The sequence below is a fragment of the Mytilus edulis genome, chromosome 1 (genome assembly GCF_963676685.1).
Source record: "Mytilus edulis chromosome 1, xbMytEdul2.2, whole genome shotgun sequence".
Lineage (NCBI taxonomy): Eukaryota > Metazoa > Mollusca > Bivalvia > Mytilida > Mytilidae > Mytilus > Mytilus edulis.
The window spans coordinates 43,452,001-43,738,274 of NC_092344.1; the positions used below are offsets into that span (position 1 = coordinate 43,452,001).

The window sequence follows — 286,274 nt, forward strand, 5'->3', positions numbered from 1 at the left end:
TTTTTTTCAAAACTTTCAAATGAGATCTTGACCTTCCAGTATAATTTAAACATTATGGTTTAAATAAATTGCTTATATATTTGAAACAGGAAAGTTTTTTTTTGTTCTATTAAAAATCATCTATCGAATACGTTTGTGACAAATTAAAAATTTTAAGTAAATAATAACATTGCAAGTATTCAGTCTGATCTTTTTTGAGATACCCTTTTTGTAAATGTAAGTATCTTTTTTCTTCTTTACGGTTGATTTATTCACTTGATAATCTTTTAATAACCAATAGCTTTATCTTATTCGGTGTTTCTCAATTTGCTACAGACCTGACATACGTTTTTGGAGTTGTTATAAAATTAATTAATACGATTAAACTGTGAATAAACTCATCATAGATAACAGGAATAGAATTGTATAGCCAAACGCGCCTTGTGATTCAGTGGCGCTCTAATCAAAGTTGTAAAGGCCAAAAACAGTACGTAATTGGGGAGTATTGAGGACTCTAAATTCCAATTTTTGTTTGCCAAATTAAGCTAAGGTAATCTATTCCTGTGAGTAAAGGTGATCACAAAGAAGGAATACACATTGTAAACAGACGAACATCTTCAATTATTGTGTTTGTAATACAAATGTATGCATTTATAAAAATGTTACATTCTTGTGCACACTGGCTCGATTGTTAATAACTTTAATTCAGTTTCATTCTAGTGTTAATACATTTGCATATACAAAACAAGTTATACATGTAAATAGCAAAATTATAAATACGAGATAAAAGTTGATTGACACATTTTCCAAATTGTCTACCTTTTTTGTTGATTGGTGAAAAAGGAATGGAGCTTGTACAAGGAAGTGTGCATCAACGTATTACGTTATACATGTAATAGATTTAAAAATATGCCTTCAAATCATCTTCCTTTTAACAACACGTTGTTGTTTCTTAGCAAATCGAAAAGTTATTTGCACAAATAAACAATCGTTTTCAATATTTGATTTACCCAAGTTGCAAATATTGTTTTAAAATTGTTTACATTGTCATTTCGGGGCCTTTTATAGCTGACTTAGCGGTATGGGCTTTGCTCATTGATGAAGGCCATACGGTGACCTATAGCTGTTAATTTTTGTGTCATTTGGTCTCTTGTGGAGAGTTGTCTCATTGGCAATATATATAATACCACATCTTCTTTTTTATATTAAAATCCAAAAGCTTGTTTTCGAAATTGAAATATTTTAAATTATGTAACTTACTTATAATCCTGGTACTTTTGATAACTATTAGATCCGAATCTGTAGCTACTTTACGGGTTTAGCCCTTTAAAACAGAAAATAATATTTGATCTTCTTTTATAAATTCTGCTTTTGATATCGTCTTTGCAGTACTTTGTACTATTTTACAGACTGTAGTTTGGTGTTATTTAAAAACTCCTATGAAGCGACTACACCAGACTGTATTAGTGTGTGATTTATTTGTTTGGGCAAACTTTACATTTTCAACATTACAGCTAATTTCTTTATTCCGTCTACCAGACAAAAACATAGTTAAATTATAATCGTTAAAACTCATCATAGATAACTATGATTATAATGGTGTACGCCAGACACAAGTTTCGTCTACAAAAGACCCGGCAGTGACGCCCGAATTAACCAAAATTTATTTTGTAATCGTTGAAAGTGTAAACACAATTAGTTTGATTGACAATACCATCGCTCTCGGTGTCTTTTGTTTGATTTTCCTTTTTTAATAAGTTTGTGTTCTTATTCCAGACAAGACAATATATAAGACGAGACAAGACAATTAAGACAATACTAATTTACTTTAAGTCCAACTCTTTATTTTATTAAACACAAAAAAGTTAATAAAACATTACCATAAAACAAAAAAGAGTCACGCTCAAAATGGTTATGAGAGACTATCTAAAATGTATATACATTATGTACACTAAAATTAGTTATATGAAATACTTCTTCGTTTCAATAAAATGTCATTGCAGATTTTAGCAGTGAATAAAAACATAAATTCATCGACATCAGACAAATGCATAAAATCCAAAGCTAACATTACATAGAGATGCTTGATAAAACAAATAACAACATTTATCTTCATGCAAAAAGGTTAAATGTTTTGTTTAAGCGAAGGTCACAAATGTTATCATACTGCAGACCCTATGGCCACATTTTTATAAATCGTTTCCGATGTATATCTTAAGAACCTCTTAGTTTGAAATTAGTATACTTTGAACAAATGTTATCCACTAGAAAACGAAATGTAAATGAAGCTTCAAGGTCAAAGTCACAAACCTATTTTAATGTTAGAGACTCTTAGTTAGTTAATAAGTAAAAATACATTGTAATGTCATTTCTTTACCTAGCGTCCTTCATCATGCAAGATGGGGATAATTTGAATGATTAAATGATGGGTTGCTATTGAGCACTACTGTGTTATGTGACACAAAAAAAAAGATTAAGTTAACGATTCACAAATTCCTCGTTGATAAATTTTGAAGGTATCAGATGGATTTTGCTATTCTATTTGTGTTCCTTTTGATATATTGATGGCATAGTAAGCATTAGTTAGATTGGGACATGATGTCCGAAAAAAATCAACTATCAATATAAACATCAATAACTTCACTAATCCGACTCTTATTTAGGTTTCATGTTTATATCAAGTGAAGGAGAGGCGAAAGGTACAAAGGGGACATTCAAACTCAAGTCGAAATCAAAACGAACAATGCCCAGGTTAAAAAAGAAAAAGACTAACAGATATTCAACAGTACATTAAACACAACTAGTCTTGTATATGGACCCAGGGTCTTAATTGATTAGATTTAAAAAAGAAAATAACCAAAACGGAGAAAGGGACAGACTTACAATCAAACCTCTCTAGATGAACTTTTTATCAAATTATTTTCCTTTGATTCACGGAACATCATTTTGTTTATTCGACCTTTCATCAATTAGACCACACATAAAATTGCAGCTGCTGTCCAAAATTAAGCATATTTGAAAAGCGCGTCTAGCGTATCAAACTTTAGTTTTAATCCTGGTATCTATGATGAGTTTTAGTGTAAATGAAGAAGTGTTAAATTACATGAATATATAAAGGCAAATAAAAGTAAGATAAACATTTACCATACAAAAGTGAGATATGAATGACGATATCAGGGGCCTATCCCAGATATCTGCGGTTTTAGGGAAAATCTACATTTCAAGTAGATATAAAGTTTGGATTGATGTCATCACCTACGTCATTCTAAATCTGCGGACAGGGGTTTCCATTTTCGTTTGATGTGTTTGAGGTTTCGATTTTGCCGTTTGTTAAAGGACTTTCCGATTTGAATTTTCCATGGAGTTCGGTATTTTTGTTATTTTACTTTTTTTGTTATTATAAGCTGATTTAATTTACTTAAGATCAATGAACTCGTAGCTGTAACAATAAACAATAGCTCTTTCTGATCATGGACTCGAGTTAAACGTAATAGTACAATAAGAACCATATCTTCTCTATAATCCTTCCTTGTATAAGTAAGTGTTTTTAAATGCTTGTATTTGATTGTTTTAAATACATTTCAATTATTTGTTTTCTCTTTCCAACCAACAAACTGATTAACAAAACTCTTATTTAAAGATAACTTTTCAGTAAAGGATTTTTAGAAAATAAAACTGTAGGAATGTGTATAATTCAAGTGTGAAAGATAAGTTCCACCTCAAAATCACTGGAAGAGAATGATATTTATAATATATTGTCTTGTTTTCCATTTATTGGATTTATTTAAAGTATCCGAGTAAAATTTAATCAAAACAAATGTCGTAAAGTTTCTGTTTTAATTCTGGTAACATGAAAACAAAGGTATGAATAAACACGAAAAGGCAAAGGAATTTTGTTGTTTTTCAATGCTGTTAAATTATATTTTGACACATATCTTTGCTCATATTTTGACCCGTTAAGCCTTGTTCGACTTTGGCTAGTGTGCTATAAATAAAGTCTGTATAGCTCGATCTTGGCTAATTGTTTAGACGAACTTGGTGGACTTGCATCATTTAATTTTGCCCTCGGACTATTGTAACGGCTAAAAAGTTCCTATGTGGTGATTAGATACATTAATTCATGATATGAAGCAATTGCGAATTGCTATCAATACATAAGTAGCATAAAGAACAATGAGTTCTCATTGAAAGGTGCAAAATCAATAGCATATATCATGAACATCAAGTCAACTAGACTAGGGAGGGGTCATTATTTCAATTGCATGAAGAGTTGATATCAACATTCTATTTTCACATAATAGGTCATATTTTGTAAATTATAATGTACACAGCAAGAATTGCATATACCCATTTTCATGCGTGAAATTTGCATTTCACGAAACTATGTTATAAAACATATGTAAAACGCATGTTGAGGACCGCGAATTCAGAACCCAAGTATGAAACGTATGAATTTTGCATGTTAAAAAGGCATGATTTTAAACATAGGTGTGTGTGAAACGGGATGCATACTTGTATACGATCGGAAGAAAAACATTGAATGATTCGATGTTTTACAAGTACTTGTATACGTATGTATAGCTATTTGACCAAAATGACCATTTAAAAAGAATAACAAAACCATTTCAAATCAGATTTGCCTTATAAAGTTTGAACGTTACATTGTCAATTTATCAACAGAGATCTTAACTTTGGGTTATAAGTTACTAAATTCGGGCGTCACCGATGAGTTTTTTGTAGAAGAAAACCATACTTGGCGTACAAAATTCTAAGCCTAGTACCTTTGATATTTTGTTTCATACCACAAATGACTAGAAGAAACAATATTGCAATCGTTTGTCTTGTTTTATGAATATATAACACCACTTCAATGTTAAATAATTATAAATTCTAAACTTTGTAGTTATTCTACCATGTCACAAAGATGTTACATTTAGACGTCGCTGTTGGCCTCATTGTCTCAGTTTGTGAAGAACTGAACGAAATTTGGACTATGACTCGAAATAAGTTCGGGCGACATTGATTTTGTCAAACAGTCATCGTTGACAGGATAAGAATGTTTAAAATAATGCATTTAGGGGTACCCAACTATGGCTAAAAAAAAATTGGCTTGTTTATTACATAAAATTTTGACAAAATGGTTTCTTTGAACTGCTGACAAAAATATAAAACTACAAAACTACAAAAATATAAAAATTTCATGACATTTGAACGACACAAATAACACTCAAACCAATGTCACGCCAACTTCATTCGGGTCATGACTAATTTTTTTTTTAATCTAGTTTTACTCAAACCGGAAACAAAGATGTTGAGTCTGTAAATAAAAATGTTGTGTCCAGATCCCGGATAAACGAAAAATCAGATTAAACAATGATAAGATCAATAGATAAATTAGTGTTGTTTAGGAATTTTTACATCGTGCGGGAAATACAATTGAAACCACTTATGCATGAATGTTGAAACATTTGTTGGGTCTCAAATGTATTGTTACTTTTATTGATGTCATACGCTGGTCATTTATGTTATTTGTCTTTTGCACAAAAGAGTTTGCTTTCCTTCCTGTCTTTGTTTTCATCGTCCATCATCGTTTTATATGCGATTAACAAAAACGTTGAAATTACGCTAATTTCTGACCTTTTTTTAGGAATACATTCGTTGGTATCATGAGCTGAATTTCGAGTCTGGCGAAGTAATCGCATAAATTTACAAATACAAAACGCTTTCATGTCTTTGTCTTGACGATGGAACAGACCTTGTTTGTTATTTTTTCATAACGGTCAGCAAATGATATGTATTTTCCTAGGCGCAAGAACGCTTTCATGTAAGGATCTGAGACGTCAGAAGTTTGAATATTGTCATAATTGATAAGAAGTAACGATTTTGATTTGTTTCTGAAAAAGTGGTTTACAGCTCCTCTGAATTCCTGCACACAAAAAGGATCGTCCTCCATGGTATACGTTTTTGATAAAACCACAATGATTTGTTTCGACTGAGCAATTTTGGTAGATATTACCTCCCCTCTATTCGATCCTGGTAGTGTATCCACAACAGTATCGTACACTTTTAACCCGTTCTTTAACAAGGTTTTCCGAAGATCGCCCAAAACCCAAATCCGAACGTCGAGTTCATTTACGTCATACGAAATGTAAACATCATAATATAAATTTTGAGCTGTAACTGGTTTCTTTGTCTGACGCATCATTCGGAACATTATCAGAATTTCATATTGGAAAAACATAAATAATCCAAAAATAACGGCTAACAACGATACAATAACGGAAGATAATATTATAAGCCAATCCCACTGAAATGGATTCTCATTGCATCCAAGAAATTCTTTTGTCACTTCCTCGACATGTAATATTTTCCCATTTGCATTACAAAGCAACGGATTTATTGTTTTGTTTACGTTGTATACTTTTCTCCATTCTCCGATCCAGAGATTTGTACAATCACAAATAATAGGAGTTTCGCCAAGATAAATAAAGTTTGCATCGAGTTTCTTAAACGAGTCGGGTAAATCAGACAAACTGTGATTTAAAATAATAACCTTTTTCAGTTTTTCAAAATAAGCGATATCGACAGAAAATAATGAATTAATATCTTCGAATGAATTATAAGAAACATCTAAAATTGAAACTCTTTTCAAATATTTGAAGAAAGGAAATCTTTTCATACCTGTGTTTTTAAAATATAGCTCTAGATTATGACCAAAACCTTTTGGCATCCTTTTCAAGAATTCCGGATGGCTTATTTCCTGGTCAGTACAATTAACAACGATTCTATCTCTACTCGGCTGGTCAAAGCAGTCACATCTACTTGGACAATTTAAATCACCATGCAGGTCGCATGTAAGTTTATCTCTTTCAGTCTTGTCAAGAAATAGTTTAGCATTGATTCCCGCATTTGGACCGTCAGGTGGACAAATGTAGTCGGGAAAATTAGGGAAAACAAAGCTATAATCTGGTTTCCATATGTTCGAGAATCGCAAAACGGGTTCCAATCTACAGTCACAATAATATGTGTTGTTTCCGAAATAAAAGTTGGTATTTCGCATAATTTTAAAGAGTTTTGGGAACTGATCCACGGAAAATCCAACATATTCGTAATCCGGAAAGTGCATAGGTGGATTTTTTGCAACAGTAACAGTACCTGATCCGTAATGTAGACTTGTATTGACTTTCCATCCTAGTATATTTTCTATTTCTTGGAATAGGTTGTTTTCGTAGTTTATCTCACAATAAAGTTTGTCCATTACCAGATTGGTTACGTCTATTTTTGTAAGATTGTTTCCGGACAAATCAAAATTAAAAATGTTGATCGAATCGCCATTAAAAGCATGTGGATCCATTTCTTTGATTTGGTTGTTGGCTAAACTCACACTGCGTAAATTTGACATATTTTGAAACGTTTCATTGCTCAGATAAACTAGTTTATTATATTCAAGTTTTAAAATTTCTAAATTTCTCAAACAGGAAATAGTATTTATATGTGTGAGTTGATTTGATGTTAAATCCAAAAGTTTTAAATTCTGAAAATCACATATATTTGATGGTAATACTCGAAGTGTTCCATGTCTGTGTACAAGATTTGCAGGAGCACTTGTATTAAAATCTGACGGTGGCAGAACAAATGCATTCGAACCAAATCTAACATATTCGATATGCAAAGCCTGGGACGACCGTTTGGAATGTTTATCGATTTCCCATAATCCTTTAGAATGACAACTACAGCAAGTATCATAATCAGCAGCGACAGTTTTGCATACAGAACTGTCACAAAGAAGTTCTTGGTCTCCTTTCCATTGACTGGGAGACCATGGTACCATGTTTGCAAGCAACATTTGAATTTCAATCACCGCTATGAAATATAATCCAAAAAAGTGGAACATTTCAATTATCTTTAAGAAAAACTTTTAGCCGTCAAATGTATGCCATTCTGATGTTGTACGCATTTATACGAACATACGATAACTCGTGACAATGTGTCTGCAATACATGTGATATCAACTCCGCCTCCATACAAAAACTAAAAGTCCAAGTATGTTACTTGCCATCCGAATATATGAAGAAACCAATGGTTGACCCCGAATATATGTATAAATGAAATAAGTTAGATATTGGATTTAAATGACACTTTGTCCACGTTTCATGTAGATAATCTGGAATGTGCGAAAAAAAACAGTCCAAATCGATCGTGTTGGTTATCACTTTTAAATGTGAATTCTTTTAAATGTGAAATCTTGTATCTCTGTATTACATGTAATCATCTCCGAAAGACAAGAATTGAATCTTAAAGAACATTTGCTCAATGAATTTTCTTGATGATATCTACGTCATTTTCAATCTTTGTATTTTATGCTGAGTTCACACGTAATTCGAATTCGATTCGCATTAACTAATTGGAATTCGCATTCGAAACGTTTTACGTCCTAACGTCAATTCTAATTCGAAGAGTTAGAGAAGAAGATTGTGTAACTGTAAACGTGATTAGCGAATTCGATTCTCATTCGATTCGAATTAAATGTACGTGCGAACGAGGCATTATATTGCTTTGTAATTTTGTAAATTGATGTTACTAGTAATTATAAATTATATAAGATTGAGATAGAGAAGCCAGTGACATAATTCATAAAGGTTAAAGTGGTATAATTAATGTGAATCATTTGATCTCATATCCACACTAGCCTATAAAGACTAGTTTTATTCCGTCACATTTCCATGAACCTGTCTCCAGTCGTTAACTCATCAGTGGTTTTCATTTTGTATAGATACTTATTATTTGACAAGACCCTTTCTAAACATAAAAATTGATTCAGCATTGTTTGTTGATTTTTTTTTGTGTGACTCTGAGTTGTGACATATTGTCATATTCCACTCAGTTTCTTTTATCTAAATAGTTTTAATACATTTGTTAGTATATTTGTGTTTATATACGACCAAGTCCATGATAACCTACCGTTTCCGTCAAATTGGCTAAAATTTTATCGTGATTCGTCTATTCTTACTATCAATTAAGATTGAGATATAGAAGACATAAATAAATTCTTAAAAATTAAAGTGATAAACTTAATGTGAATCATTTGATCTCATATCCACACTAGCCTATAAAGACTAGTTTTATTCCGTCAGATGTCTCTAGAAATTATCTATTCCCCTTACTTTTCATGAACAAAAAATAAACGTGAATCATCAAAATCTGTCTACCTTTTTTATCATCGTAAAGAAAATGTCGTCATACAAAAACGAAATTACCGTTCACGTCATTTAGGAAGATTGTTTACCGTTCTTCGCTATGAAGGTATCCCGTTTACGAAACTTATCTCGTGTTATTTGTTCTATTTATATGTTTGTTTTAATTTAAATTGAGAATGGAAAAGTGGAAATATGCCAAACAATGGACCTAATGACATTATGACTTAGCTCTAGTATATGTGCAGAAAAAAGTAAACTCACAAAAATACTGAACTCCGAAGAAAATTCAAAACGAAACGTCCCTCACCCAACGGCAAAATCAAAGCTCAAACACATCAAACGAATGGATAACAACTGTCATATTGCTGACTTGGTACAGGCATTTTCTTATGTAGAAAATGATGGATTAAATCTGGTTTTATATCTAGCTAAACCTCTCGCTTGTATGACAGTCGCATCAGATTCCATTTTATTGACAACGATGTGTGAACAAAACAAAAACACAATAGGTAAAAATGTAACAAATAGGAGTAAAACAGCAACATGAACCCCACCAAAAACTAGGGGTGGTCTCGGGTGCTCCGGAAGGGTAAGCAGGTATTTGCTCTACATGTGACACCCGTCGTGTTATTACAAAGCCGGTAAATAATATAATTCGGTAGGTCACATTCGTGAACAGGGAACGATATTGTAGTTACGACATAAGGAGTACGAAGTGATGATTTCAACTTTTGGAACTCTTGGTTTTACAAAAATGATAAGGTCTCAAATGGTAAGCGGAAATCATCCCTTTTGTCGTAAAGATTTGTTTTCAACCGACCCTTATTGTCAATTTCTGGATGTAAGTCAAGATATGAGGGAGACATAACTGTATCTGTTGTAGCCTTTATCTCTCTTAATAAAGGCAACAGTAGTAAAACGGAAAGTCCCTAAGCAAATGGCAAAATCAAAAGCTAAAACACATCAAACGAATGGATATTAATTGAATGGATAACAGAAAATGACGAATGGAAAATAACGAATAGATAAAAGAAAATGCACACTTTTGTGTTTGATATGTTATGTCATTGATAATCCAAAAGTCAAAAATATTATGTCCCTCTTTTTGTGGATTTGATTAGGACTCCAGACATGTCGTCTTCGTGTAATTCGTCTAACGTAAACAAATTATCTAAAGACAGAATGTTTATAAGGGTCTTATAATGTCAATAAATTCAGTTTGGCATAAGTATGCATGAAATGTCAACATTATGAATAAAAGAATATGCATGTGCGGTCTTTAAAATAAAATAAAAAATCCAAAAATAATCATTTGACTACCTCTGCTAACAAGGGTTTGTTCTGTTTAAAGGACCTTTCCAAATCCTTTGATTTTCTCACAATGATATACTCTCTCCAAAATTTTTCTGCTGATATAATAATTACCGGAGTTAAGTTCAGTTTCTTGCTTCTTTTTCCTCCATTAAGGATGCTCGCTCTTCTGTTTCAATATAGCAACTATTTTCAAAATAGATATAGGAAGATGTGGTATGAGTGCCAATGAGACAACTCTCCATTAAAATAACAATTTATGAAAGTAAACAAGTATAGGTCAAGGTACCGCCTTCAACACGAAGCCTTGGCTCACACCGAACAACAAGCTATAAAGGGCCCCAAAAATTACAAGTGTAAAACCATTCAAACGGGAAAACCAACGGTATAATCTATATATAAACTAGAGGCTCTCAAGAGCCTGTGTCGCTCACCTGTTACTGTATTTACTGATGTCAATTATCTTGGTTGGTAGGTGGGGTCATTTGACACTTTTTTTTAAATAGATACCCTAGTAATGATTGTGGCCAAGTTTGGTTAAATTTGGCCCATAGTTTTAGATAAGAATGTTCAATATTGACTATAAAGGGTAATAACTCCTTAAGGGGTCCTCTTACAATTTTGATCAGGTTGACTTATTTGTAGATCTTACTTTGCTGAACATTATTGCTATTTACAGTTTATCTCTATCTATAATAGTATACAAGATAATAACCAAAAACTGCAAAATTTCCTTAAAATTATCAATTTTAGGGCAGCAACCCAACAACAAGTTGTCCGATTCATCTGAAAATTTGTGAGGGAATAGATCTTATTCTGATGGACATTAAAATCTTGAGAGATTTGCCCTAAATGTCTTAGTTTCAAAGATATAAATCAAAAACTGCATTTTTCCACTATGTTCTAATTTTAGACATGTCAGCCATTTTGTTTGGAAGGCGAGGTCATCGGACACATTTTTTAAAACTATATACCACAATGATAATTGTGGCCAGGTTTGGTTAAATTTGGCCATGTAGTTTCAGAGAAGAAGATTTTTGTACAAGTTACAAAAAAATGACGAAAAGTTGTATAAAATTGACTATAAAGGGCAATAACTCCTAAAGCGAATGACTGACAATTTTGATCTTGCTGACTTATTTGTAGGTCTTAATTTGCTGAACATTATTGCTGTTTACAGTTTATCTTTATCTATAATAGTATTCAAGAAAATAACCAAAAACTGCAAAATTTCCTTAAAATAACAAATTCAGGGGCAGCAACCCAACAACAGGTTGTCCGATTCGTCTGAAAATTTCAGGGAAGATAGATCTTGACCTGATCAACAATTTTACCCCATGTCAGATTTGCTCTAAATGCTTTAGTTTTTGAGTTATAAGCCAAAAACTGCATTTTACCCCTATGTTCTATTTTTAGCCGTGGCGGCCATCTTGGTTGGTTGGCGGGGTCACGCCACACATTTTTTAAACTAGATACCCCAATGATGATTGTGGCCAAGTTTGGTTAAATTTGGCCCAGTAGTTTCAGAGGAGAAGATTTTTGTAAAAGTTTACGGACGACGGACGACGGACGACAGACGACGGACGCAGGACGACGGACGACGGACGCCAAGTGATGAGAAAAGCTCACTTGACCTTTCAGGTCAGGTGAGCTAAAAAACGAGAAACGAGAAACATGTATAAATAACATAAACAAACGACAACTACTGTACATCAAAAGATTGTTTTAAATTGATATTTGACATATTATAACGAAACTTAAAAGTAGAAAAAAAGTTATAGGTTATGTATTACCTTTAAATAGGAAGAAACCCCCTCCTCTCATTATACAAATCAAGTATTCTTGTATGATTGCCAATGAGACAGCTATCCATAAAAAGTTCAAATGAAGTAGATGTTAGCAATTATATTGAATATGAAACAATTAAGAAAACTAATGGCCTAATAATAAATTAAAAAACAATATGACAGACATGAACCAAAAACAACCACTGGACTACAAGTCCCTGCATGGCTTGCGCAGGCACATTGAAAAATGTGGCTGGGCTAAACATGTTATTAATTCAAAATAAGCGATTAATCGAAATTAAATGCATGAGCCTATTCATCAACATGAAATTGAGGTGCCATTGTATAGGCAGACAAAGAAAGAAAGGCAAAAGTGTTCATTGATTCAATGGGTATAGGATCGGATCTTGAAAACCCATACTGTTATTTTACTACATTTAGTTCTTCTTCTGTCCGGGATATGTTCCTAGTGTTGTATCTCATTCTAGCCAACAGATCTTTCCCACATCATCAGACAACTCGGCAATGAGAACCGAAATTTGTTAAGAAATAATTTCTCAAGATTGGACGAATATCGTAAGAAACTATAATAGCTTCGCACCGTGATGAGAAGCAGCAATGCCTGTATCCATTCTCAATGAGAAATTGCATATGTAAAATTCCGCACATTAAAAGATAAAATGTTCCAGATCTTCACTTCCTTTTGACATATTGTACGCCAGAACAGAAGTTACACGTACTAGAGAAGTGAGAACAAGCGTGTACACACAATTTGTATTCAAATCAGATTGCAGAGTTCAACAAGAAACACGTTTCTTTAAAATATGCCTAGCTATCCGATCTGAGTCTAAAAAGCATCAAGATTGGACTATAAAAATCTACCACCAAACTGAATCCGCCTCAACGTAAAACACTTAAGTTATTTTCATTTTCTGTGATTGAAATATTACAAAAAAGGGTGTACAGTAAAAGTTATTAAAAGAATTATATCTAATTCAAATTCATTTCAGACTCAGGTGTAATAATCTTAGCAAAAGTAAAGATCTAATTACTAGTATTCAGAAGTTTCTTTTTTTGTAAATGACTAGTATTTTGGAATATTTTGGCACGATCCTTAAGAACAGGTTATAATAATTCGAAACAAGAGTTAAACAAGAATGTGTCCCCAGTACACGGATGGGGCATCCGCACTATCATTTTCTATGTTCAGTGGACCGTTAAAATGGGGGAAAATCTCTAATTTGGCATTTAAATTAGAAAGATCATATCATAGGGAACATTTGTACTAAGTTTCAAGTTGATTGGACTTCAACTTCATCAAAAACTACCTCGACCAAAAACTTTAACTTGAAGCGGGACAGACGGACAAACAGACGGAAGGACGGACGGGCGAACGGACGGACAAACGAACGGACGGACGGACGCACAGACCAGAAAACATAATGCCCATATATTGGGCATAAAAACTAGTTACATTAGAAGCAAATAAGAAAATCGACTATACTATCCGTTTCATACATGAATGATGCGGTTTGACCTTAGTTTGAAACTAGTTTAAATTAGCTGTAACTCTGTCGATTCCACAGGTCTATAACACATTATTACGAAAAATAGTATGTAGGTGTTAATATTATTCATTTATCAATGTATCGAGGTTGAAGAAAGGAACCAAATATTACAGCGTTTGATATATTTTTTATTTACATCTGCAAATCACTTTACATTTACGTAACCCCCCTCACAAAAGTAAATAGAACAAAATACTTGGCCGAGAGCTGATACAATTGTCCTTTAGCCTTTGCTCTTTACAAGAAACCTTGAATGATGTGTTGTTTATTTTAGTAAATAGATAAACTTAAAATGAACAGCAATGAGATATGTTGATATATATCCTATCAACGATAGCACAAGTCCAATTGAAATGATAAATAGGATTAGATATTGGTTTTATTTCAAGTGATTTATCAACAAACTTTGCTGTGTTCTTTTATTTTTATGTTATTGAATGAATTTTGGTATATTCTTGTTAAGGAATAATAAACCGTTCTGACGAAATGTAAGGATATTTAAATATTAAAAGTTTGACAATTTTCAATAGCGTTTAAAACAGGTCAAGTTTAAACCTTTCGCTGGTGTCAACAAACTCAAAGTAAGAGAAAGGGTCGGTCAGCCAAGAGTACAATGTGCAATGGCCCATTTTTCCATTGAACTCTTAGTTGTTTGGCAAAAATGTATTCAAACATACAATTGATCGTGTCAATCTAGTTCATGATATATATTAGATGGCGTGCAAAATTTTAATCTTGGTATCAACTATAAGTTTATCGTATAAAATTTAAAACATGCAATCGTTCTGAATATATTCTAACTCTTGTTGCTGAAAGATTAATTTAACACATATATATCAATCTCGTGATAATAATTATATGCAATCACGTGAATGCTGGTATTTTTCCGTTTATAATGGTTAAATTTTCAAAATGCACATTTGGTGCATCAAATAAATATTGATATATTGTGACTTCTACTACTTCGGTGCCACTGTTGATGGACTGCAAATGTTTAAGGCTTTGTAAGAAAGTGATCTTTTTAGAAGTACAATTCTTCTAATTTAAACTTATCTAAAAGAGGGATAAATCGTACTTTGTAAAACAGTGACTCCGATTCAAACATAAATTTCACTGAAACTGACATTAGCAAGATGCAAGATTTCTTGATTGACAACATATTTACTTTTGGAGGCGTTTTTTTCCAACAAACTATCGGCATTCCCATCGGAACCAACTCTGTTCTTTTTCTTGTCGATTTTTATTTATATGAGGCTGACTTTATACGGGAACTTCTAAGGGTGAGGGAAAAGAAGTTTGCAGTATCCTTTGCCTTTACTTTCCGATATATGGATGATTTTCTTTCTCAAATCATTCAAAATTTGCTGACTATGTTGAACGCATCTATCCCATCGAACCAGGAACATGTACTGTTCCCAGATCGAACTTCAGTTAAAGTTTACAACAAAGTTAAGTTTGCCTCATGTCTTGGCATACACCAAGACATTGGTAATGAGGTTCGGTTACAAATTAACCTTATACGCCAAAAGAGATGATTCCAGCTTCCCAATGTGAACTTTAGATTTCCATGTAGCAATATTCTAGCAGCGCTTGCATATTAATTAATTATTTACGTTATTGCGTCAATACTGTGTATTCAACAAGTCCACACTAATAAACAGCTTTTCTATAAAATCATAACAGTTAAGATATATAAAACTTATATCCATAGACTAGACAGGTAAATACTATTTCGAAAAAAAGTGCAAAGTTTTATCATACTTTACTATAGTCTAAAATAAGGACAACATATTGACAAAACGTCAAAAATATGCGTGTCAGACGTAACAGACTATGCGCATAATAACTTTAGCAGGGGTGTTTGTGTTCTTCAAAACAGTGTTATATCTACAAAAATTCGAATGAATGATATGCTTTATATATAAAGTATTACAATATTACTGAATATGCGTTCCTGTAACGATCAACGCTATTTTTTGGTAAAAACAAATAGTGGTCATTATGGTCAGATTTTTGAAAATGTTAAGTTATCAAAATTTATAGGTTTTAAAATATAAGATTATATGATATTTCGTTTCTGTAAATTATGCCCACAAAAGTACATACATAGACAATATCAGAATCGAATTTTTGCAGCACTCACACTTCATATAAAAATGCGACGGCTTCTGGCAAATGTCTTGCAAGATGTCCAATGTCGGATTTTGCCGCTTTTCACAAATAAATTGGCATTTGCTACGCTATTCATTGAAAAATTAGATTAGTTGCATGCTACATAGTGCTTTTCCGTAATTGTGCTTTAACTTTGCAAAACAGCTACATAGTTTTTAATAATTTGCGTAGTCAAAACGACTTCGTTTTCAAAGAAATGAAATGTCTTGCAAGTTTGTCCACTGGACGATTTTCATACGTTTTCAACGTTGTCTATTCGGGGTACGCTGTTTATGGTGGATCATCTGTAAATTTCCTCAGACAGAATTTTCTTGATGGTCAGATACTATCAATAAGACAACAAAGTATTAAAAAAAAATCCGATGACTGGGTTGTTCGTTTAGATGAGGTTCTTAAGTTGTGAAAAAGTTAGTATCATGAGAGGATGAAATGTCTTGCAAGTTTGTCCACTGGACGATTTTCATACGTTTTCAACGTTGTCTATTCGGGGTACGCTGTTTATGGTGGATCATCTGTATATTTCCTCAGACAGAATTTTCTTGATGGTCAGATACTATCAATAAGACAACAAAGTATTAAAAAAAATCCGATGACTGGGTTGTTCGTTTAGATGAGGTTCTTAAGTTGTGAAAAAGTTAGTATCATGAGAGGATAAAAAAATCCTCTTTTTTAAATTTTCAAATTGGGAAGCGTAAAACTTCAATATTTTTTGTTTCTCTGCAATAAGATTCATATGTATATAACTTCATATGAAATTGGGCCTAAAGCGTGCCAATTGCTATTTACACCTCTCCACATCATACAAAGCTTGTCAATATATGAGATGAATTATAATTAGCCTTTTATTTCTGACAATCGTTTCATTTCTTAATCTAATGGTACCGCTATTAGTAAATTGAATTTTATCAGCAAGACACGTTTAACTTGTAATTCCCGAAAAACATTTTATAGTAAAGCAAAATATATATCTTCCTCCTTTTTGGATCTAAATGGGGAAACATTGCATTTTATTACGTTTTATGTCAATTGGTCTCTGGTAGAGAGTTACATCTCATTGGCACTCATCATACCGTATATATCTTCTCATTTCATATAGATTTATGCATTACCCAAATACGATATATTTTGTTGTTTGTTGCTTACGTTACTTTCAGTGGGAAATATTTCATGCATATTCAGTACAACTGATCATTAAGAAGTATCCATATTGACATGCAAAACAAAAATTACAAGAGAAATAAAAAACTTATCCCAAATAATCATTAATCGCTGTAAAACGTTACCATTTGAGACGCAATATCGTGCTTTAACGTCATACTGATTAAATATCTCCCAGTTTATACGGTATTTCAGGGCATGGATCTCCTATCATAATTTCCTTGATAGACGAATGTTCCAATTGTCGCATCTGTTATCCCGTCCCCTTTTCCTCGAATGCGACCTACCAAATTAGACGTATTTATACCGAGTTTGTACTAGCATGAACATCAAAACGAGTGCAACATGTGAAGCAGGATCTACTTACTCTTTCAAAGTACTTGAGATCACCCCTTTTGTATATTTGGCATCTCTTTTACAATATTTTCAATTAACTAAATGGTGTACGATTTGTAAATTCTAAGGTTATTCTAACGATGCGTGTACTTCTAGTCCTCGTGCGATTTGGGAGATTTGTTGTTGAAAAAGCACTTAAAAAAGAGTCTTTGTCCAAACATGTTGTCTACAAAATCTGGTTATGTCAAATAATGTTGTTCGACTAAAACATTAAAACAGTGAACCCCTTCATCATTCTGTCTCCTATTTTGAAACAGTGTTTTCAAAGCTAAAAATCTAGGTTCATCATCGGATACAAAAATATAACATATTGTCAAGCGTTCAATATTTCGACCAAAAAAAAAGGTTCTTAAAGTCTAGAAGCAAAGTAAGTGACAAATTTTCAAGTGATCAATATCCCATAATGCCCGCGTCACACTGTCCCGATTTTTACGCCGATGGCAACACGATAATGGAAATTTTCAAAATCGGGACTGATCGTATCCAGATCGGGCTATTCGTAGTGCCATCTTTAACCATCGTAGAAACATCGGCAACTTTTTCTAGCCTTCGGGGACAACTTCGGGAAGGATTCTAAATTTTTTAACATGTTAAAAAATCCCCGAAGGTGCGTCCGATGTTGAGGGTTCGTATTGAGTTCGTATCACCATCCTCACTATCGTAATGTCACCGGGAATGCATCTTTGCACATCGTATTGCATTCGTGTTTCCATCGTTTCCATCGGGCAGTTTTGACATTACGATGTCTACACGAATGAATCACGAAGATACCCGAAGGTCTTACGATGGCAACACGACTTCGTGAAGACCTCGTAATCCCGTCGTGTTGCCATCGAATAAAAGTACGAAGGCGACAAGATGGAACTACGACGGCAATAAATCCAGCTAAATGTAAGGCAGCGACCATTTGATTTTCTGGGGGGGGCTATGGTTTTTTTTGGAAAAAAAAGTTTGTTTCCAGTTTTTGGAGAAAAAAATAATTTGTTTTTGATTCTGAGGGAAAAAAATTGTTTGTTTCACCCTCAGCTGCCACTATATGTAATGCTAAAATTGAAAGAAAAAAATTGTTTTTGATTTGTTGCGAAGAAAATAGATTGTTTTTCGCCGCAGGCGAAAAAAAAAGTTTGTACAGAAAAAAAAACCATAGCCCCCCTCAGAAAATCAAATGGTTGCTGCCTAAGTTAATTTTCGCGTTAAAATACATTTAAAGTGCCATGCGCGATATGCACTGGTCAGTCTTATATGACAGTTAAGAAAGACGTTCACAAAACATGGAGCTCATATCATATGATTCTATGAGAACAAGAAAGGCGACAGCGTTGTTTCTATTAATTCAAATGGAACAAGAAGAGCAGCTATTACAGGCTCAGGATTTACTTTTACAAATAAAATATTATTTTTTGTCAATTTTCCATATCAAGTAACATAATGAAAATCATAAACGCGCCTCGTACACCAACACTGCAGGTAAACGTATATAGGGAAACCAACTTTTTCTTCATTATTCTGATTTTTTATGTATCGTCTGAGTTGTTGTCACACGAATGTTTACTCCATAACCATTTTGTTTTCTATATGTCATATTTTGCCGCATTTGTTGCTTTCCGCACATCCTTCCTTTTGTATATATTATTATGATATTCTCCTGGAAAGAGCTCTTTTTGAATAAAAGGGATCAACGAACAACTACATAAGACTCATCAGTGACGCTCAGATCAAAATAGTTAAAAAGCCAAACAAATACAAAGTTGAAGAGCATTGAGGACCCAAAATTCCAAAAAGTTGTGCCAAATACGACTAAGGTAATCTACTCCTGGGGTACGAAAATCCTTAGTTTTTCGAAAAATTGTTTTTATACAGAAAATTTATAAAAATGACCATATAATTGATATTCATGTCAACACCGAAGTGCTGACTACTGGGCTGGTGATACCCTCGTAAACATGGGCATAATTATGGGTGATTATTCAGACTAGTGCACACATTTTACAGTTCAAACAAGGCAATGCCGAGCGTGGCATCCCCTCGTATATATGTAACATATTGGGGACAAATATGGACACTATATTTGTATATACACATGCAGAAAATGGTAAATTGAATATGCATATTTGATACATAAACTATTTTTCTAGAAATCAACCAAAACATTCAGTAACTGGAAATACCTTTAATATTGTCTTTAGAACCAGCAGGTAAAAAAATGAGCAACCAATTCCTGTGTATTATGCTATTTCAAGGAGAAAAAACAAGTCCATCTGCATGACCTTGACCTTTGGCCTTGAACGTAAAAAATGTCAGATCATTACAAGGAGGAACAATATACCAAATGTGGTTAAAATCTTTTGAAGCATATTAGTTTTAGAGTGTCCACAAGGGTGATATTGCCTTGTATTACAACTGCCACTGTGACCTCGACCTTTGAACTTTAAAGTCAATAGTGCTTAAGATATTCTTCACGAGTAACACCATACCAAGTTTTGAGCATTTTGGGTCTAGAGTGTCAATAACAATTTTATATACACGCAACTTACATGTAGTAGGCGAGGGGATAATAAACTAAGTTTTATAAGAATTAGACAAAAAGATCGATTTCCCGCCATGCATGGAACGTACAGAAACGATATGTTGTCGAAATTCTGTTCGTATCTTTTAGACATCGTATGGCCATCGCGCCATCATCGTAATCCATCGTGTAGCCTTCGTGATCCATCGTGTAGGCTTCGGCTGAGATATGAAGCTTAAATACCCGTCTTCGGTTAACCTTAGTATGTCCATCTTTTGCTATCGTATATAATTTCGGCACCATCGTATAGACTTCGTTATTCATCGTACTTTCTTCGGTCACTTTTTGGTATTTTAACGAGATCGGGACCAACTTCGTACGAACTTACAATTTTCGCATTCGGGTGTCCATCGTATATAAAAATCGGGACAGTGTGACGCAGGCATAAAACATTTGCAAAATGTATATAAGATATAAAGTTTTACAAAAGCATGTTTTTCAAACTAAAACAAATTTAAAGATATTATGGGAAAGATTGTCTGCGCACTTCAATTAATTATACTAAATCAATGATTTCATAAATTGTTTAGAAACCATTTACAAATTTAAGAATTAACCGCGGAACAAGATATAGACCGCAGTTCGACATTGTCCCCGAATACAACTCGGTACTATATGTATCAAACTGCTGATCAATTGAATCTTTCTCATTGAACAGTCTACAATGCCTGTGTGCAAACCTTTTCACTAGTTACATGTGTATTAACTAAAAGATATTTAATTCTTGATTAACTTTCGGAAATTATTAGAAATTCATGAATGTATCTCCCACATTCAAAGCTCTTGTTCCTAGTGGATATAAGGTTTTTTCTTCTTTTTTGTTGTTGGCGTTTTCAGTTTTTATATCAGGTCTTAAGCATTTTCATCAGGTTTACAATTTTCAAATATTTCGAGCAGACGAATAATTATCTACTTACTATATGTAAGAAGATGTTATATGTGTATGAGTGCCAATGAGACAACTCTTCATCCAAGTCACAATTTTTAAAAAGTTAACTATTAAAGGTCAAAGTACGGCATTCATAATTCTATTTTAGACCTGGAAGCTTTGTACAATTAACAAAACAAAAACCGTCCCGTTTTACTTTTCACACCTATTAAAATATCATCTTGAAAAAAGAATCAGTCACCTTGAAATAATGGGCCAACAATTGCCATAGCCGAACTCGCTCCTTTTACCGCAAAATTGCCAATTTTTACACTTTGAGTTGGGGCAACCCATTGGTTTGAAATCTTCGAAATCTTGTCAGGTTTTCTCACCAAATGTCGATGGTTCTCTCCGGGCACTGGTCTGCGGCTTCCGCTGCCAATAAAAATTGACCTTCACGAAATATCGCAAAAGTGTTAAAAGTGGAATTAAACGGCACCAATCATTCATTCGATCAATCAATTTAAAATCTTTCTTTCGATATCACACTCGAATACTTTTCTACACTTATGCATGTGGCTCTGATATTGCTGTGACCTTAGGTCATATAATTAAGTTGATTATGTGCTTAATCATGGCATGATTGTCAAAATTATTGGTGTCGCTCAATAATAATAAAAAAATCATTGTATCAAACAAATTACTTTGCCCTTTTATTGAAATAATATTAATTGTAGCTATGGACTTTATGGGACTTTTATTTCCTATTTGGTGTTATTTTTGTGTGTATGCACACATTTGTTCTCGAGATATTTAAAAAGTAAATCTTTCAATTGTTGTACCCTGATGAGGTTATGAATCGATAACAGTATTAAATGTTTGTTACATTTAGAAAGACTATTTAAACTTATTTAAAACTACTCAAATATCACTTACGTACATCTTTAAATTTCCGCTATTATATTTTTAATTAATAAAAACTAATATTCAAATATTCATATAAATCAAACTGCTCATAAAATACATGTGAAATGAAGTATTTTAGAAAAATCGTGTTTTGAAAATTAGAGTTACTTCCCATTACCAGAGTTAAAATAAAATCAGCGATACTGAGATGAAAAGCAAAGACAAGCCTTCTTGTAAAAAAAAAAAGACTTTCTGTATACAAGGTGATAGGACGGAATATGTCACATCTTCCAATATGTGAATATGTGGGGAAAACTATCAGAAATATATGATTCTATAATAACTTAGTATACTGAGACTGTTCTGGATAAGGTCAGTAAAGTTCTGGACAATTACTTGTACATGAAAAGTCTTGTCATTATTTCAAAGACGAAAGTCTCGACGTTTAAAAGTAAATATTAGATAAAGAATTCAATCTTACCTCCAAATTTCATCCACTTTTCCAACGCACCACACGAAACCAATCCAATATGGGAAAGATTACATTTTTTTCTATGCAACATATGAAAAGGTAAACAAATTTCAGATTTTTATGAAAAGAGTGGGATAACAGAATCCCAACGACACCCTCTATCAATTAGGAGATAACTGTATTGTATTTTAAGCTCCGACGGCATCAATTGGGGATTTGATGGTCGCAAATTAAGATTACTGGCGACGCGTTAGCGGAGACAGTAAACGGGTATTTGCGACCATCAAATCCCAAATTGATGCCGTCGGAGCTTAAAATACAATATTGTTATCTCCATACTAATGAAACTGACAGAAAACAACGTTAAAACATGTATATAAAATCTGTCATATGCCGTCTGCGCTTGCGCGTACGTCCCATAGCATCAATTGTCAATTGATGCCATGTAAGAAAGTGACGTTATCCAATCAAAATGAACGTTACAAACGTTGTTGCATTAGAATTAAGTATTGAAGCACGCATTGTGTAGTAAAGACCCATTCTTATAGATGAAACTTAGTATGCGGGGTCTATCAACGACATATACATAGACCACGACATAACTATAAAAAGGAAAAAGACAAATAGACAAACAATATTACACAAAACACAACATAGAAAACTAATGACTCGGTAATTTCTAAAATAAGAATATCTATGAACGTATCAAATTAACAAATGCTCATGAAAAAATATACCAAAACCAAAAAGAGACATCTTTGTAGTTACTTTTAACAAACTTACTGTTGATTAATTGAATTACAAAACATCAGTTCCACAGTTATCATTTAGCTTCGTATTTTTAAATCTTTGTCATTTATTTTTTTGATTTCATGATTGTAATAAAAAAAAAACTTGCATACATAGTCAATTCCATCTCTTCATTTTACAAAAACAAATAAAAATAAAAAATCCAGCTTGCTGTTTTCTTTTTCATCCTTTTTGCAAATCTAGTTACTATCAAGTCACTAACACACATCAGTTAACCAATGTTTTCAACCAACTGCAGAGATGTAAAGCCAATAGATAATATTGTTTTCATTGGTTAAAAACATAAAAATGTCAAAATTATTTCTTAATCATTTCTCACCCTTCATAGACATTTAATACAATACAAAAGGGTCTGGATCTCTAGTTTCTGCATTCTTATAAAAAAACCTTTTTTTGGGTGTCCATTTTTCTATATTCTTTTCTTTTGCGGCTTCCTCTGTCAATAAAAACTGACCTTCACGAAATATCGCAAAAGTATTAAAAGTGGAATTAAACGGCACCAATCATTCATTCGATCAATCAATTTGAAATTTTTCTTTCGATATCACACTCGAATACTTTTCTACACTTATGCATATGGCTCTGATATTGCTGTGACCTTGGATCATATAATTAAGTTGATTATGTTCTTATTCATGGCATGATTGTCAAAATTATTGGTGTTGATCAATAATAATAAAACATCATTGTATCAAACAAATTACTTTGCTTATCATGGGCCCTTTTAACGAAATAATATTAATTGTAGCTATGGACTTGATGGGACTTTTATTTCCTATTTTGTGTTGATTTTTGTGTGTTTGCACACATTTGTTCTCGAGATATTTAAAAAGTAAATCTTTCAATTGTTGTAACCTAATGAGGTTATGAATCGATGATAGTATTAAATGTTTGTTACATTTAGAAAGACTATTTAAAGTTGTTTTAAACTACTAAAATATCACTTACGTACATCTTTAAATTTCCGCTGTTATATTTTCAATTAATAAAAACTAATATTCAAATATTCATATAAATCAAACTGCTCATAAAATACATGTAAAATGAAGTATTTTTGAAAAATCGTGTTTTGAAAATTAGAGTTACTTCCCATTACCAGAGTTAAAATAAAATCAGTGTTTCACGTCTATCGTCGATACTAAGGTGAAAAGCAAAGACAAGCCTTCTTGTAAAAGAAAAGACTTGCTGTATACAAGGTGATAGGACGGAATATGTCACATCTTCCAATTTGTGAATATGTGGGGAAAACTATCAGAAATATATGATTCTATAATAACTTAGTATACTGAGACTGTTCTGGATAAGGTCAGTAAAGTTCTGGACAATTACTTGTGTATGAAAAGTCTTGTCATTTTTTCAAAGACGAAAGTCTCGACGTTTAAAAGTAAATATTAGATAAAGAATTCAGTCTTACCTCCAAATTTCATCCACTTTTCCAACGCACCACACGAAACCCAACTAATATGGGAAAGGTTCCATTTTTTACTATGCAACATATATGAAAAGGTAAACAAATTTCAGATTTTTATGAAAAGGATGGGATAACAGAATCCCAACGACACCCTCTACCAATTAAGTATTGAAGCACGCATTGTGTAGTAAAGACCCATTCTTATAGATGAAATATGCGGGGTCTATCAACGACATGTACATAGACCACGACATACCTATAAAAAGGAAAACGACAAACAGACAAACAATAGTACACAAAATACAACATAGAAAACTAATGACTAGGCAACACGAACCCCTCCACAAAACTTGGGGAGATCTCAGGTGCTCCGGAAGGGTAGGCAGATCCTGCTCGTCATGTGACATCCGTTGTGTTACTCATGTTACTACAAACCCGCTAACAAGTCTTATTCGGTAGGTCACCATTTTTTTTCATTCATGAAAGGATGACGGGATTGTAGTGAAGACATTAGGAACATATCTGATATCATCAATGAAACGAATATTAATTTACGGTCAATTAAGCGACTCGTGATGATATCCGTAAAAATAGTAAGGGATGATTTCAACTCGACCATTTGGAACTCTTGGTTTATTAGTTTCCTTGTGCGCATCAATCCTCTATCAAGGAAATCATAATAGGAAATACAAGCCCGGGAATATTGTATCAATTTGGAGATATATACACAGTAACTTGGCAGGCGCTGCTGGAATGTTGATACCTAGAAATGGACAGTTGAGTTCAAAATTGGAAGGCTGAAATAATCTCTTTTGTCGTAAAGTTATGTTCTCAATCAACTCTCTGTGTCAATTTCTAGATGAAAGTAAAGATGAGAGACAGACTTAACGATAGATGCGTTCAACATTGTCAGCAAATTTTGAATTATTTAGTGAGAGGACATCACCTATACAGCGGAAAGTGAAGTTAAGGGATACTGCAAACTCCTTTTCCTTCTAAGAAATTCTGTACGAAATCAGTCTCATTGGAATAAAGGAACAAGTCGACAAGAACAGGGGCATAGTTGGTTCCCATTGAAATTCCGGTAGTTTGTTGAAAAAAACGTCCTCTAAATGTAACAAATATGTTGTTTAATAATCCATCTTCGCTATCCAAGGGTTACGATCCACTCCCGCTCTGGAGAGAGCGGGGTGGATCGTAACCCTTGACTAGCGAAGATGGTTGTTAATCAAGAACTCATGCATCTTGATAATGTCAGTTTCAGAGAACTTTTGGTTTTAATCAGAGTGATTTGTTACAAAGTCGGATTAACCCCTCTATAAGTCAACGTTTTAAATGCTCAAATGTGATTGAGAAGTTGATAAATATTACTGGATTCGCCCTAGATGTTCACAATTCAGCACTTCTCTGGATTAGATCAATTCTTCCCATCTTCTAGCCATGCAACTAATCTAGGCCACGTCCACTCTGTGTTTTTGTTATTTCATATATATTTCTATTTGTATCCATCTGATGAGTTCAGCATTTTTCAACTGATTTTTATAGTTCGTTCTTATGTTGTACTGTTACACTACTGTCCAAAGTTAGGTAGGGGAGCGAGGGATCCCACTAACATGTTTCTGTATGTATGTGCCTGTCCCAAGTCAGGAGCCAGCAATTCAGTGTCTTATACTAATAGTATCTACCTGTAGAGTAATTGGTTATCTTTAGTCAATGATGTATTTAGGATTTAACACATTCTGGTAGGTCAGGAGATTTACGTAGCACAAGAACAATAGTTGGACTATAATCAAAAGTACCCGGCTTATGACAGGGAGGGAAGATTCTGTGTTTGCTTCTAAATGTTGCACAATTGAGGGATTAGCACAGAATATTGAAATATGAATTCTAATAGTATTTTAAAACATCTAAACTTCAGGCAAGCATGGAAAAACAAGATCCACAGAATAATGCACGTTGTCGACCTGAAAGAAATTAATACCAACATTATCTATAAATGCTAGCAGCTCTTCTAGATGGTCAAACATAGAATACAGAAATGTTTCAAGATTGGGCACGACTTGAAAAGTACTAATCAATCATCAATATTTTGAAATTAAAAGTTTTGGCAGAGTGCTTACCACAACACAAACAAGAACGAAGCTACTACAAGAATTATTATTTAGGCAAAATTATCCATCATCTTCATGGCTTACCTTTTGGCACCTAAGTTGACCACTAGTATTTGGTGTGGTTTGTTTCAAGAATGACATTTAGGTTTCTGCGTAGTGTTCTTTTTTTTTTTAACTTATGGTTTTAGTTTTATCCCAATTAGAGGAGAAAATGATTTTTCTCCCTTTTTTTTCCATTAAATGTATAAAAAACCATAGGACACAATATTTAAAAAATTGTTGCTCATGAACCTGCCACTTTTACGGCAACAAAACAACGCATGAATGTTCCTTATGAGGTGCCGACCAAGTGTTTTTACTTTGTAGCCAATCCATCATCAAAGATGGCTGCCAGCGGGGGACTAAGTTTAACCTAGGACCATAGTGGAAAATACATACTAATGTCTTCTTTAAGAGAACAACTGAATGAAATGAAACCAAACATAGTATAAATGTTCCTTGTGGGGTGCTGACCAAGTGTTGTTACTTTGAAGCGGATCCTTCATCCAAGATGGCCGTCAGAGGCGGACTTAGTTTAACATAGGACCCTATGGAAAATACATACAAATGTCTTCTTTTAGAGAACCACTGAATGAAATGAAACCAAACATAGCATAAATGTTCCTTGTGAGGTGCTGACCAAGTGTTCTTACTTTGAAGCCAAATCCATCATCCAAGATGGCCGCCAGCGGGGGACTTAGTTTAATTAACATAGGACCTTATAGAAAATACATACAAATCTCTTCTTTTAGAGAACCACATTTCAAAGTGTTCTGGGGTTGCCAGCGCATTTTTAAAATGGCTGGGTAGGCGCCTGCTTGTCCATTCTTCCAAAAATTTAATAATAAAAGCACACACTAATTTTGAATTTACATTGGAAGCTTTGAATATGAGGAGGAAAGTTTTCTCTTTTTAGATGAATTAAGCTAATATGTGTAGGTCCTCTTTTTTTTATGGATTTGAGTGTTCTTGATGTATTTGATGTATTTGAATACAGAAAAATCTCTCATATAGATGAAGTTTCTTGTTTTAATTTTATCTAAGTAACAGTACTCTGTCAAAAGAAAAAATATACAATAAAGTCAAAAATTTCTGGAATGCTTTATTATTACAAGCCATGTGAAATTTCTAAAATAAGAATATCTATGAAGGTATCAAATTAACAAATGCTCATGAAAAAATATACCCAAACCAAAAAGAGACATCTTTGTAGTTACTTTAAACAAACATACTGTTGATTAATTGAATTACAAAACATCAGTTCCACAGTTATCATTTAGCTTCCTAATTTTAAATCTTTGTAATTTTTTTTTTTTATTTCATGATTGTAATAAAAAAATCACTTGCATGCATAGTCAATTCTATCTCTTCATTTTACAAAAACAAATAAAAAATCCAGCTTGCTGTTTTCTTTTTCATACTTTTTGCAAATCTAGTTACTATCAAGTCATTAACACACATCAGTTAACCAATGTTTTCAACCAGCTGCAGAGATGTAAAGACAATAGATAATATTGTTTTCATTGGTTAAAAACATAAAAATGTCAAAATTATTTCTTAATCATTTCTCATCCTTCATAGATATCCAATACAATACAAAAGGGTCTGGATCTCTTATTTCTGCATGTTTATAAAAAAATCTTTTTTTGGGTGTCCATTTTTCTATATTCTTTTCTTTTTCCCCATTTTTCGCCATTCATATTTTTGGGTCCATTTTCTATATATCTTTTGGACCATTAATTCTTTATTCTGTAAAGCCCCATCCAGACCCTCGTACAAGTTTTATGCAGTGTATCTAATTACTATGGTTATATCCCATAGCACCAATTATCAGTTTTGTCTGGATGCTTAAAACATCTCAAGACTTACAAATGGTATGGTTTTGGACGGAATCACAATTTCAAATAGATTTGGAATACATTGTATGTACAATAATCATTTTTAATCATTACATTTTTTATATTTAAAATACATGAGTTTGTAAATTAACAAAAAGCTTGAAAAGTAGCCAGATTTTTTTTATAATAAAAGTGAAGGATAAGAAAAATTGGTTCATGATGTTTGAATAATTGAATGCAATTAAAAAAGAAAAAAAAGTTTTGTTCAATTTCAGAATCTTTGTAAATAAAAAGTCTCATGTAAGTAGATAAGAAATTAAAACAATTCTGAAATCTAAGAAATAGTTTAGATTAAATATATCTCATTTTTATCATCAGTGAGTATTCATTAAATATAAGTCGTGATGACTGACAATTTTCTATGTTTTAGAAGATTTTATTTCTGAAGATAGTATAAAATCAATGATTAAAATAGCTATCTTTATTATATATAAAAAATACTTATATATACAGCATCATAAAGAACATACTCATACCAAAAAATGTACATTAAATTCTTACAAAAGTTTACTTTAAAGAAATTACATATTTTCAATGTGAATTTCATTACTCATTTTTCAGTTGTTGATTGTTAAACATATATAGTTTTTGAGTAAGAGTTGAGGACATCAAATTTACCAAAAAAATATTTAAACAAGAATGTGTCTCACAAAACACTTATCCAGCTCTAACTACATGCGTCACATTTCAGAACTAGGTCAAAAGAAAAATCCTCTAATTTGACATACATTATAAAAGTTTACATAATAATGAACAAGTGGTCAAAGTTCAAGTTGAAATACACAACCCTATATCAAAATAGAACCACAAAATTTTTGAATTTATATAAAATTAAAGCTGTCTTTTGCCAAAAAATACAATTTATCACATCAAAAAACTGCTACTTTCGAATAGTACATTCATAATAATAAAATAGAAAAGATCTAATACTTTACAAAATAACTATAAATTATATATATCTTGGTTTAATTACAGTTATCACAGAATTCAAATTTTAAAATATATATTGGTTCATATTAGCTGTAAAGAGGCCAATAAATAACAAATCACTTCAATATGTTCACTCTAAATTATTTAACTTCTATAATCCTTGCTCCTTATGGACATAAAAGACAAACTGAAGCCTACATTTTAAAGGAAAAAACAATCAAATTAAATCAAATTATCATAAAAAAAATATTCATCACAAGCAAATTCAGGCCATAATATAACTGAAATCTGTTAAATGTTTACAACATTTTTACAGTTTCTTTAAGTGTAAAATAATTACAAGAAATAAAAGCTGCTTTTGAAAAAATCCTGAATTATCAAGTAAACGAAGCGCCAAATGTTTTTTGCAGATTGGTGGCAAGAGAGTTATTGAATCTAAATGCAAAATAATCATAAATGCAATCAGCTATTTCAACAAAAACAAATTAATTATAATAGTCCAACAACTAAAATCACACAATGTTAAATTTAAATGTTAAAACAAATCATGTTATAAGTTGAGTTTTCCACACTTTTGCTCTCCCTTGGTTGAACTCTCCATCTCCTTCAGAGTCCATTTTCTTTTTATACTCCACCAGAGCATGCATACTCAATGGCTGCCAATCACTGACATAGTTGGTATAATACTTTCTATGTTTGTCTGGAATAGGCGCAGATTTACAGGAGGGATGCTCATCTGAAAAATAAGAAAATTATGTAAATTAGTTAAAACAAAATCAAATGATCACTTATGTTGTCTGTGTGCATGTTACTTCATTTATTTATATAAACCGTTGACAAAAAATACAATATATTTCTTTAAAAAGTCTGTTACTCATTAATTTAAAAAAAAATTAAAAAAATAATTTTTTTATTATACGGGGGCCCACTTTCATGTCTCCAATAACAATCTTTGACACACAAAACTAAACAATATTGACTCTTTTTCCCCCATGTTCTTTCATTTTACACCACCAAATAAAACTAATGTAGACAAATTTGAAGTCGATCCTTGTCATAATATGCTGTTGTAGTTTTCTGCAATGCATCAAAGTTTTCTACCTTTTTTTAAGACAAAATATGCAAAAAGAAAGATAACTCATGAATTACCTGATGATGCTCTCATTCCCATAACAGAATGTGACTTATTTTCTGGAGCTTTGGCCTCATTAAATGCCCTAGGTATGTCCCTATCCTCTTTAAATTTCTCAGAAAATCCTCCTTTATATCTTGTGTCTTTTTCTGTAAGGAACTTTAAGTTTTCTCTTGGTTTCCTATGACGTTTTCTAGACATAAGCATAACAAGCTCATCATCTAGTCCACTGTACTGTTCCTCTGGTTTAATGTTTTCTTTGAAATTATCTTTCAAGTCTTCTGTATCTTCTTCTGCAATAGGTTCTGATGTAAAGGTGCGCTCATTTTCTTGTCCCCTTACCCATCTTTTATATTCTTCTTCAGAGAAATCCTGAAACAAATTCAGTAACATTTTAAAAAACTGGTTTAAAAAAATAAATAACATAAAATAGAATATTGTTTTAATAACTGTCTAGAACATTTACAACTTTTTAAATTCTTAGATCTGCAACAGTTCAAATTGACTCATATCATTGGACATTTAAGATCTGATACCATCAGATTCAAAATAAATCAGATCAACCATTTTTCCATAAACCCTAATACATTACAATGTTTTTAACACTAACAAACAATATATATCAGTTGTATATCCGGATTGCAAGTGTATTTATTTTAAATGTAGAAATAGTAGTGTGTTCCAGGTTATAATGTTGAGTTCAAGGTTTTTTAATTCTCAATTTAAATAATAAACATCTTTTTACTTACAGATGAATCATCAAGCCATGAAGGCAGATATTTGGCCACGCCTTCACCGATCTCAGCGTCGAATTGATTAACTGGATTTTCTATGTTGAGAATATTTGTCCTGTCTTGGTTATTCACCGAGGCTCTGTACATCAGTTCTGTCTTGTGTCTCTGGTTACGAACTCTCCTCATCACTGATTGGTCAGACAGACGAGCTATTTCTGACACCTAAAGGAAATCAAAAATACAGGTATTGTGATATTGGAATATACTGTAAAAGCAGAAATTTTCGTGAAGGATTTAATTTTGTTTTTTTCATGGAAAGAATATATCCATGAAATTAAAACCCTCACGAAAATTTAACCTCCATATAATATCACTTCCATTTACTGGAAACCACGAAATTAAATCCCCATGAAATCTTATATAGAGACAAAACCACGAAATTTTAGCCCCGCAAAAATTTATGTTTCTACAGTACTCATATCAATTCACTTAAAATCAAGGTCTGGCAAAAAAGGTTGCGTATACTTCTAAATTTTTATCAATGATGATAAAATGACCTTCTCTAAAGAAGGCCTTAAAAACTAAAAGATGTCGATTTCAGGCTTTTCCCAGCTGGATCATGTCTGGTAAATTTATATATGTCCAGAATAATTATGACCATTTTGGAAGCTTTTGGAATGATTGTCAATGAGACAAATATCTACATTATTTATTTTTCTTTTGAGAGAAAGGTCAGAATACATTGACTATAGAACTAGTTTCTACTACCTAGTCAATTCATTTCATTACTGAGAATATTTTTGCTCATTATAAACATGATCATTACTTACATCCTCGTTGTCAGCAGCAAATATTCTTCTTAAATTTACATTATATTTTCCTAAATGGAACCTCACCAAGGCATTATAAGCATCCTGAAAAGAAAAAGAAAATTTCCTTTTAAAATCAGTCAAATACAAAAACTGAGTTGTCTGGAACTGAAAATATCAATAAAGCAATGATATCTTTCTACCTTATATGTACTAAAAAAAATGGTTACATCATCTTTACAAAAAAGTCAATGTAAGAATAATTTGCTTATCTAAGCAATAGATATCCTGAAGAACAAAATACTGTGAATAGTTTCATCATATTTAAACAATATATGGTATGTTTTATTGCCCAATGTGACTGTGTGAACAAAAACTTTAGCATTTCATAGAGATATACATAGATTTTTTTTTTATTAAACAGTTTATTATTGTCATTATAATGCCTTTAAAAAAGGTAAAAATTTAGATCAGACATTTCCATAGCAAAGCAGTATAAATGTTAAAAGCTCCTTCATACAACAGAAACCACCAAGAAAAGAAATGCTATAATTGTCTATAAAAGCAACAGAATGCTCTGAAAAATAGGAGTTCCCTGCAATAACATAAGGGTAACTGAGTTTCTACTGATCTGTTATCTTAAAATTTGCTTTTGTTGAAACTGACAGACAATTTAAATCATTCAAAGTGACAGATACTCACTGAATAAAACACATCTTAATCTTAAAGCTTCTCTTATGCAACACAGATTATCAAAGCAACAGTTAATCACCGAATCTTTTCTAAAAATGGAATTGAAATTGTTACTTCACAAATAATAAAATTCCCTTAATTGCCTTCATTAAGATAACACTGAAGTTAAATTTCTCTAAAAACATGACTTCTAAAATATATTCACAGCCAATAAAATATTTTCGAAGATTTACAGATTGCTTATTTCAAAAGACTTGTTTTTGTTGTAATAAAACTCTGACAAGTTAAATTATACAAAGTGAAAGTTACATGACAAAGATATCACATGTTTTATTTTTGTTCAGTCATAAGATTATGTAATATGTACTTTCAAAGCAAAACAAAACTCATTAAACGGCAACTTTGCATTTAAAAATCAATACTAATGTCATTCAAGTATGCATTCCAATAAACTAGAGATTCTAAAGTAGCAATTTTGGTTTGACCTATGAATTTAGATTTCATTGTCATCTGATATTTATTTTTCTTCATCAATTATTGATTGAATGAAGTCAGCTTTATAATGTTCAGAAGCATATTTATTTAAACATGCATTTTAAGAAGGAAAACTTATTGATGAAATATGAATGCGCTTTACTTGTACTAAATAAAGTTTAGATGTACTAGCTTGATCTGAGTTTCATAGTTATAAGCATTGCATATAAGATTCATAACATTTGGTTTAGTCAAAGTAAGAGAACAGAAATGAAAAAAATCTGCAATTTTTCCATTTGTAAAGAAGAATAACTCTAGGATAGTAAAATTGATGCCACCAAAATCCAAACTCGATCTGTGTATTGTGGTAATAAGCATTGCATATAATTCTTCATAACATTTGGTTGAGGCAAACTAAAGTTGCAGGTTGGAAACAATTTCGTGATAAAGACATACAAGGGATAAACTTAATCCCCTTACGGCTACTGCAGAGGCATTAAAATGTATGATGTCATAAGCCTACAGCAATCACATTGTCTAGGAAATCAGCAATAAGCAGATAATAAGTCATCTCTCAAAATAAAGAATTTTTCTCTGCTATTTGCCCATTAATGAGATGGCAGTGAAACAACTATATATATAAATGAGGGATAATTCGATGTCACTGAGTGTATTGGGCCTCAAAGCAGATAATAGAATTTGCTCATGATAACATGCAACATCTTCGAAAAAATTCAATAGCTTACACCACAAAACTTTCATGTCAGATATACAATAACTTCAGAATCAAATGATGAATAATTTATTTTCGCCCACAAAATAAGGTAGACTTAATTACATTAGTCTAAGTTACGGCTTTTTTAAATGCAATACTTGAAAGACTCGATATCAGATAAGGAATTCTCTTTTTTTATATTCACTTTCATCATTTATAATGTGTCTGTGATCTGTTTCAGTAAAATGTTACATATCTTTTCTTAAAATGTGGTATTTTTTTTAAATTGTCTGCTTTGGATTTACCATTTTGTGTAGTTACTTGTATGTCCTTGTCTTCAAACAGTACTTTTTATGAATGATAATAAAATACTCTTACAGGTGAAAGGTAGTTTAAGATGTCTCAATTTAAAAGCTTGGGTGTCAGTCTTCATTGGAAAACACTTTTCACCTGCCTTTTTTGGTTAGCTATGGGGAAAACCCTTTTTTTCTTTAATCCATATACAATAATTACAAAAGGACAACATAATTTTACTTCCCATACAAAATCATGTACATCTTTGAAAGTTTGAAGGGAAGTTTCAAGATGTACACTTCCCACTGAACAATGCAGAAAAACTCCTTATATATATATATATATATATATCACTGTTTTGTAATGTGTGTTCTAGGTTTGGTTTAATTTGTTTAGTGTTCTAGTTCAGGATTAGAGAACAATGGTCAAAACCTTCCCAGCCCCTAAATAATTTTTTTTCTTGAAAAGAGTATATAAAAACAAAGTCAAACCTTGTATTCTCTTGGAATCTTTGCATCTTCTTTATACAGTCTAATCATTGACTCTTTTCTCAAGATATCCAACAATTTTTCTGCTCCAGCTCGACCTATAGAAAAAATAAAATCATTATATTCATTGAATCGCAGCAACCTAAATGAACCATAGATAAACATGCTTCTGAAAAAACACATTCTTTGTAACCAATATCAGAACCACTGCATTTATAAGAACAACATTTTTAACTACAAAACTGTTCGAGTTCTTTTTGTCTTACCAATAAATTATACAAGATTCAAATTTTTTTAATTATTTTTTCAAGATGAATTCAATTACATAAAAGAACTGTCAGAATACTTCTTTCACTGTTGTTTTTTTGTGTAAAGCATCTTATAAAGTCTTGATTGTCTATTAGTCGGGTTTCTTTTGTACATTTTTATCAATTCTAAGCTCCAAAATTTTCTTTCTCCAGAATTCAGGTTTCAATTCAAACCCTTGCAAAGATTATCATAAACAGTTTTGACTATTTTATAAAGGTCTTTATACATTTTAAGTTCCATTGAAAATTAATCCAAGATTTCAAGTGCAGCAATTTATATATATTCAACTTTGATTTAATCTGGTATATGCTACAGTCCTAGTGTTTAGGTACATCCAAACTAAACAGCAAAAAGAGAGCATTTGATTGTTCAAAAATAAATTTGCATCATTAAAAATTTCAATAACAAAGTCAGAATTCGTTAATGACAAGATTACTCTGTATGAATAAACTAAGAATAGTCAACAACTTCTACTTTTTAACTAATAATGTCTTTTTTCCCCAAAATCCCCATGATTTGTCTAGATGTACATTTGAGCGCAGCATGTGCATACTTGTGCACTTTCTTTGTTTAGTAATGGATTAGACATACAAATACAGGTATCAAAAGCCAATGAAATATAAAATGAGATAAAAATAATTATCAAAAAAATTACTACACTCATCAAGAACAAAAAACCAAAACCTAATGCACTTTTTCAAGTTCAGTAAAAAAAAATTCAACATTTAGCTAATTGACAACTTTAATTAATCGTAAATATGAAAATAAACAAAATATGCAGACATCCTTAGACACCAATTAAAATAGCATTAGTTATCTCATATAAGGGTAAGAAAATGGGTTTGATGCAATTCAATAATAATTATTGATAGATTGATTTCAATACTACTGTACTATTTTTTGGTGGCCAGTTTATATTAGTGGAGAGCCAGAGTGCCAAGGAGAAAAGCCTCCTTCAGTAGAAAACTAACAATCCTAATTCCATTAAGATTGTAATCGAATGCTCCTGCCACATGCAGGATTTGTACTTACAACCTCAAGACTTTAATACTTCTAACCATTGAAATAAAAGCAAGCAGTAAAATTTACACTTTTGACAAATCATATAAGAAATTTTGATCCTCATAAAAGTATGAATAACTCCAAATAATAAATCTGTAATTTCAACGAAGAAACACAGTATTTTCAAATGCTTGTCTGATTGCCAATAAATTACAGAGTTTCAGCGACTATTACTCAGATATATTCTGAACCAGGAAGAAAGTTAAAGTTAAATATAAGAATTCTCCACGGTAAATGATATATGATCAAATAAAATACCACAATTGTCCTAGATGTACATTAAATTTCTCATGCTAAGCCAATTATGTGATTCCTATATCAGTCATTACATAATTATTGATTTTTTGAATTTCAAATCAAGTTTGAAAGTACCAAATTGACCAAATGATTAAAAAAGAATAGTCTCATCATGTTGTATATCAATACTAAAGGTTAACTTTATAAATGTCTTTTCAGTATAAGTTGACTTTTTCCTTGTGTAAGTTATTTCGAATTCCATCCATTAATTTTTTTAACTTCTTAATAGTCTGTGTGAAATAACAAAAAAATTATCTGTTTTTTTATTAGAACACTTCAAAATTTACCAAAAAGTGTGTACCCTATCTTGTTTTATTGTTAACCAGATTAATGCTGCACCAGTTATTAGTAAAATTGATTACAATTGATGTACATTGTCCTATCTACAATATAAAAGCTACAGAAATAAATGAAACAAAATAGAGTTGTCTCCCATATTTTAGTTCAATCTAAGCTTCATAACCCATTTATATAAATATAATTTCTATTTTATCTGAAAAATTTGATTCCCTAAAGAAATCTAGATTTTACCCTCGATTTCTGGATTATTTTTCCTCAATTCTTGCATTCGTTTCCATTCAGCTAAAATTGGATTGATAAGAACTTTCATGATATCCACATTTTTTTGCAAGGTTGGTGATTGATTTTTCAAATTGTATAAATTGAATGGTCCTTGGATGTTTGAAAGCATTTATGTATGAGGCAGAGACAATTAAATTTTTCATTAAGCAAAATAAAATGTACTGGAGCTTATGAACCTTAAAAGTATTAAAATACTATTAAAAGAGGTTATAAATTTCCAACAACAAAAGATATCAATTTTTGATACCGAGTAACATAAAAGAGTATGGAATTTGTAATTAAATCACCATAATTCCTTTTCAGACATGAACAATATTCGTCTAAAAATCAATAAAACCAATAAAATTTATTTCCATCCATTTCTGACATGATAATTGTATAATGATCAAGAATAAAAAAAAATCATCTCCCAGTACCTGGGGACTTGGATATAATCGCATCACCAACTACTACAAGCTTTTTAATTTTAGAGAAAATTCCTCCACAAACAGAAGAAATGGCATTTAATGCTTTTGAATTTATAACAAACATTTCAAAAAGCTGCTTATATCTATTGATGCTGAGAAAATAAATGTCACTGTCAGTTATCAATATTTCATAATCATAATTTCAAAAATCAATTACTTGTGAGTAACAAGGAAAACTAACTAATGCACATATTAAGTTCTGTTATAACAAGAAAATTATATTTTAATGATAATGACATATAGCAGCTTAAATCCATTTACATTTTTTTTTTGCAGATGGGAAAAAGGTAATATAGAATAAAAAATATAAGGTCTTTTTAAGTATTTATTTTCAAAATTTTAAAACTCATTCTTAGTTCTATTTAATCCTAGTGTCTTCTAAATATATTTGAAAGTAAAAAATTATATCTGCCATTAAAACTGCACCATCCACAATGTTTCAATCTTTTATTTAGTAGGTCAAATCATAATAAATTTATATAGCCATGAAGGCCATGGAATTGTTCAGCCCAACATTTACCATTGCCCTAACATGTGAAAATTATCAGCACTATATTTCAATTAAACTTGTAAAATCAACTTCCACAACATAGTTTGTTGAGGGAGGAAGGTTTCCAATTTTTAATTTTTTTTCTTCCGTTTTTATCTTAATTGCTTACAAGCTAAAACATTTCATATTTCAAAGAAATATCGAAAAATGTCAAATAAAAGATAAAATCCCACATAAAGAGGGATGGGAAACTAAAAATAATATAACACGGCCTGAAGCCATTATCATCTTGTCAATAGTGTTATATAGTGCATGCTACACATATGCCACAAGAGTAATCAAAACTTAGGAAAATAATGAATAAATAATACGATAATATAAAAGGTCTTGAATAATAAAAAACTATATATGAATAGAGACAAACATATAAAATGTGCATACAGTGTAATAGAAAGAGAGTTGCAAGTTCTAGAAGTATCAGTTGACAGTCAATTATAAATAGAATCTCCATGGAGTCTGTATAGCTCAACTGGCACCAACGTATTCTACTGAATCAAAATAGAATTAGAACATCTATAGTTTTCTAGTTTTCATTAAGTTTTATTTGGGGCTTTATTTGGTCATAAAAATTGAATTCCAAATTTCCAATTGGTAATATTAAGCTTCTATTCAAATCAGACAACCTAAATTCTAGATGGTAGTTCTGAAGAGGAAGATGAATTGGTCTGAATTAATCAGTAGTTAGTGTTCTTGTTTGATTAAGGGGCTTGCACTTGACAGGTGACTGGTTACCAAAGTTTATCAGAGTGGTTTCAGAGAATAACATCTTCCATTAGGATCATTTCACCCAAAGTTGTTCCCATTTCGCAAAGTTAGTTTGTTTCAGCCAAAATGAGTCTCTTTTTGTCATCTTGGATCATGGTAAGGTAATAGATTTTTCAAATTGAAAGCCCCAAGTCTGATTTCATAGGACCAAGTGGTTACAGACAAGACGTTTTCAAATGGCTTGGTCATTTAGTGGCTCTGAAAAAATTTACAGGCAGACGACAATTGCCAAGTGATACATCTGCTCTCTTGCACAAGGTGAAATAAAGGACAGATAAATGAGTAAGAAACACTCAATAATATAAGATATAAAATCAAGAGTGAATTTGTAGAATGTGCAGAAAAGGGGAGACAATATAGGAGTGTAGATATAAATATTTGGAGGGAGTAAACTTTAACCAACCTGTTAATGGATTCACAACATCTGAAATTAATAGGTATGAACACAAATTAATAAATGTAGTGAAACTTATTGTGCTAATAACCTGTCTGTCATTTCTCCAATCTGATTGAGGAACAGATACAGTAGTGTACACGCCAACATTACAAGGATCTGATGAGACTTCATTCTTTATTTTGTTCAAGTAATTCTTAAATCCTGAATGCGTTTATAGTTATGATAAAACCAAAGGATCCTAAAAGGGCTTTAAAACAGAAGTAAAAGAAGTGTTTTCAGATCTTTCAAAGCAAAAGGCGGCCACAGCATCTGTATTTCATTAAAATTGTCATATAAATGTTAAAACAATTCAAGTTAGTTTGACCAAAATTTTGTTTGCAATTATCAACAATAATTATTATCATTTTGAAAATTATTCCCTATTCCCCAAATGTCATTTTTAACAATTGTATTGACTGGTTACTTTTGATTGATGGTTCCTTGTCAATCTAAAGATGTCCTTAACTGGCTATGTTAGAAAAAAAAATGTTTGTTTTTAAATTGTCTTTTTTAGAAATGGTGCAATTTTACCTTACTGACAAAAATGTCTTTAATTAGATCATTCAAAAATTGTAAAGATGTTAGGACACTGTAAACCAACTTACTTTTTGTGGACAATTTTTCTCAGTTCTCTCTTTCTAGCCTGATTTCTAGAAATTATTTTTTTTGATTTTCATACTTTTTTGATTGAAAATTTTATATATAAGAAGATAGGTGTTTGAAATATATTCACACAGTTTATTTTTATGTTATTTTTCTAATGGCAAAAATAGCAAAAATAAGTTGGTTTACACTCAAACAAAAGTAGAGCCTACATATTTAACCAGGATTCTATAAATAAATTCACAATAATCAAACACACCTCCATGTTTGTGTAGTTTTGGGTGTATTGGTTTAGTGGTCTTCTGTTCAATCTTTGGATGTAAGAAATAATCAGCTTTTTCTGGTCCAAATTTCTGATACAATTGGACCTGGTACCATTCTAACATCTCTTTCTCTGACATTGGGGTGCCTGGTTTTGATTCTGGTCCACCCAGATCAGGATTGGATGGTGTTCTGGACATTGGAGGTAGGGAGGCCTGAAACCCTCTAGCTTGTCTGGTCCCTGGGGACACAGAAGCCCTCCCAGACCCAGCACTTCCTGACTTTTGTGTGACATTTCCTGCTGATGGTGTGCGTTCAGTTACTATTAGGGGTTGAGCTACATTCCCCTTCGTTTTCTTCTTTCTCTCCCCTTTGGCTGACTTCTTATCTTCCTCTAAAATGTAAATAAAAAATATGAAGCAAAAAAAATTTGAAGACTTTAAAATATAATGGCAATATAGTACTTTTTCATTGGGATAATTTCATTGGTTAGTTATCTGGTTAGAAAAAAGAAAGTGGTAAAATCTAAGTATGATTTGACCACAAAGCTTTTAAAATGTCTGGTATTCTGATACAATTTACAGCACAAACTGTTCATGTGTAACTTTCTGATGTACATGTACACGAGTTCACATCTGATTTTATCTTTAGTTTTCTTTGATATGATATATTTTATACTGTCATGACTGTTAGTATTATTTTGTCATGTCATTTTTCTTTTGCTCATGGTCCCTGCCCTTTCCCTCCCTCATTAATTTCACCTTTTCACCTTTATAACTTAATAAATCTTTGTACCCCCAAAGGAAACAGACATTTTGTTCACAAAAAATGAAATGACTGACAAATTTAGAAAACAGAAATAGAAATGATCAGTTTCAAGTGGACACCAGAGCGAAAATTTATAACTCTCAAAAGTCATTCCCTTTCGGTCATTCACTATTGATACTAACAATCATTATAATCAAGCATAAGTAAAGGTGTCGGTCCATAAACATTGGAGATACCAAACCAATACTGACAATTCCACAGAGATGATTAAAAAAAAATGTAATCAACAATCCCAGACGAAGGGCAATCGTATAACTCATATTTCATGTCAGTTCTTTTCATTAAGAAAAGATGGTTAAAAAATTGTATATTTTATCACAAATATGAGTGTATGTTTTAGTAAAACAGGAAAAAAATGCTTTAGATAGCTTCATAAAATAATAATTTTGATGGCTCAGAGGAAAGAGACTCATGCTTGGCAAGATGTTTAACATGACTGCTCTGAGTAATACCAACATTTGTTTTTTTGAAGGGAAAGGGTGATTAAAAAACTGGGTTCATGTTATAAATGAGTGCAATACTTGAGAACAAAATAAGAATAGTTTCAATAATCTAAATGAAAATTCAACATGCATAAAAATAGCTGGATCACAGTTTTAAAATTAAACTTTGAATTGTTTTCCCCTTTGCAAATCTTCAAACATGTAAATAGGCAATTGAAGTTAATGTACAAGTTGATAACTATAACTGACATACCAGCTATGGATTCAAGACTTCCAAGTCCTATTATAGAACGTCTTGGTAACATTTCATCTCATATATCAAACATGTTAGTAACTTAGATTTTACAAATTGGTAATGATGGATTAAATCTAAATCTTATGTGGAATTAAACTACCAAAAACTAAGTATAAAAGTCTTTATAATCCTAATGTGTGTAGCTTAATCTCTTATTTTTCCATCAAAAGGAATACACAAGGCTGTTTTTTAAGATGATTATTTTTTTACTACATACATATAATGGTATCAAATGGTTTTTTTCCTTAATAAGGTTTGTTTAATGGATTTAAAGTGGCTGCACAGTTTTCAATCTAATGTCAAAATCTATACTTAACTATAAGAATGATACATTTACTTACACAAAATGTGTACTCTTGAAAAATGAATCTTATTTATCTAATTTTCATATTTTCTGCAAATTAAACAAGCTTATTTCACTTTATTCCAAGTGTATATTAATCAAAACTTGTCCCCGTTTAAACCCTTTAAAATCTTTTTTTGTGTGTAAAATTATGTTCTTTTAACTTGATAACTATTTTCTGAATACAAATTAAATACTATTAAATCCCTTATCATACCTCAATTTTATCATATATCACCAAAAAAGTCTGATCTAATCATAAGATTTGATATAAATTTCCTTACAAAAACATTTGCATTGAGTCTTAATCTATTTTTTTGATAAATTCATAGTCTAAAATTTCTCCATGAAAAGCTTACTTTACAGTTTTGGCTTTCAAAACTTAAGGTCACAACATACCTGATGAAGGTTATGCCCCTTTTTGGTTGTAGTGCTCCAGTATATTTATATTTTTTGACTGTGTCAGTTCTTGAATTTCTGATATATGTTAACCCAGAATCATGCATCATTCACTGCAAAAACGGTGTCTTAAAAACTTTGATTCCACCCCCGATCATGACACTTTGAGTCAATTTTTGGCTTTTTGCAGCTCAGACTTGGAGCTTTTTTGATACAGGAAATCCAGAAATATCCACAGAATTGTGGGTTAACAATGTGTTTTCTTTGATTACATAAAAAGTTTGTTTTGGCACTTTGAGCTAAAAGTGGTTTTGAGCTGTTTTAAGCTCAAAGCTTTCCTCATAAAGGGAAGCCCAAGAAATATCCAAAAATACCCACTAAATTCTGCAAAAAACTGTGTGTATACATGTATTTAACCTATCATTACACCCAAACCAAGAATCATTATCTCAGGTTTTAGACACCTTAACAAAAAGTAGTCAACAAAATATACCATCTAAACAAGCTCAATTAAATACTTGCACATCATTTACACAGCTATAATGACACTTATTTTATCATTGATTAGATTCAGTAGTGTAATTATAAGTCTGCCATAACATGATGAATTAGGCCTATATTGAGAATAAAAACCGTTAAATCCAAACCATGTTATAATTAGAAGTGTTGTTTAATAATAGCTTCTGTGTATACCGGGGCTGTAAACCTTAGAGTCGTAGGTTTCCAAGTTCAAAACCTTTACTCAACACTATAAATATTGAATTTGAATTAAAAACCCCGCATTATAAATAAAAAAATTGTGTGTGCAGCATCTGTGTTTTGTTTTCTCCTGTCATTTTGTTTTTGTGATCAATGATATTTATGAAGACATTTCTTTAAAGAATAGGTCCATATATCAACAATTATGTAATAATCTTACGGCAGATTTTGCCATGGATTCTATTTCTTGTGGGACATATGAATCAATGAAATGCCATACAGTACAAACCTAATGACTTTTTACATTTTTCTTCCAAGGAGGCTTGTAATTCACGTCTTTTTTTCTTTTCTTCTTCCTTTTTCTGTAAAGATTAGAAAAATGACAAACATAAATAAAACAAGCACTATTTTTTCACTGACATTATAAATGAATTTCTTTAACGTAAATTCTCCAGAGAAGGAAAATGTCACCACCAAGATGTAATTTCGTACAAATGATACCCTTTTTTCATTCAGAGTCAAGTTTAATTCGTCTTCTCTCTAATTACATAAGAAGGAATTGTATTTTTGGTAAAAAGAAGAGTGCAACTTGCCTAAGCAAGACAAAATGTTTCTTAAATTGATCAATGCAAGTAAGAGTGGGTGGCGAAAATCAATATTGTTTGTTCATCTCTTGGGTCCGGTAGAAGTTTTATCCTTGACACATCAGTTAAATGTCATAAAAATAATCATCCTTGAATGCAAAATCTAATAATTTTCTTTTGACTGACTGACATTCCAGTTACGAAGATTCAGCATGTTCTGCCAATCAAGGAGTTTTAATATTGTATTCCCATGGCAATGTGTTCTTTATATGCAAACTTTAAAAAAAAAAATCTAATCAAGTTTTTGTCTGTCATATTTGTTTCATCCATTACTTTAATACTGCATTGTGATATTTCGATTTTTTTGCAGACTAAGCTTAAAATGTAATATCCAGTTTGCATACATATAATTTTACCTGCAAAAAACTAGGTATACATAATATAACAATGGAATATCAATTAAACAAAAAACTTTTGTCTCCCGAGTCAGTCCGACTTCACACAAATGAAAGGACATGTGGAGTATTCCTAAAAGTAACAGAAATATACAGAGAAATGAATAATCTTATTTATGATATAAATTAATAGCAAAAACTAAAAAAAGTAAAATATCATATTTAAAAGGTAACTGAGAAATTCTATTTAATAAAAAAAATCTATTTTTATTTGGTTTTGGTTTGCTAAAACAAAATTCAATTAGAAAAAATTTAACATAGATTTTTTTTAAGTCCCTTCATTGAACCCCCAATCAATATTAATACCTTGAATGTTTGCGCTGTAATGGGAACAAACAGGTTTTGGGTCTTTTGTACGAAATAATATGTTTCTGCCTGATCGAGCTTGTCCAAACATAGACAATAGTAGGGATTACAAAAACATATAATCCTATTAAAATACACCAGAATTTATAGCATTGGAGGTTTTGTTTCGATAATAACTCCACTCAAACAGATCAAAAGATAAGTTATATGAATACCAATTCTCATTGTTCTACGATCGGCCAGTAATAAATTGTAACGGGAATGCATTCACCTGCATGGAATGTATTGTCATTTTTGTTCATGATATACATGATATACATTAAAAGTATGTCTAACAGTCTACTGATAGTCAAATATCAGAGCATTTTTTGTCTAAAGTATTTAAAACCATTAAATTTGAGACAAACTGTCATGTGCTTTTTGCGGTTTTCTATGGCATACATAACCATGAGTTATAATAATAATAATGCCACAGAATTGACCAGCTGTAATGTTAAAGCCTTCTGAGCATTTGCTTCAAAATTTAACCTCTTTTCCCATTTAGAGACCTAATCTTTTTTTCTTTAGATTTCTACTAAATAATTCTGTTAAGAACTTACTAGTGCTTGCCAATGAAAGGATTTTTTTCAATAGATTATCAGAATTAATTGGATATGTACAAATTATTCTTTTTAATTCTATAACATGCATCATGCATCTATAAATACAACTATTTTTTTTAAATCGAAGAGTCCCAGATTGTACTTGTTATACCCTGGTATATATGAGATTGACTTTTTAAAAATGTTATAAAAAAACCAAGATATGTGACCAAAATTAAAAAAGAGGTTCAAATTACTAAATGTTACTGTAATAGTAATACATTTTTAAATAGTACATCATTATATCAAAAATTTCAATTATTTCATTTGTTTAGAAATTAATCAATAAAATGCATTTATTAATCTTTCAAAGGTAGACAATCCATCCAGAAAAAGCTGTAACAACTTGAAATTAATCAGTAAATCTTTTCTTATTATTATTTTATTCTTCAATTTGTGCTTTTTGTTTGGAAAAGAGCTTCCTGTCAAAATTTCTTTTTGTAGTTACGTGTTTGCTTCCCTTTTCTACTTTGGGCTATTGTTGTAGAGACTTAAAAGGAAAGTACAACTTATACAAACTTGTTTAGTATGACCAAAAACAACAATGCAATGGCATTTTAGCAGTAAATTGAATTCAATTGTCAAGCATTCTTTGTTTATCTAATGGATTTATCTTCCCCATGCTAAAATGTATTCAACAGTCTGTTTTGCGTAGAATTACAATTGATATAATTTCTAATATAATCAACGAACAAAAACTATTCAGACACCAAATAGGCAAGAGTAAATAACATTGCTGTTTCTTCCTGTGTAAAAAAAAAATAATGAACGATTTTTGTTACAATTTAATTCTACGCTTGCTTACGCTAAATTCATCATTGATTGGTAAATAAGTATTGAATTTGTTGCATCAAGCTTAAACCAATCAGCTAGATTTCATCATACCATGAGCGACAGCGATAAATTCTAAAGCTCGTACCTATTATGTATATAGATCACGATAGCTGGTTTGATACACTGGCGGAATTAGATTAGTACTGATTGTTTGGCAACAAATCTCTAAGGTCTTTCCTTAATTAGAATATGGCTTGCATAAGGACTTCAACATTAATTATTCACTATGCACTCAACAGTTTAAGAAAAATTTTCTATCTCTAAGGGCTTTGATGCATAATTCATATAGGTAGTTTAACAGGAGCATCGAGGATGACCTTCAGAATAAGTAAATTACATTCAATGTAGATTTTAACGATACATCTGTACAGGTCAAAGGTTGTAGAAGCTTAAATCTGTATAACTTTCATCAATATTTACATATCAAGAATTCTTTGAATTCTGCTTCATCATATGGAAATCTTGTGGATTTTTATGGATAGCATGTAGACAATTAATCATCCAGTATCTTTTATTGCATGTAGACAATCAATTCCTGTTAAGTAATCCAAATGGTGTTTTTTCTTATCTTATATATGAAAGTTCTACTTTTTATATGAAAAGGGAAAAAGGGGGGGTCAACATGTCTGATATTTGACATGAATACTGACAAATCAAGTTCACCCTCACAATTTAGAAGTGGAGAACACCTTTTTAAATAGTGAGTTATAAGTGATAAATATCAAAGCTGTATACATATGACCATGAATCCTGAAACCTTTAAAACTAGGCCAAAAAATTAAGGACATTATATTGAATAAAGTTTAGTAACCTTTCACCGAATCTAACATTATCACCTTGATTGATCAGTTCAGAAAAAAAACTAACCTCACTAAAAATAAAAAAAAACGATAAAAAAAAATAGATTTTCCATATTGATAATAAATGACTTTCAAAGGTCGAGTCTGTTGAAATCTTGTCAGTAAATAAATATCTTTAGGAAGTTAAATGCATGCAAGCCAACGGAATCATTGATTTTTTTCCTGTCCACAGATTCAATTCTCTCCTACCTGTAATTGATCTTCAGTAGTCAACCGTAAATGTTAGATCACTTTTATTGGTTAAAGATTAGAAAATGTCTTTTAATTGCAAAAACTTCCAATCTAAAAGCAGCATGCAAATATTAAATTCAAAATGGGAAAACACCATTTTTCAATCATGCTGAAAAGAAAAAAATATTCCATCTTTAGCTTGTTTTTCAATGATTAAAAATCTTCACTGTTTTCGTATAATCACAAAAATTTGATTTTCCGACTGCCTTCCCCCACATCAGTTTCTACTTTAAATTGATTTCTTTACTGTCACTGTATTTGTTCTTTTAAGTGTTAATTCACAAGATTTAATAGAGAGCACAGCATTGGAATGATATAATGTTTCAACTTTATCCCATCACTGTAAGACACGTTGCAATAATGGGCTCCGTAATAAAATTTATGTTAACTAGTACATTTTTAATTTGTTATTAACTTTTAAGAGCAAAAAACAATATCAACGAAGAACCTTTTGAGTATGCGGTTGATTTATTTTGTATCTTGGATAGAGACATCAAAAGCATTAAGGATTCTTTAAAATCACAAGGAATCTGACAGAAATAACCAAATTGCTTTCCTCATGCAATACATATTAAATCAGAAAATCACATTATAGAAAAAGACAAGTATTGGAAATTGGAAATATAAATACAATTGTACTACAGACAAGGTGCATGAAAGTCAGTTGATCATCAAAATAAATTATGCTGTACTGCCTGTTGAAAATTGATGCTTTGTCTATTGGCAAATTGTTGCATTGCCAGTTGGAAATTGTTCAATTGCCCATTAGGAAATTGTTGCATTGCCTTTTGGAAATTGTTACATTGCTCATTGGAAATTGTTGCGTTGAAGACATATTTCACAAAGGACACCCAATGCAATGCCTTTAATGTAATGTTCTGCACATCAGTACTGGTAAAGGTACTTGTCAAAGCTTAAATTGTTAGAACCTCAAAGTTATTCACATGATGCTTTTATGTGTTGCTCACTAGCCAATTAAACTTCATTTAAAATTAAACCTTGAAAATAGCACAGGTTTGTAAAAAAAAATATGGTGGGAAATCTGCTCTACTTCTTTTTTGTGTATTATATACAATGCTGGTCACATTAGGTTAAAGGAGTTTTTACTGCCGACAATGAAAACACCATGCCCAAGTCTTGCTTCTATATCTTGCATTGCAGCAAGACAAAGTTATCATTCTGTTGTCATAACTTTTACAAACAAGTAAAATCAAATTGCTTGTATTAGACTTTTATTTTTTTATAACTAGAATTATTACAACTTGATGTACAACAAATGAAGACAGAAAAAACAAATTAAGATTTTTTTTCTCTCGGAAAAACAGATTACCTAGACAAATGTAAAATATTGGTATTCTGCTTTTCATTGAAAACAGTTTAAAACACATTTCGAACTGCCATCAATTCATTAAATTATGTATAAATTCCAATTCCTTTCAAGCTTCAAATTAGCAATTGATTTCTTCCAACATTTGATTGTAATATAATGTTTTCTCAGGGCCCTATAACATATTTACCATAGAATGAATTGAACAGTTCCAAATTTGTCTGTCAATAAAAACCCAATTATATAATTATCTGACGAAATTTGTAAATACACATATATCTAATTAAATTCAAAGAACCAAGGCAATTTACAGGACCAATAATTGCTGTTAAGGTAATATGAACTGCTTTTGAAAACAACAAATAGGAAATTTATACTTGTATGATCAATATTTCTGTGCAATTATAACATAACAGGGAAGAAAATTACCTTGATAATATTTTTTTTATTTGAATTTAACTATTTTGTTTAAACTTGATATCTAAAATGTACAATATTTGTTGCCATAGACATCTACACAATCAAAATATCATTTAAGTCTCTGTTCTTTTATTAGGAATTAAATAGCTTAAGAATTTACAAGGGGCCCAAACGAGAATTTCCTAGTGCTGTGTACCGACATGCAGCCAACAGTCATTTTCCATATTTTGAAACAGACAACTCATTTTTTTATAATAAGATACCCATATATAAAATTGATAACTGGAATTAGCAAAAAACTATAACAAGAAAGTGTCCATAGTACACGGATGCCCCATACACACTATAATTTCATGTGTTCAGTGGACTGTGAAATTGAGGTAAAAACTCTAATGTTGCATCAATATTAGAAAGACCGTATCATAGGGAACATGTGTATTAAGTTTCAAGTTGATTGCAATTCAACTTCATCAAAAACTACCTTGACCAAAAACTTTAAACTTGAAGCAGGACAGACAAAAGGACTGATGAACAGACTATGAACTGACGCACAAACCAAACAAGGTTGTGTCCATAGTACACGGATGCCCCATCAGCACTATCATTTTCTATGTTCAATGGACCGTGAAAATGGGGTAAAATCTCTAATTTGGCATTAAAATTAGAAAGATCATATCATAGGGAACATTTTAACCAGACCAGAAAACTTAATGCCCATAAATGGGACATAAAAACATAGTGCCCCTAAGTGGGGCATAAAAACTGATCAAACATACCACCAACAGCCAACTCCTCCAAGAAAATAAACATACCAACAAAGGCAAGAAAGTTAAAATAGCCTCATTTGGTACAGGCATAATTTGTGGCATGGTTTGAACCAGTTTTATGTGTACACTGCAAACAATTCTTCTATCAAAAATCAAATCATCTACTTGGAAATCTAGAGACAATTTCTCGAATCAAAATTCTGCATAAATGAATATTAGCAATCTAAACCCAGTTCGTCACGATATTCATAGAATTCATCTAAAGCTGTCATCTTCTACATAACGGACAAATTACTGTATAATAATAGTCTGAACATTCAATAGCTGTTCCCCATTGTCTATAATCGATAGAAAATGGATTAAATTTGCAATGGATAATTAAAGAAAGATTGACAAAAGTATTAAATGGTAATTTAATGATCATGTGTGACACAAATAGGAAACTTTATGGCACAAAATATCACATTTCAATGGCAGGGAATGACCAGACATTTCTTATCATGTCCTCACTTTATTTGTTTGTATTAAATAGGATTTCAGGATGGTCTGCCAGTATAATACAGTGATATCTACTATAAAGGTCAACTCTTTAATTTAAAAAAAAATATATTGTAAGATGTTCTGCCCATTAAAAAGATAAAACAGTTAAAAGCTGCCTTAAAGGTCACCAATGAGCTAAAAACATAGACTTAGTTAATAATCGAATGTCAGGTAACTCTTGTCCCCTTGTAGAAATAAATTGTAAACCTCAATTCAAAGGTCAGCTCTCTTACAAGATCAGTTTTTTTCTATTTTATCGTACCAAGAGTCATCTTATTTTCAAGTTTCAATGTAACAATTTTCATATAAGAAATCTTTTCAAGTTAAAATTGTTAACATAAATAAATTGAACGATGATAATGATACATCTGTGCATTAGATTTTGAGATATAAGCAATGGAAAAGCTAGAATATGTAGAGCTAGAGTGACAGCCCCAAATACCGGTAGCAACAACAGCCACAAGTCAATAACACTTCTATCATGCCAAACCCATAAGTTTTATATAGAATCTGCATGCTGTTCTTTGTTGTATGGTCATTTCTAGAAAACTGATTTCAAATGGTGCTAGAAGTAAACAAATCTATCCACCAAATGAAATCAAGGTTCTAAATCTGTACTGTGTGAAGTCAGTTCCTTTCAAATTCTGCAGAAACCATTCTTGACGCCAAGGATGATATAAAAATAAGAAGATGTGGTATGATTGCCAATGAGAAAACTCTCCACCAGAGACCAAATGATGTAGAATTTGAGCAACTATAGGTCACCATACGGCCTTCAACAATGAGCAAATGGTTGAAACCCCATACCGCATAGCAAGCTATAATAGCTTGTCTATATTGTGTATAAAATATACCATATATGGCATAAAACAAACAACATCAAACCTATAAAATTTGACATGATGAATCAAATGACCATCATCCCATCCCCTCCATTATGCTAACAAAAACCATACATCATAAAAATCCTGACTAAACTGAACATCTGGAGGTCTACACAATCAGAGACATGATCATAGATAATGCTAAGATAAATATCCTCAGAGTGAAGACATAATTAAAAATTTGCAAACAGAGCCAACCTCAAACCTTTTATAATGTTCATATACCAAATTCTACAATTTGTAAATTATAAACTGTAAGCATACAGAGAGATAAGTCTCTCCAGTATCTTTAACATTTATTGATGCAGCAACCATTGCAGCAACCCAAGTCGCAGCAAAGACATGACATTTCCAAAAGAGTATTCTGAGTGATTTCTTTTTCAATCGGGCAGTTACTCCTTTTATAAGGACATATAGAAATATTGAAGTTTTGATTTCCTTAAAATTCAATAGAAGGACCCAGCAGTGTTTTAAATCTGAACTGGTCTACCTAAAATTTAAATTTGTAATTCAACTAATTTCTTTCACTAGACATATTTTTGCTTTTGTATGTAAATCAGGGTTGCTACATGTAATAAAAAAAAAAGTAAAACTAGCATATACAATAAATCATTTAAGAACAAATATTGAAGTTGGAATGTTTAATAATACTGTCAACTAACTCATTTTCAATCCATTTGGTCTTAGAAAATCAAGTTCAAGTGACCTCAAAAAAATTAATCCAAGCAGTAAAAACTCTCAAGGATACAATAAAATATATATCATACTGTATTTACTGAAAATGACAGCTAAGACCTACAAATGCCAGAAAAAAAGTGTATTCTTTAGGCAACAAAGTTAATTTCCTTGTTATACAAACTTCTTATTTCCGTCTGCTGACAATAGAAATAAGTGATAATATCAAATCTTGGTAAAAAATGGCCTTGACCATGAAACAAACCTTACAATTGCATCATTTAATTATGGTTTTATCCAGTAATCATACTGCATTAACTACAGTAATAAGACTCGGTAAACTTGCACGATGTATTAAATAACTGCAGCAGCTGGTACAAAGCCCATCCGCAATCTGTTTGCTGCTGTTTTTCTAATCAATGGAATATATCTCTATCTCGACAGAAAATAAAGATTGATGCTAAATATGGCAGACTGTATTAGCTTTCCTTGAGACAGGTCAAAGGCAAAAAGGATAAAAATCCACAAACTGTATGTAAACCTAATCTACATTAGAAGTACATGTACCATCCTTTTGCATTATCTTAAACAAATATCATAATTTCTTGTGTACAATTTGGAAATTAGTATGGCGTTCATTATCACTGAACTAGTATATAATTGTTTAGGGGCCAGTTGAAGGACGCCTCCGGGTGCGGGAATTTCTCGCTACATTGAAGACCTGTTGGTGACCTTCTGCTGTTGTTTGGGTTTTTTTTCTTTTTTTTCTATTGTTGGGTTGTTGTCTCTTTGGCACATTCCCCATTTCCATTTTCAATTTTATCATAATTCATTTTCAGATTTAACTACCTTCTTTTTTTATTTTCTTCATATAAATTAAGATCCAGGTTTAAGAAAATATAACCTACAGTGTAAATTTCAATGGAAGACACCCATCACAACATAAGGACTAAAAAGAAGAATTTAACAAAAATTGTGTCCCAATTTAACAGGAACAAAAACATCTGTTAAAAATTCTGTCATAGAAACAAGCAGTAAGTCACTGTAAGTGATTACTTTTTTAATAATTGATCATATTTTTAAGATCATTCTTTTCTCAGAAGAGGATTGCATCACCTCTTATTAACTATCAGATCTAAGCTACTAGCTGGCTCAGCATATGTTTTAAACCTTTACATTAGATATTGCACGCTTAGCAAAATTTCTGAGGACACAATCAAAACAGCTATACAAAATTGTCTTGACTTTTTTAAACAAGTACTGTAGTCTAACAAATCTGAAGACTAGATTTTTTTGCATCCAATTAAAGTTATAAATAAAAATTATGTCAAGTTAATATTTTTGTCATGCAATGATTAGAAATGATTAAAATTGATGTTAATTCCAACAATTATATTTCTACGACAAAAAGATCAAATGGCAAAACCGCATGCGTTTAAGGAAACCACAAAACTGTAATATCATGCCGATTTAATGACGAAAAGCTTTCAAGAAACATCAAAATACAAACGATCACCTACCTGTGGTTCTTCGCGATTCCTTGTCATTCTGAGATCTGTTTAATAACCCAGTAATCAATAGTTAAACTTCTCTCCAATACTCTACGTCCTTAGAGAATCAACAATATCGTACTCTCATATCAAGCTAAATAATGCGATACATTGGAAACCACCAACCAATGTGCTAAATGACACAGCATAACAATGTTGGGTTTGACGAGTTTATTGAAAAAGACAGCAATAAAATATTCAGGACGAATTCCCCAGATGCATGGTGGTATTTCAATTGACTAGAGTCGAAATGAAAAGGAATGTGAATTTGAAGTGTTCTAACTCTCGTTGTTTTTATTCCGAGTCCTGGTGTATTCAACGTGGATAATGGATCAATGGCACAATACGAGATCAATTGAATGTTTTAGATCATTCTCACCATTCAACAGTTATCCCTACTGGCGATAATCATAGAAAATTGGAAATCATCAATTCCCTGCTTTCGCTTTATTTCCACTACTTTATATCTCAACATTTTGAAATTTCCGGAAGTGCCTACACATAATTTACAATTTCCAAGTACCACTTATCTTATAAAGTTTTAAAGGCTTAATGCAAAGCTTCTCTTTTGTATTCATGCTTATTTTTATTCTTTCACATAAATTTGATGATCGTTCAAATTTTCATGCATAGTTATGCTAATGTGTAATTGTAACCCATTTTCTCATAAAAACTAATTCTTACGCTATTTTTTGGCTGAATTTTCATATCAAGATACATAATAATATACATCCTAGATTAAATTTATTCAACTCAAGTAAAGTGTAGCTTGTTTAATCTTTTGTACCGTGACATGATATTCAATTGTTTCCATTGTGTAACATGAATGATTCTTAAACAAATATTTGGACAAAAGGCAGTTTGATGTACCGATTACAACAATCTAACTTGCTACCGAGACTTCAATGAGAAATTAAATAACACGTTGAACAAAATTCAGTAGGTGGAAGAGCATGAATGCAAAGCAATTAAATAAAAGATACCCAGACGAGGAAATAATCTTAAATTTGCCCGTCCATTCAAGTTAGAGATTTTGCAGACTGCCTAATGATCGTTGGTGATTTATTTACTGGGGTCAACTTATGTTATTTACATGTCCACTCTGGTACTGCCAGATTATCAGAGATGCTACAATTAAGTAAAGAATGATAGCAGAAGACTGGTTTTTATAGATAGAGAAAAACCAAAGATCAATATTTGTATCGATTCGTTCAAATGACCTAGAAGTATGCAACATAACAGATCTGTTTTCCCTGATAAAATGTAATGTAAAGAAAAAGATAGTTTATTGGAACAATCAAATCTAATTTTCCTCCCCAAAAATACCATTACTAAAAAGTGATGAATCTAAAAATTGACAACTGCATTAACCCAATCACGGTGATCTGTTTACATAGAAGAAGATGGAAGGTCAGAGATATTTTATACAATGAAGAAATACATGAGAGAGATTAATACATTCTATATACAATATTGTATTGATTTTGGAATGTTACCATATGTAATAAATCCATAAATAGAAATGCAGTATTCCCAATAAAGAAAAAATTAATGACCAGTTTTATGCAGTTTATCTTTATGCAACTTGCAACAAATGAAATACAATAGGAAACTGTTAATAATGCAATTCTACAAATCTTTTTTCCAAATGAAATCTAGCCCAAAAAGTCTGAACCAATAGTATCTATAATACATAGTTTTGTGAAGGATTAATATGATTTGTATACATGAAAAATTAGAGCTGCGTCTAATGTTTATTATTTTTTTTACAAATGTCTACAGTTTTAAACTAGCTATCAAATATACTTAAGTCCTAAAGAAAAAATTATATTTGCACTACAGATATTTTGAAAGTGAGGCTAACCACCGGATATCAACAATGATGAATGAAGTTGAAGCCATGCAAAAAACAGACTTAATGAAACCTTACCCAATGTATTACAACAATGATAATGTTGACATAAAAATGCTCACAACAGATGAAACAGCAAAAAAGACAGCACTGCAGAAGATCTGTCAAACTCCAGGAGCACTGATTTCAAATGGTGCTAGACAAATTTTCTCCTTACAATCTATTCACCACTTGAGACCAGAATCCTAAAGGACAATAGTTTAAAACAACACAGAAACAAAAGAAGATTGATAATAAAACGCTTCATCAAAGACATGATGTTAAAGAAGAGTAAATATTTAAACTCAAGGAAACAGCAAATACTTCTTGGAATGTTAAATGCTGCATATCAATCTATAGTGGTAGGCCCCAACTCAGAGATAAAAGCAACTCTCAAAAGGTTAGGAAATAACCAAGGGCTAATTTTGAAAATTTGAATCTGACAACACTGCATCCTTAAGATCAATTGCACAATCAAAACTTCATGTCATTATATAAGAAATATCTCTCTCACAACATAAGTCATAAGTATTTATGGTAAAAATAGCTGTAGTCATTTTACTTAATAATTGGTCGTATACATAACTGGTTTTGATATAAGACAATTACATAATTAAATTTCTAACCGTTCTAATCAGACATCCCTACAAGAATTTGAGAACTACAGAAAAGAAATCAAATAAAGTGTCAGGTTATAGATCATCAATGGAGGTTTCTCAATCATAACTATATATTGCTTTGAATAGGTTAACCACAGAACCGCCAGTTTTGCTTGGAGTCCTAGCTCTATAATACATAATTACGTTTACACTATCGAAGATTAACCATGTATCTATAGCAGATGTAGTCGTAAATTGTTGAAAAATATCAATACCAATCAGCGCATCAGTTAGTTGCTTTACAATTTACACAGTCTTCATACATGTAAAACAATCGAGAATTTATTACACCACTTTAAAGCACTGGAGAGAAAAAAAATTGTCAATCTCTTAAATAGATGACATCATTTTCATCTGAAATTTAATTTTCTTCCCGTTTTTTAATTCTTTCGTGAAATAAAATGCTAAATGTGATTTAAAGCATTTCTCCCAATTGATTTGAAGGAGACAACAGCAACACATTCAAGACTTGGCAAATAGTTTTCTACAAATGATTACGGCGAAATCAAATTTACTAATAAATATGAAGTTGAAATCTATTTCCACTGCACAATCTTAAGTGAAATCTTTAAATGATAAAAGCTAACACACAAAACAATTTTATGCCATTGTTAGAGTTCATTCCTATAAAAAACATAAAAGTCAAAATTAATCCACAAGAGGAAAATTTTCTTTTATGGAAATATTTTATATCAGACACTAGATTTTAATACTTTTATATCCCTTATACTATGATCCTATCTCAGCTTGCTTGACAACTAAAGCATATTGTTGTGTAAAAACAAGGGGTAAAAATAAAGAAAATGTATGGTCACAATACCAGATCTATATAACAAATAAACATTTTAGTTTCATTCAAATCACAACTGCAGAAAGACACATCCTTACAAGCAGTGGCAAAGGGAGATAATCTTAGTTACCTCTCTTTCTTATTATTATTTACCAACACTTCTCACACATATTAAGAGTAGATAAATAAAGTACCTGTTGTATTTCTTGCTGTTGTTGTGCTCTTTTTTGCTCGATTAATGTGTCTTGTCTGCGTATTAACTCTTGCTGTAGTCCAATTTTGCGTTTCAACTGCTCATAATCATCTTGTCTCACTTCTGTCTTGGCTTGATCCCATTTCTGTGACAAGTCTTCATATTTCTATTGAAAAAAAAGAAAAACGAAGGTTAACATTTGAGAATCAAGCTTGAAATAAGAATAATGAAACAAGATCAGTGAGAAAACAAATAGCACAGTTTTTTTTTACCCTAATCCTCCATATAAGTGCAAATAAATTATCTAAGTATTTAGTCTACAATGTGAAACATGGATCTATGTATCACTTCCTAAACATGACAATAAAAAACACTAATTGTAGATAAATATGAATCTTCATTTGATGCAGTCTAAATATAGCACTGAAAATATTTGGATTATGTTTCTTAATAGCCATAGACATTCATAAATAGTTACAAATAAGATTACATAACAAAACAAATATTATTTTGAACAAACTCTTTTTGAAATTTCTAAAATGAAAGTAGTGACCTCAAATAAAAAACCATTATAATCCAAATCAACCATACACTGTACCAACCATTAGATCATACCAAACATGACTTTACAAATGATTAATTTAGACTCCTGTACTCCATCTGTCCGACACTGTTGATCATAAGAATTGGATAGTTTATATAACAATGAGGTAGTTACTATATAAACACACATAGTAGTACTGAAACCTTGGATGTATTGGGAAAATTGATAAATTATTCATACATGTGTAAATTACCATTTTTAATACGGAAATATAGTCCAGATCAATACACTCACCTACAAGATTCCAATTCTTATTACAACTCATTCGACTTATAAAAAGGTGACCATTTCCTTTTAGAATAAAAAATCTTCATCAAAGGACATGCAGAATGCATTAAAAATGTGTTTCATGTGTTTCTTGTGATTGAACTTGTAATATAGATTTTCAATAGTCAATTATATTGCAAGAGTGATTAAACTGCAAATGTTTACAATCTATTAATAACATTGATGAAACCCATCATGCAGATCTAGAAAAATTTATTGTTGCGAAAAAATGGTACCACAGATTCAAAATCAGTCAATCATTCAAGAAAGATGTTTGTTGCCTGCTGTTTCAAATAATTTAAAGCAAAAAAGTCTATACTTTGGTTTAGGAATTCCAAGCCATCTAAAACTAGCTATCCTGTGCCCTTATTCCAAGTAACCGGTAGTAATATCTCAACACAACAAAGTTATTCATAACCTGCTTTATACAGTTAATTCATGAAACAAATATTGAATTTACTGTGGCCTTTGCTAAAGATTATCGATAAATGTACATATATACATATAAAACCATCAAGAGAATTTTCTGTGTTAATGAATTCTTGTGTAGGACAGAACAACATGTACAGTTGGATTGCAGGTCACAGTTATAAGGAATATTGAATCAGAAACTTAGATCTTTCTGATACAATTGGGATCAATGCTAATGATCCTAAAACTGGATTTATATTACTTCAGGGATACTCAGTTGATATTAGACAAAATAAAACATTTTTAGGTACAGGGTAAAGAAAGATTTAATCCAGAAAACAGAAGAAAGAGTGGGAGTTTGATTTCCAACCATCGCAATAATTAATGCAAGCTATAATTTCTGAATTTACAGCGCACTAGATTCCAAAAATGGCAACATCAATATGTCAGTATATAAAGAGGAGAAGTGGAATAGTAGGTCCGAGTACACAGTTATTTCGTAGTGCATTTCTTTTAGACAATAAATGAAAATAAAAAAAATCCCACCTGCGCTTTCTCAATAATATTTTTACAGTGTGTTGTACTACTTTTGGGACAAATTATATCAAAATTATAGAAAACTTCATCAGCTCTAACTCAAAATATGGACAATTTTATGTTAAGGGGGTCTTGAAATCTTTTGACAGCGTCCGAAGTGCTAATTTTTGACCTTTTTCAGCTGGACCTAATCACTACTTTACATTAATATTTATGACCCAAATTTTTTTACAGTGTCATTTCACCCCCTACTTGCTATATGAGGAATAAAACATGGAGAAATAAATTTGGAAGGGGTATAATAAAAATTGGAAAGTAACACACTGTCCACACTAAGGACTATATTCGTGGACAACGAAAATCAAAGGACGATAACTGTGTACTCGGACCAGTACCTCAATGATATAGGAACATCAATAACATCTATTTCAGATGTGAAAAGAATGTAATTTCATATCCGTTAGCATGAACTATGGTACAACAGTAATGCATTCAAAACTGTCACTTAAGGTCAATAAAAAGTATTTCCAATATATTTGTGCTAAAAACATATTGAGAGTAATCAGATATGATTTAAGGATGTTTGCTCCTCCATTTTTTAATTTTTTTGCCAGATTTTCAGAATCCTCTGGTTTTATCCATGTATTGTCAATAAAAAAATGTGTCCACTAACCCCTACTTTTCTTTTCATAATTTTATTACATAAAGTTTAAAAAGCCATATTTTAAAATTTTATAAAATTCTTGTTATTTTTTTATAGTTTTTAAAACAAATAAGGTGTCAATGTTAAATATATGAAAAATCTAGAGAGAATTATTTCCCGCCAAATTTTCAATGGCTTATATCTCGAAAACGAGCACACGGACTCGCCATTTTTTTCTACTTTTTTAGATTCTTTGTTTACATACTATCAATTCATAGTAGTCTTATAAAAAGCTTGTTATTTTTTGACAGAGTAGCAAACATCCTTAAGATCTACTATGGGAAAACATCATATATCATTGTGCTGGTCTGTTACATTCTCACAAGACCTAAGTTATGCTTTCTGATGATGACTTCCCTTTGAATTCAATAAATGATTATTGGAAAAGTCATCAAAGTATAATGTATTAATGCTCTAGGATAACAAAGTGAAAAAAATCTAAATGCTTTTCACAATGTAAAACATTTCAGGAAATCACAAGGAATTAAAATGAACTTTCCAATTTCTGCCATGTTCTGCATGTCAAAAAAGATTCAATGATTGGCAATACTTCCCTTTTGAATCATCATTCAAGCATATACTTATTTTGTAACCAGAGGAGGGGAAGGGGGTTAAAGGGAAGTCTTGATTAATTTTAAAAGAATCTATCTATTGAAGTACAATCACTTAATTATTAAGAAAAGTTTCACTTTTTGTAAAGGACTTCTCTTTCCCCCCTTTTTAAAAGATTATTTCTTAATTTTTGCAAGTAATTAAAATGAGTAATTCTCTTAGAATATCACAGAACAGCAGATCAGACCAGTACTGACTGCTTGTAGACATATTTAAAGAAATATTTGAGAACAGTTTTACTTTTAAAGACCTCCCCTCCCCCTTTTTTAAAGTTCGGGATCATTGCATGTTAAGGAAATCTTATTTTCTCTTTGATTACATAACTGAACAACAGATGGACAGCACTTAAGGCTTGATGACATATGTACAAGAAAATCTCAGGTAATATTAACACCTGAACAACTATATAATTATGTCATTATCACTTTACTGTTATACCAGGCCTTGGGGTTTATAACATATGGATCACCATATCTGCCATAATTATATGGTTTACAGTACAGTGTGAACAAATGGTATGCATAGTTTAATTCAATATTCTATAGTTGTTAAATTTGTACTCTTTCAATCATGTCACGATCCATGAATGTCATGTTGAAGGCTAATTGTTCAACTTACAAACTGTTTAAAGACAGGGAAAATTAAATGCATAAATAGCAATAAAAAATGGTGCAGCAAAATTATGCTTTTTAACGTTTCCTTTGATAGAGAAGGTCTGTGCAGGGGTTTAAAATATGTAAAATGATTTTCATTATCATGCTAATTTACTTGTTTGAAATGAGGCCAAAATGCATTTAAGGCCATTGAAATAATATGTCTGGAATCACACACACCCCCCTTTTTTCCCAATCATTGAAACAGTATTTTTCAAATGATATATATCCATATGGAAATACGTTCTTGTAACAATTAAACTAAATGCATTATCAAGTCCATTCAACAGAAGTTGTTAACAGAAAACATTGCTAAGCTTTCTTACACAAATTAACAACCCTTATGATTAGAAGCAGGGTTAATGTTTTATTGCCTCAAGTTCAATAAAGAACCCCCTAAACTATTATACAATTTCAATCGACTTTTGGTTAAGTAAGTCATCTGCTAATTATCTTACCACCTAATAAAACAAGTAATGATAAAATGGTTTATTCCTCAAGGCTTACAGAGTGTATTAATCATTCACACCTCCTACCATAATTATGTACTCTAAAAAGTCAACATCAAAAGGATTATTTATTTCCCTTGAATCAGTTATAAGTCAATGAAATTTCCCTGGCCTGCAATTCTATCTTTTCCATATTTCATGCAAGTGAAACACAACAATGATGATATTGACATTCAATTAATCTCGCCATATGAGAAGAAAACAATCTGTCTCGATGCTAGTGATAATTTTCCAATTATGGTGTAGGTGTTTGTTGACCAATAGAGGCAATATCATTTGAAAACTCATATATCTCCTTACAGCTGTTTAGATAATTATCAATGCTTTAAAACATTCATTGCAGCTTAATTGAAGCTAGAAAGAGAATTTTTCATCAGAAATACACACACAAAAAGGTATCATTCTATATAAATAGGGTTCAAATGAAAACTTGACATGCATATATATTAAATCGGAAAAAAATATATAAGATTGGACAGTGTATTCGTGTTCATTAATTAAAAGTCACCTTAAGCAAGTATACTTATTTTGCTCTGGCTTTTTTTATTCTAATAAAAAGTACTCGCCAAAGCCAAATACAGAATTTAAAGACAGTCTAATTACTTGTGTTTAACAGCCTAGTAACAGTGATTGTGTTGTATTAAAGATTGTGGCTTACATGTCATTGTAACCCTTTACAAAGCCATTAATCCTTAACTTCTTCACAGCAAAAACTGGACATGTGCTAACATATACTTTTTTTCGTGAAGGCAATCAATTCTATTTTAATCATATCAAAAGCTATTATAAGAAATGTCAGGTAGGTCATAGTTAGTCATCTAAATTAAGCTGGTTCCCTTGATTTCATTATCACACTAATTTAAATGCTCTGGATGAAGTTCAAATTGAACTGAGAAGATAGATGATGATAAAAAAAAAATTGGCTGGTATGTGGAAGTCAATTAAGTTACTTTAAACACATACAGTTTGCTCTGGCCTTTTTATTTCAATAAAGAATAATTATATTTGCCAAAAGCTGGAAGACAGATCAAATTTGAAAAAAAATGGTTAACACATATATGATTTATGCTGTAAATAAACTGATCACAGATACCAGGACTAAATTTAATATATACGCCAGACGCGCGTTTCGTCTACAAAAGACTCATCAGTGATGCTCGAATCCAAAAAAGTTAAAAAGGCCAAATAAAGTACTAAGAGCATTGAGGACCAAAATTCCTAAAAGTTTTGCCAAATACAGCTAAGGTAATCTATGCCTGAGGTAGTTGATAAGACTTTGAAAGTTAAGAAGTTATCATTAAAAAGTAACAAGAAATCTTTGAAGTGTGAAATCTTACAAGTTCAAAAGCTAAATAGACAGTATTAAGCTACTTAAGTGGAAAATTGTTTAAGTCTCCTTGATTATGCTCAATCAATAACCTACTAAGTTCTCCGATGTTATCATCGCCAACAGGTCAATAAGCTTTCCATTAGTTCTGTTCAACCAATAACCTTTTAGTCTTAAAACACTAGCTTAAAAAGCCTTAGAAACATATATGCAATTGACGCTACCAGGAAGCTTTAATTCTCTTTTAAGGTATAAAACTAAAAGTTGTTCAAACTACGGAAGAAAGATTCCACATAAAGGAAGAATAGAAAAATCAATGGAAAGCACACGTTTAAATTCTAGATGGTTGATCAAAAAGTTCATATTACAGCTATTCCACTTAATGACTTAATTGTTTTTATTTGCCGACAATAAATTAAAGCAAAGAATACTTCTATTTAATCTCCCAATGAATTGGTTTATCGAGATGGCTGAATAAACAATTGCAAAAAACATTCGAAACCTGTTTGATTTACAATTCATAATGTCTTACTGAGTAAGCATAATTTGCCAATGAATATTGGATACTTTACCTCAAGTGTTTAATTAATCTCAATTTAGAATCATGGTTTTTCCAATTTTTTCTTCGATACGGAGGATACTCCATTATTGGGTCGGATGATATATAGTTTGTCAATATATACAGTCAATAATTTCGATTTTATTCTTTCTTTTTTTTGTATTTCGTTTAATTTTTTGATTAATAGATGCTTGCAATGGTTATTTAATACTTTTGAAAAAATTGAATTACTTTACAAAAATCATTCAACCTTAACTGGAAATTCATTGATTCACATCATAAGGTTATTTGATTATTATACAACACAATTTGTCAAATAAAATGACTTTTTTAACTGATCATTACCAGGCCTTACATTTGCCATTGTCCAGCAGATATTAAGAAAACAGTTCATGAGCACCAGAGTTCACACCATATTTTTGAGAAGTTCATGATGTACAATCTTAAGTTTTCAGTAAAGTGTTTTATAACTGTTCAGTTTTCATCATTCATCTTTTTTGGCCTTTGAAGTTTGTCTTTTTTTCATCAACTTTTGGTCTTTGATTAGCTTATATTAGTATCCCCCCTTTTTTTAAGCATACATTTAATAATTTTGCTGGTACAAGAAAAAATTAATGAAAAATATGAAAATGCTGAAACCCGGGTGCAGGTTAAGTCACATCACTAATCCAGAAACCAAAATTGAAGAAAATTTGTCAAATAATTTAGATAAATCTGAGCTCCTCTGAAATTTTCCATGCTGGTCTAGACATAATCATATCTCTCAAATTTATTAGAGCAAAAAAATATCTTTCAAGCAATACAAATAGCATATTAAAAAACCTACCACTAATTATGGCTTTGAGCTGTACCATCCAAATATCAATAAAAATTATAACTACGGAAGCCTTCGTCAGGGTGCGTGTAGTTTACATGTGTAGAAATGCATCCCATACAAGTATACAATTTCACAAACAATGTAGGTACATAACAAATCGATAGACTCATTGTACAAATACATAAGTTTGCATGATACAGGGTGTCCCTTCATACAATATTGACAAATCTATTGTCCCAAATTAGTTCGGTTTGTATTCTTTCTATTGTTCCAAGAAACAACTTTTAAAAACCTAATCACAAAGGCCTGTACATTTTGAAAGGTAAAAAGTCAACTTTAGATATTGAATAAAGTTTAATATTATTTCAACATTGAGAAATATTTCTAAAAGTAAGAACCTTTCAATGCCTCAGTGAAAACAATTTAAGAAAGAAAAGACTTCACTAAGGACTGTATAACTACATTATCTACAAAGAATACTATCAAATCACTGTGTCCTTGTGACTACAAATACAGAGATCTTTTTAACAAACTTTGTTGATTTAATCAGTTTGTTCTGGTTGAAAAGAAACCAGTCTCAAATTTCCCCACAGTTCAATCGGCTAGGTTTTAAGCTTTTGTCCTGAACTGACAATATTATACACAATGATCACCCTAGACAAATTCTGAGTGAACTACTGGTGTCCATAGGGCAATTTGGTACACACAGGGTCTACTAAGGTCAAGAGGAAATAAAACATCACTTGTCACAAGGGTTAACCTTTTCTTCTTTTTTTTTAACCAAATTTATTATACAGTTGAAATTCAAGGCTTCAATCTTTTTTGAGATTTGCACACATCTATCTATTCACACATTTTACTAAATCTTTTGTTGTTTCTATGCTGCATTTTATTTGACCAAAATACCAAAATAATTTATCTAGCTCGATGCAATATCTCAAAGCTGCTCCAAGATTTAGTCCCATGCAATTTAATATAAAAAGAAGAAAGAGACAGTCTGGGGGCTAACACTTCTCTGTGTATTAAATTACTATTGTTAAATGCTGATTATACATGTATCACCTTATTTTCATACTGCCATAGCTGACCAATTTTCTTCATAAAATAATGAAACTCAAAAATGTGTTTATACTCCAAATCCCCCTCCCCCTTTTTTTTTTTATTGAAAACAAATCACAATCGATTGTCTTAATGCACCCAAACAACTTGTAGGGGAAGAGAATTACAGCAACGACATCCTAAAAGAAGCAGTTCAAATATTAATGTTTTCAGAATTTCCATAGGTTGTCTGTATCAAACTCTGAAATTTCAGCTTTTTTAATTGGGTCATGCTAACACTTTGTATTTTTACAAAAAAAATCTTAGAAGAAAAAGAATTTCAGATGACTGCATGTAAAAAAGAAACAAAATATGAAAATACAAACAACTAACCATGGAAAGCACTGACACAGATGTCATGACCTACATAAAAAGCATCTAAAATCAAGGTAATCATGTGCAGCGGAAAGGAAATCAGTACCTGATCATTTCTACAATCAAAACTTATAATAATATAAGGAATAGCAATAAGCCTACCTGCAGTGAGTGGGTTCACCTATTTTTTTACAAGGTGACCTGAACAAATTAAAATCAAGAAAAATTAAAATTTTGTTGTCTCATGTGATACAGAACTGAAAAATAACTGGCCATAATTTGGCAATGAAAAACTTTTTGCCCCTAGTATGAAAACATTTCGTTTACAACAAAAAATTTACAAAATTAATTCACCTTCATGAAAGAAAATTTAACCTAAACAAAATTCTGTATAACTTACTTTCAAATTTCTTTCCAGAGTTTTATTTCTCTGTATACATTGTATTCTTGGTTTTTCTTCATCCTCCTCATAGATTTTCCTCCCTTTAGGTAATGCCACGAAACTACTTGGGTTCGGATTAACGAAAACAGTTTTTAAATACATGACAACTTTTTGTGTTTGCCAAAGTTATTTTTTTCTTTTAAATAAATTAATTTCCCTTTCTTCTCTTTGGAAACTCAACTCCTCACAAAACAAAATATTGTTGTTATAAACAAAAGCTTTCATTATCGTCAAGACCTTTTGTCTACTGCATGCATTCGAACAATACAATTGTAACTTAACCAAGAAGGTATTTGAAAAATCAAATAGAATTTGTAAAGAAAAAGACAGTAAAGATAATAACCTTACCTTCAATTTTTTAAATTACAGCTAGAAATTTATGATGAGTAATCGTTCATACTTACACAAAAGCGTGGAGAAAATCGTCCTGTATTAACAAGTCACTGTCAAGGTGGAATTAAAATTTCTGACTTTAAACAAGTAAAAAAAGAATTTCAAACTAAGCTGACAAATTAAAACTTTTCAAGTCCAACGTAAAAGTTTCCTATTTGGTCAGTACATTTTAGGATTATGGTTTTGGAGGGAAAGTCACTCGGGTGGATAAATCCTCTTATTTGTTCTGTAGGGTTTAATAAGGGTAACTTAACACTGAGATATTTGAACAAGCCACTCACGAAACATAGTTTGTGTAGTTTGTCGTGGGTTTAGTTACATAACGTGGGACAATAACTTGCCTCATTTATACAACTTGACACATATATATTATTGTACAAACATTTGCATAATGATAAAAAAAAACTGCTAATTTTGCAAGGCCATCAGAGATTGATTCATACGTGTATAATCTTATTTCCTTCAATCTATTTTTAGGTCAAGCCTTCACTTAATCTGGTCTTGTTCAAATAAGTTAATCCCCATTTAAGAAATTCTGAATGATACACAAGCTTTAATTCTCGAGTGCAAAATAAAGCGTGTTAGAAACATCTCTAAAAGACTAAAAAGAAAAATCCAATATGATAGATATTTAATGAACATGTAAATATAAATACACCCACCCCCTTTTTTCCACAAAAAAAGGAAACAAAAGAAAAAACTCCATGAAAATGCATGGGCTTGCAGCAGTACAACATGATCTAATACAATTCAATACTTTCTACCCCTACTTTACCCCTTTACTGCCATATTTAATCATTCCAAAATAATACAAATTAAAAATGTTCTTTCTAATTCCTATTCACATAGAACTATTACAGATTAAACTTTTAAATATATTTATACACAAAAACTGCTCTTTAAAGCTAAAATTGACCTTGGGGTGTGTTTTCACAAGATAATACCATAAAACTCAGATTTTTACTATTTAGAGTTGAATTGAATTCTAGTATTTTGCTAAGGTATAAAACCGTCTTTATACCTCAAATTACTGTCATTTTAGTAGCTTGTTTATGTTCAAAACATACTCCGTACAGGATCATCTTTCATTTTATCTATTTAAATCTATTACACCTCTTAATAATAAGCATTTTGAAATAATCTAAAATTAAAGATATTTTTAGAAGTATGATGGATTTAATACGCAAATCTATTAAAACTTAATATACCTGTGTTAAAAAATCAACAGTTTGTTCAACTTGCTGTTTTTTCATGCAAATAAATGTAACCAAATCTTCGAAATATAATTTTTTATTACTCACTACGTAAAACTGAATAAAACACGTTTATACTAAAAGTCATGGATTCCAAGAAATATTATGCAATAATAACCTTTCATTTTTTTTTTATTATTCAAGATTGACAATAAAATCTTAGCTATTCATAACATGACAAAATTTGATTGTAACTGACATTTTACAGTTATAAAACTTTAAAATCATTTGGTATATTATTCTGCAAAGTTATTTTGGTCTTCAAAAAAGATGTGCAGGAATATAATAAATGTCAAACCATGTCTCAAAAACAATCTGTTATTTGATCAGTTAAATATTTTAAAATTATTGAACAACTGCAAATAACTAATTATCTCCCTTTGAAAAATTCTCAACTTACAAACAGTATGAAATAATACATACTTTTAAAGTTTAAAGTTCGAGATTGTTCTATTTCTTACTGCTTTTTCAAGGAATTATTGGGTCCCAGGCAAGTCCAAAAAAAAGACCAAGACACCAGAGAAAACTATTGACTTGAGACTCCTTCAGGTATACAGCAAGGCAAAAACGGCAGAAAAATAACATTGAGGTCACAAGTCAACATGTCAATTGGAATTTATCTTACAACTTAAAAAATCTTTAGATGGAGAGCGAAAGCATATAATAAGATTTCTAAACCTCATACATTTATCAACTCAAGAATGGTGTCTTTCAAAACATATCAATGCCTTTAAAATGAAACACAAATATAAAATTTCTCTGAACAAAACAGCGACATTTTATGATTCCCCCTTCTATCAAATCAAACAACTCTATAATATAGAAATACATGTACATGTACTATGTTTCATTCATGAAAATTACATAATGTTCTTTATTTTGTGACTAAAATATAAAGGATTAAGTGTCCTATAAGCAGCTTAGCATATATGGTCAAATAGTGCAAGATAATTTTTCTTCAATTTAAAGACATAGTAGAGCTATCAACTAGTAATTCATGAATAGTTACCATCATTGCGATTTGTTTATAACATTGCGAAAAACATGGCTATCCACGCCCAGCATTAAAATCCTGAGATGCATTTATGATCCACACCCAGCATCAAAATCACCACATGCATTTATGAAGTTGACAATAATGTAATTCTAATCAATGATATGTCTAATCTTATTGACAAGAGACCATATAATACATGTGTCTGTTGACAGATGTTCTCAATTTCTACAATCAATCATATTCACAGAAAATTATTTATTTATAATCAGGCTTTTTTTTTAAATATATTTGTTCTTTATAATAATGAATGCAAAGGGAAAATTATTTATTTATAATCAGGCTTTTTTAAAATCATTTTTGTTCTTTATGATAATGAATGCATAAAGAACCTATACGAGTAAAAGGTCAGGAAATACTACCTTGAAATGGGTACACAGTGTACAGTTTCTGGTTTGATATTTCATCTAAAGCATATGAGATATGGAAGTATGCATTTCCTAAATCTGGGAAGCAGATCTCGATAAATTTATTTAACATTAGGCATTCGAAAAATTCATTGAATACAAGTGGGGTTTCAATTATCAGAGCTGACAATGCACATTTTAAAATTTTTGTTTTGTTTTGGGGGTTAATATTTATTGCGGTTAGGTTTCATAACAAGTGGTTAAGGCAAACTAAAGTTAGAGAACAGAAACCAATTACTGGACATTAAAAAATTGGAACAAACATACAAACCAACAAGAGTAAACTTAATGCCCCCTTCACAATGGCAGATGCATAAAAATTCTATAAAGTTTAACCTTACAAAAACTTGCTTGAAAATTGAAGAGAGAAAAATCTTTAGAAATGAGATGATATGATCAATTTTCATTATCATTAGTTGAAATAGCATTTCTAAAATGTCAAAAGACAAAGATGTAAAAACTAAAGAGTCAAGGAATTTAACTGTAACTTGTTTCAAACTTTAATAGACAGATAATAAAATTCATTTGTCATGTTTTTTCATCAAATGCATCAAAACTGTGAGTGACAAAACAAATTTATTCATTTTATACATTTCTATTACAGTTACATTCTAATATTAAAACAGCTTGTCTTTTCGTGTTTTCATATATAGTAAGAATTAGCATATTTACTAAATTAGCAGAATTATTCAATACCCAAACACTTGATACAACTTATAAATAATTCCCATAAGGCTAATCAAGTATTTTACTCCACAGAATCCCCCTGTTAAATGACCATTTTAAATATTAATACATTAGAGAATAATACCATATGTCAAGATCATCATACAATGACCACACTACATCAATTTTATTGTTCAATGATTTGGGTGAATATTAAATGACATGTTACCTGATGTCAAACAAAGTCGGAAACACCTTTATGTTCATTGACCACTCGTGGCATTACAATAGAAAATCACACCGATCTAGAACTGGACTACCCACAATTCAATGTTTAACCAATTGGAATCTCCAGGTAACTTGTTTTTAATGGAGTTTTCTATTGAATCAATATAAACACTGTTATGTGAATCAAGGAAGATAAGTTTTTGTCATGCAAAAATATAATAAGGTCATAAATAATGAGCCTGATATATTTTTTTTTTTAATGTTTGAAAGAAGTCTCATTATTAAAGTTAATTACACTAGAAAATTCATCTGAACAACAAACATAACTTTTTTATAAAAGGCTAATGAAATTGAGTAGAAACTGAGGAAACATGAAATTACAATGAAGCTTTGATGTCTCGAACAATAAAGGAACAATCTAAAAACCGAGCTAAAAACTATCTGAAGATACCGAGTGTTAAACTCCATTTTCATTGCAATTATACAATATGGCTATCAGTTTTATTGGCATAGAGAAGCTGAAAGCAAGTATATGAACCAATCAGAATTCGACAAGTGAATGGTGAAAAATTATCTGACATACCATAAAAGTTTGACTGAGTGCATTTTAGCTTATTTGTAAAAGATCAATGCAATGCCATAACTTCAATAATGGTTGGAAAGTTTATAGACTGCATTAATCTGTACAGGCATTAAATGGTAAACCAGCCTATATGTAGAACACTTTGACCCATGGGAGCTGAAGATATAGATATTTAATGTTCTGACTCTGTTTCAAACATATAAGATCTCTGCTTTTTTGTTTAAAATGCATGTCTTATGAATTTATAAATGCATTTAATATGCCAATTTTACTAAGTTTTAGCTTAACATACAATATGATTTTTTTTAAATGTATAAAATAAAATTTAGCAACCTGCAGTTACATCCAAATTGATATATTTTACAGGAAACTTTTCTAGCTAGATGACCGAATAACTTGAGGAAAAAGGGTATTAGATATTGGTCAATATAAGAACAGACAGGTTAAGATGCAGGTTAATTAAACAATGTATCCATCTAAACGTACACTGAAAGTGTATTACATTTTGACAGTGTAAAAAGAAATTCTATAATGTTCAAACTAACTTGTTTAACTAATCAACAATGGAGATACCAGCATTATAAAGTAATTGTTTCAAATCTTTAAAAGGATTAAATTTTATACTTTAAATATATCAGTGAATTATCTAATTCCTTTGAGGGGCTGTCTTAAGTTATACATGTATACCCTAATGATTGACTTTAAAGTGAATTGACATAATCATTTTTGATATGAGCAAATTTGTACAAAATTTGTATTGACCCAAGGGACCTCATTTATATATTTTGAATGTGGATATCAATTGGAATATTCTGTAAGGGTCCGTTTAAAATTTGAAATAAAAGATTACCAATTACATGCATACAATTAAAATCTCCAAAACCTCCATTCCTAATCTAAGCTTTACCAAATAATTGTAAAATTTATAACTGTTGCAATATAATGTACATAAAAATTAAAATGCCTGTGTATAATTTCCACCATTTAAACAGGAAATGAAACCTACAACACTACCATGTGCTTTTCCAACAGGTGAAATGAAATAGTATTGCAGGTAAATTATTCAAAGGTCAAGTCTTAAAATATCTTGTCATTTTAAATTTTTTATATCTAATAAATTAGGTTGCATAAATTATTTAACACTTTAAATACTAAACCACATTAAAAGTTGGCCCTTGAAATAAACATGTAGAAGTGATTTGTAACACTAACCTCGTGGTAGAAATGTGTCCTCTTCTTATATAGGTATTAACCTGCTAATATCGTTTTATGTCTTTTTTTTTTATCAACAATACATGAATGACAAGTTTTTCTTCCATCTATAATACTATGCGAGAGAGAATCACTCAACCATGGTCATTGATTAAACCACTAAAGCCCCCTATCTTGAACATGCTTCTGAGCCTCTTCTCACGTATTTGGCCGATAATTAGTTTTATGGCTCTTGGCTGTATACTCTAAATACATTGGTCAAATCCAAGGCAGAACGATCAGATCTATACTCAACCAATCATTGATTAGCATGTGTTACGATTCCAATTAAGAACTTTGTCAGGTGTAAAATACCCGCTCAAACCTAACTCTATTGTTTTTCTGGTCGAACATGATAGATTTCTATTGAAGAGAACAAACAATAGCTCAACAACGACTAAAATGAAATAAGTCTATTTCCCCAAAACCGTATTGATCTTTTAAAAACTAGTTATGTAACTTGGAACATTTTAAACCTTACCTTAAAATTGGACAAAAGGCTAAATAAAAACAACTTCTAGTGTTAAACAAATATCAACACGAAATTGTAAATCCATTATTGACTTATGGAATTCAACTCGTGGAAAAAAGTGAGGACTTTTAATAAATGTTCATTAATGACTATTATAAACAAGTATTTTAAAATTATTTAACCTCAAGGGTCGAGCCACAACATTGAACATGAAAATCTATCGACTACAGTGTTTTAAAAAAACTTGTTCATGCATGCCTTTTGAATTTATTGATGGAAAGGTTTCCACGACTACTAAATATCCAATTATTGTAATATAATTTGCCGTCCCAGCACAGGTAGGGAATATTGAGTGCTGTTATTGACAAATGGTCCTGTATGGCTTTCAACTGTATTTAAAATGAATTGCAAAGAACCAAGCCTAGCAGAGAGGAATCATTGATAAACAGGAAGGCTCTCTGTGGGTCGTTTCTACTAATACTGAAAAGATAAACTTTCCTGACACATTAAAACAATCTATGCATATAACTTGGAATTTCCAGTAAAAGCCCCATATAGTTTGTTCAACTCTAGTTTTTATTATATTTCACCTACCATAATATGGTAATCAATGAGATAAAATTGAGAAAATTCTAACGATTTTTTTTTTTACTTTCCATGTTTACCGAGGGGACATTTACATCAGAACAATGTCCTGAATTACAACTATAAAACTTAACTTTTGTTCCAACAATGATTAAAATATTAATCTACATAAAATGGAACCTCAGCTTTCTTATCATTCAAACAGTCAAAAGTGCAGTATAAAATCAGAGAAAAGTGTTATCATTCAAGCAGTCAAAAGTACAGTATAAAATCAGAGAAAAATGTTATCACTTTATGTGTTACATTCAATAATTTCCCTTATCTGTTTTCTTTGTAAATCCTAAGGAAATTATTAGAAATGCAATAAAAATGGATTTCAATTTTCCATATCTTTAAGTTAATAAAATAACTATTTTAAACCAATTTTAAAAGTAATAACTTTTACTGTTTGTAATTGACCAATGCTTATAAACAACCATCAATGTTTAACTCCGCCAGTAAATAACTTTCCATGTTTTTTTTGGTTTTCTTTCAATAGTTGCATCATGTTAGGAAAATAAAATTAACAAGAATGTGTCCTCAGTACACGAATGCCCCACTCGCACTATCATTTTCTATGTTCAGTGGACCGTGAAATTGGGGTAAAATCTCTAATTTTGCATTAAAATTAGAAAGATCATATCATAGGAAACATGTGTACCAAGTTTGAAGTCGATTGGACTTCAACTTCATCAAAAACTACCTCGACCAAAAACTTTAACCTGAAGCGGGACAGACGGACGAACGGACGAATGAACGTACAGACGGACGGACGGACGCACAGACCAGAAAACATAATGCCCCTCTACTATCGTAGGTGGGGCATAAAAAGTTGTTGAATGACCCTTCTTTGGCACTCTGAGACTTGACTCAAGCCACAACCAGTCAATTATTTATAATATCCCTAAAAGTTAAACAGGTCAATGGAAAATAAGCATATAAGGACCAAATTCTCTTTCATCATGCAGTGTTTTTGTCCCATTTATTCATAAAGCAAATTTTGTCCTTACAGGTGGCCTGTTAGACCCTTGGACCCTAATCTGTTATAAGTGGTCAATATTCAACATTTTAGATGAGAGAGATCATCTCCCCTTGTTCTCCCATTTATGGTTTGGAATGTTTGCAAAATCTATTTCTTTAGGTTTTCTGCATTAAAAAAACAATCGTGTACATGTAAAAAAAAAAAGAAGGGCTTGTTAATTTGAAAATAATTCAATTGGTCTAGTGACTATTACAAGAAATTTTCAAACGTAACAAACATATTTTAAAGATAAAATCATTAAAATTAAAAAACAAAAACAAAACAATAAAACTCAAAAACAGAAAATAGCTTTGCTAATTCCCATTTACTATTATTCAGCCTACTGTTACAAAAAGAAGCCACTAGTTATGAATATTTATAAGTAAATTAACAATCACTGTATTGTTTAAAACCTTTAGAATAATTAGTTGTTCATGTCACTACCTTAGGGACAAGGTGAACATGTAATAAGATAGGAGAAAAAGAAAAAGTAAATGGATTGCAGGTAACAACGCAAGTCAATGGAGGAGAACTCTGTGCTCACACCGTAAAATTACGTTTTATTATATGAATTTCACCTTACTGTCATCTTTCCCTTTGTCTGATTTGCTAAATAGATTATCGAACAAAGTGGAAATGCCCAAGAATTTTTTAAACCAGCCTACACATTGAGAAATAAACATATCAATACCCGGAATGATTTAAAAAATTGCTGACACGATATTCAACACCGTTATGTCGGTCAATAAAATCTAGGTCTACAACAAGGGACCACAATAGTTAATAAACTGTACAGGATATTTTGTCCAACATTGCAAATTTTGCATGACAGAATGTGTTTGAAAAATTTCAATATTAACGAACTAATTTGTAATTTAAAGAGAAAACATATTCACTCAAACATCTTTTAAATAAAAAAACAAACAAATGAAAATCATCAAATACTAAAATTTGAACTTGATCTGAAGCTTATCATGATAAAATTATATATTAGTTATCAAATCAACATCTTCAAGCATGACAAAAGAAAGTGTGTAAAACTGATTATTTGAGTGAATTTTCTTATTCCAAGGACCATAACTCTGCACAAAACCATCAGACCTAAATCAAATTTGAACTTGAACTATTACTTGTCATTAAAAAATCAATACACCAAAAATCAAATTAATATCTACAAGCATGAAGAAAAAAGTGTGGAAAACAAATTTGCCTGACTGACAGATGGACAGACAGAAAAACGGATAGATTGCAAACCTAAAGTGACCTTTGACTTTGTCTGTAAGGGGCTTAAAATATGTACCTAAAGACAAGAAGGTAGGTCTGTCAAACTTTCATTTTCCAGCAAAAAGGACTACTTAAACATGCTATTTTATATACCAATGTCCACTAAATCCATGAAACATACCACTTGATGAGTAAATGTCAACTTCTAGACAAAATTAAGTCTGCAAGACCTTGAGGGTGCAATAATCACTTGTATGAAGTGGACACTTCAGGATAAAACACTGACAATTATTAACCTTTATCAAACCTTACAAACAACGATTAAGACTTCATAATGTTGTTATCTGATTTAACCAGCTCTGTATGGCAGAATTTGGTCGGAAATGAGAATCAACATTAACCATCATCAAGTCTTTGAACTACCAATCTACAAGTTATGTTTTAATGATTGGGAAGAAAAACAAGAAGACATATATGATTAAATGGAAAATAAAACTACCAAGAAGTCCATCTGATAATATGTGCCAACTGAGACTGAAGCAGAATAAAACTAAAATATCTCTAGCATAGCTCATAAATTCAGACCAGAAACCTTACAATTCCCACCAGCAAATATATGGCAAAGTCCATGTTTTTCAATGGGAAACCCCTAGTTTGAGTTACCCGGCCATTATAAGTATTGAAAAATTAGTGAAAAAACTTGTAGGTTTTACTTCAAAAGAGTTGATGAGGGCAGTTGATTCCATTATATTTATAAAGTCAAAGGTCATGCCTTATTTGGTCAGTCTGATTATATTTATGTTATTGAATGGTTTTCAAATTACTAGTTTACCTCCTATAATTTCTGAGGATATTTTAGTTTATTTCATAATGTTTATCATCATTTCCTGAAAATTTTGCCATTCATACATAGCTCACTGAGACTCAAACTTATATGAGTCTCATTTAAATGTAATTTACCTGCTTAAGGATATGAGCAGATTCCAAAAGTCTGCTTACCTCAGCAGAGGTTAATATACACTCTTTCTGTTATATATTTGCCATAACTTAATGACATCAAAGACTTTCCCTTAACATTTTTTTACATCATTTACAAGAATAAAATACTGATGCAACAATGCATATTAGTGATGGCTGTATATGACTAAACCTGTTCAAGTGTCTCTGAGGTGGAGTGTTGCATAAAATAATATAAGATCTTTAAGAACACAGATTATAATTAACCATACATAAAAGTTCTAATCTTAAAGGCTAAATAAGTTTTTTTAAATTTTCAGCTTAATTTTTCATTTGAAAACTCTCATATTTGCAAAGAGTTATTAGCAGTTCTTTAGACAGTTCTAACAGCTTAGCACAGTTGTAAGCAAACAGTTTGGGTAAACATTGCTTTCACATATATCATAATCACATGTTTATAAATTGCAATTTTCAAAATAGGCACTAAATATTTCAACAATTCAGTCTGCGCAAAAACTTTTCCATCTATGAGTCCAGAAACTATAAAATATATTAACTTGTCCCTATATGACTATCTTAAATTTTGAAAATTTTCACTAGTCAATATTAACTAGTCTGGGGCTTCATTATCAGACTGCAACATTATTCTGCAGTGTTTTGAAAGCCAACCACCCCATTAATACGTCAACAATACACTTCTCCACGGTGCCATGCTACTTTTCTATCGCTAACTTACATGTATCTATTTGCACCAATCTTAGACATAAAGAATATGCATAATGAAAAAAGTCATGAATAGGAAATCTGTTCAGACATTCTGACATTCAAATCACTTAATAATGTACTCCCCTATTGCAAGCACTGTGGCCACTGTTCAGACTAAAAATATTAGTCAATGAAAGAATAATTATATTCTGTGCAATAAGTTTAAAACCAATTAAGCCTTTCGGAAACTAAGTTGTTTCTGTTGTTAATATACAAAACACAGTGCAGTACAACTCATTTTACAAAATGTACTCCCCTATTCCAAGCACTGGCCACTGTTCAGACATAAAAGATCAGTCAATGAAAGAACAATTACATTCAGTGCAATAAGTTTAAAACCAATTAAGCATTTCAGAAACAGTTGATTCTGCAGTTAATTTCAAATTGATATATACAACACAAAGTGTGCAGTAAAACCAATTTTAGTGGAGTTGATTCACTGACATTTATTTTAAAATGTGACTTGCAAAAACCAAATTGTTTGTTTTTCTTTTATTCCAACCATTAATTGTACTGGCTGTGAAATAAGCTGCTATATGGACTAAACAACAGTGAAAATTATCTGGCATTTGACTATTTTCCTAAAGTTCACTTGGAACAAATTTCAATTTGCCTGAGCTGTGCGTTAATTTTTTTTTTATGTGTCATCATTTTTAAGACGAACAAGTACTATATATATACTTGCCAAACATTTTAGATTCAAAATAAGGCTTCAAAAAATTTACTTTCTAAAAAGGATTTCATAATATTTATAAACTGCCACCTGTAACCAGTGGTAAGATCTAAGTGCAGATGAACAAGTGAAGAAAAAAAAACACTTTACCTTCAACCCTATCTATCCCCTCACCTTGACAATAAATTTCTATATTACTTACAAGTTTCAAAATTCATCATTCTATAATAACAAAACATTTATCATGCATTCAGTAATTAGTTTCACATGAAATCAACATCCATTAATAATTTACCATTCATTAATTTTAAGTATCGAAGTTAAAAAAAAAAGTCAAGAAACTTTTTCGGTTGTCTATGTGACTATAACGCACATATCGGTTACAACTGTACTTTAACCTAGACACCAAAAAAGTATTACTAAATGAATGATTTTAAATGCACATACTAATATATGTGTCATCTTGAAATCAGTATTTCAAAAAGATAAATGCATGCATGAAAGAACTTGCAATAAAACAATTTAATAAACTACTTTTTATGTTTACAAAACTGAGATATATGATAAAGATCTAGGGTGGACATAAAATACTATGGATACAAGTTATAAATGATACAAATACTCTCTACAAGTACAGTAGTACCAGTATAATGGTTCTAGTTGATCAGATGCATTGCTCAACCTTTATAATACTGATCCCTGAATTCTAAGCATTTAATGTTTGCCTGAATTTAACAGGTGAAAGCTATTTTGCATAAGTTATTTTACTACGCAAAAATTTAGAAAACAGAGACCATAAGCAAACAACAGAAACCCTCAAAAATGCATGCAGAGGTCAAAGTGTTCTTGTTTATTTTGCTTATGAACTTATTTTTTAACTGTGAGAAAAGATAGGCAAAGGCCTAACAAACTGTTTTTTTTTTTTTTTATTAATTATGGCCTCTAGCGACTGGTCTGACCTAACCTTGGACCTAACATATGACTTCTCCTTCACTACCAAAGCATTTGACAAACCAAACACATTATTAACAGATCAATAGTTAATGCTTGTAGAATAACTCATAACTAATAATTAAGTGAATATTTACTGACATGTTGATAAAAAATTTAAAGATGTTTCTCAAAATATTAAAACTCAACCTTAAATATTGCAGTTTGACCTCTAACAATAAATATCAATTCCATTTCAAAGAAATCTATAAATAAAAGAAAAGAAACAAATGTAACAGCTAGTTAGTCGTAAAAATTCTCAATTTTAAATAATTAAAAGATTCATTGATTTGATAAAGAAGCAATAACTATTCAATTGAGCCTACCTTGTTGTAACAAAATTGATGGAAACGATTCCGTCAGCCCTTTGATCTATTATTGAGTAAAGAACTCTTGTTTTTATTCCCCTGGCACCGGAGTGCTAGTTTTTCCTATATATGGAGAGTGCATAGAGAAGACCGTTGGAGCGTAACTGATCAATACGCAACACTATTTCATATTGACAATGAACATTTCATCCTGTGTTTGTATGTATATTTGACTAATGGTCAATCAAACAAATTGATTTTAGCTTGTTTTAGATCGGTAAATAATGGAACAATGGTACATCAAGGGGAACAAAAACTTCTGGATAATTTCTGCCTACTAATTGAAGTCGATCTTTTAGGCTTTTTATATAAAGTATTCCACAACTACCATACAAAAGTGTATTTTGGTTCAATATATAGATGGGATGTTTGATATTTTATTTGCATATTGACTTTTGTATCTTTCTAATGTATTTATCTGTAAGTTTACAATGTTTTATGTCAATAAATGCAACAATATCTAAAACAGGAGCAACCAATACCACCTGATGTTAGCTCATGGTTTTAAATTCTAAATGTTTAATGGATTATTATTGCATTTATTTGACAACCATTGAAAATTCTTATCAACTATTTTAAAAATCAGTATCAATATTTTCTTGCAAAAATTAAAATGCAAGTTATATTTCCTTGTTTTGCAATGTTCATCTTCTTGCATCTTTTGCAATAATTTTTCAATTCTTAATTTGAGAAACTATTTATGTTTTTTTAACATCAAAGATAAAATATAAATACAGTATTTGATTGATTTTTTAGTAGCTATTGGCCATTTTGAGGTAGCCATTTTTTATTTATGGACGAAGCAGGAGTGCACACAGAGAACCCCAAACCCTTCGCAGGAAAAAAATGCCGATCATTAAAGCCAATTACGAATGGAGTTGAATGCAACAGACAAGTGCACGGTTGGATCTCACAACTTGGTCTTGACAGGCTAGTGTTACAGAAAATGAACTACTTATTTCACCAAGGCCCTCTAAAATACATAAATAAATTCAAAACTGTTACATAAAATGTTGTTTTCAATGTGTATATACAGCCTAATGTGACCATCTGACTAAGAATTACTTAAAACAGTGATAGTCTTAACCTCTGTGTTTAAGGTCTTAAAGATAAAATAAAACATTAATATAATGCAAATTGGTCCTTTGCTTAGGTTTTATACAGTGCAATTGTATGGATTTTCATTATGAGCTATTCACCAAATTACTTCTTTTTCATTTAAAATAATTCAGCCATTGCCTAGCTATATGCTTAAATAAAACAATAATCATATTTTTTACAAGATAAGGAGCTCAAATATTGCACTGAGTATATGTATATTCTTACAACCATATTAAATAAAAGATGGGTTCCCCATGCATACATCCATGTACTGTAGGCACCAAAGGGAAAGATTTCCATTCAAATTACAAGGATTTTTTTAATAATCTATGTATACATACAAGACCCAAAGATGTACAACTATGTATAAACATATAAATATTAATCTTTTTCAATTGATTGAGATGCAGTAACAGCCTGAATAGTATGTAGGTATCTTGTTTGTAAAAGAAAACATGTTACCATGTGTATTTGTTTACAAATCTATTTCAATGATATTTTATCACTAATCAATAAGCACTTTCAAAACTTTATCTATAATTTAGATATATGTTTTATATTCTGCAGCATGCTCTATAAAGGATGATTGATTGCTCTGTTGGACTTAAATTAGTTGCATTTTGATCTATTACAGGTCCAGAAGATATAATTTCCCTAGATAGCATCATAAATAATTTCTTAAAATCTAATGTTCTGTTTAAAATTTGATATGAGGTCATGTGAAATTGTTTTTTTAAAGTAGCATTTTCTTAAAGTGATATTGTCTATCAATACACCCTAATCCAGTTCTTAAAAAGCTTTATGGTAATACACAGTGAAAAGGCTATGTAGCCATTCTGTGATCAGCTTAAGGTATTTGAGTATATCTCTCTTTGAATAATATTGAAGTCCCTCCCTTATTTTCTTTGATCAATTTTTCTGATAGAGAGTATGACTACAGATGACTTCAAACAAGTTTTCTTTAAACCAAGAAAACTCCAATAGTGACAACAGGGCTGAACAGGTGGAAACCCAGTTGAAATAGAACAAAAGAATCGAAGCTCTTTGTTAGAGAAGGCGATAAATGCTTACTGTAATGTTTACTATTTAGTAACAATAAATTTAAAAGTTAAATAAAACGACAATTTTCTTCTCAATTACGAAGTGTTTTATTTTAAAAACACCATTTGCATAAGTTTTCAATTTATCTATTACATAGTAATGCAGAACAATTAGATATCAAGTCGACGACATGGATATCTATCAAGTTGTATGAAGAAAATGCATAACATCCGATTTAAAAAAAAAAAATCCAGGTATGGAGAACATATCAATCTATTAGTTCAGTAATTTCATGTCTGCCCTTCCACATGTTCCATTATGTAACTAAAGAAAAAATTCCCAAAAATGGTAAACAATTGTATCGAAAAGAGAAAATCGAGTGCACCTTTTTATGTTAGGGCGTGTTGAGGTGTATATTTTGTCCTTAAAACGTACAAAGCAAGAGTATTTGATGTACCATCTCGCTTCAGATTCTATCATTTTTATATATCAAAGCTACAGGTTGACTTTATAACATAAAAAAATCACAGTACAAAAAGATGAAATATATGGGTCAAGTGAAATACCTATCTAATGAATCACAAAAACAGAGTAGGTGTGTTTGAATGGCTATTTTCTTTACTGAAAGTACTTGACGCAGTCTTTTAACTTTGATGATGAAAATGATTATCTTCGAAAAAATATAATTTTTTGTGTGTGATAGCTAGGGTTTATAATCTTCAACCACTGACAATTATTAGTCTGCCCTTCCACAAAATATTTAATTGATTTTTTTTAAATGTTTAAGAATTTTCGAAAATTCCACCTGACAACCGATCAGACAATAGTTTTAAGTTGAATCAATGCAGACAAGATCATTAACTGATGCTCATAAGCTAGTATACATTTGTCTTTCAAAATACAACTGACATATAAGGATCGTGATGGTGGTATGTGGATAAATTCATCAGTTTTCAAGAGCAAAATTGGCAGCACGTCATCCCTACGATGGTTTTCATTTCTATGATTGTGAAAATGAACTGGCGTTATGGGGAGATAATTTTGACAAAGTAGAATCCTGACTGTGAATTGATGTGTATTCTTCAAGTTGTATAATTCTGTTTGTTCATTTCAGCACAAAATCATGCCCTTAAGAAGAATCTGTACAAGTTGGTTGAATTGGTCATACTGTTTTAAATTTACAATGAATTGCTGATAAAACAATACCACATACTGCAACACAAGCAAAAACATGGACCATGATGCAAGATAACAGAAAAGGTCATTATATGTGTTGATACATCTTTCCTATCGACTACACGAATTATGTTTACAGTGTGTAACAAGACAAACCAATGAAAAACTATATATTCCTTCCTGGATTCTTTGCAAAAGGGATAATCAAATTGTAGTTTCTCTTTGACTCAGACACATGTCTCCACTGTATTCTACAGTCAAACATAGGACAGCAACTGTATAAAAATTATCTGTAAAAAGCCACATGGGAAAAGGCATTTACTGTCAATATTCACTGAGATCTTTTCTAATCAATTTAAAACTGTAGAATTTTTATGAACAAACTTGTTTACTTGTGTGAAATCTTAATATAGAATCATACTGCTTAAAAAAATAAGTATAGCATATGACATGAAGTGATTTTGTCTTATTTATCTCAAGGAAATTTTCTTTGACAACTTTTTCTGTTTGCAGAAATTATTATACCGCCTATCACAAATGTAGAAATGGAAAGGTCTATGTTTGCCTATGAGAACCAATAAATTAAGAATGAAAATGGTAAATGTGTGAAAGAGACAACAACCAGGCCAAAGAGCAGAAAACGGGTCTCCAACACAGCGAGAAAAGCCTGCACCAATAAACGCGCTTCAGGAGACTTAAAAACTTTGACATGGTAAAAATGGTACAACAAACAATCCTGAGATCTTTAATTTGCAAAAATTTTGGCAAGACTTTTTTTTGTACTTTCACATTGATCAGTGCCCTAACAGTTGTTTTTGTTTTCTTACATGTATTTATAAGAACCCCCATATCTATTTACTATATATATAACTTGAAGATTAAATTTTTTTTTTAACAAATATAATATCCGTTTCGTTTGTAAAATATAACATTAGTACATTAAAATATTACACACACAAATAGTATTCATGTCTGAAACATTCTTGTTTCAGTATTGCTTGCATCTTTAGATCACATTTGAACAAGGCGACAAGCCTCTGTGACTGACATTGGTGACAACCAAGAATTCAGTCTAAAAGCTTTGTGGTAATTCACTTGTAAGGATGGAAAATGTGAATAATTACACTGTGCCCTCTCACATTCACATTTCCTTTTTTAAAAGCTGTAAAAACTGACACATAAAACCCTAATTAGGCATGCCTTTTAAAACTTGTTTTTCTCATCACTTTTAAAAAACTAATACATGTATCTACATTCCGATCTTGTATTTACAGTTGGATTATGAATAATTAAGACAATGAATCAATACTTTTTTACAAATTGTTTACTATGTATTGATTGAAGCACAGACTTTAAAACACTCAAATGAATTTCACTCAACATGAAGTCTGTGACCATAACACATGGCATGCATTTTAGCCAACAGAAATACATATATTACATGTAGAGTGTAACGTAAAAATACAAACTTCAAGTAAGATATAATTTGCTTAAAATGTTTTCCTGTAATTTATTGCACAATTGAATTGCTTTCCCCGATTCATGAAAATATTTTGCAAGTTTTATATGGACAGCCAACATAGCCCAAGCATATATATATTCTTCAAACACACAAACACCATAAAATGACTAGCCACACATTGTTACAAGTTAATAGACGAATTTATAGGCTAAATTTTATTTTTAATTATAAAAGTTCTTTAGAATCTAAATATTAGTGAGATAAAAGTTTCCACTTTTTAAATCTATATTTAGATATGTAAATTATGACTAAAAAGTTGAAATTGTTACTGTAAATTGTCTAAATTTTCAAAAGTATCAACAGATAAAACAGACTGTTATCAATATCCAAAAGTATTTTTCTAACAAAATTCAATGACTAAAAAGAAATTTTGTATTAAGAAACTTAGTTATTTGTGTTAAAACATGAATACAAGAAATTGTTGTTAAAATTAGACGGGAACTAAACAATGTTTTAATAACTACCAGGTATTTTTTCAAATGCTTATCATTTAACCTAGGTTAAGGGACATAACTCTTTTAATCATTATAATGTTTGTGTCAACCATTTTCATAAATATATTTTAAGCTTCTAAGTGACACGGTCTTTTTTGAAATTCTGTTTCACATAAAGCTTAAAAAGCAGTGTTGAAACTGACTTTAACAAACACTTCACTGATTCCAAGCATTATCTCTCTTTACCAAGGTTAACCCCCTTGACTTCAGTAGCAAGGACAGCATAATCAACAAGCTAAGACACACTGAATCTTACCCCTTTATTTCCTTCCTGAAATATGATTTTAACATAAAGATTACTCTTGTTATGAAAAGATATATTTTTTCCATCATCTTATGTTACACATACAAGTGACATTATGGTATGTACATGCACTGATCATTTTATATGTGAATCTTGAATTGATAATTAGACACCTGAACCTACTAAATTTCCTTTTTCATTATACCACATTTATGAGACTCTGCTGAAATTGCAATATTTTTATAAATCCCAGAGTTAATATGATGAATCATAATTTTCCTATAAAGTTCCAGTTTTAGGCATTTTTTCAATTGAATTACATAAGAAAATTTTAAAACTTAGCTCCTTATCTTTTACAATAAAACTCCTTCATAGACCACCATGCAAAATCTGGTTGAATTTTTGTCCTTAATTCCTGCTCATTTTCAAAAGCAACTTGAAAATTTTAGAGAAGCTAAGTCCGACTCTTTTTATAAAACCATGAAATGTCCTTGCTTCTAAACATAGAACCAACATTTCCACTAAGACCCTGAAACTGTAACATCTCAGGAGAGATGATGTATCCTCATTGGTTACCATAGTTACTGTTGTTTACATCAAAATTAAGAACAAGGAAGGAGTTAATATTATTTACCAATAATAAAGCTCTTAAATTTTGATTGCATGTGAATTTCAGACATGATAAATTAACTTATGAACACTGAAAGGAATAACAGTTAAAAAATACTAGAACACACCCGCGAAACCGCGGGCATTCAGACTCCGAGCGTGGTTGAAAGTGCATGTATGTAAAGTGTTGTATAGGAAGAAATTTGTAAAAGATTTAATGACTGGAGAATTTTAAGAATAGTATCAAAAGTCATAGGTACTTATAGGGACAGAAAATTCTTCTTTTTTTTTTTTATCCTTCATCCTTTATTTTCCAAAATTCCCAATTTTATGTTTTATATTAATTTCAATATGAACATGCATTTAGTATATTATGAACATTCAAGTCAGTAGCCTGTAATTACGTGGTGGTTATTTTATTATGTGTTACATATTTGTTTTTCGTTCATTTTTTGCACATAAATAAGGCCGTTAGTTTTCTCGTTTGAATTGATCTACATTGTCATTTCGGGGTCTTTTACAGCTGACTATGCGGCATGGGCTTTGCTCATTGTTGACGACCGTACATTGACATATGGTTGTTAATATCTGTGTCATATTGGTCTCTTTTGGAGAGCTGTCTCATGGGCAATCATACCACATCTTCTTATTTTGTAATGAATGATTTTTTGTAAACGATTTAATGACTAGAGAATTTCAGAAAAGGTATCAACAGTTATAGGTACTTTGGGACAGGACAATTGTTTTTCTAGCCTGGCTCCTCGTTTTTCCCCCGAAATTCCCATTTCTTTTATTTTTTTCTAATAGTTTTAATAACACATGAATAGTTTTAGCGCTCATATGTATAAAATGAACATTCATTACTATAAATAAAGTGTAATTGCTTTTTCTTTTCAATTATCAGTTTACTATAATTGATCCACAGCAGTCATTGATATATTATACAGACCCTCTCTATTTAATAAACTCTGTGACCGCCGTGGATAGTAAACTTGAAAATGATATCAGATAGAAAATACACTTTTTCGTAGTATATGTATGTTCAAGGTATACAAAAAACGCAAACCGGAAGTCTAACCTGACTTAAAATTTCGTCCAATGACGGACACTATATCCAGACACCTTTTTTCTCGTTTTTTTCCCAAAATAACTCAATCTGAATATTCATATGAATTGATGACAAATGCGACTATGCACTGTACAAAGAGGCATGGTGATTAATTTATTGTGGAAAGAAGAGAAGCGACACACAAAATGAGGTCTTCTCGTTTAATAGTATAGACAATGATAGATATTGTGTTTATCATTTGTCAGCATTGTAGATATTGAATTAAAATCGCACATCTTTCTGCAGGTTTATTCTTTAATACTGTTTAAAGAAACATTGTATGACTTGACAAAACTACATAATCAACTAATTAAGTCTGAAAATCTTTGAATTTTTAATTGCTTTCAGTGACAACAATCATTCTTTGATTTACATGTCATTATAACACAGTATTCTTGTATTTGGTTGTTATTTTTTGTTAAATTTTTATTGTGTGCTTAAAACTATTTTTTGTACATGTTGTAAGACAATATGGAAAGGTTTGAGATCTTTAAAATTTATATTTCTTATACAACCCTTTTACATGACTGTCCCTGTACCAAGACAGGATTCTTGTCAATAGTTTATTCTACCACTTCATGCATTTTCACGTTTTTGAGATTTTGGTATTGGCAGAAATTTACAAGGTATTAAGTTGCCTGTTATCTTATTTACTTGTCTGGACGCCAGCAAGTGTTGCATTTTACAGGTATGCTGCAGGAGCTTATCAATTGTTAAAGCTAATTAAATACTATTATCTGCATATATGCGACTTTCAAGGTGTCTATTTTGGTAAACCAGTGTTGTTTGATAGCTGTCTCTATCATTTACCCCAATCTTTGCCAATTTTCAACATAAGAATACCTAGTCAAAATAATTATGACGTCTTGAAAGGCTATTATATTTTTTTTCTTTGACCCCTTACAAGGCGTCAAAACAAAAATTTAAAATAGCCTTCCAAGACGTCAAAATTATTTGGACTGTAGAATACCCTGCCCCTCCTCCACCCTAAATCTTGAGAGAGAAAAAATATCCTGCACACTACATGTAATTATACTACCAATTATTGCTTATGGAACTATATTGGAAATATTTAGAGAATAAATACCTGGGCAGGATGTGCTCTCTTGCGTTTTGTGGTACTGGCTGCCCCAGCTGAAGTGCTTCTGGCATGCTCTGGACTGGTGTGGCGGCATCCATAACCTGATGATTTTGGCTTCTGAATTTCCTCTTGCGTAGATAATTTTACAGGTTTTTTTTCTTGAATTTGTGTCCGTTTTCTGTAGAAAAATAAACAGTAAATACAGTGTTACCTGGATATAAAAGTTAATACATGTAATCTTTAAATATTAATTTACAAGTGTAAAACGAGCACTAATTTATCAGGAAAAAAATTCATTCCAAAAAGTGTTGTTTAATATGGTTTTATTGTAATAAATTTAAATAACCATTTTTCTGTTTATTGAAAAACAGAACATTAATTATTAATTCATATAAAACGAACACTTAATTTATCAGGAAAAAATCTTCATTCCAAAAAGTGTTGTTTAAAATGGTCTTATTGTTATAAATCTAAACAACCATTTTCCTGTTTATTGAAAAACAGAACATTAATTAATAATTCATAAACTGCAGAGAAGTTTAATGCCATAAATAAAGCACAGCTACCATGCCTATTTGTTTTTTTAATTTTTATTCCTATAAAAAGTTATTTTTATCTTTGTTATTGAAATAAAATGCAGAATTATGCAACAATATCTTGTTTTGGCATAGATTGATGAACTTCCTGTTGGAGTCTTGTTGTACCTAAATATTTATCACTGTTTAAATTTGAGCAAGTTTGCAGGATGCCAGTCTGGCAAATAAATAGAAAAAATAGATTCTATCCTCAAAATGAATGAATAAAATAATTCTCTCTTAATTGGTCTGGTTATATTGACTGTATATGATACATGTATCTATAATACTAAAATTACGAGGTCCAATTTGTCAGCCGTCATGGGGTAAAAACAACAAATCAACGAATTCAACTCTATTCATGTACATTGTATATACTAATATAGAACAATGGTGTAGATTAAAAATTACACCACTCCAGACCCTTTTGTTTTCAGCATAATTAATATTGACAATAATTAACAAGTTCCGGGTCGAATCCGATACCGATACAAATAGTATATTCAGCTATTACCTTATCTGTACGTTCCACATTTGACAGGCGCACCATCAAACGGTGTATTTAGGATTTTGCTATATACACGGGTCATAATCAAAGGACTGACACTACTAAATTCAATCATTGTCAAATTGTTTCCTATTGTAGTTTTATTCAGCAATCAGCAAGACTTTCTAAGATAACTAATATAGGACAATGCTGTTGATTAAAAAATACTCCATTCCTGGATAGCCAGGACCTTTTGTTTTCCAAATAATTAATATTTCTAATAATTAATAAGTTCCAGGTCGACGGGTTGAAACAGAAAGATTTGAAAGCAGAGAAAACTGTGTATCTTATAATCGACATGACTTATCAGATGACAATACCAATTACTAAAATAAGGCTTCTAGGCATAGTTATTATACTTTAATTCAGTCACGGACCCGCGATATCACGGGTGTGTACTTGTAGTATATACATCCATGACATTGTGAGCAAATCATTCAGCATACATGTATGTATCTTACATGTATGGCCTTTATGTACACTGTACATGAAATCATATTTCGGTGGGGATTTTGATATTTTAGAAAAAGAACCACACCACTGGCTGGATAACAAATTTGGTGATCCTTTTTAATTTTGCATGTAAATGTGTTCAGGCTAGAATTTTACCCTGATAAGTAGGAGGGGGGCCTGTTTTTTAGTGTAGTATATCATCATCTTGTTTTATAGTGTTTCATTCAATACTGCAAGTTATAAAAGATGTGTCATAATTGATTGTAAAAACACATACACAATAACAAAAAAGAAAATAAAATTGAGAATGGAAATGGGGAATGTGTCAAAGAGACAACAACCCGACCAAATAAAAAACAACAGCAGAGGGTCACCAACAGGTCTTCAATGTAGCGAAAAATTCCCGCACCCGGAGGCGTCCTTCAGCTGGCCCCTAAACAAATATATACTAGTCCAGTGATAATGAACGCCATACTAATTTCCAAATTGTACACAAGAAACTAAAATTAAAATAATACAAGACTAACAAAGGCCAGAGGCTCCTGACTTGGGACAGGCGCAAAAATGCGGCGGGGTTAAACATGTTTGTGAGATCTCAACCCTCCCCCTATACCTCTAACCAATGTAGTAAAGTAAACGCATAACAATACGCACATTAAAATTCAGTTCAAGAGAAATCCGAGTCTGATGTCAGAAGATGTAACCAAAGAAAATAAACAAAATGACAATAATACATAAATAACAACAGACTACTAGCAGTTAACTGACATGCCAGCTCCAGACTTCAATTAAACTGACTGAAAGATTATGATTTCATCATATGAACATCAGGCACAATCCTTCCCGTTAGGGGTTTAGTATCATACCATCATAACATATATGAGAAGAACATAACCCGTGTCATGCCAACAACTGTTTTTAGAATAAATGTGTTTAGTTCCGATGCAAAGACCTTATCAGTGACTCAATATTAACGCCAAAATATGCAATCTTTAATGACTTGACAACAGTATCGTAATTATATCCCTTCTTAATAAGTCTATTCAAAGGTTTTGTAAGTTTCTGAGGTGAATACTGACACCTTTGTGCTTTATAAAGAATATTTCCATAAAAAATTGGATGTGAAATACCTGAACGTATTAGAAGTCTGCATGTTGAGCTATATTTACGAATGATGTCTTTATACCGATGATAAAATTTAGTAAATGTTTTGACTAGTTTGTGATATCGAAAACCCTGGTGTAATAATTTTTCAGTAATACATAAATTTCTCTCGTTAAAATCTAAAACATTGTTACATACACGAGCGAATCGTACAAGTTGAGATATATAAACACCGTAAGATGGTGACAAGGGAACGTCACCATCTAAAAACGGATAATTAACGATAGGAAATGAAAAATCATCCCTTTTATCATAAATTTTAGTATTCAGCTTTCCATTAGTGATATAGATATCAAGATCAAGAAAAGGGCAGTGGTCATTGTTAGTATTAGCTTTATTTAAAGTAAGTTCAACAGGATAAATTTCATTGATATACATACTGAAGTCGTCATTATTGAGAGCCAAAATATCATCCAAATATCTAAAAGTATTATTAAATTTGTTTATCAGATGTTGTTTCGATGGGTCTTTGCTTATTTTTGTCATAAATTGTAACTCATAACAATACAAAAACAGGTCCGCAATAAGTGGTGCACAGTTAGTCCCCATTGGAATTCCGATAATCTGACGATATACGGAATCCCCAAAGCGAACAAAAATGTTATCTAGTAAAAATTCAAGGGCATATATAGTATCAAAGCATGTCCAATTAACATAGTTTTTTTGTTTATTGCTACTAAAAAATGACCTAAAAGAGTTTGAACATATGTATTCAAACCTTATTAATCGATCTTTTGATCTGATTATTCTTTGTTGCAGATTCAACCTAGTAGTTTTTTGAAAACTGATTGACAGGTGTTATCTACATATAACTAACGATCTAACATGAATTTCCGTAATGTCTGCTTGCTTGAGATGAAAAACTTGAGTCTTTATATTACGATTAGAGTTTCTTTGAAATTTTCGCATTCTTTTAATTCGCGTTTCACTTCTTACCTTGAAAATTTCCCTGTTTACAGTATATAACTGTTCCTGTGTGAACATACATATTTAATTTACTGAATCCAATCCCTTTAAAGGCTTTATTTTATTATGACCATGCCCAAATTACAGTTACTGTTATATATTTTTTTCAAGTTGAAATAATTCACTATATTTTATTTCATAAGGATGATCATTCTGGACAAGAACTTGTTAAGAAAATAAATCATTTATATCTTTGAATTTTACTTTAAAAGTAAAAATTGAATTATTGCCAATGACGAAAGTGACTAAAAGCAGGTATCGTGAACTACAGGGCGACTATATTTCGCTTTAAATGGTTAGGCAAAGTGAATTGACAGACAGGAAAGAGACTTTGGTTCCCCAGGCGCATGCATGCTAGCTTGAGCCCTGGCATATATATGCTCAGTGATTCAATCCTGTTCAGCAAGTGGTCAAGTGGATTGTACTACACACAAACTGACGCAAAGACAGGGTTTGGTCAGGATACCAGGCTTATTGACAACAAATTTAAAGATACCAGGCTTAATTGACAACAAATTTAAAGATACCTGCCAGTAGCATACATGTACATCTATCTACTGGGTCAATGTAACACCTGGAAGGGCAGACAAATAGCAATAAGTTAAATAAAAGGCTGCTTGGTCATGTCTGTCAACTCTTGTGAATCTTTCCATTCTCATTATCTGCGGAATGTCTTAACATATAAGGCAGATTTTACAGTATTGTGTTCTGTCTCCTACTTTCATGTTGCTAATGTGACGGAGACAAAAATGAGTAACGTTAGCGACATTTGGACATGTCACATGAGCAACAACATCTTTAAAAGTTAAAATGTATGCACACAGTGATGTTTAATATATGCCTGGAGTAATAAAATTGTACAGTCTGGTTTAGAATTTCTAAATATACAGAATGTCATTTGCAGGTGTACTTTATATCAAATGAATACACAAGAAACCAAAAAATTAGTAACGTTAGCGACATTTGGACATGTCACATGAGCAACAACATCTTTAAAAGTTAAAATGTATGCACACAGTGATGTTTAAAATATGCCTGGAGTAATAAAATTGTACAGTCTGGTTTAGAATTTCTAAATATACAGAATGTCATTTGCAGGTGTACTTTATATCAAATGAATACACAAGAAACCAATTCGTAATAGTAACATTAGCAACATCTACTATCATGACATTATGTTTTGTTGCGAACGTCTTTTTGATGGACGGAATACATTTAAGGTCCTCTTGTAACAATATTACATACAACTTGCCTTCTTTGCTTCCCCATCATGTGAAGGAACTGACTCCGAATCTATTTCTGCAAAGGGCGATATCGTAACTCCTATTCAGGAGAGTTACAGATATAAATATATGTTGCTCACGTGACACTGATTTGGACGGAAACCTCGAACAGTAACGTTCGCAAAAAATAAAACAGCCAATGATATTGATTCCTCAAGTCCTTTGACCCCCTTACGTCATCCAAATTTAATATGATTGCTATTTTCAATTATTTATAAAACCCGGGATAAAAATAACTACAATGGGCTGTCTGAGAACTAACAAGAAAATTGCGATCGTGACATACCACAATGGACGGAAAAGACGTGACGTTAGCAACAATATTATTAAATTACCTTTTTTAGCCTTTACCAATAAAAATCTGCCTTAAAGTTATGATTAAAACACAAAAGAAGACTTTTTATTAAAATATAAGTCCATGTTATTAGGCTCCACTTATAAATAATACTTCAAAATTCCACTCCAAATAAGCTGGATGTCAGTAAAGTAGGTCATGATGTCTATTCCATGTCCAATATTTTGAAATTGAAAACCCTCTAATTCTAATATAAAACACAAACACAGAGTAATTTTTATTTTTATTTACTCAGAAAGACACATTTTATTCAATAACATAATGCATTACTCCATTACACAGTCTGTTTCACAGTTTCAGCAATTGCTTTTTTGATGGATACAAAAAACAATAATTCCTTCTTATTGTAAAATCTGCCATAAGTTATAACATATTGTACAGTGGTGGATTCAGAACTTTTCCTAAAGGGGGGCCCGCTCCAGTCATGCTTCAATGATTGGTCAGTTACATGTTGTGATGTCACTGCAGATCTGAGAATATAATCAACCAAAATTTTCCCACGCAAGGGGGGGCCCCCCTGGATCCGACTATGTTGTATATAAATTCTTGTGTATGCAAAGGGGCCAACTTTAAAAGTAAAGCAGCTTCTAATTAGGATGCAGAGCCTGCCAATGTGAACACAGGGACCAGAGTTACTACGACCTGGATGGAATTATAGTTAACCCGTACCAATGTAAACTCGTACCAACGTTAACTCGTACCACTAAAAAATAACTCGTACCAATGTAAACTCGTACCACTGCTAACTCGTACCAACTTATTTAAATGCATTTGATTGGTGTTTAATTATGAATATATACTGTTATTTTTCTCAATACCTCTTAAGTCTGTAAAATGTATATAATTTGAAAGTAAAATGATCAGTCTGTAGCTAATGTTCCATGTGTATTGGATATAGACAATACCTTGGCAGATTTGATTTGTTGTCTCCCTTGAATCATTCTTTTTTAAACTTATACTGATAACCATTGGATTTAATTTTCAATCATTCCAAATCAGTTACATTGAATAGATTTGGGTACTTTTCTTTTGTTTCTCGAAGGAATTTTATTCACTGAAAGAATTAATTTAGTGTGTTTCAAAGGTTGTAAATTGTTTATGACCAACATGTTAAAAGTATGATTTTTTTTATATATATAATATTTTGCACAAGGTAATGATTACTGACCGAGAAACTTGTCGAGAAACTGACAACTTCTATTAAGATATTATACAAATATAGCCTTTGTATGAGGTCGATACAAGGATATATTGACCTGAAAGAAGTATATTGACTGAGGACGAAGTCCGAGGTCGATATACTTCTTTGGGTCGATATATCCTGTATTGACCTCATACAAAGGCTATATTTGTTATATTATTAATTTCTGACCATATTTGTATAAAAATCGTCATTTAGGTTTGTTGGAATTTTATAGATATTACATTGTCTCCTTGACAATAACAACATATTAGTTGTTATTTCATTTACCCTTTTTTGGACATCTTATGTATTTGAAGATTTTTTTCGTCAAATAATCGATCACAGATATCATGTGTTCCAAACGTTAAACAATATCATTGAAATTCATTACATGACGTCACAAAGTATATTGGTTTTTAGAAATTCTAAAAATAACCGTGCAATATGCTTTTTTCAGGTCAATATGCGTTTTGCTATCCGCCGTTTTCTCTCTACCTTCGAAAATATAGTTTAACATGTGACTGTCCCTAAACGAATCAAATTTGTTAAAATATACGAATTAATAATATTAAGTAATGTCATGTTCATTTAATGTGGGAGATATGCATTGCTTTGAAAAAGAGTAGTGACACCTTCACAGGAAAGTAAATGAGACCACAATTTCAATTTTTTTATTAATTTTAGAAAGAATAAAACACCACAAAATTTTTTTTTTTAATGGTACGACTTCCCAGTGGTACGACTTTAAGTTGGTACGAGTTAACTTTTTTGGTACGAGTTAACATGGTACGAGTTTCCGTTGGTACGAGTTAACTTGCTTCCCCTGGATGGAGAAGACATATACAACCAGTGGTTTCTGGCTAGAATGTATGTATTCCTAGATTCCTCCGTTATCCAAAGAACCCCTCAAGAGCTACGGGGTACAGTGGAATCCGTGTACACTCCCTATCGGAGATGTGCATGCAAAAACTGTTGGTCACTTGGTGTCAAACGACTGAAACGCGTCTTGTTTGTATGGATCAGATTTTTTATTATATGTGCTACAATTTGAATAAATTCGAACTAATATCAGTTGTAACCTTTAGATGGTAAATAACTTATTGGCGCGTGCATTATAATATTTTTCATCGATTTTGATTATCGATGCATGCCACGACCTTCATTGAGGGGGGATAGGAGGGGTCTTGATCCCGAAATCCCGGACTTGAAAAAACGAAATCCCGAGGTCCCGAATTTAAATAAAGCAAATCCCGACATCCCGAAATCCGAAAAAAAGGATTCCCGGATCCCGAAAGGGTCAATCCCGAAATCCCGAGCTTAAAAATACCCGATCCCGGAGTCCCGATAAAGGTCCTATCCCCCCTCTTCATTGCCAATGTAAACAACTTACACCGAAGATTTTGGGTCATATTCCGGGACATATTCTTTCAGAACTGCTGGTAGAGTTGTCGACCGAGTTTCTGATTTCTTCATCTTCATTAGTTTGTCTCAGCCATCGCTACTTTCTCTTTTCATACCTGTAGTATAGGGCACCTTGCCAAGGTCCCCACGTTTGTCAATATTTTGTTTGTCATGTGATTCTCTTCTGAACGGCCATGGAAACTTCCTATCACGTGATTTACATAACATTTTCCCGCCAAACTTATGAACACCAATGTCTACATGCACGTGCCACCTGAGACTACTATAACACAGTAGTCTCAGCCAGGTGCAACGCAGAGGCGGGTTTCAGGGCCGTAACTACATTGAGGCAAATGAGGCAAATGTCTCATGTTAGAAATTAAAAAAAAATTAAACAAAAGGTTGTCTTCATATATAAAATTGTTTTCACGGAAAGTGTCTCAAGTTGCAAGAAGCAAGTTCTCTTCACTCTCTGGTGTCGCCCCTGCATGTTTTGTCATCCATGTTTCTATTTTACTTTAAGTTTTCAGAGTTTATGGTCTAGTGTTTATACTTCTATGTCGCGGGTTTGTCTTTTGTTCATTTATTGTCCTACTTTATGATTATAGTCTGAGTGTTCATTTTTATTTGTTAACCTGTGGGTTTGCAATGTTGCATGTCCATGAATGTACAGACATTTGCAAGAAAATATTTCAAGAATATACGATGCTACTGGACACAGAAAAAAAATGGTCGTTTCTGCATGGAGAATTGAACTTGATATCAAAAAATACAAAACTCGTTTTTTTTTGTAGAAAAAAAAATAGATAGCTGACATGCTTAAAATTAAAGTGAGGTCACCAATTTCCCGGTATCAAATAATTTAGAAAAAAAATGTATTGCCATATGCCCTTTTACATTGAAGGGTCGAACTTGCATTAAGTCGTGTTCAGAAACGGCTTTAACTTTATGATAACAAGTACATACTTTCAAGGAATTGTATATTTAAATATACAATTCCTTGATATTTTTTTTAATATGAATGAAAACCCTGAACTTTTTAGGGAGACGGATTTATAAAAGTTTTTACGAACATGTTTCAGATTCCAAACTTGTTTCCGAATTCCATATTTGAACTTTATGTAACATTGATCAACATTGTAGTAATATATTATATCTTGTAATTTTTCATTAATAAATACTGTTTAAACTAGCCCTTGACCGTATGTTCGTATCTGTCTGAGCCTGAGTGGACTATTACTTGTGTAAAAACATTCAAACGGGGAGCATGTTTATAACACTGAATATTGGTAATTGGAACATGCTTATCTTGCTGCACGTCTTTGGACTTTGGCGTTAATGTTCTCTGTTGTTAAATTAGGTGTTCCAGACGGTGCAGCAGTATTAAAAATCTGGCCTGGTAAGTGCTTTGTATGCTCTGTCATTAATGGCTACTGGGTTTATTTTTTAGATTTCTTCTGATGAATGCAATGGTCGATTTTGTTTGCTTTAGATGCCATGTTCTGAATGTGTTTGTTCCACTTTAGATTTGTGGATATTGTTACTCCGAGGTATTTTGTATTTTCAACTACATCAAGATGCTATAATAAAAATGAATAGGTTGTTCTTTGTGGTCATTCGGAGTATGTTACCTTTGTCGGCATGGAACCGCATTAGTCAGTCTTGTTTCAATTTGATTGTCCCTTCTATGTCGTCTTGAAGTTTTAGACAATCTGATGTTGATTTTATATGTCTGTAAATGATGCTGTCGTCAGCAAAGAGCCTGGATTGACTGTGCTGTAAATAGTCAGGTAAGTCATTAACATGTATCTAAAATAGTATAGAACCTAATACAGATCCCTATTGAACACCTGGTGTAACTGGTATAATGTCAGAGGAATGGTTTTATAGTATAAGTATTTATAAAATTGAGAATGGAAATGGGGAATGTGTCAAAGAGACAACAACCCGACCAAATAAAAAACAACAGCAGAGGGTCACCAACAGGTCTTCAATGTAGCGAGAAATTCTCGCACCCGGAGGCGTCCTTCAGCTGGCCCCTAAACAAATATATACTAGTCCAGTGATAATGAACGCCATACTAATTTCCAAATTGTACACAAGAAACTAAAATTAAAATAATACAAGACTAACAAAGGCCAGAGGCTCCTGACTTGGGACAGGCGCAAAAATGCGGCGGGGTTAAACTTGTTTGTGAGATCTCAACCCTCCCCCTATACCTCTAACCAATGTAGAAAAGTAAACGAATAACAATACGCACATTAAAATTCAGTTCAAGAGAAGTCCGAGTCTGGTGTCAGAAGATGTAACCAAAGAAAATAAACAAAATGACAATAATACATAAATAACAAAAATAACAAATAATGCACGATTTGATAGGAAAGATTTTATCTTGGTTAAAAATTCAGAATGAAAATGGGGAATGTGTCAAAGATATATATACAACAACCCGACCAAAAAACAGAAAACAGCCGAAGTTTGTATAGTAGTTGGGTAAGAGGAACTTAACCAAAGGCTTTTGAATCCACGATGACTTAATAGGTTTTTATATTTTTATCGTTATTTAATGACATGCAGTGGATGAATTAGTGAAATTATCTGGGATTTGCAAGTTCTATTTGCCCTGAAGACGTATTGCAAGTCAGAAAGTAGGTTTTTTGATTCGAGGTTTTTCATGATGTTGCTTGCAAGTAGGTGCTCTAATAATTTGCAGGAAAAACACGCCAACGATATTGATCTATAGTTCCGAGGATGATGTTTTTTTTTTTTTTTTGAAAGATGATATTACGTTTGCATGATTCCAATATTGAGGTACTTTTCCTGTTTGTCTTAATTTTGTAAAAGTTAGTGTGTGTATATGTAAATATTATTAATTCGTATATTTGAACAAATTTGATTCGTTTAGGGATAGTCACATGTTATATTATTTCGAAGGTAGAGAAAAACGGCGGATGGCAAAAAGCATATTGCACAGAGCTTATTGCACGGTTATTTTTAGAATATCTAAAACCCGATTTACTTTATGACGTCATGTAATGAATTTCAGGATATCGTCAAACGTTTTGAAACAAATGACATTTGTGATCGATTATTGAGGGGGGATAGGACCTTTATCGGGACTCCGGGATCGGGTGTTTTTAAGCTCGGGATTTCGGGATTGACCCTTTCGGGATCCGGGAATCGTTTTTTTCGGATTTCGGGACATCGGGATTTACTTTATTTAAATTCGGGACCTCGGGAATTCGTTTTTTTAAGTCCGGGATTTCGGGATCAGGACCCCTCCTATCCCCCCTCATTATTTGTCGAAAAAAAATCTTCAAATACATAAGATGTCAAACAAACAAAAAAAGTATATAAAATGACAACTACAAATGTAATATGTTGTTATTGTCAAGGAGACAATATGATATCCATAAAATTCAAACAAAATCAAATGACGATTTTGATACAAATATGCATATAATGGTCTGAAATTAATAATATAACAAATATAGCCTTTCTATGAGGTCAATACAGGATATATCGACCTCGGACTTCGTTCTCAGTCAATATACTTCTTTCAGGTCAATATATCCTTGTATCGACCTCATACAAAGGCTATATTTGTATAATGTTTTCTTTTAGCACTATTTAAGTTATGTTATCTGGTCCTTTTGTTTTGTAAGGTTTTGTATTTTAATTAATTTCTCGATGTCTATGTTGTCCATTGATAGATGTGTTGAGTTGATGGACCTTTGTCAGGGACTACTGTATTAGACTCAGACAGATGTAAATGGTGATTTAAAGTGTTCTTTTAGGATATTTGCTTTTTCAGGGGATCTATATGTATAGTAAACCTTCATTTCTAAGAGATGCAAAGACGTTACGCCCGAGTTCGTACCTCATTGGAAAATCGGCGTAGTTGGCAAGATGCAAGTCCAGAATATATAATTTTGTGATATCATATTCATTGCTATTGTACGTATTTAAAAAAATAATATTTTTTTAAAAATAAAAACGAAAAAAAATAATTGTTGAAACTATGTTTTATGCTGCATGCAACAAGCTTCATTTAAAAAAACGGCTATTTTTAGGCTGTCCCGCGTAATATATTTCATTTATTGTAACCACTAAACTATGATTTTCGTCTCTAAACTATCTAATATTTTAAAAAACGTTTTTTTCCATTATTTAACAGAAAGGTTCATGCAGTCTTTTAATATGCATTTTTTAAAGACGTTATAATGACATCATAGAAAAAAAGCGTTCCATACTACAAGTGCAAATCTGTCCCACGGGAAAAAAATTGGGATTACAGATTTGAGAATCAAAAAACTTTTGTCTAAAATGGAAAAAAGGTTAGTATTTGTATTTACTACATCAATGTTAATTTGCTTAATTTTATGAATTTAAAGACAAATATCCCGGAAAATAATATATGGCAATTTATGGACGATTTTTCAAAGCCGCTTACAAGGTTGTTGCACCGCCATTTTTTGACGTAAAAACGAACTCAACTCAAATTTACGTCAATTGTTTGCTTGTCAGTGCTCTTATAATGATAGAATTTTATGATTTTTTAAAATGTTATTTTTCTTAATTTTTCAAAAATCTAAAATACATCAATTTTCAATAAGTAGTTAAAAAGCATCGTCGATATTGCGGAGTCTTACAAGAATGTCGCACTTACTTAAAAACAACGTTTCAGTCGAAGTTTTATCGCGCGTAACGTCAATACATGTACCCGTGTTCATTGTTTTTGGCCTTTTATGTTTTTTTAAAAAGAGTTTTTGTTGAATCTCTGATTTCCAGGTTTTTGTACATGTATTCTGATATCAAACATCATGTTTTCAATGTATTCCAGTATACATTTATCATTTCTTTCTGTATAACGTACTTGTGTTTTAATATGTTTTGATTTTTTAATGTGTCTGCCATCATGTTTATTCTTTTATATAATTTGATTTCTTATTTATAAGTTTTTATTCAAAATTTAATCTATCCATGTTAGGTAAGTTCTATAACCTGTTAGTTTGTTTGGTATATGCATTTGGATATTTTCTGTCTGACAGTGTATTTATTTGTTTTGAAGTTATTCCACATATTATCTATATCTAGTTCTAACTGGTGTTTTTCAATATGTGTGTATGTAAATGAATACCTTGTGTGGTGACGTTCTGGCTTTTGAAAGCCAAGGGAAAGATTAATTTCACTGACAATTATGTCGTGATCTCCTAGTGGTGGTAATGTTTCAACTCTTTTTTTAGTAGGGATGGATTTGAAATGCACAGTAGATCAAGTGTGCGGTCATTTCTTGTTGGTTTGTCTACTACCTGATGAATTCGCCACTGAGCATGGTGTTTGCACTAGATGTATTACATATTTAAGAATTAAATGCTTCTTTTTGTAAATTTATTGGGGTGTAAAAGCGTTGACCGAAGTACATTTTGTATGAAGCGCGGAAGCGCTTCATTTTAAAAATGTGCGCACGGTCAACGCTTTTACAACCCTATAAAGTTACAAAAAGAAGCATTCAATACTTATAATTACATTTTTAGCTATGATCATGAAAACACGAATTTTATATATTTTTTTTATTTAATTCACCTGTGCACTTTATTGTTGGACCACATGTTATCATGAATGAAAAGTTGTATTGAGCAATGCAATTGCTTACGGAATAACATGTGATGTGCAGTTAACCAATCAGAATAAAGTATTATAATGAAACATACATCTAATGTAATTATATAGATATAAGAATGTGGTACGAATGCCAATGAGACTACTCTCCATCCAAGTCAACCATTATTGGTCAAAGTACGCCGCGGTATTCAACACGAAGATATCCTATTAAGTTAGGTACTGAGATGTTCAAGTGATTCCCCTTTGTCTGATGGTGGTCTATAATATATACTCCACGTATTAAAGTGGTTTTATTTCCTGTTGGGATTTATTTTTGCCCAGATTTAGTCAAACCTGGGCAAGAAATCAGAGCACAGCTAGGCGATTTGAACACAACATACACAAATAAGAATGATGTCGACACGGCAGCTTCATGCAATAGAGGATCTTGATCCTTAAAATACATGTACGTTCAGATTTGATGGCTTCATTTGGCCGTTACATGTCATTTATAGAAAGTGTTATACGGCTTTTTCTATATCACGTCCGTATCAGCCCGAGCACCGATATAATCCTGAGAACTATGCTCGAGGGCTTATATTGGTTGAGAGTTGAAAGTGTGTGTGATGTCTCTGGTGATACTGAAAAAACATACCACACACACTTTATTTTACACTCGGTCAAACAAGCTCTTCACACGTCATCGATATGACGTTATACAGATTTTTTGGTTTAATAAATTCTTTGCTACGTAAACGGACAGAAAGTCACAGGACAAAAAGTCACAGGACATAAAGTCACAAATTAGGTAGGACAAAAAGTCACAGGACAAAAAGTCACAAATAATTTGCTGACAATTACTTGGATATATAAGAGAATATTTTGAAATATTTACTTTTAAATACATATATTCATACTAAAGTTGAGGAAATGTGTCATTATGCTTGCAAAATGAAGATTTATTTAATTTTAATCATGCAAAAGATATATTTCTTGGCACCATGAAGCCATTTAAGTGCAAAGCAACGTTGACAATATGTTTTTTTAACAATTATTTGATCATCTTAAATATGTTTTTGAAAATTTTTGTTTACAAAGTTGGTTTATATACAATAGTTCAAGAAAAATACAAAAATATTTTTGTAGAAATAAGGGTTTTTTATTCAAAGAAAATATGAATTGTGACTTTTTGTCCTGTGACTTTCTGTCCTACATTCCTTTGCTATACCATGACATATTATATATCGAAATCATTACGATTGACTGGTCTAATTTCCAATGATTGTATTGCTTATAAAATTTACCTTATTGACTTCTTAGTATATAATAAACATGTATATAGTATGTATTTGTTTTAAAAACCAAATATGACGACAACATATTGGTATTTTTACATAGTCGGAAGTGATAAATAGCCTGAAGGAATTGATGCAACTATATTTGACGAAGTTTGACCCTTTCTCGTCATTTATCATATGGGAATATCCAATTTAGGTTAGAAAATATCTGGGAACTTATTTAATGATTTGGGATATGTCGAGATTTTCTTTGGTAAGTCCTGTACCTTTTTAAAATTTAATTTGGTTTAATATTTACTAAAACCCAGTGAAATGAGTGTCCACTTTCATTTGATTTAATCGAGTTTAAAGATCATTTATATTTTTCTTATGTTTTTTGTATTAACATTTATTTGTGTGTGTTTTAATGAAACTTTCAACACCAATTACTTTATTCTCTCATATACTGTGTCGACGATAGGACACAAACAGAAACGCACAATCGGACGTTAAAAAAACAAACAATAGTAATGAATTAAATCAAAGGTGATATATGTTTCTGATTAACATTTTGTAAACAAAACATATAAACAATAAGAAAAGAAAATGACTAGAAGAAAAGCAACACAAAAGATAAAATAAAGTTGAATATGTAAAGTAGTTTATTCATTAATTCGTAGTAGTCTTAGATTAAATGTAAAAACGTTTCTGTCACAATGGCAATTGCTATGTCTGTATGCTTTTGTGTAACTGTTTAGTATAGATAAGCACTTTCACGGCAAAAAATAGTGAAATGTAGCAACACATGTCGTCTATTGTTATTCGTAACCATGCAATTCAACCTTACAACGGACCAAGAATGTATCTTTTTACAGATGGACTATCATGGGTAAATACAACTGTGTATTGGACAACCTTGTCGAATATCATTATTGACATTTAAACTGAATTGTGTGCAAACTTTTATATAAAATTGGTTTTGAACAGCTAAAGCTTATGACAAATTTTGTATATTTCAGGTGGTTTTCGCCACGTGCCAAGTATTTTGTCTTGTTCAAAGTCTAAATACCCTTGATGGAGTATTTACTGGTACATTTTTGGATACTATCGCAAAGTCAATGACAAATCCAGAAAACACAGGATGCGACAGTAAGTATTTTGGTTAAAATCATTACATGGGTTTATGAGCCTCGTCATGGAGTTTTTGATTATGTGATAACTTGGTCGTTTTTATAGCAACAATTCTATTACGAGACAAAATATTTCATGAATACTTGATCATCTCCTACGAGGGTCGCATTTATACATTCATCATTCTCTATTTTTTTCTTCAATTATTCTCTATTACGCAAACCCCATCTAAGTCCTCGTGTTAAGTGAATGATAAATTGAAAATCAAAGCAATTTATCCCGGCTTTCTATATACACACAAATAATATGTGTTAAACAAAGTGTACTAAGAAAATAAATGTAATACTTCTTTGCAAGTGAAACTCATCATGACAACATCAAATATCAGACAATAACCCATAAAGAGTACTTTTAGTGTTATTGTATACACTGCTATACATATTTAAAAGTAAATACAAGTAATGAAAATTATATATATGTGAATTCATTTCAGTATCATTTTTATTACAGAGCAAACGGCTAACCAAACGAATCCTTATTTTTTTGGCGTCACTGACCTCAAATGTCTACAAATAGAAGCAAAAATGCGAACGAAAGGTTATGACATGCAAGATATTCAGGATCTCAGAGAAAAATATCCAAATCTCATTGGTAAAAGATCTGTCAGGGAGAAAAATAAAACAAAATCATCTGAGCCTCGGAACCATTCACCAGTCAGAAGCACGTTACGACCTGTACATAGATGGATATTCTACGAAGGATACTTTATTGAGTTTGGTGCTGGAAGTGGAAATATTGGGAATTTTCAAGATGTTGGTAACAAGACAATATATTCTGCTCTTAATGGAGATAGCGGGAAAACTAACTCGACATTTGATGAAAATAGCTTGTCCAATGCTAATATGCAAACAGTGTACCCAAAAAATGGGGACTTATGTTCCGCCAAAATGGAGAGTGAAATAGCTGGGTATAGTTCCGTTCCATTGGGATGTTTATACAAATGTGCTAGGAGTTTTGTCACCAAGTTTGGAAAGTACCACTTGATTAAAAATAACTGCCATCGTTTTGCTAATATATTGTCAAACATTTTATGTACTGGAATTTGTCCTGAATGGTGCAAGTGATAACTTTTGATATGAGGATGATGAATTTTTATGTGATATATTATTTATAGCATTGTTTAATAAAACTGTGATATAGTGTGAAACAGACTTACACGTTAATTTGCATGGTGTTCAAGTTCGGGCGTACGCGTAAGAACGGCCTTAATACGCCTCTGATTCCATTTTTGTCAAATTTTAATCAACAGAAATTACTGAAAAGGCTGATTTGGAATATCTCCTAAATATTTTTTTAAAATTTTGTCATTACTGAAGGGTTCATTAAATGTACGAATTTTGCAGTATCCGATTACTATGCAAAGGTCTAAGTCACAGTCGAAATGCTTTGTTAAAAGTCGACCAAAACCCGTTTTTCATAGCTAACTAAAATCATGGCTTGAGTTTTTAAAACGACTATGATCCATACTTATCCGTATTTTATTTCAATACAGAGGGACTCTCCCCTAAACAATTATCAGGAACGCATACATGTCATACATCGATTATTATTATGTATTTGGCTGAAGTTTGAAACGCTAGAGTATCCACTTCATTAGATATAGTACCGTTCTATTTATAAGATATGCATCTTAAACCTCGCTGAACATATTCTGTTCTTTTTCCAGTATTTAATACACAGTCGTTAACAAAGTTGCTTCTTTAAGACTTTCTTAACTAGTCCAGTTCATATGCTAGAGGCTCCCAGTCTTTTGTTTTCATCGCGGGGGAAGTCCTTTTCTGTGTTCAGAACCATAGTGACAACTGCTACAAATCCTTGCTTTTACTAACACCAAATTTTTAACAACTTTATTTAAATTTATATGTAAGATAATCATCCAATATCACTGATTTGAGTCTGCTGCCAGAACATAGAACAAAAATCGATTCAGTAGAGTTTTCCAAAGTTTTCTATGGCCGGTTCAGTCAAATCGTTTCAGAATCATACTTTGGTCTGCTGATATCTTTATCGCGATGAACATGGAGCATGGCAAGACCGCACAATCTCTCGCCACTCATGCATGCTCTTTTCCAAGTTTACAGTTGTTTCAGGGCAGTCTGTGTTTCTAAAGGTAGCACATCATCATCAACACAATGATCAATGTCTTCTTCCAATTCCTTCTCCATCAGCAATCTGGTAGCAGCATCGGTATTAACAGTTTTGTTTGCAAATGGGAAATAAGCTTTCCAGTAAGCACCATCATACAGTCGCAGTTACAAAATATTAAACTCGCTTTTATGCTGACAAAGAGTAGACAAACTAGGGATAGAATGAGATAAGATACATGTATACGATTCTATCTATAGAGTAAGTATATATGGGTACAGGAGAATTGGAATGGATTTGTTGACGTTTGTACATGTAGTTCCGTATTTCAAATTATTTCTGGAAATAGTTGGTGGTATTTTAGTTCCAGAATCTATAAATTTAGGGGTTAGGATTTGGGGGTGTCTGATTCCGAAACCCCGAATATAAAGAAACGAAATTCCGTAGTCCCGAATAAGTAAAGACAAAATCCTGTGTTAAAGCAGAGACATGTATTTATTTATATGTCTCTGGTTAAAGGTTCTACCATTCCTCAATAATATCAAATTGGAATATGGGATATTCTTTCAATTTTTAAGGTTAAAGAAACATGGATAAAAACTAATCCATGCATTCATGTTTCGTATTATTTATATTTCATTTATCTGTAAAGAGAAAGTTTAAAGTTCGTGAAATGAATACGCAGACAGGACTGCCCCCTACTGTATTTGTCAGTCTATTTATCGTTTTTTGATTGTTCTAATGAAGTTATATGCTATACTCAGACTCTGTCAAAAAAAAAATAGTTTACTAGATATTGTTCCTTCTTTACCTTCAGTGTCGCTTTTCCTTTTTCTGCAAGAGCCTGTTTTTAACTCAAGATCCATGATGATTATCGTTACTATAGGTTAATGTAATCGAGAAACATCACCCGTTGAGATGCTTAGTTATATCCAGGAAGAATAGTTTAAAACTAATGATGACAAGTTATAGAAACCCCCTTTTTTTGGGCCGATCAATGCATTTGAATGGGGACATATAGTTGGAACTCCCCTTTTTAAAATGGCTGGATCCGCCCCTGGGAGTCCCATGTATATATATATTATCGGTCTACTTGACTGCACACGAGTTTTTCGTAGAATATACCAAATATCGATGAAAAAGACACAAGTTCCTAATGCAGCTTCTATACAAAAACCTTCAAAATGATATACCTTGGTTTACATTCATGTCTAGTACTTTTTCTGCTAAACAGGGATAATACCAAATACTTCAGACTACTCATAAACATCTAATATTATTATACAAGTTGGGCTCTGAACATGGACAAAATTTTAAACGAGAACAATTCTGGAAAAGATTTTACAGACAAAAATCATCCTATCCACATGGAAATTTACAATTAGGATCTAAACAATATGCCCAATTTCATGAAAATAAAATAAAAAGTAAAATAACAAAAATTTTCTTGACAAGTATGATTGTACACAATAAAATTGAGAATGGAAATGGGGAATGTGTCAAAGAGACAACAATCCGACCATAGAAAAAACAACAAGTTTTTTTTTACAAGTTTGTTTGTACACATACCCTTCATTTTGTAACTAAGTATATATTCCATTGATAACTTTCTTGAAATGATCATCAACAAAAGGATGTACAGACTGTTGTGCTCAATGCATAATGTGTTTTTTTTATATGATAGTGGAGATAAAGCCTGTAAAATTGAATCATCCAACCATTCCTCTAGGAGTTTTGATTGTTCCTCTAGGGGTTTTGATTGCATGAATTCAATGAACCATACCAGATGATTTTGTTAACATGTTGAGAATTGCGATCAGCTTAAAATGAGAATTTCCTGCCAAAATCCATATCTGCATATTAAAGAAGTAAAACTGTATTGTATGTACACCACACTTGAAAAAACAAATTTAACTGATGAGGACAACCCTGTCCCTGGCATTTTCTCCAAGTTTAAAACAGCTTAGGTGCAATTCAGAAAACTTGCTTGTCTGTTGTGTGTGAGGTCCAAGAGTTGATCCCTAACAAGGTCAAACCAGACTTGATAATTAGTGGGGGCTGCTTCTCTTTTAAGATAGTACTCAACAGTTAGAAAATAAATTTAAAATTGTCCCACAATCTTCTTATCCTGGATTTCTTATACATAAAAGCAAATTGCAACTGTTTCTGTCATACAAATGCATATGTTTGTAATTAGTATCTCCCATATATTTGATTTTCAAGTTAAAATGGTTAAAATCAAATCCTTTTTTGTATATCCATGGCAAAACTGCATTAATTTACCTTAAAATATTGCAAAAAGGGCATGAACATTCACATATCCCTCAAAAATTTGGTTCAAATTAGAATTCTACTCCCTTTGAGTAATACCTTTTCTGAAACTGTTGACATTTATCTTTCAAATGGTCAAAATAAAATTGTGTTCAAAGTGCATGCAACAAATTGATGTGATAATTTCTGGACCAATATCTGGAATGGATATCAAAATATGGAATATCATACAGAAAAAAACATAAAACAACCTACATTACACAATCTTAATGTTCATAATAATCCACTGACGGCTATTTTAATCGTCAGTAGTAGTATCCAAAAATGAATTTAATTGCACACTAGCTTTCATATTTGAAAAATTCACTGTGGCTAATATGCATAACTACACACCTATATTTGGAGTGCTACCTAAGCACTTGACATTTGGCATCTAGGAGTAAGAGCAGACTGGTTGATTCATATTCAGAATAATGTTAATATTTTTCAATTGACTTTCAACACCGACTCATTATCTTCATTATCATCATCTATGTTCAAAGGGGCATAACTCACAAAAACTCATCGACCATCAAACATCAAAAACTTCTTCCTGGCGTCATATTTGAACATGATGATCAATTTTTTGCCATGTTTAAGGGTTAATTGAGGGAAGAAAGAAATTTGTTGATAGATAAATAGAGACATTGACTAACAGAAAATGCCATCAAACTTTATTGTAAAAAAAGCCATTTGGATTCTATCATCATGCATCGAAAAGCTGAAGAAAAACAAAGAAATCTGCTTATTATATTTATTATCTTTAACAATCAATATCCATAACATAGATAATATATATTAAAAATTATTTGTAACAACCTTTATAAAAGAGATAGAAGTTCAATAATATGTCCATAATATAATGGCTTCTAAATGATTTGTCCATGATTAACTAAGTCTGTGGGTTTCTAAAGGGTACTTTAATACTGACGGTTTTAGAAAATCTAAATATACAAAATTAATTTGTATATTATCTCTTTCACTCTTCTCAAAAACAATTCTGTCTATTAATTTATAATTCATTCATCTATTACAGATTTTTTTTTTAAATCTATGTAAAACAATGTCTAAAAGTTATAAAGATGTCAAATAAAAATAAAATACTTTCAAATAAATCTGTGTTTAACTCTTGGTTAGGATTTTTTTTAGAGGCATGTAATAAACAGTGTCAGCCTACCGTAAGAAACATACCAGTTATTCATTGAAATCATTGAAAAAATCTACATTCCTCCTAAACAGACATATTTGATTTCTAAATATTCATTCAGTCCATATTTACTGCCTTCTGACCCAAGACCTGATTCCTTCCAGCCCCCAAATGGAGCCTCTGTCATTGAAAACAATCCTTCATTGACACCAATAAGTCCATACTCTAATTTCTCAGCCATCCTCCAGACCTGACTGATATTCTGTGAAAAGAAGTATCCTGAAACAGAAAATAATGATGTGACGATGAACTTTGAGCTGCTTGTAAAAGACCAGAAATTCTGCAGTGATGTTACATGTATTATCATATTTTTTCAAAATCATATCTCTTTCAACCGTGATACCATTATAAACCTGAGAACTCTAGCATTTTTTGAATTACAGTAAATTTTGCATGAAGGTTCTAATCTAAGCAACTTCAAATAAAGAAATGATCTTTGAGCTGTTGATGAATCATGCTAATTGACAAAGTCCACATTAATTATAAGTGACCTTGATTAAATTTTTGATAAAGTTTTGGTCAAGTTTAGCTTTATGGTCCAGATCTAAGAAAGTACAAACCAGTTGAGGTTTTTTAGTGAGTATGGTCAACACTAAATAAGTTAACCTAAACCTTCATGATTCACATAAAAAAAGGAAAAGGACAGGGGATACATTGTTGTTTATAATGACTCCATTTCATTATTTTACTGATATTGAATCTGTATGATAAAAAAAGTATGACAATATTTTCTATGAAGTTGGAATTTCAAACTGTTTATTTTCTGTTGAAATCCTATACTTTCCAGGTGCGTATCTCCCTATACGCTAACACGCAGTTGCGTGCACATCGATTCGGCATGCCAAAAAAAAAAAATGGCAAAATAAAAATTTATAGATTGAATGTTAAAGGAAACACCTATGTTGCCACTTTTTTAATTGATGAAATATCATTAAATAACAGCATTTGGTTTCAAAATAAAAGTGTTATTGGAGATTATGACAAAATCGGACAGTAACTTGTATCTTTTACACTGAGATTTGAATTTGTAATACTCAGTCTAAGACATGTAGTTTTTGGAGCACATTTTACAGTGTACGGTTCATCAGTTTGGAATGAGACGTACCAATCGGCATTAGAATTATCAGAACCCTTCGATATCGTTGAAAATATGCCGAGACTACCAGAGCCAATCACCCTGCAAATGTAAATGCTCTTTTGTTCCGACGTTGGAAAGTTCCCGGCGGGAAGAACTAACTAGCCAAAAAGTTCCGGAGGAACTTAATAACTAGTTACTTTGTTCTTCCTCTGGTTTAAAAGTTCCACCGGAACAAAGTGACTAGTTGAAAAGTTCCAACGGAACATATCAACTAGTTAGAAAGTTCCTTTTTGCCAAATTAGTCAAAACCGGAACTAACGAACTAGCCAAAAAGTTCCAGCGGAACTTATCAACCAGTCACAAAGTTCCATTTGGAGAATTGATGCAAAGACTACCAGAGCCAATCACCCTGCAAATGTAAATGCTCTTTTGTTCCGACGTTGGAAAGTTCCGGGCGGGAAGAACTAACTAGCCAAAAAGTTCCGGAGGAACTTAATAACTAGTTACTTTGTTCTTCCTCTGGTTTAAAAGTTCCACCGGAACAAAGTGACTAGTTGAAAAGTTCCAACGGAACATATCAACTAGTTAGAAAGTTCCTTTTTGCCAAATTAGTCAAAACCGGAACTAACGAACTAGCCAAAAAGTTCCAGCGGAACTTATCAACCAGTCACAAAGTTCCATTTGGAGAATTGATGCAAAGTAAAAGCGTAACATATTATATTTGAAGCTTTCAAAGGGGAACCAAGATACTGATTACAAAAGTCAAAAGGAACTTATCAACTAGTCACAAAGTTCGTCTTTGGCAAATTAGTCAAAACTGGAACTAACAAACTAGCCCAAAAGTTCCTCCTCATGTGGGTACCTTTAAAAATATCAATTTCAGATTAATGTATAACAATGAATTACAACTTATTCCGTTATGAAGGCAATATTCTGACCAAATTAACTAGTTGTTCTGTTCCGCCAGAACTATTCAACTAGATACATTGTTCCGGGACTTTTAAACTAGCTACTTTTTTCCAGAACTCTTTGACTGCACTCGGAATAAAACAACTAGTTGGAAAGTTCCATCGAAACGAAATAACTAGTTGAAAAGTTCCGCCGGAACAAAGTAACTGACGGAACATACTGGCTGTTACACTAACACGCCAAAACAGTATTGGAAAGTCTCATTATTTTTTGCGTATGTTGAAAACAAATGTACGATCAACAATGAACGACGACAGTTACTAGCATTACTGCATATTCATCGGCATTTCAGTGTGAATATTGACAATTAAAGTAATAGAGAAGTTTGTTTCTGCCTAGACCCGAAGAGCAGATTTTGGACAATTTTGAGTAAATTCAGGCTGTATCACAAATATGTGTTGTTTGTGTATTACTCTATTCAGAAGATTTATTAATATTTTTATAAATTTTTTATAAGTCCTATCTACATATAGCTCCTCTTTTAACCGTCCTATGACTGAAAACCGGAAAAGAAAACATTTTTCTGCATAAAAGGGTCCCAAAATTTTTTCACCTTGCTCAGCTCGGCGGTAGTTGCTTGCACATCATTTCTTTCTAGCTATGCCCCTGCTTTCTATTACTTATACTCAAATATCTATATGTTGTCCAAAATTTCCAACAATATATATTATTTCTATTCAAAATCTTTGTTTTAAAGAAACTCTTTAGCTAATTTAAGTAAATATACCTGCTAAACCAGCAGTTGTTGTGTTAGCTATTTTAATAACTTCTTCCTCTGTTTTAAATCTGAAAAAGAATGCAGAAGTACATTGGGCTATTAAATATAAAACCTTTTACAAAATTTTGGAAAAAAAGTTTTTTTTAAATTCTTTATTTGATGATGATGGTGATATATTAGTGTTAAATGTCCAGTGGCAAGTATTTAATGCATATAGGGATGTGAACATTTCAATAAATATTTAAAATGGACCCTGCTTTGTACTAGACAGATAATCTAAGCCAGTTCGTTTCGCATGCAAGATCACAAGGTAATAGTCTGTAGGAAGATATGTCACCTTATCCTATCACATATTCTGTGCTCTTACTTCTGAAGGCCCAATCCTAAGCATAGAATCAACTAGTACCTATTTTCAAGTTTTCACATTTCTTATTGGAGGAGAATAATAACAGATAAATGTACATAATACACTATTATCTTGAATTATGTAAATGGAACAGTGTTTCTATTACTGTACTGTACTTCAGTTCATATTATATGACAATGAAATAAAATGCTTAAAACTTATGGCAATATCAGGGTTATAGCAACATCCACTTTTAAAATGCAAGATTCTATTCAAATCATCTATAAAAAAAATCTTTTCCATTCAAGATGGATTGAATAATCTTAATCGTTTTATATATATTTCTGATTTACTGTAGAAACATTAATTTTAGTGGGGTTAAAATTTCGTGGTTTTGTCTCTCTATAAGATTTCATGGGGATTTAATTTCATGGTTTCCTTAAATGTAAGTGGTATTATATGAATGTTAAATTTTCTTGGGGTTTTTAATTTCATGGATATACTCTTTCCACGAAATATACGAAATTAAATCATCCACGAAAATTTCTGCTTTTACAGTATTAATTTTGTAGTGAATCAAGGGAGGCAATTCCTATTCCTTGAAAATTATAATGGTGTAACACTTTGAATTTAAAAAAAATATTGCTATATAAAAAAGAAGATGTGGTATGATTGCCAATGAGACAACTATCAACAAAAGACCAAAATGACACAGACATTAACAACTATAGGTCACTGTACGGCCTTCAACAATGAGCAAAGCCCATACCGCATAGTCAGCTATAAAAGGCCCCGATAAGACAATGTAAAACAATTCAAACAAGAAAACTAACAGCCTCATTTATGTCCAAAAAAAAAAAATGAACGAAAAACAAATATGTAACACATAAACAAACGACAACCACTGAATATACAGACTCCTGACTTGGGACAGGCACATTCATAAATAATGTGGCGGGGTTAAACATGTCTAAATACATGTAATTGCAAAAATTGCAACCGTAAGATTTCACAAACATAAAATAAACTCAACTTTTAATAGCTATATTTTTGCACCATTTGTTGTGTATTTTTCATTTTAACTTTTAACTTTCTAACATTATTTTTTATAAAGGTTTTAAATTCCCATACAGAGCACATAATATAATTTATAAAGTTTGTCATATCAGAACTATTGTTATGTAACTCATAATATATCTAAAAACCTACTTGTGTACTGCAGCAATGGGACCAAATATTTCCTCTTTGGCACATTTCATATCTAAGGTAACATCTTGCAGAAGAGTTGGGGCATAAAAGTTACCTCCCTTTTTCTGACCACCAAGCACTAACTTGGCCCCCTTTTGGATTGCATCTTGGACATGACCATCAACCTGTAATATATTTTGTAATGTTTACTAAATAATGTTAGCAGATTTTGATTTTTTTTTTTTACAAAACTAAATAATGTATTAGTTTTTATAATGATTTCCATATCAAAAGCTGTAACATGGTTATTGAGTTCTTGATAGTTATTTCTCCTGAACAGAAAATAAAGCCTTGAAAATCTGTGTTATTTTTTTTTTATATAAAACTCATTCAAATCCTTTTTCACAAGAAGTAATCTCCTTATTGATTAACAGTTGAACTTTAAATAAGTCAAAGGTTTTAGCAACTTGACATAACTATTAGACTCATCCAAGGTCATGAGTTCATCGTGTTGTGCAATTGAAAATAAATTTTCACGAGTCTGTCAATTATCAATAGATTTTTACTTTGGATACATACTATTTAGTGATTATATTAAAAAGAGCTTCTGTCCAATTTTCATATAATTGATGACAAAAAAACTTTACCGTAGACTGAAGATATAATGTTATTGACATTGACAAAATGCAGCATTGCTACATCCTACTTCTGTAACAAAATGTCTCAGACATGACAAAAATGAATAGCAGGTATCCCAGTCTCATACAATTTTATGTTTTTAAGAATGCATTGTGATGTCACAATTTCCACTGAAAATCATGCATGGTACGCATTCATATGACATAGGAAAACATATGATCTGACCATACACATAAAAGGCTATTTTAAAACATATACCTTTTCCACTGCATTAGAATTTATCAATGGACCTTGAGTTGTACCCGATTCAAATCCATCACCCATTTTGAGATCTCTGGACATCACTTCTGCAAGCTTTTGTATATATTTTGGGTAAATACCTTCTTGAACTAGAATTCTATTGGCACATACACAGGTCTGAAAAAATATTATTTTTTTCATTTTTATAAAAACATATATACAAAGAATATTCAAGGATTAAAAAAAATAACTCATAAATTTAAAAACTTTTTTTTTTTAATATGACAAAAAGTTAAATGAAAATTGAGAAAATGGTAACTGCACAAATGTTTCATGGATGTGGATCAGAACCTAGATTTTTTTGTCACCAGACTAATAACATTTCATAAACTAAAACATTGTTGATGCCAAACAGCTTGCCAAAGTCTGACTTTTTGATTTTGTCGAGGGGAGACCAAAATCTTATTTCTATTTTATTTTTAAAGAAGGAGTTGATGGTCAATGAGAATCAGCATATATTTAGGCCTTTATTAAGCAATAAATGATAGAATTTGTTGGAAGACTTCACTTGTTTTATTGATTCATCCTGCACATGTTCCTTACAAGTTCAGTAAAATGCCATTTATCATTGATTACTGAGGATTTCTACTGGTGAACATCAGAGACGCTTTAATTGTGTTGTGCTATACATGTGAGATCTTCTTTCATGAAATACTACCAGGAAAATTCAAGATGAAGAATAGCTATAAAATCGTCATTTTTATTTTTTGGATACATTGTTTCTTTTATCAATTTCTTTCTTATACAGTTTTGAATGAATTAAAAAAGTAAAGGACAAATTGAGAGATATACAAATGGAAAGTTATAAAAATGCTATCAAAAGTACCATGGTAAAATGGTTTCGCAAATTAGAATTGGATTTTGATGGGCAAACACTGTTCACATGGTTTAATTTTCTCGCTTAAATTGTCCATGATTCTGATTTTCCTTAAGGAAACGGGTACAAAAATTTCAGCAAAAAAATAAACATTTGTTTTTTCACTACAAATTTTATTTATTACACTATTTGTTGTTACTTTATGATATGGTACAAAATTCAACCAACACAATCGATTTTGTTGGGCCCCAGATGACTTTTAAAATGTTTCTATCATTGAAAAAACTCCAAATTATCTCCCTTTGGTGCAAAAATGCCATTTTTTGGCATAAAAATTGAAATATCTTTTTTAACACATCGGTGACCTATATTTTTTATTGTTGTTTTCAAAAAATCTGTACATAAACTAAATAATTGTACAATTTAAGCGATTTCTGTAATTAGGTTATTTTTTTTATTTCGATATTACCTCTATTTTTCCTATTAGTTCAACAGAAAAAAAGGACATTAACAAAAATGTATGCTTCTTTCGGAGGCATATTGTGAGCTAAAATTAACAGTGACCCCACTTTTTTATTTCCTTTTTTTCTATTAAGTATATGATAAAGTTCATTTATGAAAAAATATAGCGTAATCCTATATTAAAAAAAAAAGATTTATACCCGCCAGCCTCCTTAAGAATCAAATTTATGCATTATGATATTTCTTGACCTTTATCTTTTTTGTAAATAATAAACGAAAATAAATTCTGAGAAAGATTTTCGTCTACACATTTTTAATAGTATAAAAGTCTATTTAGAACAATGCTTTTTTATAAGTGATAGATTAATTGTACTACCTGTCCTGAGCATCTGAATTTAGAGACCATAGTTCCATTGACTGCCTGGTCTAGATCAGCACTGTCAAACACAATGAATGGGGCATTTCCTCCTAATTCCATTGAAACTTTCTTTACTGTAGAGGCTGACTGCTGGAGTAAAATCTAAAAAAAGAATTTTTAGTTTCATTAGTCTTCTTGTGAATTGTGTATGATATCTATCTATTTCAATCACACCTTAAAATACTATGATGAAATGATCAATATTGCATAACTGTCATCATTTTTGTAGGGAAAAATCTTTAATAAATCCACTCCTTTGTCAAATTTATTTTTATATATGAAAATAAATGAATCCTTAATTTTTTTTAAATAGATTTGTAGTTCAGGAAAAAAATTGAAGGATTCTAAATTTCAAGTTTTCTAATATTTTCTTCCAAGTTTAAATATCTAAAGGAATCAGCCTAAAGTTAGTTGACAAATATTTCATGAAAATAAAATTTTAATAATAGAAAAATATTTTGGTCTGGGAATAAAATTCCACTTTCTTCTATTTCATCATTCATATTTACATATCATAAGGAGGATAAAAAAATAATTTGGAAAATACTTATCATAAGGAGGATGAAAAATAATTTGGAAAATGGTTTATCAATATTTCACATAATCATCATAATTGTTGATTTTTTTTAAAAGAAAATTATTTGAAGTATCTCCTTATGCTTTGATATTAAAAAAGATTTTTTCTTGATAAAAATTTAGTAATCATTTTAGAAAACATTTCTTCTATGATCCAATTATGATCAATAAAATGTTTAATCACAATGATCAAAGGAGTAATCAAAATTAAGTGATTACTTCTAACATTGGTAATCATTTATGAAAACAGTTCATCTAAAAATCCAATAATCACTGTTTAATCACAGAGATCAAAACATTAGTCAATATGTGATTAATCATTGTTTGAAAACAATCCATCTAATGATATAATAATCATTGCTAATCTGTTTAATCTCTCAGATCAAAAGATTAATCAATACTTGGTGATTAATCATTGTTTGAAAACAGTTCATCTAATGATATAATAATCATTGCTAATCTGTTTATTCTCTCAGATCAAAAGATTAATCAATACTTAGTGATTAATCATTGTTTGAAAACAATCCATCTAATGATATAATAATCATTGCTAATCTGTTTATTCTCTCAGATCAAAAGATTAATCAATACTTAGTGATTAATCATTGTTTGAAAACAGTTCATCTAATGATTCAATAATCATTGTTAATATGTTTAATCACCAAGATCAAAAGAATGATTAACAAATAATCACAAGGTATTTAGAACAAATTACATAATGATTTGTTTATGAATTAAAATAAAAATAAAAATATACTTGTATCTAATAATAAGTTTAATAAATCAAATTATTTTATCATCATATCTTATAAAATAAAATATGTATTTAACCCACTCTTTAGTGAATTTTATGAATTTGCATATACAATGTATCTTATAAAATAAAATATGTATTTAACCCACTCCTTAATGAATTTTATGAATTTGCATATATTCAAACTAATTTTTGTTCCTGGAATATTTAAACCATTAACTATGATACAAAACCCATGGTTACAACAAAAGATTTCCCAAAAATTGGTTTAAAAGTTGAATATTGTGAGAAAAATTAGTGGCAATGATGAGGAAACATCTACTTATAATTGAGACTTCTCAAATTCGTAACTGAAATGCGTCTGAATTTAGTTACCCAATATGCATATTTTATATTAAAATTAAGGACAGATAAGACTTCATTTTTTTGGCAAAATAAATTGTGAATTTACACTGAAACCAGTTTTCAGAAAGGTCTGAAATATGTCTTAAAACCTTGAAAACATATGCACATAATATTTGAAATGTAGAATTACACATCCAAACCTGTCAGTGGTTTCTTACAGTAAACTAATTTTCTTACCATAAATATGATTCTATGTATTCATATTTCATAATCTATGGTTGTTCAAACAATTGTATAGAAAAGTTTGAAAATAAGTCTTTGTTGTGTCTTTAAAATGAAAAATCTACAATCAAAGCAAACTTTATTGATTTAAAAACTCAAACATTCCATCCTTTACCACAGAATTATTGTAAAAGTATGTTTTAAACATTTTGTACTTCCTTTTACCTTAAAAAAAATATTTTGCCTTTTATAAATTACTAATAAACTGTTCTTCTTTCTTTCTTTTATTTAGATTTTTTCCCTTTTAAGCAGTTGCATTCACATTATTATAAAATGGTAATAAGAATATATATTGACAAATATTCTTTCTTTAAATTTCACAAATAAAATAGAAAAATCTTGTAATTCATTATCATTTTTTATTAATTATTGTTAATGATTTATTGTTAAAATCTTTATCACTGTGATTATTTGATTAAACCATGGTAGCTTGTGCTTATCACATCGAACAACAGAAGCCTACCTCACAGCCAATGAAAATGCATGAATAAAGTTCACCAGTATTTTCAACCAATGGCTATCCAGTGTTTTCACCACAAGCCAAACATGGCACATGTGACACCATATTTAAGAAATTCACTTTGGAGACAAATCATTATTCACTTATCAACTACCAATCCTGATCAATCATTACTTATTAGTTATCAATCATTGTAATCATGGCTGATTTCCTTGACTTCCTGTTGTCTTCACCTACCAAGTCACCACTACCCATAGAGATCACATCTACTACTACACTAGAGGACATCATTGCTGCTACTATCCAACCAGAGACCACCATCTCAGATGTCACTACTCAACCAGAACCAACTACTTCTACCATTACTACTGCTGATACTACCACCAGTGAAGATGATGATGAGGCTCTAGCTGCTGCTATCCTTGAGGAAGCAACAGCTCTAGAGCCTGAGACAGAAACTCGCCTTGCTGACTCACTCTTTGATCTTCTTGGATCACCACCACCAGAGCAACTACTCACCAACAACTCAGCAGTCCTAGAACTTCAGTCACTACTCAAAAGAGAACTCAAACAGCAAACCATACCAGAGACTCTGATGAACCTACTACACAAACCCAAGACCAGTGTATTCACCAGAGAGCAACAACTTCAACGTCAGTTTACCAAACTCGAAGTCAGCAACCCAACTCAGGTGTCTCAGCTCTCCAGCTTCTTCAAGTACCAGTCTGCTGTCATCGAGACAGAGCGTTACCAGTCACTTCACCAGAATGCTACCAAACCACATCTACGAGTATCCATCAACGACCACTTTGATGAGCAACTACACAAGGCTATAGATAGGGTTGAGGTAATACATTAAATAAATTAAAAAAATAATGGTTCCTTAATTTTGAATTGAAGAGTAATATACAAATAAAAGAATAAAAAAAGAAATAAAGTTATTATGGCTAAAAAATAATTGACTTCAGATTTTTTATTCAAATGAAACATAAAGATGATGTCTGTGTATTTCATATGCTTTGTTGCAATTAATCTATATTTGTATATGTATTTATATATTTATTAAATTTCTTTTTTATTTTACAGCTCAGTGTTATGAACCTCCAGCAATCAGTCACTGACCAGACCAGTACCTACACTACTACCAAGATGTCATCTACCAGACCATACAACGTCCGCACTCGTCCACAACTCTCACGTAGATCCATACAGCTGATGGAAGAATGGTACCACTGCAACATAGACCACCCATACCCAGACTCAACCATCATCCAATCCTTTGCACAACAGGGTAACATCAGAGAAGAACAGGTCAAGAAGTGGTTTGCCAACAAACGTAGCCGTACTCACAACACTCACTCCCGTACAGCCATTACCTCTCGTAAGATGTCATCTCGCTACAACAGGAACTCTCACTACCAACCTTACTGAATATCTGCATTGATGTGAATTTGTTTCTTCTAAGTGCTATGAACTTTGTTTATTTGCTAAGTGCTACTTATTTGTCTGTGTCATGTGTGTGCTATGAACTTAAAGTTGTTAAATGAAAGTGCTTCAATATTTATTGCTAAAACTGTTTTATTATGTATTTATATTGTTATTAATGTTTTAATATGTCATACCCTAATAAAAACTTATAATTCTATTACTTCTTACTTATTTTTAACTTAAAGAATATAAAAAACAAACAAACAAAAAAGTGGTCACAAACAACAAGATAAAAAATACAAACAAGTAAATATATTATAAACAGCTATTGATTCAGAAGTGGTAACAATCAACAAAAAAAATGATTTACCTAATGTAAAAAGTATGAAAATTCTTGAAAATATTTTATCCCATTCATATTCCAAATTAAATTATTAGAGCGATGTCCTTAAATTCTTCAAAGTACACTTCAAATATCATTATACATATAATAGATAAACAAAACTCATGTTAAATAGTTGAAATAGCTGATTTGTTTAAGCATTTCCCAGAGAATTTATGATATGATCAAATTCTACAAATGTTCCTCTTCAAACTTGGTCTTGTTTTGTAGCTCTTCCATTTGTGCACAAATTTTGAATGAAGTTGTAAATTTTATAAAATCTAATATGAGTTAGAGTGAACAACATTTCTAAATTTAAATTGTTTGAAGAAAACCAATCAGAAGTAATCAAAGGAAACCAAATTTATGATTTTATTTTTAGACAGACATATTCAAGAAATCAACAATTTGCACTTAAGGAGGCTCGCAGGTATAAAATTTTCATAAGAAAACATTTATTTTTCATTACAAGTTTTATTTATTACCTTTAGTAGATGTAACTTTATCATATGGTACAAAAATCTTTCCAAAAAATCAATTCGTGTTGGCCCCAGGTGACTTTTAAAATGTAGATATCATTGAAAAAGCTCCAAATTATCTCCCTTTGGTGCAAAATGCCATTTTTTGACATTAAAATTGAAATATCTTTTTTAACTCATCTGTGACCTATATTTTTTATTGTTGTTTTAAAATAAGCTGTTCATCAACTAAATAATTGTACAATTTAAGCGATTTCTGTAATTTAGTTCTTTTTTTATTTCGATATTACATTTTTTGTACCTCTATTTCTCCTATTAGTTCAACAACAAAAAATTAACAAAAATGTATGCTTCTTTCAATGGTAGATTGTGAGCGTAAATGAACGGTGACCCCATTTTTTTATTTCATTTTTCTATTAAGTATAAGATAAAGTTCATTTATAGAAAAAAATAGCGAAATCCTATATTAAATTAAAAATTTGATTTAGACCCCCAAGCCCTCTTAAGGATAAAATATTAAGTGTTCCAATATCTTTTGACAGAGACATATATAACATGGATTGGGTAATATAAATTATAAAAACAGTGAGATCATTTCAATTGACTATGGTATAAATATAGATACTACCTTGCCTACAACAGTAGAACCAGTAAAGGAGATCTTTTTGACCATTGGATTTTCACATAACATCTTGCCCACTTCTGCTGCATTGGATCTTGAGCATGTGACTATATTCAACACCCCTGGAGGCAGACCAGCCTTCTCAGCTAGCTAAAATGAACAGGATAGGAATACATTTATTAAATGAAAATGATGTGAGATATGAAATTTAAAAAAAAGAAGATGTGGTTTGATTGCCAATGAGACAACTCTCCACAAGAGACCAAAATGACACAGAAATTAAGAACTATAGGTTTTTATAGGTAAAAAATCCTTCAAGAGTGCTGTCCTTAAAACTAGTTCTTCTCTAAAATGGAAGAAAAATAACCCTTCTTGGTAGATTATAAATCTCAATATTTAAACTTTCAACCTAATTTCACTGATACTTTCTTTTGAGTTTAGTCCTTACTAGTTTATTTAGCGATATTCAAATTTTACATGTACATGTAGTTTAATAAGTAAAGATCCAAGTGACTGTTTGTATTCACGTTATTTTTCTACTCATGAAAGTCACGAAAACTGGTTTACAGTGCTTAGTTATGTGATGTCTTTAGGGTTTCTTCCTCTTTTTAGGTTTCTCTTTAACCAATGAGTTTGGATTGTGTTTAAGGTATCTTCAGTCTCTTTATAATTTATGTTTTAATTAACCATTTCCAGTATCACATTTTAATAACATTCTATACAATACCTCACACAATGCCAAAGCAGAATATGGTGTATCTTCGGCTGGTTTGAGAACCACAGTACATCCTGCAGCTATAGCAGCACAAGCTTTCCTGGTTATCATGGCATTAGGGAAATTCCACTGTAAAACGTATTATGTTTAAAATAATAACTTTTATACACCAATTAAAATAAATCAACAGATTTTCATTCAGCCCGCCCTCTTGAATCATTGACCCCATTTTTTTTTTAATTTTGAAAATTTACAATTTACAGATTTTGTTCAATTTTATAACCGTAACTGCTGATAACTTGGTTCCATTAAAAATTTCCTGTTGCAAATCTTGATTTTCATATTTCTTAAATGAGTAATTTAAGCAAAACAATGAAGTTTTCATAGTTTGTCCGGTATGATGACAACTTTATATCCAGAAACCAAATGCTTTGCAGGGCCTAGCTTTATACGACCGCAGAGGTTGAACCCTGAACAGTTGGGGCAAGTATGGACACAACATTCAAGTTTGATACAGCTAAGAATTAAAGGAACACTAGTATGTTCGTTGATATTCAATTTTGTGGTTTTGCCGAGTTCTGCATACAAGCCTATAGAAAAATTGTCATTTGTTGAACATTTAATTTCGTGATATACCTGTACCCAAAAAATCAACGAAAGTTTGTATCCATAGAATAATAATGAATCCACAGTTCCTCAAAGTTTGCTGGCAAGTTCTTCTTTGCTGTTTTATTTTAGAATTTTTCAATATAATATCCACCTATCACAGAATCAAATACTGTGGATTCATCTATATTCGTGAGTACCATTTTTTGTCGATTTAGGAAAACTTGCATTTTAGTGGCTATCTAATTTAGTTGTTTTAGCCTGTATAAATTCCTTAACAGAATTCCTAATTTGTTGAACACTTAAATCTGTGGTTCCCCTGTACCAACAAAATCCACAAGAATTGTTATCCACCGAATATTAATGATTACACAGTAAGATTTCATCTTTCTAAGAATATTGACTCACAGGTGTAATCATACCAGCTACACCAATTGGTTGTTTGAAAACAAGGATCTTCTTTGATTTAGCAGGTGATGGAATAATATCCCCATAAACTCTCCTGGCTTCCTCAGCAAACCATTCCATAAAGGATGTACCATACATTACTTCACCTGTAGCCTCAGCTAAAGGTTTTCCCTGTAACACAGATATAAAATGTTTTCGAAGGTTGGCGCCTGTTAAAAATGCCTGATTATTAGCATCGTTATTGTGTATGAGTTTCATGACTTAAGGTTGATACAAACTTAAGTTAAAGAACAGAAACACCAGATTTAGCATTTTTTTTCATTTTAAAGTGACATAACTTGTTAAAGTGAAGCCACCCATTGAATTTCAAACTTGATCTGTGTTGTGTGGTAATGAGCATTGCGTATAAGTTTAATAACATTTGTTTGAGGAAAATTAAAGTCATAATACCGAAACAAAAACTTTCCAATCTTTAATGTTTATAAAGTGGCAGAACTCATGAACAGTAAATTTACACCATCCAATTTTGAACTTGATCTGTGTTTCATGGTTATATGCATTGTGTATAACTTTTATACAATTTGGTTGGGGCAAACTAAAGTAATAGAACAGAAATGAAAAATTTAGTAAATTTTATGTTTATAAAGGGTAATGACTCATGAACAATTAAAGTGAAGACACCCAATTTTGAATTTGATCTGTGTTTTGTGAAAACATGCATTGTGCTTAAGCTTTATGATATTTGGTAAGGCAAACTTGTATTTTCAATTGTTCAAATGTTCCTCCAGATCATTACAATTTCCTGAAATAAAGTTTAATATTAATCAGTTAGTTTTAAAATAAAGTTACAGAAAGGAAACTAATTTTGGGAATGTTCTGGAAAGATAGACGGACAGATAGGACAGACAAGACAGACAGACATGGGTAACACATATTACCACCCTCTGCAATGGTGGGGGCATAAAAATAAAAATTGAATCTGATTTTGAATAGGACAATACTCTTTATTTTTTAAAAGATTTTCAGTATTGAGATTTTTTATGGTTGATTACAATATAGCCTCCCTTCTAGAGTGAAAGTATTATATCAATTAAAAAATCTGAACATTGACATTTTAATTCTCTCAAGTTTTCCTTACATTTAATACTTTTTAATATTCAAAGTATGTATGCCATATGGAAAATGTTGATTTTACCACTTTGTTTTAAATAGAATTTTGCAGATGTGTAGGGATATCAGAAAAATTCCTTATAATGTATAAAATTTATGATTTTGGTTCAGTGCATGCAGATGTATAAAGCATTGATCCCAAGAAATAGCACCCAATCAGAATTACCATTTAGGTACAGTGAGTTCAAAAAAGGCTGCCATTCTCTTATAACTTATTGGAGAGAGAATATGAATTATGATCTAAATCACATTTTATTTAAAATCTTACATTTTCAAGCGTTAGCAACTTTGCCAGTTCATCTTTATTCTGCATACAGAGCTCGCTCCATTTTCTCAATATGACACTTCTTTCCTGAAATTGTGATAAAGAAAAATTATCTGACAAAAATAGTGCAGCAGTAATTTGCAAACTTATAGCGGCAAAATAACTTTACTTTGGTGATAATTTGTATTTGCATTACTGACCATTAAGATTCTGTCTTTAGGCTTCACCATTCATCCATACTATTCTTCAATTACTTAAATTTTAACTTTTAGTGTTAACTTGAATGGAAAAATGAGAACAAAATGTACTGTTATTTGCACTGTCAAAGATCACTATGAATAGAAGTAAACTCTGTATGTGTTATACAGTTGATTCATTTATATTTTCTGTGATTGTGGAAAACCTGCATTTTCGTCGATATTAGATTTTTATGGTTTGAAAAAACTTAAAGATTGAAAATATGTATTTCGTTGAACATTTGAAATCGTAGTTACCTATACTCTGGAAATCCATGAAAAGTTATGCATCCATGGTAAGTATTAAAACTTTCAGCATAAAACTATTTGTAGTTTATTATTAAGTGTCAAATATGTTCATGGTTCATTATTTTATAAACATGTAGTATTATATTTACAAATAAAGTTTCATTTTGCAGTACTATCAAAAATTACTAGACTATTTTTACAAATATCTATACCTTGGCAGATGTTTCCTTCCATGATTCAAAAGCAGTCTGAGCATATTGTATAGCATTCTGTGTGTCTGTAGCATCCATGTCTGGTACAACACCAATCTTTTTACCATTGGAAGGATTGATCACTGAAAATTGTAAAACAGAAGCTCTAGATAATATTGATTTTGATTTCTGAATTACAAGGGGCAAAAAAAAAAATCTTTCGTAACTAATTCTTTAAACCTTAATCATGTTAATTAACATAATTGATCCTCATACATGTCATAGTGTATCTTTTATCTTAAATGAAAACATTCATTTTTTTTCATCTATCAACATAAGATTTACCTGGATTAAAAATTGAGCATATAAAGTCAAAATGCTAGCAATTGTCACAAATCAGGAAAACTGAAGTTGATATTAAAGAAAATCTGATAGGACAAAGTTGCATTTTAGCAAGTCAAGATTTATTAAAAACTTAAGCAGTCAAAATGTAGATACTGTTAACCAACTTACTTTCATTGATACTTTTTTGCGTTATGTCTTTCTTGCTCATTTCATAGCGATTTATTTTACGTGATTTTCAAATTTATTTGATGTAGTTAAATAAGGAAAGATCCAAGTTTTACATGTTCGCCATGATTTATATTGATGCTATTTTATCTGGTGGCAAAATTTTATTCACTAACAAAAATAAGTTGCAGTTACAATTGTCTTTTAAAGGGAAGATTATGAACTTGAATTGTTTTTGGATATTTGATTACGAACAATAACGGACAGAGAGATGCAGTCAAGTAAACCAAATATGTTAAATGTTAAAATCAGAAATAACTATGTGTACCTATGAATATCAAAATACTTGTTTTTTATCAATCCTTGGTGTCCCACACTAAAAGACAAAAAGGATTATAATTTGTGTTGCCCTAACATGAATTTTACCAACCATCAAATGTTTTGCCACTTGCAGCCTCTGTCCATTTTCCATTTACGTATGCCTTTTCATGGAGAAATCGTACACTGGTTGGAGCTGCCATTTTTATATACCAAGGAATGCTATTCTTTTTAATCAACAAATGAACTTTGGATCCAGCTGCTCTTAAAGTCATACAAATAGCCTGGAAAATAAAAGTCTTATAAATAGCCTGGAACAATAAAAGTCATATAAATTGCCTAGAAAAATAAACAGGTTTTCACATTTTTGATGCTTCGATGAATGCAATTTATATCTGTTCATCTAACATAATAATTACTTAATAGGAACTTAGCTTTTCCTCAAATGTGACCTACTGATTTAGAATTATCACCACATTTTATCAGACATGTGACACTCTGAGTTGTCAAGCCACAACTGGTGAATTGGAAATTTTCAGCTGGAGTTTGGGCCTCATAACTGGAGATTTTTTATCGACCTTTTTATTGACGTACGCAATGAATTTGTTGTGTGTTTAAACTTCATATCTTCCTTTTTTTGTTAATAGAAGAACAATCCCATACCTTTAAACACCTGCATATCCATTTTTACTTGATAAAAATAGAAGATAAGTTTTTTTTTCAAATATTTATTCATTATGTATAATTCACGATAAAGTGATCAGGCATCATCATGATCATACATAGTTGGCAAAAGTACCTCTGATTAAGCTACATTGTCAACTTTGGTACCACTACTGAACATGCTTGTAACAGAAGGTGTTAACTTGAGAGAGTTGTAGGCTTGCTGGTGGGTAGCTGTCAAGTCATTAGGGCCACCATAGTCAGCTTTGGATGAAGTGTGGTAGGCAGAGTTGCATTTGGCTAGATACTTGGTCTGCTGGGGTATTTGGTGATGAAATACAGGTTGCATTTTGTCAAATTCTAAAATTTTAGAATTGTCCAAGACAACTATACTTATATAGGTATTCCATTGGCTTGGATAGAAAACAAGACATATAATTCATATTTGAGTTGATTTCATTTGTCTTTCAGGTTCAGTAAATGTTCCACGTTTTTAACAGCATCAAATTAAAATGTTTTTTTATACAATTTGTACAATTTAATCCTTTGTCAGTATTTCACTTCAAAGTCTTTTAATCAACCAGGCTTGTGTCTTAAACCAGCTTGTTGATCACCAGGTAATTGCAAAATTTTCAAAAAGGGGAAGATTTCAAATTTTAACCCGAGGGAAGGAAGAGGGTCTGAAAAGCAGGATATTTTGACTCAGGCCGGAAGAATCACATGTATGTTTTATTGACATTACTACATCATTACACAACAGATGTCAGGTGTGTGGCAGGATCTGCTTAGCCTTCTGTAGCACCTATGATCATTCCTGGATTTTGAATCAGTTTGTTATGCTCAGTATTTGGTTTTTGATGTCATGGTTTTATGTTTGTCTTTTGGTAATATTTACCCATTGTCATGATTGTATGATTTATTTATTTTTATGCCCCACCTATGACAGTAGAGGGGAATTATGTTTTCTGGTCTGTACGTAGAGGAATTATGTTTTCTGGTCTGTACGTCCGTTCGTCTGTCTGTCTGTTCGTTCATCAGTCTGTACATACATTCATCCGTTTGTCAAGCTTCAGATTAAAAAAAGGTTTTTTTGGTGGTTTTTGATGAGTTGAAGTCTAATCAACTTGAAACTTAGTACACATGTTCCTTATGATATGATCTTTCTAATTGTAATGCCAAATAAGAGTTTTGACCCCAATTTCAAGGTCCACTGAACATAGAAAATGATAGTGCGAGTTGGGCATCCGTGTACTGGGGACACATTCTTGTTTACTTTGAGAATCTTCTGTATCTCTTTTACTATTGTTTCAAAGTACAAAACCTGTTTCCTATTAGACAATCCTGCAGACTGAGACATTTTACTTTTTACTCACTAATTCAAAAGCAACCATTCATCATTATCAACATTTTCACAAAAAAAAAAATATTGTTTTACAAGCATGATAATATAAGATTATTACATGGCATTTTTCATATCGCATGTATAATCAGCCCTAGGTTCAATATCAGCCCAAGAGCCGCATGGCTGATAAAACATGCAATATGAAAACTGACATGTTATGAACTTTTTATCATATGCTTCAACAGATTCATATATTGATCCTTTTACGTGGTTCCCAAAAAGAAGTTCAAAGAGTGAAAAGTTCATGGACGTCGGACCCCAAATTTAGTACATTCGATATGAAATCTTTGTAGCATTTGTTTCAACAGAGAAGAAAAACATTTTGATATTGACAAATCGACAAAAAAAATAATTCAACAATATACATAATGAACACTTTTTGGAAAAGTCAACTTTTTTTTTAAAAGTATATGACTTTCTAAATTATGTTTGAAACTTTTAAAAAAGTCATTAATTTTATCTAATAATTTGTGTTTTTTTATTATTTTACACAATATACTTTCCAGTATCCAAATAATTGTTTTGTACAATACTCATATACTTTGTAATGTTTTTTACTGAAAATGTAGCATTGAGGTGTATTTTCCCGAATTTGCAGAGTATCACCCGAATGCCATGCGATAACGTTACAGAAAGGCATGTGATAACAATTGAACCATGTGATAAACTTTTCATATCAACCCGCAGAGCACCAATTCGAAAAATATGGAATTTACGTAAATTATAATGCCATTATCATATAGTAAAATTCATATGTTATTTAGTCCAAGTATATGATAATATTTGATAAGATATAATTGCTAAACATGCTAAATAGAAATGTTTCTCATATGAAAGGACTGGATGCACCAAATAATTATGACGTCTTGAAAGGCTATTATAATTTTTTTCTTTGACGCCTTACTTCGACGTAAGGCGTCAAAGAAAAAAATTATAATAGCCTTTCAAGACGTCATAATTATTTGGACTAGCATGGTGCATGCACAGGGGCTAGTTTAGTGAGTCAGTTAATTGTATACAGTAAAACCTCTTCTGAACCACTAAGTTTACCCTAAGCAAACCCCTTTGATGCATGCTTTTAAATGATTGCAACATTAAGAAATAATACTTGTGATTTGTGTCAATTTTATTCATGTTATTTGGAGAATAATTTTAACGAAAGTTTTTTTAAATTTTTTTAAATTAACTTGAAAATTTCTCAATCAGGTTGGATACGATCATCTAATATACTAACGGGTATAATTTATGAGGGTTTCCCTTAGTCTTACAATATATAGGAACTTGGGGGCATAATTTTCTATTTTCTGTTTCACCAGGAGCGGTACAAAAGAAGGGAATTTATAGTTGAATGCGTTATTATTACCATATTGGTGTCATTAAAATAGTAGCTCTAATGTGTTTCTGATTAGATTTCATATGATGCTTCAACTGTCAAGCATTATCTTATATATATCGTTTACTCTTGAAAATGTTGCAACTTTTTTCATCAAAACGAAAATTGGTCCAGAGTTATCTGTCTTGTTCAAACCTAAGAGAAAATAATTCGGTTGTGGAAACGACGTGTCTCCGAAGTATGGTTAATTTGTGCTTGCTGATTAATATATTAATGTCTATTATTCAACTGAAATTATTAAGCAAATTTGTCTATAAAATTATCTATTTGCGAAACAAAGAAGAGAACAATTTTGTAGATAGCAAGTACAGAGACTTTAACAAACATTAAAGTAAAAATCGACAATAATGATATGTCACGTAAAATCGGTTATTGCATGGTCTCCTTACCTCAGTTCTAATGACTCTTGAATATTAAGAACAAAATGTTCTATAAATCTATTTAAAGAATTATTATATCTTTGAAAATAACACTACATATGTCTCTTTGTCTCAGTTATTTTACTTAGTGTTGAATATTTCATTCGGTTTTCTCATGGAAGGACTAATAACTTGAAGGGCCGTCTATTTATTAACATTTTTTTTAAAAATGTAATAATCATGAGGACACATTTAAATAAACTTAGTTTTAAAGAAAACTCATAGCTTGGAGGAACTTTTTTGGAAAACAAAAGCAAAGACTTGAATATCACATGTGCTATATACAATTTTTTTTAAAGCAATGTGCAAATTGCCAGTATAAAACTATAAGACTAGATATGGACTCAACTTCTGAGGGCCCTCATGGGGTTTTTGATTATGTGATTACTTGGCCGTTTTTTTAATGATTATTTGATTATTAAGCCAAATATTTCATGATTATTTGATTACCTAGGACTGTATTTTTAGTTTATGATTATTTGATTACTAAAGATAAGCAAATATTTAATGATTATGTGATTATATTGGCAAAAAAATGGTGATTATGTGATTACTAGGACCCCCCCCCATGAGGGGCCTCACTTCTATTCAATATTAATGTTCAAACACTAGGACAAACCTAGAACTGCTAGTAACAAGAGTACAGAGGTTTCGACACATATCACATTTACGGCAGCTACTGTACTTCAAAATCAAAATTTAACTGATGCTGACAATAAACTTTCCCTAGACTGAATTTATCAGTTGTTGCATCACCGAATGGGTTTTGCATGTCCTTCCAATAAGTATTTACGAACTGACATACAATATTTCATTCATATCTACTAAGATTGCCGTCAACAGCAAAGCTGGTTTAGGAAGGAATTATTTTGTTGAAGCTTTTGCAAAATTTTAAAGATTTTATTTTTGGGGCATTCAAAAAATAAATTCTACAAACTTTTACAACATTTCCATACTGACCCTTTGAGTTATGCTTATAGAATACATGTAGTATGTATAGCCCTTCTTTTAACATCAATCGCCCAAAACAATGACAAGAACAATACATACACGTGTAAAGAGGATAACATGATATATGTTTCGAAGTGCATCAAACCGTTTTTGTTCATTATTAATTTAAAAGTTGGGATACACTTGTATTGGTAATAACAACAAACTCCTCCGTTTTTATGTTAGTTTTTTTTCAAGACAACTAACATCAGACACGAGAAAGTTACGACATAATCATTTTCTCAAGGTTAAGATCACTTTAAACTTGTACGACAAGATATATAGTAACACAAATATGCAAAGTATAGGTTGAAGTGATTGCTTTTACAAAGATAATAGATTTTATGATTTATCTGTACAGACCACAATATGTGACCTGATTCCGTTACTGTAGACCCAGTAAAGGACGCTTTAGGTAATACATAATCAAACCTTGATTAATAAATTAAATATCACACTTATTACCACAAAAAAATCCGTGAAAAATCAATGGTACTGAATAAAATAAAAGTATCATGCACATCTTAGTTCATCTAATTTTTTTCTCATCTTTTACATACAATACTTCGTAAAATTGGATCATAAATATGACAATGGTTATACATATTTGACAAACACCTTAATTTTGTTTAAATGCAAACACCGATGGGAGACATGCTTTCTTACCTTAAACTAGGACATACATGTACTGTTAACTGATAAAAACTTGACTGTGTAGATTTATATGTCCTTCAATCTTTACCTCAAACACTAGATTTATTCAAGTACACATTATTCCGTACAGGTAGTATTGTAGGTAACAGATCAACTGGTCCCTTTGATAGCATCTGAATAATTTTTATGGAATAGAAAAAAAAAATCTGGTTTTGTCGTTAGAATTAAAAATGCAACTAAATAAAGTTACGTAATAAACAGAATACTTATAATATTTTGATACTCAACCTATTTTTACACAAAACAATATGCATTTAGATAAGAAAATAAATATTCTTAGAATATCTCTAAACATAAGATTTTTTTTCTTATCACAGACAAATATTAGTCATATATACGTAGTGGTTTATGATATAAGAGTAAAAGTTACATTATTAATTAAATACTGAATAAATAACACCGATTTAGGATGAGCACACGTTTTAATGGTGCACTATACACGATTCATGATTAGCGCACAACGAATGCACGTTATACTTCTTGTGTCCGAATCGCACCTCAGGATCCAACTGCACCAACAGAACGCTCAAAGTAAAATATTCGACAGCAGGATCGATAAATACCGAGTCACGTCAAAAGGCCTACGACAAAAAGAACCATTATAGCACAAAGACAAATACAATTGTATAGAAATGCTGTAAAGTAAATTAAACTGAGATTCAAAGATTCTAAAACTCAAGGCCATCTTAAATCTTGTATTATTTTTGAAGCACTGATTTTTTTTTGTACTAGCTATATAGGTCTTAACACTTTCAGGTGAGTTTTTTTAGATAAAAGGCCGCTGACGTTCTTTGACTTAACCTGGCTCACTAATTTATTGCTCATGCAGACACCGATGCCTTAAAGAAGCATATTCAATCCTAGCTAGTTTCAATCTAAGTATCCAATGCCTTAATTCTAACAAATTGAGTATGGAACTCGTCTTGGTACATGTTAAATTAAGAAGCGAAATATACATATGACATGTTTGATTTAGAGTTATTGTCCTTTGTACACTATCTTCCTCAACGCCGTTTTCAGCATCAATTTAGGATCTTTAGCAAAGGTCACGCATGACATTATGGTGGCCAGTTAAGGCCATTTCGCGTTTTCGCCTTTCATAATATATAGGTCGAAAACGCGAATACGCGAAATCGCGAAGTCGAAACGCGAAAACAAGAAGTCGAAAAGTCGAAAACGCGAAAAGGCGAAGTCAAAAACGCGAAAAGTTTTCGCGTTTTCGACTTTTGGACTTCACGTTTTCGCGTTTTCGATTTCGCCTTTTCGCGTTTTCGACTTCGCGATTTCGCGATTTCGCGTTTTCGCCCTATAGAATATGAAAGGCGAAAACGCGAAAACGCGAAATGGCCTTAACCGGCCACCACATGACATAGATAATTCTATATCAAAAATAGACTACAGATGTATACATATGAATAGACATAGGACAAAGATTTTTTTTATACTATCTATTTGTGATATGAAAGTGTAAGCTTAAGAATACACATTGTAATGGTATTAATGCTACATAAAAAATAGATAATTATGAATAAAAAGATTGAATGTGAGGATAGCAACTAAGGATTTTAATAGTATCTCGCAGCATTCCGAAGACGGCACCCAGAGGTCCGAATAAACTTAGTCATATTACAGTCTTTAACAACAGACAGGTAAAGCTGCTTTGCATATGTTTATTACGTATAATCTGATTTTGAAAAGAGAAACAAAAGAAAATAATCATGACTTATTAACCATGTTAACACTATGTCGATATGTATGTTTTATGCTGTGTGTAAATTTTCTTGTTTGAACAAATACGAATAAGGTGCATGCACATGTTTCAAATTTAAAAAGGAATTCCGGACAAGGTAGTTACTAACGTGCACGTGCTAGAAATTTGTGTATTAGTTTAAGATGTTTTTAGTTATTTTTTATAATTTTGATTTGTCCGATGTCTAAGGTAATTGATAAGGTAAACTAAAAAGGGACAGTTACGTATCTGCCTTCATAAACATTCGCATTATAATTACACAATTATGTTCTCTCAACATGCTCAGTGTGGACTTAACAGGCGTCAATAAACTTGGGACATTATTGAAAATAATCAAAATCATATAGAGAATATAACATGTATAAAGTACTAGTCAACGTTTATATGTATAGTTTTATAATTTTAACACGTTCAAGAATAGATAAGAATTTTCCCGCTCAATGGCAGATCCAGTGAGAGAGTCCGGGGGTTGGCATCTCATATTTTTGAAAATTGATGCATAAGAATGGGGAAATGCGGTTGGACCCCTCCCCCTTTTTTCTGAGTGGACAACACCTTTTTTTTTAAATAGCTTGATCCTCCCCACTCCATTTACTATTATAGGGAAATGGAATAATAAAACTGTATAAATCGCACTAAAAAGTGTTTGTACGAATGACTATACACTGTTATTTTCTTTGGTACAAGAAGATAACAAAAGAACTCAACCAAGAAGCTATAAAACCTTGTTATGTTGGAATCTTATAATCACGAACAGATGTTTGCCAAGAATATTTTAGCCTCAGAGACTTTAGTATTTCGAATGACCATCATTCACAATTAAACTTCAGTCTCTTTAATATTTTGAAATATACTTAGACGAGTCACATGCATATAAATTAAAACCAATCAAAATGCTGAGGAATGACTGATAAATATTCCAGCATCACCCAATATCTAAATAAAATGCTATTTAGGAATAAACAAATCTAAAATAACTTTAATTATAGAAGATCGAGAGATATTTATCTATTTGATTTATAAATAATAATCTTGAATATGCTCTTTAAATATAATTGAATGTATTTTGCAAATTATAAAACAGCATCAATTTTGGCAACAATTCCATGCATCGTTTGCAAAAAAACCTTTGTTTCGACTGTGGAGCGAGTAATACTAGTCTATGTATTTCGTGGTAAACGTAGATAAGTGCAGGTGCTCTATATATGAGTATTGCATGGATGCATAGACAATAATAGTGCATTGACCATGTTGACTTGACATATCAACGATATAAGGACGAGGCTTAGAAACGGGGAAATGCGAGGCTGTGTCAAGTCAATGCACTATTATTGTCTTTATACTGCAATCTAAAAAAAAACTTTTTAAATTGTTGTCAAGTTAATGAGTTAAGGTTATTAATTTGTTTTAAATATTGGGGACAAATCCCCTTTAAAAAGGCCTCATATCATGCTCGCGGAGAAATATACAACACAATGAAATGTACATTTACCTGGTGAAACACACACTCGATGGTGAACGAAATCGTTTGAGTATGAATTAAAATATCAACCATAAGCATGATTTATAGGTTGCAAACAAAAAATATTAACAAATGAAATATGTATGTTTTTCCAATAATTGCAAAAGAAACAAGGTTGAATCGTTCCACCATGCAGAGACATATAATACAAATATATGTCTCTGGTTCCACGCATATCCATTAGAAACAAGAACAGGTTGAAGAGGTCGTATGAATAATTAAATATTATCTCGGCAACTTCTATTTAAATATTCATGAGGAAAAGTGATATCGGGTCAGTGACTGTATATGACATAGAAATATAGTCAACGCATTAATTTTTGACTGCTCAAATAGAACGAGTGCAGTATAAATAATTATATACATTTACCTCGTATACGTACCATAGTTATAACAACACTCTCTGTAGGTTATTTCAACATGTTCAAGCAATATCAACTAATAAATCAGAAATTCATATGTTGTTTTCAACTGATAATGTTATCCGTTAACTGTTGTTTATCTGCACAATTTTTGAACTGTAATTAATACTGTAAAAAAGAAAGTTCTCGCATTACCTAGGAAACTGAGTTCTTCCCAATTTTATAAAGTTAAATTGAAGGCCGCAAAGCGCGAGTCGCATAGCTCGAGTCGCAAATTGATTTTAAGCCGTGACAACTTATCTTTCATTAAAAGAAGACACGTTATAAATTAATAACAAGGTTACATATTTGTTATTTTTTATTATATTTTTCTTCTTTTAATAATGATTAAACTATATACCTTACATTATTTTTAACTTACATAATTCGATATTAATACATCTTTTAATTTGATTATTCTTTTAAGGAGATACTTTTTTGGAATGCACCTTCAAACAACCAGATGTGATCGAAAAGGAATATAGATTTCACCCCAAATAGATACATTAAGTGTTAAAGTAATGGATAGCATATTCGAAGGGGAGATAACAATGACAACAACCGTGGAAGGAAAAATTCATTGTGTATTTACAGATGCCATTTGTGAAAAGAGGACGGACACAAATGCAAACCGAAACTGTTAAATTAAACCCCAAATTATTCTCTTGTGTCACGTGTAATAAACAATTAAGAAGTAAGCAAAATTTAAAGACACACGCGAATATAAATGACGATTTAAAGACACACATCAAAAGACATGACGGTCTAAAGACACACACGAAAAAACATGACGGTTTAAAGCCTAACGTATGTGATATATGTGATAAGAGTTTCAAGGGCAGAGGCGACTTGAAAAAGCACATGCGAATACACAGTGGCGAAAAACCTTACAGCTGCGATATTTAGTTTTACAGGTAATTTTTCTAATCATTTGAAAAGACATGATTCAGAAGGTATAAAAGAACATATTAGTTGTTATGTATGTGCAAGGCGTTTCACAGTCAAAGGGGTTGACTGAGCATATGAGAAAACATACCGATATAAGAGACCTACAGCTGTAAGACGTGTGGGAAAGATTTCAAATATCCAAAATGTCTATCAATGCACATGAGAACACATACTAATGACCGCCCATATGGTTGTGAGATATGTAGTAAAATATTTAGTCAAGTTATTTAAAGTATCATTTGAAAATATATACGGGTGATGTAGGTGGAAAACGTTTCGCGTTGAGCACAAGCAGGAAAAGTCTTACTATAGCTTGGAAAATCATCAGAATGATGAGAAAAAAATATCGTTGTAAAGTATGCGGTAGATTTTTTAAGCTTTCAATCGTATTGAAGAGACATCTAAAAACACATACGGGTTATGATAAACCATATGCATGCGATGTATGTGGACAAAAATTCAGGCAGAATGTTTGTCTTACTATTCACATGAGGACCCATAGTCCTATAATATAAGACGCTGCAGGTTCATATCATTTACATTCAACGTTTTTTATCGGATATTTTTTTTTACTTTTAATGTTGAACCGCAATTTTAGTTGCGAATTAGTTGCGGTTCAACATTGATAGTAAAAAAAAAATATCCGATAAAAAACGTTGAATGTAAATGATATGAACCTGCAGCGTCTTACATTATAAGACTAGAGGACCCATACTGACGAGAAACCTTACAAATGCATCGTGTGTGGTAAGACGTTTAGAAAAAACAGTAACCTGAACACACACTTGAAAACACATACGGGTAATAGATATCATAAGTGCGATATGTGCGATAAAACCTTTAACTCCCCGGGAGCATTGTCTTCTCATATAATGGTACATGCGGGTGAGAAACCTTATACTTGTGAAATGTGTGGTAAAGGTTTTACTCATAAAAGCCTCCTGACTACTCACATGGACATACAATCTGATATCAAGGCTTTTGATTGTAAAACATGTGGCAAAAGTTTCAGGGTAAAAAATCATTTAGTGAGTCACACGAGAATACACACAGGTGAAAAACCTTTTAAATGTACTGAATGTGGTAAAAGTTTTGCTGAAAATTGTATTTTAACAATACACAAGAGAACACATACTGGTGAAACTCCATACGAATGTGAAATATGTGATACAAAATTCTCCAACAGTAGTAATTTACATAGGCACGTTAACATGGTTAAACATACCCATAATGATGAGAAACCCTATCCTTGCAATACGTGTGAAAGAGCCTTCGGAGACCAAGCCCAGTTACGAAGAAGCGTTCGATCACACCTGTATGCACAGGTGAAAGGCCATAAAGGTGTGATACGTGTGGTAAGAGATATGCGGATTCAGGTGGATTGAAGAGACACTAAGGAACACACACGGGCATTGAACCCCATAGCTGTGATGTTTGTGATAAAGTTACGTTACAAAGATCACATGAAGAACAAATGCATAAAAATCGGAATTATTGATTTAATATTATTAGGATATCGCATAATTTTTTTCCCCAACGAAGTGGATAGTGACTAGTGGTTTATCTGTTTGGTCTGAGTGGACATCTGGGTCCATGTCTGAAAGTGTTCCGAATAAAGGCAACAGTAGTATACCCTGTTCGAAATTCATAAATCGATACAGAAAAAAACAAATCCGAGTTACAAACTAAAAATGAGGGAAACTTATCAAATATAAGAGAACTACGACACAACAGAAACACAACATTAAAATGTAAAACGAACTATAATATAACAATGGCCATTTTCCTGGCCTGGTACAGGGCATTTTAAGAAAAAAAAATGGTGGGTTGAACCTGGATTTGTGGCATGCCAAACCTCCTGCTTTAATGGCAATGTTAATTATAAAATCATTTTAGAGACGGCACGCTACAAAATGTCACACTCGTTCTGTTCTGAAGCCATATTGAATAGTTATATTGTATACGTATCTCAAAATCAAGCATTAACAAACCAATTAATATAAAAAAGAGTCAGTATCAAATTTGTAGATGAAAATAAAAACAAACCTAGTTTATGATAATGTATTTGCCTTTTATGTGACATCTTTAAATTTATACAAATGAGACTTCTGGCAATATATAAAGTTGCATATATATTCATTAATTAGAAGGTTTGCTTCAACGTGTGTTAAAAGAGGTTTGAAAGAACAAACGTGTGTAACGTATTTTTTGATTTAAAGATATTATGTTCATGATTGGCGACACTTTAATAAAAATACATGTATTTTAAATGAGTTCAACTGTATTCAGTATATTTTTGGTCAAATTTAATTTGTGCATGGCGAGACCTACGTTGAGCTCATATCATTTTCGAGTGTAATCATAATCAACAGAAAGAACTTAACTGATATATGTCGGGGATGACGAGATATAAACTATAGTGGAATCATGGTCAACAGAAACTATTAACTTCACTGATCATGTGAATCATATTATTAGTACTTCAAATTATGGTATTTTTCACCCATTCGGGTAACCAGACATGGTTTCTTTTCAAAACAATCAAGCTTATAACAAGGATAGGGGACTAAGCTAGATCTTATATAGTTAAGAATTATACCGTTTGAAAGTATAGAATTGGCTTGGGAATAGCTTTCAGTAACTGCTAAAAGTTTTATTAAGTTAAAAAAAAAGTATGTCTTTTGAAACCTGCCAATTAAGATTTAGACAGTCACTATTTTAATGTCAGTGTAAATTAATTGATACGGAAAATTACAAATTAAAATAACTTAAACTATATTTTGATTTGAATGCGGACTCTCGATATGAAAAAGGTGCTGATCTTGTTTCGTTAAATTCAATGAATGTTTGATAAAAAAAAAAAGTCTTCTTAAAACTTCCAGAGACTGAGTCCAAATGCTGTCGACGTCGAGGACAGACCGTAAGATCATTTTGTTTCGTCTTCAACACCTTCGGAGAAACAGAAAGGAAAATAAAATGAATTTGTGAACTCCAGCGTAGTCCAGTATTCAATTTTCTTTTCGAATTTAAATTGCTGTATGTATTCACTGTATACAAAACTCCCATTCCATTGTCAATGATTTATATTTACTATAAGCTTTCCATTTTTTTTTTATGTAGCAGCAGTAAGTCTTGATTGAATGTTAATAAGACATTATGGCACCGAGTAATAAATTGTTAAGCATGCATGGTAAATTATAATATAATATAAATATAAGTCCTCTCTTCGAAAATCAACATCATGCTTAGGTTAACCGAAATGAAATATAGATTTGTCACAAGTGACAACTTTTTGTTCTCTTTTCCTGATTTTGCCATCATCGAAATTTTAAGTAGTCAAGAGCAATACGATGTGTGCCACTAGAAGAGCAGAATTGCTTAACCTCCCTGAGGAGAATATAATTTTATTTCCACTTTTTGTTTGGAATCCTGTTGCGAAAATGATAATTTTCAATGCAGTGATGTGTCCAACTTGTGTATGGCCACGGTGTGTCTGATTTCCTTCGACTTCGCTATAAAAGTAAGAGTTGTGGCATAATAGGTATAATTGTTTTTATTTCTTTATAGTGTCTTCTCTTTTTTTTTTTTTTTAAATAAACAAGACAACTGGAATAAAATTACCCCTTTGAAAGCGTCAAAACGTTGAAAACTGTACACGAAAGAGTGAAATACATAATACAAATGAATATATATAGGGCACCGTACGGACAGCGAAATGACATATGTGAAACAATACTAACGGAAAGACTAACGGCCTGATTTATGTAAAAAAAACAAGAATGTGTCCCTAGTACACGGATGCCCCATTCGCACTATCATTTTCTATGTTAAGTGGACAATGAAAATAGAGTAAAAACTCTAATTTGGCATTAAAATTAGAAAGTTCATATCATAGGGAACATGTGTACTAAGTTTCAAGTTGATTGGACTTCAGCTTCATCAAAAACTACCTCGACTAAAAACTTTAACTTAAATTGGGACAGACGGACGGACGGACAGACGGACGGTACGACGAACGAACGGACGAACAGGCCAGAAAACATAATGCCCATAAATGGGACATAACAATGAATGAAAAACAGATATGATCTGTATAATATTGGAAATGAATTCAAGTATTGCTGAGTAAAACTGAGCTGAGGGAATGTGTGACTGTGTGAATCTTTGTTTCAGCTAGTCTAAAATTTCGGTAACTGTTCAAAGGGAAAAAAAACTGAAAACCACATTCACAGTTGAAAACACTTTTCGACTGTAGTACCTACTGTGTGAGCTAGCATATCCAAAATTAATCTCAGCAAATAAGGCAAGTACAAACATAATAAAAAAATATATTTATATGAAAAATATACGTTTTCCAAACTGCATATGCATGTAATATTCTGCCACTGGGTGTTGAGTATCTATCAATCAACCAATATTTCTTTTCTTTTCAATTAATTTTGAAATATAGACAATAATTACTCCTGGCTGTATTTTTGATGGTGCTTTTTTTCTGATACATATTGCCTCAGGGTGAAAGTTGTACATTTCGTTAATGGTTTATCATAAATAAATTTCCATCGAAATATTGCACATTGCATAAAGAGCAGTTGTAAATAGATTTTCCATTCAACGAGCAAGTATATCCTCTTAAAATAAATATGGGATACGGAAATCCATAAGGACAATGTATATATATTTTGGTGAGTAATTTTAATCTAGTTTTACTGAATAGTTTTAAAATATAAAAAAGAAGATGTGGTATGATTGCCAATGAAACAACTCTCCACTAGAGACCAAATGATACAGAAATTAACAACTATAAGTCACCGTACGGCCTTCAACAATGAACAAAGCCCGTACCGCATATAGTCAGCTACAAAGAACATTTTAAAAGTCGTTAAAGCGATTAAAATTTAAAATATAAACTGCTGTGTTAGCACAGGCACACTTCACATGCTTTCCCACATATATTATATATTTTTTTTTAGATATTAATGTTCAGAGACCTCCATACGATTATTGAAAATACACCGACGATTGGAATCAAATTGGTAATAAGTATTAAAGTTTGATTTATTTTTAGAAGTAAACATTTTCCGAATATTATCTTTTTTTGAAGTGGTTCATAAGTGTTTCTCGTTTTTAATAATCATATATAGATTATACCGTTGGTTTTCCTGTTTGAATTGATTGGTTTTACACCAATCATTTTTTAGGGCCTTTTATATATTATAGGTTGCTGTTCGGTGTGAGCCAAGGCTCCGTGTTGAAGACCGTACGTAGACCTATAATGGTTTATTTTCAATACATTGTGACTTGGATGGAGAGTTGTCTCATTGACATTCATTGAGAGAGATATTGTAATGGACGGTGACCATGGTGACACTTTATTAAAATAAATGATCTGTAATATTTTGCCATTGTGTGTTAAGGGTCTGTCAATCAATCAATATTCATTTTCTTTTCAATTTAAATGTAAGAAGTAGACAGTAAGTACATGTACTCATAAATTCAGTTATGACAGGATTTTTATATACATTTATTGCTTCAGGGTGTGTTGTAAACTTCGTTACTGGTTTACCCTCATAATAAATAAATCTACATTGGAACATTTCATAGTATATAAAAAGCCGTGCACTATGGTGGAAAGATTTTCCTTTCAAAAATCAAGAAAGTGTATGTATTGAAAATAAATACGAACTACAAAATTCCATAAAGACAGTATATGTAGACTTTCGGTGAGTAACTTTGTGTAAATTATGAACAAATGAAAAAACATTTCAATATGTCTAAGCACATATTAGAATGATTTGAATTTTAAACATAGTGATTGCTGTGAAATCACAAAAACACTTCACAAGCTTTACACAATATTTATTTGACAGTAAAGTCTATACCTCAAGTAAAATCCATACCTCAGACTTCAGGATTGACGAAAAAAGCTATTGGAATCGATTTGATATTGTGCAAGTATAATTTATCTTCAGTACCATGAGCAAATCGACAATTCTCGAGCGAATCCGCTACTCTCCTTCTGAAGGTACGGAATCGGCCGAGTAGTGACGAATGTACCATGATCATGACGACCTAGCTGAATATCATCGTCTGAAAGGGTTTTAACAATGTTCTTCTGTGTAAACAATGACGTAATATCTGGCTTATTAGAACTAGAACACATATTCTATGATCTTTATTCCGTTGGGAACAAAAAGTTTTTCGGTGAAAATAGTATCACAGAGCAATTCTTCCATTTGGAACTTTTTATTTCATGACTTCTCATTTTCATCAATGCCCTTCTCAATATGCGTGGTTAATTTTTGGGGAAAAAGGGAAATATTTCTACTCAGAGTACTTATTATATAAAACAAAATAAAATATAATGTAAAACATAATGAAATTCATCGCCGATATCTCCAGAAACGCTCTGCTAAAGAAACTCTGAGTTACTAAATAAGTACTAAATAAACATTTTCAATTTTCTATGGCAATATTTTGTCATAAGCAATTTATGATATATTTTTGTAGTTTAGATTTAGAACAAATTGTGATGTTCTGTATAGTTAAATTCAATTGCACACAGCAAGAACATTATTGTTCATTACTGACTAATTACATTATTCATATTATTGGAATTTGGACTTGTTTGATCTATCGGAGATAAATATTATATAATTACTGTGTCCTACTGTAATTAGGGTAAAATTAATCATTGCTTATGTCTTAAACGGATTATTTTCACTTTTCTTGGCAGCTGTCACTTATCAATATTACTCATATAAATGGGTATAAGATATTGAAATGGACCACGGACGATATAGCAACTTTACCTGACCATATAGGAAAATAGGTATTTAGTCGGATCTTAACACGTACTTGTGATTTGGTTAAAACCGGTTTTGTTCAAAATATTATACGAAGAAATGTCAAAATGTTCAGGACTTAATTAAATACGTATTTCGGTAGGATGGTGCAAGCATACGATTTTTATTGCGTCTTACACTTTGAGAAGCGAATAATCTTCAACTACTTTATTCAAATATTGTGTAAAAACGTTAATTTTGAGCTATGAAAGTCAAGTGGCTCGAGTATTTTTCTGAGGAAGTTTTAAAAAATTGCAAAGAAATATTTTTACATTGGGTTAGCTTTCATTAGTCTTAACTATCTATAGATTAACAACTTTTGGTTATATTTATAATTTAGAATCATCATTGAAGGTGGGGGACGATTTCGCAGATAACTAATTATATTGATGTGCCATTTGTGTGCAAGAGTGACATTTCGTTGTATTATGTGCCAATTCGAAAAAGTTATGCGAGTATTCTCTCCCCTTAATAGGTTCATTATTTTATAATTAAGTTTAGGTTTCTTATATAATTTTGAATAATTTCAAAATGTATCAATTCAATATATTTCAGTTTTTGTTATTGGTGTATCAAAAACATTGATGTACGAATATAATTTCATTAATTTGAAACGTTTAAAATGATTACATACCAATATAAAGAACCGTTCATCATTTTTGAAAAAGACTATGAACGTAAATCGATTTATTCATCTTCCCTTGGTTACAGATTGAATGGGAAATGAACCAGCGTAATATAATGGTAATCACAGAGAGGGACCAGCAAGCAATTTTTAATTGTAGCTTATTCAACGTTAAAACAATTTTCCAATATAAACGAATGTTACTTTATACAAATATAAGGACTTTGTTAGCTAAATCTACAAATTTTATTAGATATTATGATTTTTTATTGCAATAGATTAATATGCTAGACGATAAATATCATGAATAACCAGCCAAATTTTATACTTTAATTCCTTTGCCTGCAGAAAGTTGATTTTGATTTATGCTATGTGAGTACTCTCTATTTGTTACTCGTTTAATTCTGTGCTTTCTTGCGGCCTATTCTACCCTTTTGAGTTAAACGAAAAAGAAAGACAGAACTTTATTCCAATCTAAACTATTTTTTATTTACATTTACAATATATTTTATATAGCTGGGGCACTTTACCTCACACCTTAAAATGTTGAAACAACAGTTAAGATTTCTGTGAAACAAGATTATTATCTGAAAAAAAAACTCAGGAATATAGAAATATAGATTCTTTACACGTCCAGCCTATCATCAATAAGAAGTTTCTTCTGAATCATTATCTGTACCTTTCATTGAAGGCCGTACCGTCATTTTCACAAATTCGTTAAAATTCGATCAACAGGGGTGCATGTGGCAACAAAGTTGCCAAAATATTAAAATGTAATAGTAAACTTTGTGTTATTCAAACATTTATAAAAGTGGAATTGTGAAATAATATTTCAAAAGAAGCAGTCAACTTTTGTAAAATGTTGTCAAAACAAGCTGAAAAACATCAATGATATATTATTGGCTTGCAAGTCAATTATGATTCAACTGATTTAAATCCGTATTCATACGAACCTCAATGTAACCCTTATCTTGTATGGGCTATGCTTTTCTAGTGAAGCATTTTTTGTTATTGAAAAGGAAAGATTGCTAACAATAAAAAGTGAAACAAGGAAACCACCAAAAAGACACCTTTTGTAGACTGATTCTAGTCACAAAAAAAATCGTTCAAATACCAATAAAACGATGATTTACATATTTTCAATTTATGAAATGAAACGATTACACGTACTAACTTATGCATTAAAATTATTGTTTATATCAGGAGCCTGTAATTCAGTGGTTGTCGTTTGTTTATGTGTTAAATATAATTTTGTTTTTGTTCGTTTTTTGTACATGAATTAGGCCGTTAGTTTTCTCGTTTGAATTGTTGTACATTGTCATTTCGGGGCCGTTTATGACTGACTGTGCGGTATGGGCTTTTATGTGACCTATAGTTGTTAATTTTTGTGTCATTTGGTCTCTTGTGGAGAGTTGTCTCATTGTCAATCGTACCACATCTTCTATTTTTATATATATTATATCCTTTTACTAATTAACATTGAACTTTATTTCAGATTTTAGGAGATTGTACTGATAGGGAGGTACATTTAAACAATTGAAAATACAAGAAGAGTGTGTCAGATTTTACCGATGCAATGGATGCAGACAAATCAACAGACAACATTTCCAAATATGAAATTGACATGAAAGCAACAAGTCTGAAAGCCGTGGAAGAAAAAGCAACCAGTGATTCTTCCGAAAATAGAGAGCTAGAAAATGAAACCAAAATAGTAGATTCGAGAGACAAACCATTCTCTTGTTTCACGTGTAACAAGAGTTTTCGTACTAAACAAAGTCTAAATGCACATATGAAAAGACATGACGGGTTTAAGCCTCACATCTGTGAAGTGTGCCATAAGCGTTTTGTTGACAAAGGCGACTTGAAAAAGCATCTCCGAATACACAGCGGGGAGAAACCTTACAGCTGCAATATTTGTGGCAGAACATTTAGATTTACAAGTAGTCGTGTGTCTCATATGAAAAGACACAAAGGTACCAAAGAACATCGCTGTGACATATGTGGTTCAAGTTTTACAGACAAGGGTGATTTGACAAAGCATATGAGAAGAAAACATGGCGACAAGAGACCATACAGCTGTACCACATGTGGTAAAGACTTCAAATACCCCAACACTCTGGTAATACATATGAGAATACATACGAAGGAGCGACCTCATAGTTGTGAGATATGTGGTAAAAGCTTTAGAGAACAACTTACTTTAAAGTATCACATGAAAATACATACCGGTGACAGACCGTATAAATGCGTTGTGTGTGAAAAAAGCTTTGCGTATAACACAAGCATGAAAATCCATATGCGAACACACAATTCTGAGGAACCCACTAGACCTTATAAATGTGAAGTATGTGAAAGCAGATTTATAACGAAAGGGGATCTAGCAAAACACATTAAGATACACAGTGACAAAACCCCATACTGCTGTTCAATATGCGGTAAATGTTTTAAGATGAAAAGCTATTTAAGAACTCACATGAGAACACATAATGAGGAAAAAACACACGGATGTCCTACATGCGGTAAACATTTTAGAGATAGAGGACAACTTTCAAAACACATGATTTATCATAATGATGAGAAAAAATATCGTTGTGAAATATGTGGTAGATGTTTTAAGCTTGCCAGCTATTTGAAGGAACACATGGAAACACATACCGGTTTTGATAAACCACATGAATGTTATGTATGTGGTAAAAGGTTCAGAAAGAATCATTGTCTTACGATTCATATGAGGACCCATACTGATGAAAAACCTTTCAAATGCAACGTGTGTGAAAAGGCGTTTAAACAAAGCAGTAACCTGAACACACACTTGAAAACACATACGGGTAATAGATATCATAAGTGCAATGTGTGCGATAAAACCTTTAACTCTCCGGGAGAACTGTCTTCTCATATGATGGTACATACGGGCGAGAAACCTTATTCTTGTGACAAATGTGGTAAAGGTTTTACTCATAAAAGCCTCCTGACTACTCACATGGACATACATTCTGATATCAAGGCTTTTGATTGTGAAACTTGCGGTAAAAGTTTCCGGTTAAAAAACCATTTAGTAAGCCACATGAGAACGCACACAGGTGAAAAACCTTTTAAATGTACTGAATGTGGCAAAAGTTTTGCTGAAAATGGGGCTTTAACAATACATAAGAGAACACATTCCGGCGAAACACCATACGAATGTGAAGTATGTGACAGAAAATTCTCACATATAAGTAATTTACAAAGGCACGTTAAAAATACCCATAATGGAGAAAAACGCTTTCCTTGTGATTCGTGCGATAGAGCATTCGGAGACAACGCTCAGTTAAAGAGACACATAAGAACACACACGGGTGAAAGACCATTCAAGTGCGAAACTTGTGGTAAGACCTATCAAGATACTGGTGCATTGAAGCGACACAAAGGAACACATACGGGCATCAAACCGTATAGCTGTGATACATGTGATAAACAGTTTTTAACCGGATATGAGCTGACCATTCACCAGAGAGTACACACCGGTTACAAGCCATACACGTGTGACAGATGTGGAAAAGGATTTAATCAAAAAACGCGTTACAGAGATCACACGAACAAAAACTGCATTGAGATCTAATTTATCATCTAATAATTTCATAATAATTAAATATGCAGAGGAGACTTTTATAGAAAGTTGTAGACTACAAATGGCAACATATGTTTCTTTTCTTTCAATCGTTTGTATATACAAATTATCTTTAATTGCTGCTTTGATAAGGAATGAAACATAAATAAAGCACTGTATTTCGAACTAAGTAGTAATGTATTATTGTAAATGCACTGATGTCAAGACACACTTATATAACTTCGTTATGCGACAAAAATTGATAATTGATGTCTCAGATACAAAAAACCCAACCTTATAATTTTTTCTCCCTTCATCTGGGTTGATCAGTTGACTTAAGCTTGTGTCAATTGTGATTTAATAATTCATTGGTTGTCCTGAATAGCACATTTTTCTCTGGACATTGAAAGCGACAAACAACAATGTAAATCTAATATTATTTGACAATAGAAAAATCACAACTTCAACCAGAAAATTGTTTTTGGTTATTCAATTTAGATTATTGATATATTTAGAAATAAACACATAGTAATGGTCTCCTTTCTTTTCCGGAGTACCTGGGATCACTTCCTGTCTTTTGGTGGAGTTCGTATTGCTCAGTCTTGACTTTTCCATGTTGTGTTTTGTAGACTGTTGTATGTGTTTTTGTTGTTTTTCTTCTTTTCTACAATCGAGATTCTAGTTTGACTTAGACGAATAAGTTTGGTTATAACTTTGGTATCACCCGCCTTTTTTATGAATTGAAGGGGATGTGGAGTACAAATATACGTCAATTAAATGGAATCCAACGGGAAAAATTTCAAAATGACATATATATTATAGTTCTTTAGACAGATTATAAAATTGAGAATGGAAAGTTAACGGGAAATTTGTCAAAGAGACAACATCAGATAAGTCTTAATACAGACTTTTCAGACATGGCCTTTAACAATGAGTAAAATACGAGTCGTTTAGTAAGCTTTAAAAGGCACCACCATAACAAAATACCAGAATTAAATAATTTAAAAGAGAAACAAGCGACTACCACTGACTTGTTGCATCTTTGAAACGGGCTTAAAAATCATAGCCAGCACACACATCTTCCTTAATACAAGGCCGTAGCTAGGCATCTTATTTTAGTGAGGCAAAATAATTGAGCCGAGCGAAGCGAGGCGAAATTTTTTTTTGGAGATATGTAATGAATGGTGCAAAATCCTGCATTCTAGGCATTTTTAGAGAGTTTGATAATGTTTTGAATTTGGACACTTTTTATATAAATTTTTCATTTTTTTAGACTTTTACGAAGGATTTGTAGTTTACTAAACAAATCCTTGCTTTTACTAACACCAAATTTTTAACAACTTTATTTAAATTTATATGCAAGATAATCATACAAATATCACTGATTTGAGTCTGCTGCCAGAACATAGAACAAACATCGATTCAGTAGAGTTTTCCAAAGTTTTCTATGGCCGGTTCAGTCAAATCGCTTCAGAATCATAATTTGGTCTGCTGATATCCTTATCGCGATGAACATGGAGCATGGCAAGACCGCACAATCTCGCGCCACTCATGCAGGCTCTTTTCCAAGTTTTCAGTTGTTTCAGGGCATTCTGTGTTTCTAAAGGTAGCACATCATCATCAACACAATGATCAATGTCTTCTTCCAATTCCTTCTCCATCAGCAATCTGGTAGTAGCATCGGTAGTAACAGTTGTGTTTGCAAAAGGGAAATAAGCTTTCCTGTAGGCACCATCATACAGTCGCAGTTACAAAATATTAATCTCGCTTTAAATTTATGCTGACAAAGAGTAGACAAACTAGGGATAGAATGAGATAAGATACATGTATATGATTCTATCTATAGAGTAAGTATATATGGGTACAGGATAATTGGAATGGATTTTTTGACGTTTGTACATGTAGTTCCGTAATTTCAAATTATTTCTTGAAATAGTTGGTGGTATTTTAGTTCCAGAATCTATAAATTTAGTGGTTAGGGTTTGGGGGTATCCGATTCCGAAACCCCGAATATAAAGAAACGAAATTCCGTAGTCCCGAATAAGTAAAGACAAAATCCTGTGTTAAAGGTTCTACCATTCCTCAATAATATCAAATTGGAATATGGGATATTCTTTCAATTTTTAAGGTTAAAGAAACATGGATAAAAACAAATCCATGCATTCATGTTTCATAATTTGTTTATATTTCATTTATCTGTAAAGAGAAAGTTTAAAGTTCGTGAAATGAATACGCAGACAGGACTGCTCCCTTGCGATGCCCAGTACTTGATTTGTCAAAAGTTGGTGAAACGGAGAAATGAATACGCAGACAGGACTGCCACCTTCCGAAGACCAGTACTGTATATGTCAGTCTACTTATTGTTTTTTGATTGTTCTAATGAAGTTATATGCTATACTCAGACTCTGTTTAAAAAAAAAAGTTTACTAGAACTGTTCCTTCTTTACCTTCAGTGTCGCTTTTCCTTTTTCTGCAACAGCCTGTTTTTAACTCGAGATCCATGATGATTATCGTTACTATAGGTTAATGTAATCGAGAAACATCACCCGTTGAGATGCTTAGTTATATCCAGGAAGAATAGTTTAAAACTAATGATGACAAGTTATAGAAATTAAGGTTGAGACAGAACAACAAATGACTATTATATTTATATATATGTATAAAAAAAATAATCTGTATCGAAATTTTAGTGAGGCAATTGCCTCACTTGCCTCAATGGTAGCTACGGCCTTGCTAATAGGGAATAGTGGTTTAATACTACAACATTTGAATAAACTGAAAATATCAGTTGGAAAGAGCTTGACTCATCAGAACTATTGTTATGCTTTTCGTCAGCCATGTTTTTAGAAAAAGGCGTTGAAAAGTATGCAACATTTCAAACAGACCCTTTTACTAATTAGCATTCATGCGTGATGATAAAATTAATTGTACCAAGCATTACCTGCGGTTATAGCATAAACACTTACTGCATTCCTTGTTGTTCCATTTCCTTAGAAAAACCCTGTTATTGCCTCACTTTTTGTTAAATTTTATGTGATATCAAGAAAGGTTTCTCATTTGGAAATATTTTTGAAGTTTTATGTAATATGATAGCTCCGTAAAGAATTTATTTCCTTAAGAATAAGATAAGCTAGCCTTTAGTTCAGTGGTTGTCGTTGGTTCATGTATATATATATGTCGTATTTGATTTTCGTAAACTGTTATATTATAAATTAGGCCGTAAGTTTTCTGAAATGAATTATTTCATATTTTCATGTAGGGGCCTTTTTTAGCCGACCATACGGTATGAGTTTTTCTCATCGTTGAATGACTTATGGTTGCCTATAATTGCTTACATCCATTTCATTCGAGAGTAAGAGTTTTGTGACAAAATGTACCTGATACACAATAGACATAAAAAAAAACCAACAACACATTATCATTACTGCTCATAATCGACTAAAATACTTTAATTTGTTTGGCATTTAAAACATTTAAAACATTTCAACACCTTTCAAAGTGACAATTTCATTTCCTATATTTGATCAGAAAAAGCTTTACCAATCTCGCGCTCATCTATGAGGGGGGGATCTATTTATTTTATTCTTATAATGATAGACTATACACAGTGTACAGACAATACAAACCAATTATATACGACGTTGCAATCGATAACGCCTAGTTCAATAGACAACATCAGGGTGGTAAAACACTACGGTGGAGGAATAAAAAAAAAGCACAGTCATTCACTGAAAACTAAATATTGAGCATTAGCAAACTGTTGATGACCTCAAGTGATTCGGAAATGCAAGTGGTTCTTTTTCCAGATGTTGCATCCGTCGTGTTACTAATGCAGGAAAATCCGATCCGAAAAAATCCTTCGTTAATTTCACAATCAAGGTGTAATACCACCATTGATATTCCCCTACTAGTCTTTGTTAAATTTGCACTTTTCCAAAAAATGTGTAGAATTTATCTTTGTTTCAAATAAAGCTATACTTTGCATGAGTAAAGTTTTATCCTGTCCAGTACTAAAGAAAAAAATTCACATAACATTTCATTGCATATAAGAAAATAACCATCACTGGAAGTTAACCAATCAAATTGCTCCCCTTATTTTATCTGTGTACAAGGTTTAGTCACCATGTAACCTCAAGATTACAAAATATTCTATAGAAATCCCAAATAAAAAAAAATGGTGTTTTAAAATACCCAAGACATATGTTTATGACACAGAAATCTTTTACTGCAATAAAATGTAGGATTAATTACCTACAACTGTCAAATTCAAGGGAATATTTTTTTCGACCTATTACCTGTGGTAATAGCATAAACACTTACTACATTCCTTGTTGTTCGATTTTTTCATAAAAACCCTGTTATCGGTTTAAACCTTGTGTGATTCATATCGACAAAATTTTCTTGTTTGGGAAACCTTTCGATGTTTTAAAGTAATATAATAGCTCCTTCAAGATATCATTTCCCTCGTGGTTGTCGTTTGTTCATGTTTGACATATTAAATTTTCGTAAACTCTTTTGATATACATTAGGCCGTAATGTTTCTGAATTGAATTATTTCATATTTTCTTGTAGGGGTCTTTTATAGCCGACCATTCGGAATGAGTTTTTCACATCGTTGAATGACTTACAGTTGCCTATAATTGCTTACATCCACTTCATTTGAACTTTGGTGAATAGTTGTCTCATTGGCAATCATACACCAATTCTCTTTATTTCATTTTTATATAAACCAAAGCAGTATAAGCTTTTATGTGTTTACTATAAACCATTTTTCATAAAACATAGAACTTTAATTTGTCTTTAAGGTTTTTTGTATAGGAAATACGAATCGAGGTGAAGGTCAAGATCTTGATATTGTCTTGATATCAAACAAATAAATATTTTATTTTCAAAAATGAATCGTAAGAGGTTTGTGACAAAATGTACCTGATACACAATAGACATAAAAAACCCAGCACATTATCATTACTGCTCTTAAACAACTTTAAGACATTTCAACACATTTCAATGTGACAATTTCCATTCCTATATTTGAACAGAAAAAGCTTTACCAGTCTCACGCTCATCTATTAGGAGCGGGGGTATCTATATTTTTAGAATTCTTATAATGATAGACTATACACAGTGTACAGACAATACAAACCAATTATATACGACGTTGCAATCGATAACGCCTAGTTCAATAGACAACATCAGGGTGGTAAAACACTACGGTGGAGGAATAAAAAAAAAAAGCACAGTCATTCACTGAAAACTAAATATTGAGCATTATCAAACTGTTGATGACCTCAAGTGATTCGGAAATGCAAGTGGTTCTTTTTCCAGATGTTGCATCCGTCGTGTTACTAATGCAGGAAAATCCGATCCGAAAAAATCCTTCGTTAATTTCACAATTAAGGTGTAATACCACCATTGATATTCCCCTACTAGTCTTTGTTAAATTTGCACTTTTCCAAAAAATGTGTAGAATTTATCTTTGTTTCAAATAAAGAAATGCTTTGCATGAGTAAAGTTTTATCCTGTCCAGTACTAAAGAAAAAAATTCACATAACATTTCATTGCATATAAGAAAATAACCATCACTGGAAGTTAACCAATCAAATTGCTCCCCTTATTTTATCTGTGTACAAGGTTTAGTCACCATGTAACCTCAAGATTACAAAATATTCTCTAGAAATCCCAAATAAAAAAAAAATGGTGTTTTAAAATACCCAAGACATATGTTTATGACACAGAAATCTTTTACTGCAATAAAATGTAGGATTAATTACCTACAACTGTCAAATTCAAGGGAATATTTTTTTCGACCTATTACCTGTGGTAATAGCATAAACACTTACTACATTCCTTGTTGTTCGATTTTTTCATAAAAACCCTGTTATCGGTTTAAACCTTGTGTGATTCATATCGACAAAATTTTCTTGTTTGGGAAACCTTTCGATGTTTTAAAGTAATATAATAGCTCCTTCAAGATGTCATTTCCCTCGTGGTTGTCGTTTGTTCATGTTTGACATATTAAATTTTCGTAAACTCTTTTGATATACATTAGGCCGTAATGTTTCTGAATTGAAATATTTCATATTTTCTTGTAGGGGTCTTTTATAGCCGACCATTCGGAATGAGTTTTTCACATCGTTGAATGACTTACAGTTGCCTATAATTGCTTACATCTACTTCATTTGAACTTTGGTGAATAGTTGTCTCATTGGCAACCATACACCAATTCTCTTTATTTCATTTTTATATAAACCAAAGCAGTATAAGCTTTTATGTGTTTACTATAAACCATTTTTCATAAAACATAGAACTTTAATTTGTCTTTAAGGTTTTTTGTATAGGAAATACGAATCGAGGTGAAGGTCAAGATCTTGATATTGTCTTGATATCAAACAAATAAATATTTTATTTTCAAAAATGAATCGAAAGAGGTTTTTGACAAAATGTACCTGATACACAATAGACATAAAAAAAACCCAGCACATTATCATTACTGCTCTTAATTCTTATAATGATAGACTATACACAGTGTACAGCTGACAATACAAACCAATTATATACGACGTTGCAATCGATAACGCCTAGTTCAATAGACAACATCAGGGTGGTAAAACACTACGGTGGAGGAATATAAAAAAAAGCACAGTCATTCACTGAAAACTAAATATTGAGCATTAGCAAACTGTTGATGACCTCAAGTGATTCGGAAATGCAAGTGGTTCTTTTTTCAGATGTTGCATCCGTCGTGTTACTTAAACAATTGAACAGCCGATCCGAAAAAAATCCTTTGTTAATTCCACAATCAAGGAAAAGTGGACGGGATTGTGGCTACGACTATCAGAACATATCCATGGTAATCTAAGACGTATATTCCATAAGACAACCAACTCACGATGGCTCCTATAAAAACTCCTCAAATATACCAATCTTTTAATTTGTTACGCTAGAACCGTAACGCCAAGAGCACGACTCGTTTGAATTAGACTCATCAGTAACGATTGAATAAAAAAAGACCAAATCTATCGACTTTGAAGAACATTAAAAACTAACTAAGGTGTGAACAAAAAAGTGTTTCGAATAATTACACATTTTATAACACTTTCTAAACCAACCCTCACTGTTAATTTCTAAATATAAGTCAAAATATAACGTAGACTTCAATAGGTTCTTTGGGATAAAAGCATCATATATTCTCGTCCTCATGTGAAAGTAATATTTGAAACTGGATGTTTAACACATATCCATCCACCCACACACCTATTTACCATCGTTACTTTTATTATCGATTGAGCAAAGAGCTTTCATGATTTCCAGATAAATGTTGCAGATGAAGCATTTTAGCAAGGATATGAATACTTTTGTTTAGCCTAGACAAATCCTTAACTTCAATTTGATTTATTTGGATTCTAAATAATATGTTAATAAAATCTAGTTCTATTATTTTATTATTTTTATTAACGACGATGCATGTCAGCTGTTATATTCTGTCGTTGTCGCTTTTGAAGATGCCATCAAACTTAAAAAAACAAACAAAAACATATGAAATATATTGCTTTATAAACGCCAATTTAGTTAGATATACAAAATAGATTGTAGAAAAAAACACTCCTTTGTTAATAGTGCAACTTTTGTTATTTGCATTCGATTCATCATCCTCACACTTATTGCAAATGAAACAATGAGCTAATTACCAACTTGAAAGCTGTGAGGACAATTGAGAACAGCAATGATAGACAGTTCAAGCTCTTGAAAAATGCTACTGTAAACAAAACAATAAACTTACCCTTTAACTACTACCTAGTACCCTTCCGGAGGACCTCATATCACCCCAAGTTTTTCGTTGGGATTCGTGTTGCTCAGCTTTAGTTTTCTATGTTACGTTTTGTATACCATTATTTGTCTTTTGGTTGTTTGTTTTGCAATTGCATTCAGTTTGAAAACTTTAAACTAATGGTGTTTTTTTCTATTCTACTGGGGTATTGCATTGAGGGTGTCTCAATGTTCGACGACATACTTACTATTCTATTACAGAATTCCTATCCAATTCAATATAACTATCTGCCCTTCAGTCTTTAAGGATTTTGTTCTGAAATCTTTGACTACACTTAACGACAATTAAATTTTTGATATTTTAATCTTTAAAAGCCAGGAACTCCAATATACATTCAGGTAAAGGTGTATTTTTTTTTATTTTCAACTGTTCAAGTAAAATTTATTGAATTTAAATGTATGATATGAACAACTGTTTAAATGCTTCATACTTTTAAATATCCTTAGCCTGAAATAAGAATTTATTTTGTTTTCGTCAATTTTTCTAGAAAAGTGAAAAATTTCACCTTTTAAAAAAAATAATAGAGCAAAAACGGGTTTTTGTTACATGCTCAGAAGAAATTAACAGAAAAAGATAACAGATCTTCCCCAAATCATCTCCTTTAACTTTACCTACCATGATAGATGGAATTCCTATAGCCTCCGCCACACATTCTAGAATTTTCGCCTGCACAAGGCATGTTGCATTGTAGTTCCGATGCTTGGGGATAGCCAGGTGAGTGAAGGTGGTTTCCACAAAGGCACCAATCCCTATACTGGAAAATAGAATGTTGAAACATCAAAAGCTTACGAAAATCCGTGTTCCGAGTGTTAGTACGAATAATGAGTTGGCATGCACAATTAATTCGTCAAATGAGATTTTGCCTGATATCAAAAAGTAAAATATCAAAAATACCGAACTCCGAGGAAATTTCAAAAATCCGTAATCAAATGGCAAAATCAAAAGCTCAAAAACATAATGCCATCGAATGCATAACAACTGTCATATTCCGGAATAAGTAGCTAGATAAACCTCTCACTTGTATGACATTCGCATCAAATTCAATTAAATAGATTGATATGTTTCACCTTTTTGTAATTTTTATAATGCAAATGTTGAAATTTAAAAAGCAATACTATATAACATGCAATTTATTCAAAAAATCGAAGTCGATAAACCATGACAAGGTACATGACTGAACAATCTACATGGAAATGAGATGTGCCAATGTTAATACAACTGCATACTAAATGCCATTGACTTATCATAAGTCGTTCCCATTAAACAAACCTAAATAAAAACATTAACTTGTAAACTATGCAAATGCTTTAAAGTCAATGAATCACGATTAGGGGGGGGGGGGGGGGGGGGGGGGGGGGCTTTATAATCTCCATATAAATGAGACTTGCAAATGCCAATAACTTTGCATACCAAATATTATCGACTTAACATTAGCAGTTGATCTTTAACTGATCTAATCACAAACTAATACATATGACTGAGGGTGCGGGACCTAATATTCTTATGGAAATGAGATGTGATAATGCTTATACAACTGCATATCAAATATTATTGACCTATCACTAGTGGTGTCCCATAAACTGACCTAATCCCAAACTAACAGACTAAGCAAAATTTTCAAAGTCAATAGACCATGACTAAGAGAGCGGAGCCAAATAATCTCCATGGAAATTAGATATGCCAATGCTTATATAACTGCATACCAAATATCATTTACCTAACCCTAGTGGGTCCCCATAAACTGATCCAATCACACACTAATACATGTCACTAAGCAAAAGTTTCAAAGTCAACAGACCATGTCTGAGAGGGCAGCGCCAAATAATCTCCATGGAAATCAGATGTTCCAATGTTTACTCTACTGCATACAAAATATCATTGACCTACCACTTGTGGTTCACCATAAACTAGACGTAATCATAAACTAATACATTGTTGACGCAGCTGCCGCCGCCGTTGCCGCCTATGTCAAGGTGAGACAAAATGGGGGTACAGCAGTCAATATTGTGCAATCTTAATCACTGTTAGAACAAACAAATATGTAACAAAGAAACACAAAAAAAAATATAGACAACGCACATCAGCAAAAATGAAAGACAAGAATACACAAAATTACCATTGCACAAATACATAATATTATTTGTTCACCTCTTTAATTTAAAAAAAAAAACCACCAAAAACAACCATCATTGTCAATGTAAGACAACTGTTTAAATGTTGTTTCTGAATATTTTTTGTTTGAATAGCACTAAAGAGAGAATGTATTACTCTATTTATGATTTACCCAGCTTACAAAACAATGAATATATATCCGTTTGTTCAATATGCATCTGTTTGCATCACAAGATTAAAAGTTGTTGGAATAAGAATGAGAACTGTGTACATACGATTACTAGTATACACGTCGTGTGTACACAAGATGGTTCATTCCCCCTATTGCCGCTTGTTTTTTTAAATTAGGTAAGAAAAAATAAAATTGCATGTGGTTATTATTGGAAAACTAGTGCAATCATAGTATTATACTGTATAAACCTTGTTTAATTTACTTTTATTTGAGGACAGGTAAATGGGTTATTTTTTAAGGTATAAATACTGGTTTTTGATTGATATATGAAAAAATAAATAACAAGAATGTGTCCCCAGTACACGGATGCCCCATCCGGACTATCATTTTCTATGTTCATTGGACCGTGAAAATGGAGGAAAATCTCTAATTTGGCATAAAAATTAGAAAGATCATATCAAAATGACATGTGTACTAAGTTTCAAGTTGATTGGTCTTCAACTTCATCAAAAACTACCTTGACCAAAAACTTTAACCTGAAGCGGGACAGACGAATTGACGAACAGACGGACGGACGGACAGACGGACGAACGAACGGACTCACAGACCAGAAAACATAATGCCCATAAATGGGGCATAAAAACACAGAATACATTATAATCCTAAGACAAAATCACATATTGTCGCAAACAAATAACTAATACACTGCATTTAAAGTATACTAAAGCATTCGACGTGTGAAAAAGTTGGATGCTGCATCACCAAACTGTATGGTTGTTATTTCCTGGTTACGGTTTCTGACATTAATCTGTTGTTGATTTCAACGTACTTTTCTTTTCGGCTGCTCTCTTTGCAGCGGCTGCGGACTGGATCAATGTTAGGGCGTTTAAAGCTTCCGCATGTGTAGAAATTTTGATGTGTTAAAAGATGTTTAGATATGGGTGCTTGATATCTTTCTCCACCTTGTTGTGCTTTCGTTCTATATGAATAGCATTCATCAGTTCTTGTATCGTGTAGTGGTTCCGTAAGTTTATGTTCTGTTCTACCAAGTATGTTGTAATTGATATTAGTATATATGTCTGTAAGGGCACTAAATCATTCATCTATGACCTCATATGACCTCAGCAGTAGGTATGAATAGAAGGACAGAAGCACGGCATACTAGTAGGTGAAGGTTGTTGTATTCCTTGTATTGAACCTGCAGACCTGCTTATTGTTTTGATTTTTACAGCTTGGATAAAGTCATTTGCCATCTGATTGCTGTTTATTCAGTATTAATTGTTCGGGTAAAGTGAACAGTTTTTCCCATTATTTCATATCCATTGGTTAGAGGATACTTTTTTCACTTTCTAATTGTTTTTTTAAAGAACTTTTCTTATCAACATGATCAATCTATTTACCAAATTTGACAAATTTTAAAGTTTATTCATTTTTTTTCAATCTTTAATTTATTTATTTATCTGACTAAACTTTTTTATATTTTGTGTATTTCGTGTATTTCTTTGGAAAAACATATCATATTACAAAAAATTACTGTATAAGTTTTCAAAAATTACAGGTAGAAATATCTAAGGTGACCTTAAATGTTATAAAAACAAATTATCGCTATTTTACGAAATTTTCCTTTGATTTTACTGAATGATAATTTCTTTTCTTAGCACAGTACCGCTAGAGACCAAGGGCGCACGTGGTCATTGTCAATGAAATGAACAGATTACTTCCGGTTGTTCCATGCAGACAAAGTAAAAAAGTTTTGAGTGAAATCCACTTCAATCGATGGGATACTATTGTTATTGAACTTTATCATTGTGTTTTATTTATTACTGGAGGAACGATTTCTTATATGACAGGATTTGTTTTGGACTAGCCAATGTGAATATAGTTTAATTCAACAGTATGCCAGCGAGAAATCCGACGAAACATGGCAATGGTGGAAAATTGTTTTCGGAAATGTGTACGTTTATCAAGGATAAGTGTAACGATATGAAGGACGATAATATGACAGCTAATGAGACTATGGAGGCTATCAATGAACGCTTCATTAAGGAAACTTTTTAAGTGATCAACTTTAGGATACGGAGAAAACTGCATTGAATGTAATGACACTGCTGATGCCCGTTTTAGATGATTTCTCGGCCCGTAGGGATGAAACCATGTTGATTCACGACACGAAAATCAACCGATTGCAGGTAGGAGTTCGTAACATCGAATACGCGAATGACGCGCTAGATCAGCAGTCGAGGAGGGACCACATCAGAATGACCGGCATACCGGGAAATGAAGGCAATGAAGTCGTAATAGATGCTCTAATTGCTTTATCTCATGCTATGAAGGTTGTTTTGACTGGAAAGATCGGTGACGCCTACCGAAATGGTAAGAAAACCCCAGGGAAAAACAGGAAGGTGATCGTAAAGTTTGAAAACCGCACTGATCGTTTTAAATTCCTTGCTAGTAGGAAAAAACTTAAACAAACTGAGTTTAAAGACGTATATGTTAGCGAAGATTTGACGCCGTTGCGTTTTAAACTCTTTCAATTGGTAAGAAAAAATGATGACCTCAAAAACGCACACACGCGGGATGGTGGTGCTAGAGTGGTGATCGCATCCCCGGACGACCTTTTCAAACAAGGAATCGTGGACGTTGATTATAAAAAGTTGGGACTTACTGAGCTGTAGGAGCGCTTGGGAGGGAAATGTCTAGACACCGAGTCAGTGCTTGATGTCAGTGATGATAATTCTGTGATTCAAAAGGAAGTGCTTGAAAATGAAAATATCTTGCAATTTGAAAATATAAAAATTTTAACCCTTAATGTGTGTGGTCTTGTCTCTAAATTAAAAAATCCAGATTTTATTGAATTCATGTCTTTATATGATGTAATATGTCTTACTGAAACTAAAATTGATCAATATGATGATGTTGAGGTTAATGAGTTTAAGCTACTACCCTCTGTTATAAGGCAAAGTTGTGCATCTAAATCAGGTGGTATTTGTGTTTAAGAATATATATGCAATTATGTCCCTATTAGGGACCCATTTACTTACTCTAGTCATTGTGTATTATGGTTCACCATTGATGATAAGCTATTGTTTCAAAAAACTTTATTTTGGGTTGTTCATATCCCACCTGATGGTAGTTTATATAGTAGTGTTGGTTGACATGTTTAATGAAATTGAAAATGTTATAAATGAATCAGATTTACAAGTTTGTTTACTTGGTGATTTCAATGCACATTGTAGTAACTGTAATATGTTGACATTGATAATAATATTCTTGACTTTAATCTGCCAAATATTGAGCAAAGTCTTGTTAATAATTTACATATATTAGAGGAATGTGGAATCCCTGTTGTAAGACAATCTCAAGATAAGCATAAGGTTGATAAATATGGCAAAAAATTATTTGAACTATGTAGAAGTTTAGAACTTTTCTTTGTTAATGGTAGAGTGGATAACGACAGGGATATTGGGCTTACGATTTGTAATAATTCTGTTGTTGATTATGCCATTGTATCACCAAATCTATTTCGATCGATAGTTGATTTCAATGTATTGATATTTGATCCAATTCTTAGTGATATTCATAAACCTATTTGTTTACATTTGTGTACAAATTTAACTTGTGTTGTTGATGTAAATTTGAATAACTCTAATGTTAAAGACAATAATATGGACAATACAAATGACTCGACCATTGTAATCACCTAGCATGGTGAATCAGAGTCTATTGTAAAACCAATATGGGCCAGAGACAGAGCACCAGTTTTCACGGAGAACCTAGACGATACCAGTATAGATGAACTTTCGAATAGATTAGAGGATATTGATCCTCAAAATACTGATAATGTAATTGTCAATAATGTTGTAAATATCGTAAATGATTGTGTGAATATAATAAGGAATGCGGCTGAACAACCCAATATGTTGGTTAATATCAATGATAACAATGTTAAAAAAAATGTAACTCTCAATCTGTAAATCGTAAGTAGTATTTCAATAGTGAATGTTATGTAAAACGTAAAAAATATCGCAGGTATTACTATAGAGTATGTTCAGCAGTTAATTTTGATGATTTAGTATGTAAAAGTAGAGAGTACAAGAAAACTTTGAAAACTCAATTTAACGTGTTTCAGAAGGCATCAATAAGTAAATTGCGTGGTTTGCGTACCACTGATCCTAAGTTTTATTGGTCATTGTTAAACAAGGGCTGTGAGAAAGGTAAAAATGGATCTCAGAAGGTTGCTCTTGATTTATTTTTTAACCATTTTAAGAATTTGAATAATGTAGAAAATGATATTGATGTTGTATTACCAGAGAATATTAGTGAGTACAATACTGTAATTAATCAGTCTATTTGTGAACAGGAAGTTGTAAATGCAATTAAGTCTTTGAAAAATAACAAAGCATGTAGCGATGAAATGATACTTAATGAATTTTTGAAACATGAGGCTTGTAAACTTATGCCCGTATTTTTGAAAATATTTAATATTGTATTTGATAGTGGTATTATACCAGACTCATGGCCAAAGGGTTTTATCCGTCCTATTTTTAAAAAGAAAGGTGATCCTGCAAATGCTGACAACTAAAGAGGTATTACAATATTGAGTTGTTATGAAAAATTGTATTTTAAATAATAGATTGTTCAATTATTTAGAAAGTTTAGGATTATTATGTATAGAACAGGCAGGGTTCAGAAATGGGTATGGCACTGTTGATCATATCTATAATTGAAATGTCTTATTGATTTGTATTTATTTAGAAGAAAAAAATGTATTGTGCCTTTGTTGATTTTCGTAAGGCTTTTGACTCATTATGGCAAAAATTGTTACGCAATGGTATAGATGGTAAATTACTGATTGTATTACAAAACTTGTATAAAAATGCAAAATCTTGTGTTTTTTTTGCATCTAATATTGGTGTGAGGCAGGGTGAAAACCTGTCGCCCCTTTAATTTTCTATTTTACTTAATGATTTGACTGAGTTTTGGCACTTTATGTTTATGTATGTTATTTGATTTTGCCATGTGATTATGGACTTTCTGAATTGATTTTCCTCTAAGTTCAGTATTTTTGTGATTTTACTTTTTTTTCACATGCTTATAGTGGTCTGAATGATGTTTGTAATATGTCTCATTTACTGTTTGACAATGATGATATTGAAGTGTATTTTAAATTGTATCTGTTGTTATATGCGGATGACACAGTCATTTTTGCAAAATCTGCAGCTGAGTTACAATCAGCATTGCATGCAATGTATTTATATTGTGAAACATGGAATCTCAAAGTTAATACTGCAAAAACCAATGTTCTTATATTTTCTAAAAGTCGACAGGCTGAATATGTTCAATTTATATATAATAATGACCGTTTATCTGTTATTGATGAATTTCAATATTTAGGTATTGTATTTTCTAGAAAAGGTACTTTTCATGTTAATAAATCTAGACTGGTTCAACAAGCCAGAAAAGCAATGTTTTATGTATTACGTAAGGCAAGAAAATTGTATTTACCCATAGATGTATTGTTACAACTTTTTGATGCTATGGTTAGCCCTATATTAATGTATGGTTTGGGGGTATGAGAAAAATGATGTTATTGAATCATTGCACTTAGAATTTTGTAAATATATAATGAAAGTTAAAAAATGTACACCTAATTGCATTGTATATGGTGAACTAGGTAGAGTACCAATATATAAAAAAGAAGATGTGGTATGATTGCCAATGAGACAACTATCCACAAAAGACCAAAATGACACAGACATTAACAACTATAGGTCACCGTACGGCCTTCAACAATGAGCAAAGCCCATATCGCATAGTCAGCTATAATAGGCCCCGATAAGACAATGTAAAACTTTTCAAACGAGAAAACTAACAGCCTTATTTATGTAAAAAAAAAATGAACGAAAAACAAATATGTAACACATAAACAAACGACAACCACTGAATTACAGGCTCCTAACTTGGGACAGGCACATACATAAATAATGTGGCGGGGTTAAACATGTTAGCGGGATCCCAACCCTCCCCTTAACCTGGGACAGTGGTATAACAGTACAACATAAGAACGAACTATAACAATGTCTGTTAATATTAAGGCAAGAATGGTTGGTTTTTGGAAACGTATTGTTACTGGCAAAAAAGAGAAAATGTCTCGTACATTATATGAAATGCTATATAAACTTGATTCTGATAATGTATACCACTCTAAGTGGTTTGGATTGTGTAAAAGATATAATATCTGAATGTGGTTTTATTAATGCCTGGAATAATCAATATATAGATACAAACTGTCAGTTGTCTAAAATGTGAAACAGTATTACCACAATTTGTTTGTAAATGAATGGAAGGCTAAGATATTTAATACGTCAAAATGTTTAAATTATAAAATGTACAAGTCTGAGTTTGGTTTTGAAGATTATTTAACTACATTGCCTTTTAATCCAAGAATAATTTGTGTAAATATAGGTGCAGTAGTCGTAGGTTTCCTATTGAATGTGGTATATTTTATATCATTAATAGATCAGAAAGAATATGTGATTTATGTAACATAAATGTCCTAGGAGATGAGTTTCAAGTGAACTTGAAATTAAGGATACCACTGATACTAGAAGGACTGCTTCATACCTTGATCTTTTCCTCAATATTGACGTAGATGGACGACTTCACACGAAAATCTATGATAAACGGGACGATTTCAACTTCCCAATTATCAATTTCCCATTTCTCAGCAGTAACATACCCTCTGCCCCTTCGTATGGTGTTTACATATCACAATTGATACGTTATTCACGTGCTTGTTCACACTATACGGACTTCATATACAGGAGTGTGCTCCTTACGCAGAAACTGCTCCAACAAAGTTATGAGGAGGACAGATTAAAATTGACACTCCGTAAATTTTATGGACACCATCACGATTTGGTGGATCCATACGATGTTTCGTTGACCAAACTAGCTAAGGACATTTTTACCACATGGTAGATTGTGTTTTGTCATAATGTCGTCTAATCTTTTAATTACCAAACGTGACTTATTCCCGATTGCGACTGTTTTGCCGAGTGTGAACTCGCATTACTATAAGACGTGGTACGGTACTTATACATCCCATATTCATGTATTTAGTTTAAATGTTTAATGTTATATTTGTAATTCTCATCGGATTTTGTCAAATGTGTTGATGTCTTTTCTATTATATTTCTGTGTTATGGTAAAGAAAATTAATCACCGCCTTCATTTATCAGATTTGATTTCGTTCAAAGTAATCAGTACGATATTTTACGTTTGAAGTTAGATTCATAACAAACCTGACATAGTTTTATAATATAGTTAATTGCTACCTCAGTTTTATATTAATAAGAATTAAAATGTGCTTTGTTATTAAATGCAATATCAGTATTTAGTTCAAATATATAATCTTAAATTAATCCTAATTCTAATGACGTCATTTTTTCGTCATTTTTCATTTTTTGATGCTCTGTTTTACTAATTCTAATGACGTCATTTTTTCGTCATTTTTCAGTTTCAAATAGGACGTCACTTGGCGTAGAGGTTTATACGTATTCGGATGTGTCTACTTTTGTGTTTCAAATGTCTGGTTATGTAAATGTATTTCAGTTGTTTCCTGTAATTAGTTAATACTTCAGCTTTATCATGTACATCTTTTGAATATTCATTTTATTAAATTTACTGTTTGCAAAAGTATAAATTACTCTAAATTATAGGGATTTTCTGGTAACTTAACGGAAAACCCTTGCCGTTTTTGGCACAACCTTTTTGATCTTTTGGTCCTCGATGCTGTTCAACTTTGTACTCGTTTCGGCTTTCAAACTTTTGTATCTGTGCGTCACACATAGGTCTTGTGTGGACAAAATACACTTCTGGCGTATTAAAATTTTGAACTTGTTGCCTTTTGTTGGCTGTTGTTCGTGTGATTCTTTGTCTATTGTGTTCTCCAATTTATTTATATTGTAGTCCTGTGTTGTCATTTTGATGTTATATTTCACATGGCCATAAAAGTGCGAGGTTTGGCATGCCACAAAACCAGGTTCAACCCACCATTTTTTCCTTTAAAAATGCCCTGTACCAAGTCAGGAATATGGTCATTGTTATATTATAGTTCGTTTCTGTGTGTATTACATTATAACGTTGTGTCGTTTGTTTTCTCTTATTTTTGAGTGTAAATTCACATTGCGATAAGACGTGTCACGGTACTTGTCTATCCCAAATTCATGTATTTGGTTTTGATGTTATATATATATATGTTATATTTGTTTTTCTCGTGGGATTTTGTCTATATGTGTTACATTTTAGTGTTATGTCGTTGTTCTCCTCTTATATTTAATGCGTTTCCCTCGGTTTTAGTTTGTTATCCCGATTTTGTTTTTTGTCCATGGATTTATGAGTTTTGAACAGCGGTATACTACTGTTGCCTTTATTTATTCATTACATATATGATTGTACTTTATTTAATGCTGAACGGCTGAAATTTTTGCCTGCAGATATTTGTAAGGTTAAAAAAACTATAAGTTTCTCTAATTTAATGAACAGCAAAGATAAATTTGTTCTTGTTGGCTTAAGTTTTACAAATGATATTTACCTTCCCATTTATTCATGCATTTGTAAATATGTTTGCTCATGTATTATAGCTTATTTCTTATATTGTTGTACTATCATACCTCATGTGAGGCCTTAAGTGAAATACAATGTTTCAATGTGTCAATGTCGTCCTAGATAAAATAGCATTAAATAAAAAATCTTTGGTCATCTCAACTCGATTGCTTTTCTCACTTTTGCCGTACCTGCTAAATCAAGAAAACCAATCTCGTTGAGATGACCAACGATAATCTATAATTATTTATAAAAAGTTAAAAACTTCTATTATTATTGCATGTATATTATCAACACCTGTTGAGTTTTCAATCCAGTCCCCTGAAACTCGCACAAACATTTTTGCAAATATTGAAGTTGTTTACCTGTTTTTTAATGAAATATGAAGAGGATTTTGTTAAAGAACATAGAACAATTGAAGAAAAAAAGGTAAACAATTTTGAGTAATCAACTCCCTTGTATTTATCAACCAATATCCCTGAAACTTCATCGACAGATTGCACACATCTAGACGTTGTGCACCTATTTTTATTTCAGAGTGGTTTTAGAACCCCGGCCTCTCCCATGTTTACAAATTTTCGAACTTAAAAATTTTGTAAGGAATATTTTTAAAAGGCTGTACCAACTGTATAAATTTTGAGGTCAGTTTCAACTTAAATGCTTTACAAAAGATTTAACCATCCCATCCCATCATGGATTTTTGTGTAACTATATTTGTTTACAAATATTCTCCTTACAGCAAAGTCCGATTCTGGAAATATTTCTTAGGAACCAAGCCAATTGAGTTTTTGGCCTTTGGTCCATTTAAAAGTTGCATTATCAATTCTATTTTCGGTCATGGCATTTGATATCTCTTGTCTTGAAAGTCTTCGTATTTTAATTTCAATCATTCACAGGCGGTTATGCTTTAGGGTAAAAGAGGGACGAAAGATACCAAAGGGACAGTCAAACTCATAAATCTAAAACAAACTGACAACGCCATGGCTAAAAATGAAAAAGACAAACAAACAACAGCACACACGACACAACATAGATAACTAAAGAATAAACAACACGAACCCCACCAAAAAACTATGGGTGATCTCAGGTGCTCCGGAAGGGAAAGCAGATCCTGCTCCACATGTGGCACCCGTCGTGTTGATTATGAGATAACAAATCCGGTAAATGGTCTAATTCGGTAGGTCACATTCATGAAAGGGAAGGGGATTGTAGTTACGATGTAAGGAACATATCCGATATCATTTGTGAAACAGTTATTCCATAACGGTCAACCAACTCGTGATGGCGTCCGTAAAATTTACGAAGGGATGATTTCAACTTCACCATTTGGAACTCTTGGTTTAATAGCTTCCTTGTGAGCAGCAACCCTCTATCAAGAAAATCATGATAGGAAATGCAAGCACGGGAATATCGTATCAACTGGGAGATATATACCCCGTATGTAGGTGCTGCTGGAATGTTGCTACTTAGAAATGGGAAGTTCACAATTGGAAAGCTGAACTCTTTTGTCGTAAAGTTTTTTCAATCGACCCTCATTGTCAATTTCTAGATGTAAGTAAAGATATGAGTCCGACTTAACTCTATCTGTTGTATCCTTTATCTCTAGTTCAATGGGATAGATGCGTTAAACATAGTCACCAAATTTGGAATTATTTACTGAAAGAACATAATCTATATAGCGGAAAGTAGAGTTAAAGGATATTGCTAATTTCTTATTTTTCTTCCTAAAAAGTTCCTGTATGAAGTCAGCCTCATAATAATAGAGAAACAAGTCGGCAAGAAGAGGGGCACAATTCGTTCTCATTGGAATGCCGATAGTCTGTTGAAAAGCACGTCCTCCGAACGTAACTCAATTGTCAATCAAGAAATCAAGCATTTTGATAATGTCAGTTTCAGACAATTTTTTGTTTGAATCAAAGTGATCCTTTATAGTGGAAAATATTAGCAAACAAAATCGAGGGAATTGTGCAAATGATGATACAAGCATGAAAATTACCACAAAGCATCATTATTATATACTTTTTAAGAAATAACTGCTGGCCATTAAAAAAAATATTTTTTTCAAGATGGCCACGGCCATTTTATAAAATGGTTGTTTTCTTTAGTTTGAAAATACTGATTTTTCTGGAAAACTTTTCTTTGAACTTCTTTTAGTAAAAACCAATTACCTGATTAGGTGAATCTTCCTTACATCACATATTTATTACAAATTAATATTTGACATATCCAGTATTTGCGCATGCAAAATTATTTCAAAAACATTGGAACTATTTAACATATATTTAGTGTTTTTGGATTTCTAATGATATTATGAATTGGTTTAATAACATTTTTCAAGGTTATGATACACATGTGTTTAACACTTTTGCGCATGTGCAAACTATTTATAGATATCAAGAGCGATTTGTATACACTACCAAGCATTTATCAGGTATTCGATGTTTAAGGCGCAAATGTAGTTAATCCCGGAGAACCACCAATTGTAACTGCAGATCAGCCACTTTTGGAAATGCCTAATCAAATTCAGTGGGAATGGCGTGATTTGTAAGGAAAAGATATTAAGTGTATCGTCATGTTTGGTGGATTGCATATTGAAATGACTTGTTATAAATCTCTGGGTGATATATTGCGTGATAGGGGATGGACATTTCGTCTTACTGAAGCCAATATTGCAACACCAAGAACAGCAGATTCTTGTAATGTATTTTCAAATGTACCTAGAACTAGACAGGCGTATCAGACAACCGCTTATATTTTGCTTGAATTGTTAATTTCGGATTATGAAAGCTCAACTCAGAATATATAATTATGTCATGACTATGTGGCGTTCAATGATTTAAAAGACTGGTATAAGGAAATAGAGTAATCTCGACCACAGTTTAATTCCTGGCGTTTAATTATGAATTAAGAACTACTTCTGATTTTGGTATTATGCTCATTTCATGAGTGAGATTTCGTACTATTCAAAAAGTCCATATAAAGCACAAAAGCGTATTGTTTTAGGTCTTGATCGTGTAAATTATGCTAGATCGTTACCGACCGTCTCCGAGATATGACTTCCCTTCCCGAACATCATCAACAGGTGGCAAATGTCTTTCTTATAACACAATTGATCATGCACAAATACAGAATAATGCAATTGTGAAGGGCGATGTTGGTGCCATAGGATTAACCGAAGATCCCTTTTAGACAAATGGATGGTATCTGGACCAGTGGAGTCAGTATACTAGAAGATGAATTTGAAAGATCTAGTGGTTTGGGTCATTCTACAACAGACGAACGAAATACTGAAGTCTCTACGAAAACACAAATCTTTAAACAGCTTTAAAGGCATTGTAAAGTGATAACGAGTCGTCAGATTTATTGGTCCAAACAAAACGAAGATCTTTTGAAGCAAATGCAAAACGAAGGAGAACATGCTTTTTATAACCAAATAAACAAGTGAAACTGCGAGCTACTGCTCACTGATGATACCCCCGCCGCAAGTGGATAATATTAATTGTGTAAAAATATGCACGTGTTCGGTAAACAGGAAGTTGTCGAGTGATGAATCTGAAAACGCATCACACGGTATAGCTGACTTATATTAACCCTTAAACCAAATTTCAGAAATCCTTGTATTGTAGTTCCTGAGAAAAATGTGACGAAAAATTTTCAACTTGGCTATCATGTGTAAAATCAAACAAGTGTTCGGTAAACAGGAAGTTGTTGAGTGATGAATCTGAAAACGCATCACACGGTATAGCTGACTTATATCAAGCCTGAAACCAAATTTCAGAAATCCTGGTAGTGTAGTTCCTGGGAAAAATGTGACGAAAAATATTCATGGGACGGACGGACTGACTGACAGACTGACGGACTGATGGACTGATGGACTGACGGACCGACGGAAGGACAGACAGAGGTAAAACAGTATACCCCCCTTTTTTCAAAGCGGGGGTATAAAAAGAACCACTTCCTATTTTGGCCACAAAATTAAACTGGAAATGTCTTTGTCAAAAACAAAGCTAGAGAACCTTAAAAGTGATTTCGATGTCTTTTCTAGACTTTTCATTTCTTGTCATAGTAGGCAGTTTTACTTGGAATATTTTTTATCGATGAAAACTAAATTGCTCCTCCGTCTGTATCTCAGGATGTCACTTGAAATAGTGGTATTAAATCGCTGCAAATGGGTTTACTTGAAACATTCTGCGATTTGCTGACCCAAATTCGGACGCATTTATCGTTGGTGGGGCAGCAATGGTTAATTCCAGGGCACAAAGTTGGGCAAAAATATTTGATGATTATGCTAATGATGTCATACTGCCTTATATAAAATCTTGCATCAATAAGTATTCAAAAGTACACATTGTATTTGATGTTTACTAAATGAATAATGTAAAGGCTGTGACAAGACAAGGCAAGGTTCTTGTGCCAGATGGAAAATTGTTGATTCTGGTAGAACACCAATGGTTTGTAGTAGTTTTCTCTGTGGAGATGACAACGAAACGAAATTTTTCAAGTTTCTTGCTGGCAAAATTGCTTCTTAAGAGACTAATAAAAATGTTTATGTTACTCATGATGAAAATCTTCTTTGCAATTTCAATAAAGATACTTCCTATCTACCCTCTTGTAATCATGAAGAAGCAGATACACGAATGTTTGTCCATGTTCGGCATGATTATGAAAAGTGTTGTAAAATGTAATTTTATGTAGTACTGACAGAGATGTAAAAGTTTCAGGAATTGCAGCAATCGCAAAATTAGATAGGACAAATTGTGGATAGGTTATGGAAGGAATAACGTCTTTTGATGGCTTCCTGTACGTGACATATCAAATGCGTTTGGTCTTTGGTTGCTGCTCTTACTTTCGTCCTTACTTTTGTCATGAGAAATGGAAGATGTCAGGTTGGCTAACAATGGAAGGTTTTCCAGATGTAAAGGACTTTTTTTTGGCTGAAGTATGAAGCGAGGCACTATGTGAATTGTTTGCCAGGAAACAGCGCCATTGTGATGCAATTCCGCCGACAAGAGGTTCTTTTCCAGAGCACACCAAAAGATAAGTATATCAAGGAGGAGATGTTTGGGCTCAGCCTGATTCGTGTATTCTACAGGTACATGTACCAAGTCATGAACACTGGGGTTTGATGAAAGAAAGAATGACAGTTGGAAACTAAAATGGAATTCTTTGACTGCTGTTGCAACCTCGTGTCAGAAAAATTTGAAATGCGTAGGCGAAAATACAGCTGTGTTGGTAACTGTAGATGCTACCGTTCTGGCCTTCCTTGTACGGGTTGTTGCATAGGCAACTATCAGATAATTAAAAGACAAGCAACCTGTCTTTCTAACCAAACTAGGCATTTAAAATTAACAAAGAGTATTATCACTTGATAATTTGATGGAAATAATAAAAATATTTTCTACGTATTTGCCGCCATTTTTTAACCGGAAGTCACCATTTTTTTTCATTTATGTGTTATTTGTCGTACTTAGGAACTGTTTTTAACGTTTAATCATAACTAACATTGGATTATACCTATCACACATATTTCAAGGATTTACATCCCTTGTGAAGTTGCTTGAAAGTATAAAAATTGAATATTTTGACTTTTTGACCTGCATTTTGAAACCGGAAGACACCTTTAGTTTCATTAATGTACTGTCTAGTCCTAATTATGGAACTGACATTTACTTTTTATCAAATCTAAAATTGGATTTTACATATAACACACCTTTCAAAGGATTAACGAATTATTGCCAATTTGTAATGACGCCATTTTCGAAATGTGTGGTGGCCATTTTGAAAAAAATATATCTCCAACTATTTACAAAGTAGGATTTATACCTTCCTAAGACAAGATACTTGTATCTTCGTTTGCCATTCTTTTTTTATGAAACAAAGCAAAATGAATCATGAATCATGTTTGAACCGGCACTTATTACAGGTCTACCAAAAACGCAATGCACATATACTCTGTTAATTTAAATCATCGTCGAGCAAGTTAAAGTGATGGTTTACCTGTAACCCAAAATATCTGAATCCCCTGCAGTGATGTCTGCATTTCTCTAATGTAATCCCATGTAAGAAAGATATCCTATGCTTTAACAATCTATTGCCGTCGTCCACGTAACATCCAACATAACCTAGTGACAAAAGTCATTATCTTTATACATATTAAAATAAGGAATTGCGATATGTTTGTAAATGAAACAATCAACCACCATAGATATGTAGCATAAACAAATACAATTAATACAAAAAATCCCTTACACAGCTACTTTTGCATAGGTACTATTTCTGTACCAAAAATCTGTAGTACTGGAAAATGACTTTTAATATTCAGTACTATTTTGTTACTTTAAAATTATTGTAATATTAAGGTACCTGTATTTTAAAGTACTGGATTTGTACTTGAAATTTTAAGTACTACAGATTTTTGGTAATACCGTTACATTTTCAGCATTTTGAAAGTTTGTCTATTTCAAATCTCTCTTAAAAGTTATGATGTTCCAACATGGAATACTGTGATCATTGTTGGTATTGTCTGTACCAATATTTTAGTACCTTTATATTAACGGCTAGAAAAGTTAAACGACTAGAACAGTCATACGGTTAGAACTGATTTGGTCAGATCTACGGCTAAAATTGATTTAGTCAGTTCTACCCATAGAACAGTTTTAAGAACTCTTTGTCTTAGGTACAAATAGGTCAAAAGAATATAATATATATTAAAAAATCCTCATTTTGAACTGTTCTACAATCCTGACAGGTTTTGTCAGTTCTACCCTAGAACAGTTTTAGACAGTCTTACGACTAAAACAGTTCTACGGCTAGAAAAGTTATACGACTAGAACAGTTACTAGTATACGATTAAAACTGATTTGGTCAGTTCTACGGCTAAAATTGATTTAGTCAGTTCTATCCATAGAACAGTTATAAGGACTCTTTGTCTTAAATATAAATAAGTCAAAAGAATATCATATATATTAAAACAATTCTCATTAAGAACTGTTCTACAATCCTGACAGGTTTTGTTAGTTCTACGGCTAGAACAGTTTTAGACAGTTCTGCACACAGTTCTACAGTTAGAACTGATTTATTCAAAAGTTGTGGATTATGTTTGTTTAAATGAAGACATACAGCAACTGTCATATAACCTTATCAGTTCAATAGTTTGAGAAAAAATCTAGTATAATCTACAGTGGAGATCACATCTAACCTCTCATCAAATCCGTCAGAATCTGTCAGGAGAACTGTTCTAGGACAGTATATAGAACTGTCATCATGACACCTTTTAGACAGTTCTAGCTAGAACAGTTCTAACCTAGAACAATTCTAACCTAGAACAGTTCTAACCTAGAACTGATCCTTACAGTTCTACCCTAGAACAGTTAAAGACAGTTCTACTTCGAACTGACAAAATATTTGGTCTGTTTTAATCGTATAACTGTTCTACGGCTAGAACAGTTATACGACTAGAACAGTTATACGATTAGATTTTCAAAATATTTTGATAGACTTGAATTTGTAGTAAATTTATTTATTTATCAAGTATATTCATTTTCATAAAGTCATAGTAACAGCATTTAGCTTTTTTCAGAAATACAGCAAGATTTTTCAAAGTAATTCTAAAAAGACTAATTAATGAGTATCTGTAACAATTACTTTGACACCATAACGGTAAAACTTTATATCAGCCAAAATTGGAAAAACTAGTACAAAATGGAATTCATTTTCTATTTCATTTGTATTACAAATTTTACACAACCTATTTTCCCTTGATTGATTTTCATGTCTACCTTGTTTTATAGCTAGCTAATGGTTTGAACATATAATTGAAAAAAAATCATACATGACAATACTTGACAGTAATGCATGAAATAACCAGTCTTGTAAAAGAAAAAGTCATATTCAGATAATTCAACAAAAAATTCTCCTTTATGTGAAAAATTCTGAGTTATAAACATATATTTTAGGTGTGTCAAAGCACTATTATTTTTTTTATTTGAGGTAACACGGATACTAAAGCTTGTACACATGATAAAATGGAGTGAATGTTTTATTGGTTAACTTCCAGTGATGCTTATTTTCTTATATGCCATGAAATATTAGATGATATTTTGTCTATAGTACTAAACAGAAATAAACCTTAACTCATGCCAAGTTTTTCTTTATTTGAAACAAAGATAAAATCTACACATATTTTTGAAAAGTGCAAATTTAACAAAGAATAATAAGGGAAAAATCAATGGTAGCATAACACCTAGAACCGATATAGCGGAAGTTTAAATATTAAACCCGATTTGTCAATAGATATACATGAACCGTAATTTCCGAAATTGAAATTAAGAAAATAATATAAATAACTGTAAAAGTTATATAAATCTTACAAACAAATATTTTGTCTTACATAGTAGCCTTTATGCAATAAATAAATGACACAGTAGTATACCGTTGTTTAGAAATCACCAACCAATTGAGAGGAAACAAATCGTGGGTACAACTATAACCGAGGGAAACACTACTTCAATTTATTTAGTACAAAACTAATGGAAAAGTAGTGTATGCATGTTCAAAAACTTCAAAAATAACTTATTTTGATAGCATCATTAGTATTTAATTATAAGCAATTGCTGTCCTCAAAGCCATTTTGTTACAAAACGTATTTCATAATGATGTTAATCTTCGGTGAGCTTTTTAAAGAACTGTTTACATATCTTTTTGGATAGCGTAAAGCCTTAAATTTTCTCATTTCCATTTGGTAGAAAATGTATGTGAACGATGGCATTTTTTGTTGGTCAAATATGCAATTTTCAACTTGTTTATCATTCATTGTGACATCCCAAGTGCCCGTTTTGCACTTACATAACCAAATTATATTGTTTTGTTTATTTATCAATAAGATGAACATTATTTTGAAGATCCTATTATAGTTGTTTTTAATTTCATTTTTAGCTTTTTAATTTTAAATATGTCTTGACTCTGTGAATGAAACAAATACATGAAATATTTACCGTACGGATTTTTCAAAAGTCATGTTTCATCAATAAAGTATTTGTATAATGTACTAACCTTTATAGTGTCCAATATTTCTGTATGGATTTGAGTAACATGTAACATCAATGATCAAACAAAATATTACAAGCACCAAATTCTTCATTGTTTTCTGTAAACTGATAACATTGACACATGATAATCTATTGTCATTTGTGTAAACGCATTATTTTCAGTTCTTACATTCAAGAAGTTCGTCAATAAAACAATTTGGTTTACATTCAAATTCCCGTGAAAAAAGTTTTTCTTTTACACCTCCGAACAGTTTTGTATTTCAGACTTCAAATAGTTATATCTCTGTCAATTTTTAGCACCCCTTGGTCCGGCAACTTTAAACCCTAAAAACAAATACTACCCCCCCCCCCCCCCCCAATGTCCCAAAAGCAAATACAGCCCAAATACATATATAATTTAAAACTAGATTATAGAAACCAATAACAACAACAAAAAAATGTGCCATACATATGCCATATTCCGAACTCACGCACTTGGCAAGTCTTCCCAGATCCAAATGACTATGCATATAGGACAAAATCTAAATAAAACTTGTGTGTAATCTCGGACTTCATTTAATGTCTAAATACAGTCAATCGCATTTTTATTTAAGTTTGTAGTTTTAAAATTTTGAATTTAACATTTTATCACCAACGCCTCGCAATAAGCTTAAAAAATCTGTCACAAATAGCTGAAGTTCGTCTTTTTTATTTGCAGAGATTTAACATATAGATTGTAACAGTTCTTTTAACCAAATGAATGTTCCCAATCAGAATGAACACGACTTGATGACTGTATACTGATATAATGAACAGCGGTAGAACATTCCGTGTCTTTCGATATTTCTTGTCTGTCATATATATAGCACCCCCCCCCCCCTTCCAAAAAAAAAGAAGGAAAAATGAAAAATAGGGGAGGGAAGACGAGATAGGTATGCTTAAGGATCCTATTTATATTTACTCTCTAGACATTAAGCAACAACAAAAAAAATAACAGTTGATATTTTATCATTGAAATATTAAAAAAATAACGCTGTCTTTGGTTATGATAATGGAAATTAGCCATTGCTATCTCATTAGTTACTAAAATAGAAACAATGGTATAAGTTGATTCATACAAGTGGTATTCAGATACTGTTTCGCTGAACCGCATATCATACTTTCTTGTCACCAAAAGGGAATCTCGACAATATTTTGTATGAACGCCAAGAGATAACGTAGATGACATTTTTCCGTTACATAATCAGGAATTTAAGCTTAAAAGAAAATTTGACTTTTTTTTCCTTTATTTTATACAGATTTTACATGCACATCAAAATTGATGGAAAGTTTATTTTCATATCAGAGATATTCGTATAAGATAAATCTATTGTCTATTGACCATTGAAATTTATTATTCGGGATATGAGATAACAAAGAATACAGTAAAGATAGAAACTAAATATAATGTTACAATTTAGATAATTATAATAGACCCAATAAAATTGTCAAGATTACGTAACTACAGTTTTTAACGGATACATATTTACCTTGTTGTTTTCTATATTTCTTTTCTTCGAATCAGTAATACAACAGACAGCTGTTACTTTAATTTCGAAGAAGTTGCATGTTTGGTAGTGTGGCACAATTAAAATGAAATTGAAGTTATCTCTACAGGAAGTCGATAAAGAATCATTTATCGTTCTATTGTTGTTGTTATTTTTGTCTTTTAAAATCTATAAATTTATAATCGGTACAAAATAATTTAAAAAAATCAAAATAATCATTTATTTTCCCCTCTCTTCTACGAGATTGACATTTATTCTTCCGTACAATATGTATAAATTAAAATAACAAAAATACTGAACACAAAAAACAATCCAAAAAAGAAAGCTAGCTAAATTTCTCGATTGTATGACGATCGTATAAAATACCATTAATTGCTCTCTTATAACAATAAGCAGCTGCTCTGCTTGATCTTGGTATATTAAAGTCGTTCAGTGAAAATGTGTCATGAATTGTATCTAAACAAGTCTATGTACAGTTATATAGTGTCATGAGCTTAGGACATTTCTAATCAAAATATTTACCAATGTCGTATGATGGTATTTATACACCTCGCCAAAAGTTAAGCACCTTTTTACACCTTAATGTTTTTCCTTCTTTATTTTGTTAAAAAAAATTAATTTGATACTGCTTTGTTTCCATATATTTTGTTAATCTATTGTTAATCGACAGGTAAAAATTCAGGAATAGACTTTATTCCTAAGTATCTTAAAAAAACAGGTTTTCGAAAGCTACATACAAGTTTTTCCCTTGCAAGTTTCGTGCAATTAAATGTAAGCTGTTTCACGTGCTGTTTTGTCAGTATTTACGATAAATATTCTGTTTTGGAAGATGCCAAGGCATAAGTTAACAAGTGCACAAAAATGGCAAGTCATTGGTATGCGCAGAATAGCTGTCCACTCTGGTGTATCATACAGTGTAATTTCGAGATTATTAAAGCGCCATAAAGAGAGTGGGACCGTTGATGAGCGCGAATGTTCTGGTAGGCCACGTAAAATATCTGCAAAAGATGACAGGACTCTTTCACAGTCAGCTCGTCGACATCCATTCACTACAGCTCGCCGCTTACGCGAGAACCGTGGGAAATTCATGGATGCGTGAGTCTACGAACTGTTAACCGCAAACTAAATTGTGCCAATTTACGTCCCCGTAGGCCAGTCAAAAGACCATTGCTGACTATCAGGCATCGTCAAGCTCGACGTCAGTGGTCACGTGATAACCGCAATTGGACTTTGAGACAGTGGCGTCGAGTCCATTGGGCTGACGAGAGCAGATTCCTCCTACATCATATTGATGAACGCATGCGCGTACGGCGCCCTCGGAATACAGTATACAGGGAACATCACATCCTTGGAACTACAGCATTTGGTGGTTGGGGTTTGACAGTTTTGGGATGCTTTTCATTTGACTGCAAAATGGACCGATATGTTCCTGATTGGACTATGACGAGTAAAAAATATCGTGATAACAGCATCCGGGATATCGTTGTGCTACATTTTGACACTCATAATCTAGCAACTAGACCAATATTCATGGACAATAATGCTAGACCACACAGAACACGCATTGCTGCAGATTATTTACGTCAGGAGACAATTGACACTATTCCTTGGCCAGCCATGTTACCGGATATAAATCCCATTGAGCATGTCTTGGATGATATTGGTCGACAATAGGGTTCCAGCTTGTCATAATTGACAAGAATTACGACAGCCTTAATTGAATAATGGCACAGAATCACTGCCCGAACATTACGACGCTTATTTCAAAGCATGAGACGACGTGTGGATGAACTTTTTCGGAAGAGTGGATGATACACTCGCTACTGACTATAAATATACTCTAATGTATTAACAAATTGTCAACCACGTGTTTTTAATAGAATTTTGTGTATATTGTAGAGCAAATTTGTCACAAAAAATCAGTATAAGTTGAAACTTTATCTTATGTTCGGGGTTTTTTTGGGCCATTTTACAACCATTTGCCCAAAATGAAATATTCAAACAAATAATCATGAAAACCGTCCAAAATTTGCACTTTTCAATTAACATAATGTTTGTTATCTTATTAAAATTCAAATTTTGTAATTGTATCGATATTTCGATTAGTTATAAGATCTGTAAAAAACGATTCTAAAAATAATCAGGTGTTGCTTAACTTATGGCGAGGTGTATAATTGTGAAAACGCATTCAAAAGGACTCAAATCCGTATCTTACATCAACTGAAATAAAACTACATAACATGCCTTAAACGAATTTTAGACAGAGTATTTTTAACTAAGTCAGAAGCAAATAAATTTCAGTTTTACTGTTTGCCAATGATATAAAGGAACTTTAAGCAACATTATACTATAGGGAAGCTTAGATAGTTAATCTTCAGAAAAATGAATATACCAAGCCGGGAGCATTACATTTATTTTCCTTCGGTTTGTTGATTAATTTTATCTTACGTTTTTATTTTTCAGGTTTTATGGGATTCTTACTTTTTCAAATTACCTGGTATCTCAGCAATTTTGATTTGTTGATATTTCTTAATTGTTACCTATTTGTAGTGAACTATTTATCAATTCATATATACATGTATAACACAACGTCACTCACGATATTTCTTCTTTTGGATTTTTTTGCAGTACATGTATATCAAAAAATTGAATGGTTTAAAAAAAAAAACTACTTATTACACCCGGAGAAACCAACTTATTTAGACATGAAATGCACTTAGAGTAAGGTTGAAATAGGTAATGGAACATGGTATTAATGCCCCATGTACCAAAAACATTTTCAATACATAATGTAAAATGTGTTCCATTACCCATAGCAACTTCATTAATATAACGGTTCTTTGATAGGTCAGATATATATAAGGAAAGTATAACCAAGTTGGCTTTAACGGACCTCTCAATTGTGATATGAAGAGTTTAATATAATCCAGTTAACCAAACTATGTACATATTAGCTAAAGTCACTAGTGGTGACTACTATATACCAGAGGAGGATAAACATCTATTTTTATAGGAATCGTAATCGAGCCGAGTTTCATACTTTTTTACTTGCCCCGAAATATTAACAACATAAAGATATGATAGCACAAACATACGTAAGCGTTAAAAGGAAGAATTGTAAAGCATAAGATACTGAACTAAACAATAAGTGTCAATAAGACAACTCTCCATCCAAGTCACAATTTGTAAAAGTAAAACATTATAGATCAAAGTACGGTCTTTAACACTGAGCATCGGCTCTCCAAGCAGCAAGCTATAAAGGGCCCCAAAATGACTAGTGTTTTAATATTTTCTTTGCTATTAGGAGACTTTGGTGTTGATGACAGATCTTCGATTGTTTCTGTAAAATCTGTTAATAATGTTTAGATTCTAGACCATTTAGAGCTGACATATATATGTAGTACTCTAAAGTGCGATGGGGACGCTAAAGTACGGTGGTCACGCTAAAGTGCGATGGTCTACGCTAAAGTACGTGGTTCCATACGCTAAAGTGCGATGGTCCGGGAAAATATAAACGTAAAAACGTATATAGTTCGATAATGACGTTAACAGTTGTTTATACAAATTAAAAATAAACATACCGAAAAATATATTAGGAATATTTGATTAACAATTTTTTACACCATATGTCCATGACTTACGAGTAATTGATTGAATTTAACAGTTTTTTGTCGGCTGAATCACAATGTTTTACTATATAAATACAAAACAGTATACGCATACTTATCCTGCTTCTATTTGAAGCGAACGGATACATTCGAATTATTGTTTATGTGGCAGTTTACTTTAGTGATCCCCGTTAAAATGCTGTCGATTTTAATGAAAAGTAACGTCGGAAAAATAGAGATACATGTTTTCATGCGTTAACTATAAATTGTCTGCTAAAACATAAGTTCGTATTGTATATTGTAGGAAAATACGGAAAAGGAGAAAGCTCGGCGAACATTGCATTTCTCTCGCATCTAGATTTAAGCTTATGCAAATGAATGTTGCATTTTCCGACAATGAAAGAATTAAGGATTTTTAATTTTCAATGACAAATGTAAGGGAGGTTGTAACATTAGTGTGAACGGCAATCTACACCAATTATCCAAATATTCAATACGCCCCGAATTGTTAAAAATTTATTTTACATGAAATATAGTATTAGCAAAACATAAATAACCTTTATAGCAATTATTACTTGGTCGGACTTGTTAATTTAGAAACAATTACTTGCCTACCGGTAAATTGTAAAGCCTTTCACATATGTTATATCTTAGCATAATAGCTTTTGCAAAAAGACTTTTTAAACCTCTATGTTTTAATACTTCAAATCTTACCCTTTGGACCATCACACTTTAGCGTGATACACCATCGCACTTTAGCGAACAAACAACCAACGCACTTTAGCGTGAGACACCATCGTACTTTAGCTTAGACCATCGCACTTTAGCGTGATCATCGCACTTTAGAGTACCATCGCACTTTAGAGTCCTACATATATATATTCTTACATGTACATTAATATTTTTATAAATTTCCTGTTTACAAAACATTGAATTTTACGAAAAACTAATATTTTTATAAATTTCCTGTTTACAAAACATTGAATTTTACGAAAAACTAAGGATTTTCTTATCCCAGGCATAGATTACCTTAGCCGTATTTGGCACAACTTTTTGGAATTTTGGATCGTCAATGCTCTTCAACTTTGTACTTGTTTGGCTTTATAAATATTTTGATATGAGCGTCACTGATGAGTCTTATGTAGACGAAACGCGCGTCTGGCGTACTAAATTATAATCCCGGTACCTTTGATAACTATTATTACACGACAAAAACTTCCAAAGCAGCATTAAAGAATTGATATTCATATTTCAATGCAGACTAACTCCTTGATTTTAGATATGATATATTTTGATTCTATATTTAAATAACATGATTATAAAATAAAGTTCTATGATTTAGATATCTCAATTACGACGATGCAGTTTATCTGTAATATGCTGTCTGTGTTTCTTTCCAACGAAATCAAACTGTAAAAAGAAATAAAAAAATTATAACCATCTTAATTATAGTATCTATCAAAGACTATTTTACTTATCTAACTTGAGGAAAGCTTATCCGTGTATTCATTCATCAATATGAAAAACTATCTTTAATTGCATTCGATTCATTACCCTCACACCTTTCTATTTTCCTGTTGTTTTTGTTCTTAAACACAAACCTCTTATTCAAACCACTGTTGTCTGAAAAAAGAGCTTTCCCGTTTCAATTTTTCTTAGAGTTCAAAATTTTTGTTATTTTACTTTTGTTTGAAGTTCCGAAAGTTTTGCGTCCACATTTTATGTAGAACGTCATTTGGGTAAACATATTCTGGTCATAGAATTTAGAACAGTCTATATATTCTAGTACTTTTGGTTGTCGAAAATTTTGGATACCTAAAAAACGTCCATAGCAACATGTTAAGGTGTTAAATTAGATGCAATAGTAGTAAATACCGATGTTCAAACTCGAAATTCCATTTCTAATTTATAATCAAAATAACAAAACATGAGGGAATCACATGAGTCGCGACTCTAGTTTCGCATGCATCACAAATCATGCCAATCCAAACTATGTAATTACAACATGATACGGCGTAAAAAAAAAAAAAAACCATCTTGTTTTGTAAGATCTCTCAATTAGTTCACAGTATTATTCTGAACTTAAGACAATCTATAGATAAGAATATTGTATAGACATGTTTGTTGAAACCTAGTTGTCTTTGGATTTTATTGTATTTTTCGTGTTGTTGTTTCTGTTTAGGAATTTGTTTTTGGAAAAATAGAATACAAGTGAAAAAATATTTCTAGGGTAGGTTCAGTAATTTTGTCCTGTAACTATCATTCACGTTCAGCATGCGTTCGTATACAACATATTCTGACGTAGCTGCGTTTTTATACAACCCTCATTGAAGTCACAGTTGACAAATTTTATCTTTAGTCAGCCATTTCCGATAAGTTAAAGCATATTATATCAACTTTGTTCGCAACTTAACGTGTCTATCTAATTTCACGTACCTTCATATATGGCATTTCTCCACACACCGCCACACATCCTATTTGGTTCCCCTGCACAAGGATAGTTGCATTGTAATTCCGATGCTTGGGGAAATGCATGGCTGTAATACCTGTTCCCACACAGGCACCAATGACTGGCCTGAATCATATAGATTTACTCTTTTAAAAACTTAACTAAATAAAAATCTAGACTTGAATTGAGTATTTGGCAAATGTTTTAGGAATTTGGGTCCTCAATACTCTTCAACTTCATACTTTATTTAGCCTTTTTATCTATTTGGATTCGAACGTCACTGACGAGTCTTTTGTAGACGAAATCCGCGTCTGGCGTAAATACATGATGAGTTTATTTGGCATATTTAGGGGTCAGATAATTAACATGTAACGATGATTTATATATTAGGTGATTACTCATTGGTTATACAAGTGACATGTACAACAAATATAATTTTAAATTTATGGAATAATTTTCAATAGAAAAACGAAAGAATTAAAAGTTCTAAATTCGTATGCCGAAATAGCAGAAAATTCCATTAATTGCAATACTCATAGAAGAAGACCGTATATCAATACTGAACGAATAACAATGAGATGGGGAACAACGATCAAGAGTTGTTGACGTATTTCTAAACTATGTTGAAGTCCTTCCTTTAATCACAAAGTGATTAAAAATTAATCTAGAGTTGTCTCTCTTTATCTGTTGTTTATTGTAATTCACAAATACCAAAATTAAAATGATACAGACTTTCTGACTGTATATTATATTCATTTGTGTAGAGGTTCCATCCTCTGTTTTTCATTTATAACTTTTACAACTAATACAAAAGCAATCCTTTGAATTAAACATACATTTTATTACACCAACTTGTATTTACATTTTCATGACTAGAATATACATTTTTACTTTGTGGCATTACTTTGGCTACAGAGTATTCTATAATACTAGTATTTTGTTGAGGCGCAAGGGTGACTACCGATTACCTATACACAATGGTTATCAGCTGACCTATGTTGAAATAGTGTCATAAAACCCCTAGTAGTTAAACACGGTTACACCACCACCTTCCATGGGTAGTGACCGGGGAAAATACTCGTATTACCAATGCTCCAGTTATTAGTGCCCCACCTGTTGGCAGGTGTAGGCTTCCCCTCTATAAGATGAGGTGGAGGAGATCCAATGCGAGCGCCTTTTATGGCCATGCCAAATATGGCATTGAGCTATAGGCTGAAACACCCACGTACCTACACGAATATTTGATTGAATTAAACCAGATTATTGAAAATATATAATTTTTATAATCTCAAATATCAAGAAAAATCAAAAACACAGAATTTATATTCAACAACAATAAGAAGTAAAAGAATGATATTGTAACGATAACCGAGCGGTCAAGCTTTGGTGTTAACTATGAATATAAGAACCCTTAGTGTGTTGCTATAAGAATGGAATATATGAACTAAAGTTATAACTGGCGACTCTTCTTTGGTAACGTGGTTCTCTAATATCGTGGTATTCGGGTAGATCTACAATTGGTTCTGTATAGGTTTTGTGGTACGTTGTGGTATTCTGATAGATCTTAGTTTGGTTCCGTTTAGGTTTTTGTAAGAATAACAGACTCGTCGAATAAAAATCAACTTGTATTTACGTACAATAAATATCAGCAATTCGTACATAATAAATAACTTAAGTAACAGTATTCTAGTTTAACAAATAAATACCTTACTTTATTAGAATATCGTAAAGAAAATGGATAGCGGAACTATAATACATAAATACCTAGAAAGTTTACGAACAAGACAGTTTGGTAATCGGCAAATGGTAACGGAAATTCAATGTCAAAAGATAACGTTTCTCTCGAGAAGTTATTCTCTAAATACAACTTGTTATGGAACTAACAAGCCAACATTCTACGGAAAAAGTCTGGTTATTACTTAATCGCTTGGAATTAGCGTGTGTCACTTGCCCAGGGTAAAGTCGTACTGAAGTCTTATCCTTTCTCACCACTGTATTTATACTTTGGTAAAATATTACCTAAATGGTTTACCATTTACCAGTGGTGAAAAATACCTAAACTACCAAAACCGGAATTGGTAATTACCAAAATAATGTTCGGAACGATTGGTAAACGTTTATGTACTTCATTTGACATGAACAATCGAGGGGAGTTCCGAATATAAATTCAAAACATGGACGTTAAGAATAATAAAAAGTTAACAATGTTTACACAAAGTTGTACAAGAAATATAAAATAAAACAGTCAATAAACGGTAAGGTTTTTACAACATCATCACACAATTTTAGGGAAAACAAGTTCCATTTCAAAGAACCCCCATTTTGTTACAATATAATCAGGGGGCAAATTGCAGTATAGATGAACTTTGATATAGAGTAAGAAATATGGTATTTGAACTATTTGATCTGAACTCGTGTTAAATATACCAATTTATTTATGCTCAGAATTTCCAACTCTCTTAAAACACTTTATTCAACAAACATTTTAGATTGAAAATGTGAACAAAAACTACTGTTCAATGTGCTCATTTTAGACAAGATAGACAAGCCCTTATTGCTATTTTACCTGTAATCCCAGATATTTGTACCCTCTACAGTGAAGTCTGCATTTCTCTAATGTATTCAGATGTAGAACTTGTATCCTGTGCTTTAACATACGGTTTGGGTCATCAACAAAACATCCAACATAGCCTAGTAGGAAAAAATATGGTGTTGTTTAAAAATGTATACAAAACAAGCGCATTCAGCCATTGATTTAATTTTGTTTTCTCGTTTTTTTCTTGTTTTTTCTTGTTTTTTCTCTTGCGTTCAAAGAATCATTATAAAACAGATGAGATTGGATTTTTTGTTGTCTGTCAAACACGAACTCCAGAAGAATTGAATGTTATTTATCTTAAGTTCCTATGCAGCAACATTTTTCATATTTATTTCTTACGGCAATCAGTGCCTGCTTAGTTCAATTCCGTGTCAAGATAAAGTACGATAATGAATTGTCATATATTGCGAAGTTGCAATGATTATTATTATCTAATAATTCTTTCGTACATATTACGTGACTCTGCTCTGTACTTATTCATCCCTTGATTATGCCAGTGTGCCATGGTTATGTCTGTGCATACATCTGTTTGTTTTATAGTGATTAAGATAATATTGACTGCTATATCCCTATTTTTGACATTTTTACTTATTATGTCTTTTTGTTTTGTTCATATATCATTGTCTATATAATGGAATTTAATGCTACTGTCATACAAGTGAGAGGTTTAGCTAGCTATAAAACCAGGATTAATCCACCATTTACTACATACAAAAAGCCTGAACCAAATCAGGAATATGACAGTTGTTATCCATTCGTTTGATTTGTTTGATCTTATGATTTGCTTTTGAAAACGAACTTTCCGTTTTGAATTTTTCTCGAAGTTCAGTAGTATTGCGATTGTACTTTTTGGATGATAATTAGATAAGCTTACCAAAAAATATATTCCTGCACCAGGAAAATTCATTGACACAAATATACAATTTACGTGTGATATAGGTTACGATCGGGTAGAGTGTGTACAATTCATACGTGTATAAACTGTCCAAGTCAATCACAAACATATCATGAAAGTCATTCAGACTTTGATTTGTTTGTGTGAAATAATAAGTTATTACACCAATGAATTCCCTTAGAAAGGCGTATAATCCTATAATAAACATTTTGTTTCCATCAAATTTGAAAGGAAAATTAGTAAATAAAACATTCAGTAAATATTTATGAATATGCTTATTTATATAATGTGTATGAATACAGTAAATAAATATTTCCATATCCCGCCGTTTCACAAAAAAATCGAGCATGTAAGAAACTAGGAGGAAACTTCTTAGTAAGACAGTGTAGTGAGGGACGTATACGAAGAAAATACAACGGAAAGATGTTTTATCCATTCGTTTGATGTACTTGAGCTTTTGATTTTCCAATTTGATTAGGGACTTTCCGTTTTGAATGTTCCTGAAGTTATTTTTCTGATTTTACGTTTTATTACTAGTAACATATACTGTTTATTTTAAATATTACTCTATGTTGACTGTTGTGTATTTTTATTTGACATTTTTACCTTTTATGTCTGTTTGTTTTGTGGCACACATTGTTGTCAGTGGAATTGAATTTATGCGACTGGCATTCGAGTGAGAGGTTTAGCAAGGTATGTAACCAGGTTTAATCCATTATCGTCTACATATGAAAATACATGTACCAATTTTGATTTTGTTTTATATTATTCTTAGAACAATTTATGAAATCAATTTTTTCAAATATTTCTCATGATGCAGCTGTGAAGTATATGTTGAACGTTTTTACCTCTATAGAGTCCAATATTCCTGTATGGGTTTGAGTAAACAGCACTGACCAAACAAAGGACAAAAATCATCAAATTCTTCATAGTTACCTGTAAGCTGATATCAATAAATTGAAATACATTTTTGCAGTAACAATAAGGCTCAAAAGGTAAAATTGTTATAATAGTTATCAAAGGTACCAGGATTATAATTTAGTACGCCAGACGCGCGTTTCGTCTACATAAGACTCATCAGTGACGATCAGATCAAAATAGTTATAAAGCCAAACAAGTACGAAGTTGAAGAGCATTGAGGACCCAAAATTCCCAAACGTTGTGCCAAATACGGCTAAGGTAATCTACTCCTGGGGTAAGAAAATCCTTAGTTTTTCGAAGAATTCAAAGTTTTGTAACAGGAAATTTATTAGAAAATGACCATATAATTGATATTAATATTATGGTATTAAAGTAGCATTTAAAAAATGGTTACAATCTTTTGGAATCAACACTAAAAGGGAAAAACAAGAAGCTTTGTTACCTTTTAATATTTACATTTTTTTCAAATCAAACAAAGGTTCAAAAGACATGTATAATTTATTAAATCAAGGTGCGATACCAGTTGTAATAGCAGCTGAGCGAAAATGGAAGGGTATATTGAATAACGTTGTAGGGGATTGGAAAAAAATCCATAACTGTGTTACTAAAATTTCAAAAAATACCAAGCTCTGTTGGTTTCAATACCGAATTATTCACCGTATTTTAGGTACTTATACTTTACTTTTAAAGATGAACCGTGTATATTGTAATTTATGTACATTTTGCCAGGAAGAACCAGAAAGCATAGAACACTTATTGTTGGGATGTCATATTGTAGCAGACATTTGGCACCATCTGAATGCCTGGATTTTTGAAACAACACATATTGAAATTCCACTAAATGTTGATATAGACATGTTTGGTCTTTATGATAACTATAAACAAAATTTTATAAAAAATAAAGTCATTTTACTAGTAAAGTATTTTATATATAGATCAAAGATGCAAGAGGAAAAACCTCATATAGAGGGACTTAAAAACTATATAAAAGAAAATTTAATTTTAGAAAAAACATATTTCCTCAAAAAATATGAGTGTGAAAGAATATAATATGTACTGGAACCCCTGGGATAAAGTCATTAATTAAGTTAATAGTGAATCATTTTGTATAGATGTGTTTGAAATGTAATTTCCATTATCACTATATATTTTTTAATGAAGATGTTATACTTCATCCATATTCCGTTATAACATATCGTATTATTAGTATTATTTTTGTTTACTCTTATTTGCCTGAATATGCTTATTTTTCTTGCTTGCTTTATTATGTGCCACTATAGATAAATTATGTAAATGCCTGTTAATCCATGATGTATAAAAAAAAAAATTTGTCAAAAAAAAATAAATTGATTGTTATTCATGTCAACACCGAAGTGCTGACTACTGGGCTGGTGATACCCTCGGGGACGAAACGTCCATCAGTAGTGGCATCGAACCAGGTGTGTAAATAGTTATCAAAGGTACCAGAATTATAATTTAGTACGCCAGACGCGCGTTTCGTCTACATAAGACTCATCAGTGACACTCAGATCAACATAGTTATAAAGCCAAACAAGTACAAAGTTTGAGCATTGAGGACCCATAAATTCCAAAAAGTTGTGCCAAATACGACTAAGGTAATCTACTCCTGGGGTAAGAAAATCCTTAGATTTTATGAACGTTAAATTGCCTACGATACCCCATAAATAAAGGATTTTGTGGATACACATGTTTATATGAGATATTTTTCTTAAATAAAACACAAAAACAGTTAATTTATTTATAACAACATATCAATGATAGTTAATGTCAATCTCCACCTGATGACTAGTGGGCTCATGAACCTTCGAGGAAGAAACCTTCACTAGGTGTAGAATTAAACCAGTGTCTGTTGAAAGATCTCACCAAAGATACCAACTAGCCTTATAATTTTGCACGCCAGACTCATAAACAAATTTGGTAGAGTTCCGCGGAACCCAGTGTCTCGCCTACTTTTTGAAGATAATAAATATTTTAGGAACTTTAACTGCAGATTGTATGTAATGTTAACTTGAAAAAAACTACGTACATCATAACTAAGTAACATAAGGAAAAACAGGAAATTTATTTTTACAAAATTTCCTTCTTGATACTAGCTTTTAATCATAAACAAACTTCTGTTCAAGTTTGGTAGAAATCAAGCATAGTTTAATAGTTATCAAAATTTTAAAAACTTTAACCACAGAGTGAATGTTATGTTGACTGGCAGAAAAAAACTAAGTTCATTTATAAGTAAAATCGGAGAAAAGGATTATTTTTTTACAAAATTGTTCTGGATACCATTTTATGATCATAAACAAGCTTCTGTCCAATAGTTATCAAAGGTACCAGAATTATAATTTAGAACGCCAGACGCGCGTTTCGTCTACATAAGACTCATCAGTGACGCTCAGATCAAAATATTTGTAAACCCAAACAAGTACAAAGTTGAAGAGCATAGTTTGGTAGAAATCAAGGATAGTTTAAGAAAATTTAAAAATTCCAAAAACTTTCACCACAGAGTGAATATTTATGGACGCCAACGACGCTGACGACGGAATGTAGGATCGCTATGTCCCGCTTTTTCGACAAAAGTCGAAGGCTCGGCAAAAAGGCAAAATAGATTATGAAACAAAGAAAATTTATTAGTTTACATTTTTTTGTCATCTGACAATATTTGCACAATGACAGAGAATGGATTTTGAAAAGGACTTGGAATGATATCCAAAATGCATAGAATGTTCTGATAACTATAACTGACAAGATAAGGGAAAATAATTTGGCTTTAGGACATTGTCACTCTAAATTTCTGAAGCAGCAACTAATCAAATAAGGCACAAATTGAATGTTTTTGAATAAAAATATCAAATGTTTATTTATTAAACGACATAAGAGATGCAACAAGCAGAACACTTTATATACAAGTATATGTCAAATAAAAATCTTTCACATATAGTTATCACGGTAATATCTATATCTGGTGTGATTTTTGTCAGATAAGTTATTTTCAAGATGATTATAAATACCAAAACAAATAATAATTTACTTACGTGAAACTTATTATGGAAAAACGATATCTTCCAGATTTTCTTTGGCAATGAGTAACACATTCTTTTTTTATACTTACTATATAATCTATTACGCATTTCCATGTAGTTTGTTACGGATGATTTTACAACCGTTTGTAAAACAATGTTTCCTTACTTCCCCTTATATATCCTGTTGCGAACTCAATGCAGCAGCAACCTTGTCCTTGTGAATTTATATTAAATTTTATGATATACTAGTATATGATTCTTTTCAAAATATACGTATTTATATTATATATTTTACAAAGTAAAAGGCTGTCAAAAATCATCATTATATCTGAATAGTGGTAAGTTATTCTGTACTGACTTGATTTATTACGTACTATCGTTCTTATTTTGTTTGAATAAACCACTGTCCGAGGTAAGGGGAGCACCTATACGAAAACTGTGCGACTTGTTAAACTTTGTATCATACTTAGCAGACGACAGCGTCAATGTTAATATGTTACAAACTTCAGATCTTTGAATAGGTCTTGTGTCTCTATAGCAAAAAAAGATGGCCTGCTACTTTCCCCCGTAATTGTAAAAATTCTCTCATTTTCTTAACAGGACAAAAGTGAGGTTCAACTTGACTTAGAATTTGTAACTGGACAGGCTGTTTAGACAAATTATGTTTAAAGTTGGACATCTTTAAAATTAAATACGGATTTCCAGAATCAAAATTTTTTAAAGTCAGATTTTCCAAATAAATCAAATTATGATTTTTTTGTTTATTCCTAATCGTTACCTCTCCTATCCGAAGGAAAGCATGAAATGCCATTAAAAAACATCAACGAAAACAACTTTTGCTGATAGAAAGATCTACAGACAAATGGTAATTCCCTGATAATGGCATGAAGAACAGAAAGGGTAATGGGGCGCCTCAAACCAGGAGCTGCTGATAAACGCTTTACACTACACATCATTTTTTTTTATTAAAAAATTTGAACATAAATCCGGACGACGATTGAGTTTGAAATTGTAAGATAATGCACCTAATTAAGTACTTAAAGTGTTCGGCGACTTTCCGTCCTCATAAGAAGATGCAATGAAAAACATCAGCATTTCAAGTGAGCAATTAACTATAGTACGACCTGGAAAAACTTTACTAAAAAAGAATGAAATACTCTTAAAGCATTACCATACACTATTTTGGTCGAGGGTGCAATAGCAGGGTCTTAAGCAGTCTTGAAGTGTAACAGTTAAAAAAAACTTCTAGTAATCCTGGGTTCACGTCTGTGGGATAAGTGTCCATCAAAGGGGCCAGTCTGTGAAACTCCTGAATCTGAAAACGTGAAAGCAGATCCGGTAGAATGTTATGTGCTCCAGGAATGTGTTCGGCACGCATTTATATGTTCAATTTCATGCATGACAGAACAAGTCATCTTACTAATTTCATAACCATGGGATCTTTTAAGGTTTGTTTATGGAACGCCAACACTGTCTTATTATGCCCATTTTTCATTATATGTTGTGCATTTACCTTTATATGATGTGCATTTACCTGTATATGATGTGCATTTACCTTTATATGATGTGCACTTGTCATCATATGATGTGCAAATATCCTTATATGATGTGCAAACATCATTATATGATGTGCAAACATCATTATATGATGTGCAAACATACTTATATGATGCGCATATATACTTATATGATGTGCAAATATACTTATATGATGTGCAAAAGTACTTATATGATGTGCAAACATTATTATGTGATGTGAAAATATGCTTATATTATGTTGTAAGATCCTTATATGATGTGCAAATATACTTATATGCTGTGCAAATATACTTATATGCTGTGCAAATATACTTATATGATGTGTACATATCATTATATGATGTGCAGTTTCCCTTATATTACGTGCAAACATCTTTATATGATGTGGTTGTGTCATTATATTATGTGCTTGTAATCTTATATTATGTGGTTAGGTTTACTTCATTATATGATGTCGAAACGTCATTATATGATGTGCTTTCATCGTCGTTATGGTCAATGAACATGATTACGATTAGAATGATTACTGTCTACGTCATAACTGATTCCGATCTGCGTCTGCGGAGTAACCGTTACTACTAATTAGGATCAAATCTGTTGCTACCGTTTGGAAAATGGTTGAGACTTGAGATAAACCTTAGCATGTTAGTACATCGTTTTAAGATGCAAAAAAATCACATCTGATATTGTTGGAAAATTGTAAAAAATATATATGAATTGCAAAGTTTTGTTTAAATCGCAAATCTTTAATAATAAACATACGGAGTCTTCAATACGGTTAAGGTTATTGAATTGAATAAATAATTCTTTTATGTCATGCTATATGATCGTTTTAACGAGGGAAGGCATTATATTTGTCAATTTCGGTATACCTAACATTAGCAATTTTTCTATAAGAAGATAATACACGAAGTTAAGTATTTTCATTTATGTAAATATTGCCTTTCTGATCATGGTTAGCTGTTCGAGTTTCTCTTTATATATTCTCAAGATAGACACAAACAATTGGGAATAAATCGGACTCTGATAGAGTAATGGCTCATATAAGGAACCGGTCATTTGTAACAAAAAAAAGAGGGGATAGGAAAAGTGGCATTCAGTTTTATATAGTTATAAATTTGCCGCGGTATAATGCAGGCATCAATCTTTACGCCTCGTTTCGCTCATCTGAATTGTTAAAACCTGAAAATTAAGTTTCAACAATTTCTTCTAGCAGAGAATTTTTCATCTGATGCTATTATTGAATGAAGGTGTGGTAAATATTAATGAAACCACAAACGGCAAATCCAAACTAATATAAAAAAGAAGATGTGATATGATTGCCAATGAGACAACTATCCACAAAAGACCAAAATGACACAAACATTAACAACTATAGGTCATCGTACGGCCTTCAACAATGAGCAAAGCCCATACCGCATAGTCAGCTATAAAAGGCCCCGATAAGAAAATGTAAAACAATTTAAACGAGAAAACTAACGGCCTTATTTATGTAAAAAAAAATGAACGAAAAACAAATATGTAACACAAAAACAAACGACAACCACTGAATTACAGGCTCCTGACTTGGGACAGGCACATACATAAATAATGTGGCGGGGTAAAACATGTTAGCGGGATCCGCCCCCCCCCCTAACCTGGAAAGTGGTATAACAGTGCAACATAAGAATAAACTAGTTCCCTAAAGTCGCAAACGATTTTCATACTTCAGTACTTTGATTATATATGTTCTTGTCTATACCTTACAAGAAAAGATTTCTCTATTATTAGTTATCAAGATAATAGCCAATAAAACAACAAAACTCTGAAAAGCCAAAACTACCCAAAAAGTACCTTTACTATAGAGTATATTCAGACACATTGCACTATTTGTTTTTTTTAAATCTATTATGTTTCCAGGATAAACGCAAAATATTAAAAGCCGCTGCCGTAAATCTTCACTTTGAAAATTCAAAACACCACTCTCTATATGTAAGAGAACAACAGGTCTCAGTAAAAAATAAATAAATGCAGACTGAGTGTTTTAAGTTCATTTAGACACCAGATTAAAAACGCTCAATTCTCTGGTTTTGTTGGATTGATACACACCTTCAAAAATTTGAAGGCTGAAATGTCATTGGCTGATGTAATATATGCAAGGACAGAAAATAAAATGACGTGTTGTCAGATCCTTGTATCCAAAGCTGAAACAGATGATCTGTACATTATATATTAATAAATAAATGTGTTAGACACCGACTCTAGTTTGAGGGAAGGAGCACGTGTATTTCCTTTTTCGAAATAAAAAAAAACAACAAAAAACATGGTTTATTTTTTTTTTAAGTTTCATCATTGTTTTATTTTTTCCTCATTTTAAATAGAAACAAACTATTTCGCTTCCCTTCTGAAATAGATAAAATCTCTTTCAAGAAATTTAGAATCAAACGTTTAAAAAACAACTTGCCCCCCACCCTCACATAAAAATATCAATGGTCGGTAAGTTAGCCCTGTTTAATTTAGTCTAGAGGTGAATACTAGTATATGAGCGGCTTCCCACGAAACCTTTTATATTGCGGGTTACTGCATGTCTAGTGGTGGTACTTTCGTCGTAGTATGTTCGCCTTGAGTGAGAGAGGTCGTGGGTTCGAACCCCGGCCGGGTCAAAACCAAAGACTTTAAAATTCTTATTTACATGCTGCTTCCCAGCTAATTATATAAGCACGCGGGATTAAGAATTAAGAGCAAAAGCTGGTCGGCTCGGAATCAGAAAAATGTGTCCGGGTAAGGTGAAATACATGTCTTCCTTCGGAATGCTTCCTTTTGAACTAGCATGTTAAAAAGTCCGGCTCAGGGTGTCGGTCTAGTACAAAACAGGGTAAATATTCATACCACATTAAAATTGAGAATGGAAATGGGGAATGTGTCAAAGAGACAACAACCCGACCAAATAAAAAAACAACAGCAGAAGGTCACCAACAGGTCTTCAATGTAGCGAGAAATTTCCGCACCCGGAGGCGTCCTTCAGCTGGCCCCTAAACAAATATATACTAGTTCAGTGATAATGAACGCCATACTAATTTCCAAATTGTACACAAGAAACTAAAATTAAAATAATACAAGACTAACAAAGGCCAGAGGCTCCTGACTTGGGACAGGCGCAAAAATGCGGCGGGGTTAAACATGTTCTTGTACGAATATGCATATATCAATTTGCTGCTGGACCTCAAGAATCCACCCATAATCATCTATAGTTGAAACTGTGAAATATATGCACAAAAAACATGATAAAAAGCTGCACGTTAATGTAATACACCGAGTTCAGGTTCATTCCATATCTCCTTTCATCCATTTCGGGTGAAAGTGATGGGCGCTGGGTGGTCGAGTGGTTACATTGTCATTTCGTGGCCTTTTATAGCTGAATATGCGGTATGGGCTTTGATCATTGTTGTAGGCCGTACGGTGACCTTTACTTGTTAATTTCTGTGTCATTTTGACCTCTTGTGGAGAGTTGTCTAGACTTTAGCAGTCATACCACTTCTTCTTTTTTATAAGTAGTCGAACTGCTGTATCACTAGCATGTCAACCCTTAGGTGTGCGATTTCAAATCCCGCACGTGGCAGGTAAGCTCGATTCCAATCTTAATTGACCAGAATTGTATGTTTTCCAAACGAAGGTCAGGGTGTCTCTCCGGGCACTTCTGCTTTCTCCACCAATATAAACTCACCGCCACGAAATAGCATGAAAGTGTTGAAAGTTGCGCGAAATAACGGTCAATCAATCATCCATACCGGTATACTTATGGCCTCTAAATCTATATAATAGCAATGTCAATGTATGACATCAGTATACAGAGATAAAAATAATAACTATTTACAGTATATACAAAACAAGAGAGAGAGATGTTTCAAAATTACTAAGCCAGCTGGAGGACAAACGCACGTGTTTATATATTTTTTATAAACGAACAAGCTGAAGTTGACATTTTACAGAAATCTTATACATCCTTCCTGTTTTCAAGTTTTCGTACATGGCTTAAAGCCTTATCGGATAAATGTTTTTTGTCATATTGAAATTTCCCGTTTTAGTAACAACAATACCCAAATAGTTATATTGTTTTATCATCTCAATGTTAGTATCATTGTAAGAAAATCGGAGATTTTTTGGCATCCGTCCAAAAAAAACCTCACTAAGACTTTAATTTTGACAACTTTCCTTTCAAGTTCCAAGCCTTACAATAATCATGGAAAGCATTGAGTTGAGTCTGCAGGTCCTGTGCTGTTTCAGCCAACAACACCGTGTCATCTGCAAACAATATAACAAAACACTTAAGATATATTTCTAATTCTCTTTCCAGATCTTCTGGTATAGTTCTGTTAAGTCATGTAATATTTCTAGTCATTAGAAATTATTTTAGTCAATCAAAAGTAAATAAAATAGGAAAGGTGATAAGTTTTCTCCTTGTCGAACACCATTGTCACAAGCAAGCAAAGTATTCCGAATTATAATTACTATCGTGTATCATCGGTACAGCGGATATAGCTTTGTAGGTACTTCGAAGCATGAAAAACTATATACCGTACATTCATTTAACTATGCACCGTACAGAACGATTCATGTGGTCAGCTATACACAACGCTTCTTGTCGGAATAAAATATCGAAAAATAACATATGTACAAAATATTTCAATGCCAATTATTGAAACAGCTATACTTATTACGCACAAACAGTGGCCTTCTATCAGAAAAAGAGTTGCAATGAATATAGAATCATATCGGATGAGACGAGCGCCAACTTCTTTGACAAGTATTTGCACATGTTTTTAGTAAGGATTCTTGTTTTGGGCAAATAGTGAGACTAATCACCAACCTACGACCAAAACATTTCTTAAAACAACAAATATGTTTAGATTGAAGTACACATTGATATAATGTAAACAAAACAAAGATTTTCGTACCGTGTCAGAAGAAAAATCGATCACGACCCCTTGGTTAGTACCTATATCCGCTGTACCGATGATACAAGGAGACGCCAGCGAGTGGGCAAGTGTTGAAACAAAGAATGATGATACAGTAATAAGGTGGACACAGTAATGACAAAGTTAATGCTTTTTATTCTATTTTTTGTTAAAGAGACGAAAAAGAGGAACAAAATGCGAAAGACGGGCGTCACCCCATTCATCTCGTTTGGAAAATAAAAATATTAAATACCCTAAATTGGAAAAAGTGTGGCAAAGTGTGATTTTCAGTGTTTTTCCCCCCTTTTAACTCAATAACTGTATCGTCTACGTAAAATCCGTTGCCATTACCGAAAAGGATCAAAATAAGTACCACAAAGGTAAAATCCGATCTAATTGGACGAAAAATTAAATCTAAAACACTTCATCAGGAATCAATCAACCCCTTATATCTCAGAAATCGTTAACGCTACTCCAAATCTGTTGACATACTAGTACTAATGTTTCAGAATTTTATTAGCAATTAAAAAAATCTTTATTAAAATAAGTTGAAAATAAACAATCTGTATATGCCAATATGTGCTCATTGTTGAATACCGTATGGTGACCTATAGTCATTAGTTTCTGTGTAATTTGGTCTGTTGTGGAGAGTTTTCTCATTAGCAAAGATACCACTTTTTCATTTTTTATAATTTCCCACATAGCCATTTCGCATTTTGTGGGCACTACGTCGACTAAGCTTGCAGTCTTCGAAATTGGGTATTTTCTCACATAATTGGCGTTTTCTGTGGAAAAAAGATTGGTTCAAAGACAAATTAAAAGACCTATCACACATATTTCCGACTTGGTATGGTTGTAGAGGAGTTGCGACTCAATGAAATCGGTCTACTCCTTTAGTAGCACAGATTATATGATATACTAGATGTAATATCATTGTACATATTCAATACTACATTATACATCTTACCATTTACAGATTAATATTATTCAATAACATTTTATAAAACAAACCATCTCGCCATAGTATGCATCAGTAGATAATTGTATAGCTATTGTTATGAAATATTTTTGAAACAGACTGTGATTTCAATGGTGTCTTTTGCAATAAATAGAAATAAGCAGATGTGGTATGAGAGCCACTGAGACAACTCTCCATCCAAGTCATAATTTGTAAGAGGAAACAATTATAGGTCATAGTACGACCTTCAACACGGAGCCTATGCTTAAACCGAATAGCAAGTTATAAAAGGCTCTTATTTGTTATCATTTACTCCACAGCCGGAGATTTCTTCAACTAGATCCTGTATCAACTGATTTTAATCTTCAACCGAAATGTTTGAAACGTTGATTTTGTTAAATTGCTTTGTCTCATTTTCCCTACCAATTGCACTTTCGCTAGCGATAGACACATATTTGAGCCGGGTTAATAATTTACAGAAGCAGATCGGAATCAGTTATGACGTAGACAGTAATCATTCTAATCGTAATCATGTTCATTGACCATAACGACGACGAAAGCACATCATATAATGACGTTTCGACATCATATAATGAAGTAAACCTAACCACATAATATAAGATTACAAGCACATAATATAATGACACAACCACATCATATAAAGATGTTTGCACGTAATATAAGGGAAACTGCACATCATATAAGGATATGTACACACCATATAAGGATCTTTGCACATCATATAAGTATATTTGCACATCATATAAGTATATTTGCACATCATATAAGGATCTTTGCACATAATATAAGTACATTTGCACATCATGTAATAATGTTTGCACATCATATAAGAATGTTTGCACATCATATAAGAATGTTTGCACATCATATAAGTATATTTGCACATCATATAAGTATATTTGCACATCATATGAGTATGTATGCACATCATATAAGTATGTTTGCACATACTATAATGATGTTTGCACATCATATAAGGATATTTGCACATCATATAAGGATATTTGCACATCATATAAAGGTGTTTGCACATCATATAATGACAAGTGCACATAATATAATGACAAGTGCACATCATATAAAGGTAAAAACACAGCATATAAAGGTAAATGCACATCATATAAAGGTAAATGCACATCATATAATGAAAATGGTCATAACAAGACAGTGTTGGCGTTCCATATTTGTTTATTGACAATCCATACAACTGCCTGATTATTAGAATGGAATAACAAGCACGAATTTTGAAATAAATGACCCCATACTTCAACTGTAAGCACAATGGGATAGAGCTCCTTAAACGTAATTGTACACTCATTCAGAGAATTTAACCAGCACCCATAAAACCAATGCGACTTAAAAATAGCACCATATCCAATAGCTCCAGCTGCGTCTGTGTAAAGGTGCAACTTAACAGATGACATCCACACATGGTCGAGCATCAAAGCTTTTCCATTGAAGCAATCGATAAACATATACCAAGCTAATAGGTTTAAATGACGTTCTTTTGTAAGCCTAATATAGTGATGAGGCCTAGAGATGCCCTTTGTCAAATCTATCAATCGCCTTAAAAAGGCTCGCCCTGGACCAACAACGCAGCACGCAAAGTTTAACAGACCAATCAATGACTGAAGTTCAACGTAAAGTAACCCTTTTTCGAACTGTCATAGCCTGCAAAGCAGCTTCAATTTTCCTAATTTTATCATCTGGTAACCTTGCTTCCATGAGGACTGAACCCAATTCAATACCCAAGAATACAAGACAAGTACAGGAATGTTCATTTATTTCATTCTTAATTGGCACTCCTAATGTTTTACAGAGATTCAAAAACAATCTTAAACTTTCCTCTCAAACATTACTGTTCGCAGGACCCACAAAAAGAAAATCATCTAAAATATGAATCATATGCCTGATATTTAGCCTGTTTTGGGCTATCCATTGCAAAGCTGTGGAAAATTTTTCAAAAATAGAACAAGAACTACCAAGACCCATTGCTAAACAACGGTCAAAATAAAACTGGTTCTTCCAATTGATACCTAATAGTTCATAGTCCAAATAATTGACAGGGATATTTCTGTAGGCACTATCAATATCGCACTTTGCGAGATTACAACTACGACCGGGTAACACTATCAGCCGGACAGCATCATCAACTGTAGCATATGAAACACTTTTAGATTCACCAGGAATATGATCATTTACAGAATGAATCGAGGGGTTAGACAAGTGGTGTATCAATCTAAATTGACCTTCCTCTTTTTTAGGAGCTACTCCAATAGGAGCAATTCTGCCAAGACTAACTTCCTTTGACAGTTTTTTTATCTTCAACATCTGGGAGTTGATAAGCAGATTGTAAATTATTTGACATCCGATGTTCCCGAGGCCCCTCGTAACCTAGACGAAAACCTTCCTCAAACCCAGATACCAAATAATGTGCATCCTGATGAGGATATCCCATAAGTAAAATTTTTAAAGTTTTAGAGCAAATAGGAGTGACAACCGACCTCCAAGTATGACTTAAGTGAGTTACATTATTACTTGTTTCTGGAATCGGACTTGGGTGTTGATTGGGGTTGCTGTTTTGACGGGGCAGAACGTTTAGCACATCTGATAATGGGGTGATTGCCTTTACATCCTCCACAACGATGGGCAAATGTTCAAGTTTTGATGCGACAAAATCTATCTTTGTTATAGTCCCAACAAACCCCTTTTGGCAACGTTTCGTCTGTTGAAGACCCTTCTTGTCTATTGTAAAAAATCCACTGACGGTTTCGAAAGGGACGAAAAGGTCGATTTCCCTGTTGACTCCCCTGTTGGGGTCTTGTTGCCATAATATAGAATTCCATATTGAAACTATGCCATGGAACCCCTCTTATTTGTCTGTCCATGCGGACTTGTTGATCATATGTCAGCCAAGAATTGTTACTTGATTGTCAAATCCCTAACAATTTCAGCATGTTCAGCCAAGTAAGCAGTGGACTCTGGGAACTTTTCATTATAAATTGCCATAAATCTTTAAAAAGCTGTTGTCCACTGTTCAATTGATGAAATATAAAACCTGGGCTTGTTGGAAACTAGTAACAGTGTTGAATTTCCAGATACTTGAAATTGTAAGCCATTTTTCTTAGCATTTGGTAACAATACCGATAGATCAATATATTTATCTTGCCAATTTTTGTGTTTTATGCCTGGTCTACCATTGCTGCAATAGGAGTCGATATAGAATTAGTCGCAGGCAGATCTTCTTGCCATTCATTTTCCTCCATCTCCACCCCTTCTTGCTCACCATTTTCGTCAGCCTGGTCCTCTTGCTCAGGGATTTCCTCTACTGGCTTAAGGAATACGGCTTATTACGGTTCATGGACTGAATCACTGACTCAGTTATCCTTGCAATTAAAGCCTCTTCCACATCAGGGGACAAGGGGGATGAAGACTCTCTTTGTGCTTTATTTTTGCCTTTTTTGGACTGACCTGGCTTTACTTTAGGCATGGCTACTTTCTGAAATATATAGCTGAACAATCAAATTTCTAGCAACATATAAAAAAAAATATGAACTGATCATATAGATGTAGTGCTATAAAAGTAAAATTACAGACGGCATCAGCATATTCTAATTAATAGGCCATTTTCACTAACAAATGACAAAAAACTAGCATTGATAAAGGTCATGTCTACGGAATACCCACAGCTACAATGTCAAAAAAAATGTCAGCAGCCCAACATAGGCATTTAAACAGCAGCCCTTACATTGGGCACATACAGCATTAAAACAGCACCCCAATACATAGGGCAAGAAACAGCACCCTAATACAAGGGCATTATACAACTACCCTATACATGGGATATTATAACAGCATTCCCAAACATAGGGCATAAAACAGAAGCCCAACAACTAGGGCATACCAACAGAAGCCCAAATACTTTGGCATACCAACAGAAGCCCAAATACTTTGGCACAGTTCATTATTTCAGCCCAACCATTAGGGCGAAACATTTTCACAGGTTTATTTATGTATTTCTTTATTTTATTTTATTATTTATTTATTTTTCTTTTGTATTATTATCATTTTTTTTTCCATTTTTTTTTAATATATATTCACTTGTCAAATTATAAATAAATAAAGTTAACTCTTACGAGCTGAAACAACTGCAGCTCGAATACTATTGTAATATTTAGGGTAACCTGTATTGATGTTCAAATGTACCCCATCATTGAAAAATGCAATCTGTTTACTTCTTTCTGACCAAAACCAGAATGTTTCCAGAAGGACACATGGTCCATTCTGTTGCTAAAATAGTGCGATAAGAATGAGTTCAGTTCATCACACCTTTTATTAAACCACTCTATGTCCATCTTATATCTTATTCTTTTTTGAGGGGACAAACGGTGCATATTTGACAGATAATAACTTTTTTAACTTCTAAACAGAAGCGCAATTTCATGGCTACTTCTATTATACCTCTGGCCACATCCTGCACTAAATTTGTAGAATTACATAAGTCATTTGACCCTATCTGTAACACAACTATCTCAGGCTTACCGAGCTTCACATAGTCTAAACCACACTTTTAAATTTTTTCCAGATTACCCCATGGGTAACCCCTCAATAAAACGTGCTCTCTCGATTTATCTAAACCTAGATTCAAGCTAACGGAACGATGTTTACTAACTTTAATAAAAGATTTAAATCTAGATATAAACATGATAAATGAATGACCCAATATAAGCGTTTTAACAACCATTCTCAGCAGTCATAAAGATTTAAAAACACACTGATTCAAAAACACGCCGTGGATCTAGGTCAGCACAACTGAACCATGTAACTTAATTAAATTTAGTAAACAACGAACAAAGATGTAAATCTATAAATAGCGTTAGCTTAAATGATAAATCTTTTAACTATAATTGATATTTGTGTGTACAAACCACTTCTCAAAACAAGAGAAAATCTACGAATTAAAATTTTTCGTGTGATAAAAACTAAGTTTCTTTGTCTCTCTAAATGAAGGTGAAAAGACTTTTCATTGGTTGATCGGCTATTGATCTAAACAAGAAACCTGCTAAGACAATAGCAACAATCCCGGCAGTATTGAGGGACCATAAAATCATTTATGTTTTACATAAATACCTTTATTAATTGCAGGACAACATATTATTATTAAAAGCAAAAAAGTGGCAAAATGGGGAGCTACTGTTGACAAAGTAATATCATGACGGTCTAAAGAACCAAGAGTATATTTATATAATGTCATTAAATGTCAAACACTTTTTAAATAGTATTAAACACACTTTGCCAAAGTCTGTACACGACTATGGAATATTTCTGAACATGCTTTAATTAATGGTTAGTATAATATTGTGAAAGATTTCCGAACAATATCAAATCAACTTGAGCATATTGAATCTAATAACACAATTAACTCATATGTTATAGTAAACGTTGCTCATCGTTTTACTCTAATGCTTACTTCAGTTTAGAATTACCAAAATATGAAAGATCACTTCTCCAGAAAATTAGAATGAAAAAATTGCACATTTGTTTGCTTTTAAAACGGGGAGATACAGTGAGACAAACACTTTAGCAAATCAAATATTCTGCAAATTTTGCGAATACAAAGTAGTCGAAGATGAAGTGCAACTATTTAATATTTTTTCCTTATTCAAAAACCTTAGAGAAACGTTGAGAAGTTAAACCTGAATAAATATGATGTTATCAAACCAGTTATATATAAATTTTTACTCTATCTAAATAACTTGTAGAAAGCCAAACACAGTAATTGATTATATAATGAGATAAGCCTTTAAAGTCCATAGCAATGCTCAGTTGGTCCTTTATAAATTATGGAAGTACAATGCAAACATAGACTTGTAGTTGTCATTAATTTTCTCTTGTTATGCATATGACATTTATGTTACACTTGGGTCACACCATGTCATATTTATTATAGTGTGCTCTTTCCAATAAAACTTTTGATTTGATTTGAAATAACCCACTGAACATATGTAAAACTGGCTTGAATTTCTAAAATATGGTGCTGTTTTGCAAAAACTAAACGTTTTTTCCAAGCACTGCAAATATATTGAAAAATACAAAAACTTCCTGGGGAAGTGATGTGAACACCATTATGACGTGATGTGACACCCTATCATATAAGTACTTGCTAGACTATAGACTTATAACAAATGAAGGCAACAGATTATGCCGCTGTTCAATATTCATCAATCGATTAAGCGATATAAATTCGGGTTACACAAAAAACCCGAGGAACACATTAACTATAAGAGGAAAACAAAGATAAAATAGGAACATTGAACTGCAACAAAAACATACGCCAACAGATACCGAATTCTAATATGACGTGCTTCTTTCGCTTTGTGAATAATCCCATGCTCTAAATCAAATAATACATATTTGACCTAGATACGAGTTCATGCTGGCTTTTAGAAGTCCTCCGTCTGAAACATCCATTCCCTTGCCAGTCGTTTAACTTGTTTACTTGGTACCTTTTTTTGAGCTATTATTCGTGTGTTTCTCTGTCCTATATTTTCTACCATTTATTTGTATAGTAGTCCTGTTAAGTAATGTTGTAATTATAATGTTATATTTAACATTGCCATAAAATTGGGAGGTTAGGCATGCCACAAAACCAGGTTCAACCCACCTTTTTTTGTCTTAAAATATCCTGTACCAAGTCAGTAAAATGGCCATTGTTATATTATAGTTCGTTTCTGTGTGTGTTACATTTTAATGTTGTGTTTTTGTTGTGTCGTTGTTCTCCTCTAGTATTTGATGCGTTTCCCTCAGTTTTAGTGTGTGTAACCCGGATTTGTGTTTTCTCAATCTATTTATGAGTTTCGAACAGCGGTATACTACTGTTGCCTTTATTTACAAACAAAAAGGGAGGTTCATTGAAGAGCCTACACGAACGGTCTACACTTATACACATTGGACAATTATCTTAATTTTCCGAATCAGAATCGAAATAATTGATGCAAGCTATATTTTATTATACATGTAGTTTTAAAATGGGTAGGCATTATATTCGTGTTATTTAAGCCTTATTTGGCTTATTGAATTAGTAACAAATTATACTATATATACTGTACAATACGGTACATATGCTTTTAATTTATAGAAAAGTACCTTTTTTCTCGGAAACACTCAGTCTCATGTTCTCATTCAGAAATCTGCAGCATCTTATCTTGTCCAAGGTGTCATGATGCGGCCATTGATAACAATATGTAATGCAACGTTTCATTGTAAAACCACCATAATCCACGTTTTAAAGTAAGACTGGAAAAATGTATTGAATATCTATCTTCAAAACTCTTTTGAAAAATTGCCCCGAAGGACACAGGATATAAGCAGTCACAGTTCCACTACTTGTAGCCACAGACCCGGTCCTTACTTGTAACTCATGGCATATGTTTGCTTGCAAGTAACGGACACCATACCACCAATCGTTCCGCGCGCACCACAGCTGAACATTTTAATTTTCAGTCTATTGTTGATTTTAATGCGACCATGAAAGGTGCACTAAGATAGAGGCGAAAGCTTTCAAAGCGATATTCACACTCTTTGATTGAGAATAAACTGACATGGGAAAAAAAGAACCAAAGGCAAATAACAGTATACAAAACACAACACGGGAAAAATAAATACTGAGTGATCAAAATGAACTCCACCTAAATCCGGGGGAGATATCCCACATGTGCACTGAAAATATTGAGGACGCCTGATGCGTCCGGACGTGTTCCAATTTTAAACACATTTTTATATGTTCGGTCATTAAAAACATTAAAGTTTCACATTGAACGCCAATGTTAAAGATTATAACACATTGTCTTTTAACCCTTTCGGCGCCAAAACGACATTTGTGTCGCGTTTTACCTAAACTCACAAATCATAAAAAGCGTATAAAAAACGCATCATTTTCCTACCGAAACCATCATAGGTTTGAAGAAAAATATCTGATTTTGTTCTGGTATACAAGAACAACCCTATAGTCCCAAATATATATTGAATATTGAAAACATTTTTTTTAAAGGTAACGTGCAAAATTTTACACAAGTTATACTCAAATCGTAAACTTTGTATGCCTTCCATTCTCAATTTTATTTATTTATCAAATTAACTCAGTGAAATTAGTTCACATGGTTAACAGTAAAAAAAAAAGTTGCAGGAACTTGAAATTACTGGTAACGGTTTGCAGTAAAATCATTAAGTTTTTTTACCGGTTTTCACAATGTTCCGTGTTTCAGATTGCAAATCGTTCGATAATTGGTATCACATATTTAATAAAGACTTAAAAGGCTAGCTTGGCAGAGAAAGTCGGTCGAAATCGGGAATATCTGCTTTTGAATACACTATTTTACCCACCATATTTCTTGAGAAACCAACCAATTTACTATTGGTGTAAACAAATGTTAACTTATTATTAAAATAACTAAATATCAACGTTAATATGAGGGTCGGTTGAAAACAAAACTTTACGACAAAAGAGATGATTTCAGCTTCCCAATTGTGACCTTTTCATTTGTAAACCAAGAGATCCAAATGGTGAAGTTGTAATTATCAATTCGTAAATATTACGGACGCCATCACGAGCTAGTTGACTGTTATTGAATATTCGTTATATAGATGATATCGGATATGTTCCTTATGTCGTAACTACAATCCTCTACCCTTTTCACGAATATGACCCACAGAATTATACTATTTACCGGGTACGTAACAACCTGACAACACGACGAGTGCCACATGTGGAGTAGGATCTGCTTCCCCTTCCGAAGCACCAGAAATCACCCCTAGTTCTGGAGGGGTCTGTGTTAGACATTGTTTTGTACCCCTATTTGTGACATTTTGTTCACCCATCATTGTCAATATAATTGAAATTGATGCGGCAGTCGTACAAGTTAGAGGTTTCGCGATATAAAACCAGGTTCAATCCACAAATTTCTACATTATAAAATTCCTGTACCAAGTCAGGAATATGACAGTTGTTGTTCATTCGGTCGATGTGTTTTATCATTTGATTTTCCCATTTGATAAGGGACTTTCTGCTTTAAATTTTCCTCGGAGTTCAGTATTCTTGTGATTTTACTTTTTATTTATAATTTCGACAATTTCTTTTAAAATCATTTCTACGAAAAGCCAAATCATACCTTGAATTTTCATTTCATTCTAATACTTAATCATGTTATACAATTTTCATACTCCGCCTTAATTGTTCATGTGTCCTACTTTGTTGTCAATTCAATGTTTAAAAGCATGTTTTATTTTTAGTTATAATCGTGTGTTGAATCAGTTACCTGTCCTTTATCTTTTGTTTAATTTTTGTCTTTTGTCAATGTATTAGGTTTTTTTGTGCTTTTTTCAATTTTGACGAGTCAAACTCTTTTCAAATGATTTTTTTATTGCTGTTTGTTCTTATTTATACTAGTAGACGACATCGACAGTTCTAGGTTAGAAAAGGTAATCAGCGCCTACAAAATACATATACTGAGCTTTTCCAAAGCCACAAAGAAGCCTTTGGCCAATGCAAGTGGTTGTCGTTATCACATACCCTCTGTTTGCCATGTTTCTCATTTTAATTGTTTCACAATGAATTATATGAAGGCCTGTCTTGCATACAACAAAAAGAGAGGCTAAAGATACTAAAGGGATAGTCAAACTCACAAGTCCAAAACAACTGACAATGCTATGACAAAACACGAAACCTGAACAAAAGACAATTAACATTTCACACAAAATATAGAAGACTAAAGACTGAGCATCACGAACCCAACCAAAATCTGAGGGAGATCATATAAAGACAACTGTTGTTGAAGAAACTACGACAACCTATAGTTTATTGCCTTGTCCTGGTGTCTTTGGTGGCTATAGATGTCTCATTTGTAACCATACCAAATATCATGACTTTCATATCATAACGGACTCTTTCAAAATAATACTGGTGCCAAAAGAAAAATGATGAATTGTTTATTTTCACAACTAAAATTTGTAACTGTAGCTAAAGATATCAATATATAAACACGGACGACAATGCATGGTTCTATGCAAAAGTTAAGCTAATACTAGTATTAAAATTTCAAATCCAACACACAAAATTGACATACGAAGTTGTTTTTATACCAGACTTGGGGTCAATTACATTGGAATGTAATTAATTAAATTACACATTACATTGCAAAAATGATCAATTACACTAATTACACATTACACAGTTTTTGAAATGTAATTAATTAAATTATAATTACTTTACTTAAGTAATTAATTAAATTACACATTACATTTCATCATAATATTTTTTAACAATATTATACTTGCATGTGTAAAATATTCATGTAAGCATAGTTTAAGCGTTGCATTTGATAATCATTATTAATTTTAAATTAATGTTTTGTCATTTAGTCTGCATCTCTCTGCTCTGAACACTTTGACAGCAATTCTAAATAGTCTTTCGACAGGAGCTAATGTGGCAGATATTGCTTGATCAGAACATGGAAGTATTTTACTTTTATGATCAGAAAATGTGTTAATAGGAGAGGGAATTTGTTCTTATTAACTTGCCAATACATTAAGGGGTATTTTGACATCTAAGAAATGAAGTCATTTAAATTAAACATAATATAAATAAAGAAATTATAAATATATATATTTTTTTTACTTAGATATTATGCTTGTCACCATATTGAAAATAAGTTTTAGTACAAACAATGTATATAATGTCTAAATATTAGCAATATTTTGCAAATTAGATAAAAATACATGTAATAGTGGCATTGTCCCTGGACATTTTAATCTGATGAATTGCTGTTTGTTTTTTCAGCTGTTAATTTTTTTTCTATAATCCTTTTGTGTATTATACTAATTTAACAAAATTATTGTGTGCAGTGATTTTAAATTCTAAATGAACTGTCAAAGAAAGATTTTTCAAAGATTTTTTTTGCTTTTGTTTAACAAGGTGATTAATTACTTATCAACAGATCTTTTTTAAAAACCGAACAACACTAATTTATGATTCTCACATTTTTTTTTTAAAATTATACGACTATTCAGAAAAAATTATGTAGGTCAAATAAATAATATAAAAACTTCAGAATATATTACAGACTTCATATATTTAAAAAGTTTGTGATATCAATATTTGAAAAATAAATATAATTTTACAATTTATATTATTAAACATAAATCTTTATCATTAACACCATAAAAGTACATGTAATTGAAATGTAATTCAAAAGTAATTGAGCATTACATGCTTTTTTCATTGTAATTAATTAAATTACCATTACATGTAATTTAAACAAATTTCTCAATTACACATTACATTCAATTACATGGACAATTGTAATGCATTACACTTAATTACCATTACATTTTCAATTACCCTATCCCTGTTTTATACAGAAGTTATTTTAAACAACAAGTTGATAGTTTGAGTCCATCTGATCCATTAGAACTATTAAACTACTGCCGACATTTTCAATCGGTCTTTTTGTTTCTGTTTTTTGTTTTGTTAGTCGGAAAGATTAAACTAGACTCAAATCTAAGTACCTCGTATGACTATATATGAAAAGATCAAGTTATAATCAAATTGAGCTAAGGAAACGAGATTCAAGTAAAAAATATAAAATGGGGCCTTTTTTGCAATTCCGAGACCACAGAAATGTTTCCGTTAGGTTTTTAAAAAATCCAAATCTCGAGAGAGCGAACATTCGCTGTGCCACGTCATCATCGTGATCATCTAGTCCAGTAGTTTTTTTTTCAATTTTATGTGAAAAGGTTTCCTTATGGTGGAATCTGAATATTACATAACAAAGCATTTTTTTCAGTTTTAAGAACATACAAAAAGGGTTGATTAATTCATGTAATTTGAAAATGTCCATTCTTGTAAGAAGAGTTTTATTTCAAATTTTTCACCTGGAAATAAAAAGGTCGTCTCAAATCGTTTATTCTTCACACAAGTGCTATCTTCTATCTAACTTTATCGTTATACAAGGAATGTGATATGCGTGACTATTTCAACCAGGCACCATTTATATGTGTTCAATCAACGGCGGTTGTTTTTACTCATGTCAGATTTAATTTATTGTCCCAGTCGTTGTTTTCGTTATTATCCGACTGCTATATTTTATTTTAGGAAATGAACGCTGATAGCAAATTTTAGTAGTCTCTGATAATTTATTCATGAATACTTGATCCTTTTAGTGTTTTTATATATATCGTATAATGTCATACTATCTTTTAAGAATGTAAATATAAAAAAAGAAGATGTGGTATGATTGCATATGAGACAACTCTCCACAAGAGACCAACATGACACAGAAATTAACAATTATAAGTTACCGTAGGGCCTTCAACAATGAGCAAAGCCCAAACCGCAAAGTCAGCTATAAAAGGCCCCGAAATGACAATGTAAAACAATCAAACAAGGAAACGAGAAGACTAACGGCCTTATTTATGTACAAACAATTAACGAAAAACAAATATGAAACACGTAAACAAACGACAAGTTGACTTTTATATATCTTTGATAATTGTTTGTGTCCTGGAGTTAGTTTCATATTACACCGAGTCCGCATCTCTTTTTAAAATTGAAGAAGGGTTTTTGAAGTAACCAGTTCATGATTATCTTTGAGCATACATATTTATCATATCAAATTCAAAAACTTAAAGAATCAACCACAGTCAAAGGAAAGTAAGTCGTCCGTAATTATGATTGGGGTAAAATATTGGTACCAAAATTTAACTCTTTTATTTCAGACATCATACAAACCATGTACTAGTTTAAAAAAAAATATAGATACTATATCATAAAGTAGGAAGCATAAAAGAAAAGAGTTACAGCATTTAGGGCAAAATCGATTTTACCGAAATTTCGAAATGAACTCTTCCAAAAGAGTGTGTCTCTATGACCAGATAGTTTCTTCTCACCATTTGCCTAAATCACACTAATGAAAAAGGAATTTATATAAGATTTTCGATGTCAATGATCTCAACAAGAGTTAGAAAATGATTTCAAGGACAGGCCTCATTTAATGACAAAACTGATTAAGGATAAGTCACACAAATATAATGTTAAAGTGATCTTATTTCAGATTATACATTATCAGAAAAAAAGATAAGTTATTGTTGTGAATATTAATGAAATATTTGCCGCTGAACGCAGATGTCGTTCGATTTATTGCTCAATCAATTAAGACTTGTAAATAATTACAATGCTATATACAGAGTAATATCCCGATGTTTGTGGTGGTGTGCAAAGTGTTTAGTCGGACTCTTCATCGACGGTGCCTTAGAAAAAACCCAGACCCGCGCAAACTATCAAGAAACTGAGAACACTGCTCGTCTTGTGAATCCCTCGATGATATCAAATCTTGCATAATCCTTTATATAAAAAACAGCATGTAATTGAGCTATATTTTTTTCAATATATCTTTATTGTTTGTAATATTTATAATGTTATAAAAAACTTCGTTCCTGTCCATATTGTCGTTTTTTTAGTAGTCTAGATAAACAAATAGAAATGCAATAAAATAAAAAAAACAACATCGATTTCCATCCGAAAATTAAAAAAATCACTTAATATTCGCAAACTTGGTCGATACCACTGCTGGTGGACGTGTCGTCCCCGAGGATATCACCAGCCTAGTAGTCAGCTCTCCAGTGTTGACATGAATATCAATTATATGGTCATTTTTATAAATTTCTGGTCAAAAGCATATATTACCTTAGCCGTATTTGGCACAACTTTTGGGGATTTTTTTTTATAATTTATGCTCTTGAACTTGTTTGACTTTAAAACATTTTTGATCTAAGTGTCACTGATGAGCCTTATGTGTAAAACCTATAGAGACACCTGATAAACCAACTTATTAAGACATAAGATATACTTATGATATGAGGTTGAAATAGGTAATGGAACATGGTATAAATGTCTCATGTACAATATTTTGAGTACATAACTCAAATGTAAAATGTGTTCCATCACGTATTATAATTTCTCTCTATATATAAGGAAAGTATAAACTAGTTGGCTTTCCAAACGATAAAGGTCACGGTAATATACCGCTGATCTATTAAGAGACAACAAATCCATGTTGCAAACTAAAAGGAACAACAGATACAATACACTGCAACAAAAAAAAAAGTCAACATACATACAAACATACAAACAACTGCAATATTCCTGACTTGGTACATAAAATTTTAAGAAAAACTCGTGGGTTAAACCTTGGTTTGTGTTTGATAGGCTATTTCACGAAAAAAACTTCCAAAGCAGCATTAAAGAATTGATATTCATATTTCATTGTAGACTAACTCCTTGAATTTACGTATGATTTATTTTGATTCTATATTTAAATAACATGATAATAAAATAAAGTTCTATGCTTTAGATATTTCAATTACGACGATGCAGTTTATCTGTAATATGCTGTCTGTGTTTCTTTCCAACGAAATCAAACTGTAAAAAAAATTAAAAAAGATTATAACCATCTTAATTATATTATATAACAAACACTATTTTACTTATCTAACTTGAGGAAAGCTATATCCGTGTTTTCATTCATCGATATGAAAAACTTTCGTTAATTACATCATATTAATTATCCTCACACCTTTCTCTTTTCCTGCTGTTTTTGTTCTTCAAATCTTTTATTCAAATTACTGTAGTCTGATAAAAAGGACTTTACCGTTTCAATTTTTCTTGGAGTTCAATATTTTTGTTATTCTACTATTGTTTGACGTTCCAAATGTTTTGCTTCTAAATTTTGTGAAAAACGGCATTTTAGTAAAACATATCGTGGTCATTAAAATGTAGAACAGTCTATATATTCTAGTATCTTTGGTTGCCGAACATTGTGTTACCTAAAAAGTCCATAGCCACATTTTAAGGTGTCTAAATGAGATGCAATAGTAGTAAACTGATGTTCAAATTCCATTTCTAATTTACAATAAAATAACAAAACATGAGGGAATCACATGAGTCGCGTCTCTAGTTTCGCATGCATCCCAAGTCATGCGAATACATACTATGTTAACACATCATGATATGGCGTAACACAAAAAATTATCTTGCAGGAAAATGTTTTTAAAGATTTCTCAAATTAGTTCACAGTATTTTTCTGAACTTAGATAGGAATATTGTATAGACGTCTTTTGAAACCTATTTGTCTTGTTTTTATTTCATTTATTTTTGTGATTTTGTTGTTTCTCTTTGGAATAATGTTACGGATAAAAATAGAAAACAACTGTAAAAAATATGTTTTTGGTATGTCCAGTAATTTTGCCCTGTAACGTTTATTCACGTTCAGCGTTCATTTGGATGCAACATATTCGAACGTAACTGCGTTTCCATACATCCCTCATATACAAATGATCGCTGTCGTCCTTAAGTTTAATTTCGAATGCCGGACTAAAGAGGTCACGGTTGACATATTTTATCTTTAGTCAGCCATTTGGGATTGAAGATAAGTTAACGCATATTAAAGTTACTCTGTTTTTAACTTAACATATCTTTCTAACTTTATGTACCTTTATAGATGGAATTTCTCCACGCGCCGCCACACATCCTATTCGGTTCCCCTGGACAACGGTATTTGCATTCCAACTCCGATGCTTGGGGATATGCTCGGCTGTAATACCTGTTTCCACAAAGGCACCAACGACCGGCCTGATAAATATATACTTGTATGTTACCAAAAAATAAATAAAAATCGAGACTGGAAATTATGAGTTGGCATATTTAGAGGTCAGATAATTTACATGTACCGATGATTTATATATTTTGTGATTACGTATTGGTGAGAAAAAAGAAATTTACCAATCTGCTTTTGAATGATGCCTAATAAATCATTGGTTTATGTTGCTTATTCTTTTTTCTATAAATGTTTGACTATGTTATCTTCTGCCGCTTTCAATTAAAAAGTGAAACAGTTCCACCCAAACATCATATATGGAAACGTTTCGGATGAAAATCTTTCACTTTTTTTACTGTGAAGAATTCAAGATTGCTATAGTTTAATAATCAGAATAGATTGATCTGATTCATTTTACATCGTGCTCATACTGATGAAGGATATCTGTTATCCAAAATATTTAACATTTGTTAACTTTATTATTTTTTATGGTGATATTGTACCTTTTTAGACTTGCTATATATTATATTTTGTAGTATACTATATCATAATTATATGATCCATAGTCCCGTAAGAGTTATCATTGGCTATTATTCAGTCATTTTATATATATCTTCCTCATGCGAAGCTCTGATTTCTTGTCCAGATTTCGCTACACTTTCTGCCCATTTTAGTTCAATCTTGTATCAGGTTTATGATTTACAAAACTTTGGTTTCAAGCATCACTTAAGATTTATTGCTTGACGAAATGTGCCTCTGATTTAGTAAAACTGATACCTTTAGTGTTGTTATCCCGTATGAAATACAATAATAAAAATGATATGTAATTGGGTTACAACTTATGCGAATTATGTAGCAAAAACAATTGAATGCCTTAGATTATTCTTTAACTCGTTTGATTTATTAACAATGCTCAATCGGCAAACTTTGAAAAAATCCGGTTTTCTATATCAAATTGTAGATTGAATAATCTGCCGAGAACTGCCTCGTGTGTACAATATAAAACGTATCTTGCATCTTGTGCGTACAATATCAAATACATACATGATCAAAGTTTCCAGTACACAATTTAATTAGAAATATAATTAGTTGAATATTTTTTACGAAAAAAAAGCGAAAGAAGTAAAAATTCTAAAATTCGAATGGCGGAAAGCAGAAAATTCCAAAACCAAAAAATATCAAAACCGAAAATTTGACATAAAACAACAATTAAAAGTCAAGAATAAGATTGGTATAAACCGACTTACGATTTTTTGAATTTTATATTAGAACTAACTTAACTGTGCTTACTTTTTTATATACTTAATTACTCAGAATTGCCACCCCCAGGAAACACTTTTTTGACAAACAATTTTTGATGGAAAATGCGAACCGCAACCACTGTACAATTTGCTAATTGTAGATAGCTCGCATTGTTGTTTTACCTGTAATCCAAGATACCTGAACCCTCTACAGTGATGTTTGCATTTCTGTAATGAATTCCGATGTAAAACCCGTTTCCTATGACTTAACATAAGGTGGTTACGGTCATCCACGAAACATCCAACATAGCCTAAGTAGAAAAATCATGGTGTTATTTATACATGTATACAGAACCTGTAAATTCAGCAACTAATTCGTTTTTGTTTTCTCGGTTTTTTTTTTATGTACAAAGGGGCCTCGATGGCCAATTGGTCTAAGTTGTTCTACTAGCTGGTCAACACTGAAGTTTGCACTCAACTCCAATCTTAATAGATTAGGATTGTCAGTTTTCCTATCGATGGTTGGTAGTATTCGCCGGGCACTCTGGATTCCTCCACCTATAAAAACTGACCGTCATAAAATAAGCTAAAAAGTGGCGCTTAAAAGTGGCGTTAAAACACAAAAATTCAAAATTAAATAAACTTTACGTTCGAAGAATCATTACGAACAAATAGATTGACTTTTATTTGTTTTCCGTCAAACACTAACTGTAGAAGAAGTGAATGATATTAATCTTGATTGTGTATTCAGCAAAATATTTCATATTTATTTCTTATGAAGGACATTTTTTGTACATAAATTAGGCCTTTAGTTTTCTCGTTTGAATTGTTTTCCATTGTCATTTCGGGGCCTTATAAAGCTGACTATGCGGTATGAGCTTTGCTCAATGTTGAAGGTCGTACGGTGACCTAAAGTTGTTAATATCTGTTTCAGTTTGGCCTCGCTTGGAGAGTTGTCTCATTTGCAATCATATCACATCTTCATTTTTATAATGACTGCTTTATTCAAATTCGTTTCAATAGGTAAAGATATCGTACGATAATGAAGTGTCACATATCGCGAAATTTCATGATTACTAGTATTATTAGTATTTGATAAAAAGTTAAATAATAGAAATATTAAACTCGAAGGAAAATTCAAAACGGAAAGTCAATTATAAATGGCAAAATTGAAAGTTCAAACACATCTAACGAAGCTAAAACAACTGTAATTTAAACACATCGCTTGCATAAAATTTGAAAGGACAATTAAGTAAATATTGATAAATATGTTAACATGTTATAATATGTATAAATACAGTTAAATACATTTAACCATTTCCCGCCGTTTCACACAATTATCGAGCATGTAAGAAAATGAAAAGAAACCTCTTACTGTCGACGTGTAGTGATTGAACTACTAGTTTATACGACGAAAATATAAAACAGACACATGTTTTGATATACATGGATTTTTTTTATAGTGATTATAATTCAATGCTGACTGCTGTACCCCATTTTTTTTACCAATTATGTCTGTTTGTTTCGCTTACAAAATTATTGTCAGTATAACGGAATATTTTATGCGACTGTCATACAAGTGTGAGGTTTAGATAGCTATAAAACCTGGTTTAATCCACCCTTTTGTACATAACGAATGCCTTTACCAAGTCAGGAATATGACAGTTTTTTTTCGATACAGTTGATGTGTTCGAACTTTTGATTATATCATTTGTAAATTGACTTTCCATTTTGAATTTTCCTAGGAGTTTGGTATTTTGTGATTTTACTTATTAAAATTGTTTATAACTGGATAACTTAGTTTAAATATCTGATTTTTTTGTTAGCATGTTTGTCTTTGTATTTAATGGTGTGAGATAAAATTTAAGGTTCTAATTTTGTAAATTTACATGTAAAACATAATATTGTGTGACATTAGACGCGTTAGTGGTTCCAATTTAAAGACTATTCTTTGAAAAAAGACAATATCATACATTGATTAAGATACGCCAACAGGCAATAATTGATAAGAGATTTATAACGATGGGTTATGCTGTTTTACATACGATACTATAAATCAAAGAATTAGAAGAAAAAAATCAAGCATATTGATTGAAAATAATATTCTACAATGTTTGATCAACTTTGATTATTTATCTAATAAAAATACAGAAAAAAATACACATATTTATTGTTGTTGCTGCTGCTGTGAAGTAAATGTTGAACATATTTACCTCTATAGAGTCCACTATTCCTGTATGGGTTTGAGTAAACAACACTGACCAAACAAAGGGCAAGAACAATTAAATTCTTCATAGTTCCCTGTAAGCTGATATTAAACATTTTAATTACCTTTTTTTGTTTTTTAGTTATATCAGTGGTCACAAGGCACATTATTATAATTACTGTCGATATCCTAATTAAAGGATTTTGTGGGTAAAGCTGATTTGTTTGAATTGAGCAGCATTAATTATCATATTTGCTTTTAAATAATAAGTTCCTTTAAATTCCAGTCAATAATAATAAAAACCAATACTTTTTATTCTCCAACACTTAAAAAAGGAGACAAATCCAGACCAATATAGATGATTACGACGAAACAAACCAAATAAAAGAGCATCAAATAAGTTAGAAAGTTAGAAATCCAGGGGGGGAAACATAAAAAAATCTTCGTTTTTAACGTTTTTTCTTGTTTTAATTTTTGATAAGACACTTTCCTTTTTGAATTTTCCTCGGAACTCAGTATATTTGTCATTTTGCTTTTTAGCAGGTGTGAACAGGTACAAAATAATCTTACACTGTTTAAACTATAGACAGTATCACACTTAAAGTGTGAGATAAGACAGGTATCATTAATATTTTTAGTGCATTTTCGTCAGACTTGTTTACGATACCCTCAACTTTAAATTGAAAAAGAAAACTTACAAAAGAAAAAGAAACACTCATCGAATACACCAGGCTTATAGTTTGAACACAATTAATAAGTTCATCTTCTAAAGACTAATGAGTGACGCTAGAATCAGGGAAGTTCAGAGGCCAAATAAAGAACAAAGTTGACAAGCATTGAAGACAAAACATTCTGAAAGGTTTTTCCAAATACAGCTTTGCTAATATTATTATATTCATTAAACAGAGAATCCTATGTATTTAGAACAATATAAAGTGTTGTAAACAGTTAATTTTTTATATCAAAATAGCAAAGATTATTTATGTCAACATCGAAATGGTGACAAGTGGGTCCAAAGACCTTCGGGGAGGAAATCCTCACCAGCTGTAGCAATGACTCAGTAATTAAAAGAAACTCACCAAAGATACCAACCAGTCTTTTAATCGTATACGCCAAAGTCATAAAAAAAAGTTAAAAGGCCAAATACAGAACGAAATGAAGAGCATTAATACGTTTACATTTGAACATCTTGTCGTCGTCTGATATATCAACAAATATTGGTAAATGTGCAATATTAGCCCAATAGAAAGGACTGGATTTTGAAAATGACTGAGAATGTTTTCCAAAAAGCATAAAATGCTCAGAAAACTATTACTGACAAGATCAGGGAAAATATTTTGGCCTTAGGACCTCTTAAGTCTCTGGTAACTAATTCTATAAGGCATTATTGGAATACCTTTGAATTAACGATTTGTGTATTTTTTAAATATCAAACAATATGTTAGAATGTGTACTGAATGTAAATGAAAGATGTATTCAGTAGAATTCTATCAGATTTTTACATGTCATTTTTCATATCGGATGTGTTCAATAGCAGCCGAAATGCGGAAGGCACGAGGTCTGATATTGACCGAGGGCTAATAATACATCTGGTATTAAAAATTGCATGTCTTAATCTTTTCATCATATGCGTCAAAAATAGAGAAAATAGCAGTTACATTATAATGAACCTTTCAAGTGAATCTTAAGAAGAAGTTCAAAAAGTGAAAAGTTTACGGACCTTGGACGCCAAATGTAATACATCCGATGTTAAAAACAAATGACAATAATAAGACTCAACAGAGACGAAAAACAACAATTGGCGATGAAAAAAGTCAACATAATGGACACTGTTTGCAAGAGGAAACATTTGAAAAGTAACCGCTTAAATTATGCTGGAACTCTAGGGACCAAGAAGTTTTGAAAAAATGTCTATTGTATCCTTTTTTTGCGCAATTTACATTATAAATCTTCTTGTTTCCTAATAAATGTTTTGTAACCTACTTTGTTATGTTTTTCACTGAAAACGCACCATTGAGGTGTATTTTCCGAAATAAACCGTTTAACGCCGGAATTCCATTTTACGGAATGTCGTGTAGTATGTGATAATTTTTAATATCAGAGCTAAACTCCATTTCAAAAATTTGAATTCTAGAAAAATCAAAATACAAAAGAATAATAACATAATACTTACGTGCAACTTGTCTTTGTACGAAAAACTATATTTTCAGATTGACTTTTGCAATGGGTGACAAATTCTTTTTTATACCAACTATATCGCCTACCTTAGATTTCCACGTACTTTTTAACGGATATGTTTACTACCGTTTGTATAATAACGTTTCCTTATTTCGCCATGTATTTCCTATTGAAACTTAATTTGGTAGCAACCTTGTACTGTTAAATTGACATACAATTCTATTATAATTTTTATGTATGATTCGTCTAAAATTAGACGTGAAAATATATATATTTATATTTTGAAGCTTCAAAAATCATCAGATCTGTGGTTAGTGACTCTGTGCTGAGTTAAATTAGCATGTACTATCTTTTTAATATTGTGCAGATTAACTAAAGTCCCAGGTAATGTGAGGGATTATTGCCAACAAACATGTTTCATCCACATTTATTCTAAATTGCTTGTTTTAAGGCAGGTGCGTATATCTCAGTAGTTATGATTGGTTGTGTCTTTCATATTTGTCTATCGTTTATTGTTCGAATGAACAACATGCAATTTATTAATTGCGATACTATACAATAATAATATAATAATACTGTATTAACGTCTCAATATCAATAATATCGTATACACATTTCACATTGTAAAAGTAAACTTTAAAAAAAAATTATTAATGCCATTCTAAAAAGATTTATGGGAGACGGATTAAAAAATGAACTATTACTTACACTTTTTCAAAATGAGCTATCATAAAACAAAAATTAAAACATATGTGCATCTATTATCGGTATACACAAAGTCTTCTACGGTGTAAAATAAGCTTGCAGGTATACATATAGTTACTTTCCCCCCATGAAAATTTCCCCCAAATAATAGATTTCATTGTATTTATATAAGTCTGAAAACTAGATCAAACAGAGTTAGAATTAGGTTTTTATGCTGATAAATATTTATTGTCAATTAACTTTGAAATAACACAATTGTTCGTCAATCTCGCTATATTTCCACAAGTCTGTCTACACGGTTACCAGTATGTCTATGTCCAATAGTCTGTCTATATTTTCAACGTTATGTCTATGTATCCATTAGTCTCTTCAAGTTCAAAAGTCTGACTTCATATTCACCAGTCCATCTTTGTGTCTACTATTCTGTCTACATGTCAACCAGTTCTTTTCCGTGTACAATAGTCTATCTACACGTCTACCAGTCAGTGTACATTTCCAATCGTCTGTGTATGTGTCCATCAATCTGTGTATGTGTCCATCAATCTGTCTACATGCCTACCCTACCGGCAGGTCAATATTTCTACCATACTGTGCCTTCATGTCCATCAGTTCATCTATAGTTTTACCCGTCAGTTATTGCTTTTTGTGTTGTTTTGTCTGTTCGTCCGAATCTTCAACATGCATTCTTTTGCCATGACAGCTTACTACATATGATGTATACTCCATACTATATCTAATACCCTCATGCTTTGGAATGCCGAACAGTTTCGTAGGGTTCATTGTCACCCAAGGAACATTTTTAGTATTTTTCGACACCACAATTCACGTTGCCGGTTTAGTTTTTCTCACAACAGGCTAGTATGACGAGTGAACTTGTATTTCAATGAAGCAGGTAAGCTAGGTAGTAGCTTATAACTTCACTCTATTGTCAAAAAACACAAACATTGAAGGATGAAATGCATAAAACAGTTTGTTATAATTCCTGTGGAATGCTTCTGCTCCGTTATGGGTACGTCTTGCGGTAGATAGTTTCAGCCCATACGCATGGGGGAAACAAAGCACCGTGTCATCAACATATGTGACTAAAACATAATCAGCAAAAGCTTCTATGTTCTTCTCTTTTTGCATATCTTGTATTAAAATTACAGCAAAGGAATAAGTTTTCTTCTCTCTCTGTGCATGGACTGTCTAATGCAATTTAAGTAATATCTCTCCAGATGATCATCTTCATGGTGAAATATCTCCTAACATATCATGATACTTTTTAAGCAAAAAATAAGAATACATATATATTAATCACTTTAAAATATTTACGATAGATATGTGTACAGGTAAATTTGGCGCAAATGAGTTCCAAAAATTGGCGCAATTGATACATTTGGAAAAGAAATTTTGGCGCAAATGATACACCTGAAAAAAGGTAATTGGCACAAAAGTACTGCTGCCTAAAAATTAAATAAGAATTTGACATAATTAATAATTTCTTTACTCATACACTTTATATTTTACATTTCAGAACTTACGGTTGATGAATAACAAGGTTAAGGAGTAGGCGCTATAACCCAGGAGACGAATCCTCTTAAAAATGGAAGCCAGAATACAATGATTGTGGATGACTAACATGTTTAACCCCGCCACATTATTTATGTATGTGCCTGTCCCAAGTCAGGAGCCTGTAATTCAGTGGTTGTCGTTTGTTTATGTGTTACATATTTGTTTTTCGTTCATTTTTTTATATAAATAAGGCCGTTAGTTTTCTCGTCTGAATTGTTTTACATTGTCATATCGGGGCCTTTTATAGCTGACTATGCGGTATGGGATATGTTCATTGTTGAAGGCCGTACGGTTACCTATAGTTGTTAATGTCTGTGTTATATTGGTTTTTTGTGGACAGTTGTCTCATTGGCAATCATACCCCATCTTCTTTTTTTATATATAAAGTAATGTTTTAAAATACTCAAAGTAGCAGTTTGATAACTATTAGCATGTGGATAGGTATTAATGTATTGTTTATTTGTGCATTTCTCAGTCCTGAATGTTCTTGCATTCATTTGTACTGTAAATGTTGTCCTTTCAGTGTTATATTTAACATTGCCATACAAGTGCGAGTTTTTTTCTAGCCACAAAACCAATTTTAATCCACCATTTTTCCTTAAACGTCCTGTACCAATTCAGGAAAATGGCAGTTGATATCTTTTAGTTCGTTTCTATGTGTGTTACATTGTCGTTGTTAATTTTTTTTAATGTTTTTGTTGTTTCGTTGTTTTCTTCTTATAGTTGATGTGTTTCCCTTTGGTTTGCAACCCGGATTAGTTTTCTCTCAATCGATTTATGACTTTCGAACAACGGTATACTATACTGTCGTCTTTATTTACATGAGCACTGACTCCGAATACTATCAGCATATAAACAGAGTATTTTATTTTTTATATTGAGTATCTGACAAAACAGCCGTTGGACGTCAGAGTAATTTCGGACTATAAATAATCATTTTAGTGTGGTCGACGTAAGATAAATTTGTGTGCGGTTATGCTTACCGTATAAAGTATACAATAATTGAAACGTAGAACACACAAATGTCCTAGATTTCACTTTGCCTTGAAAAACATACGTGAAATATTCACATTGTTACACCGCCAACTGAACTCGTGTATGCTCCGCTCACTGATCGTATAACCTGATGGTCATTGATTTTCCTTGTAGCGCATATTTGATGTGTGTTTATGCGAACTTAAGATGAAGGGGGGGGGGGGGGGGGAGGGGTGGGCAAGGGTTTAACTGTTATGATGTTATGGGGTAATTTAATTATTTGTTATCTGTTATTCTAAAAATATATTTACTGTTAGCTGTTATTGTCTTATTCCTTGTTAGCTGTTATATGCCTATTATTTTTATTGTTATCTGTTATTGTGAGATTGTATTTGCTGTTAACTGTTATTGAAAATTTGAATGTTAGCATTTTGACAGCCAATCCTATGTAGAAATTGAAGAAAATTGAACATTGTGATTTGGATGGAGAATTGTCTCATTGGCACTCATACCACATCTTCTTTTTATCACTATTGGGGTCTTTCCACTGGTGATATGGAGTTCAGGTATTTGCAGAAGGATTCCAGTAACATACATCACATAACAGTCAGGTCCAGGACCATTCCAGTGTACATTATTATCATTCTTTGTAATAAATTCCATTGTCTGTGAACATGTTTTTAGATATATAATTTTGTACAAAAAATAGGTACAAATTATAGTTTGATTTTTGACTTTGTACACATTTTTCTTCCAAATTATAATTTGTGTTTTGACTTTGTACACATTTTTTGTACAAATGATAACTTTAACAATAACATGATATGGATTTTCTTCTAAAACAAAAGCATTGATACACCGTATATAAATTTAATTCAATGACCAAATAATAAACGTTATATTGTACTGTTACACCACTGTCCAAGGTTAGGCACCAACTAACAAGTTTAACCCCGCCACTTTCTGTATGTGCCTGTCCCAAGTCAGGAGCCTGTAATTCAGTGGTTGTTTTCGTTTATTATTTTGTAGATAAATCAGGCTGTTAAATTTCTCGTTTGAATTGTTTTTCGTTTGTCATTTCAAGGCCTTTTATTTCTAATTATGCAGTATTGGTTTGATCATAGTTGGAGGTGGTATAATGAGCTATAGTTGTTTGATAATTTCTGTGTCTGTTTGTGTCTTTTGGAGAGTTGTCTCATTGGCAATCATACCACATCTCCTTTTATACTTATTTACAAAATACAAAAATAGTACATATGTATCATTTGTTTGAGCATGTGAGCGAAATATTGCCTTTGGGAATTACACAACATCTTTTGCATTTTGCATTCACATTTAGAATTGCTACTCATCCTCTTTGTATTTACATGAAAGAGAACCCTGACTATCAATTTTTCAAAAGCTTTTTTTTACTAGTTCATATAGTGAAAAGTGAAGCTCAGAAACTGTTGCAGCAAAAAAAGATGTGTCTTTAACAGCTTCAAATATTTAATTTCTATACAAAATATCCTTTAAATTAGTGAATATAAATGTCTCTGTTAAGGCCTAGCCAGATCCATACAACCAGTTATATAATGAGATATACTGTCAATACTGTATTGGTGGACCGGGCTAATTTTCAGATTTCATTTACTGTTATCTGTTATTGTTCCTTTTCAATTCCTAATTATCTGTTTTAAGCCAAATCAATTTACTGTTTTTCTGTTATCGGAACCCCCTTGCCCTCTAAGATGGAGTCTTGTAAAAGACAATTTGATAAGTGATGAAGAAATCAAACAAAAACGTTTGAAAAAAGTAAAATCACAAAAATACTGAACTCTGAGGAAAATTCAAAACGGAAAGTCCCTAAAGGTACATTTCACTTTATTTCATTCAATCTATATTATTTTAACTTCTATAGATTTTAAGGGTATTCTGGACAAATAACATGTTTACATCTGTTTTGTATGATATTATTACAGAGAAAAGTAATTATAGATATATTTGTTGAATTTCTCTAAATAGATAATGATTGATATTGCGCTGGATTGCGTCATACATGTATAGATGTCAACCAGTGGGATGTTTTACCCGCGGATCAGTTAACAGCAACACACTAAGGTAGGGTGGCAGAATGTTACGGTGGAAGAATGCAGCCATGAAAGAAAACAAAAAATATCTTGTTCCCTCAATATACTATGTCGTTGCCTCAAGATACTATTTCGTTTCCACAAGATATAGTTATCTTGTTCCTTCAAGATACTATATTGTTCTCTCAAGCTATATCCCTCAATATACTATGTCGTTGCCTCAAGATACTATTTCGTTTCCACAAGATATAGTTATCTTGTTCCTTCAAGATACTATATTGTTCTCTCAAGATATAGCTATCTCGTTCCCTTAAGATGCTATGTCTTTCCTCAAGATTCTATGTCGTTTCCACAAGATAGTTATCTCGTTCCCTCAAGATACTGTATCGTTCCCACAAGATGCTATGCCGTTTCCACAAGACAGTTATCTCGTCCCCTCAAGATACTTCGAAGGGGGAAATGCATAATATTTCAATACAATTTTATATCTATGTTGAGGGAATATTGTAACATCTTGAGGGACGAGATAACTATCTTGTGGAAACGACATTACGTAGCATCTTTATGGAACGAGATAGCTATCTTGTAGAAACGACATATCATCTTGTGGGAACAACATAACTATCTTGTGGGATCGACAAAGCATCTTAAGGGAACGACATAATATCTTAGGGAAATGACAAATCATCTTAAGGGAACGACATAGTATCTTGAGGGAACGAGATAACTATTTTGTGGGAACGACAAGGGATCTGGAGGGAACAAGACAACTATCTTGTGGAAACGACATAGCATCTTGAGGGAACGACATAGTATCTTGAGGGAATGACATAGTATCTTGAGGGAACGACATATCACCTTTGTGTCAATTAAGAGTTATTTAGCCGACTATAGTTTATACCTTTATATTTTCTCATTGATAAGTTTCTTTTTTTTATGTAACAGAAATCTTTACGAGAAGGTAACGTTAGTGATAAAAAGAGTATCTATAATCTCCTCGTTGCTAAAAGCGTATCTCCAATCCCCTCATGGGTTACTCTCAACAGTTTTACGGCTATTTTGATATACACTTACGACTGTGAGTCAAGATAGCACTGTTGTCGCCTTTTGAGAAGTGACAACCTTTAAAATTTTGAAGTGAATATTAAAATTCGAGGTAAAATCAGTAGTAAAAGTCATCTTTACGCTTAATTAGAACGCTCGAAAAACTTACTTAAATCAAAAACTTTATTTTACAGTGTATTCCGTATGTTGTACTGTTACAAAAATGTCCGAGGTTAGGGGAGGATTGGCACCTTCAAATATGCATGTTTGACCCAATCATCTCGTATATATGTACATTTGTATCTGTCCAAAACGTGTTAATAAGTGGTTGTCGTTTTTTTCTCTCATATGGTTGTCATTGGTTCATGTTTGTCATCTATGTTATTGGTGAATTATGTTGTTATAAATAGGGCTGTACGTTTACTCGGTTGAATTGTTACATATTTTTTATGTCGGGGCCTTAATATATAATTCACAATACGGTATGCTTTTTTTTTTAGTATTGTTGAAAGCTGTACGGTTGCCTAGAATTGCTTATAAAGATCCACTTCATTTGAATTTTGGTGGATAATTGTATCATTGACGAGCATACATTATCTCCTTTTTCATATTAACGAAATATTTTCGAAGATTAAATAAAAACAAAAATAGCAAAAGGAGAATTTTCCTTCACTATTGTCGATTTTCCTTTTTTGAACGGTAGTGTTCCTCATATGGCAAAGTTACTGGCCACCTCTGTCGTATCATTTAGTTTCAGGGTAAGCTAGTGGTATCTTAGACTAAATCCAAGTCGCTTGAAAGTTGACATATTCATATATTTCATAACTGCATAACAATAAAAAACAAGAATGTGTCCAAAGTACATGGATGCCCCACTTGCACTATCATTTTCCATGTTCCATGGACAGTGAAATTGGGTAAATATCTAATTTGGCATTAAAATAAGAAAGATTATACTATAGGGAACATGTGTACTAAGTTACAAGTTGATTGGACTTCAGCTTCATCAAAAACTACCTTGACCAAAAACTTTAACCTGAAACTCGCACTTTCATTTTCTATTTTAAGTGGACCGTGAAATTGGGATCAAAAGTCTAATTTGGCATTAAATTAGAAAGATCATATCATTAGCAACAAGTGTACTAAGTTTCAAGTTGATTGGACTTCAGCTTCATCAAAAACTACCTTGACCACAAACTTTAACCTGAAACTCCCACTTTCATTTTCTATGTTCAGTGGACCGTGAAATTGGGGTCAAAAGTCTAATTTGGCTTTAAAATTAGAAAGATCATATCATAAGCAACAAGTGTACTAAGTTTCAAGTTGATTGGACTTCAGCTTCATCAAAAACTACCTTGACCAAAAACTTTAACCTGAAGCGGGACGAACGAACGAACGGACGGACGGACGGACGAACGGAGCCACAGACCAGAAAACATAATGCCCCTCTACTATCGTAGGTGGGGCATAAAAAAATAATATAAAATACAGATTCAGACTGATTAACCGGTGGAAAATGAACAAATCAAAATATGTGTTATCTAGTTATCAAATAATATAAATTTGCATTTGGCTAAAAGCGGGGATTACTGTTTAAAACATGTTTTGTTTCTCAAGTCTTTACATCCCAGCTCCTTTGTTCTACTAGGGTCATCTTACACTGACACACCACGTCCTCATGGCATAACTATTACGTCAAGATTCGCTTTCGACAAGTTTATCGGAATGTGTCAATAAACTCATCATAGATACCCAAACTACGGACAGTGATCGTTTCCGTTCCGGAACTATTTTCCTTTACTCCATCATTAGTGTAGAGGTGGCACGGTAGTATTTCCTGGCCCATAAGGGATAATGATAGCCTTTTTAGAATTTTCACCACTTTCTAACACTGCAAAAAATTCTACATTCACAGTTAACTGAAGTACTTTCATTTTATTATTCAGAAATGAATTTGAATATGTATCATGACCGTTTACTTTTTTTGCTATTTTTAAAAACCTAAGGCCACTAGTACTTTTAGGTTTTTTACGGTGCAGTGAATACAAAATTTAAAAAAATTCTCAAAAATTCATTTTCATCTGTATGTTGAATTATTTTATATTTTTCTTCACCTGATTCATCCCTCAGTTTGGGAAAGTATGTTCAGTTGATACTGTATTTTTTGTCCAAACACACTGTTTAGATACATTTACCCAAGTAGGGTACACAAAAGAGCAACCTAAATTCTGGAATGCAAATACTACCGTGCCACCTAGAGTAGTATGCGGACCCGTATTCGGATCGGAACTGGAACTATCGCTGGCGCGGATCCAGAGGGGGGGGGGGGGTCCGGGGGTTGGAACCCCCCTTTTTTTGGACGATCAATGCATTTGAATGGGGACATGTAATTGGAACCCCCCCCTTTTTTGTCCTGGGTTAGGAACCCCCCTTTTTTAAAATGGCTGGATCCGCCCCTGTACCGGGGAGTTTGATAGATACCCGGACTAAATTTAGTATATACGCCAGACGCGCGTTTCGTCTACAAAAGACTCCTCAGTGACGCTCGAATCCAAAAGAGTTAAAAAGGCCAAATAAAGTACGAAGTTGAAGAGCATTGAGATCCAAAATTCCTAAAAGTGTTGCCAAATACAGCTAAGGTAATCTATGCCTGAGGTAGAAAAGCCTTAGTATTTCAAAAATTTCAAAATTTTGTAAACAGTTAATTTATAAATATAACAATATCAATGATAATTCATGTCAGCACAAAAGGTGCTGACTACTGCGCTTGTGATTATCTTAATTCTTTGTTGCGAATGTTTGAACATAAAGGCGGATATAAATCTTTAATAATTGATGTAAATAAAAGGATTATAGTTAAGCGTAGTGACATGTAACTTGTGAATAATTAAGATTTATAATAAAGGAATCGAAATGGTCAGATCAATCATGAAATATTAAAGATATAAAATCAATAGTAACTTTTGAACGAAGTTTTCGGGTCATACTTTCTTTGTTTATAAATTATATTCCGTTTCGTTCTGTATGCTCTTGTCTGTTGTTACGTTTTGAATTTTAATGAACGTAATTTAGGTCTTACTGGTTAATTATGAAGTCATGGATTTCGTTATTACAAGTAATTTAAAACCATTACTAAACACTTCAATAGATACAGAGATTTAGTTTTCAAGGATTTTTCTATATTCGCAGAAAAATTTGTGAAAAGATAATAAGACATCAAACTTTCACGGTTATTAATCCTTTAAATTAACTTATTCTAAAACCATTCTTACCATTTCAAAACTGCAATTATATCTTTGAATATTCTTTTATCATTGTATTGGTATACATATTTTTTGTTGTTATCAGTAAATTAAAATTATAATCAATATTCTAGTAATACCCAATTGCATTTTCAGTCTGTCGACATATTTTTGCATTGCTTAAGTTCATGTTTGTCTCTGACTGTTGATGACTTCATTACACTAAAGTTGTTGATTTCACACTTGAATTGTTTGATATTTTGCACGCCTCATTGTTGAAGGTCATATGGTCGTCTACAATTGCTAACATCCACTTTATGTGAACTTTGGTAATCATACCACATTTTCTTATGTTATAAGGAATCCCCATGAGAAGGGGGATCGGAGGGGTCCTGATCCCAAAATCCCGGGCTTAAAAACATGAAATCCCGATGTCCTGAATTTAAAGAAATTCAAATCCCGACATCCCGACATCTCGAAATTCAAAAAAAGAATTCCCGGATCCCGAAAGCATCAATACCTAAATCCCGAGCTTAAAAACACCGATTCCGACGTCCCGAAAAAGGTCCTGCCCCCTTCTCATGACAACACAGATAAATTGGAAACCATGATGACAGCTATTTCAGCAGAACAAGTTGATGTTAATCCGAACATTTTCTGGTTCTGTAATCACGAACATTCCTACGATCGTCTATGAAATTCAATGGATTTGTTCGATCTCTGAAGATGCTTTTGGATATTCTATTCTATTCAATACTGCACCAGACACTTTATTTACTAAGACAGGGATATGGGTGTCCCTGGCCAAAAAAAGAATGCAGATACACTTAAAATGTGCGAAGACTATCTTTTTAATAAATTGATTGTCAACCTTAGATATACCCAGTTGATAAGATTAAAATTAAGAGATCTTTCGGAGAAGAATAAAGAGTAATCTTAGTGTTTCGAGTGCAACATGGGTTGATAATCATTCTAGGATTACTTCAAGATACACTCTTATCATAAGATGATCTTACGAAGATGCTTCATGATACCGGCATCTGAAATACCGTATCGTATGGCAGAGCTAACAGTAGTGTGTTTTGTCTCCTACTTTCATGATAAAACATATTGAAGAAAAGAAGAATGAAAATTAATTATCAGTAGTGAATAATTTGTTTAATTGAAGTATTTCTTATCAAACTTAAACACATCATAATCAGCAGCATACATTTTAAAAATTATGTCTTGAGACTTGGTATCATTGTAATATTGTAACAGTTTCTCACTGGCGCTTGTAGCATGGGGTCTTGTTTTCTCAAACTGTTCTTTTGAATGTAGATAGTTGTTCACAGTATCATTCCAAGCTCCGATTTTTGTTAAAAGTTTTTCAGTATATGAATTTATGTCTGGCATTTTACCAATCCATGTATATTTATATAAATGTCTTGGTAACTTTACCTGCGAACTCCAGTGAACGTCTTTACATGTTTTTATGAGCGTTATGAATTCTAAAAGGGATTTAACGGCGGGCCTTCGACACATGTCCCTCATTCGGGCGGGGTTTAATCCCTTCTCTAAGAAAGCAGACAATACTCTCTCCCTCGGTTCTCTCACAAATACTGCTTTTGTCCATGAGTTGTCAAACATCATCTCTGTTATTTCACTATCTTTAAACTGTGTAAGATGAGTTAGTCCATTACGTCCGGGAACATGCAACTCTTTATTTTTTACTCCCTGTATAAACTGAAGCAGTCTTTTCCAATACGTGCAGCCAGCCTTTTCGTTCCAGAAGAATACCAGTTTGTATTTTTTTACAACTATAGGAGAAGAGGTACCATATCCTTTTATCTGCTGCAGTTCTTGTTTTGTTAGTCGTGCAACAGCTTTTTGGGAAAGTATTGAAATATTTTTGACTGTATTGTGGCTGTTTGGTTCATTCAATCTTACAAGCGTATTTTTCGAATTTGTCGAAACTGTAAAATATTTTTCAACTGCTTTTTCAGTTACACTATCGTAAATGATTTTTTGAATGTTCTTACTTATTCTCAAAGTCGGATAGAAATGGTCCACACATATGAAAGAAATAAACAGACAGCATAACATAACACAGAAAGAAACGTTACGTCCAAATATCCTTTGCATATTTCTTCATGAGTGATAATACCTGTAAAGAAAAATAAAAGAAGAACATTAAGTGCGTCATACTAAAATTATTATAATTTGTATTAATATGTATATGTTATATCTAGAAAAAACATACGATACTTATTTTAGGGAAGAAAATGGTTTTTGGAAAAAACGTCATCAATTGCAACTAAACTAAAAAAAATCGGGAAGCCAAATGCACAACGGTTTGTCCATGAATGTGAAAACCAAAACAGATTAAAAATAAAAATTGTCTACTGTGAATATTCGAGTTGCATTTTTAATTTTCATACAATTACACAATTGAAAAGAATTATCGGAATTGAGTTCGGTGTTACAGGGGTTTTCGTTGTTCCTGTTATATTAAGAAGTAGTAGTGTAATTCACTGGCTAGTCAACAAAACTAAGTTAAGCTTAACCATGGTTTATATATAACTTTACAATAGTGCAAAACACTTACAATAAAAGTTCAACGGTAAATATTCCGAAAAGGTAAAACAAATGATATTTCCAATAAATGTTCTATACTAAATACAACGAATGTCACAGTAATTTCACGGTATCCGTACCGGCGTTTTGCATTTGAGCCGATCTGCATTTCATTTGCGCCGATTATTTTTTTCATTTGCGCCGATTTTTTTTACAGGTAAATTACAGGTGAATAGATATAAGAAGATGTGGTATGAGTGTAAATGAGAGAACTCTCCATCCAAGTCACGTTATTTTTCATTTATCATTTAAGACCTCTTCCATTAGCCATTTGTACAAATGTAATGAAATGTCAATCATAACATGTATATAACTGTTGTCCCCTGCTCACTACTGGGAGATGGAAGAAGGCCCACAAGATACACCTCCAGACTTTTTCTTGACAGTACCCGTAGTTCTTTAACCTCTGTCTTTCGGACATCTGCCACATGTTTATGCTCGATCAGTGTTTTGACAATAAAGTCCGTGGTGACTCTGGGTTTACACGATTTGTGGTACATTCGGAAGATATGTTCTTATGTTTCAGGACACTAACCTTCCGACATGTATGGCCCTCGATGATTAAAGAATTGACTCTTCGGCTCGTTTCAGTGTGTAATATGTCCACCATGTTACAACGAAGTTCCAGAACAATATGAATCAAAATAAACTTAAACATAAATGAACAACAATTATAACCAGATTTTATCAATGGTATAGTACAGTACATGTACAAGTATTACATGTAACTTACCTGTAAATCTAATTAGGAGCAAATATAAAATCGGCGCAAATGAAAAAATGAAATCGGCGCAAATGAAAGAATGAAAATTTTCAAAATCGGCGCAAATGTCATACGCCCATCCGTACAGCTTGACCGCTAGTATCCAACTGACCATTTGCATAGAAACGATATAAATAATTAATAAAAACAAATTATGTAATCTTACTTGATTTCAATTACATGTATTAATGAAATGTGTCACGTTCTGAATACTATAAACATGTAATACAATTAAAAACATATAGTATATGATACACGGTGGGTATGGTTGTCCTGCGAGAGAACGTTCTGTGCTGGTGATTCGGTCCTGACGGGTGCTGGTGATCAATGAAAAAATGTAAACAAAGACGAAAATGATGATTTTTGACGTTTTCACTCATAAAAAATGGAAGAAAACAGTTGAGATTTTTCAATTTTGTTTCTTATGGGTTCATATATAAACCTTTAAAAAGTTTACCCTCTAAACTGTTTCAGTAAGCGTAACACAAAAATGCTCATTTTCAGAAAATCTAGAACTGAAAAAAATAAAACAAAAATGCTCATAGAGTCCGCTTTCTATACCGCAATCCACACGACAAAACTATTTTGTGAAAAAACATTGCAATGTTTTTTCACAAAATAGTTTTGTCGTGTGGATTGCGGTATAGAAAGCGGACTCTATGAGCATTTTTGTTTTATTTTTTTCAGTTTTTTCAGATTTACAGGTAAGTTACATGTAATACTTGTACATGTACTGTACTATACCATTGATAAAATCTGGTTATAATTGTTGTTCATTTATGTTTAAGTTTATTTTGATTCATATTGTTCTGGAACTTCGTTGTAACATGGTGGACATATTACACACTGAAACGAGCCGAAGAGTCAATTCTTTAATCATCGAGGGCCATACATGTCGGAAGGTTAGTGTCCTGAAACATAAGAACATATCTTCCGAATGTACCACAAATTAAAATTTAGCATTTTCTCAATTTATTCATGTCCTGATACTGTGCTGGTGGGTCCTGTCATTGTGCTGGTGGGTCCTGATACGGTGCTGGTGATTTTGGAAATAGAAGTTGGTCATATTTGAAACAAATGTTACAAAATCAATAAAATTGGGCAGATAATTGTTGTCAATAGGATCTATGACTCCTATTTTAGCTCTTGTGCATCCGTTTGGCTGTTTAATATGTGTTTTCAAATGATCGTAACTTGTATTACATAATTACATAAAAGGGCAACATCTTTCGTCCAATATAAGATAACAATATATAGTATCTAAAATAAGAATAGTTTTATTAAGATATTAAATGCCCCTTACATTGATGCTTCAACAATGATCAAAGCCCATGCCGCATAGACATGTTTGTTAGCGCTCCGCATACCCCTCCCCACTTCCACCCAACCAACCCTCCTCATTTCCTCCTTCATTGTTACAGTGGTGTACCAACACAACAATTTATCACATAAAATAATAACACAAAGACACACATTATTGAACAACGAATGCTCGCAGGTACTGAAAGCTAGTTCAAAGCCGCATTTTTCAACTAATAGATAAACCATGTTCTCATATACAAAAATCCCAATCGTGTCGATTAAAAAAGTCTCAAAACTTAAGTTCACATTTTAATGTTTGATGAAGCAGAACTTTAAAAGTGTGCAGTGAATCTTGTGCTCACAACAGTTATTGTCATAATTATATTTACATAAGACTTATAAAGGAATTAAGAAGGTACCAAGAAATATTTTACAGTTCAATTTAATAATCATGAATGGAAGGAAATGGTACGGAAGTTTACATAGGACAAAAAGAAATTGATAGTATTTTTTGGCGAAAGACTTAAACGCTTCTTTGCATTATATAGTACATCTCTTCTATAAAAGCATGCAAAAAAAAAAAAACTTTACTTGCTTGCTATGTTTGCTTGGATGTTTTCAAACAATAGGTAGGCGGAGTTTCAATACATACTGGGATTTGATTGGACAAAAACAAACTGACAGGAATTGAAGTTAATGTTTATTGTCAAAACAAATTCTAGTATATAGTAAACAGACTACTTACCTGTCGTTTACAAACATCCAAACAATCATAGCAAGCAATTTGATCAATAGTTTGCTTTGCATATATTTATAGAAGAGCTGTAAATTCTAAAAAAAAAATTCTTGTTGTCGTAGATGGTTAAATCCTCAACAAAATCTCAATAACTTTGTAGGAACGAATAAAGGTTTTAAATCAAATTTTCGTGGACTTTTTAGCTTCCACCCTGACGAGGCATGTTAGCTGATCGTATGCTGTTGCACCTGACGCACGGAAACTTTCACATTTCCATCTTCTTTTCTGAAATATTTTACCCAGCTCATACTTGACAGGATTGTTATCCTAGTAAAAGATGTAACCAATGAATTGAACACAAGTTAAAAATTCCACAATACTATATAATTCATTTTATGTGTCAATTTGTTCGAAAAAAGTTGAAAAGAAGAGAATTTTTTTAATGTCATGATTATCTGTCGCTTTCTAGATCTATGCTTAGCATTTATTTCAGATGACATGGACTCCTCACCCTGGTGACCCTGCTGCCTTTCATAACTTTATCCGTATACATATTATATTAATAGATAAACAAAAGGCTGCAACTGGTATTTTTGTATTTAAAATGATTCGTTGTAACGAGAATATATTTGTGGTGAATGGAAACTGTGGGGTCAAAATCTTAAATTCCTTATAAATGTTGCTGGACCCAGTTTCGTTATCTGATCTGAATTTTCTGAAATGTGCAAGGAAGAGAGACATCAGCCTTCTGATTTTTTTTTACTCGGTAAGTTTTGCCCTAATTGCTTGAACTTTTGCAATATTAAAGCCGATTTCAATGAGTGTGTAGACAAAGGGAATATCTTTGGTTATCTTGCTTGCTGAACAGAAAAGTCACTGTTAGGTTATGTAAACTACCCTACTTTAAGAGTAGACTAGTCCGACAAATGACACATCTTTCTGTCTGTAGGACCAGGCTACTTCGAAAGGAGGGTAGTATACCTTACCCAACAATGACTTCACGGTTTAGCTAACAAGCAAGCTAACCAAAGATATTACATTTGCCTACATACTCAATGGAATCGGCTGTAACTAAAAACTCGAATACATTTTAACAGACAGTGGTCATGTTTGTTGATGAATATTGTTTTTCCTAGATTCACTCTTGAAAAATCATTTGGTAACATTTGGTCAAGTAATTTCAGAAAAGATCTTTTTGTAATTGCGGACACCAAGACAATACATGAACCTCACACGACCCCTCGACACAGGTGAGCTTATATATGATCTTATAGCGATTCGGGTTGATAACCAGTTGAAATTAAGCCAGTTTTTTGTGTGTGTAGATTTGTATTGTTTTATAAAAAAGAAGATGTGGTATGATTGCAAATGAGACAACTATCCACAAAAGACCATAATGACACAGACATTAACAACTATAGGTCACCGTACGGCCTTCAACAATGAGCAAAGCCCATACCGCATAGTCAGCTATAAAAAGCCCAGATAAGACAATGTAAAACAATTCAAACGAGAAAACTAACGGCCTTATTTATGTAAAAAAAAAAAAAAAAAAAATCTATATTTTTGCTCTCCATTTTTATGCAAAACCTTTTACATTTTTATGTTATGGGTTATTGTTGAAGGTCGTTCGATGACGTATGGTTGTTATCACATACTTCCTTTGGTTTCTTATTGAAATTTGTCCATTGACAACAAACATACACATCATCTAATTTATATAAGTATTGTAAAAATTACAACGTATTTTGGTGATCTTGCAAAATGATCGTAATCCCGAAAATCGTAAACATATTTTCTTATCTTAAAAGGGGACAAGAAGGGTTCCATTAACAGGCCAATAAATAAGATTACAGCTAATTTAACAAAAAAATAAAAAAAATAGGGGTATCTGTTCTCTCATAATAACAGTAAACAGATTCACAACAATGTCAATTTCAAGAAAGCAGACAACAGTTAATTAGTCAATAACAGTACAGCATCAAATTAATGATCTTGAATATATGCCACTTTTAACTAAAATATAAAGGCACAGAACCAGGACATAGGAGCACAGAACCAGGACCGTTTTTCTTATCACCAGCACAGCGACAGGACAATTCCGTTTAACGAACTTGCACGACTTTTGCAATATAATATTGTTGTAATATACTTTGCATGGTACTTATGACGCATCAGAGAAAAATTAAGCAACAAAACGGTCGTTTTATTGCCGTTCTGATACAATGTAAACAAACCCACCAGCACAGAATCAGGACCCACCAGCACCTGACAGGACCAAATCACCAGCACAGAACGTCCTCTCGCAGGACAACCATACCCACCGTGATGATAGCAAGAAATAGACAATGCTAGGATTAAAATGGTTTAATTTGTTAACATGTAAGCTAACAATTTGTTTATATTTCGGCATAATACGATGTTTAAATATTTGAACCTAAATTGTAACTGAGCATTAAGCATGTTCCGAACAGCATAACGAGTTGGGTAGTTTAACCTTTATAATTTTTTTCAAATCAAATCAAATATTTTATTGTCATATAAACTTTACAGTTTGTGACCAACATATATTAACACAATAAACACAATAAACATACATATTAAACATACACAATAATAACAGCATCAAAATTTTTTTTAACAACAAACAAGTTGTTAAGAGTCCCCTGCCCTCAGTTCTAATGACTTTTTCAAGAAGGATCCTAACTTATTTGTTTGTAAAGGCGATGATGGATTTAGTAAATATTGAATTTTTTCTTCTTCATTTAAATTATTAAAGTTATTATTTTCAGTACATATGTGATGAAAAAAATCATTTCTTAGAGTTTTATTATACTCACAATAGAGTAAAAAATGTTTCTCATCCTCTTGTATTTTACATTTATGGCAAATTCGTTCCTCTCTTGGGATTTTAAAATACCTCCCCTTTTCAATCAAAAGGGAGTGATCACTTATTCTAAATTTAGTGATTAATCTCCTTATCTGAAAATTAGATGTATTAAGATAAGATTCTAGTTTGTAATCTTTTTTTAAATTTTTTATAAAGAAAAAATTTACTTTTATCATCATTGTTTTGAAATTTATTTTGAATTAAATCTTCATATCTATTTTTCATTTTTAACTTTATATCGTTTTTTTATTTTATTTACATCTTTTATGTCCTTACAAGTAGAAAGAATATTAAGGTCAACATTAGTCTCTTTAACAATATTTTTTGTATATGTATACCATGAGTAAGTTCCTGTCAAATCTAGAGACTGTGCTAGAGAAAAAGCTTCCTTTATCAATGGATTAATATTATTATTATATAGTCTAGCTAAAAATAAAAGGGTTTGTGTTTTAATAAAACATTCGATAGGCAATCTCCCTAATTCAGCTCTTGCTCCTAAATTGGATGCATTTTTTCTTATTCCTAGAGTAGATTTACAAAATTTAAGATGCATATTTTAATAAACATGACAGAGCCAATTGAAAAGGTAAAAATGAATTAACAAATAATATAGTAGAACAAATATTAAAAATGTTTTCATTAGATTGAGAATTAAATATGGAACTGAGAACCCTTTTTTGTTGATAATTTGGAAATAAAAAATGGTCTGATGGAGAAAAAGGTAAAAAGTATATAAAATAAATTGAGGTCCTACATGTGTCATCAGAACTGAGGACAAGGGGCACTGAACTATTCATTGTTATTAAATGATTACATGTATATAGATGTATGGTTTAATTTCAGTTATATTGTTTTACTTTTGTATATGTCCCAAATGACTATTGTTTATTTCAAAATTATAAATGGCAATAAAGATTTGAAATGAATTGAATTCAATGTATTTAAACTTATAGATAAACAACAATTTGATTTAAAATAGAATATTTGTATCAATTAAGTACAATGTACATGGTAAATAAAACTGAATGAAGGTTTACGAATATTTCATTCAAGAAAATGATTTAAGAAAAAGAATAAAAGAAATTGTATTAAATCAAATCAAATAAAAAAATACTTGACGTACATTAACCATTAATGAATAAAATAGTGCTATTGTTTTAATTTATGGCCTTATTTCTGAGGCCCCTAATGGGGGGGGGGGGGTCCTAGTAATCACATAATCACCATTTTTTTGCCAATATAATCACATAATCATTAAATATTTGCTTATCTTTAGTAATCAAATAATCATAAACTAAAAATACAGTCCTAGGTAATCAAATAATCATGAAATATTTGGCTTAATAATCAAATAATCATTAAAAAAAACGGCCAAGTAATCACATAATCAAAAACCCCATGAGGGCCCTCATTTCTTTACAAACACATGTAGAAGCTCCACTTTTATGACCAAATTTAGTTTCAATTACAATATCCGGAGAGTAATCCGCAAAAGAGCCTGACTGAATGACCTCTTGTTACCGAAACTGTGTGATGCACCTGATCACACAACGAACGATAGCTCTGAATAGCAATGTCAACTCTGGGAATGAAACTCTGGTGAATACTTACCACTGAGTCTCTTGGACTAGAGATGAATAATACAATAATTCAGCGTGGAATACTTTTATGACAAATAGACTGTGTTCAGTGTAAAGTCATGAGTCCAAATCTTGCTTATTAAAATTAGAAACAAGTATTCTCATTTACAGTAAAAGTGACGATTATCATATACATTTTCTCACTTGATCTGTGTGTTGTTGTGATATGCAAATGTGTATAAATTTTTACAACTTGGTTGAGGCAAACTACTTAACTTTATAAGTCAGAGAACGGGAACAAAAAAATCTGCCATTTTTATGTTAATAAAGGGGCATAACTCATGAACGGTAAAAGTGAAGATAACCATTTCTGCACTTGAACTGTGATTTGTGATAATATGCAATTGTGTATAAGTTTAATAGTACCTGGTTGAGGCAAACTAAAGTTAAGAGAACGGAAACGAATTTTTGGGATGTTCGGGACGGGCAGACGGACATGGGTAACACCTAATACCTTCCCTGCTATAACGGGGAAATAGAAGTTAAGGGCAGTGTTTAAATAATAATATCAAGATAATTTTATAACTAAGACAGATTATAATAAATTACATACCCTTTTCTAGTTCTTTATAATTACAACACTATATATATAACAAATTTTTGCTATTACTTTTACTTTTTTCCTCTTTTCTGGTTTGTTTTCATCGACATTAATATTGACATTGATATATTTTTGTGCTGATTTTTTTGTTTGTTTCTTTCATTTCATCATTCTTTTAAATTTCGATACCATTTATTGATATTTTGGTTCTCTATTTTGTTTCATCTTTGTTTCTCTAAAAAAAAACTTTTGCATTCTTTTTATCTAGCCTTTCCTTGGGTACGTTTTCTAGTTTTGCGGGTTTTTTTTATCAACGCTAACCTTTTCTTTTTCTTTTTATTTCGTCTTCACTTCTGTAAGATGGTATAGCAAAAACTTGCTTTGATATTTTGACATTCACGACATATACAATCACATCTATAATTGGCCTTAACCCATGAGAATACAACTAGCAGGAAGCGAAACAAAGCTTGCAACATAGTTGGCCTTATAATTTGCTATAGGAAGTTAACTGTTCCTGGTACTGTGCATAACATTTCATTATTCTTTATTCTTGCAGAATAATTTTGCTTGTTCAGTAAAATTTTAACATCAATATTTTATAGATCATGCACCTGTGAGTTGAAAGAAATCTGGGAAAGCTACACGAAAAAGATTTTATGTGAACGACTTTTTGTGTAAATATGCAATATCGACTGAAGGTCTATGTCTACTTCCGGATTCAATGCGTTTATGACATTTTATATAAGTACAAACTATGCAGTCGTTTCTTTTTAGGCATACTGAGTTAAAGTAAACGGATTCTTTATGATTTATAAGAAGCTGTTATATGATTGCCAAAGAGAAAATTCTATGCTAGAGACTAAATGACGTCGACGTTAGAAACTTAATAGGGTACAACACGTCCTTCAGCAATGAGTGAAACCTAGTACACATAGCATGCTATTAAAAACAATGTAAAACAATTCAATTGTATAAACTTACGATCTGAATTCTCTACAAAACAATGAACGAAAGACAAATATGATATACATCAACAAACGACTACTATTGAATTACATGCTTCTGAATGAGGACAGAATGTGGTGGGTTTTACATGTTTGCGGGTGTTCACTCCTCCCTTTTAGCTTGGAAATCTATGGAATTTTAACAAAAGTTTTATGACCACGAAAGGGAGGTTTGGATTGATTTTGGGAGTTTGATTACGAACAGTTTAGGAATAAGGGGCTAAAAAAGGGCCCAAATAAGCATTTTTCTTGGTTTTCGCACAATGACTTTAATATTAGTGAATAGAAATCTATGACATTTAAACACAAGGTTAATAACCACAAAAGGAAGGTTGGCATTGATTTTGGGAGGTTTGGTCCCAACAGTTTAGGAATTAGGGTGGATATTTGTATCATTGGAAATCCTACCTCTGGTGGATATTTGTATCATAGGGAATCCTACTTCTGGTGGATATTTGTATAATTGGGAATCCTACTTCTGATGGATTTTTGTATCATGGGAAATCCTACCTCTGGTAGATATTTGTATCATGAGAATCTTACTTCTGGTTGACATTTGTATAATTGGGAATCTTACCTCTGGTGGATATTTGTCTAATTGGGAATCCTACATCTTATGGATATTTGTATCATTGGGAATCCCACTTCTGATGGATTTTTGTATCATGGGAAATCCTACCTCTGGTAGATATTTGTATCATGAGAATCTTACTTCTGGTTGACATTTGTATAATTGTTAATCCTACCTCTGGTGGATATTTGTCTAATTGGGAATCCTACATCTTATGGATATTTGTATCATTGGGAATCCTACATCTTATGGATAGTTGTATCATTGGAAATCCTACCTATTACTATTAGGGTAAAGGATTTCATAATACAAATGTATATCTATGATGGGGTTTCCGGGTTTGTTTTCAAATAGAATTAGCAACATGACTACATATGTTGTGTACAAATTATCATTTTGTACAAATTATAATTGGTACAAAAAAAATTGTACAAATTATATTTGTATTTTGACTTTGTTTTTTGAAAATGTCACTGTCCTAATATATATATCTATTATATACTATCAACATTGCCACTGGTGCCAATTATAAATTAGTACCATACAAATCAAAATAGTCACTGCCTGGAGCAATTGTTATCATACGATCCGAACTGTCACCGTGGTCATTTCTTTTCATTCTATCAGAATTGTCACTGGGGGCAATTCTTATTATTGAATATTCCACCAGATTTTTCACTGGAGCAAAATTTCTATAATACTGCAAGAATAGTCACTTGGGCCAATGTCTATTATACTATTAAAATTGTCCTTGGGGCCAATTTCTATTATACTATCAGAATTGTCTCTTGTTAATTTTTATCATTGAAAATTCTATCAGATTAATCACTGGAACAAAATTTCTATCATACTATAAGAATTGCCACTTTGACTGATATCTGTTATTTCAGAATATTTTTTCCTTTTGGAACTTATATTATGATGGAATTTATATTCCGTGACAATAATACATTATATGTCGCTTGTTATACTAGTATCAGAATTAAAAATAGCAAACATGGACATGTATCAACTTCTTTCCTTCTAGTTAATTTTGTATTTTGTATGTAAAGGTTTATTGAATGGCTATTGAATAAAAACTATGTAACATCTATATCTATGTTCCTGGTAGCATGTATAAATGTTTTTCATAAAAAAAAATATTATACAAGTTTTAAGTGAATTAAAGTCAAATTTTGTACAAATTGTTATTTGTACAAGTACTTTTTGGTGCAAAATACAATTTGTACAAAGTCAAAATACAAATTTTAGTTTGTACAATTATTTTGTCCACAATGATAACTTGTGCACAACATGTACATAAACAGACGAATCAATACATTTTTAAATTTAACTATTCCGTTATGATTGTATTATCATGATGTTTACTTTAAAGTTGAAAAATTGGGTTTATACATGTACTACTTGTTCGATTTTGTATTATTGATATGTGTATGATCAATTCTTCTAAAAAGCCAATAAAATTTACCGGGAACAAATTGTACATATTATTATTAAGTGGAGAAATATATCAAACTGACAACCATTTTATTTTTATACTAAGCCTGAGTAGAAACTACAATTATGTAATATAAAGTAATTATTTGCTCTCTTTTTTTTTCTATTCAGCAAAATAAAATTGTTTGTTATATTTTACAACAATATCATTAATAATATTGAACTTTTACCTTCAAATTTGCAAAAATGAACCTTATAGAGATACTAACAATAGATTTTTACACAGACATACAAAAGTTATACGAAAGCAAGACTCAGAGTCAAATATAAAATTTTTACAGTATCAATATCAAACTAAACAAGCTAAAGTTTTATATCAAGTACACAAAATGTACATAATGAGTTACCAATGAGAACCTTACAGGCATATTAACTAGTCTTATAAATTATCTATTATATGTTTTTCTTCTGATTATTATTATTATTTTTTTTTTTCTGCTGCCGTCTGAGATGCTTTTTTGTCTTACAACATATAGAATGGATTTTTTGGCCAATGATGTTGTACAGTAATGGGGGTTTCGAAACTCACCCTGTGTGACCGAACACTTATTCTTATAGGAGTTATCTCCCTGCGTCCCCTTTTTCTTGTTATCGCTATATCTCTAAAACCGTAAAAGATTTTAGCAAACTGTTTTCACCAAATTGGTCGTCTACTCTTGAGAATGATTTGAATTATTTTGACTTTAGTGATCGGAAGACATCTTAAGGTAGATTCATGGTATACCGCCATCTTGGATTGAACAATCACAGTAAAAAATCGGTCTAGTTATTTGCCTAAATCTGCAAATTTGGAGACAGATTTGCAATTTGATGGTTAGACAGTTTAATAATATAAAGAAAACTTGGCAATTTATTGTATAATTCAAAATAATTAAACAAATAACATTTTATTTTGCTTTTTAAATCATTTTTTTCAAATGAGCCATTTAAGGGAAGATAACTCTTTTAGTAAAAAATTTATACTGGACAGATAGGGAATTTTTTTCTTTTTACTTGTAGCAAGAAAACAAGTTCAGTGACACCATTTTTTCTTCTTATTTTCTTAAAACATATTACAAAACCTATCTTTTCACAATTTATTTCAAAATTCTATCTCATAGATTATTTTTTATGCACACAATTGTGTTTTTCCATTAACAATCTAACCAAATTTAGGCAATTTTCAACGACACATAGCTTGAAAAATAGCACGGTGACCCCTACTTTTTATTATATTTTTGAAAAGAGCATATTAGAATCTTCATTCTGGCTAAGTATAAGAAAATTCTGTCTCAAAAAAGATTTACTTATGATCTACCTTAAGGGAGTTATTTCCCTTTGAAAATTTAAGATAGGCGATTTGTTGGATCAATTCATACGTTATAAGTCGTAGAGGCCTACAGTCTTTTGATATGAAGTCCTTGGTCCATTTGAAGGAAAATGAGGTCAAGGTCAAAGGTCAAGGTCATGTTCTAAATTTTGAATTTTGCTTGTTATCGTTATACCACAGAAACTGTGACAGTAAATGATATGATGTGTTTGCTAAATAACTGTTTACAATAAGGCGCAACTTCAACCTATTTCAGTCAAAGTGTTTTGGTTAACCCTTATAGGAGTTTTCTCCCCTTATGTATTTCAAATCAGTTTTTCTCCACAACCATACAAGTGATTGACCTCCGGTCTTCCGTTTTGTGTTCACTGACCTATGACCTTGAAATTGAGATCAAGGTCAAAGGTCAAGGTCATGTTCTAAATTTTGAATTTTGCTTGTTATCGTTATTCAAAAGACACTGTTACAGTAAATGATATGATTTGTTTGCCAAATTGCTGTTTACAAAAAGGCGCAACTTCAATCTATTTCAGTCGAAGTGTTTTGGTTAACCCTTATAGGAGTTTTCTCCCCTTATGTATTTGAAATCAGTATTTCTCCACAACCATACAAATGATTGACCTGGGGTCTTTTGATTTGAGATCCCTGACCTATGACCTTGAAATTGAGGTCAAGGTCAAAGGTCAATTTGACATTCTAGATTTTGACCTTTGCTAAAAATAATTTCAAGTCTTCTGCATATACCTATTAGTCTTATTTTTTATATCAATTTGAAGAACCAAATAACATCAACAAGGAGTGACATTTTCTAACATCGTTTTTTAAATTTCATTCTTATTATCGAGGTGGAAAGACCTTCAATTGTTCTCTGAAGAATTGGTTTTTAATATATATTAAATATTCTTACATAATTTAAAATTTAGAATGGAAATGGGGAATGTGTCAAAGGGGCAACAACAAATAGAGCAGACAACAGCAGAAGGCCACCAATGGGTCTTCAATGTAGCGAGAAACTCCCGCAGTTTATAATCTTTGAAAATTGTATGGTTTTCTTAATAACCTTGTTATATTTAAATTTTACATATATATAATTATTTATTTGCTCCAGTGAAACATCTGGTGGAATATTCAATAATAAGAATTGGCCTAGTGACAATTCTGATCGAATGAAAAGAAATGACCACGGTGACAGTTCTGAAAGCAAACACGTAGTTTAAATAGTAAACAATGTAATATTATAGCTAGGGTATGGCTATTTGTTTTTCTAATGGACTATTACCTAATTAATGTATAAACCGTTACCTAAAAGCTGGGGTCACACATTCACGATTTTTACTGCCGTCCTTGACAGGACCATTCTTGATTAAAATTTATTAAAAGTCTGATCAAGATCCTATGAATCGTCGATGAAAATTCAAACTTTAATTAAAATTGTAAAAAAAAAATAATTTAATCACGACAAATATCAGATATTGTTCAGGAAGCGTCAATATTCAACCGTTTCCAAGCGAATTTATCCGATAATCCCGTTCTAAATCCGCTTCTAATCCGATTTGTATCTTTCGCCAGGTAAAATTCTGCCGAGTCTGTCAAGACTGCGTCCCGATTCTACCGAATGTAATCCGACAGAGATCAGATAGTGACAAGACAGTGAACTGACGCTGACGGAAGTTATTCGTTCGAAAACTGTCGGCATATTCGAGATGATCAGGTACATGTACTGTCAGAACGTATCTCCTATCACGGTCCGCTCTATCGCATTGCAAACGGCTTAGTCTGGTCTCAGTCGTATTGTATTCTGTAATTGTCGGGACTCGGACGTGGGTTTCATTGACGAATTTAGAATTAATAACGGGACTGTTTCGGGCCCATCCCGACCAGTAGGAATCTGTTACGAAATAAAACGACTGCGTTCAGACAATAATAGGCCATTCCAGATAATTGAGAATACTAATCCGACTTTTTCACTTTTCGTGTCGTATCGCTGTCTAATCTCAAACGGGAGCAATAATCGGCAATGTGTGAACCCCGCATTACTGAAAAGATATTTAATAACATTTTATTGTCCTGTTGTGTGTTATATTTGCCATTGGACGACAATCTTAATTCTTCGATTATCACTAGTTTTCATATCTTACTTAAAATACCTTGTTTGTATTTGTATAACAGTATTATAGTTAATATTTTATATTTGAGTATAGTTGGTTTCGTTCTCGTTAAAATTCACAAAGTTTGACATGGTATTTTAAATTACTCTGGACAACACATTTTATAAACTTAAACGACCTCAAAAGCAACATTTTCTTCAAAAAAAAAAAAAAAAAACTTACAGGAACAAGAAACGTTTTGGAAACTCGATTCCAATTTATTTGCTCCCCCCTAATTTTCAATGGAAACATATTATATGCTTCCAATTATATGCTTCCACTTCCCTTCTGAAACTGACTTATTTTTAAAAGGGGAGATATGTCAATACATTTATTATTAATCAAAATCCTCTCACCAAATTTCAAGGACTTGCTATTTTTTATTTTAATTTTTTTCTCTAGTTTTTATTTTTTTTGTTTTTGTTTTACATTTGTGTTTTAATTATTTATTATTTTCTCTTCTCTTCTCACATTCTCTCTTAAATAAAATTCTCACTTTATTGAACAATATTGAAATAATTGATACACAATAATATACTGTATATATATTTTATAATTTTGAGTACTAACAATTACTTACAATTTTTCTAAATATACAATCTAATGTTTAACGAGGCCGGGATAATGTACCGGTACTTTCTGTATCAAACTAACAAATGTGAAATTTTTCAATAAAGTATGTATAATTTAAAAAAAAAAAAAAAAAAAAAAATCCTCTCAACACATCAATAAAAATACCAGAAAGAAAAATATTAGACACTTCTCATGCAAGTTCTAAGAAGTCGTTGTATACATGTATGCAGAACTTTATATGTCGAATGACAATGGAAATATTTATGAATTAAAAGTAAATGAAAAACCTTACTTATTTGAGATAGCGCCTTCGTTTTCCTATAGATCTAATGGAAGCTTAAATGTCCCGTAAAAGTATTTGTATAAAAGCTTACTTTTACCGTTTACATTGTAAGTTAAACATTCGCTATTACGTATAACAGTTTAACAAACAGTATTAAACTCTTCGATCAGTTCATCCAGAGGCGTTTTAAGGGGAGCAGCAATCCCTGTGGAGGGCTATTTTAATTTCAAGGGGTATGGGGTTTTTTTTCTGAGTCAAACTTTTGTTTGTCGCACATTTTATTAAGTTTTTTGACGCTGTCAATCAAAATGTTTTTTTTTCAAAATTTATATAATATATAAGGTAAAAGGGGGGGGGGGGGGGGGGGGGGGGGGGGATCTGCATTCAAAATATATTTTTTTGTCATCTGCTTGACCTGAAATTTTCTTCTTCAACAAATTGGGGATCAGAATAATTTTTTTTTATGAAAAACAAACTGAAAGTAGCGTACAATATATGTCAAATAGACAAGAAACCAGCGTCGGTCACTGTCTTCCGTCTCAGCAACTATGCCAGCTTCAACAACAGAACCTGTTGAACAGTATCAAACATTCCAGTAACAACATCGTTGTCACATTTGCGTGTAAATTTAATACGCCAACTAATAAGATTAACGCGGTATTACCGTAAGTTGATGTTCTTTTCATACCAGACTCAAGCTAGCGAACAATAAGATGCATCAAGCTAGCGAACAATAAGCCAGCGAACAACAAGATGCATCAAGCTAGCGAACAATAAGCCAACGAACAATAAGGAAAACGTGCCAAACTGATCATGCCTAAAAACTGAAGACTTGCAATAACACGAAACGTACTTATAAATATAATGACAAATAAATAAATATGATGACAAATAATTTCCAGTAGGAAGATTAAATGTTATTCTATTTTAACACAGACAAAGTTTAATTATTTATTCGTGTATTTAATACAACTTTTTTTAAGCCGGGAATCTAAAAAAAACTTTTTAGATAAGTAACCCTTTCTTCTTTCTCTCTAATAAGGGATGGGTTATTTTCTGTATAATAATAATACCAATTGATAACAACAGGTTACACTAAACTAATGTAGCGATACAATTAGATCTTCAAGCTTATAGAAATTATATGATTGAAAAGAAAAGTTGGTAACCATTATATTCACTTTTCGCCTAAGAACTAGCTAGTTCACGTAATTATTCAAAAGTAAATAGTCACTCTAGTAATTCATTTATGAGAATTACACACGTCAAATAAAACGAAAACGATTCGACATAAACATTTTGGTTAATCTAAACAAAAATTTATTTAGATTCAAGCCTATGTAAAATAACTATAATCCGTAAACATTTCACTACGGCAAAGACCCGGATGGGGTAGGGTGACCCTACCAACCCCCTTCTTTCCTTCATAAAATTTTCCCTACGGCAAAGCTTTTTTTGCCCTCTAGGTACAAATTATAGGCACTGGCCACAGGTTGCCTAGACCATAAGACCCATGTGGGTAGTTACTGAACTTTTTTTAATTGAGGTCCAAAGTTGGGATAGGGTGACCCTACCATCCCCCTTCTTTCCTTCATTAAATTTTCCCTACGGCAAAGCTTTTTTGCCAACTAAGTACAAATGATAGGCACTTGCCTAAGGTGGCCTGGGCCCAAAGACCCAGGTTGGTAAAGTTACTGAACTTTTTTAATTGAGGTTCAAAGGTGGGGTAGGGTGACCCTACCACTCCTTCTTTCCTTCATAAAATTTCCCCTACGGCAAAGCTTTTTGTCCACAAGGTACAAATGATAGGCACTTCTTTAATTCATATAAAAATCCCTACGGCAAAGCTTTTGTCCCCACTAAGAACAATTGATAGACACTTGCCTGAACACAAAGACCAAGGTGGGTCAAATTACGGAACTTATTTTTTTGAGAGCCAAAGTTGGGGTCGGGTGATCAATCCACCTTCGACTTCCTTCTTTAATTCATATCAAAGTCCCTAGGCCAAAGCTTTTGTCCACACAAGGTACACTGGATAGGCAATTGCATAAGGTTGCCTGGACCCAAAGACCCAGGTGGGTAAAGTTACGGAACTTTATTTTTGATGTCAAAAGTTGGGGTCGGGTGACCCTACCGCCTCCCTTCTTTAATTCAAAGCAAAGTCCCTACGGCAAAGCTTTAATTTGTGAAAAAAAATCTGTATGCCGAAACGTTTTGAACCACACCAGATACATATACGGTAAATAATAACCATTGAATTGCACAAAGTTGATCTGATTAGATGATGCATGTGAGTCAATCATGTCCAAGATGTACCAATAAATCAATATCTTCGATATAGGAAATGTTGACATATGCATGATATCGTATCGATATCGATGTTTGCTTCAAACATTCATGACACAACCAGACATACCCGGATGTAAATATCAACAATTTTCATAAGACAAACTCAGAGGAATACCAGATGTCGACGATATCGACAAAGTCGAATCGATTTCGATTTGATATCGAAGCTTGCTCTATATCACATAACCATATTTCGATATTGCAAGAATGCTAGATATTTGAAGATCCATCAAAATGGAATGAAATGTGTGCCAACACATTCTGGCAATCAACGCACAGAGATATCTGGTCAGACCATTCAGAAAGCTAACCGCAGTGATCATAACCTTCATGGGTTTAGGATAGCACACAGATCAGCTTACAGAGATATAACACCTCACGGAAGGAGAAGAGATAAAACACCTCACGGAAGGAGAAGAGATAAAACACCTCACGGAAGGAGAAGAGATAAAACACCTCACGGAAGGAGAAGAGATAAAACACCTCACGGAAGGAGAAGAGATAAAACATCTCATGGAAGGAGAAGAGATAAATTTGATAAAACCAATAGTTAGAAGAGAAATGTTACCGCCAAGGAAGGAAAACATTTAAGTAGCTAACTAGTGCAAACAAAGTTATATGGAAAGCTTTCGATGATGACCTCCTCGAAAACATCTTTGAAGAAAAATTAGCAGGAAAAGTTGACAGCAGTGACGTCCATTATTTACTTCGTAGGAAAGAAGAGATTTTGGGTTGAATACATCTGGGAAGAGAGAAAGAACACGAAGTCAGAGTAACCGCAGACAGTAGAAGAAAAGAGAACTGAGAGCGGACTTCAGAAGGTTAAAGAATAGGTAAAGAAATGCTATGGAGTAGGAAATATAAAAAAGAAGATGTGGTATGATTGCCAATGAGACTACTATCCACAAAAGACCAAAATGACACAGACATTAACAACTATAGGTCACCGTACGGCCTTCAACAATGAGCAAAGCCCATACCGCATAGTCAGCTATAAAAGGCCCCGATAAGACAATGTAAAACAAGGTTACCTCTACAACAGTTAAGGAAAGACACTTGGGGAAATTTTAAAACACTAACAAGAGCAATAACACATATACTGGTAACATATATACAGAAATAAAGGGACAAAGGAAGGAGTTCAATTTACAGCACAACCGTTTCTGTATATGAAGAGATTATTTGGCTTCAGAGGATCTGGTTTATTGGAAAACTCAAAGGATGAAGTCTAAGAACATAAAAAAAAAGACACAAAGTGATGAAAGGCGAAAGGAAAAGCTGTAAGAATGTGAGAAACTTGCAACACCAGAGGAACCAATATAACTATTTGCAATTGATGAGTCAGAACTGAAGTTTAACGAAGTGCAGGATGTTTTGAAGAAATCAATAGTAGTACCAGGGCCATACAGTATTCAGTATCGGGTATACAAGAAATGTCCCAAGCTAACCAGACGATTCTGGAAGTTTTTGAGAGTAGTTTGGAGAAGAAGAGAGATGATAGATGCATGGTATAAAACAGATAGATGTTTTATTCCGAAGGGAGAGAACTCCATGAAAGTTTAGGTGTTGAGAACCATCTCTATACTGAACATCGAGGGTAAAATCCTACCAGTTTTAGCAAAGAACAACAAGGTTCCTCCTAAGTAATGAATGTATAGACTTATCGGTTCAGAAATGAGGCATGGCAGAGGTATCCGGATGTATTGAACATACTAGTGTTTTGACAACCACAACAGGACAATGCTGCAGGAATACTTTGATCACAATGATTGAGATAGTATTTACAGCAAGAGATTTCAACACAGCTTGGCCGAGACTATGAGAAGGAATATTAACGGGATGTACATTGTCCTAGTATTGTTTGCAGCAGCTGTGAATCCTCATTATGAAGTCAGTGGAAAAACCAAGAAGAGGACCATTAATGTCATCAGGTAGAAGACAACCACCAATAAGAGCATTTATTATAGATGACATGACTGTAAACTATCATAAATTAAGGAATGTATCTCCCCCATGCAAAGCTCTAATTCCTTTCACTGATTTGACTATACTTTTTGGACCTTTTGAATTATTGCTCTTCATCTTTTATATAAGCTCTGGATTTTAAATATTTTGGCCACGAGCATCACTGAAGAGACATGTTTTGCTCGAAATGCGCATCTGGTGCAGGAAAATTGGTACCGTTATTGTTATTACTACCACTGGGTCGATGCCTCTACTGGTGGACTGTAAGTCCCCGAAGGTATCACCAGCCCAGTAGCCAGTACTTAGATACTGGCATGAAAATACGGATTGTTTGTGTTATTAACATTTTGCTGTTACAAAATGTTAGAAATTAATATAAATTAAGGAATGTATCTCCCTCATGCAAAGCTCTGATTCCTTTCACGGATTTTGGCTATACTTTTTGGACCTTTTGGATTATAGCTCTTCATCTTTTATTTAAGCTTTGGATTTCAAATATTTTGGCCACGAACATCACTGAAGAGACATGTATTTTCGAAATGCGTATCTGGTGCAGGAACATTGGTACCATTAATGCTATTACAGCAAACACAGAACTAGAGGGAAGATGGACCTTAGAGAAATTGGAAGGAATGATAAGTGAAATTCAAACCCAGTAAATTCAAGAAGTTTAGTTGTGTTAAAAGGCAAAGTGAGAGATGAAACTTTCGAATTAGCAGGGGAATTCTACCAACAGTCGGAGATAAAATGCTTTTGGGAAAAGTTTGACTCTACACCAGTAGACAGTAAAACACCAAAGAAATACAAACGCAGCTGGTATAGATAGATTGGCTATCGAAGATAGACCAAAGTGGTCTGCCAAAGCTGGTCTGGAAGATACAAAGCTTGGATGTATCAACATGGTGTCTTGCTTGCCAAGAACACTATGGCCGTTATTGGTATATGAGTTTTCTGTGTCCAAAGTTGAGGTTTAAGAACAAAATTTAATGACTTTGGTTCGGCGTAACAAGAAGTTTCAGCAGCGTTGACTTATACAATACAGTGACTAAACAGCATTACCACTCACTTAATTCGTGGACTGAAGAGTTTAAAGTTACAAAAACACGACAGGTCATGATGTTGAGGAACAGCAAAGATGGCAAAGTTAGAGGAGCCAAAGTGAAGATCCTGACAAGAAGAAAGTAGAAAGCAGGAAGCAGGAAGTTCGACAGACAAAAGAATAGAACAGGAATAGCGAGGCGGTAGGTATGAAGCAGCAAGGTGGCTGGTCTATTTGGCAAGGAACTAGAAGCGGTGCCTTTTGCCTGGAGCAATATTTGGAGTATTGAGGGATACCGTTTCAGCATCAATCTGAGATCAGTGTATGACGTACTGCCAAGTCTATCAAATCTCTATACATAGGGGTTGATAGAAGATCCAATGTGCAAAGACAAACCAGCATCTCTACAACATGTGTTGTTGTCATCTTGTCAAGTGGCACTGAAAAATTGTAGGAACACATAGAAACATGATAGTGCACTGAACACATGAGCAGCGATGTTGTAGTTCATCAGGAGGAAGAAGAAAAAGGTAAAAAAATAAAAACACATCACTTTTGAGAGCATGGCCAGCACACCTGAAGGCCATAGGATCCATGCAAGAGCAACAGACTGGAAGTTTACTACAGTCTTGCTGGAACTGACTGTCCCTTGAGATGAAAGGATGTATGAGGTACACGATGGGAAGATGGTAAAATATCAACAGCTTGTATCAGATTGCCATCAGCGGTGATGGAGGACTTTGCTTTGCTATTGAAGTAGGGTGCAGGGGTTTTGCGGAACAGACAACATGGCAAGCTCACAGAACCTTATTAGTGGTAGTAGCAAATAGGGAGAAGCTTATTTCAGAATTGTATAGACAAGCGGGGGTGTCATCATAGTGAAGATATGGGGAGAGAGATGAGATCTGGACAAGTGGCAATTAAAGATATTAAGTAATTTGAAGACATTTAGTTGAAATAATGGACTTATGATAGAAGAGACTTTATAACAGCTCTGGTGAAAGCATCAGTCAGTAACAGTGCAAACGTTACATTAACTGACATATCAGATGCAATGTAGGCCATCCAGTTTCAGAGTCAGACTGAGCCGGCGCACCTCTGGAGGTTGCATGTTGTTGAATAGCGCAGAAACAGCTGAGGATGGAGGCTGCACCTGATAAAGGAAATTGACCAGCATTGTTACGATGTTTACAAGGTTAATCAATATATGATTCTTAAAGTGCATTTTGTTGATAGACATTATTCTACTAGCTGAAAACTTCCAGGAGATCGTGCTTTGCAAGATGTTTGCAACTCTTTCTAAGTATCATGAATTCAGAATAGTAAAATTGTTGACCAAATATGTCAGAAAGACATACACCTGTGATAAGTATCAACATCAAAACAACTAGTTGATTCCTTCTACAACTCTGCAATCACAAACAGCGCGACAAGTTCCCGCAGATGTATGCTTGTATTTTACTTGTTTTTTTTTATTTTACAAAACATTTTAGCATCACCTTTGTGTTTATTTCTACTTTTTGAAACATTTTTTATGTTTAATGTCAAGATGTTTCCCGTTGTAGTAGATTTTTCTGATTAGGAATTTTCGAATGCTGATGTTGTGAGATGAACAAGACAAAATCTACACTTGCATAAAATATTTCTGAAGTGAGCTTGTCATGATTTGGAATTTTTGTCAGAATTTCGGAATCCTCTGGTTTTATACATTTGAATTCCTTAACATATTTTGCCCATTGACCCCTATTTTTCTTTTAATAAATCTTTAACATGCATCATTATAATCCATCTGTTAAAGTCTTATAAAATTGTTCTTATTTTTAACAGTTTTTGAGAACTTTAACTTGTGAATGATAAAACTATGACAAAATTTCAATGGCTTATATCTCGAAACAAAGCACATTGACAGATTGACCTATATTTTGTCTCCTATCAATATATACTAATGTTATGTAAAGCTTGTTATTTTGAAACTAAGTAACAAACCTTCTTAAGAGGAAATTTTATGACGAGAATTCTTTTAACATAAATATACGAACTTAGCAAAACAAACATTCTGATTTTAAATCCATGTTGTTTGTAGACAATAGGCAATAGACAATAGACACTATTTATTAGCACAAACACATTTACATTAAATGCTCACAAGGAAGCTATTAAATCAAGAGTTCCAAATGGTGAAGTTGAAATCATCCCTTCGTAAATTTTACGGACGCCATCACGAGTTGGTTGACCGTTATGGAATAACCATTTCACAAATGATATCGGATATGTTCCTCACGTCGTAACTACAATCCCCTTCCCTTTCATGAATTTGACCTACCGAATTAGACTATTTACCGGATTTGTAATCACATAAGCAACACGACGGGTGCCGCATGTGGAGCAGGATCTGCTTACCCTTCCGGAGCACCTGAGATCACCCCTAGTTTTTGGTGGGGTTCGTGTTGTTTATTCTTTAGTTTTCTATGTTGTGTCATGTGTACTATTGTTTTTCTGTTTGTCTTTTTCATTTTTAGCCATGGCGTTGTCAGTTTGTTTTAGATTTATGAGTTTGACTGTCCCTTTGGTATCTTTCGTCCCTCTTTTATGGCATACAAAATTAAGACAATAAATTGACAATAGTTAAATTGCTTATCTATACTATTAAACGAGAAGACCTCATTTTTGGTGTCGCTTCTCTTCTTTCCACAATAAATTAATCAACACGCCTCTGTGTCCTATAGGTACAGTGCATAGTCGCATTTGTCATCCATTCATATGATTATTCAGATTGAGTTATTTTAGGAGAAAAACGAGAAAAAAGGCATCCGGGTATTGTCCCGTCATTGTACGAAATTTTAAGTCAGATTAGACTTCCGGTTTGCGTTTTTCTGTATACTTTGAACATACATATACTACGAATAAAGTGTATTTTCAGAATTTTATCTGCTATCATTTTCAAGTTTACTATCCACGGCAGTCACAGAGTTTATTAAATAGAGAGGGTCTGTATACTATATCAATGATCACCATGGATCGATTAGTAAACTTAGAATTGAAAGTAAATACGCTTTATTTATATAGTAATGAATGTTCATAATATACAGATAAGCGCTAAAATTATTCATGTGAACTTATGGTACTTTTTCTGAAATTCTCCAGTCATTAAATCTTTTACAAAATTCATTGATTACAAAAAAAAAGAAGATGAGGTATGATTGCCATGTTGAGAAAACCAGTCCACAAGAGACCAAAATGACACAGAAATTAACAATTATAGGTTATCGTATGGCCTTCAACAAAGAGCAAAGCCCATACCGCATACTCAGCTTCAAAAGGCCCCGAAATGACAATGTAAAACAATGCAAACGAGAAAACTAGCGGCCTTATTTATGTACAAAAAATGAACGAAAAACAAATATATGTAACACATAAACAAACGACAACCACTGGGCTATTGGTACTTTACGGAACGGAACGGAACGGAACAGAATTTCATTTAAGGTATCCAAAGGGGGCATTTATCAAAATTTCGAAAAATCTTTAAAACAAAACAAACTTTAGAATTTCTGTGTTTTACGGTTTTCCATATACAAATAACACAAATGTATACTTAATCTCATCTTCACAGGTGAAATGTGTAATAATGTATAACATCAGGAAATATTCTGTAGATGAATATGTCGGATTGTCCTGATAAATTATCATGAAATTAACGCATTTGCAAGTCATGCATTATGATATCTAGACTGACCTCACGTCGTCCTTGATTACGAGACAATGAACAAAATGAATCTGATTTAAACTTTTTTTAATTTATTTTTCCGTTCCGTTCCGTTCCACAAAGTACCAATTGCTCTGAGGAATTGGTATTTAACGGAAAAAACGGAAACAGGCATCTTTAATGTAATTAAAGCAGTATGATAAAAAAAAATTGTCTGACACCTCTTTTTGCATGAGTGGTATGTGTTTTAGATAGCATTTTCGACTTGATCAATTATAAAAAATTTAACACAAAGGCAGGTTACACAAAAAGTCTTTCTCCTTCCATCGGTAATTATATTTTAAAAAAGAGGCCTTCAACAGCCCGTCCCGACGATGATTAGAGACAGTGATCAAGTTGAATCTGATTTAAACTTTTTAATTTATTTTTCCGTTCCGTTCCGTTCCGCAAAGTACCAATTGCTCTGAGGAATTGGTATTAAACGGAAAAACGGAAACAGACATCTTTAATGTAATTAAAGCAGTATGATAAAAAAAAAAATTGTCTGACACCTCTTTTTGCATGAGTGGTATGTGTTTTAGATAGCATTTTCGACTTGATCAATAATAAAAAATTTAACACAAAGGCAGGTTACACAAAAAGTCTTTCTCCTTCCATCGGTAATTTTATTTTAAAAAAGAGGCCTTCAACAGCCCGTTCCGAAAAGTACCAATTGCTCTGAGGAATTGGTATTTAACGGAAAAAACGGAAACAGACATCTTTAATGTAATTAAAGCAGTATGATAAAAACAAGTCAGACCCTTCTTTTTTGAATGAGTGGTAAGTGTTTTAGATAGCATTTCGACTTGATCAATATTTAAATAAACAGCTGCGCCTTGAGCGCATGATACACCCGTCGTCTTGTGAAAAAACATAAATCTTTTTTGAATAACACAGGGTTGTACAGGATGTCATGCTTAGTATATCCTGACTCATTCCTTATTCCCGCTCAATAGGAAGATTGTACAAGATGTATTTGGAAACCCGACGCAACATTAGCCTGTTAAGTTTTAAGCAATAGAGATACAGCGCAACATGTGAAAAAAAACCTCTTTTTTTACAAAAAACTCAATAACTCGAAAATATAAAAATGAATCATCACCAAAAAGTATACAGATCTTTAGATTAATATAACAAAGAAGTGTGTAAAGTTTTAAGCAATAATCATAAATCGTTTTTGAGATATGGTGCGACATGTAAACCCCCCCCCCTTTTTTTTTTACAAAATACTCAATAACTCAAAAATGAAATTTTGAATCATCACCAAAAAGTATACAGATATTAAAATTAATATAACTAAGAAGTATTTAAAGTTTTAAGCCATAATCAAGAATCGTTTTTGAGATACGGTGCGACATGTTTTAGTTACAAAGTGCCGTAACTCAAAAAGTTGTAATCTTATTTTCACAAAAAAGTATACAGATCATTTTACCATCATAAGAAACAACTATGTTAAGTTTCATGAAATTTGGATAAGTCGTTCTCAAGTTACGGTGCGACATGTTTACACCGGACAGATGGACAGACGGACGTACGGACGGACACTGGACATTTGTATACCATAATACGTCCCGTCAAAATTGACGGACGTATAAAAAATAACACAAAGACAGGTTAGACAAAAGGTCTTTCTACTTCCATTGGTAATTATAAATTAAAAAAGGGGCCTTCCGAAGATGATTAGAAACAGTGATCAAGTTGAATCTGATTTCCGTTCCGTTCCGCAAAATACCAATTGCTCTGAGGAATTGGTATTTAACGGAATCGAACGGAATCTGTAATGTAATAAAAGCAGTCTTGATAATATCAGTGCAAAGTTTTTAAAAATTACTTCTCATCTTATTTCAGTTCCCTTATGTCAAATTTTTAATTCAAGCATTAAAAAATCAGTTTATCCATCATTATTCAAACTAGCTAAAGTCATACCAGTTTTTGAAAATAAATGTTAAAAAATGATGTATTTAATTACAGACCAATTGCATTTTTACAATTAGTATCTAAAATACTTGAGAGACACGTAAAAACTTATTTAATGAACTATACGGACACATATAATCTGTTGTATGTCCTGCAATCAGGTTTTCGTTCGAACCATTCCTGTCAAACTGGTATATATATATATAAGTAAAAGGGTTATGGAGCGAAAAGGGTCCTTGACATGAGATATGTTTACCAAAAAAATATAATTACCAATGGAAGAAGTAAGACTTTTTGTCTATCCGGCCTTTGTGTTAAATTCTTAATTATTTATCTGGTCGGGAATGCTATCTAAAACACTTATTTCTTCTGCAAAAAGGGGTGTCAGACATATTTTTTTTTATCATACTGCTTTAATTACATTAAAGATGTCTGTTTCCGTTTTTTCCGTTAAATACCAATTCCTCAGAGCAATTGGTACTTTGCGGAACGGAACGAAACGGAAAAATAAATTAAAAAGTTTACATCAGATTCAACTTGATCACTGTCTCTAATCATCGTCGGAACGGGCTGTTGAAGGCCCCTTTTTTAAAATATAATTACCGATGGAAGGAGAAAGACTTTTTGTGTAACCTGCCTTTGTGTTAAATTTTTTATTATTGATCAAGTCGAAAATGCTATCTAAAACACATACCACTCATGCAAAAAGAGGTGTCAGACAATTTTTTTTTATCATACTGCTTTAATTACATTAAAGATGTCTGTTTCCGTTTTTTCCGTTAAATACCAATTCCTCAGAGCAATTGGTACTTTGCGGAACGGAACGGAACGGAAAAATAAATTAAAAAGTTTACATCAGATTCAACTTGATCACTGTCTCTAATCATCGTCGGAACGGGCTGTTGAAGGCCTCTTTTTAAAAATATAATTACCGATGGAAGGAGAAAGACTTTTTGTGTAACCTGCCTTTGTGTTAAATTTTTTATTATTGATCAAGTCGAAAATGCTATCTAAAACACATACCACTCATGCAAAAAGAGGTGTCAGACAATTTTTTTTTATCCTACTGCTTTAATTACATTAAAGATTTCTGTTTCCGTTTTTTCCGTTAAATACCAATTCCTCAGAGCAATTGGTACTTTGCGGAACGGAACGGAACGGAAAAATAAATTAAAAAGTTTAAATCAGATTCAACTTGATCACTGTCTCTAATCATCGTCGGGACGGGCTGTTGAAGGCCTCTTTTTTAAAATATAATTACCGATGGAAGGAGAAAGACTTTTTGTGTAACCTGCCTTTGTGTTAAATTTTTTATTATTGATCAAGTCGAAAATGCTATCTAAAACACATACCACTCATGCAAAAAGAGGTGTCAGACATTTTTTTTTTATCATACTGCTTTAATTACATTAAAGATGTCTGTTTCCGTTTTTTCCGTTAAATACCAATTCCTCAGAGCAATTGGTACTTTGCGGAACGGAACGGAACGGAAAAATAAATTAAAAAGTTTACATCAGATTCAACTGGATCACTGTCTCTAATCATCGTCGGAACGGGCTGTTGAAGGCCCCTTTTTTAAAATATAATTACCGATGGAAGGAGAAAGACTTTTTGTGTAACCTGCCTTTGTGTTAAATTTTTTATTATTGATCAAGTCGAAAATGCTATCTAAAACACATACCACTCATGCAAAAAGAGGTGTCAGACAATTTTTTTTTATCATACTGCTTTAATTACATTAAAGATGTCTGTTTCCGTTTTTTCCGTTAAATACCAATTCCTCAGAGCAATTGGTACTTTGCGGAACGGAACGGAACGGAAAAATAAATTAAAAAGTTTACATCAGATTCAACTGGATCACTGTCTCTAATCATCGTCGGAACGGGCTGTTGAAGGCCCCTTTTTTAAAATATAATTACCGATGGAAGGAGAAAGACTTTTTGTGTAACCTGCCTTTGTGTTAAATTTTTTATTATTGATCAAGTCGAAAATGCTATCTAAAACACATACCACTCATGCAAAAAGAGGTGTCAGACAATTTTTTTTATCATACTGCTTTAATTACATTAAAGATGTCTGTTTCCGTTTTTTTCCGTTAAATACCAATTCCTCAGAGCAATTGGTACTTTGCGGAACGGAACGGAACGGAAAAATAAATTAAAAAGTTTACATCAGATTCAACTTGATCACTGTCTCTAATCATCGTCGGAACGGGCTGTTGAAGGCCTCTTTTTTAAAATATAATTACCGATGGAAGGAGAAAGACTTTTTGTGTAACCTGCCTTTGTGTTAAATTTTTTATTATTGATCAAGTCGAAAATGCTATCTAAAACACATACCATTCATGCAAAAAGAGGTGTCAGACAATTTTTTTTTATCATACTGCTTTAATTACATTAAAGATGTCTGTTTCCGTTTTTTCCGTTAAATACCAATTCCTCAGAGCAATTGGTACTTTGCGGAACGGAACGGAACGGAAAAAAAAATTAAAAAGTTTACATCAGATTCAACTGGATCACTGTCTCTAATCATCGTCGGAACGGGCTGTTGAAGGCCCCTTTTTTAAAATATAATTACCGATGGAAGGAGAAAGACTTTTTGTGTAACCTGCCTTTGTGTTAAATTTTTTATTATTGATCAAGTCGAAAATGCTATCTAAAACACATACCACTCATGCAAAAAGAGGTGTCAGACAATTTTTTTTTATCATACTGCTTTAATTACATTAAAGATGTCTGTTTCCGTTTTTTCCGTTAAATACCAATTCCTCAGAGCAATTGGTACTTTGCGGAACGGAACGGAACGGAAAAATAAATTAAAAAGTTTACATCAGATTCAACTTGATCACTGTCTCTAATCATCGTCAGAACGGGCTGTTGAAGGCCTCTTTTTTAAAATATAATTACCGATGGAAGGAGAAAGACTTTTTGTGTAACCTGCCTTTGTGTTAAATTTTTTATTATTGATCAAGTCGAAAATGCTATCTAAAACACATACCATTCATGCAAAAAGAGGTGTCAGACAATTTTTTTTTATCATACTGCTTTAATTACATTAAAGATGTCTGTTTCCGTTTTTTCCGTTAAATACCAATTCCTCAGAGCAATTGGTACTTTGCGGAACGGAACGGAACGGAAAAATAAATTAAAAAGTTTACATCAGATTCAACTGGATCACTGTCTCTAATCATCGTCGGAACGGGCTGTTGAAGGCCCCTTTTTTAAAAAATAATTACCGATGGAAGGAGAAAGACTTTTTGTGTAACCTGCCTTTGTGTTAAATTTTTTATTATTGATCAAGTCGAAAATGCTATCTAGAACACATACCACTCATGCAAAAAGAGGTGTCAGACAATTTTTTTTTATCATACTGCTTTAATTACATTAAAGATGTCTGTTTCCGTTTTTTCCGTTAAATACCAATTCCTCAGAGCAATTGGTACTTTGCGGAACGGAACGGAACGGAAAAATAAATTAAAAAGTTTACATCAGATTCAACTGGATCACTGTCTCTAATCATCGTCGGAACGGGCTGTTGAAGGCCCCTTTTTTAAAATATAATTACCGATGGAAGGAGAAAGACTTTTTGTGTAACCTGCCTTTGTGTTAATTTTTTTATTATTGATCAAGTCGAAAATGCTATCTAAAACACATACCACTCATGCAAAAAGAGGTGTCAGACAATTTTTTTTTATCATACTGCTTTAATTACATTAAAGATGTCTGTTTCCGTTTTTTCCGTTAAATACCAATTCCTCAGAGCAATTGGTACTTTGCGGAACGGAACGGAACGGAAAAATAAATTAAAAAGTTTACATCAGATTCAACTTGATCACTGTCTCTAATCATCGTCGGAACGGGCTGTTGAAGGCCTCTTTTTTAAAATATAATTACCGATGGAAGGAGAAAGACTTTTCGAGTAACCTGCCTTTGTGTTAAATTTTTTATTATTGATCAAGTCGAAAATGCTATCTAAAACACATACCATTCATGCAAAAAGAGGTGTCAGACAATTTTTTTTTATCATACTGCTTTAATTACATTAAAGATGTCTGTTTCCGTTTTTTCCGTTAAATACCAATTCCTCAGAGCAATTGGTACTTTGCGGAACGGAACGGAACGGAAAAATAAATTAAAAAGTTTACATCAGATTCAACTGGATCACTGTCTCTAATCATCGTCGGAACGGGCTGTTGAAGGCCCCTTTTTTAAAATATAATTACCGATGGAAGGAGAAAGACTTTTTGTGTAACCTGCCTTTGTGTTAAATTTTTTATTATTGATCAAGTCGAAAATGCTATCTAAAACACATACCACTCATGCAAAAAGAGGTGTCAGACAATTTTTTTTTTATCATACTGCTTTAATTACATTAAAGATGTCTGTTTCCGTTTTTTCCGTTAAATACCAATTCCTCAGAGCAATTGGTACTTTGCGGAACGGAACGGAACGGAAAAATAAATTAAAAAGTTTACATCAGATTCAACTTGATCACTGTCTCTAATCATCGTCAGAACGGGCTGTTGAAGGTCTCTTTTTTAAAATATAATTACCGATGGAAGGAGAAAGACTTTTTGTGTAACCTGCCTTTGTGTTAAATTTTTTATTATTGATCAAGTCGAAAATGCTATCTAAAACACATACCATTCATGCAAAAAGAGGTGTCAGACAATTTTTTTTTATCATACTGCTTTAATTACATTAAAGATGTCTGTTTCCGTTTTTTCCGTTAAATACCAATTCCTCAGAGCAATTGGTACTTTGCGGAACGGAACGGAACGGAAAAATAAATTAAAAAGTTTACATCAGATTCAACTGGATCACTGTCTCTAATCATCGTCGGAACGGGCTGTTGAAGGCCCCTTTTTTAAAATATAATTACCGATGGAAGGAGAAAGACTTTTTGTGTAACCTGCCTTTGTGTTAATTTTTTTATTATTGATCAAGTCGAAAATGCTATCTAAAACACATACCACTCATGCAAAAAGAGGTGTCAGACAATTTTTTTTTATCATACTGCTTTAATTACATTAAAGATGTCTGTTTCCGTTTTTTCCGTTAAATACCAATTCCTCAGAGCAATTGGTACTTTGCGGAACGGAACGGAACGGAAAAATAAATTAAAAAGTTTACATCAGATTCAACTGGATCACTGTCTCTAATCATCGTCGGAACGGGCTGTTGAAGGCCCCTTTTTTAAAATATAATTACCGATGGAAGGAGAAAGACTTTTTGTGTAACCTGCCTTTGTGTTAAATTTTTTATTATTGATCAAGTCGAAAATGCTATCTAAAACACATACCACTCATGCAAAAAGAGGTGTCAGACAATTTTTTTTTATCATACTGCTTTAATTACATTAAAGATGTCTGTTTCCGTTTTTTCCGTTAAATACAAATTCCTCAGAGCAATTGGTACTTTGTGGAACGGAACGGAACGGAAAAATAAATTAAAAAGTTTACATCAGATTCAACTGGATCACTGTCTCTAATCATCGTCGGAACGGGCTGTTGAAGGCCCCTTTTTTAAAATATAATTACCGATGGAAGGAGAAAGACTTTTTGTGTAACCTGCCTTTGTGTTAAATTTTTTATTATTGATCAAGTCGAAAATGCTATCTAAAACACATACCACTCATGCAAAAAGAGGTGTCAGACAATTTTTTTTTATCATACTGCTTTAATTACATTAAAGATGTCTGTTTCCGTTTTTTCCGTTAAATACCAATTCCTCAGAGCAATTGGTACTTTGCGGAACGGAACGGAACGGAAAAATAAATTAAAAAGTTTACATCAGATTCAACTTGATCACTGTCTCTAATCATCGTCGGAACGGGCTGTTGAAGGCCTCTTTTTTAAAATATAATTACCGATGGAAGGAGAAAGACTTTTTGAGTAACCTGCCTTTGTGTTAAATTTTTTATTATTGATCAAGTCGAAAATGCTATCTAAAACACATACCATTCATGCAAAAAGAGGTGTCAGACAATTTTTTTTTTATCATACTGCTTTAATTACATTAAAGATGTCTGTTTCCGTTTTTTCCGTTAAATACCAATTCCTCAGAGCAATTGGTACTTTGCGGAACGGAACGGAACTGAAAAATAAATTAAAAAGTTTACATCAGATTCAACTGGATCACTGTCTCTAATCATCGTCGGAACGGGCTGTTGAAGGCCCCTTTTTTAAAATATAATTACCGATGGAAGGAGAAAGACTTTTTGTGTAACCTGCCTTTGTGTTAAATTTTTTATTATTGATCAAGTCGAAAATGCTATCTAAAACACATACCATTCATGCAAAAAGAGGTGTCAGACAATTTTTTTTTATCATACTGCTTTAATTACATTAAAGATGTCTGTTTCCGTTTTTTCCGTTAAATACCAATTCCTCAGAGCAATTGGTACTTTGCGGAACGGAACGGAACGGAAAAATAAATTAAAAAAAGTTTAAATCAGATTCATTTTGATGACTGTCTCTAATCAAGGACGACGTGAGGTCAGTCTAGATATCATAATGCATGACTTGCAAATGCGTTAATTTCATGATAATTTATCAGGACAATCCGACATATTCATCTACAGAATATTTCCCGATGTTATACATTATTACACATTTCACCTGTGAAGATGAGATTAAGTATACATTTGTGTTATTTGTATATGGAAAACCGTAAAACACAGAAATTCTAAAGTTTGTTTTGTTTTAAAGATTTTTCGAAATTTTGATAAATGCCCCCTTTGGATACCTTAAATGAAAATCAGTTCCGTTCCGTTCCGTTCCGTTCCGTTCCGTAAAGTACCAATAGCCAACCACTGAATTACAGGCTCCTTACTTAAATAAATGTTCATAACATACTAAATGTATGTTCATATTGAAATTGATAGAAAACCAAAACTTGTGAACTTTGGAAATAAAGGTGGAGGGTAAAAAAAAACATTTTCCTGTCCCCAATAACCTATGACTTATGATACTTTTGCTGAAATTCTCCAGTCATTCTGTATTTAACAAAATTCTTCCAACAACACTTTACATACTGATACTTTAAACTACGCTCTGAATGCCCGCGATTTCGCGGGTGTGTTCTAGTAATTATATAAGAGTGACAGTGGTATTCACAGCGAAGAAGAAAAAGACTATAAATATCAACAGTTGACACATTATTAATGTTCATGAACACAGTGGTTTGATTATTTGCATTATAATAGAAGAAGTGGTATGATTGTCAATGAGACAACTCTTCACCAGAGACCCTATGACACATGAATTTACAACTATAGGTCACCGTACGGCCTTCATCAATGAGCAAATCCCATTGCACATAGTCAGCTTTAAAAGGCCTCGACATGACAATATAAAACAATTCAAAAGAGAAAACTAACGGCCTAATTTATGTACAAAAAAAAGTACCAAAAACAAATATTGAAACACATAAACAAACGACAACCACTAAATCACAGGCTCCTGACAAGGGACAGGTACATTTATACAGAATGTGGCGGGGATAAACATGTAAGCAGGATCCCAACCATCCCTAACCTGGGACAGTGGTTTAACAGTACAATATAAGAACGAACTATCAAAAAACAAGTTTATTTGACGGATCGATAAGTTTACCAGGATCTTTTCTAAATTTCCGGACACGGTTAACAATATTTCCTTAAAAATGAGGATGTGCTTTCCCGTTAAAAATAAGTTTCTACAGGTACAGCAAAATTTCAAAACCAAATCTTTATATCTATGGAAGAATTAAGTATAGGTAATTTGTGGTAAAGAAATCCCTAGCTTAATAATTTTACCAGTAGTACATAAATGGAAAGTTTTAAAAACATGTTTTGTTGTTGTCCCCTACTACTTTATTTTAAAAAAAAAATCATTTTATGTCACATGAATCTACAGTTCTTCCATACCAAAAAAGAAAAACAAATTATTATTATGAGCTTCACTAACATGTTTTTTTTTTTCAGTAACAAGAATGCTTAATCAAATATACGGGGTTATTATGCTAGCTTAGTGGAAACGAATAGTTAAAAGTAATATTGTGTATTAATAAATACACTTTCACTAATATCATATCTAACCCGGTCTCTAAAGGGTCAGTGAGAGCTTTTCACAAAAATAGATGTCTGTCGTTTGTAATCCGTAGTCGTCCGTCGTCGACATTTGTTTACTTTTACCTCAACTTTCCTCAAAAATGAATCGCTCCTTAAGATCTACTTAGTATTTATTGTCGTCAGTTGACTGTTTATATTGTTTTGATACATTTCTCTGTTAATATGTTAAATCATCTAAAGTGTAAACAGTGTTCCTATTATTTTATCAACTTTTCAACTAGAAATTATGTGTTGTGTGAAATGGCTTTCCTTACTTTCGGCATAGTTCCTAAAATAACATTTTCTGTAGATTAAACGTATAGACAATGTAAATTATTTAGACGATAACCTTTCAAAAAAAGCGATTGAGAAAACTTACTTGTGTCGAAAAAGCAGATTTTGTCCTTTTTGTAAAATGACTGCGAACTATATTATGTATCAATGTAGGGTGCGCAACTTTGTTTTTCACCTCCCACCTGGGTCTTTGGGTCCAGGCAACCTTAGGAAATTGCCTATGGAGTGTACCTAGTGTTGACAAAAGCTTTGCCGTGGGGAATTTGCTATGAATTAAATAAGGGGGATGGTAGGTAGGGTCACCCGACCCCAACTTTGGACCTATAAAAAAAGTTCCGTAACTTTACCCACCTGGGTCTTTGGGTCCAGGCAACCTTAGGCAATTGCCTATGGAGTGTACTTAGTGTTGACAAAAGCTTTGCCGTGGGTAATTTGCTATGAATTAAATAAGGGGATGGTAGGTAGGGTCACCCGACCCCAACTTTGGACCTATAAAAAAAGTTCCGTGACTTTACCCACCTGGATCTTTGGGTCCAGGCAACCTTAGGTAGCACTCCACAGTTAGATGTGTAGTTTCGCATTTTGACCCCTGTGGATTTTTCAAATATGAGAGCTAGTGTGCAATAAAATTCATTTTTGGATAGCTGAGTATTAAAATAGCCATTGTATTGGGTTTATATGAACATCAAGAGTATGTAATGTATGTAATATAGGCTGTTTTCTGTATGACAGTCCGTATTTGCATGTCCCTACCATACATTGGTCCGACAATTATTGTAAATGTTTTTTTCCAACTTTTTATCGCACGAACTTTGTGATTGGATTTTACGAAAAAAATGAGGCGAAAGACACCCATTTTTTATTTGATCATTAGGAAGATTTATGAAAACAGTTTCTAAAAAGGTATTACTCAAAGGCATTGAAATTCTAGTTTGATCCAAATTTTGGGGGATATGTGACATGTCCACCCCCCTTTTTGCAATATTTTATGGTAAATAAATGCAGAATGTTGCCATGGATACACAAAAAAGGAATTTATTTCCACTCTTTTAACTTTTGAAAATCAAATCTATGGAATATACTGATTACATACATGTGCACATGTACAACACAAACAGTTAGGTTAATGTATTAGGAATCCAGGAATAGGAGATGATAAAACATTTTGTGGCTCATTTTTAATTTTATTTCTATTTATTTTTGTATGTCACTCTTACACTAATCACTCTTCTTATCGAAATATAATAAATAAGTCACCAGTGTGACGACATGTTTTTGAATAATTATAAAAACGATCTTGACAAAAGTAGAAAACTGCGTTTAATATAGTTGTAAATAGTTATCAAAGGTACCAGGATTATAATTTAGTACGCCAGACGCGTGTTTCGTCTACATAAGAATCATCAGTGACGCTCATATCAAAATATTTATAAAGCCAAACAAGTACAAAGTTGAAGAGCATTGAGGATTCAAAATTCCAAAAAGTTGTGCTAAATACGGCTAAGGTAATCTATACCTGGGATAAGAAAATCCTTAGTTTTTCGAAAAATTCAAAGTTTTATAAACAGGAAATTTATAAAAAAATACCATATCATTGATATTCATGTCAACACCGAAGTGTTGACTACTGGGCATGATGATACATTTTGGATTTAAATCAACATTTTCTACAATTACAAATAAATTTAAAAAAACAGTGGTCAAAAGATCCAAGTGACTTAATATCAGGTGAAACTGTTTTGTTCCCTGAAGTTCCGCCATGCAAAGATGACATCTTTGATGCCGTATTTTTAAACCATCTGTGACCAGATACAGATGTGATTTCAGAATCAGCCAGTTTAATGTCCACTCATCTGTATCTTACTGTGTCTCGCCTCTTAAAAAATCAGTTACCCGAAGGTTGTCATGGTGCTGATAACGAAACAATACGTGAAGAATCGTTAACGGTTCCAAAACACAATCGTACAAGTGAAAAGAACTTTGCAGATTTTAAGCAGATTCGCCACTTTAAACCAAATGCATCCATTGAACACATAGAGGCTACTTTAATGTGGGTTAACAACAAAACTGTCGAATGGCTTGATTTAATGGATCCTGAAATTAAAAATGCTAAAATTACTTTAGCTATGAAACGAGCGCCTGAATTTATCAGTAAATGGCATGAACGTAAAATTCAATTAAAACAAAACCGTCTTGAAAAGTTAAAAGAAAAGGAAACCGAAAAGGCAAGGAAAGATGCTCAAAGTATAAAAAATAAACAGACTGCATTAGATACACTTCAAATGCTCAATTTACAGCCATGCAACACAGTCCAAGATGTAACTGAAATGCTCCAGAAATGTAAGACTGAAAATGAAAAAGAATCCGCCTTAAAAGCTCAAATTACATTTTACAAATTTGTGATTATCCTTCCAAATGTTGAACACAAACTCTTTTTCTTTTCTAAAGATAAAAAGAAATTTAATTCAGAACAGTTAATGTTGAATTTTGTGAAAATTCTAAATATAAAAACGGATTTGTTTTTGGCCTGTAATGACGACAATGAACTAGTATCCAATGAAAGAAGAAAACAGTTGCTTAAAGAGAAGAAAGACAATCTGCTTTCTAATCAAAAGAAATCTGTTGAAAGTGTTGTTGAAGAATAAAATATAGTTTAATGCCTTAGCTTGATGCCTGGAGTTAATTATATAATATTTGAGCTTTTATTTCTTTAACCTTATATAAAATAAGGAGATGTGGTATTAATCCCTTTGAGAAAACTTAAGACGACACAAATGGAGCATTTCTGATTATCGTAAATGTTATAACATTCTTAGATATTGACTTATTATGTCATAACTTCCTTACTTCTTGTTATTAAAATTCAACTGTGTCATTTTTCACTGGTATTTTTCTCTTATTTAATGAGTTCATATTGACAGTATTAGAACAACAGTTGTATTCACTTCCATTGATACCCTTCTAGCCTGTTTTTTTCTTTCTGTTACATATTTAGGTGCACTCCATACAGTCAATCAAGTCGACGTGTCATATGTATCTTAAAACTAGTAGAAATATTAAAGAAAAAGTATTGCTGCCCTGGAAAATTACGAAATTTCAATTTTTTATTTTTGCATTTAATTGGTTGCCATGGTAACAAAAAATATTTTTGTCACTTATTTTTACAGTTATATATTCATTTTATTGTCACAAGATATTTGTAATAATATATGAAAGATAAAAAAATTCAACTCAAAAACTTGAAAAAAAAACCTTAGATTTGCCTTTAAAATAAAGACAATTTTATGCAATTTTTAGTGAAAAAACACCAAATGTTTTTTGTTTAATAAAAATATTTGAATTGAGACTTTGAATGATACACATTTGATAGAAATACGTTAAAAGATACCGATTTTATATGATATTTTCCTAAGAAAATCATGTTACAAATGATTTTATGCTAAAATTGGTCAATTTTGCACGTCTAAAAGTTAAGATTTTGGGCAAAAAATGAAAAAAATGAACTTTTGAGATTTCAGATTTAATTCATCATAAATTTTTTTATCTAAAAAAAACTTCAGAATTTTGAATATCTATCTAACCATGTGCAAAAACAGTAAAAACAAATTATATTTATCCTCTTTGATTGTAGAATAATTTACTCGTAATATGTCCAACAATTGGATATCTATCAAATCGACAAAATGACCCCAAAATACCTTTAATATAATAATCTTATGGTCTGTACTTTTCAGTTCTTGTCCGAATTAAACAATCAAAGGTGATTTCTCCATGGAAAAGTGATCTGTCTTACTTAATACTGATATTTTTTTATTTTTAATGTATATAATTTTTCCATTACTATCCCTACCAGCAGTGGCATCGTACCAGTGGTGTAAATAGTTTTTATGACTACAGAAAATCTAACAACAAAACAAAATACTTGACGTGAATTTAAGCTAGAAGGTTAAATTGTATAGTTCACACTTGTTAAGTGTGAACTATAATTATTGTTATTCATTTTTCAACATAAAGACAACAAACCCATCTCTAATCAGAGAACACTAAACAGAGAAAGTATAAGCTAAAAGGAATTGAAAAAAATGTTTTAAACACAAGAATAACTAATTAATTTTGTTTGTGTTAAAATGGTATCGCATTTCGTCTTCCTACTGGAAATAATTGTCATTAGATATCAAAATACGTTTGGTGCTATTGCAAGTCTTCGGTTTTTAGGCATGATTATGTTGGCACGTTTTCTTATTGTTCGCTAGCTTGATTCATCTTATTGTTTGCTGGCGTACTGTTCGCTAGCTTGAGTTTGGTTTTTTTTATGACCCGAAAGTTATTTATTCAAAAGTTCTTATTGTTGATTTTCTATCTCTTTCTATTTCATTATTTGTCTAATATCATTTCGATTCCTTATCGATCTAAAAAAAATACGCTTGAAAATAATCTTTTCGTTTACATTGACTATTTAAGATTTATATCCGTCTTTATGTTAAAACATTGCTCAACAAAGAATTTAGATAATTTGTCACATTTTGATATAATTGCCGAAAGCGACTCTTGACAAACTTAATCAATGTACTAAAGTACTGAATATCGGATGACTGCAAATTCATGTGGATGGTCACAAACACTTGTCTCAGAAATATTTACTAATATATATTTCTAACTACAAATTATTTTTATATTGTCAATCTATGTTCTAAAAAGAATATGTTTATATCCATTGAAAAACTGAATTTAGAAGAAGCGATGAAGAATGTTTATTTTGCACTCGATAATGTCCGAGCATTTATCATGTTTATAGATCGGTGAAACTCCCAACACGAAAGTTACGTAATGGAAATCTAGGCGACATCAATACATCGGAATGCCATCACGGTCATCGATGTAAAAATAAGAAACAAAAGATGTTTTAGGTAGCAATACACAGTTAGAAGTTTAGTTTCACATTATGGCCATGGTGAATTTTTTAAATATGAAAGTTTTTGTACAATCAAATTGATTTTTAGATAATTTAAGAAGGATATAGCCTTCTTAGTGGGTTTTCATGAACATTTTGATTGTTTTAGCATGTTTTATGTTATATGTTTGACAGTCCGTATTTTCCTATCCGTACCGCCAATAGGTCCATAAATTATATCATATCGGTTAAGAATAAGCTTAGGGTGCTATAAACAGTTTCATATAAAAAACATGGGGTTATTCCCCGACTAAAAATAATCATGGAGGGAAACCCCTGTTTATTTACTCAATTGGTGAAAAAGTATCATGTTTTTTGTATTTGATTGTAAAAATTAGTTAATTAGCTTTCAATTAAAACAGGTTGAATGATTGAAATAATTTTTAAAATTATATCAACTTTACATGTTTTGAGGGGAGACAACACTGTAAACATCCTATTTTTTTGGCAGTGAAAATTGAAAACTTATTTGCAGCCACTGTAGCTCTTTTCGGAGCAGGAAACCGTACCCGGAAACAAGATTTTTTTGAAAGGCCAGGTAAAAACCTACAAATTTCATACAGTTTTGATTATGTAAAATGTGCATGAATCATGTCTTCATGGGTGTTCACATGACCTGGTTTCAAGTTTTTTATGTTCAAATTAGACCTTTTTTCCCCATGTTTATTGGATGGAATATTTTTAATATATTAAAAGTACTCTTTATTTTTATTTCATTATAAACTAGAGAACATTCTGATTCCAGTGATATCTAGTTTTATCGCTATTTTGTCCATTTTTCTTTTGATCTTTTTTTTGTGATAATTTTCATATCATGCTTCTCGCTTGAGATGGAAAAATTATCGCTAGAAACTAAGGAGACCACGTGGCGTTGCTAACGAAATTGACATGAAATTGACAACGTCGTCATAGGTAAAATAGCGATAAACAGATTATCATTGGTCATCTCAACTCGATTGCTTTTCTCACTTTCGCTGTACCAGCTCAAGTGAGAAAAGCAATCTCGTTGAGATGATCAACGATAATCTATAATTATACAAGTATCTTTATTAATCAGTCCACCACTAAGGGTCATTTATGCATGGTCCCTCAAAATGTGACGTCATAGAAAAAAAACTGTTGATTGCACACTTATCTTATTGGATAAAAAGAGGCCACATGACATTCTTTATTCTTCAGTAATAAGTCCCACCGGTCGTTAACAGAACAAAACGGACCGGAAAACCGGTTGTTAACAGACTTTATAATTACATGATTATGACCGGTGGGGCGTTGTTTGTCTGTTTGAGTGACGTTCCGTAATAAAACGCAACGCGATTCAGACGTGTTTGCAGTTTACAGTTAGGAAAATGGAAGACATGTCTGCTTGTGCAGATAACTCCAATGACCCTTTTGCTACTCATGCAATTATAGTAAACTTTATTTTGTGTTTCAAATATTGAAGTGACTTATATAGATATTTGAAACTACGACTGGTCTTCACTCTTTCCTAAAGAAATCGTACATTATCTCGAGGTTACTTTAAACAATTTGAATTTATGAATGCTTTTTAAAACATAGTTTCTCAATGAAATAAAAATAATTGTCATTGAAAAACTGGTCATTATCGTAGTATACGGAAAGCCCGTAGGACGGTGGTATTGACTGCGACAGCGATAATGACCTCGCCTTTGGCTCAGTCATTATCGCTGTCTCAGTCAATACCACTGTCCTGTGGGCAGTCCATATATCACAATAATGACCAGTTTTTGAATAACTATTGTGTAAGTAGTGTTTATCAACAAAGATTTTGCGCTCGATCTTTTCAATTCAATTTTATGGAAAAACGAGCAGAAATGCATATGTTTTTTTTACCACTTGATATATATAAACCTATGGTTTCAGGAAAGGTATCACTGTAATTGATTGAAATTTTCCTTTGGACCAAATTTTGGAGACATTTGTGACATATGATCACCCCCCCCTTTTTTTTTGCTATATTTTGTATCAAAGAGATGCAGATTGTTGCCATGGTTACACAAAAAAGGGATTATATTTCACCATTATGAACATAACAAATCAAATCTTTGGAAGATTCTCTTTCTATATATAGAGATATATACATGCAAAACACAAATATTAAGCCTTATTTGTTAGACAGGAGGGGAAAGAGGGTGCCTAACAATTATGAGTGTTAATTTTAAGTTTTTTCCTAACTGTGTATTGGTACCTTATGGCATCTGACAGAGCAAAGAATTGCTTATTTTTAGACAAATCATACCACAAATCTATTGATATTTAGATTATAGATACAATTTGGAGGGAGAAACATCTTTAAGTATGACAATATAAATAAATTTGGTGTATTTACTGTCTTCTGATTGGTTAAAAGTATTAGTTTTATTTTCAATGTTGTCAATTTTTATAGCGACACGACCACTTTGATGTTTTGTATTCATACGCCAACATGTGTGTACGTACGTTGTTATTGTTAATATAAATAATATTAAAAGTTCTTTGAGCCTTATTTTTGATAGAAATTTATTTATAATAAATGGCAATAATTTATTTTGAATTTATTGACCCATTAAGTTAATTTTTGTCTTTTAACATTTTACATAATCCGCGAAGCGGATTATTCATTCAATAAATTCAAAATAAATAATAGCCATTCATTAAATATGTTAGTTTTTGTTGTTTAATGTCCTTAGCAACCAATATAGACATTTTGACACAAAGACTTGGTTAGGTCATACATTGATACTTTATTGACTACCCCTTGGAAAAGAAGATTGCGCGTCATGTAGAAACCTTAGAAGGGAACGCTTTATATTTTTTCAAATTTATTATTTTTTCAAATTTATTATTTTAGCAAGTATAAAGTCATAATTTAGCATGAATTAAGCCTAAATTTTCCCCCGCTGTTATAAATAAATTCAGTATTTACTAAATTTTAATCAAGGCTTTGGTATGCTCATACACAACAAAACTGACATTCTAGAGCTTTAAAATAGCTTTAACTTGTAACAATTGTCTACTGTTAAGGTTAATTTAAGTTTTTAAACAAGAAAAGACAGGCACAGAAGGTATAGTTTAGAAATTTGACTTAAAAAGGGGAAAATGCACTTTGACATGGCATGTTTCATAAAATCACTTTTTTGTTGCATTTCAGTGTAAACTGCTAACCTTCATAAAATATTTCTGAACCGATTTTAAAAACTAGCAGGCTAATTTGCTCGTTTTAGCTAGCAGAAAACAGAATTCCATTTAAAGTGGAATTGGAAAAAAATGTTAATCCTTAAGATAGCAATACACAGTGAGAAGTTTAGTTTCGCATTTTGGCCATGGTGAATTTTTTAAATAGGAAAGTTTTTGTACAATAAAATTGATGTTTAGATAATTGAAGAATAATATAGCCTTCTTAGTGGGTTTAAATGAATATTTAGATTGTTTTTAGCATGTTTTATAGGCCATTTATATGTTTGACAGTATTCAACCAAATATAGAAAAACTATTGCATTTGGTATCCGACATTTCGTCTAAACCACGAACACTTAACCTTTTTCAATGATCCATAAAATAAGCTCATGGTCAAGTGAAAACTGCTTTCCTAATTTTGGGAGCACACCATATTATTTTGGTGTGCATATTATATTATATTGTGCGCAAAATGTTTTATTATGTGCAGACAATATATTTAAGTTGTGCGCACAATGTATTATTTTGTGCCCACAATATGTTATTAATTTTTCTTTGCATGTCCCTAGCGGGGCTACGTATGTTTGTAATTTTACTTTTTAGTATTTTTTTCTAATATGTATTTATTAATAAATCGAGGTTTAGTAACACAATATGAAATGTTCATGCTTAAACTGTGTAAGGATCATTATGGCATGAAATATATATATCACAAGTACACACCCGTGATATCGCGGGTCCGCGACTGAATTAAAGTATATAACTATGCCTAAGCCTTAGTTTTAGTAATTAGTATTGTCATCTGATAAAGTCATGTCGATTATAAGATACAATGTTTTCTCTGCTTTCAAATCTTTCTGTTTGAACCCGTCGACCTGGAACTTATCAATTATTCGTACTATTAATTATTTGGAAAACACTGCAAGGTCCTGGCTATCCAGGAATGGAGTATTTTTTAATCAACAGCGTTGTCCTATATTAGTTATCTTAGAAAGTCTTGCTGATTGCTGAATAAAACTACAATAGGGAACAATTTGACAATGACAATTTAGTAGTTTCAGCCCTTTGATTATGACCCGTGTATATAGCAAAATCCTAAATACACCGTTTGGTAGTGCGCCTGTCAAATGCGGAACGTACAGATAAGGTAGCACTCCACAGTTAGAAAATAAAATTAAAAATGAGCCACAAAATGTTTTATCATCTCCTATTCCTGGATTTCTAATACATTAACCCAACTGTTTGTGTTGTACATGTGCATATGTATGTAATTAGTATATTCCATAGATTTGATTTTCAAAAGTTAAAAGAGTGAAAATTAATTCCTTATATGTGTATCCATGGCAACATTCTGCATTTATTTACCATAAAATATTGCAAAAAGGGGGGTGGACACGTCACATATCCCCCCAAAATTTGGATCAAACTAGAATTTCAATGCCTTTGAGTGATACCTTTTTAGAAACTGTTTTCATAAATCTTCCTAATGATCAAATAAAAAATGGGTGTCTTTCGCCTCATTTTTTCGTAAAATCCAATCACAAAGTTCGTGCGATAAAAAGTTGGAAAAAAACATTACAATAATTGCCGGACCAATGTATGGTAGGGACATGCAAATACGGACTGTCATGCAGAAAACAGCCTATATTACATACTTTACATAACCTTGATGTTCATATAAACCCAATACAAAGGCTATTTTAATACTCAGCTATCCAAAAATGATTTTTATTGCACACTAGCTCTCATATTTGAAAAATCCACAGGGGCCAAAATGCGAAACTAAACATCTAACTGTGGAGTGCTACCTTAAGGTGAAATTTCCCCCCCCCCCCCCGCCTCAATTTTTATTATATTTTCTGTGTTCTACTAGCTGTTACGATGAAAATGGTACCTTAGTTTTTAAAATTGGTTCAGTAGTAAAGATTTTATGAAGGTTAGCAGTTGATGTTGAAACGCGACAAAAAGTGATTTAAAAATAAATGCTGGATCATAGTGAAAAACTTCAAGTCTGTCTCATTTTTGGGGTAAATTTCTAAAACTTTTCCCATTATCTTATTTATAATCATAAAATTACCTTCAAAGAGGACAAATTGTACAATTTTAAGGTATTTGAACGCACTTATAGGTCAATTTTGCTGTAAATAGCATACCTAACCTTGGTTTAGAAGCTCCCAAGCAGGGTATAAATTTCTAGCAGTACTGGCATCATTAAATTTAATTAATGTCAAATTATAATATAAAATCCTGCTAAAAATGTTTATTTGACTTATTCGCGTTCAAAAATATAAAGCAATACATTCTGAGGATATCATATAAAGCGCAATCTCTGGTTACAATGGCAAAGCTAATGGCGTACAAATTTGAGACCGCAACATGTCTAAGTGTCAAAATGTGTATATTTGGTTGCTAAGGACAGTAAACAATAAAATAAACATAAATTGCATTCCTAACAGATTTTTTACCTTCAGAACTAAAACAAGAACATAAAAGACTAAAGATTTGTGGTCAATTTTATCTTAAAAAGCGCATTTCTGTGCTTTCTGGTGTGCCATAAGGTAGCACTCCACAGTTAGAAAATAAAATTAAAAATGAGCCACAAAATGTTTTATCATCTCCTATTCCTGGATTTCTAATACATTAACCCAACTGTTTGTGTTGTACATGTGCATATGTATGTAATCAGTATATTCCATAGATTTGATTTTCAAAAGTTAAAAGAGTGAAAATTAATTCCTTATATGTGTATCCATGGCAACATTCTGCATTTATTTACCATAAAATATTGCAAAAAGGGGGGTGGACACGTCACATATCCCCCCAAAATTTGGATCAAACTAGAATTTCAATGCCTTTGAGTGATACCTTTTTAGAAACTGTTTTCATAAATCTTCCTAATGATCAAATAAAAAATGGGTGTCTTTCGCCTCATTTTTTCGTAAAATCCAATCACAAAGTTCGTGCGATAAAAAGTTGGAAAAAAACATTACAATAATTGCCGGACCAATGTATGGTAGGGACATGCAAATACGGACTGTCATGCAGAAAACAGCCTATATTACATACTTTACATAACCTTGATGTTCATATAAACCCAATACAAAGGCTATTTTAATACTCAGCTATCCAAAAATGATTTTTATTGCACACTAGCTCTCATATTTGAAAAATCCACAGGGGCCAAAATGCGAAACTACACATCTAACTGTGGAGTGCTACCAACAGGTGAATATACTATTGGTATCGGTATCGGATTCGACCCGGAGATTGTTAATTATTGGCAATATTAATTATGTGGAAAACAAAAGGGTCTGGAGTGGTGTAATTTTTAATCTACACCATTGTCCTATAGGCTGTCAAATTGGACCTCGTAATTTTAGTATTATAGATATTAGGAGATGGTGTAATCAGTAAATTAAAAAAAAAATAATAGCAATATAACAATTAAAACATAAACGTCGTTATCAGCGAAACAGATTTTACATAACCCTCAAACGACTCATAATGGCGTCTGTTAAATATTCGAAGGGATGATTTCAACCTCTTGGTTCCATTCCTTCCTTGTAAATAAAAAAAGCATGAACAAAGGCGTATGTATTACAACACAAAAATCTTTTAATGAGGAACGGAAAATTTGTATGATAAACATATCATTTTCATCTTCAAATGTATGACAACAGGAAAATCAAATCATTAACAACTGCAAATGTGTAACAAATTGAAAATCTTACGATGAACAACGGCAAACTTGTATAAGAAGCATATCATTTACATCTTCAAATGTGTAACAACTTGAAAACTATAATATTAAAATCTGCAAATGTGTAACATAAACAACTGCAAATTTTCATGAAAAGCATTTATTAAAAACTGCATATTTGAAATTATATGAAAATGATACTATACAATTGCAAATGTTTAACAACATAAAAATCATACTATGAACAACGGTCAATTTGTATAACAAGCATACATATGTAATTAACAACTGCAAAATGTGTCACAACATGAAAACATACATTGAACAACGCCAAATTTTATAACTAAAAGCAAATCACTGACAACTGCAAATTCTGAAAATAAACTCATATTAGTTGCATCTAAAAAGGAATAATAACATAATATTCATATCATTAACACATTTGTAACAAATAAAAATGTGTAACATGAAAATCCTTCCAAAACTACCAAAATATTCCCACTATTGACAAAGATACAGCTATGCGTAGGAATTATTTTGTTTAAAATATGTACTACTTTCTTGTATGTTCTTTCCGACCGGGCCTGAATTAGTGGTTCTATACCATAAGGAGAGCAACAGCTCACATTTTTGTATCCTATAGTTCAACCTGGATATGTAAGGTAGTGTTTTACATTTTCTTTCAGGCGATATAAATTCTTTAATTTCATTCCTAATAGAAATGTGTTCCCATAGCTCTTAATCTTAATTCCAACAAAATGTCTTTTAAATATTTGCAACTATCGTATATGTAGAGCCGATTGCTTTACACAATTATTATTGCTCCATCAAGAATACAAATTGTTTGTAAATTTTGAACGATGGCATACATTTTTGTTAAAAAAAAGAAAATAATTGATTTTTCTCAAGACGTAGGCTTCATTGTTTTAATTGTATAAAGTTTAGATATTGATGTGTGACGGCAGTTCACAAATATAATGTTTGTGAGTTATCAGTAAACATTAAAATGAAATCATACAAAATACATGTAAGTATCGAACGGTTAAAAAAAAGAACAAACTTGTTTAACATTTTCCGATATACGATTATTTGTTTAATTATGCATATAAACTATTTAAGCTTTTTTTCAAGTTTATATAAAAAAAAATTCTTGCTATAAGCAATATTTCCATTTTGTTTATTTTTCAGACAAATATCAACTCCACGAACTTTGAATCTATTAAAAATAATGCATACAGTCATGGTTACACAGAGAGCGTTAAAAAAAACCCTTCAAAACTGCTCTTGTCTTTTTGATATTTCTACAAACTGTATACATGTATCTAGATTTTGACTTCAACCTATACAGCTGTGCTCAAAGACATAGCATTGCAGGTAGAAAAAAACAGATCACCTGGAATGCAGATAAATCAACGTCATAGTAGTTCCTTGCGATAGGATAGAAACAGATTTAACTGTACAATTATTAATGAAATACAAATATCAGAGCGTAACAGAGGAATTAAATGGTCAAAAGGTGTCGACATTGGTACATTCGAAGGTAAAAAAGATGCCACCCAAAGAAAATCAACTACCAAGAATCCAAAATGAAGTAGAGACACACGGTTGTACTTGTTTATGAAAAATCTCCTAATGAGAGATCAACTCAACCATCCTTCATTAAATACAATGTTTGGATACTGCTTACGACATGTTAAAGGTGAAGGACACATCAATTCTTCATACTACGGAGATTTCTCGGTTGTTTACGAATATGGTGTTGAAATAGACATGAATGCGTTGAATCTTACGATTGCAGAAAGACTGACTCATGCTGCTAGCCTTGCTAGTTTGTTGTCATACTTTCATTATTCACCTTTGGGATCTATGGTAGATGATGACATCAAGCCCAAACATTTTTAAATGGCGAATGGTAAAATAAAGCTGATAGATTTCGATTTTATGAAAAATGTAGAACAGATCTGGTTTTTTTTTTATCTTCCTCGAATAAAGATTTCAAGCCGTGTCCATTTTACTTAAAATGTCAAGAACTTAATGACGTCGACATACGATTCACAAGTTGTCAATCAGTCCCATGTGAAGTGGGTGTATGCAGAGGTACAAATTTAAGATATAATCTAAATAAAATAAACAAAATCTTCTTCAAGGTTTTGTTGAAACCCAAATATTTCCCATCAGCATTGAACTATTCGTTATCAAGATTACTGAAAAAAAGGGATAAGGCTAATATTGGCGTTGATGCTTTACAAAAAGAAATTACGAACACTCGCCTATAGATATTTAAGGACAACCAAAAAGAGACTGCTTTGAGAAAAAAAATAAAGACAGAAGCATTTTTCTCCAGTTTTTTTTTCAAAATACCTTATTATCATCACAAAAAATACAACATTTAAATTAAATCAATTTGTGAAAAAAAATCCGTAAATTGGCAAACTCAATAAACACAAAGAAAACAATTGAACACAATTTGGTGAGATTTCAGCGTAAGATTTATTGGAAAGAGCGTTGATTGTAGAAAAAACCCCCACAGTAAATGAATTTCACAGACTTTCTAGTTTAGAACATATTTAAATTTTAATATGTTTTAATGTGTTCATTGAAGGTTAGTTTTGGCTACGATAACTATAAAATAATAGTAAATTTTGCCCATATAATAGTTTAGCAAATAGGCATTAAAAGGAAACTACCAATAAAAAAATACTATAGTTTATGATGTTTCAAAGTAAAATATAAAAATTTCAATTCAAGATGAAATGGATGATGCTCCTTCAAATGTTAATAATAATATTCCTCAAATTGTCTAATTTTCCCTTCACAAAGTTCCATAGTACATACTTTTAGTACAAATTATGGATGATCACAATTTTATCAGGATTGAAATTTTTTATTTGCGCCAAACACGTGTTTCTTCTACGAATGACTCATTAGCATGATCAGTGATGCTCGAATAAAAAAGTTAAAATGGCCAGATAAAGTACAAAGTTAAGGAGCGATATACTCTAAATAAGATATTTGCGGTTTATTATTCAAATGTTAAAAATTTGCAATACTATTTTATTTTTTTTTTAGATTTTTAGATTTCAAAATCAAAATATATAGAAATCAATGCGAAAACTACTAACCATTTTTTTCTCTTTGGACACAACATTTTATTCAGTGGCAATTTATTTTTAATATCTTGATTACAATACGCATCGGGTAGTTTATGTACTATGAAATTTAAAGCGAAGGGCTTTCCCTGATCACTTAGTTTATAGTATACTAGTATACCTTTGCAAAGACTTTCCAATTAGGCAATACTTTCAACCCAAGCAATCTTGTACTAGTACTTGGTCTGTTAATATTGTATTTTGGTTGACAACTTCTTTTACATGCTTTTGTTAAACGGAGTTCATTATCTAAGTTAGGAATTTTGTAAATTTACTCACAAGTGGGATAGTAATTAATATGCCGTCAAGAAATCCTTGACCCAATGTATGAAAAGATGGAAGCTGTGGGTGTAAATATGTATATTGGTTTAAAGCGGTGATTTGCTAAACGTCTTGACATATATATAGTAAACTGTTGTGAGGATGTATAATTGCCCGTCTACGTCCATTGTGTATTTTTGTGAGATGTATTTCTATTTGTATTCATCTGATTATTTTAGCCTTTTTCAACTGATTTTCATAGTTTGTTCTTATTTTGTACTGTTTAACCACTATCCTAGGTTAGTGGAAGGGTTGTCATCTTTAAACAAGTTTAACCCCATCACTTTCTGCATGTGACTGTCCCAAGTCAGGAGCCTGTAATGCAGTGGTTGTCGTTAATGTGTAATTTTGTTTTTCAATATTTTGTACATGAATTAGGCCGTTAGTGTTTTCTCGTTTAAGTTGTTTTACACTTGTTATTTTTGTGCTTTATAGCTGACTATACGCTATTTTCTGGATCATTTTTGGTCTCTTGTTGAATGTTGTCTCATTTGTAGTCTTTTCACATCTCCCTTTTTCTTTTTTTTACATAAGATGACAAAATAAATTGACCATAAGCGTAATATTTAATTAAAATAACACAGGAAGCTTTATATGTTTTGAAAATATTTTTCAATTTTGCAGTGAAGTAAAGCTGTAATAAATCTATATATAGATATATGTGAGCATAGCTAGTCTAGCAAATAGGTATTTAAAATAACTACAAAGATATTAAAAATTATAAGTGTTTTTGTAAAATTTTAAAGTAAAAAGATTTATTAGAATATATATGTATAAAGTTTCTGATTGATTGAATCATAAAATCTACAACACAAATTTTCATTCGTTTTGGTCATAATTACAACATTAAAACAACTATTACATCGCTTGGGTAGTTTTGCAGAAAGGCATAAAAAAGCAACTAAAGATCAAAGATTATAATTTTTGTGTTTTGTTTTAATTTCAAAGTAAAACCTTAAGGATTTATCCAAGCGATAAAATTGTTGTTTAAATGTTGTAATTTCATTCCAATAAAGAAGGCTGTTACAAAAATAAATATATATTCGTGGCACATTGCCTAGTGTCATTGACGCGGATTTTAATTCATTTTGTTGTAATAGATCAATTTCCTTAAGAAAGTTTACATAAACATCAACATCAAGTTGCCTTAATTTCTCTTCACAAGGTTTTATAAAACACCCATTTTCGTTTGTTTTTGTTTTCGCTGCAATATAACCTTTCTATACTGATATAGCATAGAGCGATCACCAATCAATCTATCACTTTTTTGTGTTGATAGTATTTGCATGGATGATTGCCATAATTGTAATAATTACAAGGTACCAATTTTTCTGCACCATATGCGCATTTCGACAATACATGTCTCTTCAGTGATGCTCGTGGCCAAAATATGTAACATCCAAAGCTTATATAAAAGATGAATAGCTATAATCCAAAAGGTTTTTTTTTATAAGATAGCGTTGTGCTTTAGTCAAGGTTTAAGATCCAGAGGTGTCATTCTTTATTCAAATGAATTTAACTTGCAATAGTCAAAATCATATTTAAATCCAAAGATTTCAATATCAAGATATTCAAAAATTAATTTTGAAAACTGATTTCAAACGTGTTTTTTTTTAGTTTTGGACATAGTAATTTATTCAAAATAGTCAATGGCATCATTTGCTTCATCTTGATGACAACACAATGAATTCATATCCTTGTGTTCATTTATGCATAGTAATTTAGTACAAGGAAAAAGTCTGTTCTATGAAATTTAGAAGGAAAATTCAGGCAATTTGATTGGAGAAGTAGTTGTAAGTATGTGCTAAATGACCTCATAACCTTGTGGTCATTCATGCATCGTTACTAAGTACACGAAACAAGTATGTATATTAGTAATGAAAATTAGAACGCTAAGGCATTCAGTTTGCTCTGGCGAAAAGTTGTAAGTATGTGATAATTTACTATCCTTAAAATTGGGATCCTTTTATAAAGTAGATGTGTCATAATATGTTTCATAAGGACGTGTATTAGTGACACTTTTCATGGTACAATTGCCAAAACAGTGAACTCCATAGTCACTTTCGTTTTATTTCTGTAAGATTTGAACCTGCTTTCTACATATTACTGCCCGTCTCACAAATTATGCACTTCGAGCTTATCTATACTTTCTGTCTTCACTGGGTCTATGCCACTGTTGGGTGACGTTTCGTCGCCGAGGGTATCACCAGCCCAGTAGTCAGCACCTCAGTGTTGACATGAATATCAACTATGTGGTCATTTTTATAAAGTTCCTGTTTTACAAAACTTTGAATTTTTCGAAAACCTAAGGATTTTCTTATCACAGGCAAAGATTACCGCAGTAGTATTTGGCACAACTTTTTTTGGAATTTTAAATCCTCAGTGCTCTTCAACTTTGTTCTTGTTTTGCTTTATAACTATTTTGATATGAGCGTCACTGATGAGCTGATGAGTCTTATGTATACAAAACGCGCGTCTGGATTTTGTGCTGGTTTTTTATATGTCATTGTGTACATCGTTCCAACGCAAAATGCATTAATTAATAAATTGTCGTTTTTCTTAACTGTCACGTTGACGTCTTCCAATATCGTTTTGTATTGTCATTTAAAGACAAAAGCGGTGTTTATAAAGTGTTACAAAGGAAGAAACACATGGAACATTCAACACAAATTCATTTCCCTTGCATACGTGATAGTCACATGATCGAAATAAAAACATATTTATGTCAGAAAAAAAAGTCTACATCACAAAGTTATTTTAACAATTAGTCTTTCCACATTATCTTAAGTATTTTCATTGTCACATGATAGGCCTACTTTTCCTTGGATTTTTAGCTTTTATAAAATCATATGTTAAGAGGCTGTTCCTATTCCTAGCCACTCTGCGTTGTTCATGGCCATGATGTTGTCTGGTTTTTTTTTAATTCGACTTGACCAATGTAGTATCTTTTTTTTTTTTTTTTTTTTTATTAAAACCGTAAAATCTTTTACATATTACACATGTATTTGCTTCTTACTCAAATATTTGCCATTTTGTACAGTGTCCTCGGAGGATTTTTTCTTCTTTTGTATAACATTTGAATTGGAGTGATCTGTCTATTGTTTGTTTATTTTCAAACATATGTGCTTTGGGAAAAACATTAAACAAAGAAGTAATAGTATAGGTGTTGAAACTACAAGAAGTCATTAAGCATGTGATACATTGTATATGTCATTATATGGCGGCATTGAATAGAATAAAAAATATTCATATACGACCTCGAATCTCAATGATACCAGATGTGTCGACATAATATACATTATTTCATTTGCAAATATCATCTTTCATTTGACTCCCTATTTTTAATTATGGATAATGGTCAAAGCATGCAAATAAATCATGTATTTAAGAATTGAATGCTTCTTTTTGTAACTTCATTGGGGTGTAAAAGCGTTGACCGAAGTACATTTTGTATGAAGCGCGGAAGCTCTTCATACTAAAAATGTGTGCACGGTCAACGCTTTTACAACCCTATGAAGTTACAAAAAGAAGCATTCAATACTTATAATTACATTTTTTTTAGCAATGATCATGAAAACACGAATTTTATTATCGTTTTGTTTAATTCACCTGTGCACTTTATTGTGGGACCACATGTTATCATGAATGAAAAGTTTTATTGAGCAATGCAATTGCTTACGGAGTAACACGTGATGTGCAGTTAGCCAATCAGAATAAAGTATCATAATGAAACATACATAGTATGGCGTTCATTATCACTGGACTAGTATATATTTGTTTAGGGGCCAGCTGAAGGACGCCTCCGGGTGCGGGAATTTCTTGCTACATTGAAGACCTGTTGGTGACCCTCTGCTGTTGTTTTTTATTTGGTCGGGTTGTTGTCTCTTTGACACATTCCCCATTTCCATTCTCAATTTTATCTAATGTAATTATTGACATATGAATATCATAAATGAAAGGTCCTTAATATGATGACAATTGAGATCAACAAGTACGTAATGAAGGACATTGATATACAAATGAATGTGTGGTATGATTGTCAATGAGACAACTCTTCACAACGAGCTAAACGACACAGAATTTAACAGCTATAGATCCCTGTTTGACCTTCAACAATGAGCAAAGCCCATACTGCATAGTCAGCTATAACAGGCCCCGAACTCACAAACGAAAAACAATTCAAACGATGAAACTAATGGCCTTATTAATGTACAAAAAATGAACGAAAAACAAATATGTCGCACAGCAAACGGGAAACCATTGAATTACAAGCTACTGAATTGAAACAGGCATATACATACAAAATGTGGCGGGCTTATACAGTTTAGAGGGATCGTAACCCTCTACCGAACCTGGGACAGGGGTGTTACAGTACGACATAAGAACAAACTTAAAAAATCAGTTGAAAAAAGGATCAACTTATCTGATGGATAAAAGTAGTAATAAATCTATAAACACATAGAGTGGACAAGTTTGTCAAGTGATTAATTCAGTAGTCCGTTCTCAAACATTTTAGTACCTGAGGTAAAGGTGTAAATCTTTCGGTGAAATCGTCATTATGAAAATGTGTTTGAGTATATAGGCTTTGGACAAAAATTCGGAGTTGGTTGTATATAAACTCATCATAGATACCAGGATTGAAATTTTATATCCGTTCTTAGAACTTGTCGTTTTTGATTGATGGTTAAAGCCTGTCGGTGAAATCGTCATATTTCAAAACTCATCGCGTGTAAACGCCATAGGCTTAGGGAATAGGTTAGTAAGGCTAAAAGTTGAAACATAAAAATTGCAACTAAAATGTAGCCGTATATCGTTGATCTAATTTCTAGTGGCCAATTTTAGGAAATATTTTGACAAATATGATACACACAAACAAACAACAACCACTGAACCACAGGCTTCTGACTTGCGACAGGCACATACAGACTGTGGCGTGGTTGAACGAATTTGACGGGCGCCCATCCGTCCCCCTTATCTGTGGTGTCACAGTACAATATAAAGGCAACAGTAGTATACCGCAGTCCAAAGGTTATAAATCGATTGAGAGGAAACAAAACCCAGCTACAATCTAAAACCGAGGGAAAAACTAAAGGAGGAAAATAACGAAACAACAAAATAAAAAAATTCAACATACATAGAAACGAACTGTTGTATAACAACTGTCACATTTCAGACTTGGTACAGGACATTTTAAGAAAAATATGGTGGGTTGAACCTAGGTATTCTGGCTAGCCGAACTCAGTGCTTTACCACAATGACGAGAATATAAATACTGTACAAATAAATGCAAGAACGCTCAGTATAGAGAAATAAATAATATACATGTAATAGTACATTTCGACATGTTACCGACAGAATAACAACGAATACCTTAAATAAATTTACAACATTACCCAAAAACAGCATAAATGAGTTACGAACTGTACGTCACACGAATGTATCAACGCCACAAAAACTGACGTTACAGGACTGAACATCGTATGATCACAAATTCTTGTGGATCGTCAAAAGCACTTGTCTCAGAAAAACAATCACATATCTCTTTTCCTGAAACTGAGATTAATTTACAGAGAATTATTTTTTCTGAGACAAGTTTGTGTGTGGATAACGAATAAATGACAGGAAATTCAACTTCACCGTTATAATTATGTTGTAGTGAATACTGATTTGTTGTTATTATTATATTAAAATAACAATTACATGTATATATGATTTCCATCTAATTGTATGTCATTGTACTCTACTACTTATGATAGTACAATGCAAGTGCATGGCGGACACT

General features: G+C 32.1%; 9 protein-coding genes and 1 long non-coding RNA gene across 21 annotated transcripts; 3 read left to right on the forward strand and 7 right to left on the reverse strand.

Moving 5' to 3' along the window:
* Positions 1 to 5,704: 5,704 nt before the first annotated feature.
* On the reverse strand, positions 5,705 to 7,810 carry LOC139517073 (protein toll-like). Its single transcript, XM_071307765.1, has one exon. The coding sequence runs from the start codon at positions 7,808 to 7,810 to the stop codon at positions 5,705 to 5,707; it is 2,106 nt and encodes a 701-aa protein (XP_071163866.1).
* A 20,026-nt stretch (positions 7,811 to 27,836) lies between these two features.
* LOC139483056 (uncharacterized) lies at positions 27,837 to 95,159 on the reverse strand. 9 transcript variants are annotated; one of them, XM_071267086.1, is made up of 12 exons: positions 94,940 to 95,158; positions 87,030 to 87,201; positions 84,238 to 84,252; positions 56,866 to 57,030; positions 43,547 to 43,619; positions 40,249 to 40,644; positions 39,354 to 39,374; positions 34,922 to 35,016; positions 32,276 to 32,359; positions 31,461 to 31,667; positions 30,729 to 31,083; positions 27,837 to 30,315 (listed from the first exon to the last, which is right to left on the reverse strand). In XM_071267086.1, the coding sequence occupies exons 1-12, from the start codon at positions 95,026 to 95,028 to the stop codon at positions 30,125 to 30,127; spliced, it is 1,863 nt and encodes a 620-aa protein (XP_071123187.1). In that variant the 5' UTR covers positions 95,029 to 95,158; the 3' UTR covers positions 27,837 to 30,124. The 9 variants fall into 9 exon arrangements, with proteins under 9 accessions (XP_071123187.1, XP_071123193.1, XP_071123201.1 ...); XM_071267092.1 differs by lacking the exon at positions 84,238 to 84,252 and having other exon boundaries at positions 94,940 to 95,159; XM_071267100.1 differs by lacking the exon at positions 39,354 to 39,374.
* A 1,083-nt stretch (positions 95,160 to 96,242) lies between these two features.
* Positions 96,243 to 104,169, forward strand: LOC139483107 (uncharacterized). 2 transcript variants are annotated; one of them, XM_071267147.1, is made up of 3 exons: positions 96,243 to 96,349; positions 102,851 to 102,980; positions 103,473 to 104,169. In XM_071267147.1, the coding sequence occupies exons 2-3, from the start codon at positions 102,950 to 102,952 to the stop codon at positions 104,084 to 104,086; spliced, it is 645 nt and encodes a 214-aa protein (XP_071123248.1). In that variant the 5' UTR covers positions 96,243 to 96,349; positions 102,851 to 102,949; the 3' UTR covers positions 104,087 to 104,169. The 2 variants fall into 2 exon arrangements, with proteins under 2 accessions (XP_071123248.1, XP_071123243.1); XM_071267142.1 differs by lacking the exon at positions 96,243 to 96,349 and adding an exon at positions 101,866 to 102,105.
* A 3,988-nt stretch (positions 104,170 to 108,157) lies between these two features.
* Positions 108,158 to 131,314, reverse strand: LOC139483121 (succinate-semialdehyde dehydrogenase, mitochondrial-like). 2 transcript variants are annotated; one of them, XM_071267161.1, is made up of 12 exons: positions 131,089 to 131,314; positions 125,668 to 125,839; positions 124,749 to 124,870; positions 124,055 to 124,138; positions 122,617 to 122,787; positions 121,615 to 121,731; positions 120,894 to 121,037; positions 115,518 to 115,661; positions 113,821 to 113,979; positions 112,945 to 113,108; positions 111,399 to 111,457; positions 108,158 to 108,843 (listed from the first exon to the last, which is right to left on the reverse strand). In XM_071267161.1, the coding sequence occupies exons 2-12, from the start codon at positions 125,828 to 125,830 to the stop codon at positions 108,638 to 108,640; spliced, it is 1,533 nt and encodes a 510-aa protein (XP_071123262.1). In that variant the 5' UTR covers positions 125,831 to 125,839; positions 131,089 to 131,314; the 3' UTR covers positions 108,158 to 108,637. The 2 variants fall into 2 exon arrangements, with proteins under 2 accessions (XP_071123262.1, XP_071123258.1); XM_071267157.1 differs by lacking the exon at positions 131,089 to 131,314 and adding an exon at positions 128,984 to 129,162.
* LOC139483133 (homeobox protein ceh-20-like) lies at positions 118,103 to 119,520 on the forward strand. Its single transcript, XM_071267171.1, has 2 exons — positions 118,103 to 118,823; positions 119,063 to 119,520. Exons 1-2 carry the CDS (start codon positions 118,176 to 118,178, stop codon positions 119,405 to 119,407), a joined length of 993 nt encoding a protein of 330 aa, XP_071123272.1. The 5' UTR covers positions 118,103 to 118,175; the 3' UTR covers positions 119,408 to 119,520.
* A 13,415-nt stretch (positions 131,315 to 144,729) lies between the features above and the next one.
* Positions 144,730 to 146,859, forward strand: LOC139483142 (zinc finger protein 845-like). The gene has a single exon (XM_071267180.1). It carries the CDS (start codon positions 144,801 to 144,803, stop codon positions 146,820 to 146,822), a length of 2,022 nt encoding a protein of 673 aa, XP_071123281.1. The 5' UTR covers positions 144,730 to 144,800; the 3' UTR covers positions 146,823 to 146,859.
* Positions 146,860 to 154,234: 7,375 nt separating this feature from the next.
* Positions 154,235 to 176,157, reverse strand: LOC139483152 (sialate:O-sulfotransferase 2-like). The gene is made up of 5 exons (XM_071267189.1): positions 176,085 to 176,157; positions 174,581 to 174,681; positions 171,527 to 171,651; positions 155,254 to 155,392; positions 154,235 to 154,323 (listed from the first exon to the last, which is right to left on the reverse strand). The coding sequence occupies exons 2-5, from the start codon at positions 174,666 to 174,668 to the stop codon at positions 154,319 to 154,321; spliced, it is 357 nt and encodes a 118-aa protein (XP_071123290.1). The 5' UTR covers positions 174,669 to 174,681; positions 176,085 to 176,157; the 3' UTR covers positions 154,235 to 154,318.
* A 4,822-nt stretch (positions 176,158 to 180,979) lies between these two features.
* LOC139483161 (sialate:O-sulfotransferase 2-like) lies at positions 180,980 to 189,737 on the reverse strand. Its single transcript, XM_071267199.1, has 5 exons — positions 189,619 to 189,737; positions 186,499 to 186,593; positions 184,726 to 184,850; positions 182,147 to 182,285; positions 180,980 to 181,120 (listed from the first exon to the last, which is right to left on the reverse strand). The coding sequence occupies exons 2-5, from the start codon at positions 186,578 to 186,580 to the stop codon at positions 181,116 to 181,118; spliced, it is 351 nt and encodes a 116-aa protein (XP_071123300.1). The 5' UTR covers positions 186,581 to 186,593; positions 189,619 to 189,737; the 3' UTR covers positions 180,980 to 181,115.
* Positions 189,738 to 211,406: 21,669 nt separating this feature from the next.
* On the reverse strand, positions 211,407 to 218,428 carry LOC139483170 (sialate:O-sulfotransferase 2-like). Of its 2 annotated transcripts, none has more exons than XM_071267210.1 (5): positions 218,326 to 218,428; positions 216,160 to 216,254; positions 214,130 to 214,257; positions 212,602 to 212,740; positions 211,407 to 211,531 (listed from the first exon to the last, which is right to left on the reverse strand). In XM_071267210.1, exons 2-5 carry the CDS (start codon positions 216,239 to 216,241, stop codon positions 211,527 to 211,529), a joined length of 354 nt encoding a protein of 117 aa, XP_071123311.1. In that variant the 5' UTR covers positions 216,242 to 216,254; positions 218,326 to 218,428; the 3' UTR covers positions 211,407 to 211,526. The 2 variants fall into 2 exon arrangements, with proteins under 2 accessions (XP_071123311.1, XP_071123306.1); XM_071267205.1 differs by having other exon boundaries at positions 216,160 to 216,247; positions 218,326 to 218,422.
* Positions 218,429 to 229,055: 10,627 nt separating this feature from the next.
* Positions 229,056 to 245,907, reverse strand: LOC139519470 (uncharacterized). The gene is made up of 2 exons (XR_011663597.1): positions 245,804 to 245,907; positions 229,056 to 230,065 (listed from the first exon to the last, which is right to left on the reverse strand). It is a non-coding gene; the product is annotated as an uncharacterized lncRNA (long non-coding RNA).
* Positions 245,908 to 286,274: the final 40,367 nt, after the last annotated feature.

What these genes read in the sequence shown, in the direction of transcription:
- LOC139483107 (XM_071267142.1), top strand. Translation starts at nt 102,076, where the DNA reads ATGATTTGGGATATGTCGAGATTTTCTTTG. An exon ending in ATATGTCGAGATTTTCTTTG is followed by an intron (nt 102,106 to 102,850) that starts GTAAGTCCTGTA and finishes TGTATATTTCAG; the next exon opens with GTGGTTTTCGCCACGTGCCA. An exon ending in AGAAAACACAGGATGCGACA is followed by an intron (nt 102,981 to 103,472) that starts GTAAGTATTTTG and finishes TTTTTATTACAG; the next exon opens with AGCAAACGGCTAACCAAACG.
- LOC139483133 (XM_071267171.1), top strand. Translation starts at nt 118,176, where the DNA reads ATGGCTGATTTCCTTGACTTCCTGTTGTCTTCACCTACCAAGTCACCA. An exon ending in AGGCTATAGATAGGGTTGAG is followed by an intron (nt 118,824 to 119,062) that starts GTAATACATTAA and finishes TTTATTTTACAG; the next exon opens with CTCAGTGTTATGAACCTCCA.
- LOC139483121 (XM_071267157.1), bottom strand. An exon ending in GGAAGGAAACATCTGCCAAG is followed by an intron (nt 124,139 to 124,748) that starts GTATAGATATTT and finishes TCACAATTTCAG; the next exon opens with GAAAGAAGTGTCATATTGAG. An exon ending in AATTCAGATGCTCAGGACAG is followed by an intron (nt 113,980 to 115,517) that starts GTAGTACAATTA and finishes ATATTTTTTCAG; the next exon opens with ACCTGTGTATGTGCCAATAG.
- LOC139483142 (XM_071267180.1), top strand. Translation starts at nt 144,801, where the DNA reads ATGGATGCAGACAAATCAACAGACAACATTTCCAAATATGAAATTGAC.
- LOC139483170 (XM_071267210.1), bottom strand. Translation starts at nt 216,241, where the DNA reads ATGAAGAATTTAATTGTTCTTGCCCTTTGTTTGGTCAGTGTTGTTTAC. An exon ending in GAATAGTGGACTCTATAGAG is followed by an intron (nt 214,258 to 216,159) that starts GTAAATATGTTC and finishes TTTTCTACTTAG; the next exon opens with GCTATGTTGGATGTTTCGTG. An exon ending in TCAGGTATCTTGGATTACAG is followed by an intron (nt 212,741 to 214,129) that starts GTAAAACAACAA and finishes TATATTTATCAG; the next exon opens with GCCGGTCGTTGGTGCCTTTG.
- LOC139483056 (XM_071267086.1), bottom strand. Translation starts at nt 95,028, where the DNA reads ATGAAGATGAAGAAATCAGAAACTCGGTCGACAACTCTACCAGCAGTT. An exon ending in TGTTGTGAATCCATTAACAG is followed by an intron (nt 35,017 to 39,353) that starts GTTGGTTAAAGT and finishes TTTTTTCTATAG; the next exon opens with GTCGAGCTGGAGCAGAAAAA. An exon ending in CATGGCTTGATGATTCATCT is followed by an intron (nt 31,084 to 31,460) that starts GTAAGTAAAAAG and finishes AATTTGTTTCAG; the next exon opens with GATTTCTCTGAAGAAGAATA.
- LOC139517073 (XM_071307765.1), bottom strand. Translation starts at nt 7,810, where the DNA reads ATGGTACCATGGTCTCCCAGTCAATGGAAAGGAGACCAAGAACTTCTT.
- LOC139483161 (XM_071267199.1), bottom strand. Translation starts at nt 186,580, where the DNA reads ATGAAGAATTTGATGATTTTTGTCCTTTGTTTGGTCAGTGCTGTTTAC. An exon ending in GAATATTGGACTCTATAGAG is followed by an intron (nt 184,851 to 186,498) that starts GTAAAAACGTTC and finishes TTTTCCTACTAG; the next exon opens with GCTATGTTGGATGTTTTGTT. An exon ending in ACAAATATCTGGGATTACAG is followed by an intron (nt 182,286 to 184,725) that starts GTAAAATAGCAA and finishes TATATGATTCAG; the next exon opens with GCCAGTCATTGGTGCCTGTG.
- LOC139483152 (XM_071267189.1), bottom strand. Translation starts at nt 174,668, where the DNA reads ATGAAGAATTTGGTGCTTGTAATATTTTGTTTGATCATTGATGTTACA. An exon ending in AAATATTGGACACTATAAAG is followed by an intron (nt 171,652 to 174,580) that starts GTTAGTACATTA and finishes TTTTGTCACTAG; the next exon opens with GTTATGTTGGATGTTACGTG. An exon ending in TCAGATATTTTGGGTTACAG is followed by an intron (nt 155,393 to 171,526) that starts GTAAACCATCAC and finishes TCTATTTTCCAG; the next exon opens with TATAGGGATTGGTGCCTTTG.